The sequence below is a fragment of the Pseudophryne corroboree genome, unplaced genomic scaffold (genome assembly GCF_028390025.1).
Source record: "Pseudophryne corroboree isolate aPseCor3 unplaced genomic scaffold, aPseCor3.hap2 scaffold_497, whole genome shotgun sequence".
Lineage (NCBI taxonomy): Eukaryota > Metazoa > Chordata > Amphibia > Anura > Myobatrachidae > Pseudophryne > Pseudophryne corroboree.
In genome coordinates, this window is record NW_026970103.1 from 150,983 (window position 1) to 425,069 (window position 274,087).

General features: G+C 44.1%; 125 non-coding genes and 15 pseudogenes across 125 annotated transcripts; 58 read left to right on the plus strand and 82 right to left on the minus strand.

Annotated features, from left to right (window-relative positions):
• Positions 1–14,250: 14,250 nt before the first annotated feature.
• On the minus strand, positions 14,251–14,413 carry LOC135030257 (U1 spliceosomal RNA). The gene has a single exon (XR_010226294.1). It is a non-coding gene; the product is annotated as a U1 spliceosomal RNA (small nuclear RNA).
• Positions 14,414–14,565: 152 nt separating this feature from the next.
• Positions 14,566–14,729, minus strand: LOC135030202 (U1 spliceosomal RNA). Its single transcript, XR_010226249.1, has one exon. It is a non-coding gene; the product is annotated as a U1 spliceosomal RNA (small nuclear RNA).
• Positions 14,730–15,403: 674 nt separating this feature from the next.
• On the minus strand, positions 15,404–15,566 carry LOC135030245 (U1 spliceosomal RNA). The gene has a single exon (XR_010226290.1). It is a non-coding gene; the product is annotated as a U1 spliceosomal RNA (small nuclear RNA).
• Positions 15,567–15,718: 152 nt separating this feature from the next.
• LOC135030203 (U1 spliceosomal RNA) lies at positions 15,719–15,882 on the minus strand. Its single transcript, XR_010226250.1, has one exon. It is a non-coding gene; the product is annotated as a U1 spliceosomal RNA (small nuclear RNA).
• A 674-nt stretch (positions 15,883–16,556) lies between these two features.
• LOC135030258 (U1 spliceosomal RNA) lies at positions 16,557–16,719 on the minus strand. The gene has a single exon (XR_010226295.1). It is a non-coding gene; the product is annotated as a U1 spliceosomal RNA (small nuclear RNA).
• A 152-nt stretch (positions 16,720–16,871) lies between these two features.
• LOC135030204 (U1 spliceosomal RNA) lies at positions 16,872–17,035 on the minus strand. The gene has a single exon (XR_010226251.1). It is a non-coding gene; the product is annotated as a U1 spliceosomal RNA (small nuclear RNA).
• A 673-nt stretch (positions 17,036–17,708) lies between these two features.
• LOC135030231 (U1 spliceosomal RNA) lies at positions 17,709–17,871 on the minus strand. Its single transcript, XR_010226276.1, has one exon. It is a non-coding gene; the product is annotated as a U1 spliceosomal RNA (small nuclear RNA).
• Positions 17,872–18,023: 152 nt separating this feature from the next.
• Positions 18,024–18,187, minus strand: LOC135030182 (U1 spliceosomal RNA). The gene has a single exon (XR_010226230.1). It is a non-coding gene; the product is annotated as a U1 spliceosomal RNA (small nuclear RNA).
• A 674-nt stretch (positions 18,188–18,861) lies between these two features.
• Positions 18,862–19,024, minus strand: LOC135030234 (U1 spliceosomal RNA). The gene has a single exon (XR_010226279.1). It is a non-coding gene; the product is annotated as a U1 spliceosomal RNA (small nuclear RNA).
• A 152-nt stretch (positions 19,025–19,176) lies between these two features.
• Positions 19,177–19,341, minus strand: LOC135030240 (U1 spliceosomal RNA). Its single transcript, XR_010226285.1, has one exon. It is a non-coding gene; the product is annotated as a U1 spliceosomal RNA (small nuclear RNA).
• Positions 19,342–20,012: 671 nt separating this feature from the next.
• Positions 20,013–20,175, minus strand: LOC135030270 (U1 spliceosomal RNA). The gene has a single exon (XR_010226306.1). It is a non-coding gene; the product is annotated as a U1 spliceosomal RNA (small nuclear RNA).
• A 152-nt stretch (positions 20,176–20,327) lies between these two features.
• LOC135030175 (U1 spliceosomal RNA) lies at positions 20,328–20,491 on the minus strand. The gene has a single exon (XR_010226224.1). It is a non-coding gene; the product is annotated as a U1 spliceosomal RNA (small nuclear RNA).
• A 692-nt stretch (positions 20,492–21,183) lies between these two features.
• On the minus strand, positions 21,184–21,325 carry LOC135030248 (U1 spliceosomal RNA; annotated as a pseudogene).
• Positions 21,326–21,477: 152 nt separating this feature from the next.
• Positions 21,478–21,643, minus strand: LOC135030226 (U1 spliceosomal RNA). The gene has a single exon (XR_010226271.1). It is a non-coding gene; the product is annotated as a U1 spliceosomal RNA (small nuclear RNA).
• A 972-nt stretch (positions 21,644–22,615) lies between these two features.
• Positions 22,616–22,779, minus strand: LOC135030379 (U1 spliceosomal RNA). Its single transcript, XR_010226400.1, has one exon. It is a non-coding gene; the product is annotated as a U1 spliceosomal RNA (small nuclear RNA).
• Positions 22,780–23,453: 674 nt separating this feature from the next.
• On the minus strand, positions 23,454–23,616 carry LOC135030310 (U1 spliceosomal RNA). Its single transcript, XR_010226336.1, has one exon. It is a non-coding gene; the product is annotated as a U1 spliceosomal RNA (small nuclear RNA).
• Positions 23,617–23,768: 152 nt separating this feature from the next.
• Positions 23,769–23,932, minus strand: LOC135030399 (U1 spliceosomal RNA). The gene has a single exon (XR_010226418.1). It is a non-coding gene; the product is annotated as a U1 spliceosomal RNA (small nuclear RNA).
• A 692-nt stretch (positions 23,933–24,624) lies between these two features.
• Positions 24,625–24,766, minus strand: LOC135030223 (U1 spliceosomal RNA; annotated as a pseudogene).
• A 152-nt stretch (positions 24,767–24,918) lies between these two features.
• On the minus strand, positions 24,919–25,082 carry LOC135030239 (U1 spliceosomal RNA). The gene has a single exon (XR_010226284.1). It is a non-coding gene; the product is annotated as a U1 spliceosomal RNA (small nuclear RNA).
• Positions 25,083–33,648: 8,566 nt separating this feature from the next.
• On the minus strand, positions 33,649–33,811 carry LOC135030289 (U1 spliceosomal RNA). Its single transcript, XR_010226322.1, has one exon. It is a non-coding gene; the product is annotated as a U1 spliceosomal RNA (small nuclear RNA).
• A 152-nt stretch (positions 33,812–33,963) lies between these two features.
• Positions 33,964–34,127, minus strand: LOC135030375 (U1 spliceosomal RNA). The gene has a single exon (XR_010226396.1). It is a non-coding gene; the product is annotated as a U1 spliceosomal RNA (small nuclear RNA).
• Positions 34,128–34,798: 671 nt separating this feature from the next.
• LOC135030298 (U1 spliceosomal RNA) lies at positions 34,799–34,961 on the minus strand. Its single transcript, XR_010226328.1, has one exon. It is a non-coding gene; the product is annotated as a U1 spliceosomal RNA (small nuclear RNA).
• Positions 34,962–35,113: 152 nt separating this feature from the next.
• Positions 35,114–35,277, minus strand: LOC135030400 (U1 spliceosomal RNA). Its single transcript, XR_010226419.1, has one exon. It is a non-coding gene; the product is annotated as a U1 spliceosomal RNA (small nuclear RNA).
• A 671-nt stretch (positions 35,278–35,948) lies between these two features.
• Positions 35,949–36,111, minus strand: LOC135030300 (U1 spliceosomal RNA). The gene has a single exon (XR_010226329.1). It is a non-coding gene; the product is annotated as a U1 spliceosomal RNA (small nuclear RNA).
• Positions 36,112–36,255: 144 nt separating this feature from the next.
• LOC135030332 (U5 spliceosomal RNA) lies at positions 36,256–36,371 on the plus strand. Its single transcript, XR_010226354.1, has one exon. It is a non-coding gene; the product is annotated as a U5 spliceosomal RNA (small nuclear RNA).
• A 270-nt stretch (positions 36,372–36,641) lies between these two features.
• Positions 36,642–36,757, plus strand: LOC135030329 (U5 spliceosomal RNA). The gene has a single exon (XR_010226351.1). It is a non-coding gene; the product is annotated as a U5 spliceosomal RNA (small nuclear RNA).
• Positions 36,758–37,043: 286 nt separating this feature from the next.
• On the plus strand, positions 37,044–37,159 carry LOC135030334 (U5 spliceosomal RNA). Its single transcript, XR_010226356.1, has one exon. It is a non-coding gene; the product is annotated as a U5 spliceosomal RNA (small nuclear RNA).
• Positions 37,160–37,433: 274 nt separating this feature from the next.
• LOC135030342 (U5 spliceosomal RNA) lies at positions 37,434–37,549 on the plus strand. The gene has a single exon (XR_010226364.1). It is a non-coding gene; the product is annotated as a U5 spliceosomal RNA (small nuclear RNA).
• Positions 37,550–43,452: 5,903 nt separating this feature from the next.
• LOC135030198 (U1 spliceosomal RNA) lies at positions 43,453–43,615 on the minus strand. Its single transcript, XR_010226245.1, has one exon. It is a non-coding gene; the product is annotated as a U1 spliceosomal RNA (small nuclear RNA).
• Positions 43,616–44,291: 676 nt separating this feature from the next.
• Positions 44,292–44,433, minus strand: LOC135030273 (U1 spliceosomal RNA; annotated as a pseudogene).
• A 153-nt stretch (positions 44,434–44,586) lies between these two features.
• LOC135030168 (U1 spliceosomal RNA) lies at positions 44,587–44,750 on the minus strand. Its single transcript, XR_010226218.1, has one exon. It is a non-coding gene; the product is annotated as a U1 spliceosomal RNA (small nuclear RNA).
• A 674-nt stretch (positions 44,751–45,424) lies between these two features.
• On the minus strand, positions 45,425–45,587 carry LOC135030282 (U1 spliceosomal RNA). The gene has a single exon (XR_010226315.1). It is a non-coding gene; the product is annotated as a U1 spliceosomal RNA (small nuclear RNA).
• Positions 45,588–45,738: 151 nt separating this feature from the next.
• On the minus strand, positions 45,739–45,902 carry LOC135030171 (U1 spliceosomal RNA). Its single transcript, XR_010226221.1, has one exon. It is a non-coding gene; the product is annotated as a U1 spliceosomal RNA (small nuclear RNA).
• A 683-nt stretch (positions 45,903–46,585) lies between these two features.
• Positions 46,586–46,737, minus strand: LOC135030263 (U1 spliceosomal RNA; annotated as a pseudogene).
• A 152-nt stretch (positions 46,738–46,889) lies between these two features.
• Positions 46,890–47,052, minus strand: LOC135030319 (U1 spliceosomal RNA). Its single transcript, XR_010226344.1, has one exon. It is a non-coding gene; the product is annotated as a U1 spliceosomal RNA (small nuclear RNA).
• Positions 47,053–80,775: 33,723 nt separating this feature from the next.
• On the minus strand, positions 80,776–80,910 carry LOC135030307 (U1 spliceosomal RNA; annotated as a pseudogene).
• A 152-nt stretch (positions 80,911–81,062) lies between these two features.
• Positions 81,063–81,226, minus strand: LOC135030177 (U1 spliceosomal RNA). The gene has a single exon (XR_010226226.1). It is a non-coding gene; the product is annotated as a U1 spliceosomal RNA (small nuclear RNA).
• Positions 81,227–83,587: 2,361 nt separating this feature from the next.
• LOC135030324 (U1 spliceosomal RNA) lies at positions 83,588–83,743 on the plus strand. Its single transcript, XR_010226346.1, has one exon. It is a non-coding gene; the product is annotated as a U1 spliceosomal RNA (small nuclear RNA).
• Positions 83,744–84,417: 674 nt separating this feature from the next.
• Positions 84,418–84,581, plus strand: LOC135030247 (U1 spliceosomal RNA). Its single transcript, XR_010226292.1, has one exon. It is a non-coding gene; the product is annotated as a U1 spliceosomal RNA (small nuclear RNA).
• Positions 84,582–84,733: 152 nt separating this feature from the next.
• Positions 84,734–84,896, plus strand: LOC135030302 (U1 spliceosomal RNA). The gene has a single exon (XR_010226331.1). It is a non-coding gene; the product is annotated as a U1 spliceosomal RNA (small nuclear RNA).
• A 3,303-nt stretch (positions 84,897–88,199) lies between these two features.
• Positions 88,200–88,363, minus strand: LOC135030389 (U1 spliceosomal RNA). The gene has a single exon (XR_010226409.1). It is a non-coding gene; the product is annotated as a U1 spliceosomal RNA (small nuclear RNA).
• Positions 88,364–89,055: 692 nt separating this feature from the next.
• LOC135030290 (U1 spliceosomal RNA) lies at positions 89,056–89,197 on the minus strand (annotated as a pseudogene).
• Positions 89,198–89,349: 152 nt separating this feature from the next.
• LOC135030341 (U1 spliceosomal RNA) lies at positions 89,350–89,513 on the minus strand. The gene has a single exon (XR_010226363.1). It is a non-coding gene; the product is annotated as a U1 spliceosomal RNA (small nuclear RNA).
• Positions 89,514–90,205: 692 nt separating this feature from the next.
• LOC135030251 (U1 spliceosomal RNA) lies at positions 90,206–90,347 on the minus strand (annotated as a pseudogene).
• Positions 90,348–90,499: 152 nt separating this feature from the next.
• On the minus strand, positions 90,500–90,663 carry LOC135030370 (U1 spliceosomal RNA). Its single transcript, XR_010226391.1, has one exon. It is a non-coding gene; the product is annotated as a U1 spliceosomal RNA (small nuclear RNA).
• A 2,718-nt stretch (positions 90,664–93,381) lies between these two features.
• LOC135030187 (U1 spliceosomal RNA) lies at positions 93,382–93,545 on the plus strand. Its single transcript, XR_010226235.1, has one exon. It is a non-coding gene; the product is annotated as a U1 spliceosomal RNA (small nuclear RNA).
• Positions 93,546–93,697: 152 nt separating this feature from the next.
• Positions 93,698–93,860, plus strand: LOC135030293 (U1 spliceosomal RNA). The gene has a single exon (XR_010226323.1). It is a non-coding gene; the product is annotated as a U1 spliceosomal RNA (small nuclear RNA).
• A 9,744-nt stretch (positions 93,861–103,604) lies between these two features.
• Positions 103,605–103,768, minus strand: LOC135030164 (U1 spliceosomal RNA). Its single transcript, XR_010226214.1, has one exon. It is a non-coding gene; the product is annotated as a U1 spliceosomal RNA (small nuclear RNA).
• A 655-nt stretch (positions 103,769–104,423) lies between these two features.
• LOC135030232 (U1 spliceosomal RNA) lies at positions 104,424–104,586 on the minus strand. The gene has a single exon (XR_010226277.1). It is a non-coding gene; the product is annotated as a U1 spliceosomal RNA (small nuclear RNA).
• Positions 104,587–104,738: 152 nt separating this feature from the next.
• Positions 104,739–104,902, minus strand: LOC135030194 (U1 spliceosomal RNA). Its single transcript, XR_010226242.1, has one exon. It is a non-coding gene; the product is annotated as a U1 spliceosomal RNA (small nuclear RNA).
• A 673-nt stretch (positions 104,903–105,575) lies between these two features.
• On the minus strand, positions 105,576–105,738 carry LOC135030267 (U1 spliceosomal RNA). Its single transcript, XR_010226303.1, has one exon. It is a non-coding gene; the product is annotated as a U1 spliceosomal RNA (small nuclear RNA).
• A 152-nt stretch (positions 105,739–105,890) lies between these two features.
• Positions 105,891–106,054, minus strand: LOC135030185 (U1 spliceosomal RNA). The gene has a single exon (XR_010226233.1). It is a non-coding gene; the product is annotated as a U1 spliceosomal RNA (small nuclear RNA).
• Positions 106,055–112,833: 6,779 nt separating this feature from the next.
• TRNAN-AUU (transfer RNA asparagine (anticodon AUU)) lies at positions 112,834–112,907 on the plus strand. Its single transcript has one exon. It is a non-coding gene; the product is annotated as a tRNA-Asn (tRNA).
• Positions 112,908–114,288: 1,381 nt separating this feature from the next.
• Positions 114,289–114,452, plus strand: LOC135030186 (U1 spliceosomal RNA). Its single transcript, XR_010226234.1, has one exon. It is a non-coding gene; the product is annotated as a U1 spliceosomal RNA (small nuclear RNA).
• A 152-nt stretch (positions 114,453–114,604) lies between these two features.
• On the plus strand, positions 114,605–114,767 carry LOC135030268 (U1 spliceosomal RNA). The gene has a single exon (XR_010226304.1). It is a non-coding gene; the product is annotated as a U1 spliceosomal RNA (small nuclear RNA).
• A 674-nt stretch (positions 114,768–115,441) lies between these two features.
• LOC135030195 (U1 spliceosomal RNA) lies at positions 115,442–115,605 on the plus strand. Its single transcript, XR_010226243.1, has one exon. It is a non-coding gene; the product is annotated as a U1 spliceosomal RNA (small nuclear RNA).
• A 152-nt stretch (positions 115,606–115,757) lies between these two features.
• On the plus strand, positions 115,758–115,920 carry LOC135030233 (U1 spliceosomal RNA). Its single transcript, XR_010226278.1, has one exon. It is a non-coding gene; the product is annotated as a U1 spliceosomal RNA (small nuclear RNA).
• Positions 115,921–116,575: 655 nt separating this feature from the next.
• Positions 116,576–116,739, plus strand: LOC135030165 (U1 spliceosomal RNA). The gene has a single exon (XR_010226215.1). It is a non-coding gene; the product is annotated as a U1 spliceosomal RNA (small nuclear RNA).
• Positions 116,740–126,482: 9,743 nt separating this feature from the next.
• LOC135030277 (U1 spliceosomal RNA) lies at positions 126,483–126,645 on the minus strand. Its single transcript, XR_010226311.1, has one exon. It is a non-coding gene; the product is annotated as a U1 spliceosomal RNA (small nuclear RNA).
• A 152-nt stretch (positions 126,646–126,797) lies between these two features.
• LOC135030207 (U1 spliceosomal RNA) lies at positions 126,798–126,961 on the minus strand. Its single transcript, XR_010226254.1, has one exon. It is a non-coding gene; the product is annotated as a U1 spliceosomal RNA (small nuclear RNA).
• A 673-nt stretch (positions 126,962–127,634) lies between these two features.
• On the minus strand, positions 127,635–127,797 carry LOC135030237 (U1 spliceosomal RNA). Its single transcript, XR_010226282.1, has one exon. It is a non-coding gene; the product is annotated as a U1 spliceosomal RNA (small nuclear RNA).
• Positions 127,798–127,949: 152 nt separating this feature from the next.
• On the minus strand, positions 127,950–128,113 carry LOC135030169 (U1 spliceosomal RNA). The gene has a single exon (XR_010226219.1). It is a non-coding gene; the product is annotated as a U1 spliceosomal RNA (small nuclear RNA).
• A 593-nt stretch (positions 128,114–128,706) lies between these two features.
• Positions 128,707–128,834, minus strand: LOC135030320 (U1 spliceosomal RNA; annotated as a pseudogene).
• A 144-nt stretch (positions 128,835–128,978) lies between these two features.
• LOC135030350 (U5 spliceosomal RNA) lies at positions 128,979–129,094 on the plus strand. The gene has a single exon (XR_010226371.1). It is a non-coding gene; the product is annotated as a U5 spliceosomal RNA (small nuclear RNA).
• A 282-nt stretch (positions 129,095–129,376) lies between these two features.
• Positions 129,377–129,492, plus strand: LOC135030354 (U5 spliceosomal RNA). Its single transcript, XR_010226375.1, has one exon. It is a non-coding gene; the product is annotated as a U5 spliceosomal RNA (small nuclear RNA).
• A 286-nt stretch (positions 129,493–129,778) lies between these two features.
• LOC135030359 (U5 spliceosomal RNA) lies at positions 129,779–129,894 on the plus strand. The gene has a single exon (XR_010226380.1). It is a non-coding gene; the product is annotated as a U5 spliceosomal RNA (small nuclear RNA).
• An 8,815-nt stretch (positions 129,895–138,709) lies between these two features.
• On the plus strand, positions 138,710–138,873 carry LOC135030353 (U1 spliceosomal RNA). Its single transcript, XR_010226374.1, has one exon. It is a non-coding gene; the product is annotated as a U1 spliceosomal RNA (small nuclear RNA).
• A 152-nt stretch (positions 138,874–139,025) lies between these two features.
• LOC135030252 (U1 spliceosomal RNA) lies at positions 139,026–139,167 on the plus strand (annotated as a pseudogene).
• A 692-nt stretch (positions 139,168–139,859) lies between these two features.
• Positions 139,860–140,023, plus strand: LOC135030364 (U1 spliceosomal RNA). Its single transcript, XR_010226385.1, has one exon. It is a non-coding gene; the product is annotated as a U1 spliceosomal RNA (small nuclear RNA).
• A 152-nt stretch (positions 140,024–140,175) lies between these two features.
• On the plus strand, positions 140,176–140,317 carry LOC135030253 (U1 spliceosomal RNA; annotated as a pseudogene).
• A 692-nt stretch (positions 140,318–141,009) lies between these two features.
• On the plus strand, positions 141,010–141,173 carry LOC135030170 (U1 spliceosomal RNA). Its single transcript, XR_010226220.1, has one exon. It is a non-coding gene; the product is annotated as a U1 spliceosomal RNA (small nuclear RNA).
• Positions 141,174–141,325: 152 nt separating this feature from the next.
• Positions 141,326–141,467, plus strand: LOC135030254 (U1 spliceosomal RNA; annotated as a pseudogene).
• A 692-nt stretch (positions 141,468–142,159) lies between these two features.
• LOC135030250 (U1 spliceosomal RNA) lies at positions 142,160–142,323 on the plus strand. Its single transcript, XR_010226293.1, has one exon. It is a non-coding gene; the product is annotated as a U1 spliceosomal RNA (small nuclear RNA).
• A 4,845-nt stretch (positions 142,324–147,168) lies between these two features.
• Positions 147,169–147,331, minus strand: LOC135030262 (U1 spliceosomal RNA). Its single transcript, XR_010226299.1, has one exon. It is a non-coding gene; the product is annotated as a U1 spliceosomal RNA (small nuclear RNA).
• Positions 147,332–147,483: 152 nt separating this feature from the next.
• LOC135030221 (U1 spliceosomal RNA) lies at positions 147,484–147,647 on the minus strand. The gene has a single exon (XR_010226267.1). It is a non-coding gene; the product is annotated as a U1 spliceosomal RNA (small nuclear RNA).
• Positions 147,648–148,322: 675 nt separating this feature from the next.
• LOC135030327 (U1 spliceosomal RNA) lies at positions 148,323–148,478 on the minus strand. Its single transcript, XR_010226349.1, has one exon. It is a non-coding gene; the product is annotated as a U1 spliceosomal RNA (small nuclear RNA).
• Positions 148,479–150,839: 2,361 nt separating this feature from the next.
• LOC135030179 (U1 spliceosomal RNA) lies at positions 150,840–151,002 on the plus strand. The gene has a single exon (XR_010226228.1). It is a non-coding gene; the product is annotated as a U1 spliceosomal RNA (small nuclear RNA).
• Positions 151,003–151,154: 152 nt separating this feature from the next.
• Positions 151,155–151,300, plus strand: LOC135030275 (U1 spliceosomal RNA; annotated as a pseudogene).
• A 691-nt stretch (positions 151,301–151,991) lies between these two features.
• Positions 151,992–152,155, plus strand: LOC135030380 (U1 spliceosomal RNA). Its single transcript, XR_010226401.1, has one exon. It is a non-coding gene; the product is annotated as a U1 spliceosomal RNA (small nuclear RNA).
• Positions 152,156–152,307: 152 nt separating this feature from the next.
• Positions 152,308–152,470, plus strand: LOC135030269 (U1 spliceosomal RNA). Its single transcript, XR_010226305.1, has one exon. It is a non-coding gene; the product is annotated as a U1 spliceosomal RNA (small nuclear RNA).
• A 671-nt stretch (positions 152,471–153,141) lies between these two features.
• Positions 153,142–153,305, plus strand: LOC135030383 (U1 spliceosomal RNA). Its single transcript, XR_010226403.1, has one exon. It is a non-coding gene; the product is annotated as a U1 spliceosomal RNA (small nuclear RNA).
• Positions 153,306–160,006: 6,701 nt separating this feature from the next.
• Positions 160,007–160,122, minus strand: LOC135030331 (U5 spliceosomal RNA). The gene has a single exon (XR_010226353.1). It is a non-coding gene; the product is annotated as a U5 spliceosomal RNA (small nuclear RNA).
• Positions 160,123–160,408: 286 nt separating this feature from the next.
• On the minus strand, positions 160,409–160,525 carry LOC135030365 (U5 spliceosomal RNA). The gene has a single exon (XR_010226386.1). It is a non-coding gene; the product is annotated as a U5 spliceosomal RNA (small nuclear RNA).
• A 270-nt stretch (positions 160,526–160,795) lies between these two features.
• Positions 160,796–160,911, minus strand: LOC135030328 (U5 spliceosomal RNA). The gene has a single exon (XR_010226350.1). It is a non-coding gene; the product is annotated as a U5 spliceosomal RNA (small nuclear RNA).
• Positions 160,912–161,055: 144 nt separating this feature from the next.
• Positions 161,056–161,219, plus strand: LOC135030261 (U1 spliceosomal RNA). The gene has a single exon (XR_010226298.1). It is a non-coding gene; the product is annotated as a U1 spliceosomal RNA (small nuclear RNA).
• Positions 161,220–176,475: 15,256 nt separating this feature from the next.
• On the plus strand, positions 176,476–176,639 carry LOC135030228 (U1 spliceosomal RNA). Its single transcript, XR_010226273.1, has one exon. It is a non-coding gene; the product is annotated as a U1 spliceosomal RNA (small nuclear RNA).
• A 152-nt stretch (positions 176,640–176,791) lies between these two features.
• On the plus strand, positions 176,792–176,954 carry LOC135030271 (U1 spliceosomal RNA). Its single transcript, XR_010226307.1, has one exon. It is a non-coding gene; the product is annotated as a U1 spliceosomal RNA (small nuclear RNA).
• A 674-nt stretch (positions 176,955–177,628) lies between these two features.
• Positions 177,629–177,792, plus strand: LOC135030176 (U1 spliceosomal RNA). The gene has a single exon (XR_010226225.1). It is a non-coding gene; the product is annotated as a U1 spliceosomal RNA (small nuclear RNA).
• Positions 177,793–177,942: 150 nt separating this feature from the next.
• Positions 177,943–178,106, plus strand: LOC135030224 (U1 spliceosomal RNA). Its single transcript, XR_010226269.1, has one exon. It is a non-coding gene; the product is annotated as a U1 spliceosomal RNA (small nuclear RNA).
• Positions 178,107–189,094: 10,988 nt separating this feature from the next.
• Positions 189,095–189,258, plus strand: LOC135030272 (U1 spliceosomal RNA). The gene has a single exon (XR_010226308.1). It is a non-coding gene; the product is annotated as a U1 spliceosomal RNA (small nuclear RNA).
• A 152-nt stretch (positions 189,259–189,410) lies between these two features.
• Positions 189,411–189,573, plus strand: LOC135030241 (U1 spliceosomal RNA). Its single transcript, XR_010226286.1, has one exon. It is a non-coding gene; the product is annotated as a U1 spliceosomal RNA (small nuclear RNA).
• Positions 189,574–190,247: 674 nt separating this feature from the next.
• Positions 190,248–190,411, plus strand: LOC135030172 (U1 spliceosomal RNA). Its single transcript, XR_010226222.1, has one exon. It is a non-coding gene; the product is annotated as a U1 spliceosomal RNA (small nuclear RNA).
• Positions 190,412–190,562: 151 nt separating this feature from the next.
• On the plus strand, positions 190,563–190,726 carry LOC135030242 (U1 spliceosomal RNA). The gene has a single exon (XR_010226287.1). It is a non-coding gene; the product is annotated as a U1 spliceosomal RNA (small nuclear RNA).
• A 13,333-nt stretch (positions 190,727–204,059) lies between these two features.
• On the plus strand, positions 204,060–204,223 carry LOC135030387 (U1 spliceosomal RNA). The gene has a single exon (XR_010226407.1). It is a non-coding gene; the product is annotated as a U1 spliceosomal RNA (small nuclear RNA).
• A 152-nt stretch (positions 204,224–204,375) lies between these two features.
• On the plus strand, positions 204,376–204,538 carry LOC135030311 (U1 spliceosomal RNA). The gene has a single exon (XR_010226337.1). It is a non-coding gene; the product is annotated as a U1 spliceosomal RNA (small nuclear RNA).
• Positions 204,539–214,344: 9,806 nt separating this feature from the next.
• LOC135030173 (U1 spliceosomal RNA) lies at positions 214,345–214,508 on the plus strand. The gene has a single exon (XR_010226223.1). It is a non-coding gene; the product is annotated as a U1 spliceosomal RNA (small nuclear RNA).
• Positions 214,509–214,659: 151 nt separating this feature from the next.
• On the plus strand, positions 214,660–214,823 carry LOC135030222 (U1 spliceosomal RNA). Its single transcript, XR_010226268.1, has one exon. It is a non-coding gene; the product is annotated as a U1 spliceosomal RNA (small nuclear RNA).
• Positions 214,824–226,634: 11,811 nt separating this feature from the next.
• On the minus strand, positions 226,635–226,797 carry LOC135030305 (U1 spliceosomal RNA). The gene has a single exon (XR_010226334.1). It is a non-coding gene; the product is annotated as a U1 spliceosomal RNA (small nuclear RNA).
• Positions 226,798–226,949: 152 nt separating this feature from the next.
• LOC135030210 (U1 spliceosomal RNA) lies at positions 226,950–227,113 on the minus strand. The gene has a single exon (XR_010226257.1). It is a non-coding gene; the product is annotated as a U1 spliceosomal RNA (small nuclear RNA).
• Positions 227,114–227,787: 674 nt separating this feature from the next.
• On the minus strand, positions 227,788–227,950 carry LOC135030225 (U1 spliceosomal RNA). The gene has a single exon (XR_010226270.1). It is a non-coding gene; the product is annotated as a U1 spliceosomal RNA (small nuclear RNA).
• Positions 227,951–228,102: 152 nt separating this feature from the next.
• LOC135030189 (U1 spliceosomal RNA) lies at positions 228,103–228,266 on the minus strand. Its single transcript, XR_010226237.1, has one exon. It is a non-coding gene; the product is annotated as a U1 spliceosomal RNA (small nuclear RNA).
• Positions 228,267–229,238: 972 nt separating this feature from the next.
• On the minus strand, positions 229,239–229,402 carry LOC135030285 (U1 spliceosomal RNA). The gene has a single exon (XR_010226318.1). It is a non-coding gene; the product is annotated as a U1 spliceosomal RNA (small nuclear RNA).
• A 674-nt stretch (positions 229,403–230,076) lies between these two features.
• Positions 230,077–230,239, minus strand: LOC135030316 (U1 spliceosomal RNA). Its single transcript, XR_010226342.1, has one exon. It is a non-coding gene; the product is annotated as a U1 spliceosomal RNA (small nuclear RNA).
• A 152-nt stretch (positions 230,240–230,391) lies between these two features.
• On the minus strand, positions 230,392–230,555 carry LOC135030166 (U1 spliceosomal RNA). Its single transcript, XR_010226216.1, has one exon. It is a non-coding gene; the product is annotated as a U1 spliceosomal RNA (small nuclear RNA).
• A 671-nt stretch (positions 230,556–231,226) lies between these two features.
• Positions 231,227–231,389, minus strand: LOC135030218 (U1 spliceosomal RNA). The gene has a single exon (XR_010226264.1). It is a non-coding gene; the product is annotated as a U1 spliceosomal RNA (small nuclear RNA).
• A 152-nt stretch (positions 231,390–231,541) lies between these two features.
• On the minus strand, positions 231,542–231,705 carry LOC135030296 (U1 spliceosomal RNA). Its single transcript, XR_010226326.1, has one exon. It is a non-coding gene; the product is annotated as a U1 spliceosomal RNA (small nuclear RNA).
• Positions 231,706–232,379: 674 nt separating this feature from the next.
• LOC135030295 (U1 spliceosomal RNA) lies at positions 232,380–232,542 on the minus strand. The gene has a single exon (XR_010226325.1). It is a non-coding gene; the product is annotated as a U1 spliceosomal RNA (small nuclear RNA).
• Positions 232,543–232,694: 152 nt separating this feature from the next.
• On the minus strand, positions 232,695–232,858 carry LOC135030392 (U1 spliceosomal RNA). Its single transcript, XR_010226412.1, has one exon. It is a non-coding gene; the product is annotated as a U1 spliceosomal RNA (small nuclear RNA).
• A 144-nt stretch (positions 232,859–233,002) lies between these two features.
• Positions 233,003–233,118, plus strand: LOC135030343 (U5 spliceosomal RNA). The gene has a single exon (XR_010226365.1). It is a non-coding gene; the product is annotated as a U5 spliceosomal RNA (small nuclear RNA).
• A 270-nt stretch (positions 233,119–233,388) lies between these two features.
• LOC135030366 (U5 spliceosomal RNA) lies at positions 233,389–233,505 on the plus strand. The gene has a single exon (XR_010226387.1). It is a non-coding gene; the product is annotated as a U5 spliceosomal RNA (small nuclear RNA).
• A 286-nt stretch (positions 233,506–233,791) lies between these two features.
• Positions 233,792–233,904, plus strand: LOC135030363 (U5 spliceosomal RNA). Its single transcript, XR_010226384.1, has one exon. It is a non-coding gene; the product is annotated as a U5 spliceosomal RNA (small nuclear RNA).
• A 4,813-nt stretch (positions 233,905–238,717) lies between these two features.
• On the minus strand, positions 238,718–238,880 carry LOC135030377 (U1 spliceosomal RNA). Its single transcript, XR_010226398.1, has one exon. It is a non-coding gene; the product is annotated as a U1 spliceosomal RNA (small nuclear RNA).
• Positions 238,881–239,024: 144 nt separating this feature from the next.
• On the plus strand, positions 239,025–239,140 carry LOC135030351 (U5 spliceosomal RNA). The gene has a single exon (XR_010226372.1). It is a non-coding gene; the product is annotated as a U5 spliceosomal RNA (small nuclear RNA).
• Positions 239,141–239,410: 270 nt separating this feature from the next.
• Positions 239,411–239,526, plus strand: LOC135030357 (U5 spliceosomal RNA). Its single transcript, XR_010226378.1, has one exon. It is a non-coding gene; the product is annotated as a U5 spliceosomal RNA (small nuclear RNA).
• A 286-nt stretch (positions 239,527–239,812) lies between these two features.
• LOC135030335 (U5 spliceosomal RNA) lies at positions 239,813–239,928 on the plus strand. The gene has a single exon (XR_010226357.1). It is a non-coding gene; the product is annotated as a U5 spliceosomal RNA (small nuclear RNA).
• Positions 239,929–240,203: 275 nt separating this feature from the next.
• Positions 240,204–240,319, plus strand: LOC135030360 (U5 spliceosomal RNA). The gene has a single exon (XR_010226381.1). It is a non-coding gene; the product is annotated as a U5 spliceosomal RNA (small nuclear RNA).
• Positions 240,320–246,949: 6,630 nt separating this feature from the next.
• LOC135030279 (U1 spliceosomal RNA) lies at positions 246,950–247,113 on the minus strand. The gene has a single exon (XR_010226312.1). It is a non-coding gene; the product is annotated as a U1 spliceosomal RNA (small nuclear RNA).
• A 671-nt stretch (positions 247,114–247,784) lies between these two features.
• LOC135030314 (U1 spliceosomal RNA) lies at positions 247,785–247,947 on the minus strand. Its single transcript, XR_010226340.1, has one exon. It is a non-coding gene; the product is annotated as a U1 spliceosomal RNA (small nuclear RNA).
• A 152-nt stretch (positions 247,948–248,099) lies between these two features.
• Positions 248,100–248,263, minus strand: LOC135030200 (U1 spliceosomal RNA). The gene has a single exon (XR_010226247.1). It is a non-coding gene; the product is annotated as a U1 spliceosomal RNA (small nuclear RNA).
• A 668-nt stretch (positions 248,264–248,931) lies between these two features.
• LOC135030284 (U1 spliceosomal RNA) lies at positions 248,932–249,095 on the minus strand. The gene has a single exon (XR_010226317.1). It is a non-coding gene; the product is annotated as a U1 spliceosomal RNA (small nuclear RNA).
• Positions 249,096–249,247: 152 nt separating this feature from the next.
• Positions 249,248–249,411, minus strand: LOC135030385 (U1 spliceosomal RNA). The gene has a single exon (XR_010226405.1). It is a non-coding gene; the product is annotated as a U1 spliceosomal RNA (small nuclear RNA).
• Positions 249,412–251,771: 2,360 nt separating this feature from the next.
• Positions 251,772–251,927, plus strand: LOC135030325 (U1 spliceosomal RNA). The gene has a single exon (XR_010226347.1). It is a non-coding gene; the product is annotated as a U1 spliceosomal RNA (small nuclear RNA).
• A 674-nt stretch (positions 251,928–252,601) lies between these two features.
• Positions 252,602–252,765, plus strand: LOC135030215 (U1 spliceosomal RNA). Its single transcript, XR_010226261.1, has one exon. It is a non-coding gene; the product is annotated as a U1 spliceosomal RNA (small nuclear RNA).
• Positions 252,766–252,917: 152 nt separating this feature from the next.
• Positions 252,918–253,080, plus strand: LOC135030303 (U1 spliceosomal RNA). The gene has a single exon (XR_010226332.1). It is a non-coding gene; the product is annotated as a U1 spliceosomal RNA (small nuclear RNA).
• Positions 253,081–256,383: 3,303 nt separating this feature from the next.
• LOC135030197 (U1 spliceosomal RNA) lies at positions 256,384–256,547 on the minus strand. The gene has a single exon (XR_010226244.1). It is a non-coding gene; the product is annotated as a U1 spliceosomal RNA (small nuclear RNA).
• A 692-nt stretch (positions 256,548–257,239) lies between these two features.
• Positions 257,240–257,381, minus strand: LOC135030291 (U1 spliceosomal RNA; annotated as a pseudogene).
• A 152-nt stretch (positions 257,382–257,533) lies between these two features.
• On the minus strand, positions 257,534–257,697 carry LOC135030369 (U1 spliceosomal RNA). Its single transcript, XR_010226390.1, has one exon. It is a non-coding gene; the product is annotated as a U1 spliceosomal RNA (small nuclear RNA).
• Positions 257,698–258,389: 692 nt separating this feature from the next.
• LOC135030255 (U1 spliceosomal RNA) lies at positions 258,390–258,531 on the minus strand (annotated as a pseudogene).
• A 152-nt stretch (positions 258,532–258,683) lies between these two features.
• LOC135030372 (U1 spliceosomal RNA) lies at positions 258,684–258,847 on the minus strand. Its single transcript, XR_010226393.1, has one exon. It is a non-coding gene; the product is annotated as a U1 spliceosomal RNA (small nuclear RNA).
• Positions 258,848–265,589: 6,742 nt separating this feature from the next.
• On the minus strand, positions 265,590–265,705 carry LOC135030361 (U5 spliceosomal RNA). The gene has a single exon (XR_010226382.1). It is a non-coding gene; the product is annotated as a U5 spliceosomal RNA (small nuclear RNA).
• Positions 265,706–265,979: 274 nt separating this feature from the next.
• LOC135030348 (U5 spliceosomal RNA) lies at positions 265,980–266,095 on the minus strand. Its single transcript, XR_010226369.1, has one exon. It is a non-coding gene; the product is annotated as a U5 spliceosomal RNA (small nuclear RNA).
• Positions 266,096–266,370: 275 nt separating this feature from the next.
• LOC135030338 (U5 spliceosomal RNA) lies at positions 266,371–266,486 on the minus strand. Its single transcript, XR_010226360.1, has one exon. It is a non-coding gene; the product is annotated as a U5 spliceosomal RNA (small nuclear RNA).
• Positions 266,487–266,760: 274 nt separating this feature from the next.
• Positions 266,761–266,876, minus strand: LOC135030336 (U5 spliceosomal RNA). Its single transcript, XR_010226358.1, has one exon. It is a non-coding gene; the product is annotated as a U5 spliceosomal RNA (small nuclear RNA).
• A 264-nt stretch (positions 266,877–267,140) lies between these two features.
• LOC135030355 (U5 spliceosomal RNA) lies at positions 267,141–267,256 on the minus strand. The gene has a single exon (XR_010226376.1). It is a non-coding gene; the product is annotated as a U5 spliceosomal RNA (small nuclear RNA).
• A 270-nt stretch (positions 267,257–267,526) lies between these two features.
• Positions 267,527–267,642, minus strand: LOC135030346 (U5 spliceosomal RNA). Its single transcript, XR_010226367.1, has one exon. It is a non-coding gene; the product is annotated as a U5 spliceosomal RNA (small nuclear RNA).
• A 144-nt stretch (positions 267,643–267,786) lies between these two features.
• On the plus strand, positions 267,787–267,914 carry LOC135030321 (U1 spliceosomal RNA; annotated as a pseudogene).
• Positions 267,915–268,507: 593 nt separating this feature from the next.
• Positions 268,508–268,671, plus strand: LOC135030193 (U1 spliceosomal RNA). The gene has a single exon (XR_010226241.1). It is a non-coding gene; the product is annotated as a U1 spliceosomal RNA (small nuclear RNA).
• A 152-nt stretch (positions 268,672–268,823) lies between these two features.
• LOC135030243 (U1 spliceosomal RNA) lies at positions 268,824–268,986 on the plus strand. The gene has a single exon (XR_010226288.1). It is a non-coding gene; the product is annotated as a U1 spliceosomal RNA (small nuclear RNA).
• Positions 268,987–269,661: 675 nt separating this feature from the next.
• LOC135030214 (U1 spliceosomal RNA) lies at positions 269,662–269,825 on the plus strand. The gene has a single exon (XR_010226260.1). It is a non-coding gene; the product is annotated as a U1 spliceosomal RNA (small nuclear RNA).
• Positions 269,826–269,977: 152 nt separating this feature from the next.
• Positions 269,978–270,140, plus strand: LOC135030287 (U1 spliceosomal RNA). The gene has a single exon (XR_010226320.1). It is a non-coding gene; the product is annotated as a U1 spliceosomal RNA (small nuclear RNA).
• The last annotated feature ends 3,947 nt before the right edge of the window (positions 270,141–274,087 follow it).

Sequence of the window (274,087 nt, forward strand, 5' to 3'; positions counted from 1 at the left end):
TAGAAAGAAAATTTTAAAGCCTCCTGTTAGGCCATCATCTACACGACATAGCCCTGAATTTTCCAATGCGCAGCTCTTTGCAAAAGAGAGATATTGGCAAGGAAAAGCTGTCTTGTACCTTTGCATTTTTCTCCCAAACGAAGGACACTAGAAAGAAAATTTTAAAGCCTCCTGTTAGGCCATCATCTACACGACATAGCCCTGAATTTTCCAATGCGCAGCTCTTTGCAAAAGAGAGATATTGGCAAGTAAAAGCTGTCTTGTACCATTGCATTTTTCTCCCAAACGAAGGACACTAGAAAGAAAATTTTAAAGCCTCCTGTTAGGCCATCATCTACACGACATAGCCCTGAATTTTCCAATGCGCAGCTCTTTGCAAAAGAGAGATATTGGCAAGGAAAAGCTGTCTTGTACCTTTGCATTTTTCTCCCAAACGAAGGTCACTAGAAAGAAAATTTTAAAGCCTCCTGTTAGGCCATCATCTACACGACATAGCCCTGAATTTTCCAATGCGCAGCTCTTTGCAAAAGAGAAATATTGGCAAGGAAAAGCTGTCTTGTACCATTGCATTTTTCTCCCAAACGAAGGACACTAGAAAGAAAATTTTAAAGCCTCCTGTTAGGCCATCATCTACACGACATAGCCCTAAATTTTCCAATGCGCAGCTCTTTGCAAAAGAGAGATATTGGCAAGGAAAAGCTGTCCTGTACCTTTGCATTTTTCTCCCAAACGAAGGTCACTAGAAAGAAAATTTTAAAGCCTCCTGTTAGGCCATCATCTACACGACATAGCCCTGAATTTTCCAATGCGCAGCTCTTTGCAAAAGAGAGATATTGGCAAGGAAAAGCTGTCTTGTACCTTTGCATTTTTCTCCCAAACGAAGGACACTAGAAAGAAAATTTTAAAGCCTCCTGTTAGGCCATCATCTACACGACATAGCCCTGAATTTTCCAATGCGCAGCTCTTTGCAAAAGAGAGATATTGGCAAGGAAAAGCTGTCTTGTACCATTGCATTTTTCTCCCAAACGAAGGACACTAGAAAGAAAATTTTAAAGCCTCCTGTTAGGCCATCATCTACACGACATAGCCCTGAATTTTCCAATGCGCAGCTCTTTGCAAAAGAGAGATATTGGCAAGGAAAAGCTGTCTTGTACCTTTGCATTTTTCTCCCAAACGAAGGACACTAGAAAGAAAATTTTAAAGCCTCCTGTTAGGCCATCATCTACACGACATAGCCCTGAATTTTCCAATGCGCAGCTCTTTGCAAAAGAGAGATATTGGCAAGTAAAAGCTGTCTTGTACCATTGCATTTTTCTCCCAAACGAAGGACACTAGAAAGAAAATTTTAAAGCCTCCTGTTAGGCCATCATCTACACGACATAACCCTGAATTTTCCAATGCGCAGCTCTTTGCAAAAGAGAGATATTGGCAAGGAAAAGCTGTCTTGTACCATTGCATTTTTCTCCCAAACGAAGGACACTAGAAAGAAAATTTTAAAGCCTCCTGTTAGGCCATCATCTACACGACATAGCCCTGAATTTTCCAATGCGCAGCTCTTTGCAAAAGAGAGATATTGGCAAGGAAAAGCTGTCTTGTACCTTTGCATTTTTCTCCCAAACGAAGGACACTAGAAAGAAAATTTTAAAGCCTCCTGTTAGGCCATCATCTACACGACATAGCCCTGAATTTTCCAATGCGCAGCTCTTTGCAAAAGAGAGATATTGGCAAGTAAAAGCTGTCTTGTACCATTGCATTTTTCTCCCAAACGAAGGACACTAGAAAGAAAATTTTAAAGCCTCCTGTTAGGCCATCATCTACACGACATAGCCCTGAATTTTCCAATGCGCAGCTCTTTGCAAAAGAGAGATATTGGCAAGGAAAAGCTGTCTTGTACCTTTGCATTTTTCTCCCAAACGAAGGTCACTAGAAAGAAAATTTTAAAGCCTCCTGTTAGGCCATCATCTACACGACATAGCCCTGAATTTTCCAATGCGCAGCTCTTTGCAAAAGAGAAATATTGGCAAGGAAAAGCTGTCTTGTACCATTGCATTTTTCTCCCAAACGAAGGACACTAGAAAGAAAATTTTAAAGCCTCCTGTTAGGCCATCATCTACACGACATAGCCCTAAATTTTCCAATGCGCAGCTCTTTGCAAAAGAGAGATATTGGCAAGGAAAAGCTGTCCTGTACCTTTGCATTTTTCTCCCAAACGAAGGTCACTAGAAAGAAAATTTTAAAGCCTCCTGTTAGGCCATCATCTACACGACATAGCCCTGAATTTTCCAATGCGCAGCTCTTTGCAAAAGAGAGATATTGGCAAGGAAAAGCTGTCTTGTACCTTTGCATTTTTCTCCCAAACGAAGGACACTAGAAAGAAAATTTTAAAGCCTCCTGTTAGGCCATCATCTACACGACATAGCCCTGAATTTTCCAATGCGCAGCTCTTTGCAAAAGAGAGATATTGGCAAGGAAAAGCTGTCTTGTACCATTGCATTTTTCTCCCAAACGAAGGACACTAGAAAGAAAATTTTAAAGCCTCCTTTTAGGCCATCATCTACACGACATAGCCCTGAATTTTCCAATGCGCAGCTCTTTGCAAAAGAGAGATATTGGCAAGGAAAAGCTGTCTTGTACCATTGCATTTTTCTCCCAAACGAAGGACACTAGAAAGAAAATTTTAAAGCCTCCTGTTAGGCCATCATCTACACGACATAGCCCTGAATTTTCCAATGCGCAGCTCTTTGCAAAAGAGAGATATTGGCAAGGAAAAGCTGTCTTGTACCATTGCATTTTTCTCCCAAACGAAGGACACTAGAAAGAAAATTTTAAAGCCTCCTGTTAGGCCATCATCTACACGACATAGCCCTGAATTTTCCAATGCGCAGCTCTTTGCAAAAGAGAGATATTGGCAAGGAAAAGCTGTCTTGTACCTTTGCATTTTTCTCCCAAACGAAGGACACTAGAAAGAAAATTTTAAAGCCTACTGTTAGGCCATCATCTACACGACATAGCCCTGAATTTTCCAATGCGTAGCTCTTTGCAAAAGAGAGATATTGGCAAGGAAAAGCTGTCTTGTACCTTTGCATTTTTCTCCCAAACGAAGGACACTAGAAAGAAAATTTTAAAGCCTCCTGTTAGGCCATCATCTACACGACATAGCCCTGAATTTTCCAATGCGCAGCTCTTTGCAAAAGAGAGATATTGGCAAGGAAAAGCTGTCTTGTACCATTGCATTTTTCTCCCAAACGAAGGGCACTAGAAAGAAAATTTTAAAGCCTCCTGTTAGGCCATCATCTACACGACATAGCCCTGAATTTTCCAATGCGCAGCTCTTTGCAAAAGAGAGATATTGGCAAGGAAAAGCTGTCTTGTACCTTTGCATTTTTCTCCCAAACGAAGGTCACTAGAAAGAAAATTTTAAAGCCTCCTGTTAGGCCATCATCTACACGACATAGCCCTGAATTTTCCAATGCGCAGCTCTTTGCAAAAGAGAGATATTGGCAAGGAAAAGCTGTCTTGTACCTTTGCATTTTTCTCCCAAACGAAGGTCACTAGAAAGAAAATTTTAAAGCCTCCTGTTAGGCCATCATCTACACGACATAGCCCTGAATTTTCCAATGCGCAGCTCTTTGCAAAAGAGAGATATTGGCAAGGAAAAGCTGTCTTGTACCATTGCATTTTTCTCCCAAACGAAGGACACTAGAAAGAAAATTTTAAAGCCTCCTGTTAGGCCATCATCTACACGACATAGCCCTGAATTTTCCAATGCGCAGCTCTTTGCAAAAGAGAGATATTGGCAAGGAAAAGCTGTCTTGTACCTTTGCATTTTTCTCCCAAACGAAGGACACTAGAAAGAAAATTTTAAAGCCTCCTGTTAGGCCATCATCTACACGACATAGCCCTGAATTTTCCAATGCGCAGCTCTTTGCAAAAGAGAGATATTGGCAAGTAAAAGCTGTCTTGTACCATTGCATTTTTCTCCCAAACGAAGGACACTAGAAAGAAAATTTTAAAGCCTCCTGTTAGGCCATCATCTACACGACATAACCCTGAATTTTCCAATGCGCAGCTCTTTGCAAAAGAGAGATATTGGCAAGGAAAAGCTGTCTTGTTCCATTGCATTTTTCTCCCAAACGAAGGACACTAGAAAGAAAATTTTAAAGCCTCCTGTTAGGCCATCATCTACACGACATAGCCCTGAATTTTCCAATGCGCAGCTCTTTGCAAAAGAGAGATATTGGCAAGGAAAAGCTGTCTTGTACCTTTGCATTTTTCTACCAAACGAAGGTCACTAGATAGAAAATTTTAAAGCCTCCTGTTAGGCCATCATCTACACGACATAGCCCTGAATTTTCCAATGCGTAGCTCTTTGCAAAAGAGAGATATTGGAAAGGAAAAGCTGTCTTGTACCTTTGCATTTTTCTCCCAAACGAAGGACACTAGAAAGAAAATTTTAAAGCCTCCTGTTAGGCCATCTTCTACACGACATAGCCCTGAATTTTCCAATGCGCAGCTCTTTGCAAAAGAGAGATATTGGCAAGGAAAAGCTGTCTTGTACCATTGCATTTTTCTCCCAAACGAAGGGCACTAGAAAGAAAATTTTAAAGCCTCCTGTTAGGCCATCATCTACACGACATAGCCCTGAATTTTCCAATGCGCAGCTCTTTGCAAAAGAGAGATATTGGCAAGGAAAAGCTGTCTTGTACCTTTGCATTTTTCTCCCAAACGAAGGTCACTAGAAAGAAAATTTTAAAGCCTCCTGTTAGGCCATCATCTACACGACATAGCCCTGAATTTTCCAATGCGCAGCTCTTTGCAAAAGAGAGATATTGGCAAGGAAAAGCTGTCTTGTACCTTTGCATTTTTCTCCCAAACGAAGGTCACTAGAAAGAAAATTTTAAAGCCTCCTGTTAGGCCATCATCTACACGACATAGCCCTGAATTTTCCAATGCGCAGCTCTTTGCAAAAGAGAGATATTGGCAAGGAAAAGCTGTCTTGTACCATTGCATTTTTCTCCCAAACGAAGGACACTAGAAAGAAAATTTTAAAGCCTCCTGTTAGGCCATCATCTACACGACATAGCCCTGAATTTTCCAATGCGCAGCTCTTTGCAAAAGAGAGATATTGGCAAGGAAAAGCTGTCTTGTACCTTTGCATTTTTCTCCCAAACGAAGGACACTAGAAAGAAAATTTTAAAGCCTCCTGTTAGGCCATCATCTACACGACATAGCCCTGAATTTTCCAATGCGCAGCTCTTTGCAAAAGAGAGATATTGGCAAGGAAAAGCTGTCTTGTACCTTTGCATTTTTCTCCCAAACGAAGGTCACTAGAAAGAAAATTTTAAAGCCTCCTGTTAGGCCATCATCTACACGACATAGCCCTGAATTTTCCAATGCGCAGCTCTTTGCAAAAGAGAGATATTGGCAAGGAAAAGCTGTCTTGTACCATTGCATTTTTCTCCCAAACGAAGGACACTAGAAAGAACATTTTAAAGCCTCCTGTTAGGCCATCATCTACACGACATAGCCCTGAATTTTCCAATGCGCAGCTCTTTGCAAAAGAGAGATATTGGCAAGGAAAAGCTGTCTTGTACCTTTGCATTTTTCTCCCAAACGAAGGTCACTAGAAAGAAAATTTTAAAGCCTCCTGTTAGGCCATCATCTACACGACATAGCCCTGAATTTTCCAATGCGTAGCTCTTTGCAAAAGAGAGATATTGGCAAGGAAAAGCTGTCTTGTACCTTTGCATTTTTCTCCCAAACGAAGGACACTAGAAAGAAAATTTTAAAGCCTCCTGTTAGGCCATCATCTACACGACATAGCCCTGGATTTTCCAATGCGCAGCTCTTTGCAAAAGAGAGATATTGGCAAGGAAAAGCTGTCTTGTACCATTGCATTTTTCTCCCAAACGAAGGTCACTAGAAAGAAAATTTTAAAGCCTCCTGTTAGGCCATCATCTACACGACATAGCCCTGAATTTTCCAATGCGTAGCTCTTTGCAAAAGAGAGATATTGGCAAGGAAAAGCTGTCTTGTACCTTTGCATTTTTCTCCCAAATGAAGGACACTAGAAAGAAAATTTTAAAGCCTCCTGTTAGGCCATCATCTACACGACATAGCCCTGAATTTTCCAATGCGCAGCTCTTTGCAAAAGAGAGATATTGGCAAGGAAAAGCTGTCTTGTACCATTGCATTTTTCTCCCAAACGAAGGACACTAGAAAGAACATTTTAAAGCCTCCTGTTAGGCCATCATCTACACGACATAGCCCTAAATTTTCCAATGCGCAGCTCTTTGCAAAAGAGAGATATTGGCAAGGAAAAGCTGTCTTGTACCATTGCATTTTTCTCCCAAACGAAGGACACTAGAAAGAAAATTTTAAAGCCTCCTGTTAGGCCATCATCTACACGACATAGCCCTGAATTTTCCAATGCGCAGATCTTTGCAAAAGAGAGATATTGGCAAGGAAAAGCTGTCTTGTACCTTTGCATTTTTCTCCCAAACGAAGGACACTAGAAAGAAAATTTTAAAGCCTCCTGTTAGGCCATCATCTACACGACATAGCCCTGAATTTTCCAATGCGCAGCTCTTTGCAAAAGAGAGATATTGGCAAGGAAAAGCTGTCTTGTACCATTGCATTTTTCTCCCAAACGAAGGACACTAGAAAGAAAATTTTAAAGCCTCCTGTTAGGCCATCATCTACACGACATAGCCCTGAATTTTCCAATGCGCAGCTCTTTGCAAAAGAGAGATATTGGCAAGGAAAAGCTGTCTTGTACCATTGCATTTTTCTCCCAAACGAAGGGCACTAGAAAGAAAATTTTAAAGCCTCCTGTTAGGCCATCATCTACACGACATAGCCCTGAATTTTTTAATGCGCAGCTCTTTGCAAAAGAGAGATATTGGCAAGGAAAAGCTGTCTTGTACCTTTGCATTTTTCTCCCAAACGAAGGGCACTAGAAAGAAAATTTTAAAGCCTCCTGTTAGGCCATCATCTACACGACATAGCCCTGAATTTTCCAATGAGAAGCTCTTTGCAAAAGAGAGATATTGGCAAGGAAAAGCTGTCTTGTACCTTTGCATTTTTCTCCCAAACGAAGGACACTAGAAAGAAAATTTTAAAGCCTCCTGTTAGGCCATCATCTACACGACATAGCCCTGAATTTTCCAATGCGTAGCTCTTTGCAAAAGAGAGATATTGGCAAGGAAAAGCTGTCTTGTACCTTTGCATTTTTCTCCCAAACGAAGGACACTAGAAAGAAAATTTTAAAGCCTCCTGTTAGGCCATCATCTACACGACATAGCCCTGAATTTTCCAATGCGCAGCTCTTTGCAAAAGAGAGATATTGGCAAGGAAAAGCTGTCTTGTACCATTGCATTTTTCTCCCAAACGAAGGACACTAGAAAGAAAATTTTAAAGCCTCCTGTTAGGCCATCATCTACACGACATAGCCCTAAATTTTCCAATGCGCAGCTCTTTGCAAAAGAGAGATATTGGCAAGGAAAAGCTGTCTTGTACCATTGCATTTTTCTCCCAAACGAAGGACACTAGAAAGAACATTTTAAAGCCTCCTGTTAGGCCATCATCTACACGACATAGCCCTGAATTTTCCAATGCGCAGCTCTTTGCAAAAGAGAGATATTGGCAAGGAAAAGCTGTCTTGTACCTTTGCATTTTTCTCCCAAACGAAGGACACTAGAAAGAAAATTTTAAAGCCTCCTGTTAGGCCATCATCTACACGACATAGCCCTGAATTTTCCAATGCGCAGCTCTTTGCAAAAGAGAGATATTGGCAAGGAAAAGCTGTCTTGTACCATTGCATTTTTCTCCCAAACGAAGGGCACTAGAAAGAAAATTTTAAAGCCTCCTGTTAGGCCATCATCTACACGACATAGCCCTGAATTTTTTAATGCGCAGCTCTTTGCAAAAGAGAGATATTTGCAAGGAAAAGCTGTCTTGTACCTTTGCATTTTTCTCCCAAACGAAGGGCACTAGAAAGAAAATTTTAAAGCCTCCTGTTAGGCCATCATCTACACGACATAGCCCTGAATTTTCCAATGAGTAGCTCTTTGCAAAAGAGAGATATTGGCAAGGAAAAGCTGTCTTGTACCTTTGCATTTTTCTCCCAAACGAAGGACACTAGAAAGAAAATTTTAAAGCCTCCTGTTAGGCCATCATCTACACGACATAGCCCTGAATTTTCCAATGCGCAGCTCTTTGCAAAAGAGAGATATTGGCAAGGAAAAGCTGTCTTGTACCATTGCATTTTTCTCCCAAACGAAGGACACTAGAAAGAACATTTTAAAGCCTCCTGTTAGGCCATCATCTACACGACATAGCCCTGAATTTTCCAATGCGCAGCTCTTTGCAAAAGAGAGATATTGGCAAGGAAAAGCTGTCTTGTACCTTTGCATTTTTCTCCCAAACGAAGGTCACTAGAAAGAAAATTTTAAAGCCTCCTGTTAGGCCATCATCTACACGACATAGCCCTGAATTTTCCAATGCGTAGCTCTTTGCAAAAGAGAGATATTGGCAAGGAAAAGCTGTCTTGTACCTTTGCATTTTTCTCCCAAACGAAGGACACTAGAAAGAAAATTTTAAAGCCTCCTGTTAGGCCATCATCTACACGACATAGCCTGAATTTTCCAATGCGTAGCTCTTTGCAAAAGAGAGATATTGGCAAGGAAAAGCTGTCTTGTACCTTTGCATTTTTCTCCCAAACGAAGGACACTAGAAAGAAAATTTTAAAGCCTCCTTTTAGGCCATCATCTACACGACATAGCCCTGAATTTTCCAATGCGCAGCTCTTTGCAAAAGAGAGATATTGGCAAGGAAAAGCTGTCTTGTACCATTGCATTTTTCTCCCAAACGAAGGGCACTAGAAAGAAAATTTTAAAGCCTCCTGTTAGGCCATCATCTACACGACATAGCCCTGAATTTTCCAATGCGCAGCTCTTTGCAAAAGAGAGATATTGGCAAGGAAAAGCTGTCTTGTACCTTTGCATTTTTCTCCCAAACGAAGGTCACTAGAAAGAAAATTTTAAAGCCTCCTGTTAGGCCATCATCTACACGACATAGCCCTGAATTTTCCAATGCGCATCTCTTTGCAAAAGAGAGATATTGGCAAGGAAAAGCTGTCTTGTACCTTTGCATTTTTCTCCCAAACGAAGGTCACTAGAAAGAAAATTTTAAAGCCTCCTGTTAGGCCATCATCTACACGACATAGCCCTGAATTTTCCAATGCGCAGCTCTTTGCAAAAGAGAGATATTGGCAAGGAAAAGCTGTCTTGTACCTTTACATTTTTCTCCCAAACGAAGGTCACTAGAAAGAAAATTTTAAAGCCTCCTGTTAGGCCATCATCTACACGACATAGCCCTGAATTTTCCAATGCGTAGCTCTTTGCAAAAGAGAGATATTGGCAAGGAAAAGCTGTCTTGTACCTTTGCATTTTTCTCCCAAACGAAGGACACTAGAAAGAAAATTTTAAAGCCTCCTGTTAGGCCATCATCTACACGACATAGCCCTGAATTTTCCAATGCGCAGCTCTTTGCAAAAGAGAGATATTGGCAAGGAAAAGCTGTCTTGTACCATTGCATTTTTCTCCCAAACGAAGGGCACTAGAAAGAAAATTTTAAAGCCTCCTGTTAGGCCATCATCTACACGACATAGCCCTGAATTTTCCAATGCGCAGCTCTTTGCAAAAGAGAGATATTGGCAAGGAAAAGCTGTCTTGTACCATTGCATTTTTCTCCCAAACGAAGGTCACTAGAAAGAAAATTTTAAAGCCTCCTGTTAGGCCATCATCTACACGACATAGCCCTGAATTTTCCAATGCGTAGCTCTTTGCAAAAGAGAGATATTGGCAAGGAAAAGCTGTCTTGTACCTTTGCATTTTTCTCCCAAATGAAGGACACTAGAAAGAAAATTTTAAAGCCTCCTGTTAGGCCATCATCTACACGACATAGCCCTGAATTTTCCAATGCGCAGCTCTTTGCAAAAGAGAGATATTGGCAAGGAAAAGCTGTCTTGTACCATTGCATTTTTCTCCCAAACGAAGGACACTAGAAAGAACATTTTAAAGCCTCCTGTTAGGCCATCATCTACACGACATAGCCCTGAATTTTCCAATGCGCAGCTCTTTGCAAAAGAGAGATATTGGCAAGGAAAAGCTGTCTTGTACCATTGCATTTTTCTCCCAAACGAAGGACACTAGAAAGAACATTTTAAAGCCTCCTGTTAGGCCATCATCTACACGACATAGCCCTAAATTTTCCAATGCGCAGCTCTTTGCAAAAGAGAGATATTGGCAAGGAAAAGCTGTCTTGTACCATTGCATTTTTCTCCCAAACGAAGGACACTAGAAAGAACATTTTAAAGCCTCCTGTTAGGCCATCATCTACACGACATAGCCCTGAATTTTCCAATGCGCAGATCTTTGCAAAAGAGAGATATTGGCAAGGAAAAGCTGTCTTGTACCTTTGCATTTTTCTCCCAAACGAAGGACACTAGAAAGAACATTTTAAAGCCTCCTGTTAGGCCATCATCTACACGACATAGCCCTGAATTTTCCAATGCGCAGCTCTTTGCAAAAGAGAGATATTGGCAAGGAAAAGCTGTCTTGTACCATTGCATTTTTCTCCCAAACGAAGGACACTAGAAAGAACATTTTAAAGCCTCCTGTTAGGCCATCATCTACACGACATAGCCCTAAATTTTCCAATGCGCAGCTCTTTGCAAAAGAGAGATATTGGCAAGGAAAAGCTGTCTTGTACCATTGCATTTTTCTCCCAAACGAAGGACACTAGAAAGAACATTTTAAAGCCTCCTGTTAGGCCATCATCTACACGACATAGCCCTGAATTTTCCAATGCGCAGATCTTTGCAAAAGAGAGATATTGGCAAGGAAAAGCTGTCTTGTACCTTTGCATTTTTCTCCCAAACGAAGGACACTAGAAAGAAAATTTTAAAGCCTCCTGTTAGGCCATCATCTACACGACATAGCCCTGAATTTTCCAATGCGCAGCTCTTTGCAAAAGAGAGATATTGGCAAGGAAAAGCTGTCTTGTACCATTGCATTTTTCTCCCAAACGAAGGACACTAGAAAGAAAATTTTAAAGCCTCCTGTTAGGCCATCATCTACACGACATAGCCCTGAATTTTCCAATGCGCAGCTCTTTGCAAAAGAGAGATATTGGCAAGGAAAAGCTGTCTTGTACCATTGCATTTTTCTCCCAAACGAAGGGCACTAGAAAGAAAATTTTAAAGCCTCCTGTTAGGCCATCATCTACACGACATAGCCCTGAATTTTTTAATGCGCAGCTCTTTGCAAAAGAGAGATATTGGCAAGGAAAAGCTGTCTTGTACCTTTGCATTTTTCTCCCAAACGAAGGGCACTAGAAAGAAAATTTTAAAGCCTCCTGTTAGGCCATCATCTACACGACATAGCCCTGAATTTTCCAATGAGTAGCTCTTTGCAAAAGAGAGATATTGGCAAGGAAAAGCTGTCTTGTACCTTTGCATTTTTCTCCCAAACGAAGGACACTAGAAAGAAAATTTTAAAGCCTCCTGTTAGGCCATCATCTACACGACATAGCCCTGAATTTTCCAATGCGTAGCTCTTTGCAAAAGAGAGATATTGGCAAGGAAAAGCTGTCTTGTACCTTTGCATTTTTCTCCCAAACGAAGGACACTAGAAAGAAAATTTTAAAGCCTCCTGTTAGGCCATCATCTACACGACATAGCCCTGAATTTTCCAATGCGCAGCTCTTTGCAAAAGAGAGATATTGGCAAGGAAAAGCTGTCTTGTACCTTTGCATTTTTCTCCCAAACGAAGGACACTAGAAAGAAAATTTTAAAGCCTCCTGTTAGGCCATCATCTACACGACATAGCCCTAAATTTTCCAATGCGCAGCTCTTTGCAAAAGAGAGATATTGGCAAGGAAAAGCTGTCTTGTACCATTGCATTTTTCTCCCAAACGAAGGACACTAGAAAGAACATTTTAAAGCCTCCTGTTAGGCCATCATCTACACGACATAGCCCTGAATTTTCCAATGCGCAGCTCTTTGCAAAAGAGAGATATTGGCAAGGAAAAGCTGTCTTGTACCTTTGCATTTTTCTCCCAAACGAAGGACACTAGAAAGAAAATTTTAAAGCCTCCTGTTAGGCCATCATCTACACGACATAGCCCTGAATTTTCCAATGCGCAGCTCTTTGCAAAAGAGAGATATTGGCAAGGAAAAGCTGTCTTGTACCATTGCATTTTTCTCCCAAACGAAGGACACTAGAAAAATTTTTTTAAAGCCTCCTGTTAGGCCATCATCTACACGACATAGCCCTGAATTTTCCAATGCGCAGCTCTTTGCAAAAGAGAGATATTGGCAAGGAAAAGCTGTCTTGTACCATTGCATTTTTCTCCCAAACGAAGGGCACTAGAAAGAAAATTTTAAAGCCTCCTGTTAGGCCATCATCTACACGACATAGCCCTGAATTTTTTAATGCGCAGCTCTTTGCAAAAGAGAGATATTTGCAAGGAAAAGCTGTCTTGTACCTTTGCATTTTTCTCCCAAACGAAGGGCACTAGAAAGAAAATTTTAAAGCCTCCTGTTAGGCCATCATCTACACGACATAGCCCTGAATTTTCCAAAACTGGGATTGATATTTTTGCTCTTTTATTTTTACTTAAAGTACAATAACTTTTACCATTTTAATTTGTTTTAATAGTATATTGACAGTATTGTTTTCTTTCAAAAATCCAATTAATTTTCTTTACCCGATTATTAAAATGGTAATTGACAAAAGCAAACTACATTGTCACCAGAAGAGCAATACAAAATGTACAAGTGATATATTAAAATCATCTTTCCAGCTTGAATTTCAATGATGCATTGGGGCAACGATTTTGTGAGAAACATCTTCACCCTTAAATAAAGATTTTCTTAATTCCTTACCTGTGTGCTAATTAGATATCACCTTGTTTTCACATTAAACAGACTTCCACATGAGAAAGCAGCAAGGATGCAGTGGCGTTAATGTTTCCTGGTGTCAACCTGTATTATTTCAGTAGATATTGAAATGAGGATGCATCTTGCTGCCTTTCCAATGAAGCAAGTTTAATTTAGTAATAGGTGAAAAACCATCCCTACAAAGATGTTAATCAGATACTTGGCTTTGTGGACACTTTTCAGAGAACAAATTTGTTAGCATAAAAATAAAGCCAGAAAATGAAGAGCTGTTTAATCAGTCAATTGGATTTTTTTGCCAGCATATTTCTTTTTCTCTGCAACCCACTGCTAAATTGTGCTTCCTAGCTGTTTTTATAAAATCACTGAATCAAATCTAACTCTGATTACATCAGAGAAGGCCAGGTACCCTACACCATAACAGGGGTTTTCGAAATTTTGACTTGTCTACTTAAATATCACCAAAATCTGATCACAAGGTCAATTACGTCCCTGGGTGGGATTGAACCACCAACCTTTTGATTAATAGCTGAACACACTAACCGATTGCGCCACAGAGACACTTTGCAAAAAGTATATACTGACAAAGACTAATAAGCATTCATCTAGAACGTTTCCTAGAAAAACTTTAAAAAGTCAATAATCTGGAGAGTGTTTGTAAGATGTTTCTTCCAGCAACCAATGAAGAAACACATTGGTACTTTCGCATGATGAGTGAGTGCTTCAGGATCTCTTGCACTTACATGTGCAGCAGAGTACTGCAATGGAAGCATGCTGGGCCCATAACCCAGAGGTAGGCAGATTGAAACTATCCTTTGCTATATGCATTTTTTTTTGTTCATTAAAGTAATCCAAAACTGGGATTGATATTTTAGCTTTTATTTTTACTTAAAGTACAATAACTTTTACCATTTTAATTTGTTTTAATAGTATATTGACAGTATTGTTTTCTTTCAAAAATCCACGACATAGCCCTGAATTTTCCAATGCGCAGCTCTTTGCAAAAGAGAGATATTGGCAAGGAAAAGCTGTCTTGTACCTTTGCATTTTTCTCCCAAACGAAGGTCACTAGAAAGAAAATTTTAAAGCCTCCTGTTAGGCCATAATCTACACGACATAGCCCTGAATTTTCCAATGCGCAGCTCTTTGCAAAAGAGAGATATTGGCAAGGAAAAGCTGTCTTGTACCATTGCAAGGATAGTGCACAAGGGTATAGAAGGGAGCGGCTGAAGAAAAGAGAAGTGGAAACAGACAGCAAACTAGGCTGGAGAGAGACCTGAGACAGAGAGATCTGAATTATACGAGAGCCGACCAGGGGAAACACAAATTATGCAGTCAAGTTTCCCACATTTGGGGAAATCGCAGGAGCAGCACACCCAGAGTACAATGGGTGAGCCTTGCCCTGGGAGAAGCACCTTCATGATCATAGTATCTCACCTGGCAGGTAAGTAGGAGTTGGGCTAGAGCTGGGGAGGGTCGCTGCTCGGGTACCCCCCTGTAAAGTGAAGGAGATCCAACTGAGGCAGCACAAGGGAACTCTCGAAAGAAGAACAAGGCTAAAGGAAAATCTGAGACAAAGAAATCTGACTTTTACCAGAGCTGACCAGAGGAAAGCACAAACACAGTCTCCCACTACCACAAATAATGCAGTCAAGTTTCCCACATTTGGGGAAATCACAGGGGTCAGCATACCCAAAATGCAATGAATGAACCTCACCCTGGGAGAAAAATCTTCATGACCATGGTATCTCCTATGCAAAATAAGTATGATTTGGAATAGGGCTGGGGAGGGCCGCTGCTCATGCACATCTCTGTCAAGTAAAGGAGATTCAACTGAGGCAGCAAAAGGGAACTCTCATCTGGGGACAACAACTGCAGGGAGAACACATATTTTCAGATGAACATGGGAGGGCAGAAGGCTGCCTAATACTGAAGCACCCCCAAACAACAAACCAAATGCAACAACTAGTGCAAGCATTCCTGGGGGAAGGCCTGCCGCAGATGGATTTGCATATGGTGATGTCATCCAAGCAGTGGGTCAAAGTTGGCTTCAACCCTCGTCTGCATATGAAAACAGAAAAGGGGCGTGCAGGGCATGGTGGCCTTTTGCGGCGCTTGTCTGACCCCTAGTTTGCATTAAACACCTCCACCCTCCTTCGGTGTGGGGCTCATGTTGGCTATGCCCCAGCCCCTGAAGCATTCAAGCTGATTTCTTGCAGCAGCTGGGCACTGTAACAGCTCCAGAGCTGCTCTGTAAGGCAAGTAAAAGGGTGTGGGCCCTGCAGCACTACCTGTAGTTTGCATTGTGCATTGGAAGGCACAAAGTAAGCAGACGGGAGGAGAAGTCAGGATAGTGCGCAAGGGCATAGAAGGGAGCGGCTCAAGAAAAGAGAAGTTGAAACAGACAGCAAACTAGGCTGGAGAGAGACCTGAGACAAAGAGATCTGAATTATACGAGAGCCGACCAGGGGAAACACAAATTATGCAGTCAAGTTTCCCACATTTGGGGAAATTGCAGGAGCAGCACACCCAGAGTACAATGGGTGAGCCTTGCCCTGGGAGAAGCACCTTCATGATCATAGTATCTCACCTGGCAGGTAAGTAGGAGTTGGGCTAGAGCTGGGGAGGGTCGCTGCTCGGGTACCCCCCTGTAAAGTGAAGGAGATCCAACTGAGGCAGCACAAGGGAACTCTCGAAAGAAGAACAAGGCTAAAGGAAAATCTGAGACAAAGAAATCTGACTTTTACCAGAGCTGACCAGAGGAAAGCACAAACACAGTCTCCCACTACCACAAATAATGCAGTCAAGTTTCCCACATTTGGGGAAATCACAGGGGTCAGCATACCCAAAATGCAATGAATGAACCTCACCCTGGGAGAAAAATCTTCATGACCATGGTATCTCCTATGCAAAATAAGTATGATTTGGAATAGGGCTGGGGAGGGCCGCTGCTCATGCACATCTCTGTCAAGTAAAGGAGATTCAACTGAGGCAGCACAAGGGAACTCTCATCTTGGGACAACAACTGCAGGGAGAACACATATTTTCAGATGAACATGGGAGGGCAGAAGGCTGCCTAATACTGAAGCACCCCCAAACAACAAACCAAATGCAACAACTAGTGCAAGCATTCCTGGGGGAAGTTCTGCAGAAGACGGATTTGCATACGGTGATGTCATCCAAGTAGTGGGTCAAAGTTGGCTTCAACCCTCATCTGCATATGAAAAGAGAAAAGGGGCGTGCAGGGCATGGCGGCCTTTTGCGGTGCTTGGATGACCCCTAGTTCGCATTAAACACCTCCACCCTCCTTTGGTGTGGGGCTCATGTTGGCCATGCCCCATCCCCTGAAGCATTCAAGCTGATTTCTTGCAGCAGCTGGGCACTGTAACAGCTCCAGAGCTGCTCTGTAAGGCAAGTAAAAGGGTGTGGGCCCTGCAGCACTACCTGTAGTTTGCATTGTGCATTGGAAGGCACAAAGTAAGCAGACGGGAGGAGAAGTCAGGATAGTGCACAAGGGTATAGAAGGGAGCGGCTGAAGAAAAGAGAAGTGGAAACAGACAGCAAACTAGGCTGGAGAGAGACCTGTGACAAAGAGATCTGAATTATACGAGAGCCGACCAGGGGAAACACAAATTATGCAGTCAAGTTTCCCACATTTGGGGAAATCGCAGGAGCAGCACACCCAGAGTACAATGGGTGAGCCTTGCCCTGGGAGAAGCACCTTCATGATCATAGTATCTCACCTGGCAGGTAAGTAGGAGTTGGGCTAGAGCTGGGGAGGGTCGCTGCTCGGGTACCCCCCTGTAAAGTGAAGGAGATCCAACTGAGGCAGCACAAGGGAACTCTCGAAAGAAGAACAAGGCTAAAGGAAAATCTGAGACAAAGAAATCTGACTTTTACCAGAGCTGACCAGAGGAAAGCACAAACACAGTCTCCCACTACCACAAATAATGCAGTCAAGTTTCCCACATTTGGGGAAATCACAGGGGTCAGCATACCCAAAATGCAATGAATGAACCTCACCCTGGGAGAAAAATCTTCATGACCATGGTATCTCCTATGCAAAATAAGTATGATTTGGAATAGGGCTGGGGAGGGCCGCTGCTCATGCACATCTCTGTCAAGTAAAGGAGATTCAACTGAGGCAGCACAAGGGAACTTTCATCTGGGGACAACAACTGCAGGGAGAACACATATTTTCAGATGAACATGGGAGGGCAGAAGGCTGCCTAATACTGAAGCACCCCCAAACAACAAACCAAATGCAACAACTAGTCCAAGCATTCCTGGGGGAAGTTCTGCAGAAGACGGATTTGCATACGGTGATGTCATCCAAGCAGTGGGTCAAAGTTGGCTTCAACCCTCATCTGCATATGAAAAGAGAAAAGGGGCGTGCAGGGCATGGCGGCCTTTTGCGGTGCTTGGATGACCCCTAGTTCGCATTAAACACCTCCACCCTCCTTTGGTGTGGGGCTCATGTTGGCCATGCCCATCCCCTGAAGCATTCAAGCTGATTTCTTGCAGCAGCTGGGCACTGTAACAGCTCCAGAGCTGCTCTGTAAGGCAAGTAAAAGGGTGTGGGCCCTGCAGCACTACCTGTAGTTTGCATTGTGCATTGGAAGGCACAAAGTAAGCAGATGGGAGGAGAAGTCAGGATAGTGCACAAGGGTATAGAAGGGAGCGGCTGAAGAAAAGAGAAGTGGAAACAGACAGCAAACTAGGCTGGAGAGAGACCTGAGACAAAGAGATCTGAATTATACGAGAGCCGACCAGGGGAAACACAAATTATGCAGTCAAGTTTCCCACATTTGGGGAAATCGCAGGGGCAGCACACCCAGAGTGCAATGGGTGAGCCTTGCCCTGGGAGAAGCACCTTCATGATCATAGTATCTCACCTGGCAGGTAAGTAGGAGTTGGGCTAGAGCTGGGGAAAGTCGCTGTTCGGGCACCCCCCTGTCAAGTGAAAGAGATCCAACTGAGGCAGCACAAGGGAACTCTCGAAAGAAGAACAAGGCTAGAGGAAGATCTGAGACAAAGAAATCTGACTTTTTCCAGAGCTGACCAGAGGAAAGCACAAACACAGTCCCCCACTACCACAAATAATGCAGTCGAGTTTCCCACATTTGGGGAAATCACAGGGGTCAGCATACCCAAAATGCAATGAATGAACCTCACCCTGGGAGAACAATCTTCATGACCATGGTATCTCCTATGCAAAATAAGTATGATTTGGGATAGGGCTGGGGAGGGCCGCTGCTCATGCACATCTCTGTCAAGTAAAGGAGATTCAACTGAGGCAGCACAAGGAAACTCTCATCTGGGGACAACAACTGCAGGGAGAACACATATTTTCAGATGAACATGGGAGGGCAGAAGGCTGCCTAATACTGAAGCACCCCCAAACAACAAACCAAATGCAACAACTAGTACAAGCATTCCTGGGGGAAGTTCTGCAGAAGACGGAATTGCATACGGTGATGTCATCCAAGCAGTGGGCCAAAGTTGGCTGGAACCCTCATCTGCATATGAAAAGAGAAAAGGGGTATGCAGGGCATGGCGGCCTTTTGCGGCGCTTGGATGACCCTTAGTTCGCATTAAACACCCCCACCCTCCTTCGGTGTGGGGCTCATGTTGGCCATGCCCCATCCCCTGAAGCATTCAAGCTGATTTCTTGCAGCAGCTTGGCACTGTAACAGCTCCAGAGCTGTTCTGTTAGGCAAGTAAAAGGGTGTGGGCCCTGCAGCACTACCTGTAGTTTGCATTGCGCATTGGAAGGCACAAAGTAAGCAGACAGGAGGAGAAGTCAGGATAGTGCACAAGGGTATAAAAGGGAGCAGCTCAAGAAAAGAGAAGTTGAAAAAGACAGCAAACTAGGCTGGAGAGAGACCTGAGACAAAGAGATCTGAATTATACGAGACCTGACCAGGGGAAACACAAATTATGCAGTCAAGTTTCCCACATTTGGGGAAATCGCAGGGGCAGCACACCCAGAGTGCAATGGGTGAGCCTTGCCCTGGGAGAAGCACCTTCATGATCATAGTATCTCACCTGGCAGGTAAGTAGGAGTTGGGCTAGAGCTGGGGAGGGTCGCTGCTCGGGCACCCCCCTGTCAAGTGAAGGAGATCCAACTGAGGCAGCACAAGGAAACTCTCGAAAGAAGAACAAGGCTAGAGGAAGATCTGAGACAAAGAAATTTGACTTTTACCAGAGCTGACCAGAGGAAAACACAAACACAGTCCCCCACTACCAACAAATAAAGCAGTCGCGTTTCCCACATTTGGGGAAATCACAGGGGTCAGCATACCCAGAATGCAATGAATGAACCTCACCCTGGGAGAGTAATCTTCATGACCATGGTATCTCCTATGCAAAATAAGTATGATTTGGGATAGGGCTGGGGAGGGCCGCTGCTCATGCACATCTCTGTCAAGTAAAGGAGATTCAACTGAGGCAGCACAAGGGAACTCTCATCTGGGGACAACAACTGCAGGGAGAACACATATTTTCAGATGAACATGGGAGGGCAGAAGGCTGCCTAATACTGAAGCACCCCCAAACAACAAACCAAATGCAACAACTAGTGCAAGCATTCCTGGGGTAAGTTCTGCAGAAGACGGATTTGCATACGGTGATGTCATCCAAGCAGTGGGTCAAAGTTGGCTTCAACCCTCATCTGCATATGAAAAGAGAAAAGGGGCGTGCAGGGCATGGCGGCCTTTTGCGGTGCTTGGATGACCCCTAGTTCGCATTAAACACCCCCACCCTCCTTTGGTGTGGGGCTCATGTTGGCCATGCCCCATCCCCTGAAGCATTCAAGCTGATTTATTGCAGCAGCTGGGCACTGTAACAGCTCCAGAGCTGCTCTGAACGGCAAGTAAAAGGGTGTGGGCCCTGCAGCACTACCTGTAGTTTGCATTGTGCATTGGAAGGCACAAAGTAAGCAGACGGGAGAAGTCAGGATAGTGCGCAAGGGCATAGAAGGGAGCAGCTCAAGAAAAGAGAAGTTGAAACAGACAGCAAACTAGGCTGGAGAGAGACCTGAGACAAAGAGATCTGAATTATACGAGAGCCGACCAGGGGAAACACAAATTATGCAGTCAAGTTTCCCACATTTGGGGAAATCGCAGGAGCAGCACACCCAGAGTGCAATGGGTGAGCCTTGCCCTGGGAGAAGCACCTTCCTGATTATAGTATCTCACCTGGCAGGTAAGTAGGAGTTGGGCTAGAGCTTGGGAGGGTCGCTGCTCGGGCACCCCCCTGTCAAGTGAAGGAGATCCAACTGAGGCAGCACAAGGAAACTCTCGAAAGAAGAACAAGGCTAGAGGAAGATCTGAGACAAAGAAATCTGACTTTTACCAGAGCTGACCAGAGGAAAGCACAAACACAGTCCCCCACTACCACAAATAATGCAGTCGAGTTTCCCAAATTTGGGAAATTCACAGGGGTCAGCATACCCAGAATGCAATGAATGAACCTCACCCTGGGAGAACAATCTTCATGACCATGGTATCTCCTATGCAAAATAAGTATGATTTGGGATAGGGCTGGGGAGGGCCGCTGCTCAGGCACATCTCTGTCAAGTAAAGGAGATTCAACTGAGGCAGCACAAGGGAACTCTCATCTGGGGACAACAACTGCAGGGAGAACACATATTTTCAGATGAACATGGGAGGACAGAAGGCTGCCTAATACTGAAGCACCCCCAAACAACAAACCAAATGCAACAACTAGTAAAAGCATTCCTGGGTGAAGGTCTGCAGAAGACGGATTTGCATACGGTGATGTCATCCAAGCAGTGGGCCAAAGTTGGCTGGAACCCTCATCTGCATATGAAAAGAGAAAAGGGTTATGCAGGGCATGGCGGCCTTTTGCGGCGCTTGGATGACCCCTAGTTCGCATTAAACACCTCCACCCTCCTTCGGTGTGGGGCTCATGTTGGCTTTGCCCCAGCCCCTGAAGCATTCAAGCTAATTTCTTGCAGCAGCTGGGCACTGTAACAGCTCCAGAGCTGCTCTGTAAGGCAACTAAAAGGGTGTGGGCCCTGCAGCACTACCTGTAGTTCGCATTGTGCGTAGGAAGGCACAAAGTAAGCAGACGGGAGAAGTCAGGATAGTGCGCAAGGGCATAGAAGGGAGCGGCTCAAGAAAAGAGAAGTGGAAACAGACAGCAAACTAGGCTGGAGAGAGACCTGAGACAAAGAGATGTGAATTATACGAGAGCCGACCAGGGGAAACACAAATTATGCAGTCAAGTTTCCCACATTTGGGGAAATCGCAGGGGCAGCACACCCAGAGTGCAATGGGTGAGCCTTGCCCTGGGAGAAGCACCTTCATGATCATAGTATCTCACCTGGCAGGTAAGTAGGAGTTGGGCTAGAGCTGGGGAGGGTCGCTGCTCGGGCACCCCCCTGTTAAGTGAAGGAGATCCAACTGAGGCAGCACAAGGGAACTCTCGAAAGAAGAACAAGGCTAGAGGAAGATCTGAGACAAAGAAATCTGACTTTTACCAGAGCTGACCAGAAGAAAGCACAAACACAGTCCCCCCACTACCAACAAATAAAGCAGTCGCGTTTCCCACATTTGGGGAAATCACAGGGGTCAGCATACCCAGAATGCAATGAATGAACCTCACCCTGGGAGAGTAATCTTCATGACCATGGTATCTCCTATGCAAAATAAGTATGATTTGGGATAGGGCTGGGGAGGGCCGCTGCTCATGCACATCTCTGTCAAGTAAAGGAGATTCAACTGAGGCAGCACAAGGGAACTCTCATCTGGGGACAACAACTGCAGGGAGAACACATATTTTCAGATGAACATGGGAGGGCAGAAGGCTGCCTAATACTGAAGCACCCCCAAACAACAAACCAAATGCAACAACTAGTGCAAGCATTCCTGGGGGAAGGCCTGCAGCAGATGGATTTGCATACGGTGATGTCATCCAAGCAGTGGGTCAAAGTTGGCTTCAACCCTCGTCTGCATATGAAAAGAGAAAAGGGGCGTGCAGGGCATGGCGGCCTTTTGCGACGCTTGGATGACCCCTAGTTCGCATTAAACACCTCCACCCTCCTTCGGTGTGGGGCTCATGTTGGCTATGCCCCAGCCCCTGAAGCATTCAAGCTGATTTCTTGCAGCAGCTGGGCACTGTAACAGCTCCAGAGCTGCTCTGTAAGGCAAGTAAAAGGGTGTGGGCCCTGCAGCACTACCTGTAGTTTGCATTGTGCATTGGAAGGCACAAAGAAAGCAGACAGGAGGAGAAGTCAGGATATTGCACAAGGGTATAAAAGGGAGGGGCTCATGAAAAAAGAAGTGGAAACAGACAGCAAATTAGGCTGGAGAGAGACCTGAGACAAAGAGATCTGAATTATACGAGAGCCGACCAGGGGAAACACAAATTATGCAGTCAAGCTTCCCACATTTGGGGAAATCAGAGTGCAATGGGTGAGCCTTGCCCTGGGAGAAGCACCTTCATGATCATAGTATCTCACCTGGCAGGTAAGTAGGAGTTGGGCTAGAGCTGGGGAGGGTCGCTGCTCGGGCACCCCCCTGTCAAGTGAAAGAGATCCAACTGAGGCAGCACAAGGGAACTCTCGAAAGAAGAACAAGGCTAGAGGAAGATCTGAGACAAATAAATCTGACTTTTACCAGAGCTGACCAGAGGAAAGCACAAACACAGTCCCCCACTACCACAAATAATGCAGTCGAGTTTCCCACATTTGGGGAAATCACAGGGGTCAGCATACCCAGAATACAATGAATGAACCTCACCCTGGGAGAACAATCTTCATGACCATGGTATCTCCTATGCAAAATAAGTATGATTTGGGATAGGGCTGGGGAGGGCCGCTGCTCAGGCACATCTCTGTCAAGTAAAGGAGATTCAACTGAGGCAGCACAAGGGAACTCTCATCTGGGGACAACAACTGCAGGGAGAACACATATTTTCAGATGAACATGGGAGGGCAGAAGGCTGCTTAATACTGAAGCACCCCCAAACAACAAACCAAATGCAACAACTAGTGCAAGCATTCCTGGGGGAAGGCCTGCAGCAGATGGATTTGCATACGGTGATGTCATCCAAGCAGTGGGTCAAAGTTGGCTTCAACCCTCGTCTGCATATGAAAAGAGAAAAGGGGCGTGCAGGGCATGGCGGCCTTTTGCGGCGCTTGGATGACCCCTAGTTCACATTAAACACCTCCACCCTCCTTCGGTGTGGGGCTCATGTTGGCTATGCCCCAGCCCCTGAAGCATTCAAGCTGATTTCTTGCAGCAGCTGGGCACTGTAACAGCTCCAGAGCTGCTCTGTACGGCAAGTAAAAGGGTGTGGGCCCTGCAGCACTACCTGTAGTTTGCATTGTGCATTGGAAGGCACAAAGTAAGCAGACAGGAGGAGAAGTCAGGATAGTGCACAAGGGTATAAAAGGGAGGGGCTCATGAAAAAAGAAGTGGAAACAGACAGCAAACTAGGCTGGAGAGAGACCTGAGACAAAGAGATCTGAATTATACGAGAGCTGACCAGGGGAAACACAAATTATGCAGTCAAGCTTCCCACATTTGGGGAAATCGCAGGGGCACCACACCCAGAGTGCAATGGGTGAGCCTTGCCCTGGGAGAAGCACCTTCATGATCAAAGTATCTCACCTGGCAGGTAAGTAGGAGTTGGGCTAGAGCTGAGGAGGGTCGCTGCTCTGGCACCCCCCTGTCAAGTGAAAGAGATCCAACTGAGGCAGCACAAGGGAACTCTCGAAAGAAGAACAAGGCTAGAGGAAGATCTGAGACAAATAAATCTGACTTTTACCAGAGCTGTCCAGAGGAAAGCACAAACACAGTCCCCCACTACCACAAATAATGCAGTCGAGTTTCCCACATTTGGGGAAATCACAGGGGTCAGCATACCCAGAATGCAATGAATGAACCTCACCCTGGGAGAACAATCTTCATGACCATGGTATCGCCTATGCAAAATAAGTATGATTTTGGATAGGGCTGGGGAGGGCCGCTGCTCAGGCACATCTCTGTCAAGTAAAGGAGATTCAACTGAGGCAGCACAAGGGAACTCTCATCTGGGGACAACAACTGCAGGGAGAACACATATTTCCAGATAAACATGGGAGGGCAGAAGGCTGCCTAATACTGAAGCACCCCCAAACAACAAACCAAATGCAACAACTAGTACAAGCATTCCTGGGGGAAGGCCTGCAGCAGATGGATTTGCATACGGTGATGTCATCCAAGCAGTGGGTCAAAGTTAGCTTCAACCCTCGTCTGCATATGAAAAGAGAAAAGGGGCGTGCAGGGCATGGCGGCCTTTTGCGGCGCTTGGATGACCCCTAGTTCGCATTAAACACCTCCACCCTCCTTCGGTGTGGGGCTCATGTTGGCTATGCCCCAGCCCCTGAAGCATTCAAGCTGATTTCTTGCAGCAGCTGGGCACTGTAACAGCTCCAGAGCTGCTCTGAACGGCAAGTAAAAGGGTGTGGGCCCTGCAGCACTACCTGTAGTTTGCATTGTGCATTGGAAGGCACAAAGTAAGCAGACGGGAGAAGTCAGGATAGTGCGCAAGGGCATAGAAGGGAGCGGCTCAAGAAAAGAGAAGTTGAAACAGACAGCAAACTAGGCTGGAGAGAGACCTGAGACAAAGAGATCTGAATTATATGAGAGCCGACCAGGGGAAACACAAATTATGCAGTCAAGTTTCCCACATTTGGGGAAATCGCAGGAGCAGCACACCCAGAGTGCAATGGGTGAGCCTTGCCCTGGGAGAAGCACCTACATGATCATAGTATCTCACCTGCCAGGTAAGTAGAAGTTGGGCTAGAGCTGGGGAGGGTCGCTGCTCGGGTACCCCCCTGTCAAGTGAAGGAGATCCAACTGAGGCAGCACAAGGGAACTCTCGAAAGAAGAACAAGGCTAGAGGAAGATCTGAGACAAATAAATCTGACTTTTACCAGAGCTGACCAGAGGAAAGCACAAACACAGTCCCCCACTACCACAAATAATGCAGTCGAGTTTCCCACATTTGGGGAAATCACAGGGGTCAGCATACCCAGAATGCAATGAATGAACCTCACCCTGGGAGAACAATCTTCATGACCATGGTATCTCCTATGCAAAATAAGTATGATTTGGGATAGGGCTGGGGAGGGCCGCTGCTCAGGCACATCTCTGTCAAGTAAAGGAGATTCAACTGAGGCAGCACAAGGGAACTCTCATCTGGGGACAACAACTGCAGGGAGAACACAAATTTTCAGATGAACATGGGAGGGCAGAAGGCTGCCTAATAATGAAGCACCCCCAAACAACAAACCAAATGCAACAACTAGTGCAAGCATTCCTGGGGGAAGGCCTGCAGCAGATGGATTTGCATACGGTGATGTCATCCAAGCAGTGGGTCAAACAACAAACCAAATGCAACAACTAGTGCAAGCATTCCTGGGGGAAGGCCTGCAGCAGATGGATTTGCATACGGTGATGTCATCCAAGCAGTGGGTCAAAGTTGGCTTCAACCCTCGTCTGCATATGAAAAGAGAAAAGGGGCGTGCAGGGCATGGCGGCCTTTTGCGGCGCTTGGATGACCCCTAGTTCGCATTAAACACCTCCACCCTCCTTCGGTGTGGGGCTCATGTTGGCTATGCCCCAGCCCCTGAAGCATTCAAGCTGATTTCTTGCAGCAGCTGGGCACTGTAACAGCTCCAGAGCTACTCTGTACGGCAAGTAAAAGGGTGTGGGCCCTGCAGCACTACCTGTAGTTTGCATTGTGCATTGGAAGGCACAAAGTAAGCAGGCAAGGTCCAGAGAACAGTTAGAGGTCGGAGTAGCACTATCTCAAGTAGTACTACGACAGCACGGATGGATTCTAAATATTCCAAAATCGCAGCTGATTCCGACGACACGTCTGCTGTTCCTAGGGATGATTCTGGACACAGTACAGAAAAAGGTGTTTCTCCCGGAGGAGAAAGCCAAGGAGTTATCCGACATAGTCAGGAACCTCCTAAGACCAGGCCAAGTGTCAGTACAATGCACAATGGTCCTGGGAAAGATGGTGGCTTCTTACGAAGCGATTCCATTCGGCAGATTCCATGCAAGAACTTTTCAGTGGGATCTGCTGGACAAATGGTCCGGATCGCATCTTCAAATGCATCAGCGGATAACCCTGTCTCCAAGGACAAGGATGTCTCTCCTGTGGTGGTTACAGAGTGCTCATCTCCTAGAGGGCCGCAGATTCGGCATTCAGGATTGGGTCCTGGTGACCACGGATGCCAGCCTGAGAGGCTGGGGAGCAGTCACACAGGGAAGAAATTTCCTGGGCTTGTGGTCAAGCATGGAAACGTCACTTCACATAAATATCCTGGAACTAAGGGCCATTTACAATGCCCTAAGTCAGGCAAGACCTCTGCTTCAGGGTCAGCCGGTGTTGATCCAGTCGGACAACATCACGGCAGTCGCCCACGTAAACAGACAGGGCGGCACAAGAAGCAGGAGGGCAATGATGGAAGTGGCAAGGATTCTTCGCTGGGCGGAGAATCATGTGATAGCACTGTCAGCAGTGTTCATTCCGGGAGTGGACAACTGGGAAGCAGACTTCCTCAGCAGACACGATCTTCACCCGGGGGAGTGGGGACTTCACCCAGAAGTCTTCCACATGATTGTGAACCGTTGGGAAAAACCAAAGGGTGGACATGATGGCGTCCCGCCTCAACAAAAAGCTGGACAGATATTGCGCCAGGTCAAGGGACCCTCAGGCAATAGCTGTGGACTCTCTGGTAACACCGTGGGTGTACCAGTCAGTGTATGTGTTCCCTCCTCTTCCTCTCATACCAAAAGTACTGAGAATCATAAGAAGGAGAGGAGTAAAGACTATACTCGTGGCTCCGGATTGGCCAAGAAGGACTTGGTACCCGGAAATTCAAGAGATGCTCACGGAAGACCCGTGGCCTCTACCTCTAAGAAAGGACCTGCTCCAGCAGGGACCATGTCTGTTCCAAGACTTACCGCGGCTGCGTTTGACGGCATGGCGGTTGAACGCCGGATCCTGAAGGAAAAAGGCATTCCGGATGAAGTCATCCCTACCCTGATCAAAGCCAGGAAGGATGTAACCATACAACATTATCACCGTATTTGGCGTAAATATGTTGCGTGGTGCGAGGCCAGGAAGGCCCCTACAGAGGAATTTCAACTGGGTCGTTTCCTGCATTTCCTGCAAACAGGACTGTCTATGGGCCTCAAATTAGGGTCCATTAAGGTTCAAATTTCGGCCCTGTCAATATTCTTCCAAAAAGAACTGGCTTCTGTTCCTGAAGTTCAGACGTTTGTCAAGGGAGTACTGCATATACAGCCTCCTTTTGTGCCTCCAGTGGCACCTTGGGATCTCAATGTAGTTTTGGGATTCCTAAAATCACATTGGTTTGAACCACTCACCACTGTGGACTTAAAATATCTCACATGGAAAGTGGTAATGCTGTTAGCCCTGGCTTCAGCCAGGCGTGTCTCAGAATTGACCAAAACAAAAAACTGCAACAAACGAGCGCCTAATCATCAAAATAAAAAGTGAAAACCAATACGTGTTTCATAGAATTAAATAATCACAATTTTATGTTCCTGATAGTCTGCGCTTGCCGGAATACTATGTGTAGTATTGTGGTGATAGCATAGAAAAAGAACAAACGGCTGCGCTGAATATCAGGAACGAAACATGATGTACAGAGAGCCAACGTAAAAAATAACAATGTTTATTAATAAAACATATAAAAAGATTAATTGTCAAATAACCGGTGAAAAATATATACAAATATATATAAGAACAGTCACTAGACGTGAACTAGTGGTATATTGTAATGACTCAGCTTATTGGGGTGAAAAGTTCAGTGATTCACTTGTTAGATAGTTGATAAATACCAGGTGTGTTGGTAGGATCCTAATGAATAAAAAAGTCCCTCAGTTGAAATTGATATTCAATACCTTTCCAAAATGGGCTGGTAAGAGCCGAGCGTCCTCGGCTTCAATGTCCTGCAATGCCCATATACGCTGTGCAGCGGAAAGGAATGGACCGTCTCTCTCACAACCCGGTCGTGGCGGCGTGTGCGCTGAAGCCGCTGATGTCGGATGCTGTAGAAGGAGGGTGCAGCGGGGACCAAGGAACACCTGGAAGATTTCACCTGAGCTGAGTGTGGATAGGGGCGGGTCCTGACGCGTTTCGTCACGTTCACGTGACTTTCTCAAAGGTAGAATGTTCTTATATATATTTATATATATTTTTCACCGGTTATTTGACAATTAATCTTTTTATATGTTTTATTAATAAACATTGTTATTTTTTACGTTGGCTCTCTGTACATCGTGTCTCAGAATTGGCGGCTTTATCCTATAAAAGCCCTTACCTAATTTTTCATATGTGGTGCCTGCGGCTACTAGGGACTTGGAGGATTCCAAGTTGCTGGACGTAGTCAGGGCCCTGAAAATATATGTTTCCAGGACGGCTGGAGTCAGAAAATCTGATTCGCTGTTTATCCTGTATGCACCCAGCAAGCTGGGTGCTCCTGCTTCTAAGCAGACGATTGCTCGTTGGATTTGTAGTACAATTCAGCTTGCACATTCTGTGGCAGGCCTGCCACAGCCAAAATCTGTAAAAGCCCATTCCACACGGAAAGTGGGCTCATCTTGGGCGGCTGCCCGAGGGGTCTCGGCTTTACAACTTTGCCGAGCAGCTACTTGGTCAGGGGAAAACATGTTTGCTAAATTCTACAAATTTGATACCCTGGCTGAGGAGGACCTGGAGTTCTCTCATTCGGTGCTGCAGAGTCATCCGCACTCTCCCACCCGGTTGGGAGCTTTGGTATAATCCCCATGGTCCTTTCGGAGTCCCCAGCATCCACTAGGACGTTAGAGAAAATAAGAATTTACTTACCGATAATTCTATTTCTCATAGTCCATAGTGGATGCTGGGCGCCCATCCCAAGTGCGGATTGTCTGCATTACTTGTACATAGTTATTGTTACAAAAATCGGGTTATTGTTGTTGTGAGCCATCTTTTCAGAGGCTCCTTCTGTTATCATGCTGTTAACTGGGTTCAGATCACAAGTTGTACGGTGTGATTGGTGTGGCTGGTATGAGTCTTACCCGGGATTCAAAATCCTTCCTTATTGTGTACGCTCGTCCGGGCACAGTATCCTAACTGAGGCTTGGAGGAGGGTCATAGGGGGAGGAGCCAGTGCACACCAGCTAGTCCTAAAGCTTTTACTTTGTGCCCAGTCTCCTGCGGAGCCGCTATTCCCCATGGTCCTTTCGGAGTCCCCAGCATCCACTACGGACTATGAGAAATAGAATTATCGGTAAGTAAATTCTTATTTTCTGGACTGTGTCCAGGATCATCCTTAGGAATAGAAGACGTGTCGTCGGAATCAGCTGCGATTTTGGAATATTAAGAATCCAACCGTGCTGCCGCAACACTACTTGAGATAGTGCTACCCCGACTACCAACTGTTCCCTGGATCTTGCCCTTATCCGGAGATCGTCCAAGTAAGGGATAATTAAAACTCCCTTCCTTCGAAGGAGTATCATCATTTCGGCCATTACTTTGGTAAAGACCCGGGGTGCCGTGGACAAACCAAACGGCAGCGTCTGAAACTGATAGTGACAGTTCTGTACCACAAACCTGAGGTACCCTTGGTGAGAAGGGTAATTTGGGACATGGAGATAAGCATCCTTGATGTCCAGAGACACCATATAATCCCCTTCTTCCCGGTTTGCCATCACCGCTCTGAGTGACTCCATCTTGAATTTGAACCTTTGTATGTAAGTGTTCAAGGATTTCAGATTTAAATTAGGTCTCACCGAGCCGTCCGGCTTCGGTACCACAAACAGCGTGGAATAATACCCCTTTCCCTGTTGTAGGAGGGGTACCTTGATTATCACCTGCTGGGAATACAGCTTGTGAATGGCTTCCCATACCGCCTCCCTGTCGGAGGGAGACGTCGGTAAAGCAGACTTTAGGAAAACGGCGAAGGGGAGACGTCTCGAATTCCAATTTGTACCCCTGAGATACCACCTGAAGGATCCAGGGGTCCACCTGTGAGTGAGCCCACTGCACGCTGAAATTTATGAGACGGGCCCCCACCGTTTCTGTTCCTGGGAACTGGCTGTTTGCTGCAGCCTTTTTCCTCTCCCTCTGCCACGGGGCAGAAATGAGGAGCCTTTTGCCCGCTTGCCCTTATGGGGCCCAAAGGACTGCGCCTGATAATACGGCGTCTTCTTATGTTGAGAGGCTACCTGGGGTAAAAATGTGGATTTCCCAGCCGTTGCCGTGGCCACCAGGTCTGTTAGACCTACCCCAAATAACTCCTCCCTTTTATAAGGCGATACTTCCATATGCCTTTTGGAATCAGCATCACATGACCACTGTCTTGTCCATAACCCTCTTCTGGCAGAAATGGACAGCGCACTTACTCTTGATGCCAGTCGGCAAATATCCCTCTGTGCATCACGCATATATAGAAAGCATCTTTTAAATGCTCTATAGTCAGTAATATACTGTCCCTATCTAGGGTATCAATATTGTCAGTCAGGGAATCCGACCAAGCCACCCCAGCACTGCACATCCAGGCTGAGGCGATTGCTGGTCGCAGTATCACACCCGTGTGAGTGTATATACATTTTAGGATATTTTACTGCTTTCTGTCAGCAGGTTCCTTAAGGGCGGCCGTATCCGGGGACGGTAGTGCCACCTGTTTAGACAAGCGTGTGAGGGCTTTATTCACCCTAGGGGGTGTTTCCCAATGTGCCCTATCCTCTGGCGGGAAGGGGTATGATGCTAATAACTTTTTAGGAATTAACAGTTTTTATCGGGGGAAACCCACGCATCATCACACACTTCATTTAATTCCTCAGATGCAGGAAAAACTACAGGCAGTTTTTTCTCACCCAACATAATACCCTTTTTAGTGGTACTGGTATTATCAGAAATGTGTAAAAACATTTTCCATAGCCTCAATCATGTAACGTGTGGCCCTACTGGAAGTCACATTCGTCTCTTAATCGTCGACACTGGAATCAGTATCCGTGTCGGCGTCTGTATCTGCCATCTGCGGTAACGGGCGTTTTAGAGCCCCTGATGGCTTTTGAGACACCTGGACAGGCACAGGCTGAGTAGCCGGCTGTCTCATGTCATCAATCTTTTGTAAAGAGCTGACACTGTCACGTAATTCCTTCCATAAGCTCAGCCACTCAGGTGTCGACTCCCTAGGGGGTGACAACTCCATTACAGGCAATTGCTCCGCCTCCACACCATTTTCCTCCTCATACATGTCGACACAATCGTACCGACACACACACACACACAGGGAATGCTCTGATAGAGGACAGGACCCCACTAGCCCTTTGGGGAGACAGAGGGAGAGTATGCCAGCACACACCAGAGCGCTATATATATATATATATATACAGGGATAACCTTATATAAGTGTTTTTCCCCTTATAGCTGCTGTATTGTTATACTACACCTAATTAGTGCCCCCCTCTCTTTTTTAACCCCTTTCTGTAGTGTAGTAACTGCAGGGGAGAGCCAGGGAGTTTCCCTCCAACGGAGCTGTGAGAGAAAATGGCGCCAGTGTGCTGAGGAGATAGGCTCCGCCCCCTTCTCGGCGGCCTTTTCTCCCGTTTTTCTGTGGAATCTGCCAGGGGTTAAAATTCATCCATATAGCCCTGGGGGCTATATGTGATGTATTTTCGCCAGCCAAGGTGTTTCTATTGCAGGGCTATAACGTGTAGATGAAGCACTAACAGGAGGCTTTAAAATTTTCATTCTAGTGTCTTTCGTTTGGGAGAAAAATGCAAAGGTACAATACAGCATTTCCTTGCCGATATCTCTCTTTTGCAAAGAGATAGGCATTGGAAAATTCAGGGCTATTACGTGTAGATGAAGCACTAAAAGGAGGCTTTAAAATTTTCATTCTAGTGTCCTTCGTTTGGGAGAAAAATGCAAAAGTACAATGCAGCTTTTCCTTGCCGATATCTCTCTTTTGCAAAGAGATAGGCATTGGAAAATGCAGGGCTATAACGTGTAGATGAAGCACTAACAGGAGGCTTTAAAATTTTCATTCTAGTGTCTTTCGTTTGGGAGAAAAATGCAAAGGTACAATACAGCATTTCCTTGCCGATATCTCTCTTTTGCAAAGAGATAGGCATTGGAAAATTCAGGGCTATAACGTGTAGATGAAGCACTAACAGGAGGCTTTAAAATTTTCATTCTAGTGTCTTTCGTTTGGGAGAAAAATGCAAAGGTACAATACAGCTTTTCCTTGCCGATATCTCTCTTTTGCAAAGAGATAGGCATTGGAAAATTCAGGGCTATAACGTGTAGATGAAGCACTAACAGGAGGCTTTAAAATTTTCATTCTAGTGTCCTTCGTTTGGGAGAAAAATGCAAAGGTACAATACAGCTTTTCCTTGCCGATATCTCTCTTTTGCAAAGAGATAGGCATTGGAAAATTCAGGGCTATAACGTGTAGATGAAGCACTAAGAGGAGGCTTTACAATTTTCATTCTAGTGTCCTTCGTTTGGGAGAAAAAAGCAAAGGTACAATACAGCTTTTCCTTGCCAATATCTCTCTTTTGCAAAGAGCTAGGCATTGGAAAATTCAGGGCTATACCGTGTAGATGAAGCACTAACAGGAGGCTTTTAAATTTTCATTCTAGTGTCCTTCGTTTGGGAGAAAAATGCAAAGGTACAATACAGCTTTTCCATGCCGATATCTCTCTTTTGCAAAGAGATAGGCATTGGAAAATTCAGGGCTATAACGTGTAGATGAAGCACTAACAGGAGGCTTTAAAATTTTCATTCTAGTGTCTTTCGTTTGGGAGAAAAATGCAAAGGTACAATACAGCTTTTCCTTGCCGATATCTCTCTTTTGCAAAGAGATAGGCATTGGAAAATTCAGGGCTATAACGTGTAGATGAAGCACTAACAGGAGGCTTTAAAATTTTCATTCTAGTGTCCTTCGTTTGGGAGAAAACTGCAAAGGTACAATACAGCTTTTCCTTGCCGATATCTCTCTTTTGCAAAGAGATAGGCATTGGAAAATTAAGGGCTATAACGTGTAGATGAAGCACTAATAGGAGGCTTTAAAATTTTCATTCTAGTGTCCTTCGTTTGGGAGAAAAATGCAAAGGTACAATACAGCTTTTCCTTGCCGATATCTCTATTTTCAGATGAACATGGGAGGGCAGAAGGCTGCCTAATACTGAAGCACCCCCAAACAACAAACCAAATGCAACAACTAGTACAAGCATTCCTGGGGGAAGTTCTGCAGAAGACGGATTTGCATACGGTGATGTCATCCAAGCAGTGGGCCAAAGTTGGCTGGAACCCTCATCTGCATATGAAAAAAGAAAAGGGGTATGCAGGGCATGGCGGCCTTTTGCGGCGCTTGGATGACCCTTAGTTCGCATTAAACACCCCCACCCTCCTTCGGTGTGGGGCTCATGTTTGCTATGCCCCAGCCCCTGAAGCATTCAAGCTGATTTCTTGCAGCAGCTGGGCACTGTAACAGCTCCAGAGCTGCTCTGTACGGCAAGTAAAAGGGTGTGGGCCCTGCAGCACTACCTGTAGTTTGCATTGTGCATTGGAAGGCACTTAAGAAAAGAGAAGTGGAAACAGACAGCAAACTAGGCTGGAGAGAGACCTGAGACAAAGAGATCTGAATTATACGAGAGCCGACCAGGGGAAACACAAATTATGCAGTCAAGTTTCCCACATTTGGGGAAATCGCAGGGGCAGCACATCCAGAGTGCAATGGGTGAGCCTTGCCCTGGGAGAAGCACCTTCATGATTATAGTATCTCACCTGGCAGGTAAGTAGAAGTTGGGCTAGAGCTGGGGAGAGTCGCTGCACGGGCACCCCCCTGTCAAGTGAAGGAGATCCAACTGAGGCAGCACAAGGGAACTCTCGAAAGAAGAACAAGGCTAGAGGAAGATCTGAAACAAAGAAATCTGACTTTTACCAGAGCTGACCAGAGGAAAGCACAAACACAGTCCCCCACTACCACAAATAATGCAGTTGAGTTTCCCACATTTGGGGAAATCACAGGGGTCAGCATACCCAGAATGCAATGAATGAACCTCACCCTGGGAGAACAATCTTCAAGACCATGGTCTCTCCTATGCAAAATAAGTATGATTTGGGATAGGGCTGGGGAGGGCCGCTGCTCAGGCACATCTCTTTCAAGTAAAGGAGATTCAACTGAGGCAGCACAAGGGAACTCTCATCTGGGGACAACAACTGCAGGGAGAACACATATTTTCAGATGAACATGGGAGGGGAGAAGGCTGCCTAATACTGAAGCACCCCCAAACAACAAACCAAATGCAACAACTAGTGCAAGCATTCCTGGGGGAAGGCCTGCAGCAGATGGATTTGCATATGGTGATGCCATCCAAGCAGTGGGTCAAAGTTGGCTTCAACCCTCGTCTGCATATGAAAAGAGAAAAGGGGCGTGCAGGGCATGGCGCCCTATTGCGGCGCTTGGATGACCCCTAGTTCGCATTACACACCTCCACCCTCCTTCGGTGTGGGGCTCATGTTGGCTATGCCCCAGCCCCTGAAGCATTCAAGCTGATTTCTTGCAGCAGCTGGGCACTGTAACTGCTCCAGAGCTGCTCTGTAAGGCAAGTAAAAGGGTGTGGGCCCTGCAGCACTACCTGTAGTTTGCATTGTGCATTGGAAGGCACGAAGTAAGCAGACGGGAGAAGTCAGGATAGTGCGCAAGGGCATAGAAGGGAGCGGCTCAAGAAAAGAGAAGTGGAAACAGACAGCAAACTAGGCTGGAGAGAGACCTGAGACAAAGAGATCTGAATTATACGAGAGATGACCAAGGGAAACACAAATTATGCAGTCAAGTTTCCCACATTTGGGGAAATCGCAGGGGCAGCACAACCAGAATGCAATGGGTGAGCCTTGCCCTGGGAGAAGCACCTTCATGATCATAGTATCTCACCTGGCAGGTAAGTAGGAGTTGGGCTAGAGCTGGGGAGGGTCGCTGCTCGGGCACCCCCCTCTCAAGTGAAAGAGATCCAACTGAGGCAGCACAAGGGAACTCTCGAAAGAAGAACAAGGCTAGAGGAAGATCTGATATAAAGAAATCTGATTTTTACCAGAGCTGACCAGAGGAAAGCACAAACACAGTCCCCCACTACCACAAATAATGCAGTCGAGTTTCCCACATTTGGGGAAATCACAGGGGTCAGCATACCCAGAATGCAATGAATGAACCTCACCCTGGGAGAACAATCTTCATGACCATGGTATCGCCTATGCAAAATAAGTATGATTTGGGATAGGGCTGGGGAGGGCCGCTGCTCAGGCACATCTCTGTCAAGTAAAGGAGATTCAACTGAGGCAGCACAAGGGAACTCTCATCTGGGGACAACAACTGCAGGGAGAACACATATTTTCAGATGAACATGGGAGGGCAGAAGGCTGCCTAATACTGAAGCACCCCCAAACAACAAACCAAATGCAACAACTAGTGCAAGCATTCCTGGGGGAAGGCCTGCAGCAGATGGATTTGCATATGGTGATGTCATCCAAACAGTGGGTCAAAGTTGGCTTCAACCCTCGTCTGCATATGAAAAGAGACAAGGGGCGTGCAGGGCATGGCGGCCTTTTGCGGCGCTTGGATGACCCCTAGTTCGCATTACACACCTCCACCCTCCTTCGGTGTGGGGCTCATGTTGGCTATGCCCCAGCCCCTGAAGCATTCAAGCTGATTTCTTGCAGCAGCTGGGCACTGTAACTGCTCCAGAGACGCTCTGTAAGGCAAGTAAAAGGGTGTGGGCCCTGCAGCACTACCTGTAGTTTGCATTGTGCGTTGGAAGGCACGAAGTAAGCAGACGGGAGAAGTCAGGATAGTGCGCAAGGGCATAGAAGGGAGCGGCTCAAGAAAAGAGAAGTGGAAACAGACAGCAAACTAGGCTGGAGAGAGACCTGAGACAAAGAGATCTGAATTATACGAGAGCCGACCAGGGGAAACACAAATTATGCAGTCAAGTTTCCCACATTTGGGGAAAACGCAGAAGCAGCACACCCAGAGTGCAATGGGTGAGCCTTGCCCTGGGAGAAGCACCTTCATGATCATAGTATCTCACCTGGCAGGTAAGTAGGAGTTGGGCTAGAGCTGGGGAGGGTCGCTGCTCGAGCATCCCCCTGTCAAGTAAAGGAGATTCAACTGAGGCAGCACAAGGGAACTCTCATCTGGGGACAACAACTGCAGGGAGAACACATATTTTCAGATAAAAATCTTGGTCATGCTCTGGTTTCTCTTCAGAACGAACAAATCTTTCGCCTTTTACTAAAGATTTCCGTGGAGAGGAGCAAAACCGAGTTTTATCTCAATTTTTGCATGCCCCATCTTTTTGGGGTTTCTTTTATCGGTTTAAAGATAGAATGAGTGTGCTTTAATGTAAGCTCATTTGCATAGAAATGACAGTAAATGTTTGTTTCTTTTCAAACAGAACTTTCTTGACCATGCTACTTGCTTGAAAGATCTGGGAGCACATGGAATACAGTACAAACCATGCTTATAGCAAGGAGAAGACAGGTGAGAAATCTGCTTTCTTTCAAATTGGGCGCTCACTTTGATCTGAATGAGGACTGCTGGCACGGCACTCAGGCGACAGGTGGAATCTTGGTCATGCTCTGGTTTCTCTTCAGAACGAACAAATCTTTCGCCTTTTACTAAAGATTTCCGTGGAGAGGAGCAAAACTGAGTTTTATCTCAATTTTTGCATGCCCCATATTATTGGGGTTTCTTTTATCGGATTAAAGACAGAACGAGTGTGCTTTCTTGTTAGCTTTAATGTAAGTTTATTTGCATAACAATGACAATAAATGCCTGTTTCTTTTCAAGCAGAACTTTCTTGACCATACTAATTGCTTGAAAGATCTGGGAGCACATGGAAAAGAGTACAAACCATGCTTATAGCAAGGGGAAGCCTGGTGAGAAATCTGCTTTCTTTCTTTCAAATTGGGTGCTCACTTTGAGCTGAATGAGGACTGCTGGCATGGCACTCAGGCGACAGGTGGAATCTTGGTCATGCTCTGGTTTCTCTTCAGAACGAACAAATCTTTCGCCTTTTACTAAAGATTTCCGTGGAGAGGAGCAAAACTGAGTTTTATCTCAATTTTTGCATGCCCCGTCTTATTGGGGTTTCTTTTATCAGTTTAAAGATAGAACGAGTGTGCTTTAATGTAAGCTCATTTGCATAGAAATGACAGTAAATGTTTGTTTCTTTTCAAACAGAACTTTCTTGACTATACTAATTGCTTGAAAGATCTGGGAGCACATGGAAAAGAGTACAAACCATGTTTATAGCAAGGGGAAGCCTGGTGAGAAATCTGCTTTCTTTCTTTCAAAGTTGGTGCTCACTTTGAGCTGAATGAGGACTGCTGGCATGGCACTCAGGCGACAGGTAGAATCTTGGTCATGCTGTGGTTTCTCTTCAGAACGAACAAATCTTTCGCCTTTTACTAAAGATTTCCGTGGAGAGGAGCAAAACTGAGTTTTATCTCAATTTTTGCATGCCCCATCTTATTGGGGTTTTATTTTATCGGTTTAAAGATAGAACGAGTGTGCTTTAATGTAAGCTCATTTGCATAGAAATGACAGTAAATGTTTGTTTCTTTTCAAACAGAACTTTCTTGACCACACTAATTGTTTGAAAGATCTGGGAACACATGGAAAAGAGTACAAACCATGTTTATAGCAAGGGGAAGCTGTCACAACTGAGGGCCTGAGCTGACGGGAGGCAGCCTCAGTTGTAGGGGCTGAGATGTACCGGAACCTGGGAGGTTGTGTCAGACCCCTGGACATGTAAGTAACATAAATAATAAATGCCCGAAGGCGTGACCACGACAACTTGGATAAAAGTCAATGATGTTTATTATGACAACTCCGCAACACAGCAGCAGTAAAAGAAAACGTAAAAGTCAGCAAAGAATAAATACAGTTCCTGGGTACTACAGGATGGCAGGAGCCACAGGGCACTGGTAGTGTGAGATAGTTCTTATGATCTTCTAGATGGAAAGTCCTTACCAGGCCCGACTGTAGCAATGGAGATAACCCAGGATTGTGCCAGCTGGTGTTCCAGGAAAAGCTGGGTTGCTGAAGATAAAACAGCTGCTGTGGATACTGGCTGGAACCTGACTGTTGTTAGCACGTAGTGGATACTGGCTGGAACCAGTTAAATAATAAATGAACTTGGGAGCGATGAAATATGAACTGAAATGTAGAACTTGAGAGCGGAGAAATAATAATACCGGTGGAGAGTGGTAAAGTGTAGAAAGGACTAGAGATGAGCGGGTTCGGTTTCTCTGAATCCGAACCCGCACGAACTTCATGTTTTTTTCACGGGTCCGAGCAGACTCGGATCCTCCCGCCTTGCTCGGTTAACCCGAGCGCGCCCGAACGTCATCATGACGCTGTCGGATTCTCGCGAGACTCGGATTCTATATAAGGAGCCGCGCGTCGCCGCCATTTTCACACGTGCATTGAGATTGATAGGGAGAGGACGTGGCTGGCGTCCTCTCCATTTAGATTAGGGTTGAGAGAGAGAGAGATTGACCCGAGGCTGTGATACTGTAGAAGAGAGTGCAGAGTTTAGTGACTGACGACCACAGTGACCACCAGACAGTGCAGTTGTTTGTTTTATTTAATATATCCGTTCTCTGCCTGAAAAAAACGATACACACAGTGACTCAGTCACATACCATATCTGTGTGCACTGCTCAGCCCAGTGTGCTGCATCAATGTATATATATATATATCTGACTGTGCTCAGCTCACACAGCTTATAATTGTGGGGGAGACTGGGGAGCACTGCAGTGCCAGTTATAGGTTATAGCAGGAGCCAGGAGTACATAATATTATATTAAAATTAAACAGTGCACACTTTTGCTGCAGGAGTGCCACTGCCAGTGTGACTAGTGACCAGTGACCTGACCACCAGTATATATAATATTAGTAGTATACTATCTCTTTATCAACCAATCTATATTAGCAGCAGACACAGTACAGTGCGGTAGTTCACGGCTGTGGCTACCTCTGTGTCGGCACTCGGCAGCCCGTCCATAATTGTATATACCACCTAACCGTGGTTTTTTTTTCTTTCTTTATAGTCATACTAGTTACGAGTATACTATCTCTTTATCAACCAGTCTATATTAGCAGCAGACACAGTACAGTGCGGCAGTTCACGGCTGTGGCTACCTCTGTGTCGGCACTCGGCAGCCCGTCCATAATTGTATATACCACCTAACCGTGGTTTTTTTTTCTTTCTTTATAGTCATACTAGTTACGAGTATACTATCTCTTTATCAACCAGTCTATATTAGCAGCAGACACAGTACAGTGCGGCAGTTCACGGCTGTGGCTACCTCTGTGTCGGCACTCGGCAGCCCGTCCATAATTGTATATACCACCTAACCGTGGTTTTTTTTTCTTTCTTTATACATACATACTAGTTACGAGTATACTATCTCTTTATCAACCAGTCTATATTAGCAGCAGACACAGTACAGTGCGGTAGTTCACGGCTGTGGCTACCTCTGTGTCGGCACTCGGCAGCCCGTCCATAATTGTATATACCACCTAACCGTGGTTTTTTTTTCTTTCTTTATACATACATACTAGTTACAAGTATACTATATCTTTATCAACCAGTCTATATATTAGCAGCAGACACAGTACAGTGCGGTAGTTCACGGCTGTGGCTACCTCTGTGTCGGCACTCGGCAGCCCGTCCATAATTGTATATACCACCTAACCGTGGTTTTTTTTTCTTTCTTTATACATACATACTAGTTACGAGTATACTATCTCTTTATCAACCAGTCTATATTAGCAGCAGACACAGTACAGTGCGGTAGTTCACGGCTGTGGCTACCTCTGTGTCGGCACTCGGCAGCCCGTCCATAATTGTATATACCACCTAACCGTGGTTTTTTTTTCTTTCTTTATACATACATACTAGTTACGAGTATACTATCTCTTTATCAACCAGTCTATATATTAGCAGCAGACACAGTACAGTGCGGTAGTTCACGGCTGTGGCTACCTCTGTGTCGGCACTCGGCAGCCCGTCCATAATTGTATATACCACCTAACCGTGGTTTTTTTTTCTTTCTTTATACATACATACTAGTTACGAGTATACTATCTCTTTATCAACCAGTCTATATATTAGCAGCAGACACAGTACAGTGCGGTAGTTCACGGCTGTGGCTACCTCTGTGTCGGCACTCGGCAGCCCGTCCATAATTGTATACTAGTATCCAATCCATCCATCTCCATTGTTTACCTGAGGTGCCTTTTAGTTGTGCCTATTAAAATATGGAGAACAAAAATGTTGAGGTTCCAAAATTAGGGAAAGATCAAGATCCACTTGCCACACGTGAAGTCAGTTCAGACACTGCCAGCCTGAGTCAGGTCATTCCCGTCATCAGGCTTTTGCAGAAGAAGCTGGAGACATTGAAGGAGGAGCTAAGACAGAGCGATTCCGCTAGGCATGTGGGACTTGTGGATGGAGCCCTTCATTCGCTTAACCAGGATTCACGGGTGGTCAATCTGTTGAAATCAGAGCACTACATTTTGGCCACCGTGCTCGATCCTAGATTTAAAACCTACGTTGTATCTCTCTTTCCGGCAGACACACGTCTGCAGGGGTTCAAAGACCTGCTGGTGAGAAAATTATCAAGTCAAGTGGAACTTGATCGGTCAACAGCTCCTCCTTCACATTCTCCCGCAATTGGGGGTGCGAGGAAAAGGCTCAGAATTCCGAGCCCACCCGCTGGCGGTGATGCAGGGCAGTCTGGAGCGACTGCTGATGCTGACATCTGGTCCGGACTGAAGGACCTGCCAACGATTACGACATGACGTCTACTGTCACTGCATATGATTCTCTCACCATTGAAAGAATGGTGGAGGATTATATGAGTGACCGCATCCAAGTAGGCACGTCAGACAGTCCGTACGTATACTGGCAGGAAAAAGAGGCAATTTGGAGGCCCTTGCACAAACTGGCTTTATTCTACCTAAGTTGCCCTCCCACAAGTAGTACTCCGAAAGAGTGTTTAGTGCCGCCGCTCACCTTGTCAGCAATCGGCGTACGAGGTTACTTCCAGAAAATGTGGAGAAGATGATGTTCATTAAAATGAATTATAATCAATTGCTCCGTGGAGACAATGACCAGCAGCAATTGCCTCTACAAAGTACACAGGGAGCTGAGATGGTAGATTCCAGTGGGGACAAATTGATAATCTGTGAGGAGGGGGATGTACACGGTGATGAATCGGAGGATGATGATGAGGTGGACATCTTGCCTCTGTAGAGCCAGTTTGTGCAAGGAGAGATTAATTGCTTCTTTTTTGGTGGGGGTCCAAACCAACCCGTCATTTCAGTCACAGTTGTGTGGCAGACCCTGTCACTGAAATTATGGGTTGGTTAAAGTGTGCATGTCCTGTTTATACAACATAAGGGTGGGTGGGAGTGCCCAAGGACAATTCCATCTTGCACCTCTTTTTTCTTTCATTTTTCTTTGCGTCATGTGCTGTTTGGGGAGTGTTTTTTGGAAGGGCCATCCTGCGTGACACTGCAGTGCCACTCCTAGATGGGCCAGGTGTTTGTGTCGGCCACTTGGGTCGCTGAGCTTAGTCACACAGCTACCTAATTGCGCCTCTTTTTTTCTTTGCGTCATGTGCTGTTTGGGGAGTGTTTTTTGGAAGGGCCATCCTGCGTGACACTGCAGTGACACTCCTAGATGGGCCAGGTGTTTGTGTCGGCCACTTGGGTCGCTGAGCTTAGTCACACAGCTACCTCATTGCGCCTCTTTTTTTCTTTGCGTCATGTGCTGTTTGGGGAGTGTTTTTTGGAAGGGCCATCCTGCGTGACACTGCAGTGTCACTCCTAGATGGGCCAGGTGTTTGTGTCGGCCACTTGGGTCGCTGAGCTTAGTCACACAGCTACCTCATTGCGCCTCTTTTTTTCTTTGCGTCATGTGCTCTTTGGGGAGTGTTTTTGGAAGGGCCATCCTGCGTGACACTGCAGTGCCACTCCTAGATGGGCCAGGTGTTTGTGTCGGCCACTTGGGTCGCTGAGCTTAGTCACACAGCTACCTCATTGCGCCTCTTTTTTTCTTTGCGTCATGTGCTGTTTGGGGAGTGTTTTTTGGAAGGGCCATCCTGCGTGACACTGCAGTGCCACTCCTAGATGGGCCAGGTGTTTGTGTCGGCCACTTGGGTCGCTGAGCTTAGTCACACAGCTACCTCATTGCGCCTCTTTTTTTCTTTGCGTCATGTGCTGTTTGGGGAGTGTTTTTTGGAAGTGCTATCCTGCGTGACACTGCAGTGCCACTCCTAGATGGGCCAGGTGTTTGTGTCGGCCACTTGGGTCGCTGAGCTTAGTCATCCAGCGACCTCGGTGCAAATTTTAGGACTAAAAATAATATTGTGAGGTGTAAGGTGTTAAGAATAGACTGAAAATGAGTGGAAATTATGGTTATTGAGGTTAATAATACTTTGGGATCAAAATGACTCCCAAATTCTATGAACAAGGGAAAATGTCATCATCCCGCTGTCGGATTCTCGCGAGATTCGGATTCCATATAAAGAGCTGCGCGTTGCCGCCATTTTTACTCGTGCATTGAAGAGAGAGCGGAGAGGACGTGGCTATGTTCTCTCAGTGGAAATCTCAATATCAGTGCTCAGTATCAGTGGATACTTATTGCTGCTCAGTAATACTAGTAGTGTGTCTCTCCTGCTCAGTGTCAGTTCTCAGTAGTATCCTCATCAGTGCTCAGTATCACTGCTCATTGTCTTGTGCTGCATTGTTGTGCTCAGCATACTACAGTACATTACTAATAGTCCAGTGCTGCATCTTGCTGCTCAGTGTCAGTTCTAGTATCCTCATCAGTGCTCACTATCACTGCTCATTGCATTGTGGTGTTCTGTATACTACAGTAACATAGTAATATAGTAACATATAGTAACATAGTTTTTGAGGTTGAATAGAGGCAAATTGCCCATCGTGTTCAACCTGTTTTAAGTTGTGATGATTCTACATACTTGCTTAATAATGTATTATGACTAGTTAGCTACTACAACTCATGTTACCCCCGGATTAACCATGTTGATATTTTAAGTATTATAAACTTGGATAGCTTTTTCATTCAGAAATGTATCCATTCCTTTTTTAAATCCAATTACAGAGTCCGCCATTACCACCTTCCCTGGCAGGGAATTCCACATCCTGATTGCCCTAACAGTGAAGATCATAGTATCTAACCTGGCAGGTAAGTAGGAGTTGGGCCAGAGCTGTGGAGGATTGCTGCTCGGGCACCCCCTGTGAAGTGAAGGAGATCCAACTGAGGCAGCACAAGGGAACTCTCGAAAGAAGAACAAGGCTAGAGGAAGATCTGAGACAAAGAAATCTGACTTTTACCAGAGCTGACCAGAGGAAAGCACAAACACAGTCCCCCACTACCACAAATAATGCAGTCGAGTTTCCCACATTTTGGAAATCACAGGGGTCAGCATACCCAGAATGCAATGAATGAACCTCACCCTGGGAGAACAATCTTCATGACCATGGTATCGCCTATGCAAAATAAGTATGATTTGGGATAGGGCTGGGGAGGGCCGCTGCTCAAGCACATCTCTGTCAAGTATAGGAGATTCAACTGAGGCAGCACAAGGGAACTCTCATCTGGGGACAACAACTGCAGGGAGAACACATATTTTCAGATGAACATGGGAGGGCAGAAGGCTGCCTAATACTGAAGCACCCCCAAACAACAAACCAAATGCAACAACTAGTACAAGCATTCCTGGGGGAAGTTCTGCAGAAGACGGATTTGCATACGGTGATGTCATCCAAGCAGTGGGCCAAAGTTGGCTGGAACCCTCATCTGCATATGAAAAGAGAAAAGGGGCATGCAGGGCATGGCGGCCTTTTGCGGCGCTTGGATGACCCTTAGTTCGCATTAAACACCCCCACCCTCCTTCGGTGTGGGGCTCATGTTGACAATGCCCCAGCCCCTGAAGCATTCAAGCTGATTTCTTACAGCAGCTTGGCACTGTAACAGCTCCAGAGCTGCTCTGTAAGGCAAGTAAAAGGGTGTGTAGTTTGCATTGTGCATTGGAAGGCACAAAGTAAGCAGACAGGAGGAGAAGTCAGGATAGTGCACAAGGGTATAAAAGGGAGGGGCTCAAGAAAAAAGAAGTGGAAACAGACAGCAAACTAGGCTGGAGAGAGACCTGAGACAAAGAGATGTGAATTATATGAGAGCCGACCAGGGGAAACACAAATTATGCAGTCAAGTTTCCCACATTTGGGGAAATCGCAGGGGCAGCACACCCAGAGTGCAATGGGTGAGCCTTGCCCTGGAAGAAGCACCTTCATGATCATAGTATCTCACCTGGCAGGTAAGTAGGAGTTGGGCTTGAGCTGGGGAGGGTCGCTGCTCGGGCACCGCCCTGTCAACTGAAGGAGATCCAACTGAACAGCACAAGGGAACTCTCGAAAGAAGAACAAGGCTAGAGGAAGATCTGAAACAAAAAGAAATCTGACTTTTACCAGAGCTGACCAGAGGAAAACACAAACACAGTCCCCCACTACCACAAATAATGCAGTCGAGTTACCCACATTTGGGGAAATCACAGGGGTCAGCATACCCAAAATGCAATGAATGAACCTCACCCTGGGAGAACAATCTTCATGACCATGGTATCTCCTATGCAAAATAAGTATGATTTGGGATAGGGCTGGGGAGGGCCGCTGCTCAGGCACATCTCTGTCAAGTAAAGGAGATTCAACTGAGGCAGCACAAGGGAACTCTCATCTGGGGACAACAACTGCAGGGAGAACACATATTTTCAGATGAACATGGGAGGGCAGAAGGCTGCCTAATACTGAAGCACCCCCAAACAACAAACCAAATGCAACAACTAGTGCAAGCATTCCGGGGGGAAGGCCTGCAGCAGATGGATTTGCATATGGTGATGTCATCCAAGCAGTGGGTCAAAGTTGGCTTCAATCCTCATCTGCATATGAAAAGAGAAAAGGGGCGTGCAGGGCATGGCGGCCTTTTGCGGCGCTTGGATGACCCCTAGTTCGCATTAAACACCTCCACCCTCCTTTGGTGTGGGGCTCATGTTGACAATGCCCCAGCCTCTGAAGCATTCAAGCTTATTTCTTACAGCAGCTTGGCACTGAAACAGCTCCAGAGCTGCTCTGTAAGGCAAGTAAAAGGGTGTGGGCCCTGCAGCACTACCTGTAGTTTGCATTGTGCATTGGAAGGCACAAAGTAAGCAGACAGGAGGAGAAGTCAGGATAGTGCACAAGGGTATAAAAGGGAGGGGCTCAAGAAAAAAGAAGTGGAAACAGACAGCAAACTAGGCTGGAGAGAGACCTGAGACAAAGAGATCTGAATTATACGAGAGCTGACCAGGGGAAACACAAATTCTGCAGTCAAGTTTCCCACATTTGGGGAAATCGCAGGGGCAGCACACCCAGAGTACAATGGGTGAGCCTTGCCCTGGGAGAAGCACCTTCATGATCATAGTATCTCACCTGGCAGGTAAGTAGGAGTTGGGCTAGAGCTGGGGAGGGTCGCTGCTCGGGCACCCCCTGTCAAGTGAAGGAGATCCAACTGAGGCAGCACAAGGGAACTCTCGAAAGAAGAACAAGGCTAGAGGAAGATCTGAGACAAAGAAATCTGACTTTTACCAGAGCTGACCAGAGGAAAACACAAACACAGTCCCCCACTACAACAAATAATGCAGTCGAGTTTCCCACATTTGGGGAAATCACAGGGGTCAGCATACCCAGAATGCAATGAATGAACCTCACCCTGGGAGAACAATCTTCATGACCATGGTATCTCCTATGCAAAATAAGTATGATTTGGGATAGGGCTGGGGAGGGCCGCTGCTCAGGCACATCTCTGTCAAGTAAAGGAGATTCAACTGAGGCAGCACAAGGGAACTCTCATCTGGGGACAACAACTGCAGGGAGAACACATATTTTCAGATGAACATGGGAGGGCAGAAGGCTGCCTAATACTGAAGCACCCCCAAACAACAAACCAAATGCAACAACTAGTAAAAGCATTCCTGGGAGAAGGTCTGCAGAAGACGGATTTGCATACGGTGATGTCATCCAAGCAGCGGGCCAAAGTTGGCTGGAACCCTCATCTGCATATGAAAAGAGAAAAGGGTTATGCAGGGCATGGCGGCCTTTTGCGGTGCTTGGATGACCCCTAGTTCGCATTAAACACCTCCATTCTCCTTCGGTGTGGGGCTCATGTTGGCTATGCCCCAGCCCCTGAAGTATTCAAGCTGATTTCTTGCAGCAGCTGGGCACTGTAACAGCTCCAGAGCTGCTCTGTAAGGCAAGTAAAAGGGTGTGGGCCCTGCAGCACTACCTGTAGTTCGCATTGTGCGTTGGAAGGCACAAAGTAAGCAGACAGGAGAAGTCAGGAGAGTGCACAAGGGCATAGAAGGCAGGGGCTCAAGAAAAGAGAAGTGGAAACAGACAGCAAACTAGGCTGGAGAGAGACCTGAGACAAAGAGATCTGAATTATACGAGTAGCCAACTAGAGGAAACACAAATTATGCAGTCAAGTGTCCCACATTTGGGGAAATCGTAGGAGCAGCACACCCAGAGTGCAATGGGTGAGCCTTGCCCTGGGAGAAGCACCTTCCTGATCATAGTATCTCACCTGGCAGGTAAGTAGGAGTTGGGCTAGAGCTGGGGAGGGTCGCTGCTCGGGCACCCCCCTGTCAAGTGAAGGAGATCCAACAGAGGCAGCACAAGGAAACTCTCGAAAAAAGAACAAGGCTAGAGGAAGATCTGAGACAAAGAAATCTGTATTTTACCAGAGCTGACCAGAGGAAAGCACAAACACAGTCCCCCACTACCACAAATAATGCAGTCGAGTTTCCCAATTTGGGGAAATCACAGGGGTCAGCATACCCAGAATGCAATGAATGAACCTCACCCTGGGAGAACAATCTTCATGACCATGGTATCTCCTATGCAAAATAAGTATGATTTGGGATAGGGCTGGGGAGGGCCGCTGCTCAGGCACATCTCTGTCAAGTAAAGGAGATTCAACTGAGGTAGCACAAGGGAACTCTCATCTGGGGACAACAACTGCAGGGAGAACACATATTTTCAGATGAACATGGGAGGGCAGAAGGCTGCCTAATACTGAAGCACCCCCAAACAACAAACCAAATGTAACAACTAGTGCAAGCAACAAAATTTTAAAGCCTCCTGTTAGTGCTTCATCTACACGTTATAGCCCTGAATTTTCCAATGCCTATCTCTTTGCAAAAGAGAGATATCGGCAAGGAAAAACTGTATTGTACCTTTGCATTTTTCTCCCAAACAAAAGACACTAGAATGAAAATTTTAAAGCCTCCTGTTAGTGCTTCATCTACACGTTATAGCCCTGAATTTTCCAATGCCTATCTCTTTGCAAAAGAGAGATATCGGCAAGGAAAAGCTGTATTGTACCTTTGCATTTTTCTCCCAAACGAAGGACACTAGAATGAAAATTTAAAAGCCTCCTGTTTAGTGCTTCATCTACACGGTATAGCCCTGAATTTTCCAATGCCTAGCTCTTTGCAAAAGAGAGATATTGGCAAGGAAAAGCTGTATTGTACCTTTGCATTTTTCTCCCAAACGAAGGACACTAGAATGAAAATTTTAAAGCCTCCTGTTAGTGCTTCATCTACACGTTATAGCCCTGAATTTTCCAATGCCTATCTCTTTGCAAAAGAGAGATATCGGCAAGGAAAAACTGTATTGTACCTTTGCATTTTTCTCCCAAACGAAAGACACTAGAATGAAAATTTTAAAGCCTCCTGTTAGTGCTTCATCTACACGTTATAGCCCTGAATTTTCCAATGCCTAGCTCTTTGCAAAAGAGAGATATTGGCAAGGAAAAGCTGTATTGTACCTTTGCATTTTTCTCCCAAACTAAAGACACTAGAATGAAAATTTTAAAGCCTACTGTTAGTGCTTCATCTACACGTTATAGCCCTGAATTTTCCAATGCCTAGCTCTTTGCAAAAGAGAGATATCGGCAAGGAAAAGCTGTATTGTACCTTTGCATTTTTCTCCCAAACGAAAGACACTAGAATGAAAATTTTAAAGCCTCCTGTTAGTGCTTCATCTACACGTTATAGCCCTGAATTTTCCAATGCCTATTTCTTTGCAAAAGAGAGATATCGGCAAGGAAAAGCTTTATTGTACCTTTGCATTTTTCTCCCAAACGAAGGACACTAGAATGAAAATTTTAAAGCCTCCTATTAGTGCTTCATCTACACGTTATAGCCCTGAATTTTCCAATGCCTATTTCTTTGCAAAAGAGAGATATCGGCAAGGAAAAGCTGTATTGTACCTTTGCATTTTTCTCCCAAACGAAGGACACTAGAATGAAAATTTTAAAGCCTCCTGTTAGTGCTTCATCTACACGTTATAGCCCAGAATTTTCCAATGCCTATCTCTTTGCAAAAGAGAGATATCGGCAAGGAAAAGCTGTATTGTACCTTTGCATTTTTCTCCCAAACGAAAGACACTAGAATGAAAATTTTAAAGCCTCTTGTTAGTGCTTCATCTACACGTTATAGCCCTGAATTTTCCAATGCCTATCTCTTTGCAAAAGAGAGATATCGGCAAGGAAAAGCTGTATTGTACCTTTGCATTTTTCTACCAAACGAAGGACACTAGAATGAAAATTTAAAAGCCTCCTGTTAGTGCTTCATCTACACGGTATAGCCCTGAATTTTCCAATGCCTAGCTCTTTGCAAAAGAGAGATATTGGCAAGGAAAAGCTGTATTGTACCTTTGCATTTTTCTCCCAAACGAAGGACACTAGAATGAAAATTTTAAAGCCTCCTGTTAGTGCTTCATCTACACGTTATAGCCCTGCATTTCCCAATGCCTATCTCTTTGCAAAAGAGAGATATCGGCAAGGAAAAGCAGCATTGTACCTTTGCATTTTTCTCCCAAACGAAAGACACTAGAATGAAAATTGTAAAGCCTCCTGTTAGTGCTTCATCTACACGTTATAGCCCTGCATTTTCCAATGCCTAGCTCTTTGCAAAAGAGAGATATTGGCAAGGAAAAGCTGTATTGTACCTTTGCATTTTTCTCCCAAACGAAAGACACTAGAATGAAAATTTTAAAGCCTCCTGTTAGTGCTTCATCTACACGTTATAGCCCTGAATTTTCCAATGCTTATCTCTTTGCAAAAGAGAGATATCGGCAAGGAAAAGCAGCATTGTACTTTTGCATTTTTCTCCCAAACCAAAGACACTAGAATGAAAATTTTAAAGCCTCCTGTTAGTGCTTCATCTACACGTTATAGCCCTGAATTTTCCAATGCCTAGCTCTTTGCAAAAGAGAGATATTGGCAAGGAAAAGCTGTATTGTACCTTTGCATTTTTCTCCCAAACGAAGGACACTAGAATGAAAATTTTAAAGCCTCCTATTAGTGCTTCATCTACACGTTATAGCCCTGAATTTTCCAATGCCTATCTCTTTGCAAAAGAGAGATATCGGCAAGGAAAAGCTGTATTGTACCTTTGCAGTTTTCTCCCAAACGAAAGACACTAGAATGAAAATTTTAAAGCCTCCTGTTAGTGCTTCATCTACACGTTATAGCCCTGAATTTTCCAATGCCTATCTCTTTGCAAAAGAGAGATATCGGCAAGGAAAAACTGTATTGTACCTTTGCATTTTTCTCCCAAACGAAAGACACTAGAATGAAAATTTTAAAGCCTCCTGTTAGTGCTTCATCTACACGTTATAGCCCTGAATTTTCCAATGCTTATCTCTTTGCAAAAGAGAGATATCGGCAAGGAAAAGCAGCATTGTACTTTTGCATTTTTCTCCCAAACGAAAGACACTAGAATGAAAATTTTAAAGCCTCCTGTTAGTGCTTCATCTACACGTTATAGCCCTGAATTTTCCAATGCCTAGCTCTTTGCAAAAGAAAGATATTGGCAAGGAAAAGCTGTATTGTACCTTTGCATTTTTCTCCCAAACGAAGGACACTAGATTGAAAATTTTAAAGCCTCCTATTAGTGCTTCATCTACACGTTATAGCCCTGAATTTTCCAATGCCTAGCTCTTTGCAAAAGAGAGATATCGGCAAGGAAAAGCTGTATTGTACCTTTGCAGTTTTCTCCCAAACGAAAGACACTAGAATGAAAATTTTAAAGCCTCCTGTTAGTGCTTCATCTACACGTTATAGCCCTGAATTTTCCAATGCCTATCTCTTTGCAAAAGAGAGATATCGGCAAGGAAAAACTGTATTGTACCTTTGCATTTTTCTCCCAAACAAAAGACACTAGAATGAAAATTTTAAAGCCTCCTGTTAGTGCTTCATCTACACGTTATAGCCCTGAATTTTCCAATGCCTATCTCTTTGCATAAGAGAGATATCGGCAAGGAAAAGCTGTATTGTACCTTTGCATTTTTCTCCCAAACGAAGGACACTAGAATGAAAATTTAAAAGCCTCCTGTTTAGTGCTTCATCTACACGGTATAGCCCTGAATTTTCCAATGCCTAGCTCTTTGCAAAAGAGAGATATCGGCAAGGAAAAGCTGTATTGTACCTTTGCATTTTTCTCCCAAACGAAGGACACTAGAATGAAAATGTTAAAGCCTCCTGTTAGTGCTTCATCTACACGTTATAGCCCTGAATTTTCCAATGCCTATCTCTTTGCAAAAGAGAGATATCGGCAAGGAAAAACTGTATTGTACCTTTGCATTTTTCTCCCAAACGAAAGACACTAGAATGAAAATTTTAAAGCCTCCTGTTAGTGCTTCATCTACACGTTATAGCCCTGAATTTTCCAATGCCTAGCTCTTTGCAAAAGAGAGATATTGGCAAGGAAAAGCTGTATTGTACCTTTGCATTTTTCTCCCAAACTAAAGACACTAGAATGAAAATTTTAAAGCCTACTGTTAGTGCTTCATCTACACGTTATAGCCCTGAATTTTCCAATGCCTAGCTCTTTGCAAAAGAGAGATATCGGCAAGGAAAAGCTGTATTGTACCTTTGCATTTTTCTCCCAAACGAAAGACACTAGAATGAAAATTTTAAAGCCTCCTGTTAGTGCTTCATCTACACGTTATAGCCCTGAATTTTCCAATGCCTATTTCTTTGCAAAAGAGAGATATCGGCAAGGAAAAGCTTTATTGTACCTTTGCATTTTTCTCCCAAACGAAGGACACTAGAATGAAAATTTTAAAGCCTCCTATTAGTGCTTCATCTACACGTTATAGCCCTGAATTTTCCAATGCCTATTTCTTTGCAAAAGAGAGATATCGGCAAGGAAAAGCTGTATTGTACCTTTGCATTTTTCTCCCAAACGAAGGACACTAGAATGAAAATTTTAAAGCCTCCTGTTAGTGCTTCATCTACACGTTATAGCCCAGAATTTTCCAATGCCTATCTCTTTGCAAAAGAGAGATATCGGCAAGGAAAAGCTGTATTGTACCTTTGCATTTTTCTCCCAAACGAAAGACACTAGAATGAAAATTTTAAAGCCTCCTGTTAGTGCTTCATCTACACGTTATAGCCCTGAATTTTCCAATGCCTATCTCTTTGCAAAAGAGAGATATCGGCAAGGAAAAGCTGTATTGTACCTTTGCATTTTTCTACCAAACGAAGGACACTAGAATGAAAATTTAAAAGCCTCCTGTTAGTGCTTCATCTACACGGTATAGCCCTGAATTTTCCAATGCCTAGCTCTTTGCAAAAGAGAGATATTGGCAAGGAAAAGCTGTATTGTACTTTTGCATTTTTCTCCCAAACGAAGGACACTAGAATGAAAATTTTAAAGCCTCCTGTTAGTGCTTCATCTACACGTTATAGCCCTGCATTTTCCAATGCCTATCTCTTTGCAAAAGAGAGATATCGGCAAGGAAAAGCAGCATAGTACCTTTGCATTTTTCTCCCAAACGAAAGACACTAGAATGAAAATTGTAAGCCTCCTGTTAGTGCTTCATCTACACGTTATAGCCCTGCATTTTCCAATGCCTAGCTCTTTGCAAAAGAGAGATATTGGCAAGGAAAAGCTGTATTGTACCTTTGCATTTTTCTCCCAAACGAAAGACACTAGAATAAAAATTTTAAAGCCTCCTGTTAGTGCTTCATCTACACGTTATAGCCCTGAATTTTCCAATGCCTATCTCTTTGCATAAGAGAGATATCGGCAAGGAAAAGCTGTATTGTACCTTTGCATTTTTCTCCCAAACGAAGGACACTAGAATGAAAATTTAAAAGCCTCCTGTTTAGTGCTTCATCTACACGGTATAGCCCTGAATTTTCCAATGCCTAGCTCTTTGCAAAAGAGAGATATCGGCAAGGAAAAGCTGTATTGTACCTTTGCATTTTTCTCCCAAACGAAGGACACTAGAATGAAAATTTTAAAGCCTCCTGTTAGTGCTTCATCTACACGTTATAGCCCTGAATTTTCCAATGCCTATCTCTTTGCAAAAGAGAGATATCGGCAAGGAAAAACTGTATTGTACCTTTGCATTTTTCTCCCAAACGAAAGACACTAGAATGAAAATTTTAAAGCCTCCTGTTAGTGCTTCATCTACACGTTATAGCCCTGAATTTTCCAATGCCTAGCTCTTTGCAAAAGAGAGATATTGGCAAGGAAAAGCTGTATTGTACCTTTGCATTTTTCTCCCAAACTAAAGACACTAGAATGAAAATTTTAAAGCCTACTGTTAGTGCTTCATCTACACGTTATAGCCCTGAATTTTCCAATGCCTAGCTCTTTGCAAAAGAGAGATATCGGCAAGGAAAAGCTGTATTGTACCTTTGCATTTTTCTCCCAAACGAAAGACACTAGAATGAAAATTTTAAAGCCTCCTGTTAGTGCTTCATCTACACGTTATAGCCCTGAATTTTCCAATGCCTATTTCTTTGCAAAAGAGAGATATCGGCAAGGAAAAGCTTTATTGTACCTTTGCATTTTTCTCCCAAACGAAGGACACTAGAATGAAAATTTTAAAGCCTCCTATTAGTGCTTCATCTACACGTTATAGCCCTGAATTTTCCAATGCCTATTTCTTTGCAAAAGAGAGATATCGGCAAGGAAAAGCTGTATTGTACCTTTGCATTTTTCTCCCAAACGAAGGACACTAGAATGAAAATTTTAAAGCCTCCTGTTAGTGCTTCATCTACACGTTATAGCCCAGAATTTTCCAATGCCTATCTCTTTGCAAAAGAGAGATATCGGCAAGGAAAAGCTGTATTGTACCTTTGCATTTTTCTCCCAAACGAAAGACACTAGAATGAAAATTTTAAAGCCTCCTGTTAGTGCTTCATCTACACGTTATAGCCCTGAATTTTCCAATGCCTATCTCTTTGCAAAAGAGAGATATCGGCAAGGAAAAGCTGTATTGTACCTTTGCATTTTTCTACCAAACGAAGGACACTAGAATGAAAATTTAAAAGCCTCCTGTTAGTGCTTCATCTACACGGTATAGCCCTGAATTTTCCAATGCCTAGCTCTTTGCAAAAGAGAGATATTGGCAAGGAAAAGCTGTATTGTACTTTTGCATTTTTCTCCCAAACGAAGGACACTAGAATGAAAATTTTAAAGCCTCCTGTTAGTGCTTCATCTACACGTTATAGCCCTGCATTTTCCAATGCCTATCTCTTTGCAAAAGAGAGATATCGGCAAGGAAAAGCAGCATAGTACCTTTGCATTTTTCTCCCAAACGAAAGACACTAGAATGAAAATTGTAAGCCTCCTGTTAGTGCTTCATCTACACGTTATAGCCCTGCATTTTCCAATGCCTAGCTCTTTGCAAAAGAGAGATATTGGCAAGGAAAAGCTGTATTGTACCTTTGCATTTTTCTCCCAAACGAAAGACACTAGAATAAAAATTTTAAAGCCTCCTGTTAGTGCTTCATCTACACGTTATAGCCCTGAATTTTCCAATGCTTATCTCTTTGCAAAAGAGAGATATCGGCAAGGAAAAGCAGCATTGTACTTTTGCATTTTTTTCCCAAACGAAAGACACTAGAATGAAAATTTTAAAGCCTCCTGTTAGTGCTTCATCTACACGTTATAGCCCTGAATTTTCCAATGCCTATCTCTTTGCAAAAGAGAGATATTGGCAAGGAAAAGCTGTATTGTACCTTTGCATTTTTCTCCCAAACGAAGGACACTAGAATGAAAATTTTAAAGCCTCCTATTAGTGCTTCATCTACACGTTATAGCCCTGAATTTTCCAATGCCTATTTCTTTGCAAAAGAGAGATATCGGCAAGGAAAAGCTGTATTGTACCTTTGCATTTTTCTCCCAAACGAAGGACACTAGAATGAAAATTTTAAAGCCTCCTATTAGTGCTTCATCTACACGTTATAGCCCTGAATTTTCCAATGCCTATCTCTTTGCAAAAGAGAGATATCGGCAAGGAAAAGCTGTATTGTACCTTTGCAGTTTTCTCCCAAACGAAAGACACTAGAATGAAAATTTTAAAGCCTCCTGTTAGTGCTTCATCTACACGTTATAGCCCTGAATTTTCCAATGCCTATCTCTTTGCAAAAGAGAGATATCGGCAAGGAAAAACTGTATTGTACCTTTGCATTTTTCTCCCAAACGAAAGACACTAGAATGAAAATTTTAAAGCCTCCTATTAGTGCTTCATCTACACGTTATAGCCCTGAATTTTCCAATGCCTAGCTCTTTGCAAAAGAGAGATATCGGCAAGGAAAAGCTGTATTGTACCTTTGCAGTTTTCTCCCAAACGAAAGACACTAGAATGAAAATTTTAAAGCCTCCTGTTAGTGCTTCATCTACACGTTATAGCCCTGAATTTTCCAATGCTTATCTCTTTGCAAAAGAGAGATATCGGCAAGGAAAAGCAGCATTGTACTTTTGCATTTTTCTCCCAAACGAAAGACACTAGAATGAAAATTTTAAAGCCTCCTGTTAGTGCTTCATCTACACGTTATAGCCCTGAATTTTCCAATGCCTAGCTCTTTGCAAAAGAAAGATATTGGCAAGGAAAAGCTGTATTGTACCTTTGCATTTTTCTCCCAAACGAAGGACACTAGATTGAAAATTTTAAAGCCTCCTATTAGTGCTTCATCTACACGTTATAGCCCTGAATTTTCCAATGCCTAGCTCTTTGCAAAAGAGAGATATCGGCAAGGAAAAGCTGTATTGTACCTTTGCAGTTTTCTCCCAAACGAAAGACACTAGAATGAAAATTTTAAAGCCTCCTGTTAGTGCTTCATCTACACGTTATAGCCCTGAATTTTCCAATGCCTATCTCTTTGCAAAAGAGAGATATCGGCAAGGAAAAACTGTATTGTACCTTTGCATTTTTCTCCCAAACAAAAGACACTAGAATGAAAATTTTAAAGCCTCCTGTTAGTGCTTCATCTACACGTTATAGCCCTGAATTTTCCAATGCCTATCTCTTTGCAAAAGAGAGATATCGGCAAGGAAAAGCTGTATTGTACCTTTGCATTTTTCTCCCAAACGAAGGACACTAGAATGAAAATTTAAAAGCCTCCTGTTTAGTGCTTCATCTACACGGTATAGCCCTGAATTTTCCAATGCCTAGCTCTTTGCAAAAGAGAGATATTGGCAAGGAAAAGCTGTATTGTACCTTTGCATTTTTCTCCCAAACGAAGGACACTAGAATGAAAATTTTAAAGCCTCCTGTTAGTGCTTCATCTACACGTTATAGCCCTGAATTTTCCAATGCCTATCTCTTTGCAAAAGAGAGATATCGGCAAGGAAAAACTGTATTGTACCTTTGCATTTTTCTCCCAAACGAAAGACACTAGAATGAAAATTTTAAAGCCTCCTGTTAGTGCTTCATCTACACGTTATAGCCCTGAATTTTCCAATGCCTAGCTCTTTGCAAAAGAGAGATATTGGCAAGGAAAAGCTGTATTGTACCTTTGCATTTTTCTCCCAAACTAAAGACACTAGAATGAAAATTTTAAAGCCTACTGTTAGTGCTTCATCTACACGTTATAGCCCTGAATTTTCCAATGCCTAGCTCTTTGCAAAAGAGAGATATCGGCAAGGAAAAGCTGTATTGTACCTTTGCATTTTTCTCCCAAACGAAAGACACTAGAATGAAAATTTTAAAGCCTCCTGTTAGTGCTTCATCTACACGTTATAGCCCTGAATTTTCCAATGCCTATTTCTTTGCAAAAGAGAGATATCGGCAAGGAAAAGCTTTATTGTACCTTTGCATTTTTCTCCCAAACGAAGGACACTAGAATGAAAATTTTAAAGCCTCCTGTTAGTGCTTCATCTACACGTTATAGCCCTGAATTTTCCAATGCCTATCTCTTTGCAAAAGAGAGATATCGGCAAGGAAAAGCTGTATTGTACCTTTGCATTTTTCTACCAAACGAAGGACACTAGAATGAAAATTTAAAAGCCTCCTGTTAGTGCTTCATCTACACGGTATAGCCCTGAATTTTCCAATGCCTAGCTCTTTGCAAAAGAGAGATATTGGCAAGGAAAAGCTGTATTGTACTTTTGCATTTTTCTCCCAAACGAAGGACACTAGAATGAAAATTTTAAAGCCTCCTGTTAGTGCTTCATCTACGCGTTATAGCCCTGCATTTTCCAATGCCTATCTCTTTGCAAAAGAGAGATATCGGCAAGGAAAAGCAGCATTGTACCTTTGCATTTTTCTCCCAAACGAAAGACACTAGAATGAAAATTGTAAAGCCTCCTGTTAGTGCTTCATCTACACGTTATAGCCCTGCATTTTCCAATACCTAGCTCTTTGCAAAAGAGAGATATTGGCAAGGAAAAGCTGTATTGTACCTTTGCATTTTTCTCCCAAACGAAAGACACTAGAATGAAAATTTTAAAGCCTCCTGTTAGTGCTTCATCTACACGTTATAGCCCTGAATTTTCCAATGCTTATCTCTTTGCAAAAGAGAGATATCGGCAAGGAAAAGCAGCATTGTACTTTTGCATTTTTTTCCCAAACGAAAGACACTAGAATGAAAATTTTAAAGCCTCCTGTTAGTGCTTCATCTACACGTTATAGCCCTGAATTTTCCAATGCCTAGCTCTTTGCAAAAGAGAGATATTGGCAAGGAAAAGCTGTATTGTACCTTTGCATTTTTCTCCCAAACGAAGGACACTAGATTGAAAATTTTTAAGCCTCCTATTAGTGCTTCATCTACACGTTATAGCCCTGAATTTTCCAATGCCTAGCTCTTTGCAAAAGAGAGATATCGGCAAGGAAAAGCGGTATTGTACCTTTGCATTTTTCTCCCAAACGAAAGACACTAGAATGAAAATTTTAAAGCCTCCTGTTAGTGCTTCATCTACACGTTATAGCCCTGAATTTTCCAATGCTTATCTCTTTGCAAAAGAGAGATATCGGCAAGGAAAAGCAGCATTGTACTTTTGCATTTTTTTCCCAAACGAAAGACACTAGAATGAAAATTTTAAAGCCTCCTGTTAGTGCTTCATCTACACGTTATAGCCCTGAATTTTCCAATGCCTAGCTCTTTGCAAAAGAGAGATATTGGCAAGGAAAAGCTGTATTGTACCTTTGCATTTTTCTCCCAAACGAAGGACACTAGAATAAAAATGTTAAAGCCTCCTATTAGTGCTTCATCTACACGTTATAGCCCTGAATTTTCCAATGCCTAGCTCTTTGCAAAAGAGAGATATCGGCAAGGAAAAGCGGTATTGTACCTTTGCATTTTTCTCCCAAACGAAAGACACTAGAATGAAAATTTTAAAGCCTCCTGTTAGTGCTTCATCTACACGTTATAGCCCTGAATTTTCCAATGCTTATCTCTTTGCAAAAGAGAGATATCGGCAAGGAAAAGCAGCATTGTACTTTTGCATTTTTCTCCCAAACGAAAGACACTAGAATGAAAATTGTAAAGCCTCCTGTTAGTGCTTCATCTACACGTTATAGCCCTGCATTTTCCAATACCTAGCTCTTTGCAAAAGAGAGATATTGGCAAGGAAAAGCTGTATTGTACCTTTGCATTTTTCTCCCAAACGAAAGACACTAGAATGAAAATTTTAAAGCCTCCTGTTAGTGCTTCATCTACACGTTATAGCCCTGAATTTTCCAATGCTTATCTCTTTGCAAAAGAGAGATATCGGCAAGGAAAAGCAGCATTGTACTTTTGCATTTTTTTCCCAAACGAAAGACACTAGAATGAAAATTTTAAAGCCTCCTGTTAGTGCTTCATCTACACGTTATAGCCCTGAATTTTCCAATGCCTAGCTCTTTGCAAAAGAGAGATATTGGCAAGGAAAAGCTGTATTGTACCTTTGCATTTTTCTCCCAAACGAAGGACACTAGATTGAAAATTTTTAAGCCTCCTATTAGTGCTTCATCTACACGTTATAGCCCTGAATTTTCCAATGCCTAGCTCTTTGCAAAAGAGAGATATCGGCAAGGAAAAGCGGTATTGTACCTTTGCATTTTTCTCCCAAACGAAAGACACTAGAATGAAAATTTTAAAGCCTCCTGTTAGTGCTTCATCTACACGTTATAGCCCTGAATTTTCCAATACTTATCTCTTTGCAAAAGAGAGATATCGGCAAGGAAAAGCAGCATTGTACTTTTGCATTTTTTTCCCAAACGAAAGACACTAGAATGAAAATTTTAAAGCCTCCTGTTAGTGCTTCATCTACACGTTATAGCCCTGAATTTTCCAATGCCTAGCTCTTTGCAAAAGAGAGATATTGGCAAGGAAAAGCTGTATTGTACCTTTGCATTTTTCTCCCAAACGAAGGACACTAGAATAAAAATTTTAAAGCCTCCTATTAGTGCTTCATCTACACGTTATAGCCCTGAATTTTCCAATGCCTATTTCTTTGCAAAAGAGAGATATCGGCAAGGAAAAGCTGTATTGTACCTTTGCATTTTTCTCCCAAACGAAGGACACTAGAATGAAAATTTTAAAGCCTCCTATTAGTGCTTCATCTACACGTTATAGCCCTGAATTTTCCAATGCCTATCTCTTTGCAAAAGAGAGATATCGGCAAGGAAAAGCTGTATTGTACCTTTGCAGTTTTCTCCCAAACGAAAGACACTAGAATGAAAATTTTAAAGCCTCCTGTTAGTGCTTCATCTACACGTTATAGCCCTGAATTTTCCAATGCCTATCTCTTTGCAAAAGAGAGATATCGGCAAGGAAAAACTGTATTGTACCTTTGCATTTTTCTCCCAAACGAAAGACACTAGAATGAACATTTTAAAGCCTCCTGTTAGTGCTTCATCTACACGTTATAGCCCTGAATTTTCCAATGCTTATCTCTTTGCAAAAGAGAGATATCGGCAAGGAAAAGCAGCATTGTACTTTTGCATTTTTCTCCCAAACGAAAGACACTAGAATGAAAATTTTAAAGCCTCCTGTTAGTGCTTCATCTACACGTTATAGCCCTGAATTTTCCAATGCCTAGCTCTTTGCAAAAGAAAGATATTGGCAAGGAAAAGCTGTATTGTACCTTTGCATTTTTCTCCCAAACGAAGGACACTAGATTGAAAATTTTAAAGCCTCCTATTAGTGCTTCATCTACACGTTATAGCCCTGAATTTTCCAATGCCTAGCTCTTTGCAAAAGAGAGATATCGGCAAGGAAAAGCTGTATTGTACCTTTGCAGTTTTCTCCCAAACGAAAGACACTAGAATGAAAATTTTAAAGCCTCCTGTTAGTGCTTCATCTACACGTTATAGCCCTGAATTTTCCAATGCCTATCTCTTTGCAAAAGAGAGATATCGGCAAGGAAAAACTGTATTGTACCTTTGCATTTTTCTCCCAAACAAAAGACACTAGAATGAAAATTTTAAAGCCTCCTGTTAGTGCTTCATCTACACGTTATAGCCCTGAATTTTCCAATGCCTATCTCTTTGCAAAAGAGAGATATCGGCAAGGAAAAGCTGTATTGTACCTTTGCATTTTTCTCCCAAACGAAGGACACTAGAATGAAAATTTAAAAGCCTCCTGTTTAGTGCTTCATCTACACGGTATAGCCCTGAATTTTCCAATGCCTAGCTCTTTGCAAAAGAGAGATATTGGCAAGGAAAAGCTGTATTGTACCTTTGCATTTTTCTCCCAAACGAAGGACACTAGAATGAAAATTTTAAAGCCTCCTGTTAGTGCTTCATCTACACGTTATAGCCCTGAATTTTCCAATGCCTATCTCTTTGCAAAAGAGAGATATCGGCAAGGAAAAACTGTATTGTACCTTTGCATTTTTCTCCCAAACGAAAGACACTAGAATGAAAATTTTAAAGCCTCCTGTTAGTGCTTCATCTACACGTTATAGCCCTGAATTTTCCAATGCCTAGCTCTTTGCAAAAGAGAGATATTGGCAAGGAAAAGCTGTATTGTACCTTTGCATTTTTCTCCCAAACTAAAGACACTAGAATGAAAATTTTAAAGCCTACTGTTAGTGCTTCATCTACACGTTATAGCCCTGAATTTTCCAATGCCTAGCTCTTTGCAAAAGAGAGATATCGGCAAGGAAAAGCTGTATTGTACCTTTGCATTTTTCTCCCAAACGAAAGACACTAGAATGAAAATTTTAAAGCCTCCTGTTAGTGCTTCATCTACACGTTATAGCCCTGAATTTTCCAATGCCTATTTCTTTGCAAAAGAGAGATATCGGCAAGGAAAAGCTTTATTGTACCTTTGCATTTTTCTCCCAAACGAAGGACACTAGAATGAAAATTTTAAAGCCTCCTATTAGTGCTTCATCTACACGTTATAGCCCTGAATTTTCCAATGCCTATTTCTTTGCAAAAGAGAGATATCGGCAAGGAAAAGCTGTATTGTACCTTTGCATTTTTCTCCCAAACGAAGGACACTAGAATGAAAATTTTAAAGCCTCCTGTTAGTGCTTCATCTACACGTTATAGCCCAGAATTTTCCAATGCCTATCTCTTTGCAAAAGAGAGATATCGGCAAGGAAAAGCTGTATTGTACCTTTGCATTTTTCTCCCAAACGAAAGACACTAGAATGAAAATTTTAAAGCCTCCTGTTAGTGCTTCATCTACACGTTATAGCCCTGAATTTTCCAATGCCTATCTCTTTGCAAAAGAGAGATATCGGCAAGGAAAAGCTGTATTGTACCTTTGCATTTTTCTACCAAACGAAGGACACTAGAATGAAAATTTAAAAGCCTCCTGTTAGTGCTTCATCTACACGGTATAGCCCTGAATTTTCCAATGCCTAGCTCTTTGCAAAAGAGAGATATTGGCAAGGAAAAGCTGTATTGTACTTTTGCATTTTTCTCCCAAACGAAGGACACTAGAATGAAAATTTTAAAGCCTCCTGTTAGTGCTTCATCTACACGTTATAGCCCTGAATTTTCCAATGCCTAGCTCTTTGCAAAAGAGAGATATTGGCAAGGAAAAGCTGTATTGTACCTTTGCATTTTTCTCCCAAACGAAGGACACTAGATTGAAAATTTTTAAGCCTCCTATTAGTGCTTCATCTACACGTTATAGCCCTGAATTTTCCAATGCCTAGCTCTTTGCAAAAGAGAGATATCGGCAAGGAAAAGCGGTATTGTACCTTTGCATTTTTCTCCCAAACGAAATACAATAGAATGAAAATTTTAAAGCCTCCTGTTAGTGCTTCATCTACACGTTATAGCCCTGAATTTTCCAATGCCTATCTCTTTGCAAAAGAGAGATATCGGCAAGGAAAAGCTGTATTGTACCTTTGCATTTTTCTCCCAAACGAAGGACACTAGAATGAAAATTTTAAAGCCTCCTATTAGTGCTTCATCTACACGTTATAGCCCTGAATTTTCCAATGCCTATCTCTTTGCAAAAGAGAGCTATCGGCAAGGAAAAGCTGTATTGTACCTTTGCAGTTTTCTCCCAAACGAAGGACACTAGAATGAAAATTTTAAAGCCCCCTGTTAGTGCTTCATCTACACGTTATAGCCCTGAATTTTCCAATGCCTATCTCTTTGCAAAAGAGAGATATCGGCAAGGAAAAGATGTATTGTACCTTTGCATTTTTCTCCCAAACGAAAGACACTAGAATGAAAATTTTAAAGCCTCCTGTTAGTGCTTCATCTACACGTTATAGCCCTGAATTTTCCAATGCCTATCTCTTTGCAAAAGAGAGATATCGGCAAGGAAAAGCTGTATTGTACCTTTGCATTTTTCTCCCAAACGAAAGACACTAGAATGAAAATTTTAAAGCCTCCTATTAGTGCTTCATCTACACGTTATAGCCCTGCATTTTCCAATGCCTAGCTCTTTGCAAAAGAGAGATATTGGCAAGGAAAAGCTGTATTGTACCTTTGCATTTTTCTCCCAAACGAAAGACACTAGAATGAAAATTTTAAAGCCTCCTGTTAGTGCTTCATCTACACGTTATAGCCCTGAATTTTCCAATGCTTATCTCTTTGCAAAAGAGAGATATTGGCAAGGAAAAGCAGCATTGTACTTTTGCATTTTTCTCCCAAACGAAAGACACTAGAATGAAAATTTTAAAGCCTCCTGTTAGTGCTTCATCTACACGTTATAGCCCTGAATTTTCCAATGCCTAGCTCTTTGCAAAAGAGAGATATTGGCAAGGAAAAGCTGTATTGTACCTTTGCATTTTTCTCCCAAACGAAGGACACTAGATTGAACATTTTAAAGCCTCCTATTAGTGCTTCATCTACACGTTATAGCCCTGAATTTTCCAATGCCTAGCTCTTTGCAAAAGAGAGATATCGGCAAGGAAAAGCGGTATTGTACCTTTGCATTTTTCTCCCAAACGAAATACACTAGAATGAAAATTTTAAAGCCTCCTGTTAGTGCTTCATCTACACGTTATAGCCCTGAATTTTCCAATGCCTATCTCTTTGCAAAAGAGAGATATCGGCAAGGAAAAGCTGTATTGTACCTTTGCATTTTTCTCCCAAACGAAGGACACTAGAATGAAAATTTTAAAGCCTCCTATTAGTGCTTCATCTACACGTTATAGCCCTGAATTTACCAATGCCTATCTCTTTGCAAAAGAGAGATATCGGCAAGGAAAAGCTGTATTGTACCTTTGCAGTTTTCTCCCAAACGAAGGACACTAGAATGAAAATTTTAAAGCCTCCTGTTAGTGCTTCATCTACACGTTATAGCCCTGAATTTTCCAATGCCTATCTCTTTGCAAAAGAGAGATATCGGCAAGGAAAAGCTGTATTGTACCTTTGCATTTTTCTCCCAAACGAAGGACACTAGAATGAAAATTTTTAAGCCTCCTGTTAGTGCTTCATCTACACGTTATAGCCCTGAATTTTCCAATGCCTAGCTCTTTGCAAAAGAGAGATATTGGCAAGGAAAAGCTGTATTGTACCTTTGCATTTTTCTCCCAAACGAAGGACACTAGATTGAACATTTTAAAGCCTCCTATTAGTGCTTCATCTACACGTTATAGCCCTGAATTTTCCAATGCCTAGCTCTTTGCAAAAGAGAGATATCGGCAAGGAAAAGCGGTATTGTACCTTTGCATTTTTCTCCCAAACGAAATACACTAGAATGAAAATTTTAAAGCCTCCTGTTAGTGCTTCATCTACACGTTATAGCCCTGAATTTTCCAATGCCTATCTCTTTGCAAAAGAGAGATATCGGCAAGGAAAAGCTGTATTGTACCTTTGCATTTTTCTCCCAAACGAAGGACACTAGAATGAAAATTTTAAAGCCTCCTATTAGTGCTTCATCTACACGTTATAGCCCTGAATTTACCAATGCCTATCTCTTTGCAAAAGAGAGATATCGGCAAGGAAAAGCTGTATTGTACCTTTGCAGTTTTCTCCCAAACGAAGGACACTAGAATGAAAATTTTAAAGCCTCCTGTTAGTGCTTCATCTACACGTTATAGCCCTGAATTTTCCAATGCCTATCTCTTTGCAAAAGAGAGATATCGGCAAGGAAAAGCTGTATTGTACCTTTGCATTTTTCTCCCAAACGAAGGACACTAGAATGAAAATTTTAAAGCCTCCTATTAGTGCTTCATCTACACGTTATAGCCCTGAATTTACCAATGCCTATCTCTTTGCAAAAGAGAGATATCGGCAAGGAAAAGCTGTATTGTACCTTTGCAGTTTTCTCCCAAACGAAGGACACTAGAATGAAAATTTTAAAGCCTCCTGTTAGTGCTTCATCTACACGTTATAGCCCTGAATTTTCCAATGCCTATCTCTTTGCAAAAGAGAGATATCGGCAAGGAAAAGCTGTATTGTACCTTTGCATTTTTCTCCCAAACGAAGGACACTAGAATGAAAATTTTTAAGCCTCCTGTTAGTGCTTCATCTACACGTTATAGCCCTGAATTTTCCAATGCCTATCTCTTTGCAAAAGAGAGATATCGGCAAGGAAAAGCTGTATTGTACCTTTGCATTTTTCTCCCAAACGAAAGACACTAGAATGAAAATTTTAAAGCCTCCTGTTAGTGCTTCATCTACACGTTATAGCCCTGAATTTTCCAATGCCTATCTCTTTGCAAAAGAGAGATATTGGCAAGGAAAAGCTGTATTGTACCTTTGCATTTTTCTCCCAAACGAAGGACACTAGAATGAAAATTTTAAAGCCTCCTGTTAGTGCTTCATCTACACGTTATAGCCCTGAATTTTCCAATGCTTATCTCTTTGCAAAAGAGAGATATTGGCAAGGAAAAGCAGCATTGTACTTTTGCATTTTTCTCCCAAACGAAAGACACTAGAATGAAAATTTTAAAGCCTCCTGTTAGTGCTTCATCTACACGTTATAGCCCTGAATTTTCCAATGCCTAGCTCTTTGCAAAAGAGAGATATTGGCAAGGAAAAGCTGTATTGTACCTTTGCATTTTTCTCCCAAACGAAGGACACTAGATTGAACATTTTAAAGCCTCCTATTAGTGCTTCATCTACACGTTATAGCCCTGAATTTTCCAATGCCTAGCTCTTTGCAAAAGAGAGATATCGGCAAGGAAAAGCGGTATTGTACCTTTGCATTTTTCTCCCAAACGAAATACACTAGAATGAAAATTTTAAAGCCTCCTGTTAGTGCTTCATCTACACGTTATAGCCCTGAATTTTCCAATGCCTATCTCTTTGCAAAAGAGAGATATCGGCAAGGAAAAGCTGTATTGTACCTTTGCATTTTTCTCCCAAACGAAGGACACTAGAATGAAAATTTTAAAGCCTCCTATTAGTGCTTCATCTACACGTTATAGCCCTGAATTTACCAATGCCTATCTCTTTGCAAAAGAGAGATATCGGCAAGGAAAAGCTGTATTGTACCTTTGCAGTTTTCTCCCAAACGAAGGACACTAGAATGAAAATTTTAAAGCCTCCTGTTAGTGCTTCATCTACACGTTATAGCCCTGAATTTTCCAATGCCTATCTCTTTGCAAAAGAGAGATATCGGCAAGGAAAAGCTGTATTGTACCTTTGCATTTTTCTCCCAAACGAAGGACACTAGAATGAAATTTTTTAAGCCTCCTGTTAGTGCTTCATCTACACGTTATAGCCCTGAATTTTCCAATGCCTATCTCTTTGCAAAAGAGAGATATCGGCAAGGAAAAGCTGTATTGTACCTTTGCATTTTTCTCCCAAACGAAAGACACTAGAATGAAAATTTTAAAGCCTCCTGTTAGTGCTTCATCTACACGTTATAGCCCTGAATTTTCCAATGCCTATCTCTTTGCAAAAGAGAGATATTGGCAAGGAAAAGCTGTATTGTACCTTTGCATTTTTCTCCCAAACGAAGGACACTAGAATGAAAATTTTTAAGCCTCCTGTTAGTGCTTCATCTACACGTTATAGCCCTGAATTTTCCAATGCCTATCTCTTTGCAAAAGAGAGATATCGGCAAGGAAAAGCTGTATTGTACCTTTGCATTTTTCTCCCAAACGAAAGACACTAGAATGAAAATTTTAAAGCCTCCTGTTAGTGCTTCATCTACACGTTATAGCCCTGAATTTTCCAATGCCTATCTCTTTGCAAAAGAGAGATATCGGCAAGGAAAAGCTGTATTGTACCTTTGCATTTTTCTCCCAAACTAAAGACACTAGAATGAAAATTTTAAAGCCTACTGTTAGTGCTTCATCTACACGTTATAGCCCTGCATTTTCCAATGCCTATCTCTTTGCAAAAGAGAGATATCGGCAAGGAAAAGCTGCATTGTACTTTTGCATTTTTCTCCCAAACGAAAGACACTAGAATGAAAATTTTAAAGCCTCCTGTTAGTGCTTCATCTACACGTTATAGCCCTGAATTTTCCAATGCCTAGCTCTTTGCAAAAGAGAGATATTGGCAAGGAAAAGCTGTATTGTACCTTTGCATTTTTCTCCCAAACGAAAGACACTAGAATGAAAATTTTAAAGCCTCCTGTTAGTGCTTCATCTACACGTTATAGCCCTGAATTTTCCAATGCCTATCTCTTTGCAAAAGAGAGATATCGGCAAGGAAAAGCTGTATTGTACCTTTGCATTTTTCTCCCAAACTAAAGACACTAGAATGAAAATTTTAAAGCCTACTGTTAGTGCTTCATCTACACGTTATAGCCCTGAATTTTCCAATGCCTAGCTCTTTGCAAAAGAGAGATATTGGCAAGGAAAAGCTGTCTTGTACCTTTGCATTTTTCTCCCAAACGAAGGACACTAGAAAGAAAATTTGAAAGCCTCCTGTTAGGCCATCATCTACACGACATAGCCCTGAATTTTCAAATGCGCAGCACTTTGCAAAAGAGAGATATTGGTAAGGAAAAGCTGTCTTGTACCATTGCATTTTTCTCCCAAACGAAAGACACTAGAATGAAAATGTTAAATCCTGCTGTTAGTGCTTCATCTACACGTTATAGCCCTGCATTTTCCAATGCCTATCTCTTTGCAAAAGAGAGATATCGGCAAGGAAAAGCTGCATTGTACTTTTGCATTTTTCTCCCAAATGAAAGACACTAGAATGAAAATTTTAAAGCCTCCTTTTAGTGCTTCATCTACACGTAATAGCCCTGAATTTTCCTATGCCTATCTCTTTGCAAAAGAGAGATATCGGCAAGGAAATGCTGTATTGTACCTTTGCATTTTTCTCCCAAACGAAAGACACTAGAATGAAAATTTTAAAGCCTACTGTTAGTGCTTCATCTACACGTTATAGCCCTGCATTTTTCAATGCCTATCTCTTTGCAAAAGAGAGATATCGGCAAGGAAAAGCTTCATTGTACTTTTGCATTTTTCTCCCAAACGAAAGACATTAGAATGAAAATTTTAAAGCCTCCTGTTAGTGCTTCATCTACACGTTATAGCCCTGAATTTTCCAATGCCTAGCTCTTTGCAAAAGAGAGATATTGGCAAGGAAAAGCTGTATTGTACCTTTGCATTTTTCTCCCAAACGAAAGACACTAGAATGAAAATTTTAAAGCCTCCTGTTAGTGCTTCATCTACACGTTATAGCCCTGAATTTTCCAATGCCTATCTCTTTGCAAAAGAGAGATATCGGCAAGGAAAAACTGTATTGTACCTTTGCATTTTTCTCCCAAACGAAAGACACTAGAATGAAAATGTTAAAGCCTCCTGTTAGTGCTTCAACTACACGTTATAGCCCTGAATTTTCCAATGCCTATCTCTTTGCAAAAGAGAGATATCGGCAAGGAAAAGCTGCATTGTACTTTTGCATTTTTCTCCCAAACGAAAGACACTAGAATGAAAATTTTAAAGCCTCCTTTTAGTGCTTCATCTACACGTAATAGACCTGAATTTTCCAATGCCTATCTCTTTGCAAAAGAGAGATATCGGCAAGGAAAAGCTGTATTGTACCTTTGCATTTTTCTCCCAAACGAAGGACACTAGATTGAACATTTTAAAGCCTCCTATTAGTGCTTCATCTACACGTTATAGCCCTGAATTTTCCAATGCCTAGCTCTTTGCAAAAGAGAGATATCGGCAAGGAAAAGCTGTATTGTACCTTTGCATTTTTCTCCCAAACGAAAGACACTAGAATGAAAATTTTAAAGCCTCCTGTTAGTGCTTCATCTACACGTTATAGCCCAGAATTTTCCAATGCCTATCTCTTTGCAAAAGATAGATATCGGCAAGGAAAAGCTGTATTGTACCTTTGCATTTTTCTCCCAAACGAAGGACACTAGAATGAAAATTTTAAAGCCTCCTATTAGTGCTTCATCTACACGTTATAGCCCTGAATTTACCAATGCCTATCTCTTTGCAAAAGAGAGATATCGGCAAGGAAAAGCTGTATTGTACCTTTGCAGTTTTCTCCCAAACGAAGGACACTAGAATGAAAATTTTAAAGCCTCCTGTTAGTGCTTCATCTACACGTTATAGCCCTGAATTTTCCAATGCCTATCTCTTTGCAAAAGAGAGATATCGGCAAGGAAAAGCTGTATTGTACCTTTGCATTTTTCTCCCAAACGAAGGACACTAGAATGAAAATTTTTAAGCCTCCTGTTAGTGCTTCATCTACACGTTATAGCCCTGAATTTTCCAATGCCTATCTCTTTGCAAAAGAGAGATATCGGCAAGGAAAAGCTGTATTGTACCTTTGCATTTTTCTCCCAAACGAAAGACACTAGAATGAAAATTTTAAAGCCTCCTGTTAGTGCTTCATCTACACGTTATAGCCCTGAATTTTCCAATGCCTATCTCTTTGCAAAAGAGAGATATTGGCAAGGAAAAGCTGTATTGTACCTTTGCATTTTTCTCCCAAACGAAGGACACTAGAATGAAAATTTTAAAGCCTCCTGTTAGTGCTTCATCTACACGTTATAGCCCTGAATTTTCCAATGCTTATCTCTTTGCAAAAGAGAGATATTGGCAAGGAAAAGCAGCATTGTACTTTTGCATTTTTCTCCCAAACGAAAGACACTAGAATGAAAATTTTAAAGCCTCCTGTTAGTGCTTCATCTACACGTTATAGCCCTGAATTTTCCAATGCCTATCTCTTTGCAAAAGAGAGATATCGGCAAGGAAAAGCTGTATTGTACCTTTGCATTTTTCTCCCAAACGAAAGACACTAGAATGAAAATTTTAAAGCCTCCTGTTAGTGCTTCATCTACACGTTATAGCCCTGCATTTTCCAATGCCTATCTCTTTGCAAAAGAGAGATATCGGCAAGGAAAAGCTGTATTGTACCTTTGCATTTTTCTCCCAAACGAAAGACACTAGAATGAAAATTTTAAAGCCTCCTATTAGTGCTTCATCTACACGTTATAGCCCTGCATTTTCCAATGCCTATCTCTTTGCAAAAGAGAGATATCGGCAAGGAAAAGCAGCATTGTACCTTTGCATTTTTCTCCCAAACGAAAGACACTAGAATGAAAATTGTAAAGCCTCCTGTTAGTGCTTCATCTACACGTTATAGCCCTGCATTTTCCAATGCCTAGCTCTTTGCAAAAGAGAGATATTGGCAAGGAAAAGCTGTATTGTACCTTTGCATTTTTCTCCCAAACGAAAGACACTAGAATGAAAATTTTAAAGCCTCCTGTTAGTGCTTCATCTACACGTTATAGCCCTGAATTTTCCAATGCTTATCTCTTTGCAAAAGAGAGATATTGGCAAGGAAAAGCAGCATTGTACTTTTGCATTTTTCTCCCAAACGAAAGACACTAGAATGAAAATTTTAAAGCCTCCTGTTAGTGCTTCATCTACACGTTATAGCCCTGAATTTTCCAATGCCTAGCTCTTTGCAAAAGAGAGATATTGGCAAGGAAAAGCTGTATTGTACCTTTGCATTTTTCTCCCAAACTAAGGACACTAGATTGAACATTTTAAAGCCTCCTATTAGTGCTTCATCTACACGTTATAGCCCTGAATTTTCCAATGCCTAGCTCTTTGCAAAAGAGAGATATCGGCAAGGAAAAGCGGTATTGTACCTTTGCATTTTTCTCCCAAACGAAATACACTAGAATGAAAATTTTAAAGCCTCCTGTTAGTGCTTCATCTACACGTTATAGCCCTGAATTTTCCAATGCCTATCTCTTTGCAAAAGAGAGATATCGGCAAGGAAAAGCTGTATTGTACCTTTGCATTTTTCTCCCAAACGAAGGACACTAGAATGAAAATTTTAAAGCCTCCTATTAGTGCTTCATCTACACGTTATAGCCCTGAATTTACCAATGCCTATCTCTTTGCAAAAGAGAGATATCGGCAAGGAAAAGCTGTATTGTACCTTTGCAGTTTTCTCCCAAACGAAGGACACTAGAATGAAAATTTTAAAGCCTCCTGTTAGTGCTTCATCTACACGTTATAGCCCTGAATTTTCCAATGCCTATCTCTTTGCAAAAGAGAGATATCGGCAAGGAAAAGCTGTATTGTACCTTTGCATTTTTCTCCCAAACGAAGGACACTAGAATGAAAATTTTTAAGCCTCCTGTTAGTGCTTCATCTACACGTTATAGCCCTGAATTTTCCAATGCCTAGCTCTTTGCAAAAGAGAGATATTGGCAAGGAAAAGCTGTATTGTACCTTTGCATTTTTCTCCCAAACGAAGGACACTAGATTGAACATTTTAAAGCCTCCTATTAGTGCTTCATCTACACGTTATAGCCCTGAATTTTCCAATGCCTAGCTCTTTGCAAAAGAGAGATATCGGCAAGGAAAAGCGGTATTGTACCTTTGCATTTTTCTCCCAAACGAAATACACTAGAATGAAAATTTTAAAGCCTCCTGTTAGTGCTTCATCTACACGTTATAGCCCTGAATTTTCCAATGCCTATCTCTTTGCAAAAGAGAGATATCGGCAAGGAAAAGCTGTATTGTACCTTTGCATTTTTCTCCCAAACGAAGGACACTAGAATGAAAATTTTAAAGCCTCCTATTAGTGCTTCATCTACACGTTATAGCCCTGAATTTACCAATGCCTATCTCTTTGCAAAAGAGAGATATCGGCAAGGAAAAGCTGTATTGTACCTTTGCAGTTTTCTCCCAAACGAAGGACACTAGAATGAAAATTTTAAAGCCTCCTGTTAGTGCTTCATCTACACGTTATAGCCCTGAATTTTCCAATGCCTATCTCTTTGCAAAAGAGAGATATCGGCAAGGAAAAGCTGTATTGTACCTTTGCATTTTTCTCCCAAACGAAGGACACTAGAATGAAAATTTTAAAGCCTCCTATTAGTGCTTCATCTACACGTTATAGCCCTGAATTTACCAATGCCTATCTCTTTGCAAAAGAGAGATATCGGCAAGGAAAAGCTGTATTGTACCTTTGCAGTTTTCTCCCAAACGAAGGACACTAGAATGAAAATTTTAAAGCCTCCTGTTAGTGCTTCATCTACACGTTATAGCCCTGAATTTTCCAATGCCTATCTCTTTGCAAAAGAGAGATATCGGCAAGGAAAAGCTGTATTGTACCTTTGCATTTTTCTCCCAAACGAAGGACACTAGAATGAAAATTTTTAAGCCTCCTGTTAGTGCTTCATCTACACGTTATAGCCCTGAATTTTCCAATGCCTATCTCTTTGCAAAAGAGAGATATCGGCAAGGAAAAGCTGTATTGTACCTTTGCATTTTTCTCCCAAACGAAAGACACTAGAATGAAAATTTTAAAGCCTCCTGTTAGTGCTTCATCTACACGTTATAGCCCTGAATTTTCCAATGCCTATCTCTTTGCAAAAGAGAAATATTGGCAAGGAAAAGCTGTATTGTACCTTTGCATTTTTCTCCCAAACGAAGGACACTAGAATGAAAATTTTAAAGCCTCCTGTTAGTGCTTCATCTACACGTTATAGCCCTGAATTTTCCAATGCTTATCTCTTTGCAAAAGAGAGATATTGGCAAGGAAAAGCAGCATTGTACTTTTGCATTTTTCTCCCAAACGAAAGACACTAGAATGAAAATTTTAAAGCCTCCTGTTAGTGCTTCATCTACACGTTATAGCCCTGAATTTTCCAATGCCTAGCTCTTTGCAAAAGAGAGATATTGGCAAGGAAAAGCTGTATTGTACCTTTGCATTTTTCTCCCAAACGAAGGACACTAGATTGAACATTTTAAAGCCTCCTATTAGTGCTTCATCTACACGTTATAGCCCTGAATTTTCCAATGCCTAGCTCTTTGCAAAAGAGAGATATCGGCAAGGAAAAGCGGTATTGTACCTTTGCATTTTTCTCCCAAACGAAATACACTAGAATGAAAATTTTAAAGCCTCCTGTTAGTGCTTCATCTACACGTTATAGCCCTGAATTTTCCAATGCCTATCTCTTTGCAAAAGAGAGATATCGGCAAGGAAAAGCTGTATTGTACCTTTGCATTTTTCTCCCAAACGAAGGACACTAGAATGAAAATTTTAAAGCCTCCTATTAGTGCTTCATCTACACGTTATAGCCCTGAATTTACCAATGCCTATCTCTTTGCAAAAGAGAGATATCGGCAAGGAAAAGCTGTATTGTACCTTTGCAGTTTTCTCCCAAACGAAGGACACTAGAATGAAAATTTTAAAGCCTCCTGTTAGTGCTTCATCTACACGTTATAGCCCTGAATTTTCCAATGCCTATCTCTTTGCAAAAGAGAGATATCGGCAAGGAAAAGCTGTATTGTACCTTTGCATTTTTCTCCCAAACGAAGGACACTAGAATGAAAATTTTTAAGCCTCCTGTTAGTGCTTCATCTACACGTTATAGCCCTGAATTTTCCAATGCCTATCTCTTTGCAAAAGAGAGATATCGGCAAGGAAAAGCTGTATTGTACCTTTGCATTTTTCTCCCAAACGAAAGACACTAGAATGAAAATATTAAAGCCTCCTGTTAGTGCTTCATCTACACGTTATAGCCCTGAATTTTCCAATGCCTATCTCTTTGCAAAAGAGAGATATTGGCAAGGAAAAGCTGTATTGTACCTTTGCATTTTTCTCCCAAACGAAGGACACTAGAATGAAAATTTTAAAGCCTCCTGTTAGTGCTTCATCTACACGTTATAGCCCTGAATTTTCCAATGCTTATCTCTTTGCAAAAGAGAGATATTGGCAAGGAAAAGCAGCATTGTACTTTTGCATTTTTCTCCCAAACGAAAGACACTAGAATGAAAATTTTAAAGCCTCCTGTTAGTGCTTCATCTACACGTTATAGCCCTGAATTTTCCAATGCCTAGCTCTTTGCAAAAGAGAGATATTGGCAAGGAAAAGCTGTATTGTACCTTTGCATTTTTCTCCCAAACGAAGGACACTAGATTGAACATTTTAAAGCCTCCTATTAGTGCTTCATCTACACGTTATAGCCCTGAATTTTCCAATGCCTAGCTCTTTGCAAAAGAGAGACATCGGCAAGGAAAAGCGGTATTGTACCTTTGCATTTTTCTCCCAAACGAAATACACTAGAATGAAAATTTTAAAGCCTCCTGTTAGTGCTTCATCTACACGTTATAGCCCTGAATTTTCCAATGCCTATCTCTTTGCAAAAGAGAGATATCGGCAAGGAAAAGCTGTATTGTACCTTTGCATTTTTCTCCCAAACGAAGGACACTAGAATGAAAATTTTAAAGCCTCCTATTAGTGCTTCATCTACACGTTATAGCCCTGAATTTACCAATGCCTATCTCTTTGCAAAAGAGAGATATCGGCAAGGAAAAGCTGTATTGTACCTTTGCAGTTTTCTCCCAAACGAAGGACACTAGAATGAAAATTTTAAAGCCTCCTGTTAGTGCTTCATCTACACGTTATAGCCCTGAATTTTCCAATGCCTATCTCTTTGCAAAAGAGAGATATCGGCAAGGAAAAGCTGTATTGTACCTTTGCATTTTTCTCCCAAACGAAGGACACTAGAATGAAAATTTTTAAGCCTCCTGTTAGTGCTTCATCTACACGTTATAGCCCTGAATTTTCCAATGCCTATCTCTTTGCAAAAGAGAGATATCGGCAAGGAAAAGCTGTATTGTACCTTTGCATTTTTCTCCCAAACGAAAGACACTAGAATGAAAATTTTAAAGCCTCCTGTTAGTGCTTCATCTACACGTTATAGCCCTGAATTTTCCAATGCCTATCTCTTTGCAAAAGAGAGATATTGGCAAGGAAAAGCTGTATTGTACCTTTGCATTTTTCTCCCAAACGAAGGACACTAGAATGAAAATTTTTAAGCCTCCTGTTAGTGCTTCATCTACACGTTATAGCCCTGAATTTTCCAATGCCTATCTCTTTGCAAAAGAGAGATATCGGCAAGGAAAAGCTGTATTGTACCTTTGCATTTTTCTCCCAAACGAAAGACACTAGAATGAAAATTTTAAAGCCTCCTGTTAGTGCTTCATCTACACGTTATAGCCCTGAATTTTCCAATGCCTATCTCTTTGCAAAAGAGAGATATCGGCAAGGAAAAGCTGTATTGTACCTTTGCATTTTTCTCCCAAACTAAAGACACTAGAATGAAAATTTTAAAGCCTACTGTTAGTGCTTCATCTACACGTTATAGCCCTTCATTTTCCAATGCCTATCTCTTTGCAAAAGAGAGATATCGGCAAGGAAAAGCTGCATTGTACTTTTGCATTTTTCTCCCAAACGAAAGACACTAGAATGAAAATTTTAAAGCCTCCTGTTAGTGCTTCATCTACACGTTATAGCCCTGAATTTTCCAATGCCTAGCTCTTTGCAAAAGAGAGATATTGGCAAGGAAAAGCTGTATTGTACCTTTGCATTTTTCTCCCAAACGAAAGACACTAGAATGAAAATTTTAAAGCCTCCTGTTAGTGCTTCATCTACACGTTATAGCCCTGAATTTTCCAATGCCTATCTCTTTGCAAAAGAGAGATATCGGCAAGGAAAAGCTGTATTGTACCTTTGCATTTTTCTCCCAAACTAAAGACACTAGAATGAAAATTTTAAAGCCTACTGTTAGTGCTTCATCTACACGTTATAGCCCTGAATTTTCCAATGCCTAGCTCTTTGCAAAAGAGAGATATTGGCAAGGAAAAGCTGTCTTGTACCTTTGCATTTTTCTCCCAAACGAAGGACACTAGAAAGAAAATTTGAAAGCCTCCTGTTAGGCCATCATCTACACGACATAGCCCTGAATTTTCAAATGCGCAGCACTTTGCAAAAGAGAGATATTGGTAAGGAAAAGCTGTCTTGTACCATTGCATTTTTCTCCCAAACGAAGGACACTAGAATGAAAATTTTAAAGCCTCCTGTTAGTGCTTCATCTACACGTTATAGCCCTGAATTTTCCAATGCCTATCTCTTTGCAAAAGAGAGATATCGGCAAGGAAATGCTGTATTGTACCTTTGCATTTTTCTCCCAAACGAAAGACACTAGAATGAAAATGTTAAATCCTCCTGTTAGTGTTTCATCTACACGTTATAGCCCTGCATTTTCCAATGCCTATCTCTTTGCAAAAGAGAGATATCGGCAAGGAAAAGCTGCATTGTACTTTTGCATTTTTCTCCCAAATGAAAGACACTAGAATGAAAATTTTAAAGCCTCCTTTTAGTGCTTCATCTACACGTAATAGCCCTGAATTTTCCTATGCCTATCTCTTTGCAAAAGAGAGATATCGGCAAGGAAATGCTGTATTGTACCTTTGCATTTTTCTCCCAAACGAAAGACACTAGAATGAAAATTTTAAAGCCTACTGTTAGTGCTTCATCTACACGTTATAGCCCTGCATTTTTCAATGCCTATCTCTTTGCAAAAGAGAGATATCGGCAAGGAAAAGCTTCATTGTACTTTTGCATTTTTCTCCCAAACGAAAGACATTAGAATGAAAATTTTAAAGCCTCCTGTTAGTGCTTCATCTACACGTTATAGCCCTGAATTTTCCAATGCCTAGCTCTTTGCAAAAGAGAGATATTGGCAAGGAAAAGCTGTATTGTACCTTTGCATTTTTCTCCCAAACGAAAGACACTAGAATGAAAATTTTAAAGCCTCCTGTTAGTGCTTCATCTACACGTTATAGCCCTGAATTTTCCAATGCCTATCTCTTTGCAAAAGAGAGATATCGGCAAGGAAAAACTGTATTGTACCTTTGCATTTTTCTCCCAAACGAAAGACACTAGAATGAAAATTTTAAAGCCTCCTGTTAGTGCTTCAACTACACGTTATAGCCCTGAATTTTCCAATGCCTATCTCTTTGCAAAAGAGAGATATCGGCAAGGAAAAGCTGCATTGTACTTTTGCATTTTTCTCCCAAACGAAAGACACTAGAATGAAAATTTTAAAGCCTCCTTTTAGTGCTTCATCTACACGTAATAGACCTGAATTTTCCAATGCCTATCTCTTTGCTAAAGAGAGATATCGGCAAGGAAAAGCTGTATTGTACCTTTGCATTTTTCTCCCAAACGAAGGACACTAGATTGAACATTTTAAAGCCTCCTATTAGTGCTTCATCTACACGTTATAGCCCTGAATTTTCCAATGCCTAGCTCTTTGCAAAAGAGAGATATCGGCAAGGAAAAGCTGTATTGTACCTTTGCATTTTTCTCCCAAACGAAAGACACTAGAATGAAAATTTTAAAGCCTCCTGTTAGTGCTTCATCTACACGTTATAGCCCAGAATTTTCCAATGCCTATCTCTTTGCAAAAGAGAGATATCGGCAAGGAAAAGCTGTATTGTACCTTTGCATTTTTCTCCCAAACGAAGGACACTAGAATGAAAATTTTAAAGCCTCCTATTAGTGCTTCATCTACACGTTATAGCCCTGAATTTACCAATGCCTATCTCTTTGCAAAAGAGAGATATCGGCAAGGAAAAGCTGTATTGTACCTTTGCAGTTTTCTCCCAAACGAAGGACACTAGAATGAAAATTTTAAAGCCTCCTGTTAGTGCTTCATCTACACGTTATAGCCCTGAATTTTCCAATGCCTATCTCTTTGCAAAAGAGAGATATCGGCAAGGAAAAGCTGTATTGTACCTTTGCATTTTTCTCCCAAACGAAGGACACTAGAATGAAAATTTTTAAGCCTCCTGTTAGTGCTTCATCTACACGTTATAGCCCTGAATTTTCCAATGCCTATCTCTTTGCAAAAGAGAGATATCGGCAAGGAAAAGCTGTATTGTACCTTTGCATTTTTCTCCCAAACGAAAGACACTAGAATGAAAATTTTAAAGCCTCCTATTAGTGCTTCATCTACACGTTATAGCCCTGAATTTTCCAATGCCTATCTCTTTGCAAAAGAGAGATATTGGCAAGGAAAAGCTGTATTGTACCTTTGCATTTTTCTCCCAAACGAAGGACACTAGAATGAAAATTTTAAAGCCTCCTGTTAGTGCTTCATCTACACGTTATAGCCCTGAATTTTCCAATGCTTATCTCTTTGCAAAAGAGAGATATTGGCAAGGAAAAGCAGCATTGTACTTTTGCATTTTTCTCCCAAACGAAAGACACTAGAATGAAAATTTTAAAGCCTCCTGTTAGTGCTTCATCTACACGTTATAGCCCTGAATTTTCCAATGCCTAGCTCTTTGCAAAAGAGAGATATTGGCAAGGAAAAGCTGTATTGTACCTTTGCATTTTTCTCCCAAACGAAGGACACTAGATTGAACATTTTAAAGCCTCCTATTAGTGCTTCATCTACACGTTATAGCCCTGAATTTTCCAATGCCTAGCTCTTTGCAAAAGAGAGATATCGGCAAGGAAAAGCGGTATTGTACCTTTGCATTTTTCTCCCAAACGAAATACACTAGAATGAAAATTTTAAAGCCTCCTGTTAGTGCTTCATCTACACGTTATAGCCCTGAATTTTCCAATGCCTATCTCTTTGCAAAAGAGAGATATCGGCAAGGAAAAGCTGTATTGTACCTTTGCATTTTTCTCCCAAACGAAGGACACTAGAATGAAAATTTTAAAGCCTCCTATTAGTGCTTCATCTACACGTTATAGCCCTGAATTTACCAATGCCTATCTCTTTGCAAAAGAGAGATATCGGCAAGGAAAAGCTGTATTGTACCTTTGCAGTTTTCTCCCAAACGAAGGACACTAGAATGAAAATTTTAAAGCCTCCTGTTAGTGCTTCATCTACACGTTATAGCCCTGAATTTTCCAATGCCTATCTCTTTGCAAAAGAGAGATATCGGCAAGGAAAAGCTGTATTGTACCTTTGCATTTTTCTCCCAAACGAAGGACACTAGAATGAAAATTTTTAAGCCTCCTGTTAGTGCTTCATCTACACGTTATAGCCCTGAATTTTCCAATGCCTATCTCTTTGCAAAAGAGAGATATCGGCAAGGAAAAGCTGTATTGTACCTTTGCATTTTTCTCCCAAACGAAAGACACTAGAATGAAAATTTTAAAGCCTCCTGTTAGTGCTTCATCTACACGTTATAGCCCTGAATTTTCCAATGCCTATCTCTTTGCAAAAGAGAGATATTGGCAAGGAAAAGCTGTATTGTACCTTTGCATTTTTCTCCCAAACGAAGGACACTAGAATGAAAATTTTTAAGCCTCCTGTTAGTGCTTCATCTACACGTTATAGCCCTGAATTTTCCAATGCCTATCTCTTTGCAAAAGAGAGATATCGGCAAGGAAAAGCTGTATTGTACCTTTGCATTTTTCTCCCAAACGAAAGACACTAGAATGAAAATTTTAAAGCCTCCTGTTAGTGCTTCATCTACACGTTATAGCCCTGAATTTTCCAATGCCTATCTCTTTGCAAAAGAGAGATATCGGCAAGGAAAAGCTGTATTGTACCTTTGCATTTTTCTCCCAAACTAAAGACACTAGAATGAAAATTTTAAAGCCTACTGTTAGTGCTTCATCTACACGTTATAGCCCTGCATTTTCCAATGCCTATCTCTTTGCAAAAGAGAGATATCGGCAAGGAAAAGCTGCATTGTACTTTTGCATTTTTCTCCCAAACGAAGGACACTAGAATGAAAATTTTAAAGCCTCCTGTTAGTGCTTCATCTACACGTTATAGCCCTGAATTTTCCAATGCCTAGCTCTTTGCAAAAGAGAGATATTGGCAAGGAAAAGCTGTATTGTACCTTTGCATTTTTCTCCCAAACGAAAGACACTAGAATGAAAATTTTAAAGCCTCCTGTTAGTGCTTCATCTACACGTTATAGCCCTGAATTTTCCAATGCCTATCTCTTTGCAAAAGAGAGATATCGGCAAGGAAAAGCTGTATTGTACCTTTGCATTTTTCTCCCAAACTAAAGACACTAGAATGAAAATTTTAAAGCCTACTGTTAGTGCTTCATCTACACGTTATAGCCCTGAATTTTCCAATGCCTAGCTCTTTGCAAAAGAGAGATATCGGCAAGGAAAAGCTGTATTGTTTTTGCAGTTGGATCGCTTATTGTGATTGCATTCCAACCTGAATCAGGCCCTATTACCTATCACAATGCGCTGCGGGCAGTACAAAATTGGGTTAATATAGGAGTAAAACTCCCAGACCTGTGCTCCTTAACTGTACCTGGTGGCTAGTGGAGCGGCTGCCCAGTAATCAGTGTCCACGCCAGTGCGCACACGGTCCACCCCCTACGGCCACGCTCCCCTTCATCAGCGGCCTCGTGATCCGGAAGGGCGGTGTGTGTGTGACTGACCTTAGGAAGAAACTGGAGCCTCCGCTGCAGTGACCCAGCAACCAGGGCACGGGAGTATACAGCGCCGCTGGGAGTGATGAAGCTGCAGTAAAGATGTCTATTAGACCTAGCCTGCTGCAGCCCTTGTAGATTCTCATAAAACAAGTTCTTCTTTTCTTGTCAAAATTAATAGCTAAGAATAGGCTGCCTGAGGCAGGCCCCTGTTAAGTGGCCTGCTACTGAAGGCACCAACTACAAACTGAGCTCCCTGTTCATGGAAGCGGGGTTATAGAGGAGGATGCGCTGAGCATCTTGGGAACAGTCAAAAGCTTTGAGCCGGTTGGTGCCTCAGATCAAGATCCTACTCTACACCCCAATGTGAATCCTTGTGGAGTCCAGTGTACCCCACAGAAGAAATTAATGTGTCACACCCATTGGCAGCAACCTTAGAATAGCTGCTGACGGGCACAATTGAGAAAGGAAGGGGGGGGGGGGGACATTTGAATCCAGCACATAGATGCAATTCAAACATGTAATTTGTACCTTCCTATTTTAAAATATAATGGATGAACCTCACCCTGTGAGAACAATCTTCATGATCAAGAGATCTCATATGCAAAATAAGTATGAGTTGGGATAGGGCTGGGGAGGGTGGCTGCTCGGGCAGCCCCTCCCCCGTCAAGTTAAGGAGATTCAACTGAGGACGCACAAGGGAACTCTCGTCTGGGGACAACAACTGCAGGGAGACCACATCTGTTCAGATGAACATGGGAGGGTGGAAGGCTGCCTAATACTGAAGCACCCCCAAACAACAAACCAAATGCAACAACTAGTACAAGCATTCCTGGGGGAAGGTCTGCAGAAGACGGATTTGCATACAGTGATGTCATCCAAGCAGTGGGCCAAAGTTGGCTGGAACCCTCATCTGCATATGAAAAGAGAAAAGGGGTATGCAGGGCATGGCGGCCTTTTGCGGCGCTTGGATGACCCTTAGTTCGCATTAAACACCTCCACCCTCCGTCGGTGTGGGGCTCATGTTGGCTATGCCCCAGCCCCTGAAGCATTCAAGCTGATTTCTTGCAGCAGCTGGGCACTGTAACAGCTCCAGAGCTGCTCTGTAAGGCAAGTAAAAGGGTGTGGGCCCTGCAGCACTACCTGTAGTTTGCATTGTGCATCGGAAGGCACAAAGTAAGCAGACAGGAGGAGAAGTCAGGATAGTGCACAAGGGTATAGAAGGGAGGGGCTCAAGAAAAAAGAAGTGGAAACAGACAGCAAACTAGGCTGGAGAGAGACCTGAGACAAAGAGATCTGAATTATATGAGAGCCGACTAGGGGAAACACAAATTATGCAATCAAGTTTCCCATATTTGGGGAAATCGCAGGGGCAGCACACCCAGAGTGCAATGGGTGAGCCTTGCCCTGGGAGAAGCAACTTCATGATCATAGTATCTCACCTGGCAGGTAAGTAGGAGTTGGGCTAGAGCTGGGGAGGGTCGCTGCTCGGGCACCCCCCTGTCAAGTGAAGGAGATCCAACTGAGGCAGCACAAGGGAACTCTTGAAAGAAGAACAAGGCTAGAGGAAGATCTGAGACAAAGAAATCTGACTTTTACCAGAGCTGACCAGAGGAAAGCACAAACACAGTCCCCCACTACCACAAATAATGCAGTTGAGTTTCCCACATTTGGGGAAATCACAGAGGTCAGCATACCCAGAACGCAATGAATGAACCTAACCCTGGGAGAACAATCTTCATGACCATGGTATCTCCTATGCAAAATAAGTATGATTTGGGATAGGGCTGGGGAGGGCCGCTGCTCAGGCACATCTCTGTCAAGTAAAGGAGATTCAACTGAGGCAGCACAAGGGAACTCTCATCTGGGGACAACAACTGCAGGGAGAACACATATTTTCAGATGAACATGGGAGGGCAGAAGGCTGCCTAATACTGAAGCACCCCCAAACAACAAACCAAATGCAACAACTAGTGCAAGCATTCCTGGGGGAAGGCCTGCCGCAGATGGATTTGCATATGGTGATGTCATCCAAGCAGTGGGTCAAAGTTGGCTTCAACCCTCGTCTGCATATGAAAAGAGAAAAGGGGCATGCAGGGCATGGCGGCCTTTTGCGGCGCTTGGCTGACCCCTAGTTTGCATTAAACACCTCCACCCTCCGTCGGTGTGGGGCTCATGTTGGCTATGCCCCAGCCCCTGAAGCATTCAAGCTGATTTCTTGCTGCAGCTGGGCACTGTAACAGCTCCAGAGCTGCTCTGTAAGGCAAGTAAAAGGGTGTGGGCCCTGCAGCACTACCTGTAGTTTGCATTGTGCGTTGGAAGGCACAAAGTAAGCAGACAGGAGAAGTCTGGAGAGTGCACAAGGGCATAGAAGGCAGCGGCTCAAGAAAAGAGAAGTGGAAACAGACAGCAAACTAGGCTGGAGAGAGACCTGAGACAAAGAGATCTGAATTATACGAGAGCCGACCAGGGGAAACACAAATTATGCAGTCAAGTTTCCCACAGGAGTATATAGGATACGACCCAGTGGTACCTGACGACATAGATACTAACAGCTATTTAATAACATTACGCTAGAAAGTGATTATTAGCAACATATATATCTATATAAACAACCCCGCCAGGGTTGTGCCTTCAAAAATAATCACACACGGACACGCTTTTTAAACCTTTTTTTCACATCTCTTTATTCTTCTTATGCACATGTATGTTAGTTCTGTGATTTTAACCTTTATGTTTCACTGCAGTTTGGGATAATAATATTAATATTTATCCAATTTTAATACATACTTAATAAAGGTTATATTTTATGATTCATTCATTCTGTCCAGTGCGTCAACAGTGCAGATTTCTTCTTGTTTTTTCTCCCAAATTCTATAACAATGACAGTAAATGTTGTTTCTTTTCAAACAGAACTTTCTTGACCATGCTTCTTGCTTGAAAGATCTGGGAGCACATGGAAAACAGTACAAACCATGCAGTATCACAAGAGCCTTTATTTGATATTTCATGAAGATAGAGCAGAATTGAGGACACGTCAACTATTTCTGCCGAAGGTGGTTCATCTTTCCACATGGTGCCTTTGGCCACTGACACCTTCGTTGAGTCAAAGTCTCTGGCTGTGGTCAGAACTTTGAAAATTTATGTCACCAGAACGGTTCAGATTAGGAAAACAGAGGCTCTGTTTGTCCTGTATGCTCCCAACAGGATTGGGTGTCCTGCTTCCATGTAGACAATTATGCGCTGGATCTGTGGTAAGATTCAGCATGCTCATTCCACGGCAGGATTGCCGTTACTGAATTAGGTGAAGACCCATTCTACTAGAAAGGTGGGTTCATCCTGGGCAGCTGGTCGGGGAGTCTCGGCATTGCAACTTTGCCGAGCAGCTATTTAGTAAACACTTTTGCTAAGTTTTACAAGTTTTAGAGTAAAGGAGATTCAACTGAGGCAGCACAAGGGAACTCTCATCTGGGGACAACAACTGCAGTGAGAACACATATTTTCAGATGAACATGGGAGGGCAGAAGGCTGCCTAATACTGAAGCACCCCCAAACAACAAACCAAATGCAACAACTAGTACAAGCATTCCTGGGGGAAGGTCTGCAGAAGACGGATATGCATATAGTGATGTCATCCAAGCAGTGGGCCAAAGTTGGCTGGAACCCTCATCTGCATATGAAAAGAGAAAAGGGGTATGCAGGGCATGGCGGCCTTTTGCGGCGCTTGGATGACCCTTAGTTCGCATTAAACACCCCCACCCTCCTTCGGTGTGGGGCTCATGTTGGCCATGCCCCAGCCCCTGAAGCATTCAAGCTGATTTCTTGCAGCAGCTTGGCACTGTAACAGCTCCAGAGCTGCTCTGTAAGGCAAGTAAAAGGGTGTGGGCCCTGCAGCACTACCTGTAGTTTGCATTGTGCATTGGAAGGCACAAAGTAAGCAGACAGGAGGAGAAGTCAGGATAGTCCACAAGGGTATAGAAGGGAGGGGCTCAAGAAAAAAGAAGTGGAAACAGACAGCAAACTAGGCTGGAGAGAGACCTGAGACAAAGAGATCTGAATTATATGAGAGCCGACCAGGGGAAACATAAATTATGCAGTCAAGTTTCCCACATTTGGGGAAATCGCAGGGGCAGCACACCCAGGTGAGATACTATAATCAGGAAGGTGCTTCTCCCAGGGCAAGGCTCACCCATTGCACACTGGGTGTGCTGCTCCTACGATTTCCCCAAATGTGGGACACTTGACTGCATAATTTGTGTTTCCTCTGGTCGGCTCTCGTATAATTCAGATCTCTTTGTCTCAGGTCTCTCTCCAGCCTAGTTTGCTCTCTGTTTCCACTTCTTTTTTCTTGAGCCCCTCCCTTCTATACCCTTGTGCACTATCCTGACTTCTCCTCCCGTCTGCTTACTTTGTGCCTTCCAATGCACAATGCAAACTACAGGTAGTGCTGCAGGGCCCACACCCTTTTACTTGCCTTACAGAGCAGCTCTGGAGCTGTTACAGTGCCCAGCTGCTGCAAGAAATCAGCTTGAATGCTTCATGGGATGGGGCATGGCCAACATGAGCCCCACACCAAAGGAGGGTGGGGGTGTTTAATGCGATCTAGGGGTCATCCAAGCACCGCAAAAGGCCGCCATGCCCTGCACGCCCCTTTTCTCTTTTCATATGCAGATGAGGGTTGAAGCCAACTTTGACCCACTGCTTGGATAACATCACCATATGCAAATCCATCTGCTGCAGGCCTTCCCCCAGGAATGCTTGCACTAGTTGTTGCATTTGGTTTGTTGTTTGGGGGTGCTTCAGTATTAGGCAGCCTTCTGCCCTCCCATGTTCATCTGAAAATATGTGTTCTCCCTGCAGTTGTTGTCCCCATATGAGAGTTCCCTTGTGCTGCCTCAGTTGAATCTCCTTTACTTGACAGAGATGTGCCTGAGCAGCGGCCCTCCCCAGCCCTATCCCAAATCATACTTATTTTGCATAGGAGACACCATGGTCATGAAAATTGTTCACCCAGGGTGAGGTTCATTCATTGCATTCTGGGTATGCTGACCCCTGTGATTTACCCAAATGTGCGAAACTCGCCTGCATTATTTGTGGTAGTTGGGGACTGTGTTTGTGTTTTCCGCTGGTCAGCTCTGGTAAAAGTCAGATTTCTTTGTCTCAGATCTTCCTCTAGCCTTGTTCTTCTTTCGAGAGTTCCATTGTGCTGCCTCAGTTGGATCTCCTTCACTTGACAGGGGGGTGCCCGAGCAGCGACCCTCCCCAGCTCTAGCCCAACTCCTACTTACCTGCCAGGTGAGATACTATGATCTTGAAGGTGCTTCTCCCAGGGCAAGGCTCAACCATTGCACTCTGGGTGTGCTGCCCCTGCGATTTCCCCAAATATGGGAAACTTGACTGCATAATTTGTGTTTCCCCTGGTCGGCTCTCGTATAATTCAGATCTCTTTGTCTCAGGTCTCTCTCCAGCCTAGTTTGCTGTCTGTTTCCACTTCTCTTTTCTTGAGCCGCTCCCTTCTATGCCCTTGCGCACTATCCTGACTTCTCCCGTCTGCTTACTTTGTGCCTTCCAACGCACAATGCGAACTACAGGTAGTGCTGCAGGGCCCACACCCTTTTATTTGCCTTACAGAGCAGCTCTGGAGCTGTTACAGTGCCCAGCTGCTGCAAGAAATCAGCTTGAATGCTTCAGGGGCTGGGGCATAGCCAACATGAGCCCCACACCGAAGGAGGGTGGAGGTGTTTAATGCGAACTAGGGGTCATCCAAGCGCCGCAAAAGGCTGCCATGCCCTGCATAACCCTTTTCTCTTTTCATATGCAGATGAGGGTTCCAGCCAACTTTGGCCCACTGCTTGGATGACATCACCGTATGCAAATTCGTCTCCTGCAGACCTTCCCCCAGGAATGCTTGTACTAGTTATTGCATATGGTTTGATATTTGATGGTGCTTCAGTATTAGGCAGCCTTCCGCCCTCCCATGTTCATCTGAAAAAATGTGGTCTCCCTGCAGTTGTTGTCCCCAGACGAGAGTTCCCTTGTGCTTCCTCAGTTGAATCTCCTTAACTTGACGGGGGAGGGGCTTGCCCGAGCAGCCACCCTCCCCAGCCCTATCCCAACTCATACTTATTTTGCATATGAGATCTCTATATCATGAAGATTGTTATCACAGGGTGAAGTTCATCCATTATATTTTAAAATAGGAAGGTTCAAATTACATATTTGAATTGCATCTATGTGCTGGATTCAAATGCCCCCCCCCCTTCCTTTCTCAATTGTGCCCGTCAGCAGCTATTCTAAGGTTGCTGCCAATGGGTGTGACACATTAATTTCTTCTGTGGGGTACACTGGACTCCACAAGGATTCACATTGGGGTGTAGAGTAGGATCTTGATCTGAGGCACCAACCGGCTCAAAGCTTTTGACTGTTCCCAAGATGCTCAGCGCATTCTCCTCTATAACCCCGCTTCCATGAACAGGGAGCTCAGTTTGTAGTTGGTGCCTTCAGTAGCAGGCCACTTAACAGGGGCCTGCCTCAGGCAGCCTATTCTTAGCTATTAATTTTGACAAGAAAATAAGAACTTTTTTTATGAGAATCTACAAGGGCTGCAGCAGGCTAGGTCTAATAGACATCTTTACTGCAGCTTCATCACTCCCAGCGGCGCTGTATACTCCCGTGCCCTGGTTGCTGGGTCACTGCAGCGGAGGCTCCGGTTTCTTCCTAAGGTCAGTCACACACGCACCGCCCTTCCGGATCACGAGGCCGCTGATGAAGGGGAGCGTGGCCGTAGGGGGTGGACCGTGTGCGCACTGGCGTGGACACTGATTACTGGGCAGCCGCTCCACGAGCCACCAGGTACAGTTAAGGAGCACAGGTCTGGGGTTTTTTCTCCCATATTAAACCAATTTTGTACTGCCCGCAGCGCATTGTGATAGGTAATAGGGCCTGATTCAGGTTGGATTGCAATCACAGTAAGCGATCCAACTGCAAAAATTGCTAAGAGCATACGCATGTGCCTGCATTTTCTGCGGCACCCCGCAGAGAATGCGATCGCCTCTGCCTGTCAATCGGGGCAGGGGGGGAGAGGGGGGTCAGCAACACTCCATTTCCAAGTCAGGGATGGAGCGGTGCGGGGGCAAGGCTTCAAAATGGGGTCTGCAACGGAGTAGACACAGGGGGCGTGGTCACAGCGGCTGTATGACATCACATTCAGCCGCTGTGATCACAAAAATGGTGGCGGCTTCCTGCGCGCACATACAGTCTGCACCAGCAGGAGGCTACACCATTTTTTATGATCACGCTGAACTGCAGTGCGACTGCAATTACAGATTGGTCAAGAAGGGAGGCGTCATGCTGGGTGGCCATGTCCTGTCACTGTGCAGGAGCCAGCACCGCTCACACACTAGTCCCCGGGTGCAGCCCCCAACCCCCGGGACACCCGGAGCAACAAAATGTAGATTCAGGCCACCAGGCCACGCCCCTACCTATGAAACCATGCCTCCTTTTTACCATTGCGCTGCTTATCTGCGCGCACTGCATTACAATCTCCTTCGCCACCTCTCTGGGTGTCACCAGTGATAGTGACACCTCTGCCATGCTTGTAGCAGCTGGTCCTAAGATCTACGCCTCAAGCCCTGAGTGTTTGCCCTTGTGACTTGTTGATCATCATAGCGAAGCAGATGCTTACAGAAAACTGCAGGGGCTTAGATTGAAAATAAAAAAATATATGGGTATAAGGTAGAGAGGAGCGGGTTCGGTTCTCCGAGAACCGAATTCCCCACGAACTCCACGTGGTTTACACTGGTCCGAGGCAGGCTCGGTTGTTCCCGCCTGACTCGGAAAACCTGAACAAGGGAAAATGTCATCATCCCGCTGTCGGATTCTCGCGAGATTCGGATTTCATATAAAGAGCTGCGCGTTGCCGCCATTTTTACTCGTGCATTGAAGAGGGAGCGGAGAGGACGTGGCTATGTTCTCTCAGTGGAAATCTCAATATCAGTGCTCAGTATCAGTGGTTACTTATTGCTGCTCAGTAATACTAGTAGTGTGTCTCTCCTGCTCAGTGTCAGTTCTCAGTAGTATCCTCATCAGTGCTCAGTATCACTGCTCATTGTCTTGTGCTGCATTGTGGTGCTCAGCATACTACAGTACATTACTAATAGTCCAGTGCTGCATCTTGCTGCTCAGTGTCAGTTCTAGTATCCTCATCAGTGCTCACTATCACTGCTCATTACATTGTGGTGTTCTGTATACTACAGTAACATAGTAATATAGTAACATATAGTAATATAGTTTTTGAGGTTGAAAAGAGGCAAATTGCCCATCGTGTTCAACCTGTTTTAAGTTGTGATGATTCTACATACTTGCTGAATAATGTTTTATGACTAGTTAACTACTACAACTCATGTTACCCCCGGATTAACCATGTTGATATTTTAAGTATTATAACCTTGGATAGCTTTTTCATTCAGAAATGTATCCATTCCTTTTTTAAATCCAATTACAGAGTCCGCCATTACCACCTTCCCTGGCAGGGAATTCCACATCCTGATTGCCCTAACAGTGAAGATCATAGTATCTCACCTGGCAGGTAAGTAGGAGTTGGGCTAGAGCTGTGGAGGATTGCTGCTTGGGCACCCCCTGTCAAGTGAAGGAGATCCAACTGAGGCAGCACAAGGGAACTCTCGAAAGAAGAACAAGGCTAGAGGAAGATCTGAGACAAAGAAATCTGACTTTTACCAGAGCTGACCAGAGGAAAGCACAAACACAGTCCCCCACTACCACAAATAATGCAGTCGAGTTTCCCACATTTGGGGAAATCACAGGGGTCAGCATACCCAGAATGCAATGAATGAACCTCACCCTGGGAGAACAATCTTCATGACCAAGGTATCTCCTATGCAAAATAAGTATGATTTGGGATAGGGCTGGGGAGGGCCGCTGCTCAGGCACATCTCTGTCAAGTAAAGGAGATTCAACTGAGGCAGCACAAGGGAACTCTCATCTGGGGACAACAACTGCAGGGAGAACACATATTTTCAGATGAACATGGGAGGGCAGAAGGCTGCCTAAAACTGAAGCACCCCCAAACAACGAACCAAATGCAACTACTAGTGCAAGCATTCCTGGGGGAAGGCCTGCAGCAGATGGATTTGCATATGGTGATGTCATCCAAGCAGTGGGTCAAAGTTGGCTTCAACCCTCGTCTGCATATGAAAAGAAAAAAGGGGTGTGCAGGGCATGGCGGCCTTTTGCGGCGCTTGGATGACCCCTAGTTCGCATTAAACACCTCCACCCTCCTTCGGTGTGGGGCTCATGTTGGCTATGCCCCAGCCCCTGAAGCATTCAAGCTGATTTCTTGCAGCAGCTGGGCACTGTAACAGCTCCAGAGCTGCTCTGTAAAGCAAGTAAAAGGGTGTGGGCCCTGCAGCACTACCTGTAGTTTGCATTGTGCGTTGGAAGGCACAAAGTAAGCAGATGGGAGAAGTCAGGATAGTGCACAAGGGTATAGAAGGGAGGGGCTCAAGAAAAAAGAAGTGGAAACAGACAGCAAACTAGGCTGGAGAGAGACCTGAGACAAAGAGATCTGAATTATATGAGAGCCGACCAGGGGAAACACAAATTATGCAGTCAAGTTTCCCACATTTGGGGAAATCGCAGGGGCAGCACAGCCAGAGTGCAATGGGTGAGCCTTGCCCTGGGAGAAGCATCTTCATGATCATAGTATCTCACCTGGCAGGTAAGTAGGAGTTGGGCTAGAGCTGGCGAGGGTCGCTGCTCGGGCACCCCCCTGTCAAGTGAAGGAGATCCAACTGAGGCAGCAAAAGGGAACTCTCGAAAGAAGAACAAGGCTAGAGGAAGATCTGAGACAAAGAAATCTGACTTTTACCAGAGCTGACCAGAGGAAAGCACAAACACAGTCCCCCACTACCACAAATAATGCAGTTGAGTTTCCCACATTTGGGGAAATCACAGGGGTCAGCATACCCAGAATGCAATGAATGAACCTAACCCTGGGAGAACAATCTTCATGACCATGGTATCTCCTATGCAAAATAAGTATGATTTGGGATAGGGCTGGGGAGGGCCGCTGCTCAGGCACATCTCTGTCAAGTAAAGGAGATTCAACTGAGGCAGCACAAGGGAACTCTCATCTGGGGACAACAACTGCAGGGAGAACACATATTTTCAGATGAACATGGGAGGGCAGAAGGCTGCCTAATACTGAAGCACCCCCAAACAACAAACCAAATGCAACAACTAGTGCAAGCATTCCTGGGGGAAGGCCTGCAGCAGATGGATTTGAATATGGTGATGTCATCCAAGCAGTGGGTCAAAGTTGGCTTCAACCCTCGTCTGCATATGAAAAGAATAAAGGGGTGTGCAGGGCATGGCGGCCTTTTGCGGCGCTTGGATGACCCCTAGTTCGCATTAAACACCTCCACCCTCCTTCGGTGTGGGGCTCATGTTGGCTATGCCCCAGCCCCTGAAGCATTCAAGCTGATTTCTTGCAGCAGCTGGGCACTGTAACAGCTCCAGAGCTGCTCTGTAAAGCAAGTAAAAGGGTGTGGGCCCTGCAGCACTACCTGTAGTTTGTATTGTGCGTTGGAAGGCACAAAGTAAGCAGACGGGAGAAGTCAGGATAGTGCACAAGGGTATAGAAGGGAGGGGCTCAAGAAAAAAGAAGTGGAAACAGACAGCAAACTAGGCTGGAGAGAGACCTGAGACAAAGAGATCTGAATTATATGAGAGCCGACCAGGGGAAACACAAATTATGCAGTCAAGTTTCCCACATTTGGGGAAATCGCAGGGGCAGCACACCCAGAGTGCAATGGGTGAGCCTTGCCCTGGGAGAAGCATCTTCATGATCATAGTATCTCACCTGGCAGGTAAGTAGGAGTTGGGCTAGAGCTGGGGAGGGTCGCTGCTCGGGCACCCCCCTGTCAAGTGAAGGAGATCCAACTGAGGCAGCACAAGGGAACTCTCGAAAGAAGAACAAGGCTAGAGGAAGATCTGAGACAAAGAAATCTGACTTTTACCAGAGCTGACCAGAGGAAAGCACAAACACAGTCCCCCACTACCACAAATAATGCAGTTGAGTTTCCCACATTTGGGGAAATCACAGGGGTCAGCATACCCAGAATGCAATGAATTAACCTAACCCTGGGAGAACAATCTTCATGACCATGGTATCTCCTATGCAAAATAAGTATGATTTGGGATAGGGCTGGGGAGGGCCGCTGCTCAGGCACATCTCTGTCAAGTAAAGGAGATTCAACTGAGGCAGCACAAGGGAACTCTCATCTGGGGACAACAACTGCAGGGAGAACACATATTTTCAGATGAACATGGGAGGGCAGAAGGCTGCCTAATACTGAAGCACCCCCAAACAACAAACCAAATGCAACAACTAGTGCAAGCATTCCTGGGGGAAGGCCTGCCGCAGATGGATTTGCATATGGTGATGTCATCCAAGCAGTGGGTCAAAATTGGTTCAAACACCTTTGCAAAGTTCTATAAGTTTGATACCCTGGCTGAGGAGGACCTCCTGTTTGCTCAATCGGTGCTGCAAAGTCATCCGCACTCTCCTGCCCGTTTGGGAGCTTTGGTATAATCCCCATGGTCCTTACGGAGTCCCCAGCATCCTCTAGGACGTAAGAGAAAATAAGATTTTAAACCTACCGGTAAATCTTTTTCTCGTAGTCCGTAGAGGATGCTGGGTGCCCGTCCCAAGTGCGGTCTACTTCTGCAAGACTTGTATATAGTTATTGCTTACATAAGGGTTATATGTTAGTTTTCATCGGTCTTGGACTGATGCTATGTTGTTTTCATACTGTTAACTGGGTAGTATATCACAAGTTATACGGTGTGATTGGTGTGGCTGGTATGAATCTTGACCTTGGATTAACAAAAATCCTTTCCTCGTACTGTCCGTCTCCTCTGGGCACAGTTTCTCTAACTGAGGTATGGAGGAGGGGCATAGAGGGAGGAGCCAGTGCACACCCAGATCTAAAGTCTTTCTTAAAGTGCCCATGTCTGCTGCGGAGCCCGTCTATCCCCCATGGTCCTTACGGAGTCCCCATCATCCTCTACGGACTACGAGAAAAAAAAATTACCGGTAGGTTTAAAATGTTATTTTTTTCTCTGCAACCCACTGCTAAATTGTGCTTCCTAGCTGTTTTTTATAAAATCACTTAATTAAATCTAACTCTGATTACGTCAGAGAAGGCCAGGTACCCTACACCATAAGAGGGGGTTTGAAATTTTGACTTGTCTACTTAAAGATCACCAAAATCTGATGACAAGGTCAATTACATCCCTGGGTGGGATTGAACCACCAACCTTTTGGTTAATAGCCCATGTAAGTGCAAGAAATCCTGAAGCACTCACTCATCATGGGAAAGTACCAATGTGTTTCTTACAAAAATTCTCCAGATTATTGACTTTTTAAAGTTTTTCTAGGAAACGTTCTAGATGAATGCTTATTAGCCTTTGTCAGTATTGACTTTCGCAAGGTGTCTCTGTGGCGCAATCGGTTAGCATGTTTGGCTATTAACCAAAAGGTTGGTGGTTCAATCCCACCCAGGGATGTAATTGAACTTGTAATCAGATTTTGGTGATCTTTAAGTAGACAAGTCAAAATTTCAAAAACCCCCCTTATGGTGTAGGGTACCTGGCCTTCTCTGATGTAATCAGAGTTAGATTTGATTAAGTGATTTTATAAAAAAACAGCTAGGAAGCACAATTTAGCAGTGAGTTGCAGAGAAAAAAAATTATGCTGGCAGAAAAGTCCAATTGAGTGATTAAACAGCTCTTCATTTTCTGATTTTATGTTTATGCTAACAAATTTGCTCTCTGAAAAGTGTCCACAAAGCCAAGTCTCTGATTAACACCTTTGTAGGAATGGTTTTTCACCTATTACTGAATTAAACTTGCTTCATTGGAAAGGCATCAAAGATGCATCCTCATTTCAATGTCTACTGAAATAATACAGGTTGACACCAGGAAACGTCACTGCATCCTTGCTGCTTCCTCATGGGGAAGTCTGTTTAATGTGAAAACAAGGTGATATCTAATCAGCACACAGGTAAGGAATTAAGAAAATCTTTCTTTATGGGTGAAGATGTTTCTCACAAATTGTTGTCCCAATGCATCATTGAAATTCAAGATGGAAGATGATTTTCATATATCACTTGTACATTTTGCATTGCTCTTCTGGTGACAATGTAGTTTGTTTTTGTCAATTACCATTTCAGTAATAGGGTAAAGAAAATTAAGTGGATTTTTTAAAGAAAACAATGCTGTCAATATACTATTAAAACAAATTAAAATGATAAAAGTTATTGTACTTTAAGTAAAAATAAAAGTGCCAAAATATCAATCCCAGTTTTTGATTACTTTAATTATAAAAAAAAAAATGCACATAGCAGAGGATAGTTTCGATCAATCGACCTCTGGGTTATGGGCCCAGCATGCTTCCATTGCACTACTCTGCTGCTCATGGAAGTGTCAGAGATCCTGAAGACTAAATTGATTAAAGGCCTTAAAGTACTGGACTATAAGGAAAGACTTACTAGGCTGAATATTTATACACTAGAAAAGAGGTGCCTAAGAGGAGATATTATTAATATCTTCAAATATGTAAAGATACATAACAAAGAGTTATCAGAGGAATTATTTATTAAAAGAACACGTGGTCACTCGCTGCGACTGGAGGAAAGTTCAGAACGCAATGGAGGAAAGGTTTCTTCACTGTTAGGGCAATCAGGATGTGGAATTCCCTTCTTCCCTCCCATGTTCATCTGAAAATATGTGTTCTCCCTGCAGTTGTTGTCCCCAGATGAGAGTTCCCTTGTGCTGCCTCAGTTGAATCTCCTTTACTTGACAGAGATGTGCCTGAGCAGCGGCCCTCCCCAGCCCTATCCCAAATCATACTTATTTTGCATAGGAGATACCATGGTCATGAAGATTGTTCTCCCAGGGTGAGGTTCATTCATTGCATTCTGGGTATGCTGACCCCTGTGATTTCCCCAAATGTGGGAAACTCGCCTGCATTTTTTGTGGTAGTGGGGGACTGTGTTTGTGTTTTCCTCTGGTCAGCTCTGGTAAAAGTCAGATTTCTTTGTCTCATATATTCCTCTAGCCTTGTTCTTCTTTCGAGAGTACCCTTGTGCTGCCTCAGTTGGATCTCCTTCACTTGACAGGGGGGTGCCCGAGCAGTGACCCTCCCCAGCTCTAGCCCAACTCCTACTTACCTGCCAGGTGAGATACTATGATCATGAAGGTGCTTCTCCAAGGGCAAGGCTCACCCATTGCACTCTGGGTGTGCTGCTCCTGCGATTTCCCCAAATGTGGGAAACTTGATTGCATAATTTGTGTTTCCCCTGGTCGGCTCTCGTATAATTCAGATCTCTTTGTCTCAGGTCTCTCTCCAGCCTAGTTTGCTGTCTGTTTCCACTTCTCTTTTCTGGAGCCACTGCCTTCTATGCCCTTGCGCACTATCCTGACTTCTCCCGTCTGCTTACTTTGTGCCTTCCAACACACAATGCGAACTACAGGTAGTGCTGCAGGGCCCACACCCTTTTAGTTGCCTTACAGAGCAGCTCTGGAGCTGTTACAGTGCCCAGCTGCTGCAAGAAATCAGCTTGAATGCTTCAGGGGCTGGGGCATAGCCAACATGAGCCCCACACCAAAGGAGGGTGGGGGTGTTTAATGCGAACTAGGGGTCATCCAAGCACCGCAAAAGGCCGCCATGCCCTGCATGCCCCTTTTCTATTTCCATATGCAAATGAGGGTTCCAGCCAACTTTGGCCCACTGCTTGGATGACATCACCGTATGCAAATCCGTCTGCTGCAGACCTTCCCCCAGGAATGCTTGTACTAGTTGTTGCATATGGTTTGATATTTGATGGTGCTTCAGTATTAGGCAGCCTTCCGCCCTCCCATGTTCATCTGAAAAGATGTGGTCTCCCTGCAGTTGTTGTCCCCAGACGAGAGTTCCCTTGTGCTTCCTCAGTTGAATCTCCTTAACTTGACGGGGGAGGGGCCGAGCAGCCACCCTCCCCAGCCCTATCCCAACTCATACTTATTTTGCATATGAGATCTCTTGATCATGAAGATTGTTCTCACAGGGTGAAGTTCATCCATTATATTTTAAAATAGGAAGGTACAAATTACATATTTGAATTGCATCTATGTGCTGGATTCAAATGTCCCCCCCCCCCCTTCCTTTCTCAATTGTGCCCATCAGCAGCTATTCTAAGGTTGCTGCCAATGGGTGTGACACATTAATTTCTTCTGTGGGGTACACAGGACTCCACAAGGATTCACATTGGGGTGTAGAGTAGGATCTTGATCTGAGGCACCAACCGGCTCAAAGCTTTTGACTGTTCCCAAGATGCTCAGTGCATCCTCCTCTATAACCCCGCTTCCATGAACAGGGAGCTCAGTTTGTAGTTGGTGCCTTCAGTAGCAGGCCACTTAACAGGGGCCTGCCTCAGGCAGCCTATTCTTAGCTATTCATTTTGACAAGAAAAGAAGAACTTGTTTTATGAGAATCTACAAGGGCTGCAGCAGGCTAGGTCTAATAGACATCTTTACTGCAGCTTCATCACTCCCAGCGGCGCTGTATACTCCCGTGCCCTGGTTGCTGGGTCACTGCAGCGGAGGCTCCGGTTTCTTCCTAAGGTCAGTCACACACACACCGCCCTTCCGGATCACGAGGCCGCTGATGAAGGGGAGCGTGGCCGTAGGGGGTGGACCGTGTGCGCACTGGCGTGGACACTGATTACTGGGCAGCCGCTCCACTAGCCACCAGGTACAGTTAAGGAGCACAGGTCTGGGGGTTTTTCTCCTATATTAAACCAATTTTGTACTGCCCGCAGCGCATTGTGATAGGTAATAGGGCCTGATTCAGGTTGGATTGCAATCACAATAAGTGATCCAACTGCAAAAATTGCTAAGAGCATACGCATGTGCCTGCATTTTCTGCGGCACCCCGCAGAGAATGCGATCGCCTCTGCCTGTCAATCGGGGCAGGGGGGGAGAGGGGGGTCAGCAACACTCCATTTCCAAGTCAGGGATGGAGCGGTGCGGGGGCAAGGCTTCAAAATGGGGTCTGCAATGGAGGAGACACAGGGGGCGTGGTCACAGCGGCTGTATGACATCACATTCAGCCGCTGTGATCACAAAAATGGTGGCGGCTTCCTGCGCGCACATACAGTCTGCACCAGCAGGAGGCTACACCATTTTTTATGATCACGCTGAACTGCAGTGCGACTGCAATTACAGCATGGTCAAGAAGGGAGGCGTCATGCTGGGTGGCCATAAGAGATGAGCGGGTTCGGTTCCTCGGAATCCGAACCCGCCCGAACTTCACCCTTTTTTGCACGGGTCCGAGCAGACTCGGATCCTCCCGCCTTGCTCGGTTAACCCGAGCGCGCCCGAACGTCATCATCCCGCTGTCGGATTCTCACGAGACTTGGATTCTATATAAGGAGCCGCGCGTCGCCGCCATTTTCACACATGCATTGAGATTGATAGGGAGAGGACGTGGCTGGCGTCCTCTCCGTTTAGATTAGAAGATAGAGACGAGTGACATTTGATTTACTACTAATTTGGGGAGCAGTTGAACTTGTCAGGAGTACTCAGTAGTGTAGAGTTTTGCTGATAGTGACCACCAGTTTTATTATTTATAATCCGTTCTCTGCCTGAAAAAAAACGATACACATACCATATCTGTGCTCAGCCTCAGTGTGCTGCATGATATATCATCTATGTATATCTGACTGTGCTGAGTGCTCACTGCTCACACAGCTTAATTGTGGGGGAGACTGGGGAGCAGTTATAGCAGGAGTACAGTGAACACTTTTGCTGCCAGTGTGACCACCAGTATATTGTCTGCCTGAAAAAGTTAAACACTCCTGTGGTGTTTTTTTTTTATTCTATAAACGCATTCTGCTGACAGTGTCCAGCAGGTCCGTCATACATATATTATATAAATATTTATCTGCAGTAGTGTTATATTTTTTTTTTCATCTTTATCATCTCTATATTAGCAGACGCAGTACGGTAGTCCACGGCTGTGGCTATCTCTGTGTCGTCAGTGCTCGTCCATAATTGTATACCTACCTACCTGTGGTGGGTTTTTTTTTTCTATCTTCTTCATACTAGTAGTTTAGGAGTCTACTGACAGTGTCCACCAGGTCCATCATTATATTATATACCTACAGTAGTAATATATTTATTATATTATCTATACTAGCAGACGCAGTACGGTAGTCCACGGCTGTGGCTATCTCTGTGTCGTCAGTGCTCGTCCATAATTGTATACCTACCTACCTGTGGTGGGTTTTTTTTTTATCTTCTTCATACTAGTAGTTTAGCAGTCTGCTGACAGTGTCCACCAGGTCCGTCATTATATTATATACCTACAGTAGTAATATATTTATTATATTATCTATACTAGCAGACGCAGTACGGTAGTCCACGGCTGTACCTACCTCTGTGTCGTCAGTGCTCGTCCATAATTGTATACCTACCTGTGGTGGGTTTTTTTTTTCTATCTTCTTCATACTAGTAGTTTAGGAGTCTGCTGACAGTGTCCACCAGGTCCGTCATTATATTATATACCTACAGTAGTAATATATTTAGTATATTATCTATACTAGCAGACGCAGTACGGTAGTTCACGGCTGTACCTACCTCTGTGTCGTCACTCGTCCATAATTGTATACCTAACTGTGGTGGGTTTTTTTTTCTATCTTCTTCATACTAGTAGTTTAGCAGTCTGCTGACAGTGTCCACCAGGTCCGTCATTATATTATATATACCTACAGTAGTTATATATATTTTTTTTTATATCATTAATTATCATCTCTATACTAGCAGACGCAGTACGGTAGTCCACGGCTGTGGCTATCTCTGTGTCGTCAGTGCTCGTCCATAATTGTATACCTACCTACCTGTGGTGGAAGTTTTTTTCTATCTTCTTCATACTAGTAGTTTAGCAGTCTGCTGACAGTGTCCACCAGGTCCGTCATTATATTATATATACCTACAGTAGTTATATATATATTTTTTTTATATCATTAATTATCATCTCTATACTAGCAGACGCAGTACGGTAGTCCACGGCTGTAGCTACCTCTGTGTCGTCAGTCACTCGTCATCCATAAGTATACTAGTATCCATCCATCTCCATTGTTTACCTGAGGTGCCTTTTAGTTGTGCCTATTAAAATATGGAGAACAAAAATGTTGAGGTTCCAAAAATAGGGAAAGATCAAGATCCACTTCCACCTCATGCTGAAGCTGCTGCCACTAGTCATGGCCGAGACGATGAAATTCCATCAACGTCGTCTGCCAAGGCCGATGCCCAATGTCATAGTACAGAGCATGTAAAATCCAAAACACAAAAGATCAGTAAAAAAAGGACTCAAAAATCTAAATAAAAATCGTCGGAGGAGAAGCGTAAACTTGCCAATATGCCATTTACCACACGGAGTGGCAAGGAACGGCTGAGGCCCTGGCCTATGTTCATGGCTAGTGGTTCAGCTTCACATGAGGATGGAAGCACTCAGCCTCTCGCTAGAAAAATGAAAAGACTTAAGCTGGCAAAAGCACAGCAAAGAACTGTGCGTTCTTCAAAATCACAAATCCACAAGGAGAGTCCAATTGTGTCGGTTGCGATGCCTGACCTTCCCAACACTGGACGTGAAGAGCATGCACCTTCCACCATTTGCATGCCCCCTGCAAGTGCTGGAAGGAGCACCCGCAGTCCAGTTCCTGATAGTCAGATTGAAGATGTCAGTGTTGAAGTACACCAGGATGAGGAGGATATGGGTGTTGCTGGCGCTGGGGAGGAAATTGACAAGGAGGATTCTGATGGTGAGGTGGTTTGTTTAAGTCAGGCACCCGGCGAGACACCTGTTGTCCGTGGGAGGAATATGGCCATTGACATGCCTGGTGAAAATACCAAAAAAATCAGCTCTTCGGTGTGGAAGTATTTCAACAGAAATGCGGACAACAGGTGTCAAGCCGTGTGTTGCCTTTGTCAAGCTGTAATAAGTAGGGGTAAGGACGTTAACCACCTCGGAACATCCTCCCTTATACGTCACCTGCAGCGCATTCATCATAAGTCAGTGACAAGTTCAAAAACTTTGGGCGACAGCGGAAGCAGTCCACTGACCAGTAAATCCCTTCCTCTTGTAACCAAGCTCACGCAAACCACCCCACCAACTCCCTCAGTGTCAATTTCCTCCTTCCCCAGGAATGCCAATAGTCCTGCAGGCCATGTCACTGGCAATTCTGACGAGTTCTCTCCTGCCTGGGATTCCTCCGATGCATCCTTGAGTGTAACGCCTACTGCTGCTGGCGCTGCTGTTGTTGCTGCTGGGAGTCGATGGTCATCCCAGAGGGGAAGTCGTAAGACCACTTTTACTACTTCCACCAAGCAATTGACTGTCCAACAGTCCTTTGCAAGGAAGATGAAATATCACAGCAGTCATCCTGCTGCAAAGCGGATAACTGAGGCCTTGGCTTCCTGGGCAGTGAGAAACGTGGTTCCGGTATCCATCATTACTTCAGAGCCAACTATAGACTTGATTGAGGTACTGTGTCCCCGGTACCAAATACCATCTAGGTTCCATTTCTCTAGGCAGGCGATACCGAAAATGTACACAGACCTCAGAAAAAGACTCACCAGTGTCCTAAAAAATGCAGTTGTACCCAATGTCCACTTAACCACGGACATGTGGACAAGTGGAGCAGGGCAGACTCAGGACTATATGACTGTGACAGCCCACTGGGTAGATGTATTGACTCCCGCCGCAAGAACAACAGCGGCGGCACCAGTAGCAGCATCTCGCAAACGCCAACTCTTTCCTAGGCAGGCTACGCTTTGTATCACCGCTTTCCAGAATACGCACACAGCTGAAAACCTCTTACGGCAACTGAGGAAGATCATCACAGAATGGCTTACCCCAATTGGACTCTCCTGTGGATTTGTGGCATCGGACAACGCCAGCAATATTGTGCGTGCATTATATCTGGGCAAATTCCAGCACGTCCCATGTTTTGCACATACCTTGAATTTGGTGGTGCAGAATTATTTAAAAAACGACAGGGGCGTGCAAGAGATGCTGTCGGTGGCCACAAGAATTGCGGGACACTTTCGGCGTACAGGCACCACGTACAGAAGACTGGAGCAACACCAAAAACGCCTGAACCTGCCCTGCCATCATCTGAAGCAAGAAGTGGTAACGAGGTGGAATTCAACCCTCTATATGCTTCAGAGGATGGAGGAGCAGCAAAAGGCCATTCAAGCCTATACATCTGACCACGATATAGGAGGTGGAATGCACCTGTCTCAAGCGCAGTGGAGAATGATTTCAACGTTGTGCAAGGTTCTGCAACCTTTTGAACTTGCCACACGTGAAGTCAGTTCAGACACTGCCAGCCTGAGTCAGGTCATTCCCGTCATCAGGCTTTTGCAGAAGAAGCTGGAGACATTGAAGGAGGAGCTAAGACAGAGCGATTCCGCTAGGCATGTGGGACTTGTGGATGGAGCCCTTCATTCGCTTAACCAGGATTCACGGGTGGTCAATCTGTTGAAATCAGAGCACTACATTTTGGCCACCGTGCTCGATCCTAGATTTAAAACCTACGTTGTATCTCTCTTTCCGGCAGACACAAGTCTGCAGGGGTTCAAAGACCTGCTGGTGAGAAAATTATCAAGTCAAGCGGAACTTGATCGGTCAACAGCTCCTCCTTCACATTCTCCCGCAATTGGGGGTGCGAGGAAAAGGCTCAGAATTCCGAGCCCACCCGCTGGCGGTGATGCAGGGCAGTCTGGAGCGACTGCTGATGCTGACATCTGGTCCGGACTGAAGGACCTGCCAACGATTACGGACATGTCGTCTACTGTCACTGCATATGATTCTCTCACCATTGAAAGAATGGTGGAGGATTATATGAGTGACCGCATCCAATTAGGCACGTCAGACAGTCCGTACGTATACTGGCAGGAAAAAGAGGCAATTTGGAGGCCCTTGCACAAACTGGCTTTATTCTACCTAAGTTGCCCTCCCACAAGTGTGTACTCCGAAAGAGTGTTTAGTGCCGCCGCTCACCTTGTCAGCAATCGGCGTACGAGGTTACTTCCAGAAAATGTGGAGAAGATGAGTTTCATTAAAATGAATTATAATCAATTTCTCCATGGAGACATTGACCAGCAGCAATTGCCTCCACAAAGTACACAGGGAGCTGAGATGGTGGATTCCAGTGGGGACGAATTGATAATCTGTGAGGAGGGGGATGTACACGGTGATGAATCGAAGGATGATGATGAGGTGGACATCTTGCCTCTATAGAGCCAGTTTGTGCAAGGAGAGATTAATTGCTTCTTTTTTGGTGGGGGTCCAAACCAACCCGTCATTTCAGTCACAGTCGTGTGGCAGACCCTGTCACTGAAATGATGGGTTGGTTAAAGTGTGCATGTCCTGTTTATACAACATAAGGGTGGGTGGGAGGGCCCAAGGCAATTCCACCTTGCACCTCTTTTTTCTTTTATTTTTCTTTGCATCATGTGCTGTTTGGGGAGTGTTTTTTGGAAGGGCCATCCTGCGTGACACTGCAGTGCCACTCCTAGATGGGCCAGGTGTGTGTGTCGGCCACTTGGGTCGCTGAGCTTAGTCACACAGCTACCTCATTGCGCCTCTTTTTTTCTTTGCGTCATGTGCTGTTTGGGGAGTGTTTTTTGGAAGGGCAATCCTGCGTGACACTGCAGTGACACTCCTAGATGGGCCAGGTGTTTGTGTCGTCCACTTGGGTCGCTGAGCTTAGTCACACAGCTACCTCATTGCGCCTCTTTTTTTCTTTGCGTCATGTGCTGTTTGGGGAGTGTTTTTTGGAAGGGCCATCCTGCGTGACACTGCAGTGCCACTCCTAGATGGGCCAGGTGTTTGTGTCGGCCACTTGGGTCGCTGAGCTTAGTCACACAGCTACCTCATTGCGCCTCTTTTTTTCTTTGCGTCATGTGCTGTTTGGGGAGTGTTTTTGGAAGGGCCATCCTGCGTGACACTGCAGTGCCACTCCTAGATGGGCCAGGTGTTTGTGTCGGCCACTTGGGTCGCTGAGCTTAGTCACACAGCTACCTCATTGCGCCTCTTTTTTTCTTTGCGTCATGTGCTGTTTGGGGAGTGTTTTTTGGAAGGGCCATCCTGCGTGACACTGCAGTGCCACTCCTAGATGGGCCAGGTGTTTGTGTCGGCCACTTGGGTCGCTGAGCTTAGTCACACAGCTACCTCATTGCGCCTCTTTTTTTCTTTGCGTCATGTGCTGTTTGGGGAGTGTTTTTTGGAAGGGCCATCATGCGTGACACTGCAGTGCCACTCCTAGATGGGCCAGGTGTTTGTGTCGGCCACTTGGGTCACTGAGCTTAGTCATCCAGCGACCTCGGTGCAAATTTTAGGACTAAAAATAATATTGTGAGGTGTGAGGTGTTAAGAATAGACTGAAAATGAGTGGAAATTATGGTTATTGAGGTTAATAATACTTTGGGATCAAAATGACTCCCAAATTCTATGATTTAAGCTGTTTTTTAGGGTTTTTTGAAAAAAACACCCGAATCCAAAACACACCCGAATCCGACAAAAAAAATTCGGTGAGGTTTAGCCAAAACGCGTTCGAACCCAAAACACGGCCGCGGAACCGAACCCAAAACCAAAACACAAAACCCGAAAAATTTCCGGTGCACATCTCTAGTGGCCATGCCATGTCACTGTGCAGGAGCCAGCACCGCTCACACACTAGTCCCCGGTGCAGCCCCCAACCCCCGGGACACCCGGAGCAACAAAATGTAGATTCAGGCCACCAGGCAACGCCCCTACCTATGAAACCATGCCTCCTTTTTACCATTGCGCTGCTTATCTGCGCGCACTGCATTACAATCTCCCTCGCCACCTCTCTGGGTGTCACCAGTGATAGTGACACCTCTGCCATGCTTGTAGCAGCTGGTCCTAAGATCTACGCCTCAAGCCCTGAGTGTTTGCCCTTGTGACTTGTTGATCATCATAGCAAAGCAGATGCTTACAGAAAACTGCAGGGGCTTAGATTGAAAATAAAAAAATTTGATGGGTATAAGGTAGAGAGGAGCGGGTTCGGTTCTCCGAGAACCGAATTCCCCACGAACTCCACGTGGTTTACACTGGTACGAGGCAGGCTCGGTTGTTCCCGCCTGACTCGGAAAACCTGAACAAGGGAAAATGTCATCATCCCGCTGTCGGATTCTCGCGAGATTCGGATTCCATATAAAGAGCTGCGCGTTGCCGCCATTTTTACTCGTGCATTGAAGAGAGAGCGGAGAGGACGTGGCTATGTTCTCTCAGTGGAAATCTCAATATCAGTGCTCAGTATCAGTGGATACTTATTGCTGCTCAGTAATACTAGTAGTGTGTCTCTCCTGCTCAGTGTCAGTTCTCAGTAGTATCCTCATCAGTGCTCAGTATCACTGCTCATTGTCTTGTGCTGCATTGTTGTGCTCAGCATACTACAGTACATTACTAATAGTCCAGTGCTGCATCTTGCTGCTCAGTGTCAGTTCTAGTATCCTCATCAGTGCTCACTATCCCTGCTCATTGCATTGTGGTGTTCTGTATACTACAGTAACATAGTAATATAGTAACATATAGTAACAAAGTTTTTGAGGTTGAATAGAGGCAAATTGCCCATCGTGTTCAACCTGTTTTAAGTTGTGATGATTCTACATACTTGCTGAATAATGTTTTATGACTAGTTAGCTACTACAACTCATGTTACCCCCGGATTAACCATGTTGATATTTTAAGTATTATAACCTTGGATAGCTTTTTCATTCAGAAATGTATCCATTCCTTTTTTAAATCCAATTACAGAGTCCGCCATTACCACCTTCCCTGGCAGGGAATTCCACATCCTGATTGCCCTAACAGTGAAGATCATAGTATCTCACCTGGCAGGTAAGTAGGAGTTGGGCCAGAGCTGTGGAGGATTGCTGCTCGGGCACCCCCTGTCAAGTGAAGGAGATCCAACTGAGGCAGCACAAGGGAACTCTCGAAAGAAGAACAAGGCTAGAGGAAGATCTGAGACAAAGAAATCTGACTTTTACCAGAGCTGACCAGAGGAAAGCACAAACACAGTCCCCCACTACCACAAATAATGCAGTCGAGTTTCCCACATTTGGGGAAATCACAGGGGTCAGCATACCCAGAATGCAATGAATGAACCTCACCCTGGGAGAACAATCTTCATGACCATGGTATCGCCTATGCAAAATAAGTATGATTTGGGATAGGGCTGGGGAGGGCCGCTGCTCAGGCACATCTCTGTCAAGTAAAGGAGATTCAACTGAGGCAGCACAAGGGAAATCTCATCTGGGGACAACAACTGCAGGGAGAACACATATTTTCAGATGAACATGGGAGGGCAGAAGGCTGCCTAATACTGAAGCACCCCCAAACAACAAACCAAATGCAACAACTAGTACAAGCATTCCTGGGGGAAGTTCTGCAGAAGACGGATTTGCATACGGTGATGTCATCCAAGCAGTGGGCCAAAGTTGGCTGGAACCCTCATCTGCATATGAAAAGAGAAAAGGGGTATGCAGGGCATGGCGGCCTTTTGCGGCGCTTGGATGACCCTTAGTTCGCATTAAACACCCCCACCCTCCTTCGGTGTGGGGCTCATGTTGCCAATGCCCCAGCCCCTGAAGCATTCAAGCTGATTTCTTACAGCAGCTTGGCACTGTAACAGCTCCAGAGCTGCTCTGTAAGGCAAGTAAAAGGGTGTGTAGTTTGCATTGTGCATTGGAAGGCACAAAGTAAGCAGACAGGAGGAGAAGTCAGGATAGTGCACAAGGGTATAAAAGGGAGGGGCTCAAGAAAAAAGAAGTGGAAACAGACAGCAAACTAGGCTGGAGAGAGACCTGAGACAAAGAGATCTGAATTATACGAGAGCCGACCAGGGGAAACACAAATTATGCAGTCAAGTTTCCCACATTTGGGGAAATCGCAGGGGCAGCACACCCAGAGTGCAATGGGTGAGCCTTGCCCTGGGAGAAGCACCTTCATGATCATAGTATCTCACCTGGCAGGTAAGTAGGAGTTGGGCTTGAGCTGGGGAGGGTCGCTGCTCGGGCACCCCCCTGTCAAGTGAAGGAGATCCAACTGAGGCAGCACAAGGGAACTCTCGAAAGAAGAACAAGGCTAGAGGAAGATCTGAAACAAAGAAATCTGACTTTTACCAGAGCTGACCAGAGGAAAACACAAACACAGTCCCCCACTACCACAAATAATGCAGTCGAGTTACCCACATTTGGGGAAATCACAGGGGTCAGCATACCCAGAATGCAATGAATGAACCTCACCCTGGGAGAATAATCTTCATGACCATGGTATCTCCTATGCAAAATAAGTATGATTTGGGATAGGGCTGGGGAGTGCCGCTGCTCAGGCACATCTCTGTCAAGTAAAGGAGATTCAACTGAGGCAGCACAAGGGAACTCTCATCTGGGACAACAACTGCAGGGAGAACACATATTTTCAGATGAACATGGGAGGGCAGAAGGCTGCCTAATACTGAAGCACCCCCAAACAACAAACCAAATGCAACAACTAGTGCAAGCATTCCTGGGGGAAGGCCTGCCGCAGATTGATTTGCATATGGTGATGTCATCCAAGCAGTGGGTCAAAGTTGGCTTCAACCTTCGTCTGCATATGAAAAGAGAAAAGGGGCGTGCAGGGCATGGCGGCCTTTTGCGGTGCTTGGATGACCCTTAGTTTGCATTAAACACCCCCACCCTCCTTCGGTGTGGGTCTCATGTTGGCCATGCCCCAGCCCCTGAAGCATTCAAGCTGATTTCTTGCAGCAGCTTGGCACTGTAACAGCTCCAGAGCTGCTCTGTAATGCAAGTAAAAGGGTGTGGGCCCTGCAGCACTACCTGTAGTTTGCATTGTGCATTGGAAGGCACAAAGTAAGCAGACAGGAGGAGAAGTCAGGATAGTGCACAAGGGTATAAAAGGGAGGGGCTCAAGAAAAAAGAAGTGGAAACAGACAGCAAACTAGGCTGTAGAGAGACCTGAGACAAAGAGATCTGAATTATACGAGAGCCGACCAGGGGAAACACAAATTCTGCAGTCAAGTTTCCCACATTTGGGGAAATCGCAGGGGCAGCACACCCAGAGTGCAATGGGTGAGCCTTGCCCTGGGAGAAGCACCTTCATGATCATAGTATCTCACCTGGCAGGTAAGTAGGAGTTGGGCTAGAGCTGGGGAGGGTCGCTGCTCGGGCACCCCCCTGTCAAGTGAAGGAGATCCAACTGAGGCAGCACAAGGGAACTCTCGAAAGAAGAACAAGGCTAGAGGAAGATCTGAGACAAAGAAATCTGACTTTTACCAGAGCTGACCAGAGGAAAACACAAACACAGTCCCCCACTACAACAAATAATGCAGTCGAGTTACCCACATTTGGGGAAATCACAGGGGTCAGCATACCCAGAATGCAATGAATGAACCTCACCCTGGGAGAACAATCTTCATGACCATGGTATCTCCTATGCAAAATAAGTATGATTTGGGATAGGGCTGGGGAGGGCCGCTGCTCAGGCACATCTCTGTCAAGTAAAGGAGATTCAACTGAGGCAGCACAAGGGAACTCTCATCTGGGGACAACAACTGCAGGGAGAACACATATTTTCAGATGAACATGGGAGGGAAGAAGGCTGCCTAATACTGAAGCACCCCCAAACAACAAACCAAATGCAACAACTAGTGCAAGCATTCCTGGGGGAAGGCCTGCAGCAGATGGATTTGCATATGGTGATGTCATCCAAGCAGTGGGTCAAAGTTGGCTTCAACCCTCGTCTGCATGTGAAAAGAGAAAAGGGGCGTGCAGGGCATGGCGGCCTTTTGCGGCGCTTGGATGACCCCTAGTCCGCATTAAACACCTCCACCCTCCTTCGGTGTGGGGCTCATGTTGGCTATGCCTCAGCCCCTGAAGCATTCAAGCTGATTTCTTGCAGTAGCTGGGCTCTGTAACAGCTCCAGAGCTGCTCTGTACGGCAAGTAAAAGGGTGTGGGCCCTGCAGCACTACCTGTAGTTTGCATTGTGCATTGGAAGGCACAAAGTAAGCAGACGGGAGAAGTCAGGATAGTGCGCAAGGGCATAGAAGGGAGCAGCTCAAGAAAAGAGAAGTGGAAACAGACAGCAAACTAGGCTGGAGAGAGACCTGAGACAAAGAGATCTGAATTATACGAGAGCCGACCAGGGGAAACACAAATTATGCAGTCAAGTTTCCCACATTTGGGGAAATCGCAGGAGCAGCACACCCAGAGTGCAATGGGTGAGCCTTGCTGTCACGTTTGAATAGAGAAAGGAGGATCACAAATTATATGTGATCTAAGGTGTGGTGATTACCTGCAGGAATAATCACCAATAATGTTTTCAAGTGACTGTATATATATAATTTTGTATTCTTTCAGCCGAGATGTGACAACATGGCTGACATGCAATGTCCTGCATTTGACCCCCATAGGTCCAGGCCAAGAGAGATCTGCAGTCCATTTAAAGTAATCCAAAACTGGGATTGATATTTTAGCTTTTATTTTTACTTAAAGTACAATAACTTTTACCATTTTAATTTGTTTTAATAGTATATTGACAGTATTGTTTTCTTTCAAAAATCCACTTAATTTTCTTTACCCTATTATTAAAATGGTAATTGACAAAAACAAACTACATTGTCACCAGAAGAGCAATACAAAATGTACAAGTGATATATTAAAATCATCTTTCCAGCTTGAATTTCAATGATGCATTGGGGCAACAATTTTGTGAGAAACATCTTCACCCTTAAATAAAGATTTTCTTAATTCCTTACCTGTGTGCTAATTAGATATCACCTTGTTTTCACATTAAACAGACTTCCACATGAGAAAGCAGCATGAGAATGCTTATTAGCCTTTGTCAGTAAGTACTTTTGCAAAGTGTCGCTGTGGCGCAATCAGTTAGTGTGTACGGCTATTAACCAAAAGGTTTGTGGTTCAATCCCACCCAGGGATGTAATTGACCTTGTTATCAGATTTTGGTGATCTTTAAGTAGACAAGTCAAAATTTCGAAAACCCCTGTTATGGTGTAGGGTACCTGGCCTTCTTGCTGCAATTGTTCATGCCGTTGGCTTGTGTTCTGTTGAATGCCACGTTCTGCCACGTTCTGCGGCATGCTTAAGGTGTGAGCTGGTAAGATGCTCACCTTAGTTTAACAATAAATCCTTTCCTCGAAATGTCCGTCTCCCTGGGCACAGTTCCTATAACTGGAGTCTGGAGGAGGGGCATAGAGGGAGGAGCCAGTTCACACCCTTTGAAAGTCTTAAAGTGCCCATGTCTCTTGCGGATCCCGTCTATACCCCATGGTTCTTAATGTGACCCCAGCATCCTTTACGGACTAAGAGAAAAGGATGCCCTTGTGTACTATCCTGACTTCTCCTCCCGTCTGCCTACTTTGTGCCTTCCAACGCACAATGCGAACTACAGGTGGTGCTGCAGGGCCCACACCCTTTTACTTGCCTTACAGAGCAGCTCTGGAGCTGTTACAGTGCCCAGCTGCTGCAAGAAATCAGCATGAATGCTTCAGGGGATGGGGCATGGCCAACATGAGCCCCACACCAAAGGAGGGTGGGGGTGTTTAATGCGAACTAGGGGTCATCCAAGCACTGCAAAAGGCCGCCATGCCCTGCATGCCCCTTTTCTCTTTTTATATGCAGATGAGGGTTCCAGCCAACTTTGGCCCACTGCTTGGATGACATCACCGTATGCAAATCCGTCTGCTGCAGACCTTCCCCCAGGAATGCTTGTACTAGTTGTTGGATATGGTTTGATATTTGATGGTGCTTCAGTATTAGGCAGCCTTCCGCCCTCCCATGTTCATCTGAAAAGATGTGGTCTCCCTGCAGTTGTTGTCCCCAAACGAGAGTTCCCTTGTGCTTCCTCAGTTGAATCTCCTTAACTTGACGGGGGAGGGGCTGCCCGAGCTGCCACCCTCCCCAGCCCTATCCCAACTCATACTTATTTTACATATTAGATCTCTTGATCATGAAGATTGTTCTCACAGGGTGAGGTTCATCCATTATATTTTAAAATAGGAAGGTACAAATTACATATTTGAATTGCATCTATGTGCTGGATTCAAATGCCCCCCCCCTTCCTTTCTCAATTGTGCCCGTCAGCAGCTATTCTAAGGTTGCTGCCAATGGGTGTGACACATTAATTTCTTCTGTGGGGTACACTGGACTCCACAAGGATTCACATTGGGGTGTAGAGTAGGATCTTGATCTGAGGCACCAACCGGCTCAAAGCTTTTGACTGTTCCCAAGATGCTCAGCGCATCCTCCTCTATAACCCCGCTTCCATGAACAGGGAGCTCAGTTTGTAGTTGGTGCCTTCAGTAGCAGGCCACTTAACAGGGGCCTGCCTCAGGCAGCCTATTCTTAGCTATTAATTTTGACAAGAAAAGAAGAACTTGTTTTATGAGAATCTACAAGGGCTGCAGCAGGCTAGGTCTAATAGACATCTTTACTGCAGCTTCATCACTCCCAGCGGCGCTGTATACTCCCGTGCCCTGGTTGCTGGGTCACTGCAGCGGAGGCTCCGGTTTCTTCCTAAGGTCAGTCACACACACACCGCCCTTCCGGATCACGAGGCCGCTGATTAAGGGGAGCGTGGCCGTAGGGGGTGGGCCGTGTGCGCACTGGGGTGGACACTGATTACTGGGCAGCCGCTCCACTAGCCACCAGGTACAGTTAAGGAGCACAGGTCTGGGGGTTTTTCTCCTATATTAACCCAATTTTGTACTGCCCGCAGCGCTATGTGATAGGTAATAGGGCCTGATTCAGGTTGGATTGCAATCACAATAAGCAATCCAACTGCAAAAATTGCTAAGAGCATACGCATGTGCCTGCATGCGATCGCCTCTGCCTGTCAATCGGGGCAGGGGGGGAGAGTGGGGTCAGCAACACTCCATTTCCAAGTCAGGGATGGAGCAGTGCGGGGGCAAGGCTTCAAAATGGGGTCTGCAATGGAGGAGACACAGGGGGCGTGGTCACAGCGGCTGTATGACATCACATTCAGCCGCTGTGATCACAAAAATGGTGGCGGCTTCCTGCGCGCACATACAGTCTGCACCAGCAGGAGGCTACACCATTGTTTATGATCACGCTGAACTGCAGTGCGACTGCAATTACAGCATGGTCAAGAAGGGAGGTGTCATACTGGGTGGCCATGCCCTGTCACTGTGCAGGAGCCAGCACCGCTTACACACTAGTCCCCGGGTGCAGCCCCCAACCCCCGGGACACCCGGAGCAACAAAATGTAGATTCAGGCCACCAGGCCACGCCCCTACCTATGAAATCATGCCTCCTTTTTACCATTGCGCTGCTTATTTGCACGCACTGCATTACAATCTCCCTCGTTACCTCTCTGGGTGTCACCAGTGATAGTGACACCTCTGCCATGCTTGTAGCAGCTAGTCCAAAGATCTATGCCTCAAGCCCTGAGTGTTTGCCCTTGTGACTTGTTGATCATCATAGCGAAGCAGATGCTTACAGAAAACTGCAGGGGCTTAGATTGAAAATAAAAAAAATTGATGGGTATAAGGTAGAGAGGAGCGGGTTCGGTTCTCCGAGAACCGAATTCCCCACGAACTCCACGTGGTTTACACTGGTCTGAGGCAGGCTCGGTTGTTCCCGCCTGACTCGGAAAACCTGAACAAGGGAAAATGTCATCATCCCGCTGTCGGATTCTCGCGAGATTCGGATATTATATATAGAGCTGCGCGTTGCCGCCATTTTTACTCGTGCATTGAAGAGAGAGCGGAGAGGACGTGGCTATGTTCTCTCAGTGGAAATCTCAATATCAGTGCTCAGTATCAGTGGTTACTTATTGCTGCTCAGTAATACTAGTAGTGTGTCTCTCCTGCTCAGTGTCAGTTCTCAGTAGTATCCTCATCAGTGCTCAGTATCACTGCTCATTGTCTTGTGCTGCATTGTGGTGCTCAGCATACTACAGTACATTACTAATAGTCCAGTGCTGCATCGTGCTGCTCAGTGTCAGTTCTAGTATCCTCATCAGTGCTCACTATCACTGCTCATTGCATTGTGGTGTTCTGTATACTACAGTAATATAGTAACATATAGTAACATAGTTTTTGAGGTTGAATAGAGGCAAATTGCCCATCGTGTTCAACCTGTTTTAAGTTGTGATGATTCTACATACTTGCTGAATAATGTTTTATGACTAGTTAACTACTATAACTCATGTTACCCCCGGATTAACCATGTTGATATTTTAAGTATTATAACCTTGGATAGCTTTTTCATTCAGAAATGTATCCATTCCTTTTTTAAATCCAATTACAGAGTCCGCCATTACCACCTTCCCTGGCAGGGAATTCCACATCCTGATTGCCCTAACAGTGAAGAACCCTTTCCTCCATTGCATTCTGAATTTCCTCCAGTCGCAGCGAGTGACCACGTGTTCTTTTATTAAATAATTCCTCTGATAACTCTTTGTTATGTATCTTTACATATTTGAAGATATTAATAATATCTCCTCTTAGGCACCTCTTTTCTAGTGTATACATATTCAGCCTAGTAAGTCTTGGGTATGGGTGAAGATGTTTCTCACAAAATTGTTGCACCAAAGCATCATTGAAATTCAAGCTGGAAAGATGATTTTAATATATCACTTGTACATTTTGTACTGCTCTTCTGGTGACAATGTAGTTTGTTTTTGTCAATTACCATTTTAATAATAGGGTAAAGAAAATTAAGTGGATTTTTGAAAGAAAACAATACTGTCAATATACTATTAAAACAAATTAAAATGGTAAAAGTTATTGTACTTTAAGTAAAAATAAAAGAGCCAAAATATCAATCCCAGTTTTGGATTACTTTAATTAACAAAAAACAATGCATATAGCAGAGGATAGTTTCAATCTGCCTACCTCTGGGTTATGGGCCCAGCATGCTTCCGTTGCAGTACTCTGCTGCTCATGTAAGTGCAAGAGATCCTGAAGCACTCACTCATCATGGGAAAGTACCAATGTGTTTCTTACAAAAACTCTCCAGATTATTGACTTTTTAAAGTTTTTCTAGGAAACGTTCTAGATGAATGCTTATTAGCCTTTGTCAGTATATACTTTTACGAGGTGTCTCTGTGGTGCAATCGGTTAGCATGTTTGGCTATTAACCAAAAGGTTGGTGGTTCAATCCCACCCATGGATGTAATTGACCTTGTGATTAGATTTTGGTAATCTTTAAGTAGACAAGTCAAAATGTCAAACTCCCTTTTATGGTGTAGGGTACCTGGCCTTCTCTGATGTAATCAGAGTTAGATTTGATTAAGTGATTTTATAAAAAACAGCTAGGAAGCACAATTTAGCAGTGGGTTGCAGAGAAAAAAAACTATGCTGGCAGAAAAGTCCAATTGAGTGATTAAACAGCTCTTCATTTTCTGATTTTATGTTTATGCTAACAAATTTGCTCTCTGAAAAGTGTCCACAAAGTAAAGTCTCTGATTAACACCTTTGTAGGAATGGTTTTTCACCTATTACTGAATTAAACTTGCTTCATTGGAAAGGCAGCAAGATGCATCCTCATTTCAATGTCTACTGAAATAATACAGGTTGACACCAGGAAACATAAACGTCACTGCATCCTTGCTGCTTCCTCATGGGGAAGTCTGTTTAATGTGAAAACAAGGTGATATCTAATCAGCACACAGGTAAGGAATTAAGAAAATCTTTCTTTATGGGTGAAGATGTTTCTCACAAAATTGTTGCACCAAAGCATCATTGAAATTCAAGCTGGAATGATGATTTTAATATATCACTTGTACATTTTGTACTGCTCTTCTGGTGACAATGTAGTTTGTTTTTGTCAATTACCATTTTAATAATAGGGTAAAGAAAATTAAGTGGATTTTTGAAAGAAAACAATACTGTCAATATACTATTAAAACAAATTAAAATGGTAAAAGTTATTGTACTTTAAGTAAAAATAAAAGAGCCAAAATATCAATCCCAGTTTTGGATTACTTTAATTAACAAAAAACAATGCATATAGCAGAAGATAGTTTCAATCTGCCCACCTCTGGGTTATGGGCCCAGCATGCTTCCGTTGCAGTACTCTGCTGCTCATGTAAGTGCAAGAGATCCTGAAGCACTCACTCATCATGGGAAAGTAGCAATGTGTTTCTTACAAAAACTCTCCAGATTATTGACTTTTTAAAGTTTTTCTAGGAAACGTTCTAGATGAATGCTTATTAGCCTTTGTCAGAATGGACTTTTACGAGGTGTCTCTGTGGTGCAATCGGTTAGCATGTTTGGCTATTAACCAAAAGGTTGGTGGTTCAATCCCACCCAGGGATGTAATTGACCTTGTGATCAGATTTTGGTGATCTTTAAGTAGACAAGTCAAAATTTCAAACCCCCTCTTATGGTGTAGGGTACCTGGCCTTCTCTGATGTAATCAGAGTTAGATTTGATTAAGTGATTTTATAAAAAACAGCTAGGAAGCACAATTTAGCAGTGGGTTGCAGAGAAAAAAAAATTATGCTGGCAGAAAAGTCAAATTGAGTGATTAAACAGCTCTTCATTTTCTGACTTTATTTTTATGCTAACAAATTTGCTCTCTGAAAAGTGTCCACAAAGCCAAGTCTCTGATTAACACCTTTGTAGGAATGTTTTTTCACCTATTACTGAATTAAACTTGCTACATTGGAAAGGCAGCAAGATGCATCCTCATTTCAATGTCTACTGAAATAATACAGGTTGACACCAGGAAACATAAACGTTACTGCATCCTTGCTGCTTTCTCATGTGGAAGTCTGTTTAATGTGAAAACAAGGTAATATCTAATCAGCACACAGATAAGGAATTAAGAAAATCTTTCTTTATGGGTGAAGATGTTTCTCACAAAATTGTTGTCCCAATGCATCATTGAAATTCAAGATGGAAGATGATTTTAATATATCACTTGTACATTTTGCATTGCTCTTCTGGTGACAGATTTCCCCAAATGTGGGAAACTTGACTGCATAATTTGTGTTTCCCCTGGTCGGCTCTCGTATAATTCAGATCTCTTTGTCTCAGGTCTCTCTCCAGCCTAGTTTGCTGTCTGTTTCCACTTCTCTTTTCTTGAGCTGCTCCCTTCTATGCCCTTGCGCACTATCCTGACTTCTCCCGTCTGCTTACTTTGTGCCTTCCAATGCACAATGCAAACTACAGGTAGTGCTGCAGGGCCCACACCCTTTTACTTGCCGTACAGAGCAGCTCTAGAGCTGTTACAGTGCCCAGCTGCTGCAAGAAATCAGCTTGTATGCTTCAGGGGCTGGGGCATAGCCAACATGAGCCCCACACCGAAGGAGGGTGGAGGTGTTTAATGCGAACTAGGGGTCATCCAAGCGCCGCAAAAGGCCGCCATGCCCTGCACGCTCCTTTTCTCTTTTCATATGCAGACGAGGGTTGAAGCCAACTTTGACCCACTGCTTGGATGACATCACCATATGCAAATCCATCTGCTGCAGGCCTTCCCCCAGGAATGCTTGCACTAGTTGTTGCATTTGGTTTGTTGTTTGGGGGTGCTTCAGTATTAGGCAGCCTTCTTCCCTCCCATGTTCATCTGAAAATATGTGTTCTCCCTGCAGTTGTTGTCCCCAGATGAGAGTTCCCTTGTGCTGCCTCAGTTGAATCTCCTTTACTTGACAGAGATGTGCCTGAGCAGCGGCCCTCCCCAGCCCTATCCCAAATCATACTTATTTTGCATAGGAGATACCATGGTCATGAAGATTGTTCTCCCAGGGTGAGGTTCATTCATTGCATTCTGGGTATGCTGACCCCTGTGATTTCCCCAAATGTGGGTAACTCGACTGCATTATTTGTTGTAGTGGGGGACTGTGTTTGTGTTTTCCTCTGGTCAGCTCTGGTAAAAGTCAGATTTCTTTGTCTCAGATCTTCCTCTAGCCTTGTTCTTCTTTCGAGAGTTCCCTTGTGCTGCCTCAGTTGGATCTCCTTCACTTGACAGGGGGGTGCCCGAGCAGCGACCCTCCACAGCTCTAGCCCAACTCCTACTTACCTGCCAGGTGAGATACTATGATCATGAAGGTGCTTCTCCCAGGGCAAGGCTCACCCATTGCACTCTGGGTGTGCTGCCCCTGCGATTTCCCCAAATGTGGGAAACTTGACTGCAGAATTTGTGTTTCCCCTGGTCGGCTCTCGTATAATTCAGATCTCTTTGTCTCAGGTCTCTCTACAGCCTAGTTTGCTGTCTGTTTCCACTTCTTTTTTCTTGAGCCCCTCCCTTTTATACCCTTGTGCACTATCCTGACTTCTCCTCCTGTCTGCTTACTTTGTGCCTTCCAATGCACAATGCAAACTACAGGTAGTGCTGCAGGGCCCACACCCTTTTACTTGCCTTACAGAGCAGCTCTGGAGCTGTTACAGTGCCATGCTGCTGCAAGAAATCAGCTTGAATGCTTCAGGGGCTGGGGCATGGCCAACATGAGACCCACACCGAAGGAGGGTGGGGGTGTTTAATGCAAACTAAGGGTCATCCAAGCACCGCAAAAGGCCGCCATGCCCTGCACGCCCCTTTTCTCTTTTCATATGCAGACGAAGGTTGTAGCCAACTTTGACCCACTGCTTGGATGACATCACCATATGCAAATCCATCTGCGGCAGGCCTTCCCCCAAGAATGCTTGCACTAGTTGTTGCATTTGGTTTGTTGTTTGGGGGTGCTTCAGTATTAGGCAGCCTTCTGCCCTCCCATGTTCATCTGAAAATATGTGTTCTCCCTGCAGTTGTTGTCCCCAGATGAGAGTTCCCTTGTGCTGCCTCAGTTGAATCTCCTTTACTTGACAGAGATGTGCCTGAGCAGCGGCCCTCCCCAGCCCTATCCCAAATCATACTTATTTTGCATAGGAGATACCATGGTCATGAAGATTATTCTCCCAGGGTGAGGTTCATTCATTGCATTCTGGGTATGCTGACCCCTGTGATTTCCCCAAATGTGGGTAACTCGACTGCATTATTTGTGGTAGTGGGGGACTGTGTTTGTGTTTTCCTCTGGTCAGCTCTGGTAAAAGTCAGATTTCTTTGTTTCAGATCTTCCTCTAGCCTTGTTCTTCTTTCGAGAGTTCCCTTGTGCTGCCTCAGTTGGATCTCCTTCACTTGACAGGGGGGTGCCCGAGCAGCGACCCTCCCCAGCTCAAGCCCAACTCCTACTTACCTGCCAGGTGAGATACTATGATCATGAAGGTGCTTCTCCCAGGGCAAGGCTCACCCATTGCACTCTGGGTGTGCTGCCCCTGCGATTTCCCCAAATGTGGGAAACTTGACTGCATAATTTGTGTTTCCCCTGGTCGGCTCTCGTATAATTCAGATCTCTTTGTCTCAGGTCTCTCTCCAGCCTAGTTTGCTGTCTGTTTCCACTTCTTTTTTCTTGAGCCCCTCCCTTTTATACCCTTGTGCACTATCCTGACTTCTCCTCCTGTCTGCTTACTTTGTGCCTTCCAATGCACAATGCAAACTACACACCCTTTTACTTGCCTTACAGAGCAGCTCTGGAGCTGTTACAGTGCCAAGCTGCTGTAAGAAATCAGCTTGAATGCTTCAGGGGCTGGGGCATTGTCAACATGAGCCCCACACCGAAGGAGGGTGGGGGTGTTTAATGCGAACTAAGGGTCATCCAAGCGCCGCAAAAGGCCGCCATGCCCTGCATACCCCTTTTCTCTTTTCATATGCAGATGAGGGTTCCAGACAACTTTGGCCCACTGCTTGGATGACATCACCGTATGCAAATCCGTCTTCTGCAGAACTTCCCCCAGGAATGCTTGTACTAGTTGTTGCATTTGGTTTGTTGTTTGGGGGTGCTTCAGTATTAGGCAGCCTTCTGCCCTCCCATGTTCATCTGAAAATATGTGTTCTCCCTGCAGTTGTTGTCCCCAGATGAGAGTTCCCTTGTGCTGCCTCAGTTGAATCTCCTTTACTTGACAGAGATGTGCCTGAGCAGCGGCCCTCCCCAGCCCTATCCCAAATCATACTTATTTTGCATAGGCGATACCATGGTCATGAAGATTGTTCTCCCAGGGTGAGGTTCATTCATTGCATTCTGGGTATGCTGACCCCTGTGATTTCCCCAAATGTGGGAAACTCGACTGCATTATTTGTGGTAGTGGGGGACTGTGTTTGTGCTTTCCTCTGGTCAGCTCTGGTAAAAGTCAGATTTCTTTGTCTCAGATCTTCCTCTAGCCTTGTTCTTCTTTCGAGAGTTCCCTTGTGCTGCCTCAGTTGGATCTCCTTCACTTGACAGGGGGTGCCCGAGCAGCAATCCTCCACAGCTCTGGCCCAACTCCTACTTACCTGCCAGGTGAGATACTATGATCTTCACTGTTAGGGCAATCAGGATGTGGAATTCCCTGCCAGGGAAGGTGGTAATGGCGGACTCTGTAATTGGATTTAAAAAAGGAATGGATACATTTCTGAATGAAAAAGCTATCCAAGGTTATAATACTTAAAATATCAACATGGTTAATCCGGGGGTAACATGAGTTGTAGTAGCTAACTAGTCATAAAACATTATTCAGCAAGTATGTAGAATCATCACAACTTAAAACAGGTTGAACACGATGGGCAATTTGCCTCTATTCAACCTCAAAAACTATGTTACTATATGTTACTATATTACTATGTTACTGTAGTATACAGAACACCACAATGCAATGAGCAGTGATAGTGAGCACTGATGAGGATACTAGAACTGACACTGAGCAGCAAGATGCAGCACTGGACTATTAGTAATGTACTGTAGTATGCTGAGCACAACAATGCAGCACAAGACAATGAGCAGTGATACTGAGCACTGATGAGGATACTACTGAGAACTGACACTGAGCAGGAGAGACACACTACTAGTATTACTGAGCAGCAATAAGTATCCACTGATACTGAGCACTGATATTGAGATTTCCACTGAGAGAACATAGCCACGTCCTCTCCGCTCTCTCTTCAATGCACGAGTAAAAATGGCGGCAACGCGCAGCTCTTTATATGGAATCCGAATCTCGCGAGAATCCGACAGCGGGATGATGACATTTTCCCTTGTTCAGGTTTTCCGAGTCAGGCGGGAACAACCGAGCCTACCTCGTACCAGTGTAAACCACGTGGAGTTCGTGGGGAATTCGGTTCTCGGAGAACCGAACCCGCTCCTCTCTACCTTATACCCATCAATTTTTTTTATTTTCAATCTAAGCCCCTGCAGTTTTCTGTAAGCATCTGCTTTGCTATGATGATCAACAAGTCACAAGGGCAAACACTCAGGGCTTGAGGCGTAGATCTTAGGACCAGCTGCTACAAGCATGGCAGAGGTGTCACTATCACTGGTGACACCCAGAGAGGTGGCGAGGGAGATTGTAATGCAGTGCGCGCAGATAAGCAGCGCAATGGTAAAAAGGAGGCATGGTTTCATAGGTAGGGGCGTGGCCTGGTGGCCTGAATCTACATTTTGTTTGCTCCGGGTGTCCCGGGGGTTGGGGGCTGCACCGGAGACTAGTGTGTGAGCGGTGCTGGCTCCTGCACAGTGACATGGCATGGCCACTAGAGATGTGCACCGGAAATTTTTCGGGTTTTGTGTTTTGGTTTTGGGTTCGGTTCCGCGGCCGTGTTTTGGGTTCGAACGCGTTTTGGCTAAACCTCACCGAATTTTTTTTGTCGGATTCGGGTGTGTTTTGGATTCGGGTGTTTTTTTCAAAAAACCCTAAAAAACAGCTTAAATCATAGAATTTGGGAGTCATTTTGATCCCAAAGTATTATTAACCTCAATAACCATAATTTCCACTCATTTTCAGTCTATTCTTAACACCTCACACCTCACAATATTATTTTTAGTCCTAAAATTTGCACCGAGGTCGCTGGATGACTAAGCTCAGTGACCCAAGTGGCCGACACAAACACCTGGCCCATCTAGGAGTGGCACTGCAGTGTCACGCATGATGGCCCTTCCAAAAAACACTCCACAAACAGCACATGACGCAAAGAAAAAAAGAGGCGCAATGAGGTAGCTGTGTGACTAAGCTCAGCGACCCAAGTGGCCGACACAAACACCTGGCCCATCTAGGAGTGGCACTGCAGTGTCACGCAGGATGGCCCTTCCAAAAAACACTCCCCAAACAGCACATGACGCAAAGAAAAAAAGAGGTGCAATGAGGTAGCTGTGTGACTAAGCTCAGCGACCCAAGTGGCCGACACAAACACCTGGCCCATCTAGGAGTGGCACTGCAGTGTCACGCAGGATGGCCCTTCCAAAAACACTCCCCAAACAGCACATGACGCAAAGAAAAAAAGAGGCGCAATGAGGTAGCTGTGTGACTAAGCTCAGCGACCCAAGTGGCCGACACAAACACCTGGCCCATCTAGGAGTGGCACTGCAGTGTCACGCAGGATGGCCCTTCCAAAAAACACTCCCCAAACAGCACATGACGCAAAGAAAAAAAGAGGCGCAATGAGGTAGCTGTGTGACTAAGCTCAGCGACCCAAGTGGACGACACAAACACCTGGCCCATCTAGGAGTGTCACTGCAGTGTCACGCAGGATGGCCCTTCCAAAAAACACTCCCCAAACAGCACATGACGCAAAGAAAAAAAGAGGCGCAATGAGGTAGCTGTGTGACTAAGCTCAGCGACCCAAGTGGCCGACACAAACACCTGGCCCATCTAGGAGTGGCACTGCAGTGTCACGCAGGATGGCCCTTCCAAAAAACACTCCCCAAACAGCACAGGACGCAAAGAAAAATAAAAGAAAAAAGAGGTGCAAGGTGGAATTGCCTTGGGCCCTCCCACCCACCCTTATGTTGTATAAACAGGACATGCACACTTTAACCAACCCATCATTTCAGTGACAGGGTCTGCCACACGACTGTGACTGAAATGACGGGTTGGTTTGGACCCCCACCAAAAAAGAAGCAATTAATCTCTCCTTGCACAAACTGGCTCTATAGAGGCAAGATGTCCACCTCATCATCATCCTCCGATTCATCACCGTGTACATTCCCCTCCTCACAGATTATCAATTCGTCCCCACTGGAATCCACCATCTCAGCTTCCTGTGTACTTTGTGGAGGCAATTGCTGCTGGTCAATGTCTCCACGGAGAAATTGATTATAATTCATTTTAATGAACATCATCTTCTCCACATTTTCTGGAAGTAACCTCGTACGCCGATTGCTGACAAGGTGAGCGGCGGCACTAAACACTCTTTCGGAGTACACACTTGTGGGAGGGCAACTTAGGTAGAATAAAGCCAGTTTGTGCAAGGGCCTCCAAATTGCCTCTTTTTCCTGCCAGTATACGTACGGACTGTCTGACATGCCTACTTGGATGCGGTCACTCATATAATCCTCCACCATTCTTTCAATGGTGAGAGAATCATATGCAGTGACAGTAGACGACATGTCCGTAATCGTTGGCAGGTCCTTCAGTCCGGACCAGATGTCAGCATCAGCAGTCGCTCCAGACTGCCCTGCATCACCGCCAGCGGGTGGGCTCGGAATTCTGAGCCTTTTCCTCGCACCCCCAATTGCGGGAGAATGTGAAGGAGGAGCTGTTGACCGATCAAGTTCCGCTTGACTTGATAATTTTCTCACCAGCAGGTCTTTGAACCCCTGCAGACTTGTGTCTGCCGGAAAGAGAGATACAACGTAGGTTTTAAATCTAGGATCGAGCACGGTGGCCAAAATGTAGTGCTCTGATTTCAACAGATTGACCACCCGTGAATCCTGGTTAAGCGAATGAAGGGCTCCATCCACAAGTCCCACATGCCTAGCGGAATCGCTCTGTCTTAGCTCCTCCTTCAATGTCTCCAGCTTCTTCTGCAAAAGCCTGATGACGGGAATGACCTGACTCAGGCTGGCAGTGTCTGAACTGACTTCACGTGTGGCAAGTTCAAAAGGTTGCAGAACCTTGCACAACGTTGAAATCATTCTCCACTGCGCTTGAGACAGGTGCATTCCACCTCCTATATCGTGGTCAGATGTATAGGCTTGAATGGCCTTTTGCTGCTCCTCCATCCTCTGAAGCATATAGAGGGTTGAATTCCACCTCGTTACCACTTCTTGCTTCAGATGATGGCAGGGCAGGTTCAGGCGTTTTTGGTGTTGCTCCAGTCTTCTGTACGTGGTGCCTGTACGCCGAAAGTGTCCCGCAATTCTTGTGGCCACCGACAGCATCTCTTGCACGCCCCTGTCATTTTTTAAATAATTCTGCACCACCAAATTCAAGGTATGTGCAAAACATGGGACGTGCTGGAATTTGCCCAGATATAATGCACGCACAATATTGCTGGCGTTGTCCGATGCCACAAATCCACAGGAGAGTCCAATTGGGGTAAGCCATTCTGTGATGATCTTCCTTAGTTGCCGTAAGAGGTTTTCAGCTGTGTGCGTATTCTGGAAAGCGGTGATACAAAGCGTAGCCTGCCTAGGAAAGAGTTGGCGTTTGCGAGATGCTGCTACTGGTGCCGCCGCTGCTGTTCTTGCGGCGGGAGTCAATACATCTACCCAGTGGGCTGTCACAGTCATATAGTCCTGAGTCTGCCCTGCTCCACTTGTCCACATGTCCGTGGTTAAGTGGACATTGGGTACAACTGCATTTTTTAGGACACTGGTGAGTCTTTTTCTGAGGTCTGTGTACATTTTCGGTATCGCCTGCCTAGAGAAATGGAACCTAGATGGTATTTGGTACCGGGGACACAGTACCTCAATCAAGTCTATAGTTGGCTCTGAAGTAATGATGGATACCGGAACCACGTTTCTCACTGCCCAGGATGCCAAGGCCTCAGTTATCCGCTTTGCAGCAGGATGACTGCTGTGATATTTCATCTTCCTTGCAAAGGACTGTTGGACAGTCAATTGCTTGGTGGAAGTAGTAAAAGTGGTCTTACGACTTCCCCTCTGGGATGACCATCGACTCCCAGCAGCAACAACAGCAGCGCCAGCAGCAGTAGGCGTTACACTCAAGGATGCATCGGAGGAATCCCAGGCAGGAGAGAACTCGTCAGAATTGCCAGTGACATGGCCTGCAGGACTATTGGCATTCCTGGGGAAGGAGGAAATTGACACTGAGGGAGTTGGTGGGGTGGTTTGCGTGAGCTTGGTTACAAGAGGAAGGGATTTACTGGTCAGTGGACTGCTTCCGCTGTCGCCCAAAGTTTTTGAACTTGTCACTGACTTATGATGAATGCGCTGCAGGTGACGTATAAGGGAGGATGTTCCGAGGTGGTTAACGTCCTTACCCCTACTTATTACAGCTTGACAAAGGCAACACACGGCTTGACACCTGTTGTCCGCATTTCTGTTGAAATACTTCCACACCGAAGAGCTGATTTTTTTGGTATTTTCACCAGGCATGTCAATGGCCATATTCCTCCCACGGACAACAGGTGTCTCGCCGGGTGCCTGACTTAAACAAACCACCTCACCATCAGAATCCTCCTTGTCAATTTCCTCCCCAGCGCCAGCAACACCCATATCCTCCTCATCCTGGTGTACTTCAACACTGACATCTTCAATCTGACTATCAGGAACTGGACTGCGGGTGCTCCTTCCAGCACTTGCAGGGGGCGTGCAAATGGTGGAAGGTGCATGCTCTTCACGTCCAGTGTTGGGAAGGTCAGGCATCGCAACCGACACAATTGGACTCTCCTTGTGGATTTGTGATTTTGAAGAACGCACAGTTCTTTGCTGTGCTTTTGCCAGCTTAAGTCTTTTCATTTTTCTAGCGAGAGGCTGAGTGCTTCCATCCTCATGTGAAGCTGAACCACTAGCCATGAACATAGGCCAGGGCCTCAGCCGTTCCTTGCCACTCCGTGTGGTAAATGGCATATTGGCAAGTTTACGCTTCTCCTCCGACGATTTTTATTTAGATTTTTGAGTCCTTTTTTTACTGATCTTTTGTGTTTTGGATTTTACATGCTCTGTACTATGACATTGGGCATCGGCCTTGGCAGACGACGTTGATGGAATTTCATCGTCTCGGCCATGACTAGTGGCAGCAGCTTCAGCACGAGGTGGAAGTGGATCTTGATCTTTCCCTATTTTTGGAACCTCAACATTTTTGTTCTCCATATTTTAATAGGCACAACTAAAAGGCACCTCAGGTAAACAATGGAGATGGATGGATACTAGTATACTTATGGATGACGAGTGACTGACGACACAGAGGTAGCTACAGCCGTGGACTACCGTACTGCGTCTGCTAGTATAGAGATGATAATTAATGATATAAAAAAATATATATATAACTACTGTAGGTATATATAATATAATGACGGACCTGGTGGACACTGTCAGCAGACTGCTAAACTACTAGTATGAAGAAGATAGAAAAAAACTTGCACCACAGGTAGGTAGGTATACAATTATGGACGAGCACTGACGACACAGAGATAGCCACAGCCGTGGCCTACCGTACTGCGTCTGCTAGTATAGAGATGATAATTAATGATATAAAAAAAAATATATATAACTACTGTAGGTATATATAATATAATGATGGACCTGGTGGACACTGTCAGCAGACTGCTAAACTACTAGTATGAAGAAGATAGAAAAAAAAACCCACCACAGTTAGGTATACAATTATGGACGAGTGACGACACAGAGGTAGGTACAGCCGTGCACTACCGTACTGCGTCTGCTAGTATAGATAATATACTAAATATATTACTACTGTAGGTATATAATATAATGACGGACCTGGTGGACACTGTCAGCAGACTCCTAAACTACTAGTATGAAGAAGATAGAAAAAAAAACCCCACCACAGGTAGGTATACAATTATGGACGAGCACTGACGACACAGAGGTAGGTACAGCCGTGGACTACCGTACTGCGTCTGCTAGTATAGATAATATAATAAATATATTACTACTGTAGGTATATAATATAATGACGGACCTGGTGGACACTGTCAGCAGACTGCTAAACTACTAGTATGAAGAAGATAAAAAAAAAACCCCACCACAGGTAGGTAGGTATACAATTATGGACGAGCACTGACGACACAGAGATAGCCACAGCCGTGGACTACCGTACTGCGTCTGCTAGTATAGATAATATAATAAATATATTACTACTGTAGGTATATAATATAATGATGGACCTGGTGGACACTGTCAGTAGACTCCTAAACTACTAGTATGAAGAAGATAGAAAAAAAAAAACCACCACAGGTAGGTAGGTATACAATTATGGACGAGCACTGACGACACAGAGATAGCCACAGCCGTGGACTACCGTACTGCGTCTGCTAATATAGAGATGATAAAGATGAAAAAAAAAATATAACACTACTGCAGATAAATATTTATATAATATATGTATGACGGACCTGCTGGACACTGTCAGCAGAATGCGTTTATAGAATAAAAAAAAAACACCACAGGAGTGTTTAACTTTTTCAGGCAGACAATATACTGGTGGTCACACTGGCAGCAAAAGTGTGCACTGTACTCCTGCTATAACTGCTCCCCAGTCTCCCCCACAATTAAGCTGTGTGAGCAGTGAGCACTCAGCACAGTCAGATATACATAGATGATATATCATGCAGCACACTGAGGCTGAGCACAGATATGGTATGTGTATCGTTTTTTTTCAGGCAGAGAACGGATTATAAATAATAAAACTGGTGGTCACTATCAGCAAAACTCTGCACTACTGAGTACTCCTGACAAGTTCAACTGCTCCCCAAATTAGTAGTAAATCAAATGTCACTCGTCTCTATCTTCTAATCTAAACGGAGAGGACGCCAGCCACGTCCTCTCCCTATCAATCTCAATGCACGTGTGAAAATGGCGGCGACGCGCGGCTCCTTATATAGAATCCAAGTCTCGTGAGAATCCGACAGCGGGATGATGACGTTCGGGCGCGCTCGGGTTAACCGAGCAAGGCGGGAGGATCCGAGTCTGCTCGGACCCGTGCAAAAAAGGGTGAAGTTCGGGCGGGTTCGGATTCCGAGGAACCGAACCCGCTCATCTCTTATGGCCACCCAGCATGACGCCTCCCTTCTTGACCATGCTGTAATTGCAGTCGCACTGCAGTTCAGCGTGATCATAAAAAATGGTGTAGCCTCCTGCTGGTGCAGACTGTATGTGCGCGCAGGAAGCCGCCACCATTTTTGTGATCACAGCGGCTGAATGTGATGTCATACAGCCGCTGTGACCACGCCCCCTGTGTCTCCTCCATTGCAGACCCCATTTTGAAGCCTTGCCCCCGCACCGCTCCATCCCTGACTTGGAAATGGAGTGTTGCTGACCCCCCTCTCCCCCCCTGCCCCGATTGACAGGCAGAGGCGATCGCATTCTCTGCGGGGTGCCGCAGAAAATGCAGGCACATGCGTATGCTCTTAGCAATTTTTGCAGTTGGATCACTTATTGTGATTGCAATCCAACCTGAATCAGGCCCTATTACCTATCACAATGCGCTGCGGGCAGTACAAAATTGGTTTAATATAGGAGAAAAACCCCCAGACCTGTGCTCCTTAACTGTACCTGGTGGCTAGTGGAGCGGCTGCCCAGTAATCAGTGTCCACGCCAGTGCGCACACGGTCCACCCCCTACGGCCACGCTCCCCTTCATCAGCGGCCTCGTGATCCGGAAGGGCGGTGTGTGTGTGACTGACCTTAGGAAGAAACCGGAGCCTCCGCTGCAGTGACCCAGCAACCAGGGCACGGGAGTATACAGCGCCGCTGGGAGTGATGAAGCTGCAGTAAAGATGTCTATTAGACCTAGCCTGCTGCAGCCCTTGTAGATTCTCATAAAACAAGTTCTTCTTTTCTTGTCAAAATGAATAGCTAAGAATAGGCTGCCTGAGGCAGGCCCCTGTTAAGTGGCCTGCTACTGAAGGCACCAACTACAAACTGAGCTCCCTGTTCATGGAAGCGGAGTTATAGAGGAGGATGCACTGAGCATCTTGGGAACAGTCAAAAGCTTTGAGCCGGTTGGTGCCTCAGATCAAGATCCTACTCTACACCCCAATGTGAATCCTTGTGGAGTCCTGTGTACCCCACAGAAGAAATTAATGTGTCACACCCATTGGCAGCAACCTTAGAATAGCTGCTGATGGGCACAATTGAGAAAGGAAGGGGGGGGGGACATTTGAATCCAGCACATAGATGCAATTCAAATATGTAATTTGTACCTTCCTATTTTAAAATATAATGGATGAACTTCACCCTGTGAGAACAATCTTCATGATCAAGAGATCTCATATGCAAAATAAGTATGAGTTGGGATAGGGCTGGGGAGGGTGGCTGCTCGGCCCCTCCCCCGTCAAGTTAAGGAGATTCAACTGAGGAAGCACAAGGGAACTCTCGTCTGGGGACAACAACTGCAGGGAGACCACATCTTTTCAGATGAACATGGGAGGGCAGAAGGCTGCCTAATACTGAAGCACCATCAAATATCAAACCATATGCAACAACTAGTACAAGCATTCCTGGGGGAAGGTCTGCAGCAGACGGATTTGCATACGGTGATGTCATCCAAGCAGTGGGCCAAAGTTGGCTGGAACCCTCATTTGCATATGAAAAGAGAAAAGGGGCATGCAGGGCATGGCGGCCTTTTGCGGTGCTTGGATGACCCCTAGTTCGCATTAAACACCCCCACCCTCCTTTGGTGTTGGGCTCATGTTGGCTATGCCCCAGCCCCTGAAGCATTCAAGCTGATTTCTTGCAGCAGCTGGGCACTGTAACAGCTCCAGAGCTGCTCTGTAAGGCAACTAAAAGGGTGTGGGCCCTGCAGCACTACCTGTAGTTCGCATTGTGTGTTGGAAGGCACAAAGTAAGCAGACGGGAGAAGTCAGGATAGTGCGCAAGGGCATAGAAGGCAGTGGCTCCAGAAAAGAGAAGTGGAAACAGACAGCAAACTAGGCTGGAGAGAGACCTGAGACAAAGAGATCTGAATTATACGAGAGCCGACCAGGGGAAACACAAATTATGCAATCAAGTTTCCCACATTTGGGGAAATCGCAGGAGCAGCACACCCAGAGTGCAATGGGTGAGCCTAGCCCTGGGAGAAGCACCTTCATGATCATAGTATCTCACCTGGCAGGTAAGTAGGAGTTGGGCTAGAGCTGGGGAGGGTCACTGCTCGGGCACCCCCCTGTCAAGTGAAGGAGATCCAACTGAGGCAGCACAAGGGAACTCTCGAAAGAAGAACAAGGCTAGAGGAATATATGAGACAAAGAAATCTGACTTTTACCAGAGCTGACCAGAGGAAAACACAAACACAGTCCCCCACTACCACAAAAAATGCAGGCGAGTTTCCCACATTTGGGGAAATCACAGGGGTCAGCATACCCAGAATGCAATGAATGAACCTCACCCTGGGTGAACAATCTTCATGACCATGGTGTCTCCTATGCAAAATAAGTATGATTTGGGATAGGGCTGGGAGGGCCGCTGCTCAGGCACATCTCTGTCAAGTAAAGGAGATTCAACTGAGGCAGCACAAGGGAACTCTCATCTGGGGACAACAACTGCAGGGAGAACACATATTTTCAGATGAACATGGGAGGGCAGAAGGCTGCCTAAAACTGAAGCACCCCCAAACAACAAACCAAATGCAACAACTAGTGCAAGCATTCCTGGGGGAAGGCCTGCCGCAGATGGATTTGCATATGGTGATGTCATCCAAGCAGTGGGTCAAAGTTGGCTTCAACCCTCATCTGCATATGAAAAGAGAAAAGGGGCGTGCAGGGCATGGCGGCCTTTTGCGGTGCTTGGATGACCCCTAGTTCGCATTAAACACCCCCACCCACCTTTGGTGTGGGGCTCATGTTGGCCATGCCCCAGCCCCTGAAGCATTCAAGCTGATTTCTTGCAGCAGCTGGGCACTGTAACAGCTCCAGAGCTGCTCTGTAAGGCAAGTAAAAGGGTGTGGGCCCTGCAGCACTACCTATAGTTCGCATTGTGCGTTGGAAGGCACAAAGTAAGCAGAAAGGAGGAGAAGTCAGGATAGTGCGCAAGGGCATAGAAGGGAGCGGCTCAAGAAAAGAGAAGTGGAAACAGACAGCAAACTAGGCTGGAGAGAGACCTGAGACAAAGAGATCTGAATTATACGAGAGCCGACCAGGGGAAACACAAATTATGCAGTCAAGTTTCCCACATTTGGGGAAATCGCAGGAGCAGCACACCCAGAGTGCAATGGGTGAGCCTTGCCCTGGGAGAAGCACCTTCATGATCATAGTATCTCACCTGGCAGGTAAGTAGGAGTTGGGCGAGAGCTGGGGAGGGTCGCTGCTCGGGTACTTCCCTGTAAAGTGAAGGAGATCCAACTGAGGCAGCACAAGGGAACTCTCGAAAGAAGAACAAGGCTAGAGGAAAATCTGAGACAAAGAAATCTGAGTTTTACCAGAGCTGACCAGAGGAAAGCACAAACACAGTCCCCCACTACCACAAATAATGCAGTTGAGTTTCCCACATTTGGGTAAATCACAGGGGTCAGCATACCCAAAATGCAATGAATGAACCTCACCCTGGGAGAACAATCTTCATGACCATGGTATCTCCTATGCAAAATAAGTATGATTTGGGATAGGGCTGGGGAGGGCCGCTGCTCATGCACATCTCTGTCAAGTAAAGGAGATTCAACTGAGGCAGCACAAGGGAACTCTCATCTGGGGACAACAACTGCAGGGAGAACACATTTTTTCAGATGAACATGGGAGGGCAGAAGGCTGCCTAATACTGAAGCACCCCCAAACAACAAACCAAATGCAACAACTAGTACAAGCATTCCTGGGGGAAGTTCTGCAGAAGACGGATTTGCATACGGTGATGTCATCCAAGCAGTGGGCCAAAGTTGGCTGGAACCCTCATCTGCATATGAAAAGAGAAAAGGGGTGTGCAGGGCATGGCGGCCTTTTGCGGCGCTTGGATGACCCTTAGTTCGCATTAAACACCCCCACCCTCCTTCGGTGTGGGGCTCATGTTGGCCATGCCCCATCCCCTGAAGCATTCAAGCTGATTTCTTGCAGCAGCTTGGCACTGTAACAGCTCCAGAGCTGCTCTGTAAGGCAAGTAAAAGGGTGTGGGCCCTGCAGCACTACCTGTAGTTTGCATTGTGCATTGGAAGGCACAAAGTAAGCAGACAGGAGGAGAAGTCAGGATAGTGCACAAGGGTATAAAAGCGAGTTTCCCACATTTGGGAAAATCACAGGGGTCAGCATACCCAGAATGCAATGAATGAACCTCACCCTGGGAGAACAATCTTCATGACCATGGTATCTCCTATGCAAAATAAGTATGATTTGGGATAGGGCTGGGGAGGGCCGCTGCTCAGGCACATCTCTGTCAAGTAAAGGAGATTCAACTGAGGCAGCACAAGGGAACTCTCATCTGGGGACAACAACTGCAGGGAGAACACATATTTTCAGATGAAAATCTTGGTCATGCTCTGGTTTCTCTTCAGAACGAACAAATCTTTCGCCTTTTACTAAAGATTTCTGTGGAGAGGAGCAAAACCGAGTTTTATCTCAATCTTTGCATGCCCCATATTATTGGGGTTTCTTTTATCAGTTTAAAGACAGAACGAGTGTGCTTTCTTGTTAGCTTTAATGTAAGCTCATTTGCATAGAAATGACAGTAAATGTTTGTTTCTTTTCAAACAGAACTTTCTTGACCATGCTACTTGCTTGAAAGATCTGGGAGCACATGGAATACAGTACAAACCATGCTTATAGCAAGGAGAAGCCAGGTGAGAAATCTGCTTTCTTTCAAGTTGGGCGCTCACTTTGATCTGAATGAGGACTGCTGGCACAGCATTTAGGCGACAGGTGGAATCTTGGTCATGCTCTGGTTTCTCTTCAGAACGAACAAATCTTTCGCCTTTTATTAAAGATTTCTGTGGAGAGGAGCAAAACTGAGTTTTATCTCAATTTTTGCATGCCCCATATTATTGGGGTTTCTTTTATCAGTTTAAAGACAGAACGAGTGTGCTTTCTTGTTAGCTTTAATGTAAGTTTATTTGCATAACAATGACTATAAATGTCTGTTTCTTTTCAAGCAGAACTTTCTTGACCATACTAATTGCTTGAAAGATCTGGGAGCACATGGAAAAGAGTACAAACCATGTTTATAGCAAGGGGAAGCCTGGTGAGAAATCTGCTTTCTTTCATTCAAATTGGGTGCTCACTTTGATCTGAATGAGAACTGCTGGCATGGCACTCAGGCGACAGGTGGAATCTTGGTCATGCTCTGGTTTCTCTTCAGAACTAACAAATATTTCGCCTTTTATTAAAGATTTCCGTGGAGAGGAGCAAAACTGAGTTTTATCTCAATTTTTGCATGCCCCATATTATTGGGGTTTCTTTTATCAGTTTAAAGACAGAACGAGTGTGCTTTCTTGTTAGCTTTAATGTAAGTTTATTTGCATAACAATGACAGTAAATGTTTGTTTCTTTTCAAACAGAACTTTCTTGACCATGCTACTTGCTTGAAAGATCTGGGAGCACATGGAAAACAGTACAAACCATGCAGTATCACAAGAGCCTTTATTTGATCTTTCATGAAGATAGAGCAGAATTGAGGACACGTCAACAATTTCTGCCGAAGGTGGTTCATCTTTCCACATGGTGCCTTTGGCCACTGACACCTTCGTTGAGTCAAAGTCTCTGGCTGTGGTCAGAACTTTGAAAATTTATGTCACCAGAACGGTTCAGATTAGGAAAACAGAGGCTCTGTTTGTCCTGTATGCTCCCATCAGGATTGGGTGTCCTGCTTCCATGTAGACCATTATGCGCTGGATCTGTGGTAAGATTCAGCATGCTCGTTCCACGGCAGGATTGCCGTTACTGAAGTAGGTGAAGACCCATTCTACTAGAAAGGTGGGTTCATCCTTGGCAGCTGGTCGGGGAATCTCGGCATTGCAACTTTGCCGAGCAGCTATTTAGTAAACACTTTTGCTAAGTTTTACAAGTTTGATACCTTGGCTGATGATAACCTTAAGTTGGGTCATTCGGTGCTGCAGAGTCGTACGCACTCTCCCACCCGTTCAAGAGCTTTGGTATAACCCCATGGTTCTTAATGTGACCCCAGCATCCTCTAGGTCGTATGAGAAAATAGGATTTTAATACCTACCGGTAAATCCTTTTCTCTTAGTCTGTAGAGGATGCTGGGCACCCGTCCCAGTCCATACTGTGTCTGCAGTTATTACTTGTGGTTATACACATGTTGTGTTATGGTTCTGGTCAGCTTTTTGCTGCAATTGTTCATGCCGTTGGCTTGTGTTCTGTTGAATGCCACTTTCTGCGGCATGCTTAAGGTGTGAGCTGGTAAGATGCTCACCTTAGTTTAACAATAAATCCTTTCCTCGAAATGTCCGTCTCCCTGGGCACAGTTCCTATAACTGGAGTCTGGAGGAGGGGCATAGAGGGAGGAGCCAGTTCACACCCTTTGAAAGTCTTAAAGTGCCCATGTCTCTTGCGGATCCCGTCTATACCCCATGGTTCTTAATGTGACCCCAGCATCCTCTACGGACTAAGAGAAAAGAATGCCCTTGCGCACTATCCTGACTTCTCCTCCCGTCTGCTTACTTTGTGCCTTCCAACGCACAATGCGAACTACAGGTGGTGCTGCAGGGCCCACACCCTTTTACTTGCCTTACAGAACAGCTCTGGAGCTGTTACAGTGCCCAGCTGCTGCAAGAAATCAGCTTGAATGCTTCAGGGGATGGGGCATGGCCAACATGAGCCCCACACCAAAGGAGGGTGGGGGTGTTTAATGTGAACTAGGGGTCATCCAAGCACTGCAAAAGGCCGCCATGCCCTGCATGCCCTTTTTCTCTTTTCATATGCAGATGAGGGTTCCAGTCAACTTTGGCCCACTGCTTGGATAACATCACCGTATGCAAATCCGTCTGCTGCAGACCTTCCCCCAGGAATGCTTGTACTAGTTGTTGCATATGGTGCTTCAGTATTAGGCAGCCTTCCGCCCTCCCATGTTCATCTGAAAAGATGTGGTCTCCCTGCAGTTGTTGTCCCCAGACGAGAGTTCCCTTGTGCTTCCTCAGTTGAATCTCCTTAACTTGACGGGGGAGGGGCTGCCCGAGCAGCCACCCTCCCCAGCCCTATCCCAACTCATCCTTATTTTGCATATGAGATCTCTTGATCATGAAGATTGTTCTCACAGGGTGAGGTTCATCCATTATATTTTAAAATAGGAAGGTACAAATTACATATTTGAATTGCATCTATGTGCTGGATTCAAATGTCCCCCCCCCCCTTCCTTTCTCAATTGTGCCCGTCAGCAGCTATTCTAAGGTTGCTGCCAATGGGTGTGACATATTAATTTCTTCTGTGGGGTACACTGGACTCCACAAGGATTCACATTGGGGTGTAGAGTAGGATCTTGATCTGAGGCACCAACCGGCTCAAAGCTTTTGACTGTTCCCAAGAAGCTCAGTGCATTCTCCTCTATAACCCCGCTTCCATGAACAGGGAGCTCAGTTTGTAGTTGGTGCCTTCAGTAGCAGGCCGCTTAACAGGGGCCTGCCTCAGGCAGCCTATTCTTAGCTATTAATTTTGACAAGAAAAGAAGAACTTGTTTTATGAGAATCTACAAGGGCTGCAGCAGGCTAGGTCTAATAGACATCTTTACTGCAGCTTCATCACTCCCAGCGGCGCTGTATACTCCCGTGCCCTGGTTGCTGGGTCACTGCAGCGGAGGCTCCGGTTTCATCCTAAGGTCAGTCACACACACACCACCCTTCCGGATCACGAGGCCGCTGATGAAGGGGAGCGAGGCCGTAGGGGGTGGGCCGTGTGCGCACTGCGGTGGATACTGATTACTGGGCAGCCGCTCCACTAGCCACCAGGTACAGTTAAGGAGCACAGGTCTGGGGGTTTTTCTCCTATATTAACCCAATTTTGTACTGCCCGCAGCGCATTGTGATAGGTAATAGGGCCTGATTCAGGTTGGATTGCAATCACAATAAGCGATCCAACTGCAAAAATTGCTAAGAGCATACGCATGTGCCTGCATTTTCTGCGGCACCCCGCAGAGAATGTGATCGCCTCTGCCTGTCAATCGGGGCGGGGAAGGGGGGGAGAGGTGGGTCAGCAACACTCCATTTCCAAGTCAGAGATGGAGCGGTGCGGGGGCAAGGCTTCAAAATGGGGTCTGCAACAGAGGAGACACAGGAGGCATGGTCACAGCGGCTGTATGACATCACATTCAGCCGCTGTGATCACAAAAATGGTGGCGGCTTCCTGCGCGCACATACAGTCTGCCCCAGCAGGAGCCTACACCATTTTTTATGATCACGCTGAACTGCAGTGCGACTGCAATTACAGCATGGTCAAGAAGGGAGGCGTCATGCTGGGTGGCCATGCCCTGTCACTGTGCAGGAGCCAGCACCGCTCACACACTAGTCCCCGGGTGCAGCCCCCAACCCCCGGGACACCCGGAGCAACAAAATGTAGATTCAGGCCACCAGGCCACGCCCCTACCTATGAAACCATGCCTCCTTTTTACCATTGCGCTGCTTATCTGCGCGCACTGCATTACAATCTCCCTCGCCACCTCTCTGGGTGTCACCAGTGATAGTGACACCTCTGCCATGCTTGTAGCAGCTGGTCCTAAGATCTACGCCTCAAACCCTGAGTGTTTGCCCTTGTGACTTGTTGATCATCATAGCGAAGCAGATGCTTACAGAAAACTGCAGGGGCTTAGATTGAAAATAAAAAAATTGATGGGTATAAGGTAGAGAGGAGCAGGTTCGGTTCTCCGAGAACCGAATTCCCCACAAACTCCACGTGGTTTACACTGGTCCAAGGCAGGCTCGGTTGTTCCCGCCTGACTCGGAAAACCTGAACAAGGGAAAATGTCATCATCCCGCTGTCGGATTCTCGCGAGATTCGGATTCCATATAAAGAGCTGCGCGTTGCTGCCATTTTTACTCGTGCATTGAAGAGAGAGCGGAGAGGACGTGGCTATGTTCTCTCAGTGGAAATCTCAATATCAGTGCTCAGTATCAGTGGTTACTTATTGCTGCTCAGTAATACTAGTAGTGTGTCTCTCCTGCTCAGTGTCAGTTCTCAGTAGTATCCTCATCAGTGCTCAGTATCACTGCTCATTGTCTTGTGCTGCATTGTGGTGCTCAGCATACTACAGTACATTACTAATAGTCCAGTGCTGCATCTTGCTGCTCAGTGTCAGTTCTAGTATCCTCATCAGTGCTCACTATCACTGCTCATTGCATTGTGGCAGGGGTGGATTGGGATTGAAAACCAGCCAGGGAAATTTATGGAAGCAGCCCTCATAAAGGGAGGGGGGGCTGTTGAGGGGGTGGAGTCTGTCGAGTGGGAGGGATTACTGCTCAGAAAGCATGACTATAGAAAGCACGGAGAGTGCGCGCCGCAGGAGCGTTGCAAAATTTTAGGGGTGTGGCTTCGTGGGGGAAGGGGCATGGCCACATAATACCGACAATTCACATTACACCACACAGTAGTGCCGCTTATACACATTGCACCAGATAGAACCTCCTATACACACTGCGCCAGGTAGAGCAAGTTATACATATTCCGCCAGATAGAGCACGTCTACACTTTGTGCCAGGTAGAGAATGGTATACACTTTACCCCAGGCAGAGCACATTATACGCATTGCCCCAGGCAAAGCACATTATTTTCGGCCTTGAAACGTTGATAATAAAATATATATAGTATATATATAGTATGTGACAGACAGCGACACTCCACACCGCAATAATGAACACCACACAGGAGGTATGTTTCAACGTTTCAATGCCTTAACATAATATATGGCATTTTCATCAGGACATCATATATGTTTAGCCAATGAAACGTTGAAACTTACCTCCTGTGCGGTGTTCATTATTGCGGCGTGGAGTGTCGCTGTCTGTCGCATACTGTATATCCTTCTACTGCGGGAAACCAGCTAAGTAATGGTGATATATGGAATGCCGGGCTTCTGGATTTGTTTATATATATGCACATGCGCAGCAGCTCAGCTGGCGGCCATCTCTCAGTTAGCTTCAGGTTAACGCTGCCGCGATCGGAGCTAAACACCACTCACGGCAGCCGGCCAGCATGAGTGATAACGGCGGTCACTGAGGGGACATCCGGACCAGTCAAACGGCATCTGGTCCGGCATCCCGGCATGCCAATCTGCCTATACCCCTTTTCTTTACTCCGTACGCTCTTTGAAGCCTCACCTTTCTCTTTAGTCTGTATTCTCATTTACTCTCCCTTTCTTTTCTAGATCATCTCTCACTCACTTTTCTTCCTTTCTCATCTGTCACATAACATACTGACCTTGACTCTTTTCTAACCTCTTACACAGAGCATCTCACTATACACAGAGCATCTCACTACACACAGAGCATATCACTACACAGAGCATCTCACTACACACAGAGCATATCACTACACACAGAGCATCTCACTATACACAGAGCATCTCACTACACACAGAGCATATCACTACACACAGAGCATCTCACTATACACAGAGCATCTCACTTTACACAGAGCATATCACTACACACAGAGCATCTCACTACACACAGAGCATCTCACTACACACAGAGCATATCACTACACACAGAGCATCTCACTACACACAGAGCATATCACTACACACAGAGCATCTCACTATACACAGAGCATCTCACTTTACACAGAGCATATCACTGCACACAGAGCATCTCACTACAAACAGAGCATCTCACTACACACAGAGCATCACACAGAGCATCTCACTATACACAGAGCATCTCACTAGCTTTCTTTTCTCTATCACCTACTTTTCTTTGCTGCCTCAGGCTAGTCTTTTCTTTCCCTCCACTGTCATTCCTAAGTCACATTCCTCTCTTCACTCTCACTTATCCTTATACCTTTCTGCACTGCAGCTTACTGTACTGAGTACAGTGTACTCACTGCTAGTTTCTTCTTCTGCCTCACATCTTCCTATAGTTCTCAAATAAGTCTCTGTGGTGTGTAGTTAAATGGAAGCAGACATTGCTGTGCAGAGTGCTGATCCCGCCCCGCCCGACGTCATGAAGAGGGCGGGGCTTACAGTGAGGAAGTGCTGCACACTGACAGCCCACCGAGTACGAGCAGCTCTACACAGCCTGCAGCTAAACAGACTGTGAAAGGGGACTGTTTCTCAGCGCTACCCGATCGGAGCTAAGCTCCGATCGCGGTAGCCGGCCTGGTGGAGGAGAAAGTCAGCCCTCTGAGGGGACAAAGGGGCCAGCCTACCAGGAACTGGCATGGTGTCCCGGCGTCCCAATCCGCCCCTGCATTGTGGTGTTCTGTATACTACAATAACATAGTAATATAGTAACATAGTTTTTGAGGTTGAATAGAGGCAAATTGCCCATCGTGTTCAACCTGTTTTAAGTTGTGATGATTCTACATACTTGCTGAATAATGTTTTATGACTAGTTAGCTACTATAACTCATGTTACCCCCGGATTAACCATGTTGATATTTTAAGTATTATAACCTTGGATAGCTTTTTCATTCAGAAATGTATCCATTCCTTTTTTAAATCCAATTACAGAGTCCGCCATTACCACCTTCCCTGGCAGGGAATTCCACATCCTGATTGCCCTAACAGTGAAGAATCCTTTCCTCCATTGCGTTCTGAACTTTCCTCCAGTCGCAGCGAGTGACCACGTGTTCTTTTAATAAATAATTCCTCTGATAACTCTTTGTTATGTATCTTTACATATTTGAAGATATTAATAATATCTCCTCTTAGGCACCTCTTTTCTAGTGTATAAATATTCAGCCTAGTAAGTCTTTCCTTATAGTCAAGTACTTTTAGGCCTTTAATCAATTTAGTCTTCAGGATCTCTTACACTTCCATGAGCAGCAGAGTAGTGCAATGGAAGCATGCTGGGCCCATACCCCAGAGGTCGATTGATCGAAACTATCCTCTGCTATGTGCATTTTTTTTTTTATAATTAAAGTAATCAAAAACTGGGATTGATATTTTGGCTCTTTTATTTTTACTTAAAGTACAATAACTTTTATCATTTTAATTTGTTTTAATAGTATATTGACAGCATTGTTTTCTTTAAAAAATCCACTTAATTTTCTTTACCCTATTACTGAAATGGTAATTGACAAAAACAAACTACATTGTCACCAGAAGAGCAATGCAAAATGTACAAGTGATATATGAAAATCATCTTCCATCTTGAATTTCAATGATGCATTGGGACAACAATTTGTGAGAAACATCTTCACCCATAAAGAAAGATTTTCTTAATTCCTTACCTGTGTGCTGATTAGATATCACCTTGTTTTCACATTAAACAGACTTCCCCATGAGGAAGCAGCAATGATGCAGTGACGTTTCCTGGTGTCAACCTGTATTATTTCAGTAGACATTGAAATGAGGATGCATCTTTGATGCCTTTCCAATGAAGCAAGTTTAATTCAGTAATAGGTGAAAAACCATTCCTACAAAGGTGTTAATCAGAGACTTGGCTTTGTGGACACTTTTCAGAGAGCAAATTTGTTAGCATAAACATAAAATCAGAAAATGAAGAGCTGTTTAATCACTCAATTGTACTTTTCTGCCAGCATAATTTTTTTTCTCTGCAACCCACTGCTAAATTGTGCTTCCTAGCTGTTTTTTTATAAAATCACTTAATCAAATCTAACTCTGATTACATCAGAGAAGGCCAGGTACCCTACACCATAAGGGGGGTTTTTGAAATTTTGACTTGTCTACTTAAAGATCACCAAAATCTGATTACAAGGTCAATTACATCCCTGGGTGGGATTGAACCACCAACCTTTTGGTTAATAGCCAAACATGCTAACCGATTGCGCCACAGAGACACCTTGCAAAAGTCAATACTGACAAAGGCTAATAAGCATTCATCTAGAACGTTTCCTAGAAAAACTTTAAAAAGTCAATAATCTGGAGAATTTTTGTAAGAAACACATTGGTACTTTCCCATGATGAGTGAGTGCTTCAGGATTTCTTGCACTTACATGGGCTATTAACCAAAAGGTTGGTGGTTCAATCCCACCCAGGGATGTAATTGACCTTGTCAACAGATTTTGGTGATCTTTAAGAAGACAAGTCAAAATTTCATACCCCCTCTTATGGTGTAGGGTACCTGGCCTTCTCTGACGTAATCAGAGTTAGATTTAATTAAGTGATTTTATAAAAAACAGCTAGGAAGCACAATTTAGCAGTGGGTTGCAGAGAAAAAAATAACATTTTAAACCTACCGGTAATTTTTTTTTCTCGTAGTCCGTAGAGGATGATGGGGACTCCGTAAGGACCATGGGGGATAGACGGGCTCCGCAGCAGACATGGGCACTTTAAGAAAGACTTTTGATCTGGGTGTGCACTGGCTCCTCCCTCTATGCCCCTCCTCCATACCTCAGTTAGAGAAACTGTGCCCAGAGGAGACGGACAGTACGAGGAAAGGATTTTTGTTAATCCAAGGTCAAGATTCATACCAGCCACACCAATCACACCGTATAACTTGTGATATACTACCCAGTTAACAGTATGAAAACAACATAGCATCAGTCCAAGACCGATGAAAACTAACATATAACCCTTATGTAAGCAATAACTATATACAAGTCTTGCAGAAGTAGACCGCACTTGGGACGGGCACCCAGCATCCTCTACGGACTACGAGAAAAAGATTTACCGGTAGGTTTAAAATCTTATTTTCTCTTACGTCCTAGAGGATGCTGGGGACTCCGTAAGGACCATGGGGATTATACCAAAGCTCCCAAACGGGCAGGAGAGTGCGGATGACTCTGCAGCACTGATTGAGCAAACAGGAGGTCCTCCTCAGCCAGGGTATCAAACTTATAGAACTTTGCAAAGGTGTTTGAACCAACTTTGACCCACTGCATGGATGACATCACCATATGCAAATCCATCTGCGGCAGGCCTTCCCCCAGGAATGCTTGAACTAGTTGTTGCATTTGGTTTGTTGTTTGGGGGTGCTTCAGTATTAGGCAGCCTTCTGCCCTCCCATGTTCATCTGAAAATATGTGTTCTCTCTGCAGTTGTTGTCCCCAGATGAGAGTTCCCTTGTGCTGCCTCAGTTGAATCTCCTTTACTTGACAGAGATGCGCCTGAGCAGCGGCCCTCCCCAGCCCTATCCCAAATCATACTTATTTTGCATAGGAGATACCATGGTCATGAAGATTGTTCTCCCAGGGTTAGGTTCATTCATTGCATTCTGGGTATGCTGACCCCTGTGATTTCCCCAAATGTGGGAAACTCAACTGCATTATTTGTGGTAGTGGGGGACTGTGTTTGTGCTTTCCTCTGGTCAGCTCTGGTAAAAGTCAGATTTCTTTGTCTCAGATCTTCCTCTAGCCTTGTTCTTCTTTCGAGAGTTCCCTTGTGCTGCCTCAGTTGGATCTCCTTCACTTGACAGGGGGGTGCCCGAGCAGCGACCCTCCCCAGCTCTAGCCCAACTCCTACTTACCTGCCAGGTGAGATACTATGATCATGAAGATGCTTCTCCCAGGGCAAGGCTCACCCATTGCACTCTGGGTGTGCTGCCCCTGCGATTTCCCCAAATGTGGGAAACTTGACTGCATAATTTGTGTTTCCCCTGGTCGGCTCTCATATAATTCAGATCTCTTTGTCTCAGGTCTCTCTCCAGCCTAGTTTGCTGTCTGTTTCCACTTCTTTTTTCTTGAGCCCCTCCCTTCTATACCCTTGTGCACTATCCTGACTTCTCCCGTCTCCTTACTTTGTGCCTTCCAACGCACAATGCAAACTACAGGTAGTGCTGCAGGGCCCACACCCTTTTACTTGCTTTACAGAGCAGCTCTGGAGCTGTTACAGTGCCCAGCTGCTGCAAGAAATCAGCTTGAATGCTTCAGGGGCTGGGGCATAGCCAACATGAGCCCCACACCGAAGGAGGGTGGAGGTGTTTAATGCGAACTAGGGGTCATCCAAGCGCCGCAAAAGGCCGCCATGCCCTGCACACCCCTTTATTCTTTTCATAAGCAGACGAGGGTTGAAGCCAACTTTGACCCACTGCTTGGATGACATCACCATATTCAAATCCATCTGCTGCAGGCCTTCCCCCAGGAATGCTTGCACTAGTTGTTGCATTTGGTTTGTTATTTGGGGGTGCTTCAGTATTAGGCAGCCTTCTGCCCTCCCATGTTCATCTGAAAATATGTGTTCTCCCTGCAGTTGTTGTCCCCAGATGAGAGTTCCCTTGTGCTGCCTCAGTTGAATCTCCTTTACTTGACAGAGATGTGCCTGAGCAGCGGCCCTCCCCAGCCCTATCCCAAATCATACTTATTTTGCATAGGAGATACCATGGTCATGAAGATTGTTCTCCCAGGGTTAGGTTCATTCATTGCATTCTGGGTATGCTGACCCCTGTGATTTCCCCAAATGTGGGAAACTCAACTGCATTATTTGTGGTAGTGGGGGACTGTGTTTGTGCTTTCCTCTGGTCAGCTCTGGTAAAAGTCAGATTTCTTTGTCTCAGATCTTCCTCTAGCCTTGTTCTTCTTTCGAGAGTTCCCTTGTGCTGCCTCAGTTGGATCTCCTTCACTTGACAGGGGGGTGCCCGAGCAGCGACCCTCCCCAGCTCTAGCCCAACTCCTACTTACCTGCCAGGTGAGATACTATGATCATGAAGATGCTTCTCCCAGGGCAAGGCTCACCCATTGCACTCTGGGTGTGCTGCCCCTGCGATTTCCCCAAATGTGGGAAACTTGACTGCATAATTTGTGTTTCCCCTGGTCGGCTCTCATATAATTCAGATCTCTTTGTCTCAGGTCTCTCTCCAGCCTAGTTTGCTGTCTGTTTCCACTTCTTTTTTCTTGAGCCCCTCCCTTCTATACCCTTGTGCACTATCCTGACTTCTCCCGTCTGCTTACTTTGTGCCTTCCAACGCACAATGCAAACTACAGGTAGTGCTGCAGGGCCCACACCCTTTTACTTGCTTTACAGAGCAGCTCTGGAGCTGTTACAGTGCCCAGCTGCTGCAAGAAATCAGCTTAAATGCTTCAGGGGCTGGGGCATAGCCAACATGAGCCCCACACCGAAGGAGGGTAGAGGTGTTTAATGCGAACTAGGGGTCATCCAAGCGCCGCAAAAGGGCGCCATGCCCTGCACACCCCTTTTTTCTTTTCATATGCAGACGAGGGTTGAAGCCAACTTTGACCCACTGCTTGGATGACATCACCATATGCAAATCCATCTGCTGCAGGCCTTCCCCCAGGAATGCTTGCACTAGTAGTTGCATTTGGTTTGTTGTTTGGGGGTGCTTCAGTTTTAGGCAGCCTTCTGCCCTCCCATGTTCATCTGAAAATATGTGTTCTCCCTGCAGTTGTTGTCCCCAGATGAGAGTTCCCTTGTGCTGCCTCAGTTGAATCTCCTTTACTTGACAGAGATGTGCCTGAGCAGCGGCCCTCCCCAGCCCTATCCCAAATCATACTTATTTTGCATAGGATATACCATGGTCATGAAGATTGTTCTCCCAGGGTTAGGTTCATTCATTGCATTCTGGGTATGCTGACCCCTGTGATTTCCCCAAATGTGGGAAACTCAACTGCATTATTTGTGGTAGTGGGGGACTGTGTTTGTGCTTTCCTCTGGTCAGCTCTGGTAAAAGTCAGATTTCTTTGTCTCAGATCTTCCTCTAGCCTTGTTCTTCTTTCGAGAGTTCCCTTGTGCTGCCTCAGTTGGATCTCCTTCACTTGACAGGGGGGTGCCCGAGCAGCGACCCTCCCCAGCTCTAGCCCAACTCCTACTTACCTGCCAGGTGAGATACTATGATCATGAAGATGCTTCTCCCAGGGCAAGGCTCACCCATTGCACTCTGGGTGTGCTGCCCCTGCGATTTCCCCAAATGTGGGAAACTTGACTGCATAATTTGTGTTTCCCCTGGTCGGCTCTCATATAATTCAGATCTCTTTGTCTCAGGTCTCTCTCCAGCCTAGTTTGCTGTCTGTTTCCACTTCTTTTTTCTTGAGCCCCTCCCTTCTATACCCTAGTGCACTATCCTGACTTCTCCCGTCTGCTTACTTTGTGCCTTCCAACGCACAATGCAAACTACAGGTAGTGCTGCAGGGCCCACACCCTTTTACTTGCTTTACAGAGCAGCTCTGGAGCTGTTACAGTGCCCAGCTGCTGCAAGAAATCAGCTTGAATGCTTCAGGGGCTGGGGCATAGCCAACATGAGCCCCACACCGAAGGAGGGTGGAGGTGTTTAATGCGAACTAGGGGTCATCCAAGCGCTGCAAAAGGCCGCCATGCCCTGCACACCCCTTTATTCTTTTCATATGCAGACGAGGGTTGAAGCCAACTTTGACCCACTGCTTGGATGACATCACCATATTCAAATCCATCTGCTGCAGGCCTTCCCCCAGGAATGCTTGCACTAGTTGTTGCATTTGGTTTGTTGTTTGGGGGTGCTTCAGTATTAGGCAGCCTTCTGCCCTCCCATGTTCATCTGAAAATATGTGTTCTCCCTGCAGTTGTTGTCCCCAGATGAGAGTTCCCTTGTGCTGCCTCAGTTGAATCTCCTTTACTTGACAGAGATGTGCCTGAGCAGCGGCCCTCCCCAGCCCTATCCCAAATCATACTTATTTTGCATAGGAGATACCATGGTCATGAAGATTGTTCTCCCAGGGTGAGGTTCATTCATTGCATTCTGGGTATGCTGACCCCTGTGATTTCCCCAAATGTGGGAAACTCGACTGCATTATTTGTGGTAGTGGGGGACTGTGTTTGTGCTTTCCTCTGGTCAGCTCTGGTAAAAGTCAGATTTCTTTGTCTCAGATCTTCCTCTAGCCTTGTTCTTCTTTCAAGAGTTCCCTTGTGCTGCCTCAGTTGGATCTCCTTCACTTGACAGGGGGTGCCCAAGCAGCAATCCTCCACAGCTCTAGCCCAACTCCTACTTACCTGCCAGGTGAGATACTATGATCTTCACTGTTAGGGCAATCAGGATGTGGAATTCCCTGCCAGGGAAGGTGGTAATGGTGGACTCTGTAATTGGATTTAAAAAAGGAATGGATACATTTCTGAATGAAAAAGCTATCCAAGGTTATAATACTTAAAATATCAACATGGTTAATCCAGGGGGAACATGAGTTGTAGTAGTTAACTAGTCATAAAACATTGTGAAGGCAGGGGAGAAGAACAAGCGCCATATGGTGTAGTATTTTGAATAAATTGGAGTGATAGATAGGTATATACGAAGTAAGTACCGGATAGATTCTTGAGATTAGGCCTGTCTGTCTCACTAAATTCTTTGTGGCTGTTCCCCACCTAGGAGACAAAAGATCATCGCCATATGGTGTAGTAACCTCAGATATATCTTGGGGTACCCTCCCCTCTATTTCATGCGTACCAAAAGGAAAATTCAATATAGCATATAGGATATATTTATATCCAGGTAGATCAAGTCGGTCCAATATGATGTAATGGCTGAATCAGTCGACTGTTGCTGCCTTATATAGTATTATCAATAAAAAAATTTAATCCACAAAATAATAATACAAATTCAGATAAAAAATAAATAAAACAAATCAGAAAATCTTAGCTGATTGGTGTAGGCAGTAGTTAGGTCAGTCTCAACGCGTTTCGCCTCCAGGGCTTCCTCAGGAGAATACATCATATCAAAAGATACACATATTTATAGTGCTTTCAGTTTCATTTTGGCCAGCACTTCCGGTTCGCGTCATTTCCGGAACCGGAAGTGCTCGGTCCGACTTACATACTAAATGCATATGTGGCTTGATATTTAACATTAGATTGCATTGGTGGTGCAGTGTTAATATAAATTTTAGATCAGTCTGTATAAGTAGCGCAAGACGGACATAGAGTCCGTTTGCTCCGTGAAACCGGAAGTGACGCGGCTCGTCCCGGCCACTGCCGCGTCACTTCCGGTTTAGGTTAGAACCGGAAGTGCTGGCCAAAACGAAACTGAAAGCACTATAAATATGTGTATCTTTTGATATGATGTATTCTCCTGAGGAAGCCCTGGAGGCGAAACGCGTTGAGACTGACCTAACTACTGCCTACACCAATCAGCTAAGATTTTCTGATTTGTTTTATTTATTTTTTATCTGAATTTGTATTATTATTTTGTGGATTAAATTTTTTTATTGATAATACTATATAAGGCAGCAACAGTCGACTGATTCAGCCATTACATCATATTGGACCGACTTGATCTACCTGGATATAAATATATCCTATATGCTATATTGAATTTTCCTTTTGGTACGCATGAAATAGAGGGGAGGGTACCCCAAGATATATCTGAGGTTACTACACCATATGGCGATGATCTTTTGTCTCCTAGGTGGGGAACAGCCACAAAGAATTTAGTGAGACAGACAGGCCTAATCTCAAGAATCTATCCGGTACTTACTTCGTATATACCTATCTATCACTCCAATTTATTCAAAATACTACACCATATGGCGCTTGTTCTTCTCCCCTGCCTTCACAGAATTTCATGACTGAACATACCCAAGTCATATTCTGAAGAACTGAGCAGCCACCAAAGAAGTTTGGAGAGGTGTTTTCTGACGGAGCATCCACAACTGACTGAATCCAAACAGTAGAACCTGTTTGACGACCCTTTGCTTTAAAGGAATATTTGGACGCGAGACTAAGCGCACTGACCTTAAAAAAACTCCCAGTCATAAAACATTATTCAGCAAGTATGTAGAATCATCACAACTTAAAACAGGTTGAACACGATGGGCAATTTGCCTCTTTTCAACCTCAAAAACTATATTACTATATGTTACTATATTACTATGTTACTGTAGTATACAGAACACCACAATGTAATGAGCAGTGATAGTGAGCACTGATGAGGATACTAGAACTGACACTGAGCAGCAAGATGCAGCACTGGACTATTAGTAATGTACTGTAGTATGCTGAGCACCACAATGCAGCACAAGACAATGAGCAGTGATACTGAGCACTGATGAGGATACTACTGAGAACTGACACTGAGCAGGAGAGACACACTACTAGTATTACTGAGCAGCAATAAGTAACCACTGATAATGAGCACTGATATTGAGATTTCCACTGAGAGAACATAGCCACGTCCTCTCCGCTCTCTCTTCAATGCACGAGTAAAAATGGCGGCAACGCGCAGCTCTTTATATGAAATCCGAATCTCGCGAGAATCCGACAGCGGGATGATGACATTTTCCCTTGTTCAGGTTTTCCGAGTCAGGCGGGAACAACCGAGCCTGCCTCGGACCAGTGTAAACCACGTGGAGTTCGTGGGGAATTCGGTTCTCGGAGAACCGAACCCGCTCCTCTCTACCTTATACCCATAATTTTTTTTATTTTCAATCTAAGCCCCTGCAGTTTTCTGTAAGCATCTGCTTCGCTATGATGATCAACAAGTCACAAGGGCAAACACTCAGGGCTTGAGGCGTAGATCTTAGGACCAGCTGCTACAAGTATGGCAGAGGTGTCACTATCACTGGTGACACCCAGAGAGGTGGCGAAGGAGATTGTAATGCAGTGCGCGCAGATAAGCAGCGCAATGGTAAAAAGGAGGCATGGTTTCATAGGTAGGGGCGTGGCCTGGTGGCCTGAATCTACATTTTGTTGCTCCGGGTGTCCCGGGGGTTGGGGGCTGCACCCGGGGACTAGTGTGTGAGCGGTGCTGGCTCCTGCACAGTGACAGGACATGGCCACCCAGCATGACGCCTCCCTTCTTGACCATGCTGTAATTGCAGTCGCACTGCAGTTCAGCGTGATCATAAAAAATGGTGTAGCCTTCTGCTGGTGCAGACTGTATGTGCGCGCAGGAAGCCGCCACCATTTTTGTGATCACAGCGGCTGAATGTGATGTCATACAGCCGCTGTGACCACGCCCCCTGTGTCTCCTCCGTTGCAGACCCCATTTTGAAGCCTTGCCCCCGCACCGCTCCATCCCTGACTTGGAAATGGAGTTTTGCTGACCCCCCTCTCCCCCCCTGCCCCGATTGACAGGCAGAGGCGATCGCATTCTCTGCGGGGTGCCGCAGAAAATGCAGGCACTTGCGTATGCTCTTAGCAATTTTTGCAGTTGGATCGCTTATTGTGATTGCAATCCAACCTGAATCAGGCCCTATTACCTATCGCAATGCGCTGCGGGCAGTACAAAATTGGTTTAATATGGGAGAAAAACCCCCAGACCTGTGCTCCTTAACTGTACCTGGTGGCTTGTGGAGCGGCTGCCCAGTAATCAGTGTCCACGCCAGTGCGCACACGGTCCACCCCCTACGGCCACGCTCCCCTTCATCAGCGGCCTCGTGATCCGGAAGGGCGGTGTGTGTGTGACTGACCTTAGGAAGAAACCGGAGCCTCCGCTGCAGTGACCCAGCAACCAGGGCACGGGAGTATACAGCGCCGCTGGGAGTGATGAAGCTGCAGTAAAGATGTCTATTAGACCTAGCCTGCTGCAGCCCTTGTAGATTCTCATAAAAAAAGTTCTTATTTTCTTGTCAAAATTAATAGCTAAGAATAGGCTGCCTGAGGCAGGCCCCTGTTAAGTGGCCTGCTACTGAAGGCACCAACTACAAACTGAGCTCCCTGTTCATGGAAGCGGGGTTATAGAGGAGAATGCGCTGAGCATCTTGGGAACAGTCAAAAGCTTTGAGCCGGTTGGTGCCTCAGATCAAGATCCTACTCTACACCCCAATGTGAATCCTTGTGGAGTCCAGTGTACCCCACAGAAGAAATTAATGTGTCACACCCATTGGCAGCAACCTTAGAATAGCTGCTGACGGGCACAATTGAGAAAGGAAGGGGGAGGAACATTTGAATCCAGCACATAGATGCAATTCAAATATGTAATTTGAACCTTCCTATTTTAAAATATAATGGATGAACCTCACCCTGTGAGAACAATCTTCATGATATAGAGATCTCATATGCAAAATAAGCATGAGTTGGGATAGGGCTGGGGAGGGTGGCTGCTCGGGCAAGCCCCTCCCCCGTCAAGTTAAGGAGATTCAACTGAGGAAGCACAAGGGAACTCTCGTCTGGGGACAACAACTGCAGGGAGACCACATCTTTTCAGATGAACATGGGAGGGCGGAAGGCTGCCTAATACTGAAGCACCATCAAATATCAAACCATATGCAATAACTAGTACAAGCATTCCTGGGGGAAGGTCTGCAGGAGACGAATTTGCATACGGTGATGTCATCCAAGCAGTGGGCCAAAGTTGGCTGGTACCCTCATCTGCATATGAAAAGAGAAAAGGGTTATGCAGGGCATGGCGGCCTTTTGCGGCGCTTGGATGACCCCTAGTTCGCATTAAACACCTCCACCCTCCTTCGGTGTGGGGCTCATGTTGGCTATGCCCCAGCCCCTGAAGCATTCAAGCTGATTTCTTGCAGCAGCTGGGCACTGTAACAGCTCCAGAGCTGCTCTGTAAGGCAAATAAAAGGGTGTGGGCCCTGCAGCACTACCTGTAGTTCGCATTGTGCGTTGGAAGGCACAAAGTAAGCAGACGGGAGAAGTCAGGATAGTGCGCAAGGGCATAGAAGGGAGCGGCTCAAGAAAAGAGAAGTGGAAACAGACAGCAAACTAGGCTGGAGAGAGACCTGAGACAAAGAGATCTGAATTATACGAGAGCCGACCAGGGGAAACACAAATTATGCAGTCAAGTTTCCCACATTTGGGGAAATCGCAGGGGCAGCACACCCAGAGTGCAATGGGTGAGCCTTGCCCTGGGAGAAGCACCTTCAAGATCATAGTATCTCACCTGGCAGGTAAGTAGGAGTTGGGCTAGAGCTGGGGAGGGTCGCTGCTCGGGCACCCCCCTGTCAAGTGAAGGAGATCCAACTGAGGCAGCACAATGGAACTCTCGAAAGAAGAACAAGGCTAGAGGAAGATCTGAGACAAAGAAATCTGACTTTTACCAGAGCTGACCAGCGGAAAACACAAACACAGTCCCCCACTACCACAAATAATGCAGGCGAGTTTCCCACATTTGGGGAAATCACAGGGGTCAGCATACCCAGAATGCAATGAATGAAACTCACCCTGGGTGAACAATTTTCATGACCATGGTGTCTCCTATGCAAAATAAGTATGATTTGGGATAGGGCTGGGGAGGGCCGCTGCTCAGGCACATCTCTGTCAAGTAAAGGAGATTCAACTGAGGCAGCACAAGGGAACTCTCATCTGGGGACAACAACTGCAGGGAGAACACATATTTTCAGATGAACATGGGAGGGCAGAAGGCTGCCTAATACTGAAGCACCCCCAAACAACAAACCAAATGCAACAACTAGTGCAAGCATTCCTGGGGGAAGGCCTGCAGCAGATGGATTTGCATATGGTGATGTTATCCAAGCAGTGGGTCAAAGTTGGCTTCAACCCTCATCTGCATATGAAAAGAGAAAAGGGGCGTGCAGGGCATGGCAGCCTTTTGCGGTGCTTGGATGACCCCTAGATCGCATTAAACACCCCCACCCTCCTTTGGTGTGGGGCTCATGTTGGCCATGCCCCATCCCATGAAGCATTCAAGCTGATTTCTTGCAGCAGCTGGGCATTGTAACAGCTCCAGAGCTGCTCTGTAAGGCAAGTAAAAGGGTGTGGGCCCTGCAGCACTACCTGTAGTTTGCATTGTGCATTGGAAGGCACAAAGTAAGCAGACGGGAGGAGAAGTCAGGATAGTGCACAAGGGTATAGAAGGGAGGGGCTCAAGAAAAAAAGAAGTGGAAACAGACAGCAAACTAGGCTGGAGAGAGACCTGAGACAAAGAGATCTGAATTATACGAGAGCCGACCAGAGGAAACACAAATTATGCAGTCAAGTGTCCCACATTTGGGGAAATCGTAGGAGCAGCACACCCAGAGTGCAATGGGTGAGCCTTGCCCTGGGAGAAGCACCGTCCTGATTATAGTATCTCACCTGGGTGTGCTGCCCCTGCGATTTCCCCAAATGTGGGAAACTTGACTGCATAATTTGTGTTTCCCCTGGTCGGCTCTCATATAATTCAGATCTCTTTGTCTCAGGTCTCTCTCCAGCCTAGTTTGCTGTCTGTTTCCACTTCTTTTTTCTTGAGCCCCTCCCTTCTATACCCTTGTGGACTATCCTGACTTCTCCTCCTGTCTGCTTACTTTGTGCCTTCCAATGCACAATGCAAACTACAGGTAGTGCTGCAGGGCCCACACCCTTTTAGTTGCCTTACAGAGCAGCTCTGGAGCTGTTACAGTGCCAAGCTGCTGCAAGAAATCAGCTTGAATGCTTCAGGGGCTGGGGCATGGCCAACATGAGCCCCACACCAAAGGAGGGTGGGGGTGTTTAATGCGAACTAAGGGTCATCCAAGCGCCGCAAAAGGCCGCCATGCCCTGCATACCCCTTTTCTCTTTTCATATGCAGATGAGGGTTCCAGCCAACTTTGGCCCACTGCTTGGATGACATCACTGTATGCAAATCCGTCTTCTGCAGACCTTCCCCCAGGAATGCTTGTACTAGTTGTTGCATTTGGTTTGTTGTTTGGGGGTGCTTCAGTATTAGGCAGCCTTCTGCCCTCCCATGTTCATCTGAAAATATGTGTTCTCACTGCAGTTGTTGTCCCCAGATGGGAGTTCCCTTGTGCTGCCTCAGTTGAATCTCCTTTACTCTAAAACTTTTAAAACTTAGCAAAAGTGTTTACTAAATAGCTGCTCGGCAAAGTTGCAATGCCGAGACTCCCCGACCAGCTGCCCAGGATGAACCCACCTTTCTAGTAGAATGGGTCTTCACCTAATTCAGTAACGGCAATCCTGCCGTGGAATGAGCATGCTGAATCTTACCACAGATCCAGCGCATAATGGTCTACATGGACGCAGGACACCCAATCCTGTTGGGAGCATACAGGACAAACAGAGCCTCTGTTTTCCTAATCTGAACCGTTCTGGTGACATAAATTTTCAAAGTTCTGACCACAGCCAGAGACTTTGACTCAACGAAGGTGTCAGTGGCCCAAGGCACCATGTGGAAAGATGAACCACCTTCGGCAGAAATTGTTGACGTGTCCTCAATTCTGCTCTATCTTCATGAAAGATCAAATAAAGGCTCTTGTGATACTGCATGGTTTGTACTGTTTTCCATGTGCTCCCAGATCTTTCAAAAAAGAAGCATGGTCAAGAAAGTTCTGTTTGAAAAGAAACAACATTTACTGTCATTGTTATAGAATTTGGGAGAAAAAACAAGAAGAAATCTGCACTGTTGACGCACTGGACAGAATGAATGAATCATAAAATATAACCTTTATTAAGTATGTATTAAAATTGGATAAATATTAATATTATTATCCCAAACTGCAGTGAAACATAAAGGTTAAAATCACAGAACTAACATACATGTGCATAAGAAGAATAAAGAGATGTGAAAAAAAGGTTTAAAAAGCGTGTCCGTGTGTGATTATTTTTGAAGGCACAACCCTGGCGGGGTTGTTTATATAGATATATATGTTGCTAATAATCACTTTCTAGCGTAATGTTATTAAATAGCTGTTAGTATCTATGTCGTCAGGTACCACTGGGTCGTATCCTATATACTCCTGTGGGAAACTTGACTGCATAATTTGTGTTTCCCCTGGTCGGCTCTCGTATAATTCAGATCTCTTTGTCTCAGGTCTCTCTCCAGCCTAGTTTGCTGTCTGTTTCCACTTCTCTTTTCTTGAGCCGCTGCCTTCTATACCCTTGTGCACTCTCCTGACTTCTCCTGTCTGCTTACTTTGTGCCGTCCAACGCACAATGCAAACTACAGGTAGTGCTGCAGGGCCCACACCCTTTTACTTGCCTTACAGAGCAGCTCTGGAGCTGTTACAGTGCCCAGCTGCAGCAAGAAATCAGCTTGAATGCTTCAGGTGCTGGGGCATAGCCAACAAGAGCCCCACACCGACGGAGGGTGGAGGTGTTTAATGCAAACTAGGGGTCAGCCAAGCGCCGCAAAAGGCCGCCATGCCCTGCATGCCCCTTTTCTCTTTTCATATGCAGACGAGGGTTGAAGCCAACTTTGACCCACTGCTTGGATGACATCACCATATGCAAATCCATCTGCGGCAGGCCTTCCCCCAGGAATGCTTGCACTAGTTGTTGCATTTGGTTTGTTGTTTGGGGGTGCTTCAGTATTAGGCAGCCTTCTGCCCTCCCATGTTCATCTGAAAATATGTGTTCTCCCTGCAGTTGTTGTCCCCAGATGAGAGTTCCCTTGTGCTGCCTCAGTTGAATCTCCTTTACTTGACAGAGATGTGCCTGAGCAGCGGCCCTCCCCAGCCCTATCCCAAATCATACTTATTTTGCATAGGAGATACCATGGTCATGAAGATTGTTCTCCCAGGGTTAGGTTCATTCATTGCATTCTGGGTAGCTTACCTCTGTGATTTCCCCAAATGTGGGAAACTCAACTGCATTATTTGTGGTAGTGGGGGACTGTGTTTGTGCTTTCCTCTGGTCAGCTCTGGTAAAAGTCAGATTTCTTTGTCTCAGATCTTCCTCTAGCCTTGTTCTTCTTTCAAGAGTTCCCTTGTGCTGCCTCAGTTGGATCTCCTTCACTTGACAGGGGGGTGCCCGAGCAGCGACCCTCCCCAGCTCTAGCCCAACTCCTACTTACCTGCCAGGTGAGATACTATGATCATGAAGTTGCTTCTCCCAGGGCAAGGCTCACCCATTGCACTCTGGGTGTGCTGCCCCTGCGATTTCCCCAAATGTGGGAAACTTGACTGCATAATTTGTGTTTTCCCTAGTCGGCTCTCATATAATTCAGATCTCTTTGTCTCAGGTTTCTCTCCAGCCTAGTTTGCTGTCTGTTTCCACTTCTTTTTTCTTGAGCCCCTCCCTTCTACACCCTTGTGCACTATCCTGACTTCTCCTCCTGTCTGCTTACTTTGTGCCTTCCAATGCACAATGCAAACTACAGGTAGTGCTGCAGGGCCCACACCCTTTTACTTGCCTTACAGAGCAGCTCTGGAGCTGTTACAGTGCCAAGCTGCTGAAAGAAATCAGCTTGAATGCTTCAGGGGCTGGGGCATGGCCAACATGAGCCCCACACCGAAGGAGGGTGGGGGTGTTTAATGCGAACTAAGGGTCATCCAAGCGCCGCAAAAGGCCGCCATGCCCTGCATACCCCTTTTCTCTTTTCATATGCAGATGAGGGTTCCAGCCAACTTTGGCCCACTGCTTGGATGACATCACTGTATGCAAATCCGTCTTCTGCAGACCTTCCCCCAGGAATGCTTGTACTAGTTGTTGCATTTGGTTTGTTGTTTGGGGGTGCTTCAGTATTAGGCAGCCTTCTGCCCTCCCATGTTCATCTGAAAATATGTGTTCTCCCGGCAGTTGTTGTCCCCAGATGAGAGTTCCTTTGTGCTGCCTCAGTTGAATCTCCTTTACTTGACAGAGATGTGCCTGAGCAGCGGCCCTCCCCAGCCAATTCCCAAATCATACTTATTTTGCATAGGAGATACCATGGTCATAAAGATTGTTCTCCCAGGGTGAGGTTCATTCATTGCATTCTGGGTATGCTGACCCCTGTGATTTCCCCAAATGTGGGAAACTCAACTGCATTATTTGTGGTAGTGGGGGACTGTGTTTGTGTTTTCCTCTGGTCAGCTCTGGTAAAAGTCAGATTTCTTTGTCTCAGATCTTCCTCTAGCCTTGTTCTTCTTTCGAGAGTTCCATTGTGCTGCCTCAGTTTGATCTCCTTCACTTGACAGGGGGGTACCCAAGCAGCGACCCTCCCCAGCTCTAGCCCAACTCCTACATACCTGCCAGGTGAGATACTATGATCATGAAGGTGCTTCTCCCAGGGCAAGGCTCACCCATTGCACTCTGGGTGTGCTGCTCCTGCGATTTCCCCAAATGTGGGAAACTTGACTGCATAATTTGTGTTTCCCCTGGTCGGCTCTCGTATAATTCAGATCTCTTTGTCTCAGGTCTCTCTCCAGCCTAGTTTGCTGTCTGTTTCCACTTCTCTTTTCTTGAGCCGCTGCCTTCTATGCCCTTGTGCACTCTCCTGACTTCTCCTGTCTGCTTACTTTGTGCCTTCCAACGCACAATGCAAACTACAGGTAGTGCTGCAGGGCCCACACCCTTTTACTTGCCTTTCAGAGCAGCTCTGGAGCTGTTACAGTGCCCAGCTGCTGCAAGAAATCAGCTTGAATGCTTCAGGGGCTGGGGCATAGCCAACATGAGCCCCACACCGACGGAGGGTGGAGGTGTTTAATGCGAACTAGGGGTCATCCAAGCGCCGCAAAAGGCAGCCATGCCCTGCACACCCCATTTTTATTTTCATATGCAGACGAGGGTTGAAGCAAACTTTGACCCACTGCTTGGATGACATCACCATATGCAAATCCATCTGCTGCAGGCCTACTACCAGGAATGTTTGCACTAGTAGTTGCATTTGGTTTGTTGTTTGGGGGTGCTTCAGTATTAGGCAGCCTTCTGCCCTCCCATGTTCATCTGAAAATATGTGTTCTCCCTGCAGTTGTTGTCCCCAGATGAGAGTTCCCTTGTGTTGCCTCAGTTGAATCTCCTTTACTTGACAGAGATGTGCCTGAGCAGCGGCCCTCCCCAGCCCTATCCCAAATCATACTTATTTTGCATAGGAGATACCATGGTCATGAAGATTGTTCTCCCAGGGTGAGGTTCATTCATTGCACTCTGGGTATGCTGACCCCTGTGATTTCCCCAAATGTGGGAAACTCGACTGCATTATTTGTGGTAGTGGGGGACTGTGTTTGTGCTTTCCTCTGGTCAGCTCTGGTAAAAGTCAGATTTCTTTGTCTCAGATCTTCCTCTAGCCTTGTTCTTCTTTCGAGAGTTCCCTTGTGCTGCCTCAGTTGGATCTCCTTCACTTGACAGGGGGTGCCCGAGCAGCAATCCTCCACAGCTCTAGCCCAACTCCTACTTACCTGCCAGGTGAACTATGATCTTCACTGTTAGGGCAATCAGGATGTGGAATTCCCTGCCAGGGAAGGTGGTAATGGCGGACTCTGTAATTGGATTTAAAAAAGGAATGGATACATTTCTGAATGAAAAAGCTATCCAAGGTTATAATACTTAAAATATCAACATGGTTAATCCGGGGGTAACATGAGTTATAGTAGCTAACTAGTCATAAAACATTATTCAGCAAGTATGTAGAATCATCACAACTTAAAACAGGTTGAACACGATGGGCAATTTGCCTCTATTCAACCTCAAAAACTATGTTACTATATGTTACTATATTACTATGTTACTGTAGTATACAGAACACCACAATATAATGAGCAGTGATAGTGAGCACTGATGAGGATACTAGAACTGACACTGAGCAGCAAGATGCAGCACTGGACTATTAGTAATGTACTGTAGTATGCTGAGCACCACAATGCAGCACAAGACAATGAGCAGTGATACTGAGCACTGATGAGGATACTACTGAGAACTGACACTGAGCAGGAGAGACACACTACTAGTATTACAGAGCAGCAATAAGTAACCACTGATACTGAGCACTGATATTGAGATTTCCACTGAGAGAACATAGCCACGTCCTCTCCGCTCTCTCTTCAATGCACGAGTAAAAATGGCGGCAACGCGCAGCTCTTTATATGGAATCCGAATCTCGCGAGAATCCGACAGCGGGATGATGACATTTTCCCTTGTTCAGGTTTTCCGAGTCAGGCGGGAACAACCGAGCCTGCCTCGGACCAGTGTAAACCACGTGGAGTTCGTCGGGAATTCGGTTCTCGGAGAACCGAACCCGCTCCTCTCTACCTTATACCCATCAATTTTTTTATTTTCAATCTAAGCCCCTGCAGTTTTCTGTAAGCATCTGCTTCGCTATGATGATCAACAAGTCACAAGGGCAAACACTCAGGGCTTGAGGCGTAGATCTTAGGACCAGCTGCTACAAGCATGGCAGAGGTGTCACTATCACTGGTGACACCCAGAGAGGTGGCGAGGGAGATTGTAATGCAGTGCGCGCAGATAAGCAGTGCAATGGTAAAAAGGAGGCATGGTTTCATAGGTAGGGGCGTGGCCTGGTGGCCTGAATCTACATTTGGTTGCTCCGGGTGTCCCGGGGGTTGGGGGCTGCACCCGGGGACTAGTGTGTGTGCGGTGCTGGCTCCTGCACAGTGACAGGGCATGGCCACCGAGCATGACGCCTCCATTCTTGACCATGCTGTAATTGCAGTCGCACTGCAGTTCAGCGTGATCATATAAAATGGTGTAGCCTCCTGCTGGTGCAGACTGTATGTGCGCGCAGGAAGCCGCCACCATTTTTGTGATCACAGCGGCTGAATGTGATGTCATACAGCCGCTGTGACCACGCCCCCTGTGTCTCCTCCGTTGCAGACCCCATTTTGAAGCCTTGCCCCCGCACCGCTCCATCCCTGACTTGGAAATGGAGTGTTGCTGACCCCCCTCTCCCCCCCCCCCCGCCCCGATTGACAGGCAGAGGCGATCGCATTCTCTGCGGGGTGCCGCAGAAAATGCAGGCACATGCGTATGCTCTTAGCAATTTTTGCAGTTGGATCGCTTATTGTGATTGCAATCCAACCTGAATCAGGCCCTATTACCTATCACAATGCGCTGCGGGCAGTACAAAATTGGGTTAATATAGGAGTAAAACTCCCAGACCTGTGCTCCTTAACTGTACCTGGTGGCTAGTGGAGCGGCTGCCCAGTAATCAGTGTCCACGCCAGTGCGCACACGGTCCACCCCCTACGGCCACGCTCCCCTTCATCAGCGGCCTCGTGATCCGGAAGGGCGGTGTGTGTGTGACTGACCTTAGGAAGAAACTGGAGCCTCCGCTGCAGTGACCCAGCAACCAGGGCACGGGAGTATACAGCGCCGCTGGGAGTGATGAAGCTGCAGTAAAGATGTCTATTAGACCTAGCCTGCTGCAGCCCTTGTAGATTCTCATAAAACAAGTTCTTCTTTTCTTGTCAAAATTAATAGCTAAGAATAGGCTGCCTGAGGCAGGCCCCTGTTAAGAGGCCTGCTACTGAAGGCACCAACTACAAACTGAGCTCCCTGTTCATGGAAGCGGGGTTATAGAGGAGAATGCACTGAGCATCTTGGGAACAGTCAAAAGCTTTGAGCCGGTTGGTGCCTCAGATCAAGATCCTACTCTACACCCCAATGTGAATCCTTGTGGAGTCCAGTGTACCCCACAGAAGAAATTAATGTGTCACACCCATTGGCAGCAACCTTAGAATAGCTGCTGACGGGCACAATTGAGAAAGGAAGGGGGGGGGGGACATTTGAATCCAGCACATAGATGCAATTCAAATATGTAATTTGTACCTTCCTATTTTAAAATATAATGGATGAACCTCACCCTGTGAGAACAATCTTCATGATCAAGAGATCTCATATGCAAAATAAGTATGAGTTGGGATAGGGCTGGGGAGGGTGGCTGCTCGGGCAGCCCCTCCCCCGTCAAGTTAAGGAGATTCAACTGAGGACGCACAAGGGAACTCTCGTCTGGGGACAACAACTGCAGGGAGACCACATCTGTTCAGATGAACATGGGAGGGTGGAAGGCTGCCTAATATTGAAGCACCATCAAATATCAAACCATATGCAACAACTAGTACAAGCATTCCAGGGGGAAGGTCTGCAGAAGACGGATTTGCATACGGTGATGTCATCCTAGCAGTGGACCAAAGTTGGCTGGAACTCTCATCTGCATATGAAAAGAGAAAAGGGGCATGCAGGGCATGGCGGCCTTTTGCGGTGCTTGGATGACCCCTAGTTCGCATTAAACACCCCCACCCTCCTTTGGTGTGGGGCTCATGTTGGCCATGCCCCATCCCCTGAAGCATTCAAGCTGATTTCTTGCAGCAGCTGGGCACTGTAACAGCTCCAGAGCTGTTCTGTAAGGCAAGTAAAAGGGTGTGGGCCCTGCAGCACCACCTGTAGTTCGCATTGTGCGTTGGAAGGCACAAAGTAAGCAGACGGGAGGAGAAGTCAGGATAGTGCGCAAGGGCATCCTTTTCTCTTAGTCCGTAGAGGATGCTGGGGTCACATTAAGAACCATGGGGTATAGACGGGATCCGCAAGAGACATGGGCACTTTAAGACTTTCAAAGGGTGTGAACTGGCTCCTCCCTCTATGCCCCTCCTCCAGACTCCAGTTATAGGAACTGTGCCCAGGGAGACGGACATTTCGAGGAAAGGATTTATTGTTAAACTAAGGTGAGCATCTTACCAGCTCACACCTTAAGCATGCCGCAGAACGTGGCATTCAACAGAACACAAGCCAACGGCATGAACAATTGCAGCAAAAAGCTGACCAGAACCATAACACAACATGTGTATAACCACAAGTAATAACTGCAGACACAGTATGGACTGGGACGGGTGCCCAGCATCCTCTACGGACTAAGAGAAAAGGATTTACCGGTAGGTATTAAAATCCTATTTTCTCATACGACCTAGAGGATGCTGGGGTCACATTAAGAACCATGGGGTTATACCAAAGCTCTTGAACGGGTGGGAGAGTGCGTACGACTCTGCAGCACCGAATGACCCAACTTGAGGTTATCATCAGCCAAGGTATCAAACTTGTAAAACTTAGCAAAAGTGTTTACTAAATAGCTGCTCGGCAAAGTTGCAATGCCGAGACTCCCCGACCAGCTGCCCAGGATGAACCCACCTTTCTAGTAGAATGGGTCTTCACCTAATTCAGTAACGGCAATCCTGCCGTGGAATGAGCATGCTGAATCTTACCACAGATCCAGCGCATAATGGTCTACATGGAAGCAGGACACCCAATCCTGTTGGGAGCATACAGGACAAACAGAGCCTCTGTTTTCCTAATCTGAACCGTTCTGGTGACATAAATTTTCAAAGTTCTGACCACAGCCAGAGACTTTGACTCAACGAAGGTGTCAGTGGCCAAAGGCACCATGTGGAAAGATGAACCACCTTCGGCAGAAATTGTTGACGTGTCCTCAATTCTGCTCTATCTTCATGAAAGATCAAATAAAGGCTCTTGTGATACTGCATGGTTTGTACTGTTTTCCATGTGCTCCCAGATCTTTCAAGCAAGTAGCATGGTCAAGAAAGTTCTGTTTGAAAAGTAACAACATTTACTGTCATTGTTATAGAATTTGGGAGAAAAAACAAGAAGAAATCTGCACTGTTGACGCACTGGACAGAATGAATGAATCATAAAATATAACCTTTATTAAGTATGTATTAAAATTGGATAAATATTAATATTATTATCCCAAACTGCAGTGAAACATAAAGGTTAAAATCACAGAACTAACATACATGTGCATAAGAAGAATAAAGAGATGTGAAAAAAAGGTTTAAAAAGCGTGTCCGTGTGTGATTATTTTTGAAGGCACAACCCTGGCGGGGTTGTTTATATAGATATATATGTTGCTAATAATCACTTTCTAGCGTAATGTTATTAAATAGCTGTTAGTATCTATGTCGTCAGGTACCACTGGGTCGTATCCTATATACTCCCTTCACTCAATAGGGGTTACCTCCCGGGAAGCCATCCCCATTGGCGAATTTGTGGGGGTGATTGAGTATAACCGGTAAGCTAACCTCCAATTTGTGGGGTGCTTAGGTAGATGGGGATCACTTATTTCTCTGTGTCCCCTAAGACTATATTCCTAAATTCAATACCATAGCTTTCTATATCGGATAAGGAATCACTTGATAGGGAAATCTCTATGCATCATGGAAAGATCATATTTATTAATATCCAAACTAAAAAAATGATGAATAGCTTTAATTTAGCTGTTTAGATATAGTTAATTGGCGAGATATACCAACAGGTGCGGTTGCCTTAAGGAATATGGCAATTCTAATATAAATAGCAGCCCTCCTTCATATAATCAGCCAGATCTTATTAAATCTGGTCCAGATATAGCCGTTCAGATATACTTAATTGACAACATATATCAATCGGTGGGGTTGCCTTAAGGAATATAGCAATTCCAATTCTCATATAAATAGCAACCTTCCTTCATATATTCAGCCAGATCTTATTTAATCTGATCTAGGCGTAGGCAATAATGCTTTCCTTAGAGGTATAGCCACCTCAATTCTTATTAGGAAGCAAAGTGTCTGTCATAATGGTTTATCCAATTCATCTAAGAAATAATATATTCCATGTGTCAGAGATTCATTACTCTCTATTTACACTGTTAAAGAGTTAATTCTTATTATGTTACAGTGTAATGAAATTATCATATAGGGAGATGTGGCAATTCCATGTGCTATATATATAATAACCCTTAGTGGTCCAGATTCCACAATGAGGAATTTTCTTATAAACCGCTGAAACACACAGCTATTTGACTGACTTCCAAATATATCTATCTCACTTTGTAACAGTCTTATGATAGAGAAACCGTTACATATTCGGTCACTTAGTTATCTAAAGGTAAACAGACTCAGTGTGAGGGTAATATAATATATCAAATGCGCTGTCAATAATCGTGGTAACTGGTGTAATAATGTGGTATATTGAGTATGCTAGTAAGGCATATAACTGCTCTCCAGCCTTTAAGTGTTACCAATCAATTTGTTACACTGTAAAGGATTTATGGTGTCCTGTTAGGACATGCAGCTGCTAGGCTGACTCAAAGATTTATCCATTTGTAACAATTATGTAACAGTTATATACATGTTACTGGTATTACATATAAATAGTATGACACAGGCCAGCAGTCCCATGTGTCTAGATTCCACAATAGGAGATTTTCTTTGTCTTATAAACTGCTGGAACACACAGCTGCTAGACTGACTTCAAATATATATACCGGTATTACTTTGTAACAGTCTTATAGTAAAGAGACTGTTACACACTGTCATTTAGTTATCTCAAGGTTAGCAGATTCTGTATTACTTTGTAACAGTCTTATAGTAAAGAGACTGTTACACACTGTCATTTAGTTATCTCAAGGTTAGCAGATTCTGTGTGAGGATAGTGTTCTGTTAGAACATGCAGCTGCTAGGCTGACTCATAGAAAATGTATCCATTTGTAACAAATGACACATACAGCATTAAATTAATATCTATAGCAGCCCATGTGACATCTCTACTCTTATCATAATTGTCTGGTTATTGCCAATCTGGACAGCAGGAGTGATATATATTCACTAGTCCCAATATCCCATCATATAAATATACCCACACTGATATACATTCTTATCAAGAGTTATTAGTAGCTATCTGTATGCACTTTAGACATTGTAATTGCTAAGTGACATCATATCTAGTGTATTCCTTTCTTATAGCTCAGCTTCTATTCCCTATTAGTGGAGACTAACAGCTAACATCATAATCATATATTTTTGTTTTATAACATTTCACATGAGTCAAATACACGCGGACACGCCGTGCCCTACACGCGTGTTTCACTGCATCTATGGCAACTTACATTAAAGCTAACAAGAAAGCACACTCGTTCTGTCTTTAAACTGATAAAAGAAACCCCAATAATATGGGGCATGCAAAAATTTAGATAAAACTCAGTTTTGCTCCTCTCCACGGAAATCTTTAGTAAAAGGCGAAAGATTTGTTCGTTCTGAAGAGAAACCAGAGCATGACCAAGATTCCACCTGTCGCCTGAGTGCCATGCCAGCAGTCCTCATTCAGCTCAAAGTGAGCACCCAATATGAAAGAAAGAAAGCAGATTTCTCACCAGGCTTCCCCTTGCTATAAGCATGGTTTGTACTCTTTTCCATGTGCTCCCAGATCTTTCAAGCAATTAGTATGGTCAAGAAAGTTCTGCTTGAAAAGAAACAGACATTTACTGTCATTGTTATACAAATAAACTTACATTAAAGCCAACAAGAAAGCTCACTCGTTCTGTCTTTAAACTGATAAAAGAAACCCCAATAATATGGGGCATGCAAAAATTGAGATAAAACTCAGTTTTGCTCCTCTCCACGGATAATCTTTAATAAAAGGCGAAAGATTTGTTCATTCTGAAGAGAAACCAGAGCATGACCAAGATTCCACCTGTCGCCTGAGTGCCATGCCAGCAGTCCTCATTCAGATCAAAGTGAGCGCCCAATTTGAAAGAAAGCAGATTTCTCACCTGGCTTCTCCTTGCTATAAGCATGGTTTGTACTGTATTCCATGTGCTCCCAGATCTTTCAAGCAAGTAGCATGGTCAAGAAAGTTCTGTTTGAAAAGAAACAAACATTTACTGTAATTTCTATGCAAATGAGCTTTCATTAAAGCACACTCATTCTATCTTTAAACCGATAAAAGAAACCCCAAAAAGATGGGGCATGCAAAAATTGAGGTAAAACTCAGTTTTGCTCCTCTCCACGGAAATCTTTAGTAAAAGGCGAAAGATTTGTTCGTTCTGAAGAGAAACCAGAGCATGACCAAGATTTTCATCTGAAAATATGTGTTCTCCCTGCAGTTGTTGTCCCCAGATGAGAGTTCCCTTGTGCTGCCTCAGTTGAATCTCCTTTACTTGACAGAGATGTGCCTGAGCAGCGGCCCTCCCCAGCCCTATCCCAAATCATACTTATTTTGCATAGGAGATACCATGGTCATGAAGATTGTTCTCCCAGGGTGAGGTTCATTCATTGCATTCTGGGTATGCTGACCCCTGTGATTTCCCCAAATGTGGGAAACTCGACTGCATTATTTGTGGTAGTGGGGGACTGTGTTTGTGCTTTCCTCTGGTCAGCTCTGGTAAAAGTCAGATTTCTTTGTCTCAGATCTTCCTCTAGCCTTGTTCTTCTTTCGAGAGTTCCCTTGTGCTGCCTCAGTTGGATCTCCTTCACTTGAGAGGGGGTGCCCGAGCAGCAATCCTCCACAGCTCTAGCCCAACTCCTACTTACCTGCCAGGTGAGATACTATGATCTTCACTGTTAGGGCAATCAGGATGTGGAATTCCCTGCCAGGGAAGGTGGTAATGGCGGACTCTGTAATTGGATTTAAAAAAGGAATGGATACATTTCTGAATGAAAAAGCTATCCAAGGTTATAATACTTAAAATATCAACATGGTTAATCCGGGGGTAACATGAGTTATAGTAGCTAACTAGTCATAAAACATTATTCAGCAAGTATGTAGAATCATCACAACTTAAAACAGGTTGAACACGATGGGCAATTTGCCTCTATTCAACCTCAAAAACTATGTTACTATATGTTACTATATTACTATGTTACTGTAGTATACAGAAAACCAAAATGCAATGAACAGTGATAGTGAGCACTGATGAGGATACTAGAACTGACACTGAGCAGCAAGATGCAGCACTGGACTATTAGTAATGTACTGTAGTATGCTGAGCACCACAATGCAGCACAAGACAATGAGCAGTGATACTGAGCACTGATGAGGATACTACTGAGAACTGACACTGAGCAGGAGAGACACACTACTAGTATTACTGAGCAGCAATAAGTAACCACTGATACTGAGCACTGCTATTGAGATTTCCACTGAGAGAACATAGCCACGTCCATTCCGCTCTCTCTTCAATGCACGAGTAAAAATGGCGGCAACGCGCAGCTCTTTATATGGAATCCGAATCTCGCGAGAATCCGACAGCGGGATGATGACATTTTCCCTTGTTCAGGTTTTCCGAGTCAGGCGGGAACAACCGAGCCTGCCTCGGACCAGTGTAAACCACGTGGAGTTCGTGGGGAATTCGGTTCTCGGAGAACCGAACCCGCTCCTCTCTACCTTATACCCATCAATTTTTTTATTTTCAATCTAAGCCCCTGCAGTTTTCTGTAAGCATCTGCTTCGCTATGATGATCAACAAGTCACAAGGGCAAACACTCAGGGCTTGAGGCGTAGATCTTAGGACCAGCTGCTACAAGCATGGCAGAGGTGTCACTATTACTGGTGACACCCAGAGAGGTGGCGAGGGAGATTGTAATGCAGTACGCGCAGATAAGCAGCGCAATGGTAAAAAGGAGGCATGGTTTCATAGGTAGGGACGTGGCCTGGTGGCCTGAATCTACATTTTGTTGCTCCGGGTGTCCCGGGGGTTGGGGGCTGCACCCGGGGACTAGTGTGTGAGCGGTGCTGGCTCCTGCACAGTGAAAAGGCATGGCCACCCAGCATGACGCCTCCCTTCTTGACCATGCTGTAATTGCAGTCGCACTGCAGTTCAGCGTGATCATAAAAAATGGTGTAGCCTCCTGCTGGTGCAGACTGTATGTGCGCGCAGGAAGCCGCCACCATTTTTGTGATCACAGCGGCTGAATGTGATGTCATACAGCCGCTGTGACCACGCCCCCTGTGTCTCCTCCGTTGCAGACCCCATTTTGAAGCATTGCCCCTGCACCGCTCCATCCCTGACTTGGAAATGGAGTGTTGCTGACCCACCTATCCCCCCCCCCCCCGCCCCGATTGACAGGCAGAGGCGATCGCATTCTCTGCAGGGTGCCGCAGAAAATGCAGGCACATGCGTATGCTCTTAGCAATTTTTGCAGTTGGATCGCTTATTGTGATTGCAATCCAACCTGAATCAGGCCCTATTACCTATCACAATGCGCTGCGGGCAGTACAAAATTGGGTTAATATAGGAGAAAAACCCCCAGACCTGTGCTCCTTAACTGTACCTGGTGACTAGTGGAGCGGCTGCCCAGTAATCAGTGTCCACGCCAGTGCGCACATGGTCCACCCCCTACGGCCACGCTCCCCTTCAACAGCGGCCTCGTGATCCGGAAGGGTGGTGTGTGTGTGACTGACCTTAGGATGAAACCGGAGCCTCCGCTGCAGTGACCCAGCAACCAGGGCACGGGAGTATACAGCGCCGCTGGGAGTGATGAAGCTGCAGTAAAGATGTCTATTAGACCTAGCCTGCTGCAGCCCTTGTAGATTCTCATAAAACAAGTTCTTCTTTTCTTGTCAAAATTTATAGCTAAGAATAGGCTGCCTGAGGCAGGCCCCTGTTAAGTGGCCTGCTACTGAAGGCACCAACTACACACTGAGCTCCCTGTTCATGGAAGCGGGGTTATAGAGGAGAATGCACTGAGCATCTTGGGAACAGTCAAAAGCTTTGAGCCGGTTGGTGCCTCAGATCAAGATCCTACTCTACACCCCAATGTGAATCCTTGTGGAGTCCAGTGTACCCCACAGAAGAAATTAATGTGTCACACCCATTGGCAGCAACCTTAGAATAGCTGCTGACGGGCACAATTGAGAATGGAAGGGGGGGGGGGGGGACATTTGAATCCAGCACATAAATGCAATTCAAATATGTAATTTGTACCTTCCTATTTTAAAATATAATGGATGAACCTCACCCTGTGAGAACAATCTTCATGATCAAGAAATCTCATATGCAAAATAAGTATGAGTTGGGATAGGGCTGGGGAGGGTGTCTGCTCTGGCAGCCCCTCCCCCGTCAAGTTAAGGAGATTCAACTGAGGAAGCACAAGGGAACTCTCGTCTGGGGACAACAACTGCAGGGAGACCACATCTTTTCAGATGAACATGGGAGGGCGGAAGGCTGCCTAATACTGAAGCACCATCAAATATCAAACCATATGCAACATCTAGTACAAGCATTCCTGGGGGAAGGTCTGCAGCAGACGGATTTGCATACAGTGATGTTATCCAAGCAGTGGGCCAAAGTTGGCTGGAACCCTCATCTGCATATGAAAAGAGAAAAGGGGCGTGCAGGGCATGGCGGCCTTTTGCAGTGCTTGGATGACCCCTAGTTCTCATTAAACACCCCCACCCTCCTTTGGTGTGGGGCTCATGTTGGCCATGCCCCATCCCCTGAAGCATTCAAGCTGATTTCTTGCAGCAGCTGGGCACTGTAACAGCTCCAGAGCTGTTCTGTAAGGCAAGTAAAAGGGTGTGGGCCCTGCAGCACCACCTGTAGTTCGCATTGTGTGTTGGAAGGCACAAAGTAAGCAGACGGGAGGAGAAGTCAGGATAGTGCGCAAGGGCATCCTTTTCTCTTAGTCCGTAGAGGATGCTGGGGTCACATTAAGAACCATGGGGTATAGACGGGATCCGCAAGAGACATGGGCACTTTAAGACTATCAAAGGGTGTGAACTGGCTCCTCCCTCTATGCCCCTCCTCCAGACTCCAGTTATAGGAACTGTGCCCAGGGAGACGGACATTTCGAGGAAAGGATTTATTGTTAAACTAAGGTGAGCATCTTACCAGCTCACACCTTAAGCATGCCGCAGAACGTGGCATTCAACAGAACACAAGCCAACGGCATGAACAATTGCAGCAAAAAGCTGACCAGAACCATAACACAACATGTGTATAACCACAAGTAATAACTGCAGACACAGTATGGACTGGGACGGGTGCCCAGCATCCTCTACAGACTAAGAGAAAAGGATTTACCGGTAGGTATTAAAATCCTATTTTCTCATACGACCTAGAGGATGCTGGGGTCACATTAAGAACCATGGGGTTATACCAAAGCTCTTGAACGGGTGGAAGAGTGCGTACGACTCTGCAGCACCGAATGACCCAACTTGAGGTTATCATCGGCAGGGATGCAGTGGCGTTAATGTTTCCTGGTGTCAACCTGTATTATTTCAGTAGATATTGAAATGAGGATGCATCTTGCTGCCTTTCCAATGAAGCAAGTTTAATTTAGTAATAGGTGAAAAACCATCCCTACAAAGATGTTAATCAGATACTTGGCTTTGTGGACACTTTTCAGAGAACAAATTTGTTAGCATAAAAATAAAGCCAGAAAATGAAGAGCTGTTTAATCACTCAATTGGATTTTTTTGCCAGCATATTTCTTTTTCTCTGCAAACCACTGCTAAATTGTGCTTCCTAGCTGTTTTTATAAAATCACTGAATCAAATCTAACTCTGATTACATCAGAGAAGGCCAGGTACCCTACACCATAACAGGGGTTTTTGAAATTTTGACTTGTCTACTTAAAGATCACCAAAATCTGATAACAAGGTCAATTACATCCCTGGGTGGGATTGAACCACCAACCCTTTGGTTAATAACCAATCACACTAACCGATTGCACCACAGAGACACTTTGCAAAAGTCCATACTGACAAAGGCTAATAAGCATTCATCTAGAACGTTTCCTAGAAAAACTTTAAAAAGTCAATAATCTGGAGAGTTTTTGTAAGATGTTTCTTCCATCAACCAACGAAGAAACACATTGGTACTTTCCCATGATGAGTGAGTGCTTCAGGATCTCTTGCACTTACATGTGCAGCAGAGTACTGTAATGAAAGCATGCTGGGTTCATAACCCAGAGGTAGGCAGATTGAAACTATCCTCTGCTATATGCATTTTTTTTTGTTAATTAAAGTAATCCAAAACTGGGATTGATATTTTTTCTCTTTTATTTTTACTTAAAGTACAATAACTTTTACCATTTTAATATGTTTTAATAGTATATTGACAGTATTGTTTTCTTTCAAAAATCCACTTAATTTTCTTTACCCTATTATTAAAATGGTAATTGACAAAAACAAACTACATTGTCACCAGAAGAGCAATACAAAATGTACAAGTGATATATTAAAATCATCTTTCCAGCTTGAATTTCAATGATGCATTGGGGCAACGATTTTGTGAGAAACATCTTCACCCTTAAATAAAGATTTTCTTAATTCCTTACCTGTGTGCTAATTAGATATCACCTTGTTTTCACATTAAACAGACTTCCACATGAGAAAGCAGCAAGGATGCAGTAGCGTTAATGTTTCCTGGTGTCAACCTGTATTATTTCAGTAGATATTGAAATGAGGATGCATCTTGCTGCCTTTCCAATGAAGCAAGTTTAATTTAGTAATAGGTGAAAAACCATCCCTACAAATATGTTAATCAGATACTTGGCTTTGTGGACTCTTTTCAGAGAACAAATTAGTTAGCATAAAAATAAAGCCAGAAAATGAAGAGCTGTTTAATCACTCAATTGGATTTTTCTGCCAGCATATTTCTTTTTCTCTGCAACCCACTGCTAAATTGTGCTTCCTAGCTGTTTTTATAAAATCACTGAATCAAATCTAACTCTGATTACATCAGAGAAGGCCAGGTACCCTACACCATAACAGGGGGTTTGAAATTTTGACTTGTCTACTTAAAGATCACCAAAATCTGATAACAAGGTCAATTAAGTCCCTGGGTGGGATTGAACCACCAACCTTTTGGTTAATAGCCTTACACACTAACTGATTGCGCCACAGCGACACTTTGCAAAAGTATATACTGACAAAGGCTAATAAGCATTCATCTAGAACGATTCCTAGAAACATTTTAAAAAGTCAATAATGTGGAGAGTTTTTGTAAGATGTTTCTTCCATCAACCAATGAAGAAACACATTGGTACTTTCCCATGATGAGTGAGTGCTTCAGGATCTCTTGCACTTACATGTGCAGCAGAGTACTGTAATGGAAGCATGCTGGGTCCATAACCCAGAGGTAGGCAGATTGAAACTATCCTCTGCTATATGCATTTTTTTTGTTAATTAAAGTAATCCAAAACTGGGATTGATATTTTTGCTCTTTTATTTTTACTTAAAGTACAATAACTTTTACCATTTTAATTTGTTTTAATAGTATATTGACAGTATTGTTTTCTTTCAAAAATCCAATTAATTTTCTTTACCCGATTATTAAAATGGTAATTGACAAAAACAAACTACATTGTCACCAGAAGAGCAATACAAAATGTACAAGTGATATATTAAAATCATCTTTCCAGCTTGAATTTCAATGATGCATTGGGGCAACGATTTTGTGAGAAACATCTTCACCCTTAAATAAAGATTTTCTTAATTCCTTACCTGTGTGCTAATTAGATATCACCTTGTTTTCACATTAAACAGACTTCCACATGAGAAAGCAGCAAGGATGCAGTAGCGTTAATGTTTCCTGGTGTCAACCTGTATTATTTCAGTAGATATTGAAATGAGGATGCATCTTGCTGCCTTTCCAATGAAGCAAGTTTAATTTAGTAATAGGTGAAAAACCATCCCTACAAATATGTTAATCAGATACTTGGCTTTGTGGACTCTTTTCAGAGAACAAATTAGTTAGCATAAAAATAAAGCCAGAAAATGAAGAGCTGTTTAATCACTCAATTGGATTTTTCTGCCAGCATATTTCTTTTTCTCTGCAACCCACTGCTAAATTGTGCTTCCTAGCTGTTTTTATAAAATCACTGAATCAAATCTAACTCTGATTACATCAGAGAAGGCCAGGTACCCTACACCATAACAGGGGGTTTGAAATTTTGACTTGTCTACTTAAAGATCACCAAAATCTGATAACAAGGTCAATTAAGTCCCTGGGTGGGATTGAACCACCAACCTTTTGGTTAATAGCCTTACACACTAACTGATTGCGCCACAGCGACACTTTGCAAAAGTATATACTGACAAAGGCTAATAAGCATTCATCTAGAACGATTCCTAGAAACATTTTAAAAAGTCAATAATGTGGAGAGTTTTTGTAAGATGTTTCTTCCATCAACCAATGAAGAAACACATTGGTACTTTCCCATGATGAGTGAGTGCTTCAGGATCTCTTGCACTTACATGTGCAGCAGAGTACTGTAATGGAAGCATGCTGGGTCCATAACCCAGAGGTAGGCAGATTGAAACTATCCTCTGCTATATGCATTTTTTTTGTTAATTAAAGTAATCCAAAACTGGGATTGATATTTTTGCTCTTTTATTTTTACTTAAAGTACAATAACTTTTACCATTTTAATTTGTTTTAATAGTATATTGACAGTATTGTTTTCTTTCAAAAATCCAATTAATTTTCTTTACCCGATTATTAAAATGGTAATTGACAAAAACAAACTACATTGTCACCAGAAGAGCAATACAAAATGTACAAGTGATATATTAAAATCATCTTTCCAGCTTGAATTTCAATGATGCATTGGGGCAACGATTTTGTGAGAAACATCTTCACCCTTAAATAAAGATTTTCTTAATTCCTTACCTGTGTGCTAATTAGATATCACCTTGTTTTCACATTAAACAGACTTCCACATGAGAAAACAGCAAAGATGCAGTGGCGTTAATGTTTCCTGGTGTCAACCTGTATTATTTCCGTAGATATTGAAATGAGGATGCATCGTGCTGCCTTTCCAATGAAGCAAGTTTAATTTAGTAATAGGTGAAAAACCATCCCTACAAAGATGTTAATCAGATACTTGGCTTTGTGGACACTTTTCAGAGTACAAATTTGTTATCATAAAAATAAAGCCAGAAAATGAAGAGCTGTTTAATCACTCAATTGGATTTTTCTGCCAGCATTTTTCTTTTTCTCTGCAACCCACTGCTAAATTGTGCTTCCTAGCTGATTTTTTATAAAATCACTTAATCAAATCTAACTCTGATTACATCAGAGAAGGCCAGGTACCCTAGACCATAAGAGGGGGTTTGCAATTTTGACTTGTCTACTTAAATATCACCAAAATCTGATCACAAGGTCAATTACGTCCCTGGGTGGGATTGAACCACCAACGTTTTGATTAATAGCTGAACACACTAACCGATTGCGCCACAGAGACACTTTGCAAAAAGTCCATACTGACAAAGACTAATAAGCATTCATTAGAACGTTTCCTAGAAAAACTTTAAAAAGTCAATAATCTGGAGAGTTTTTGTAAGATGTTTCTTCCAGCAACCAATGAAGAAACACATTGGTACTTTTGCATGATGAGTGAGTGCTTCAGGATCTCTTGCACTTACATGTGCAGCAGAGTACTGCAATGGAAGCATGCTGGGCCCATAACCCAGAGGTAGGCAGATTGAAACTATCCTTTGCTATATGCATTTTTTTTTTGTTCATTAAAGTAATCCAAAACTGGGATTGATATTTTAGCTTTTATTTTTACTTAAAGTACAATAACTTTTACCATTTTAATTTGTTTTAATAGTATATTGACAGTATTGTTTTCTTTCAAAAATCCACTTAATTTTCTTTACCCTATTATTAAAATGGTAATTGACAAAAACAAACTACATTGTCACCAGAAGAGCAATACAAAATGTACAAGTGATATATTAAAATCATCTTTCCAGCTTGAATTTCAATGATGCATTGGGGCAACGATTTTGTGAGAAACATCTTCACCCTTAAATAAAGATTTTCTTAATTCCTTACCTGTGTGCTAATTAGATATCACCTTGTTTTCACATTAAACAGACTTCCACATGAGAAAACAGCAAAGATGCAGTGGCGTTAATGTTTCCTGGTGTCAACCTGTATTATTTCCGTAGATATTGAAATGAGGATGCATCTTGCTGCCTTTCCAATGAAGCAAGTTTAATTTAGTAATAGGTGAAAAAACATCCCTACAAAGATGTTAATCAGATACTTGGCTTTGTGGACACTTTTCAGAGAACAAATTTGTTATCATAAAAATAAAGCCAGAAAATGAAGAGCTGTTTAATCACTCAATTGGATTTTTCTGCCAGCATTTTTCTTTTTCTCTGCAACCCACTGCTAAATTGTGCTTCCTAGCTGTTTTTTTATAAAATCACTTAATCAAATCTGATTACATCAGAGAAGGCCAGGTACCCTACACCATAAGAGGGGGTTTGCAATTTTGACTTGTCTACTTAAATATCACCAAAATCTGATTACAAGGTCAATTACGTCCCTGGGTGGGATTGAACCACCAACCTTTTGATTAATAGCTGAACACACTAACCGATTGCGCCACAGAGACACTTTGCAAAAAGTACATACTGACAAAGATTAATAAGCATTCATCTAGAACGTTTCCTAGAAAAACTTTAAAAAGTCAATAATCTGGAGAGTTTTTGTAAGATGTTTCTTCCAGCAACCAATGAAGAAACACATTGGTACTTTCGCATGATGAGTGAGTGCTTCAGGATCTCTTGCACTTACATGTGCAGCAGAGTACTGCAATGGAAGCATGCTGGGCCCATAACCCAGAGGTAGGCAGATTGAAACTATCCTTTGCTATATGCATTTTTTTTTTGTTCATTAAAGTAATCCAAAACTGGGGTTGATATTTTAGCTTTTATTTTTACTTAAAGTACAATAACTTTTACCATTTTAATTTGTTTTAGTCCAAATGGCATATCAGCAGTCAGCACTAACTGGTGACATGCCATTTGTACAAGTAAGCCATGTGTGACTAATATATAAACATACTTTATTAAATAACACCTCAAACTATCATACCCAGGATTCAAACCTATAACCTGTTGAATTCTAATCAAACACCCTACCCATGGAGCTACTTGATCCTGCATCTTTTCTAACCTCCAAAAACAGATTCAGTTGCATTTTCCAGCGTGTTTTGTTTGCGCCTTTGCAAATGTCTTACATCGACAAACTTATTTAGTACTATTTTGCAAATAGGGTTACATTGTCGCAACATTGTGTTCCCTAATTGCTTGATTTTTTAAATGCAACAATGCAGACACCTGATAATTGCTCTGTGGAGTCTTATTTTGTGTTTTGTGTTTAGTCTTTAGATCTGAATTTGAATGTACTAGTGAACTAACTTAATTTCCTACTTCTAAATTCATTCCTAAATTCACTACTTACATGAATCCTGTAGTTGGGCATTTTGGGACTTCGATTGTGGGCATTGTTTTGTGTCCAGACCAGCAGCAGGTGGTGTGCATTTGCTGGAAAGGCATCGAAGACCTCCGATATGCTGCATCTCCTGATGTGTGTCTCCCTCAAGTGGCTGTCAGCAAATGCCTGCTAGACACCCCATTCCAAGCTGATTGTGACATCATGGAACATGCATCATAGAACAGGCATGCTAAAACATGGGTCTTCAACCTGCGACCCTCCAGCTGCTGTGGAACTACACATCCCAGCATGCCCTGCCTCAGTTTTAGCATACCTTAATAGCAAAACTGTGGCAGGGCATGCTGGGATGTGTAGTTTCACAGCAGCTGGAGGGCCACAGGATGAAGACCCATGTGCTAGAGCCGTTGAAAAACGGATAGTGTTCCCAAGCCTTCCATCCTGGAATATCTTTGGTCTTTCGCCAATGAAGAAAGCAATCCCTCCCTCCAGCAGACCCTTCAACCACAATACAAGATCACAGCCAAAAGGCCGAGAAGCAACTACACTTGAGCTTAACAAAAATGGCTAAAACTTAGTGGAGGAAAGTGCAGTGCACCAAAACATAAGCTGACACAATCATGGAGAATGCGCCAGCATATATGCTCTTCTATCTATATTTTGCAAACATGCTCTTGTCCCCTCCAGCTGCTCTATGTAGATTTAACGTCTGGCAAGGTGCATAACCCACTGACAAGCAGGCACACTCCTGCATGAGTTTTCACTCTCACTAGCTGGATGATACACAATCATTTGCATGTGCTCCACCTCCGACACACCACCCACCCAACCACCCAGTCACCAGAGCCACCCACAAACCAACTGGCTCCGTGATTTAATTTGCACAGTGTAGTCATCCAGGCAGCATGTCCTTCTCAATGGAAGGATCTCTGGTTCCATGGAATCTTCCGCATTGGAATGCTGCGGCATTCAATGTACCTGCGGCTTGGCTCTAGCACATGGGTCTTCATCCTGTGGCCCTCCAGCTGCTGTGAAACTACACATCCCAGCATGCCCTGCCACAGTTTTGCTATAAGGTATGCTAAAACTGAGGCAGGGCATGCTGGGATGTGTAGTTCCACAGCAGCTGGAGGGTCGCAGGTTGAAGACCCATGTTTTAGCATGCCTGTTCTATGATGCATGTTCCGTGATGTCACAATCAGCTTGGAATGGGGTGTCTAGCAGGCATTTGCTGACAGCCACTTGAGGGAGACACACATCAGGAGATGCAGCATATCGGAGGTCTTCGATGCCTTTCCAGCAAATGCACACCACCTGCTGCTGGTCTGGACACAAAACAATGCCCACAATCGAAGTCCCAAAATGCCCAACTACAGGATTCATGTAAGTAGTGAATTTAGGAATGAATTTAGAAGTAGGAAATTAAGTTAGTTCACAAGTACATTCAAATTCAGATCTAAAGTCTAGGTAGGCCTCACGTCCTGGCAGCCGCCAGCATTTAAAAATGCCTTGATTAGAGGTACGGAATTAAATGTAGATAAGAAGTAGACACAAAATAAGACTCCGCAGAGCAGTTATCAGGTGTTTTTATCAATTGTTGCATTTAAAAAATCAAGCAATTAGGGAACACAATGTTGCAACAATGTAACCCTATTTGCAAAATAGTACTAAATAAGTTTGTCGATGTAAGACATTTGCAAAGGCGCATCCAAAACACGCTGGAAAATGCTACTGAATCTGTTTTTGGAGGCTAGAATAGGAAATGTGCATCGGTCCTACAAGTACTGAAAGCTCTTCTCCCATCTCCCTTTTCTGAAAAGCCATTTAATATATGGTTCCCAGATAGGGGACATATCAGATATTGCCTTTCAAAAGCAGCAAATATCATACCACTTCTATTGCCATCAAAGATAAACATTGATTGTTTTCAGATATTGGATTGAAAAAGCAGTCTTTATTGACATAAAGAAGCAAAAAAACATACATAAACATTACACACATAAGTACTGTGTTGCAGCACAGCCAAAACACAATACAAATGCTGTCGGTATAGTACAGTTCAAGAACTACAGCACAGGTCAGCCTACACTATAAATCATGAACTGCACTATACATTTAAACAATACGATAGTTAATAAGGCTATGGGTGTGGAGTGTAAGAGGGTGACGGAATCACAAGCCCAAAGCTTTATTGAAAGACAGACACATATAAAGGGAGGATTAATAAATACAAAGATACCCTTTACTATAGAATGTAGTCCAATCCGGTCTTTCAACTCTTCCACAACTGAAAAACGGATAGTGTTCCCAAGCCTTCCATCCTGGAATATCTTCAGTCTCTCGCCAATGAAGAAAACAATCCCTCCAGCAGACTCTTCAACCACAATACAATATCACAGCCAAAAGAGCGAGAAGCAACTACACTTGCGTTTAAACAAAATGGCTAAAACTTAGTGAAAGTGCAGTGCACCAAAACATAAGCTGACACAATCATGGAGAATGCGCCAGCATATATGCTCTTCTGTCTATATTTTCCAAACCTGCTCTTGTCCCCTCCAGTTGCTCCATGTAGATTTGACGTCTGGCAAGGTGCATAACTCACTGACAAGCAGGCACACTCCTGCATGAGTTTTCTCTCTCACTAGCTGGATGATACACATTCATTTGCATGTGCTCCACCTCCGACACACCGCCCACCCAACCACCCAGTCACCAGAGCCACCCACAAGCCAACTGGCTCCGTGATTTAATTTGCACAGTGCAGTCATCCAGGCAGCATGTCCTTCTCAATGGAATAATCTCTGGTTCCATGGAATCTTCCGCATTGGAATGCTGCGGAACAAAAAGGATTTAAATATTCAGCTTGCTAGCATTCAATGTACCTGCGGTTTGGTTCTAGCACATGGGTCTTCATCCTGTTGCCCTCCAGCTGCTGTGAAACTACACATCCCAGCATGCCCTGCTACAGTTTTGCTTTTAAGGTATGCTAAAACTGAGGCAGGGCATGCTGGGATATGTAGTTCCACAGCAGCTGGAGGGTCGCAGGTTGAAGACCCATGTTCTAGCATGCCTGTTCTATGATGCATGTTCCGTGATGTCACAATCAGCTTGGAATGGGGTGTCTAGCATGCATTTGCTGACAGCCACTTGAGGCAGACACACATCAGGAGATGCAGCATATCGGAGGTCTTCGATGCCTTTCCAGCAAATGCACACCACCAGCTGCTGGTCTGGACACAAAACAATGCCCACAATTGAAGGCTCAAAATGCCCAACTACAGGATTAATGTAAGTAGTGAATTTAGGAATGAATTTAGAAGTAGGAAATTAAGTTAGTTCACAAGTACATTCAAATTCAGATCTAAAGACTAGGTAGGCCTCACGTCCTGGCAGCACCCAGCATTTAAAAATGCCTTGATTATAGGTAGGGAATTAAATGTAGATAAGAAGTAGACACAAAAGAAGACTCCACAGAGCAATTATCAGGTGTCTTTATCAATTTTTGCATTTAAAAAATCAAGCAATTAGGGAACACAATGTTGCGACAATGTAACCCTATTTGCAAAATAGTACTAAATAAGTTTGTCGATGTAAGACATTTGCAAAGGCGCAAACAAAACACGCTGGAAAATGCAACTGAATCTGTTTTTGGAGGTTAGAATAGATGCAGGATCAAGTAGCTCAATGGGTAGGGTGTTTGATTAGAATTTAACAGGTTATAGGTTTGAATCCTGGGTATGATAGTTTGAGGTGTTATTTAATAAAGTATGTTTATATATTAGTCACACATGGCTTACTTGTACAAATGGCATGTCACCAGTTAGTGCTGACTGCTGATATGCCATTTACACAAACATGCCATGTGTGACTGTATATGCATTTAAGGAGGGCACCCCTGCAAAACCACAAACCATTGAGTGTCAAGTATACTAGATATATCTTCATATCTCATGTGCTTTCTCTGAGACCAATCTTGTTATGCCCCTTCCCCACAAGGCATGCGCCTTTTGTCCATATTGCAAAAATGGGGGGGAGGGCATATAATTCTCTGTCACAGGGCACCAAAAAGTCTAGTTATGGCTCTGGTATGCATTATGTAATCTGGCAGACCATCTCTCCAACACTGGCTGGTTGGAATAGAAATCCGGTTATCTATGTGAGCAAATGACCATCAACGATTTACTCTCAAACACTAAAAAATGGACAAAAATGGTCCCCTAAACAAATTGGTTAAATTTTGGGTTTAACCAATTTGTGTAATGACCATTTTTGACCACTTTTCTAGTGTTTGGGAGCAAATGGTTAATTGACATTTGCTCCTATACATTACCAGATTTTCATTCCATCCATCCAGACTGGATAGATAGCCTGACAGATAATTGTGTAGTGTACGCCCAGGATAACTGTTAGTCATGCTTTATTTTATGGCGGCACATAAATGGGTGGACAGATCCAGGGCAAGCACTGCCCACTCATGCATAGTTGTCAACTGATGTGAAGTTCCAGGGGGCAATCTCAGTTATAAAGAGAAGTATCTGGAAATTGTCCCTAGTTAAAAAAAAAAAATTTGATCAACTCCATTTATTTAGTATGATATCCCAGGTGATAGGATGCCGGCAGTCAGAACAACATACTTTATTAAATAACACATCTCAAACTACCATACCCAGGATTCAAACCTATAACCTGTTGAATTCTAATCAAACACCCTACCTATTGAGCTATTTGATCCTGCATAAAAATTGTGAACATTATATGAAGCTATTGGTACTTTGCAAAAAAAAAGAATCAGCATTACAACGCAGCAGATCCATGCAGTTTGCAGCCACACACTACATGTATCTGCTCAGCCACAATGCTGATTATTTCTTCACAAAGTACAAGGTGAGCTCCAAACAGAATTCTCTAGCTTAGAATTATACCTTTCTTTGCCAAACCTAGAAGTCGGGCCCCCCACCCTGGGATCCCCCAGAGGGAGGCCTGCACCGTCATGCGGCAGGCTTGTCCGTTTTGGAAGCAGGCTGATGGGCAGCCCAGGATTGCTTCAGTCTGGGCTTGGCAGGTCTGGAAACATGAGCTTGCTTTGGGTATGCCTGACCTTGGGTACGCTTTACCTGGAGGATGAAAGGGCCAAGAAAAGTACTTTTAGCCTTCTGCGTGGTAGGAGTCATACTAGGTAGGCAAGCTGTTTTAGCAGTAGCCAGATCAGCTACAATCTTATTGAGGTCTTCTCCAAAAGGAGATTCAACTGAGGCAGCACAAGGGAACTCTCATCTGGGGACAACAACTGCAGGGAGAACACATATTTTCAGATGAACATGGTAGGGCAGAAGGCTGCCTAATACTGAAGCACCCCCAAACAACAAATCAAATGCAACTTACTTGACAGAGATGTGCCTGAGCAACGGCCCTCCCCAGCCCTATCCCAAATCATACTTATTTTGCATAGGAGATACCATGGTCATGAAGATTGTTCTCCCAGGGTTAGGTTCATTCATTGCATTCTGGGTATGCTGACCCCTGTGATTTCCCCAAATGTGGGAAACTCGACTGCATAATTTGTGGTAGTGGGGGACTGTGTTTGTGCTTTCCTCTGGTCAGCTCTGGTAAAATTCAGATTTCTTTGTCTCAGATCTTCCTCTAGCCTTGTTCTTCTTTCGAGAGTTCCCTTGTGCTGCCTCAGTTGGATCTCCTTCACTTGACAGGGGGGTGCCCGAGCAGCGACCCTCCCCAGCTCTAGCCCAACTCCTACTTACCTGCCAGGTGAGATACTATGATCATGAAGTTGCTTCTCCCAGGGCAAGGCTCACCCATTGCACTCTGGGTGTGCTGCCCCTGCGATTTCCCCAAATGTGGGAAACTTGACTGCATAATTTGAGTTTTCCCTGGTCGGCTCTCATGTAATTCAGATCTCTTTGTCTCAGGTCTCTCTCCAGCCTAGTTTGCTGTCTGGTTCCACTTCTTTTTTCTTGAGCCCCTCCCTTCTATACCCTTGTGCACTATCCTGACTTCTCCTCCCGTCTGCTTACTTTGTGCCTCCCAATGCACAATGCAAACTACGGGTAGTGCTGCAGGGCCCACACCCTTTTACTTGCTTTACAGAGCAGCTCTGGAGCTGTTACAGTGCCCAGCTGCTGCAAGAAATCAGCTTGAATACTTCAGGGGCTGGGGAATGGCCAACATGAGCCCCACACTGAAGGAGGGTGGGGGTGCTTAATGCGAACTAGGGGTCATCCAAGCACCACAAAAGGCCTCCATGCCCTGCACGCTCCTTTTCTCTTTTCATATGCAGACGAGGGTTGAAGCCAACTTTGACCCACTGCTTGGATGACATCACCATATTCAAATCCATCTGCTGCAGGCCATCCCCCAGGAATGCTTGCACTAGTTGTTGCATTTGGTTTGTTGTTTGGGGGTGCTTCAGTATTAGGCAGCCTTCTGCCACCCCATGTTCATCTGAAAATATGTGTTCTCCCTGCAGTTGTTGTCCCCAGATGAGAGTTCCCTTGTGCTGCCTCAGTTGAATCTCCTTTACTTGACAGAGATGTGCCTGAGCAGCGGCCCTCCCCAGCCCTATCCCAAATCATACTTATTTTGCATAGGAGATACTATTGTCATGAAGATTGTTTTCCCAGGGTGAGGTTCATTCATTGCATTCTGGGTATGCTGACCCCTGTGATTTCCCCAAATGTGGGAAACTCGACTGCATTATTTGTGGTAGTGGTGGACTGTGTTTGTGCTTTCCTCTGGTCAGCTCTGGTAAAGTCAGATTTCTTTGTCTCAGATCTTCCTCTAGCCTTGTTCTTCTTTTGAGAGTTCCCTTGTGCTGCCTCAGTTGGATCTCCTTCACTTGAAAGGTAGTGCCCGAGCAGCGACCCTCCCCAGCTCTAGCCCAACTCCTACTAACCTGCCAGGTGAGATACTATGATCATGAAGGTGCTTCTCCCAGGGCAAGGCTCACCCATTGCACTCTGGGTGTGCTGCCCCTTGCGATTTCCCCAAATGTGGGAAACTTGACTGCATAATTTGTGTTTCCCCTGGACGGCTCTCGTATAATTCAGATCTCTTTGTCTCAGGTCTCTCTCCAGCCTAGTATGCTGTCTGTTTCCACTTCTCTTTTCTTGAGCCCCTCCCTTCTATAACCTTGTGCACTATCCTGACTTCTCCTCCCGTCTGCTTACTTTGTGCCTTCCAATGCACAATGCAAACTACAGGTAGTGCTGCAGGGCCCACACCCTTTTACTTGCCTTACAGAGCAGCTCTGGAGCTGTTACAGTACCTAGCTGCTGCAAGAAATCAGCTTGAATGCTTCAGGGGCTGGGGCATGGCCAACATGAGCCCCACACCGAAGGAGGGTGGGGGTGTTTAATGCGAACTAGGGGTCATCCAAGCGTCGCAAAAGGCCGCCATGCCCTGCATATCCCTTTTCTCTTTTCATAAGCAGACGAGGGTTGAAGCCAACTTTGACCCACTGCTTGGATGACATCACTTGCTGCCTTTCCAATGAAGCAAGTTTAATTTAGTAATAGGTGAAAAACCATCCCTACAAAGGTGTTAATCAGATACTTGGCTTTGTGGACACTTTTCAGAGAACAAATTAGTTAGCATAAAAATAAAGCCAGAAAATGAAGAGCTGTTTAGTCACTCAATTGGATTTTTCTGCAAGCGTATTTCTTTTTCTCTGCAACCCACTGCTAAGTTGTGCTTCCTAGCTGTTCTTTTATAAAATCACTTAATCAAATCTAACTCTGATTACATCAGAGTAGGCCAGGTACCCTACACCATAAGAGGGGGTTTGAAATTTTGACTTGTCTACTTAAAGATCACCAAAATCTGATGACATGGTCAATAACATCACTGGGTGGGATTGAACCACCAACCCTTTGGTTAATAACCAAACACACTAACCGATTGCACCACCGAGACACTTTGCAAAAGTCCATACTGACAAAGGCTAATAAGCATTCATCTAGAACGTTTCCTAGAAAACTTTAAAAAGTCAATAATCTGGAGAGTTTTTGTAAGATGTTTCTTCCATCAACCAATGAAGAAACGCATTGGTACTTTCCCATGATGAGTGAGTGCTTCAGGATCTCTTGCACTTACATGTGCAGCAGAGTACTGCAATGGAAGCATGCTGGGCCCCTTAACCCAGAGGTAGGCAGATTGAAACTATCCTCTGCTATATGCATTTTTTTTTGTTAATTAAAGTAATCCAAAACTGGGATTGATATTTTTGCTCTTTTATTTTTACTTAAAGTACAATAGCTTTTACCATTTTAATTTGTTTTAATAGTATATTGACAGTATTGTTTTCTTTCAAAAATCCACTTAATTTTCTTTACCCTATTATTAAAATGGTAATTGACAAAAACAAACTACATTGTCACCAGAAGAGCAATACAAAATGTACAAGTGATATATTAAAATCATCTTTCCAGCTTGAATTTCAATGATGCATTGGGGCAACGATTTTGTGAGAAACATCTTCACCCTTAAATAAAGATTTTCTTAATTCCTTACCTGTGTGCTAATTAGATATCACCTTGTTTTCACATTAAACAGACTTCCACATGAGAAAGCAGCAAGGATGCAGTGGCGTTAATGTTTCCTGGTGTCAACCTGTATTATTTCAGGAGATATTGAAATGAGGATGCATCTTGCTGCCTTTCCAATGAAGCAAGTTTAATTTAGTAATAGGTGAAAAACCATCCCTACAAAGATGTTAATCAGATACTTGGCTTTGTGGACACTTTTCAGAGAACAAATTTGTTAGCATAAAAATAAAGCCAGAAAATGAAGAGCTGTTTAATCACTCAATTGGATTTTTTTGCCAGCATATTTCTTTTTCTCTGCAAACCACTGCTAAATTGTGCTTCCTAGCTGTTTTTATAAAATCACTGAATCAAATCTAACTCTGATTACATCAGAGAAGGCCAGGTACCCTACACCATAACAGGGGTTTTTGAAATTTTGACTTGTCTACTTAAAGATCACCAAAATCTGATAACAAGGTCAATTACATCCCTGGGTGGGATTGAACCACCAACCTTTTGGTTAATAGCCGTACACACTAACTGATTGCGCCACAGCGACACTTTGCAAAAGTATATACTGACAAAGGCTAATAAGCATTCATCTAGAACGTTTCCTTGAAAAACTTTAAATAGTCAATAATCTGGAGAGTTTTTGTAAGATGTTTCTTCCATCAACCAATGAAGAAACACATTGGTACTTTCCCATGATGAGTGAGTGCTTCAGGATCTCTTGCAATTACATGTGCAGCAGAGTACTGTAATGGAAGCATGCTGGGTCCATAGCACAGAGGTAGGCAGATTGAAACTATCCTCTGCTATATGCGTTTTTTTTTTGTTAATTAAAGTAATCCAAAACTGGGATTGATATTTTTGCTCTTTTATTTTTACTTAAAGTACAATAACTTTTACCATTTTCATTTGTTTTAATAGTATATTGACAGTATTGTTTTCTTTCAAAAATCCACTTAATTTTCTTTACCCGATTATTAAAATGGTAATTGACAAAAACAAACTACATTGTCACCAGAAGAGCAATACAAAATGTACAAGTGATATATTAAAATCATCTTTCCAGCTTGAATTTCAATGATGCATTGGGGCAACGATTTTGTGAGAAACATCTTCACCCTTAAATAAAGATTTTCTTAATTCCTTACCTGTGTGCTAATTAGATATCACCTTGTTTTCACATTAAACAGACTTCCACATGAGAAAGCACAAAGGATGCAGTGGCGTTAATGTTTCCTGGTGTCAACCTGTATTATTTCAGTAGATATTGAAATGAGGATGCATCTTGCTGCCTTTCCAATGAAGCAAGTTTAATTTAGTAATAGGTTAAAAACCATCCCTACAAAGGTGTTAATCAGAAACTTGGCTTTGTGGACACTTTTCAGAGAACAAATTTGTTAGCATAAAAATAAAGCCAGAAAATGAAGAGCTGTTTAATCACTCAATTGGATTTTTTTGCCAGCATATTTCTTTTTCTCTGCAACCCACTGCTAAATTGTGCTTCCTAGCTGTTTTTATAAAATCACTGAATCAAATCTAACTCTGATTACATCAGAGAAGGCCAGGTACCCTACACCATAAGAGGGGGTTTGAAATTTTGACTTGTCTACATAAAGATCACCAAATCTGATAACAAGGTCAATTACGTCCCTGGGTGGGATTGAACCACCAACCTTTTGGTTAATAGCCTTACACAGTAACTGATTGCGCCACAGCAACACTTTGTAAAAGTCCATACTGACAAAGGCTAATAAGCATTCATCTAGAACGATTCCTAGAAACATTTTAAAAAGTCAATAATGTGGAGAGTTTTTGTAAGATGTTTCTTCCATCAACCAATGAAGAAACACATTGGTACTTTCCCATGATGAGTGAGTGCTTCAGGATCTCTTGCACTTACATGTGCAGCAGAGTACTGTAATGGAAGCATGCTGGGTCCATAACCCAGAGGTAGGCAGATTGAAACTATCCTTTGCTATATGCATTTTTTTTTTGTTCATTAAAGTAATCCAAAACTGGGATTGATATTTTAGCTTTTATTTTTACTTAAAGTACAATAACTTTTACCATTTTAATTTGTTTTAGTGCAAATGGCATATCAGCAGTCAGCACTAACTGGTGACATGCCATTTGTACAAGTAAGCAATGTGTGACTAATATATAAACATGCTTTATTAAATAACATCTCAAACTATCATACCCAGGATTCAAACCTATAACCTGTTGAATTCTAATCAAACACCCTACCCATGGAGCTACTTGATCCTGCATCTTTTCTAACCTCCAAAAACAGATTCAGTTGCATTTTCCAGCGTGTTTTGTTTGCGCCTTTGCAAATGTCTTACATCGACAAACTTATTTAGTACTATTTTGCAAATAGGGTTACATTGTCGCAACATTGTGTTCCCTAATTGCTTGATTTTTTAAATGCAACAATTGATAAAGACACCTGATAATTGCTCTGTGGAGTCTTATTTTGTGTTTTGTGTTTAGTCTTTAGATCTGAATTTGAATGTACTTGTGAACTAACTTAATTTCCTACTTCTAAATTCATTCCTAAATTCACTACTTACATGAATCCTGTAGTTGGGCATTTTGGGACTTCGATTGTGGGCATTGTTTTGTGTCCAGACCAGCAGCAGGTGGTGTGCATTTGCTGGAAAGGCATCGAAGACCTCCGATATGCTGCATCTCCTGATGTGTGTCTCCCTCAAGTGGCTGTCAGCAAATGCCTGCTAGACACCCCATTCCAAGCTGATTGTGACATCATGGAACATGCATCATAGAACAGGCATGCTAAAACATTGGTCTTCAACCTGCGACCCTCCAGCTGCTGTGGAACTACACATCCCAGCATGCCCTGCCTCAGTTTTAGCATACCTTAATAGCAAAACTGTGGCAGGGCATGCTGGGATGTGTAGTTTCACAGCAGCTGGAGGGCCACAGGATGAAGACCCATGTGCTAGAGCCAAGCCGCAGGTACATTGAATGCTAGCAAGCTGAATATTTAAATCCTTTTTGTTCCGCAGCATTCCAATGCGGAAGATTCCATGGAACCAGAGATCCTTCCATTGAGAAGGACATGCTGCCTGGATGACTACACTGTGCAAATTAAATCACGGAGCCAGTTGGCTTGTGGGTGGCTCTGGTGACTGGGTGGTTGGGTGGGTGGTGTGTCGGAAGTGGAGCGCATGCAAATGATTGTGTATCATCCAGCTAGTGAGAGAGAAAACTCATGCAGGAGTGTGCCTGCTTGTCAGTGGGTTATGCACCTTGCCAGACGTTAAATCTACATAGAGCAGCTGGAGGGGACAAGAGCAGGTTTGCAAAATATAGATAGAAGAGCATATATGCTGGCGCATTCTCCATGATTGTGTCAGCTTATGTTTTGGTGCACTGCACTTTCCTCCACTAAGTTTTAGCCATTTTTGTTAAGCTCAAGTGTAGTTGCTTCTCGGCCTTTTGGCTGTGATCTTGTATCGTGGTTGAAGGGTCTGCTGGAGGGAGGGATTGTTTTCTTCATTGGCGAAAAACCAAAGATATTCCAGGATGGAAGGCTTGGGAACACTATCTGTTTTTCAGTTGTGGAAGAGCACAGAGGTCGGATTGGACTACATTCTATAGTAAAGGATATCTTTCTATTTATTGACCCTCCCCTTATATGTGTCTGTGTTACAATAAAGCTTCGGTTTTGTGAATCCCTCACCCTCTTACACTCCACACCCATAGCCTTATTAACTGTTGTATTATTGTATAGTTTAAATGTATAGTGCAGTTCATGATTTATAGTGTAGACTGGCCTGTGCTGTAGTTCTTGAACTGTACTATACCGTCAGCATTTGTATTGTGTTTTGGCTGTGCTGCAACACTGTATTTATGTGTGCAATGTTTATGTATGTTTTTTTTTATGTCAATAAAGACTGCTTTTTCAAGCCAATATCTGAAAACAATCTATGTTTATCTTTGATGGCAATAAAAGTGGTATGATATTTGATGCTTTTGAAATCCAATATCTGATATGTCCCCTATCTGGGAACCATATATTAAATGGCTTTTCAGAAAAGGGAGATGGGAGAAGAGCTTTCAGTACTTGTAGGACCGATGCACATAAAGAAGCAAAAAAACATACATAAACATTACACACATAAGTACCGCGTTGCGGCACAGCCAAAACACAATAGAAATGCTGATGGTATAGTACAGTTCAAGAACTACAGCACAGGCCAGCCTACACTATAAATCATGAACTGCACTATACATTTAAACTGTACAATAATACAACAGTTAATAAGGCTATGGGTGTGGAGTGTAAGAGGGTGAGGGAATCACAAGCCCGAAGCTTTATTGAAAGACTGACACATATAAAGGGAGGATTAATAAATAGAAAGACATCCTTTACTATAGAATGTAGTCCAATCCGGTCTTTCAACTCTTCCACAATTGAAAAACGGATAGTGTTCCCAAGCCTTCCATCCTGGAATATCTTTGGTCTTTCGCCAATGAAGAAAGCAATCCCTCCCTCCAGCAGACCCTTCAACCACAATACAAGATCACAGCCAAAAGGCCGAGAAGCAACTACACTTGAGCTTAACAAAAATGGCTAAAACTTAGTGGAGGAAAGTGCAGTGCACCAAAACATAAGCTGACACAATCATGGAGAATGCGCCAGCATATATGCTCTTCTATCTATATTTTGCAAACATGCTCTTGTCCCCTCCAGCTGCTCTATGTAGATTTAACGTCTGGCAAGGTGCATAACCCACTGACAAGCAGGCACACTCCTGCATGAGTTTTCACTCTCACTAGCTGGATGATACACAATCATTTGCATGTGCTCCACCTCCGACACACCACCCACCCAACCACCCAGTCACCAGAGCCACCCACAAACCAACTGGCTCCGTGATTTAATTTGCACAGTGTAGTCATCCAGGCAGCATGTCCTTCTCAATGGAAGGATCTCTGGTTCCATGGAATCTTCCGCATTGGAATGCTGCGGAACAAAAAGGATTTAAATATTCAGCTTGCTAGCATTCAATGTACCTGCGGCTTGGCTCTAGCACATGGGTCTTCATCCTGTGGCCCTCCAGCTGCTGTGAAACTACACATCCCAGCACGCCCTGCCACAGTTTTGCTATAAGGTATGCTAAAACTGAGGCAGGGCATGCTGGGATGTGTAATTCTACAGCAGCTGGAGGGTCGCAGGTTGAAGACCCATGTTTTAGCATGCCTGTTCTATGATGCATGTTCCGTGATGTCACAATCAGCTTGGAATGGGGTGTCTAGCTGGCATTTGCTGACAGCCACTTGAGGGAGACACACATCAGGAGATGCAGCATATCGGAGGTCTTCGATGCCTTTCCAGCAAATGCACACCACCTGCTGCTGGTCTGGACACAAAACAATGCCCACAATCGAAGTCCCAAAATGCCCAACTACAGGATTCATGTAAGTAGTGAATTTAGGAATGAATTTAGAAGTAGGAAATTAAGTTAGTTCACAAGTACATTCAAATTCAGATCTAAAGTCTAGGTAGGCCTCACGTCCTGGCAGCCGCCAGCATTTAAAAATGCCTTGATTAGAGGTACGGAATTAAATGTAGATAAGAAGTAGACACAAAATAAGACTCCGCAGAGCAGTTATCAGGTGTTTTTATCAATTGTTGCATTTAAAAAATCAAGCAATTAGGGAACACAATGTTGCAACAATGTAACCCTATTTGCAAAATAGTACTAAATAAGTTTGTCGATGTAAGACATTTGCAAAGGCGCATCCAAAACACGCTGGAAAATGCAACTGAATCTGTTTTTGGAGGCTAGAATAGGAAATGTGCATCGGTCCTACAAGTACTGAAAGCTCTTCTCCCATCTCCCTTTTCTGAAAAGCCATTTAATATATGGTTCCCAGATAGGGGACATATCAGATATTGCCTTTCAAAAGCAGCAAATATCATACCACTTCTATTGCCATCAAAGATAAACATTGATTGTTTTCAGATATTGGATTGAAAAAGCAGTCTTTATTGACATAAAGAAGCAAAAAAACATATATAAACATTACACACATAAGTACTGTGTTGCAGCACAGCCAAATCACAATACAAATGCTGTCGGTATAGTACAGTTCAAGAACTACAGTACAGGTCAGCCTACACTATAAATCATGAACTGCACTATACATTTAAACAATACAATAGTTAATAAGGCTATGGGTGTGGAGTGTAAGAGGGTGACGGAATCACAAGCCCAAAGCTTTATTGAAAGACAGACACATATAAAGGGAGGATTAATAAATACAAAGATACCCTTTACTATAGAATGTAGTCCAATCCGGTCTTTCAACTTTTCCACAACTGAAAAACGGATAGTGTTCCCAAGCCTTCCATCCTGGAATATCTTCAGTCTCTCGCCAATGAAGAAAACAATCCCTCCAGCAGACTCTTCAACCACAATACAATATCACAGCCAAAAGAGCGAGAAGCAACTACACTTGCGTTTAAACAAAATGGCTAAAACTTAGTGGAGGAAAGTGCAGTGCACCAAAACATAAGCTGACACAATCATGGAGAATGCGCCAGCATATATGCTCTTCTGTCTATATTTTCCAAACCTGCTCTTGTCCCCTCCAGTTGCTCCATGTAGATTTGACGTCTGGCAAGGTGCATAACTCACTGACAAACAGGCACACTCCTGCATGAGTTTTCTCTCTCACTAGCTGGATGATACACATTCATTTGCATGTGCTCCACCTCCGACACACCGCCCACCCAACCACCCAGTCACCAGAGCCACCCACAAGCCAACTGGCTCCGTGATTTAATTTGCACAGTGCAGTCATCCAGGCAGCATGTCCTTCTCAATGGAATAATCTCTGGTTCCATGGAATCTTCCGCATTGGAATGCTGCGGAACAAAAAGGATTTAAACATTCAGCTTGCTAGCATTCAATGTACCTGCGGTTTGGTTCTAGCACATGGGTCTTCATCCTGTGGCCCTCCAGCTGCTGTGAAACTACACATCCCAGCATGCCCTGCCACAGTTTTGCTATTAAGGTATGCTAAAACTGAGGCAGGGCATGCTGGGATATGTAGTTCCACAGCAGCTGGAGGGTCGCAGGTTGAAGACCCATGTTCTAGCATGCCTGTTCTATGATGCATGTTCCGTGATGTCACAATCAGCTTGGAATGGGGTGTCTAGCATGCATATGCTGACAGCCACTTGAGGCAGACACACATCAGGAGATGCAGCATATCGGAGGTCTTCGATGCCTTTCCAGCAAATGCACACCACCAGCTGCTGGTCTGGACACAAAACAATGCCCACAATTGAAGGCTCAAAATGCCCAACTACAGGATTAATGTAAGTAGTGAATTTAGGAATGAATTTAGAAGTAGGAAATTAAGTTAGTTCACAAGTACATTCAAATTCAGATCTAAAGACTAGGTAGGCCTCACGTCCTGGCAGCACCCAGCATTTAAAAATGCCTTGATTATAGGTAGGGAATTAAATGTAGATAAGAAGTAGACACAAAAGAAAACTCCACAGAGCAATTATCAGGTGTCTTTATCAATTGTTGCATTTAAAAAATCAAGCAATTAGGGAACACAATGTTGCGACAATGTAACCCTATTTGCAAAATAGTACTAAATAAGTTTGTCGATGTAAGACATTTGCAAAGGCGCAAACAAAACACGCTGGAAAATGCAACTGAATCTGTTATTGGAGGTTAGAATAGATGCAGGATCAAGTAGCTCAATGGGTAGGGTGTTTGATTAGAATTTAACAGGTTATAGGTTTGAATCCTGGGTATGATAGTTTGAGGTGTTATTTAATAAAGTATGTTTATATATTAGTCACACATGGCTTACTTGTACAAATGGCATGTCACCAGTTAGTGCTGACTGCTGATATGCCATTTACACAAACATGCCATGTGTGACTGTATATGCATTTAAGGAGGGCACCCCTGCAATACCACAAACCATTGAGTGTCAAGTATACTAGATATATCTTCATATCTCATGTGCTTTCTCTGAGACCAATCTTGTTATGCCCCTTCCCCACAAGGCATGCGCCTTTTGTCCATATTGCAAAAATGGGGGGGAGGGCATATAATTCTCTGTCACAGGGCACCAAAAAGTCTAGTTATGGCTCTGGTATGCATTATGTAATCTGGCAGACCATCTCTCCAACACTGGCTGGTTGGAATAGAAATCCGGTTATCTATGTGAGCAAATGACCATCAACGATTTACTCTCAAACACTAAAAAATGGACAAAAATGGTCCCCTAAACAAATTGGTTAAATTTTGGGTTTAACCAATTTGTGTAATGACCATTTTTGACCACTTTTCTAGTGTTTGGGAGCAAATGGTTAATTGACATTTGCTCCTATACATTACCAGATTTTCATTCCATCCATCCAGACTGGATAGATAGCCTGACAGATAATTGTGTAGTGTACGCCCAGGATAACTGTTAGTCATGCTTTATTTTATGGCGGCACATAAATGGGTGGACAGATCCAGGGCAAGCACTGCCCACTCATGCATAGTTGTCAACTGATGTGAAGTTCCAGGGGGCAATCTCAGTTATAAAGAGAAGTATCTGGAAATTGTCCCTAGTTAAAAAAAAAAAAATTTTTTTATCAACTCCATTTATTTAGTATGATATCCCAGGTAATAGGATGCCGGCAGTCAGAACAACATACTTTATTAAATAACACATCTCAAACTACCATACCCAGGATTCAAACCTATAACCTGTTGAATTCTAATCAAACACCCTACCTATTGAGCTATTTGATCCTGCATAAAAATTGTGAACATTATATGAAGCTATTGGTACTTTGCAAAAAAAAAGAATCAGCATTACAACGCAGCAGATCCATGCAGTTTGCAGCCACACACTACATGTATCTGCTCAGCCACAATGCTGATTATTTCTTCACAAAGTACAAGGTGAGCTCCAAACAGAATTCTCTAGCTTAGAATTATACCTTTCTTTGCCAAACCTAGAAGTCGGGCCCCCCACCCTGGGATCCCCCAGAGGGAGGCCTGCACCGTCATGCGGCAGGCTTGTCCGTTTTGGAAGCAGGCTGATGGGCAGCCCAGGATTGCTTCAGTCTGGGCTTGGCAGGTCTGGAAACATGAGCTTGCTTTGGGTATGCCTGACCTTGGGTACGCTTTACCTGGAGGATGAAAGGGCCAAGAAAAGTACTTTTAGCCTTCTGCGTGGTAGGAGTCATACTAGGTAGGCAAGCTGTTTTAGCAGTAGCCAGATCAGCTACAATCTTATTGAGGTCTTCTCCAAAAGGAGATTCAACTGAGGCAGCACAAGGGAACTCTCATCTGGGGACAACAACTGCAGGGAGAACACATATTTTCAGATGAACATGGTAGGGCAGAAGGCTGCCTAATACTGAAGCACCCCCAAACAACAAATCAAATGCAACTTACTTGACAGAGATGTGCCTGAGCAACGGCCCTCCCCAGCCCTATCCCAAATCATACTTATTTTGCATAGGAGATACCATGGTCATGAAGATTGTTCTCCCAGGGTGAGGTTCATTCATTGCATTCTGGGTATGCTGACCCCTGTGATTTCCCCAAATGTGGGAAACTCGACTGCATTATTTGTGGTAGTGGGGGACTGTGTTTGTGCTTTCCTCTGGTCAGCTCTGGTAAAAGTCAGATTTCTTTGTCTCAGATCTTCCTCTAGCCTTGTTCTTCTTTCGAGAGTTCCCTTGTGCTGCCTCAGTTGGATCTCCTTCACTTGACAGGGGGGTGCCCGAGCAGCGACCCTCCCCAGCTCTAGCCCAACTCCTACTTACCTGCCAGGTGAGATACTATGATCATGAAGGTGCTTCTCCCAGGGCAAGGCTCACCCATTGCACTCTGGGTGTGCTGCCCCTGCGATTTCCCCAAATGTGGGAAACTTGACTGCATAATTTGAGTTTTCCCTGGTCGGCTCTCATGTAATTCAGATCTCTTTGTCTCAGGTCTCTCTCCAGCCTAGTTTGCTGTCTGGTTCCACTTCTTTTTTCTTGAGCCCCTCCTTTCTATACCCTTGTGCACTATCCTGACTTCTCCTCCCATCTGCTTACTTTGTGCCTCCCAATGCACAATGCAAACTACGGGTAGTGCTGCAGGGCCCACACCCTTTTACTTGCTTTACAGAGCAGCTCTGGAGCTGTTACAGTGCCCAGCTGCAGCAAGAAATCAGCTTGAATGCTTCAGGGGCTGGGGAATGGCCAACATGAGCCCCACACCGAAGGAGGGTGGGGGTGCTTAATGCGAACTAGGGGTCATCCAAGCACCACAAAAGGCCTCCATGCCCTGCACGCTCCTTTTCTCTTTTCATATGCAGACGAGGGTTGAAGCCAACTTTGACCCACTGCTTGGATGACATCACCATATTCAAATCCATCTGCTGCAGGCCATCCCCCAGGAATGCTTGCACTAGTTGTTGCATTTGGTTTGTTGTTTGGGGGTGCTTCAGTATTAGGCAGCCTTCTGCCACCCCATGTTCATCTGAAAATATGTGTTCTCCCTGCAGTTGTTGTCCCCAGATGAGAGTTCCCTTGTGCTGCCTCAGTTGAATCTCCTTTACTTGACAGAGATGTGCCTGAGCAGCGGCCCTCCCCAGCCCTATCCCAAATCATACTTATTTTGCATAGGAGATACTATTGTCATGAAGATTGTTCTCCCAGGGTGAGGTTCATTCATTGCATTCTGGGTATGCTGACCCCTGTGATTTCCCCAAATGTGGGAAACTCGACTGCATTATTTGTGGTAGTGGTGGACTGTGTTTGTGCTTTCCTCTGGTCAGCTCTGGTAAAAGTCAGATTTCTTTGTCTCAGATCTTCCTCTAGCCTTGTTCTTCTTTTGAGAGTTCCCTTGTGCTGCCTCAGTTGGATCTCCTTCACTTGAAAGGTAGTGCCCGAGCAGCGACCCTCCCCAGCTCTAGCCCAACTCCTACTAACCTGCCAGGTGAGATACTATGATCATGAAGGTGCTTCTCCCAGGGCAAGGCTCACCCATTGCACTCTGGGAGTGCTGTCCCTTGCGATTTCCCCAAATGTGGGAAACTTGACTGCATAATTTGTGTTTCCCCTGGACGGCTCTCGTATAATTCAGATCTCTTTGTCTCAGGTCTCTCTACAGCCTAGTATGCTGTCTGTTTCCACTTCTCTTTTCTTGAGCCCCTCCCTTCTATAACCTTGTGAACTATCCTGACTTCTCCTCCCGTCTGCTTACTTTGTGCCTTCCAATGCACAATGCAAACTACAGGTAGTGCTGCAGGGCCCACACCCTTTTACTTGCCTTACAGAGCAGCTCTGGAGCTGTTACAGTACCCAGCTGCTGCAAGAAATCAGCTTGAATGCTTCAGGGGCTGGGGCATGGCCAACATCAGCCCCACACCGAAGGAGGGTGGGGGTGTTTAATGCGAACTAGGGGTCATCCAAGCGTCGCAAAAGGCCGACATGCCCTGCATATCCCTTTTCTCTTTTCATAAGCAGACGAGGGTTGAAGCCAACTTTGACCCACTGCTTGGATGACATCACTTGCTGCCTTTCCAATGAAGCAAGTTTAATTTAGTAATAGGTGAAAAACCATCCCTACAAAGGTGTTAATCAGATACTTGGCTTTGTGGACACTTTTCAGAGAACAAATTTGTTAGCATAAAAATAAAGCCAGAAAATGAAGAGCTGTTTAATCACTCAATTGGATTTTTCTGCAAGCGTATTTCTTTTTCTCTGCAACCCACTGCTAAGTTGTGCTTCCTAGCTGTTCTTTTATAAAATCACTTAATCAAATCTAACTCTGATTACATCAGAGAAGGCCAGGTACCCTACACCATAAGAGGGGGTTTGAAATTTTGACTTGTCTACTTAAAGATCACCAAAATCTGATAACAAGGTAAATTACGTCCCTGGGTAGGATTGAACCACCAACCTTTTGGTTAATAACCGAACACGCTAACTGATTGCGCCACAGAGACACATTGCGAAAGTATATACTGACAAAGGCTAATAAGCATTCATCTAGAACGTTTCCTAGAAAAACTTTAAAAAGTCAATAATCTGGAGAGTTTTTGTAAGATGTTTCTTCCATCAACCAATGAAGAAACACATTGGTACTTTCCCATGATGAGTGAGTGCTTCAGGATCTCTTGCACTTACATGTGCAGCAGAGTACTGCAATGGAAGCATGCTGGGCCCATAACCCAGAGGTAGGCAGATTGAAACTATCCTCTGCTATATGCATTTTTTTTTGTTAATTAAAGTAATCCAAAACTGGGATTGATATTTTTGCTCTTTTATTTTTACTTAAAGTACAATAACTTTTATTATTTTAATTTGTTTTAATAGTATATTGACAGTATTGTTTTCTTTCAAAAATCCACTTAATTTTCTTTACCCTATTATTCAAATGGTAATTGACAAAAACAAACTACATTGTCACCAGAAGAGCAATACAAAATGTACAAGTGATATATTAAAATCATCTTTCCAGCTTGAATTTCAATGATGCATTGGGGCAACGATTTTGTGAGAAACCTCTTCACCCTTAAATAAAGATTTTCTTAATTCCTTACCTGTGTGCTAATTAGATATCACCTTGTTTTCACATTAAACAGACTTCCACATGAGAAAGCAGCAAGGATGCAGTGGCGTTAATGTTTCCTGGTGTCAACCTGTATTATTTCAGTAGATATTGAAATGAGGATGCATCTTGCTGCCTTTCCAATGAAGCATGTTTAATTTAGTAATAGGTGAAAAACCATCCCTACAAAGGTGTTAATCAGATACTTGGCTTTGTGGACTCTTTTCAGAGAACAAATTTGTTAGCATAAAAATAAAGCCAGAAAATGAAGAGCTGTTTAATCACTCAATTGGATTTTTCTGCCAGCATATTTCTTTTTCTCTGCAACCCACTGCTAAATTGTGCTTCCTAGCTGTTTTTTTTTATAAAATCACTTAATCAAATCTAACTCTGATTACATCAGAGTAGGCCAGGTACCATACACCATAAGAGAGGGTTTGAAATTTTGACTTGTCTACTTAAATATCACCAAAATCTGATCACAAGGTCAATTACGTCCCTGGGTGGGATTGAACCACCAACTTTTTGGTTAATAGCCGTACACACTAACTGATTGCGCTACAGCGACACTTTGCAAAAGTACATACTGACAAAGGCTAATAAGCATTCATCTAGAACGTTTCCTAGAAAAACTTTAAATAGTCAATAATCTGGAGAGTTTTTGTAAGATGTTTCTTCCATCAACCAATGAAGAAACACATTGGTACTTTCCCATGATGAGTGAGTGCTTCAGGATCTCTTGCACTTACATGTGCAGCAGAGTACTGTAATGGAAGCATGCTGGGTCCATAACCCAGAGGTAGGCAGATTGAAATTATCCTCTGCTATATGCATTTTTTTTTGTTAATTAAAGTAATCCAAAACTGGAATTGATATTTTTGCTCTTTTTATTTTACTTAAAGTACAATAACTTTTACCTTTTTAATTTGTTTTAATAGTATATAGACAGTATTGTTTTCTTTCAAAAATCCACTTAATTTTCTTTACCCGATTATTAAAATGGTAATTGACAAAAACAAACTACATTGTCACCAGAAGAGCAATACAAAATGTACAAGTGATATATTAAAATCATCTTTCCAGCTTGAATTTCAATGATGCATTGGGGCAACGATTTTGTGAGAAACATCTTACCATTAAATAAAGAATTTCTTAATTCCTTACCTGTGTGCTAATTAGATATCACCTTGTTTTCACATTAAACAGACTTCCACATGAGAAAGCAGCAAGGATGCAGTGGCGTTAATGTTTCCTGGTGTCAACCTGTATTATTTCAGTAGATCTTGAAATGAGGATGCATCTTGCTGCCTTTCCAATGAAGCATTTTTAATTTAGTAATAGGTGAAAAACCATCCCTACAAAGGTGTTAATCAGATACTTGTCTTTGTGGACTCTTTTCAGAGAACAAATTTGTTAGCATAAAAATAAAGTCAGAAAATGAAGAGCTGTTTAATCACTCAATTGGATTTTTCTGCCAGCATATTTCTTTTTATCTGCAACCCACTGCTAAATTGTGCTTCCTAGCTGTTTTTTTTATAAAATCACTTAATCAAATCTAACTCTGATTACATCAGAGTAGGCCAGGTACCCTACACCATAAGAGAGGGTTTGAAATTTTGACTTGTCTACTTAAATATCACCAAAATCTGATCACAAGGTCAATTACGTCCCTGGGTGGGATTGAACCACCAACTTTTTGGTTAATAGCCGTACACACTAACTGATTGCGCTACAGCGACACTTTGCAAAAGTACATACTGACAAAGGCTAATAAGCATTCATCTAGAACGTTTCCTAGAAAAACTTTAAATAGTCAATAATCTGGAGAGTTTTTGTAAGATGTTTCTTCCATCAACCAATGAAGAAACACATTGGTACTTTCCCATGATGAGTGAGTGCTTCAGGATCTCTTGCACTTACATGTGCAGCAGAGTACTGTAATGGAAGCATGCTGGGTCCATAACCCAGAGGTAGGCAGATTGAAATTATCCTCTGCTATATGCATTTTTTTTTGTTAATTAAAGTAATCCAAAACTGGGATTGATATTTTTGCTCTTTTTATTTTACTTAAAGTACAATAACTTTTACCTTTTTAATTTGTTTTAATAGTATATAGACAGTATTGTTTTCTTTCAAAAATCCACTTAATTTTCTTTACCCGATTATTAAAATGGTAATTGACAAAAACAAACTACATTGTCACCAGAAGAGCAATACAAAATGTACAAGTGATATATTAAAATCATCTTTCCAGCTTGAATTTCAATGATGCATTGGGGCAACGATTTTGTGAGAAACATCTTACCCTTAAATAAAGATTTTCTTAATTCCTTACCTGTGTGCTAATTAGATATCACCTTGTTTTCACATTAAACAGACTTCCACATGAGAAAGCAGCAAGGATGCAGTGGCGTTAATGTTTCCTGGTGTCAACCTGTATTATTTCAGTAGATATTGAAATGAGGATGCATCTTGCTGCCTTTCCAATGAAGCAAGTTTAATTTAGTAATAGGTGAAAAACCATCCCTACAAAGATGTTAATCCGATACTTGGCTTTGTGGACACTTTTCAGAGAACAAATTAGTTAGCATAAAAATAAAGCCAGAAAATGAAGAGCTGTTTAATCACTCAATTGGATTTTTCTGCCAGCATATTTCATTTTCTCTGCAACCCACTGCTAAATTGTGCTTCCTAGCTGTTTTTTGATAAAATCACTTAATCAAATCTAACTCTGATTACATCAGAGTAGGCCAGGTACCCTACACCATAAGAGGGGGTTTGAAATTTTGACTTGTCTACTTAAAGATCACCAAAATCTGATGACAAGGTCAATAACATCCCTGGGTGGGATTGAACCACCAACCCTTTGGTTAATAACCAAACACACTAACCGATTGCACCACAGAGACACTTTGCAAAAGTACATACTGACAAAGGCTAATAAGCATTCATCTAGAACGTTTCCTAGAAAACTTTAAAAAGTCAATAATCTGGAGAGTTTTTGTAAGATGTTTCTTCCATCAACCAATGAAGAAACGCATTGGTACTTTCCCATGATGAGTGAGTGCTTCAGGATCTCTTGCACTTACATGTGCAGCAGAGTACTGCAATTGAAGCATGCTGGGCCCCTTAACCCAGAGGTAGGCAGATTGAAACTATCCTCTGCTATATGCATTTTTTTTTTGTTAATTAAAGTAATCCAAAACTGGGATTGATATTTTTGCTCTTTTATTTTTACTTAAAGTACAATAACTTTTACCATTTTAATTTGTTTTAATAGTATATTGACAGTATTGTTTTCTTTCAAAAATCCACTTAATTTTCTTTACCCTATTATTAAAATGGTAATTGACAAAAACAAACTACATTGTCACCAGAAGAGCAATACAAAATGTACAAGTGATATATTAAAATCATCTTTCCAGCTTGAATTTCAATGATGCATTGGGGCAACGATTTTGTGAGAAACATCTTCACCCTTAAATAAAGATTTTCTTAATTCCTTACCTGTGTGCTAATTAGATATCACCTTGTTTTCACATTAAACAGACTTCCACATGAGAAAGCAGCAAGGATGCAGTGGCGTTAATGTTTCCTGGTGTCAACCTGTATTATTTCAGTAGATATTGAAATGAGGATGCATCTTGCTGCCTTTCCAATGAAGCAAGTTTAATTTAGTAATAGGTGAAAAACCATCCCTACAAAGATGTTAATCAGATACTTGGCTTTGTGGACACTTTTCAGAGAACAAATTTGTTAGCATAAAAATAAAGCCAGAAAATGAAGAGCTGTTTAATCACTCAATTGGATTTTTTTGCCAGCATATTTCTTTTTCTCTGCAAACCACTGCTAAATTGTGCTTCCTAGCTGTTTTTATAAAATCACTGAATCAAATCTAACTCTGATTACATCAGAGAAGGCCAGGTACCCTACACCATAACAGGGGTTTTTGAAATTTTGACTTGTCTACTTAAAGATCACCAAAATCTGATAACAAGGTCAATTACATCCCTGGGTGGGATTGAACCACCAACCTTTTGGTTAATAGCCGTACACACTAACTGATTGCGCCAAAGCGACACTTTGCAAAAGTACATACTGACAAAGGCTAATAAGCATTCATCTAGAACGTTTCCTAGAAAAACTTTAAATAGTCAATAATCTGGAGAGTTTTTGTAAAATGTTTCTTCCATCAACCAATGAAGAAACACATTGGTACTTTCCCATGATGAGTGAGTGCTTCAGGATCTCTTGCAATTACAAGTGCAGCAGAGTACTGTAATGGAAGCATGCTGGGTCCATAGCCCAGAGGTAAGCAGATTGAAACTATCCTCTGCTATATGCGTTTTTTTTTGTTAATTCAAGTAATCCAAAACTGGGATTGATATTTTTGCTCTTTTATTTTTACTTAAAGTACAATAACTTTTACCATTTTCATTTGTTTTAGTGCAAATGGCATATCAGCAGTCAGCACTAACTGGTGACATGCCATTTGTACAAGTAAGCCATGTGTGACTAATATATAAACATGCTTTATTAAATAACACCTCAAACTATCATACCCAGGATTCAAACCTATAACCTGTTGAATTTTAATCAAACACCCTACCCATGGAGCTACTTGATCCTACATCTTTTCTAACCTCCAAAAACAGATTCAGTTGCATTTTCCAGCGTGTTTTGTTTGCGCCTTTGCAAATGTCTTACATCGACCAACTTATTTAGTACTATTTTGCAAATAGGGTTACATTGTCGCAACATTGTGTTCCCTAATTGCTTGATTTTTTAAATGCAACAATTGATAAAGACACCTGATAATTGCTCTGTGGAGTCTTATTTTGTGTTTTGTGTTTAGTCTTTAGATCTGAATTTGAATGTACTTGTGAACTAACTTAATTTCCTACTTCTAAATTCATTCCTAAATTCACTACTTACATGAATCCTGTAGTTGGGCATTTTGGGACTTCGATTGTGGGCATTGTTTTGTGTCCAGACCAGCAGCAGGTGGTGTGCATTTGCTGGAAAGGCATCGAAGACCTCCGATATGCTGCATCTCCTGATGTGTGTCTCCCTCAAGTGGCTGTCAGCAAATGCCTGCTAGACACCCCATTCCAAGCTGATTGTGACATCATGGAACATGCATCATAGAACAGGCATGCTAAAACATGGGTCTTCAACCTGCGACCCTCCAGCTGCTGTGGAACTATACATCCCAGCATGCCCTGCCTCAGTTTTAGCATACCTTAATAGCAAAACTGTGGCAGGGCATGCTGGGATGTGTAGTTTCACAGCAGCTGGAGGGCCACAGGATGAAGACCCATGTGCTAGAGCCAAGCCGCAGGTACATTGAATGCTAGCAAGCTGAATATTTAAATCCTTTTTGTTCCGCAGCATTCCAATGCGGAAGATTCCATGGAACCAGAGATCCTTCCATTGAGAAGGACATGCTGCCTGGATGACTACACTGTGCAAATTAAATCACGGAGCCAGTTGGCTTGTGGGTGGCTCTGGTGACTGGGTGGTTGGGTGGGTGGTGTGTCGGAAGTGGAGCGCATGCAAATGATTGTGTATCATCCAGCTAGTGAGAGAGAAAACTCATGCAGGAGTGTGCCTGCTTGTCAGTGGGTTATGCACCTTGCCAGACGTTAAATCTACATAGAGCAGCTGGAGGGGACAAGAGCAGGTTTGCAAAATATAGATAGAAGAGCATATATGCTGGCGCATTCTCCATGATTGTGTCAGCTTATGTTTTGGTGCACTGCACTTTCCTCCACTAAGTTTTAGCCATTTTTGTTAAGCTCAAGTGTAGTTGCTTCTCGGCCTTTTGGCTGTGATCTTGTATCGTGGTTGAAGGGTCTGCTGGAGGGAGGGATTGTTTTCTTCATTGGCGAAAGACCAAAGATATTCCAGGATGGAAGGCTTGGGAACACTATCTGTTTTTCAGTTGTGGAAGAGCACAGAGGTCGGATTGGACTACATTCTATAGTAAAGGATATCTTTCTATTTATTGACCCTCCCCTTATATGTGTCTGTGTTACAATAAAGCTTCGGTTTTGTGAATCCCTCACCCTCTTACACTCCACACCCATAGCCTTATTAACTGTTGTATTATTGTATAGTTTAAATGTATAGTGCAGTTCATGATTTATAGTGTAGACTGGCCTGTGCTGTAGTTCTTGAACTGTACTATACCGTCAGCATTTGTATTGTGTTTTGGCTGTGCTGCAACACTGTATTTATGTGTGCAATGTTTATGTATGTTTTTTTTTATGTCAATAAAGACTGCTTTTTCAAGCCAATATCTGAAAACAATCAATGTTTATCTTTGATGGCAATAAAAGTGGTATGATATTTGATGCTTTTGAAATCCAATATCTGATATGTCCCCTATCTGGGAACCATATATTAAATGGCTTTTCAGAAAAGGGAGATGGGAGAAGAGCTTTCAGTACTTGTAGGACCGATGCACATAAAGAAGCAAAAAAACATACATAAACATTACACACATAAGTACCGCGTTGCGGCACAGCCAAAACACAATAGAAATGCTGATGGTATAGTACAGTTCAAGAACTACAGCACAGGCCAGCCTACACTATAAATCATGAACTGCACTATACATTTAAACTGTACAATAATACAACAGTTAATAAGGCTATGGGTGTGGAGTGTAAGAGGGTGAGGGAATCACAAGCCCGAAGCTTTATTGAAAGACTGACACATATAAGGGGAGGATTAATACATAGAAAGACATCCTTTACTATAGAATGTAGTTCAATCCGGTCTTTCAACTCTTCCACAATTGAAAAACGGATAGTGTTCCCAAGCCTTCCATCCTGGAATATCTTTGGTCTTTCGCCAATGAAGAAAGCAATCCCTCCCTCCAGCAGACCCTTCAACCACAATACAAGATCACAGCCAAAAGGCCGAGAAGCAACTACACTTGAGCTTAACAAAAATGGCTAAAACTTAGTGGAGGAAAGTGCAGTGCACCAAAACATAAGCTGACACAATCATGGAGAATGCGCCAGCATATATGCTCTTCTATCTATATTTTGCAAACCTGCTCTTGTCCCCTCCAGCTGCTCTATGTAGATTTAACGTCTGGCAAGGTGCATAACCCACTGACAAGCAGGCACACTCCTGCATGAGTTTTCACTCTCACTAGCTGGATGATACACAATCATTTGCATGTGCTCCACCTCCGACACACCACCCACCCAACCACCCAGTCACCAGAGCCACCCACAAACCAACTGGCTCCGTGATTTAATTTGCACAGTGTAGTCATCCAGGCAGCATGTCCTTCTCAATGGAAGGATCTCTGGTTCCATGGAATCTTCCGCATTGGAATGCTGCGGAACAAAAAGGATTTAAATATTCAGCTTGCTAGCATTCAATGTACCTGCGGCTTGGCTCTAGCACATGGGTCTTCATCCTGTGGCCCTCCAGCTGCTGTGAAACTACACATCCCAGCATGCCCTGCCACAGTTTTGCTATAAGGTATGCTAAAACTAAGGCAGGGCATGCTGGGATGTGTAGTTCCACAGCAGTTGGAGGGTCGCAGGTTGAAGACCCATGTTTTAGCATGCCTGTTCTATGATGCATGTTCCGTGATGTCACAATCAGCTTGGAATGGGGTGTCTAGCAGGCATTTGCTGACAGCCACTTGAGGGAGACACACATCAGGAGATGCAGCATATCGGAGGTCTTCGATGCCTTTCCAGCAAATGCACACCACCTGCTGCTGGTCTGGACACAAAACAATGCCCACAATCGAAGTCCCAAAATGCCCAACTACAGGATTCATGTAAGTAGTGAATTTAGGAATGAATTTAGAAGTAGGAAATTAAGTTAGTTCACAAGTACATTCAAATTCAGATCTAAAGTCTAGGTAGGCCTCACGTCCTGGCAGCCGCCAGCATTTAAAAATGCCTTGATTAGAGGTACGGAATTAAATGTAGATAAGAAGAAGACACAAAATAAGACTCCGCAGAGCAGTTATCAGGTGTTTTTATCAATTGTTGCATTTAAAAAATCAAGCAATTAGGGAACACAATGTTGCAACAATGTAACCCTATTTGCAAAATAGTACTAAATAAGTTTGTCGATGTAAGACATTTGCAAAGGCGCATCCAAAACACGCTGGAAAATGCAACTGAATCTGTGTTTGGAGGCTAGAATAGGAAATGTGCATCGGTCCTACAAGTACTGAAAGCTCTTCTCCCATCTCCCTTTTCTGAAAAGCCATTTAATATATGGTTCCCAGATAGGGGACATATCAGATATTGCCTTTCAAAAGCAGCAAATATCATACCACTTCTATTGCCATCAAAGATAAACATTGATTGTTTTCAGATATTGGATTGAAAAAGCAGTCTTTATTGACATAAAGAAGCCATAAAACATACATAAACATTACACACATAAGTACTGTGTTGCAGCACAGCCAAAACACAATACAAATGCTGTCGGTATAGTACAGTTCAAGAACTACAGCACAGGTCAGCCTACACTATAAATCATGAACTGCACTATACATTTAAACAATACAATAGTTAATAAGGCTATGGGTGTGGAGTGTAAGAGGGTGACGGAATCACAAGCCCAAAGCTTTATTGAAAGACAGACACATATAAAGGGAGGATTAATAAATACAAAGATACCCTTTACTATAGAATGTAGTCCAATCCGGTCTTTCAACTCTTCCACAACTGAAAAACGGATAGTGTTCCCAAGCCTTCCATCCTGGAATATCTTCAGTCTCTCGCCAATGAAGAAAACAATCCCTCCAGCAGACTCTTCAACCACAATACAATATCACAGCCAAAAGAGCGAGAAGCAACTACACTTGCGTTTAAACAAAATGGCTAAAACTTAGTGGAGGAAAGTGCAGTGCACCAAAACATAAGCTGACACAATCATGGAGAATGCGCCAGCATATATGCTCTTCTGTCTATATTTTCCAAACCTGCTCTTGTCCCCTCCAGTTGCTCCATGTAGATTTGACGTCTGGCAAGGTGCATAACTCACTGACAAGCAGGCACACTCCTGCATGAGTTTTCTCTCTCTCTAGCTGGATGATACACATTCATTTGCATGTGCTCCACCTCCGACACACCGCCCACCTAACCACCCAGTAACCAGAGCCACCCACAAGCCAACTGGCTCCGTGATTTAATTTGCACAGTGCAGTCATCCAGGCAGCATGTCCTTCTCAATGGAATAATCTCTGGTTCCATGGAATCTTCCACATTGGAATGCTGCGGAACAAAAAGGATTTAAACGTTCAGCTTGCTAGCATTCAATGTACCTGCGGTTTGGTTCTAGCACATGGGTCTTCATCCTGTGGCCCTCCAGCTGCTGTGAAACTACACATCCCAGCATGCCCTGCCACAGTTTTGCTATTAAGGTATGCTAAAACTGAGGCAGGGCATGCTGGGATATGTAGTTCCACAGCAGCTGGAGGGTCGCAGGTTGAAGACCCATGTTCTAGCATGCCTGTTCTATGATGCATGTTCCGTGATGTCACAATCAGCTTGGAATGGGGTGTCTAGCATGCATTTGCTGACTGCCACTTGAGGCAGACACACATCAGGAGATGCAGCATATCGGAGGTCTTCGATGCCTTTCCAGCAAATGCACACCACCAGCTGCTGGTCTGGACACAAAACAATGCCCACAATTGAAGGCTCAAAATGCCCAACTACAGGATTAATGTAAGTAGTGAATTTAGGAATGAGTTTAGAAGTAGGAAATTAAGTTAGTTCACAAGTACATTCAAATTCAGATCTAAAGACTAGGTAGGCCTCACGTCCTGGCAGCACCCAGCATTTAAAAATGCCTTGATTATAGGTAGGGAATTAAATGTAGATAAGAAGTAGACACAAAAGAAGACTCCACAGAGCAATTATCAGGTGTCTTTATCAATTTTTGCATTTAAAAAATCAAGCAATTAGGGAACACAATGTTGCGACAATGTAACCCTATTTGCAAAATAGTACTAAATAAGTTTGTCGATGTAAGACATTTGCAAAGGCGCAAACAAAACACGCTGGAAAATGCAACTGAATCTGTTTTTGGAGGTTAGAATAGATGCAGGATCAAGTAGCTCAATGGGTAGGGTGTTTGATTAGAATTTAACAGGTTATAGGTTTGAATCCTGGGTATGATAGTTTGAGGTGTTATTTAATAAAGTATGTTTATATATTAGTCACACATGGCTTACTTGTACAAATGGCATGTCACCAGTTAGTGCTGACTGCTGATATGCCATTTACACAAACATGCCATGTGTGACTGTATATGCATTTAAGGAGGGCACCCCTGCAATACCACAAACCATTGAGTGTCAAGTATACTAGATATATCTTCATATCTCATGTGCTTTCTCTGAGATCAATCTTGTTATGCCCCTTCCCCACAAGGCATGCGCCTTTTGTCCATATTGCAAAAATGGGGGGGAGGGCATATAATTCTCTGTCACAGGGCACCAAAAAGTCTAGTTATGGCTCTGGTATGCATTATGTAATCTGGCAGACCATCTCTCCAACACTGGCTGGTTGGAATAGAAATCCGGTTATCTATGTGAGCAAATGACCATCAACGATTTACTCTCAAACACTAAAAAATGGACAAAAATGGTCCCCTAAACAAATTGGTTAAATTTTGGGTTTAACCAATTTGTGTAATGACCATTTTTGACCACTTTTCTAGTGTTTGGGAGCAAATGGTTAATTGACATTTGCTCCTATACATTACCAGATTTTCATTCCATCCATCCAGACTGGATAGATAGCCTGACAGATAATTGTGTAGTGTACGCCCAGGATAACTGTTAGTCATGCTTTATTTTATGGCGGCACATAAATGGGTGGACAGATCCAGGGCAAGCACTGCCCACTCATGCATAGTTGTCAACTGATGTGAAGTTCCAGGGGGCAATCTCAGTTATAAAGAGAAGTATCTGGAAATTGTCCCTAGTTAAAAAAAAAAAAAATTTGATCAACTCCATTTATTTAGTATGATATCCCAGGTGATAGGATGCCGGCAGTCAGAACAACATACTTTATTAAATAACACATCTCAAACTACCATACCCAGGATTCAAACCTATAACCTGTTGAATTCTAATCAAACACCCTACCTATTGAGCTATTTGATCCTGCATAAAAATTGTGAACATTATATGAAGCTATTGGTACTTTGCAAAAAAAAAGAATCAGCATTACAACGCAGCAGATCCATGCAGTTTGCAGCCACACACTACATGTATCTGCTCAGCCACAATGCTGATTATTTCTTCACAAAGTACAAGGTGAGCTCCAAACAGAATTCTCTAGCTTAGAATTATACCTTTCTTTGCCAAACCTAGAAGTCGGGCCCCCCACCCTGGGATCCCCCAGAGGGAGGCCTGCACCGTCATGCGGCAGGCTTGTCCGTTTTGGAAGCAGGCTGATGGGCAGCCCAGGATTGCTTCAGTCTGGGCTTGGCAGGTCTGGAAACATGAGCTTGCTTTGGGTATGCCTGACCTTGGGTACGCTTTACCTGGAGGATGAAAGGGCCAAGAAAAGTACTTTTAGCCTTCTGCGTGGTAGGAGTCATACTAGGTAGGCAAGCTGTTTTAGCAGTAGCCAGATCAGCTACAATCTTATTGAGGTCTTCTCCAAAAGGAGATTCAACTGAGGCAGCACAAGGGAACTCTCATCTGGGGACAACAACTGCAGGGAGAACACATATTTTCAGATGAACATGGTAGGGCAGAAGGCTGCCTAATACTGAAGCACCCCCAAACAACAAATCAAATGCAACTTACTTGACAGAGATGTGCCTGAGCAACGGCCCTCCCCAGCCCTATCCCAAATCATACTTATTTTGCATAGGAGATACCATGGTCATGAAGATTGTTCTCCCAGGGTTAGGTTCATTCATTGCATTCTGGGTATGCTGACCCCTGTGATTTCCCCAAATGTGGGAAACTCGACTGCATTATTTGTGGTAGTGGGGGACTGTGTTTGTGCTTTCCTCTGGTCAGCTCTGGTAAAAGTCAGATTTCTTTGTCTCAGATCTTCCTCTAGCCTTGTTCTTCTTTCGAGAGTTCCCTTGTGCTGCCTCAGTTGGATCTCCTTCACTTGACAGGGGGGTGCCCGAACAGCGACCCTCCCCAGCTCTAGCCCAACTCCTACTTAGTTGCCAGGTGAGATACTATGATCATGAAGTTGCTTCTCCCAGGGCAAGGCTCACCCATTGCACTCTGGGTGTGCTGCCCCTGCGATTTCCCCAAATGTGGGAAACTTGACTGCATAATTTGAGTTTTCCCTGGTCGGCTCTCATGTAATTCAGATCTCTTTGTCTCAGGTCTCTCTCCAGCCTAGTTTGCTGTCTGGTTCTACTTCTTTTTTCTTGAGCCCCTCCCTTCTATACCCTTGTGCACTATCCTGACTTCTCCTCCCGTCTGCTTACTTTATGCCTCCCAATGCACAATGCAAACTACGGGTAGTGCTGCAGGGCCCACACCCTTTTACTTGCTTTACAGAGCAGCTCTGGAGCTGTTACAGTGCCCAGCTGCTGCAAGAAATCAGCTTGAATGCTTCAGGGGCTGGGGAATGGCCAACATGAGCCCCACACCGAAGGAGGGTGGGGGTGCTTAATGCGAACTAGGGGTCATCCAAGCACCACAAAAGGCCTCCATGCCCTGCACGCTCCTTTTCTCTTTTCATATGCAGACGAGGGTTGAAGCCAACTTTGACCCACTGCTTGGATGACATCACCATATTCAAATCCATCTGCTGCAGGCCATCCCCCAGGAATGCTTGCACTAGTTGTTGCATTTGGTTTGTTGTTTGGGGGTGCTTCAGTATTAGGCAGCCTTCTGCCACCCCATGTTCATCTGAAAATATGTGTTCTCCCTGCAGTTGTTGTCCCCAGATGAGAGTTCCCTTGTGCTGCCTCAGTTGAATCTCCTTTACTTGACAGAGATGTGCCTGAGCAGCGGCCCTCCCCAGCCCTATCCCAAATCAAAAAAACACAAAAACTACCCACACAGGTGTGACCCTCTGTAGGAAATCAGTAGCGCTGTCCCCACCATTTATCGGAGATAATCAATAAATAATTAAAAAATGGCTAATTACTATTAAATTTTAAAACATATAAATCATATTTTATTAACATATATTGCTGCAGCAAAATTGACATACATAAAAATGCATATTGTGTATAGTGGATGCCTTTAATGTAAATGCTCCACATACACAAATGTATATACTTAATTACGTTTATTCTCTGAGGCTTGGATTTTAATAAGCTGACTTCAAAATGTCCACATAGATTAATGATAGACCAATGAGCTCGGCATTTACGGACACTGCTTGCATGAGTATGTCCTTAATTAATTAATGTCCCGAAAAAGATGTGTGCACACATATATCACTTTGAATGGATAGTTACCATGGGCGATAAGTTTTTCATTCACCTCTTTAGAACAGTCTGTTTAGGACCGTCCCAATTGGAAAGACTCCCTCTGCTGGTGCTTGTCCATTTACTGCAGAATATCTGGAGACAATATCCACGGGAATCCGTCCACAGTGCTCCGGCTCCCTCTGCTGGTGGCTAACCGCAATTGCAGGTGGACTGGCTGTTTTGTCGTAGCCAGAAGCCGGTGATCGTGTAAAACAAGCAGGAGGTGATAGTCACTGCCAGTAGGTCCTTCGAAAACGCGTTTCTCCGCCTTCCCAGTGCGTTCAGCGGCTTCCTCAGTTCGAATGACCATCATCCCAATGAACACTTTATATAGCCCCACTTATTTGAAATTCCCGCGGCCATTCGCGCATGCGCACTCAAACGTGCGTTCCAAGCCTCAGTCTCATTACAAACTTTAAATAGACTCCAGCGGCCATTTTAGCTGGTTAAAACACACGATCCAAGCCTCATTATCACACCCGGAAGTTGCATCCATCGTTCTTATTAACAATATCAGAATCAAGCCTCGTTTTAAAACATAATTATCTACAACTTCATATTCAATTATACTGAACTCTAATGCAATTTGCTCAACAAGATTACGTCACTTAGTTTAATCATAATTAATTTATCATGATTACAAGTAATCCATGTCTTATTTGACAACATCAGTACAAATATGACCGTATTTAAGAACAATATTAATACTAGTCAACACATCCTATTTTATTAGCACAGGTGATAAATATATTAAATATACTGCTCAACAGTATCATTACTCGGAAATAAAAGGGGACTAATTTTGATTATAATTTGTACTTTATAATTTATAATTTAGATCCCCACACGCCATCTTGTGGTTCAAATACATAATTACATTAAGATCGAAAATGACATCATTATAACAAATACTTTTGTTAAGGAGGTAGATCAAAACCGATATTTACATTACAAAAGTAGTCATTTACAACGATGGAAGGATAATATACTGAAGGGCCAGTTCCTTCGGATAAAAAGGAATTGTTCCACCAAAGAAGGAGCAAGAGAACAAATGGAATCTCTCTATGGGGCGTTTCTTACGCAGGGGTATCCAATATCTGTTCTTGACCAGGCTTGGAAGGAGGTGGAAAATATGGAAAGAGACCATTTATTGGATACCACCAGCAAAAATACTAGAAAGAAAAATAACAAAATGACGGATAGGACAACAATGTTTGTAACTAAGTATAATACTAGTGCATACAAGATCAAGAGGATAATTAAGAAGAACTTTTCTATTCTCAAGTTGGATGAGATGTTGAACTCCAATGTAGTCCTTAGTGAACAGGTAATATTTCGGAAGTCAGATAGTCTGAAGTCCGCACTAGCTCCAAGTTTTTTTAGGAGACCTGGGGAAAAATCCATGGCTCCAGATGCCCAAGGGGGACAAATAGATACATGGATACCCAAACCGCCATTAGGGTTCCATAAGTGTGGTAGACTAAACTGTACAACATGCAAACACACAAAAAAGAAAACCACACAATTTGTCTCATATGTATCGGGAGAGAAATTCAATATAAAAAGTTTTCTGAATTGTAGATCCATGTATGTTATCTACGTCTTACAGTGTGGTTGTGGAGCACAGTACGTGGGGCGCACCACTCGGGCACTTCACGTTAGGTTCATGGAGCATAAAAGACAGATAGATAAAAAAGTAGGAAACACCTACCTATACCGCCATATTTTGGAATGCAATGGAGGGAAAAGTGATAATCTACAAATCATGGCAATTGAACAAGTGGCGGTAACCAGTAGAGGAGGTGATAGGTATAAAAGGTTATGTAAGAAAGAGGCTTTCTGGATCTTTAGCCTAAAAACCTTGATCCCGCAGGGTCTGAATGATACGGTTGAGTTAAATAAAATCTAAGTTCAAATGTTTAATATTTATAATATAAATATTTGATTTTTATAAATATCATTCTTGACATATAATATATGGGGGGGTGGGATAGGATATGGTTCCTTATGATGCTGGATTAAGGAGATGGAGATAACAGGATTATGTATAACAATACGAAGGGGTGTAATTATGTATTTGAACCACAAGATGGCGTGTGGGGATCTAAATTATAAATTATAAAGTACAAATTATAATCAAAATTAGTCCCCTTTTATTTCCGAGTAATGATACTGTTGAGCAGTATATTTAATATATTTATCACCTGTGCTAATAAAATAGGATGTGTTGACTAGTATTAATATTGTTCTTAAATACGGTCATATTTGTACTGATGTTGTCAAATAAGACATGGATTACTTGTAATCATGATAAATTAATTATGATTAAACTAAGTGACGTAATCTTGTTGAGCAAATTGCATTAGAGTTCAGTATAATTGAATATGAAGTTGTAGATAATTATGTTTTAAAACGAGGCTTGATTCTGATATTGTTAATAAGAACGATGGATGCAACTTCCGGGTGTGATAATGAGGCTTGGATCGTGTGTTTTAACCAGCTAAAATGGCCGCTGGAGTCTATTTAAAGTTTGTAATGAGACTGAGGCTTGGAACGCACGTTTGAGTGCGCATGCGCGAATGGCCGCGGGAATTTCAAATAAGTGGGGCTATATAAAGTGTTCATTGGGATGATGGTCATTCGAACTGAGGAAGCCGCTGAACGCACTGGGAAGGCGGAGAAACGCGTTTTCGAAGGACCTACTGGCAGTGACTATCACCTCCTGCTTGTTTTACACGATCACCGGCTTCTGGCTACGACAAAACAGCCAGTCCACCTGCAATTGCGGTTAGCCACCAGCAGAGGGAGCCGGAGCACTGTGGACGGATTCCCGTGGATATTGTCTCCAGATATTCTGCAGTAAATGGACAAGCACCAGCAGAGGGAGTCTTTCCAATTGGGACGGTCCTAAACAGACTGTTCTAAAGAGGTGAATGAAAAACTTATCGCCCATGGTAACTATCCATTCAAAGTGATATATGTGTGCACACATCTTTTTCGGGACATTAATTAATTAAGGACATACTCATGCAAGCAGTGTCCGTAAATGCCGAGCTCATTGGTCTATCATTAATCTATGTGGACATTTTGAAGTCAGCTTATTAAAATCCAAGCCTCAGAGAATAAACGTAATTAAGTATATACATTTGTGTATGTGGAGCATTTACATTAAAGGCATCCACTATACACAATATGCATTTTTATGTATGTCAATTTTGCTGCAGCAATATATGTTAATAAAATATGATTTATATGTTTTAAAATTTAATAGTAATTAGCCATTTTTTAATTATTTATTGATTATCTCCGATAAATGGTGGGGACAGCGCTACTGATTTCCTACAGAGGGTCACACCTGTGTGGGTAGTTTTTGTGTTTTTTTGTTCAATATAGGGATTGCAATTATCCCTGTATCAGGAGCAGCAGTCTCCGCCATTGTCTAAAATCTCCTTGATCCAGCGGGTACTGGCGCCGGAGAGTGTATACTTCTGTCCACACAAGGTTGGTGTGTGGGCGGTTGTGTACACATCCAGTATCATTTATTCTTTGATTTGATTGTCTTAGGTAATTGCATCTCGGGCAGCAGGTAACTTGGGGAACCATTGATATGGCAGCGCTTAAGTGCATAGCTGAACGATTGGAAAGACGCAATGTGTATTTAAGAGGGGGGGAAGATATACAAATTATGGAGAGGGATGAGAATTTGGAGGATATGCATGGTTTATTCAATAGACTAGAAAATCTATGTATAGAGGAAACAAGGCACTGGTGGGACCAGGTGTCCTTACAGAAATATTTAGATCAAGGTTTGATACCCAGGGGATTGAGGATTTTAAAGACCTCTACGTTTAAAGAGGACAAGCAGTTTTCAGAGGAATGGAATAAATTACTAGATAATTGTTCCATAAACCTTATGAAATTGCTTGTCAGATTTAGGGAAGACAAAGTTAGTGTGATACAGAAGGAAATTGAAAAGACCCAGGATTTGTTGAAATCTTTTTCTGAAGACAAAGGATTCAATGAAAGAGATCTGAGAGTAAATCGTAAGGTGGAGGATTTTGAAAAAACCTTAGTCTTCAGAAAAAACAACAAACTAAATCGGGATAAATTAGACTATCAAAAGGGAGAGGTTCACACTTACAATAGAAGGAGGGACAACATCTATGACCAAAAACCCTCTAAAAGGGAATTAGGACCCAGACAAAATCTTGAACATAGATTAGGTCATTACAGGGGACCAAGAACCCCAATTGATCGGAGAGATTCCAGGAGTTTTAGGAATCAGGATGAGGGGAATTGGGAACCAAATACCTATAGGAATAGGCATGATAATTTATTCCAACAAAATAGTGTCAAATCCCCAGCCCCATATTCCAAGTGGAGTAGAAGAGACTCTGGAAGGGATGATTGGGTAGATATGGGAGGGAAGAATAGGCAACAGTCGAACACCCATGGTGGCACAAATAATTTTTTGGAGGACAGCCACAGATTCCAAAACCGTCCACAAAGAAAGTACGAAGGAACAGGGTGGTCCGGAAAAAGGCAAAGAGAACAAGAGCCAGAGGAAAGAGAGGAAGAAAGAGTAGGTCAAGTAAAAAACATGAAATTAAAGTGAAGGGAAAAGGGGTTTTTAATTTGTCCTCAAAAAAGTTGGGTCCAGATCAACTGAGATTGCTTGAAAAGGGCTTAAACTTTGCTCCCGCCCAAAAACCCAACTTATTCGATCTATTCGTTGATCTTAATAGATATATCAGAACGCTAAGTAGAAAGCGATATTTCGCGATGAAAAATATGAAGAAAAAAGGTATTGAAGGTAATCCCATTATATTGGATCAGGATGACCAATTAATGGTTGATATATTAGAATCCTTGGTAGATGAATCAACGAATGAGTCGAATAAGGAGGACTATACTAAAATATTTGATGGTAATGGGACAAACAGATTTAAAAATAAGTCTGAGTTTTACCCGCTGACTTATAGAGGGCCCTATATTGAGAGCTTCTATAAGTCAACATTAGAACAATTTAGGGAGATGTGCCAAAAATCAGAGAAACAATCGTTAAAGGATAATTTGAGTACTAAGGAACGATCAGCACTAAAAATCTTGAGGGGGGATCCCTCCTTGACTATTAAACAAGCTGATAAAGGCGGTGGGATTGTGGTAATGGATACAGTGATGTACTTGGCGGAGGCCAATAGACAATTAAACAACGTCCACCTGTATTCAAGACTGACCCACAATCCCACCGCACAGTTTCAAAAGGAATTAAAAATCTTGCTAAATAGGGCAGTGGATTTAGGTGCTATATCCAGAGAAACTCAATGTTTTTTGTTTTCTGATAATCCGGTAATTCCCACGTATTATTGTCTTCCAAAAGTACATAAAACTTTAATTAACCCCCCGGGAAGACCCATTATTGCGGGGGTAGATTCATTGACCAGCAATTTATCTTTTTTTATAGACAGTTTTTTACAGGGTTATGTTGTCAAATTAAAATCACACATTAAGGACACTACACATTTTTTAAATTTAATTAAAAATATTAAATGGCAGTCAACTTATTGTTTTATCACATGTGATGTAGAATCATTATATTCTAACATTGAGCACCAGTTGGGGATTGAGGCAGTGGCATTTTATCTGTTAAGAGACCCTAATATAGGGGAAGAATTGCGGTGGTTGATTTTGGAGAGTATTAGATTTATACTCGAACATAATTATTTTATTTTTGATAAACGATATTATTTACAGACTAGGGGGACGGCCATGGGAACCAGGTTCGCTCCGAGTTTCGCCAACCTGTTTATGGGGCGGTTCGAGGAACAACATGTGTGGACCAGTGATCTCGGGGCGAGCCTGGTTCTTTATGGCCGTTTCATTGATGATTTATTTTTCATTTGGGAGGGGAGCACTGAATCAGCAGAAGAATTTGTTGCCAGTTTGAATTGCAATAATTATGGTTTGAAGTTTACGGGGTACTGCCACCCCACACAGGTCACTTTTTTGGATATAGCACTTAAGATCGAAAATGACATCATTATAACAAATACTTTTGTTAAGGAGGTAGATCAAAACCGATATTTACATTACAAAAGTAGTCATTTACAACGATGGAAGGATAATATACCGAAGGGCCAGTTCCTTCGGATAAAAAGGAATTGTTCCACCAAAGAAGGAGCAAGAGAACAAATGGAATCTCTCTATGGGGCGTTTCTTACGCAGGGGTATCCAATATCTGTTCTTGACCAGGCTTGGAAGGAGGTGGAAAATATGGAAAGAGACCATTTATTGGATACCACCAGCAAAAATACTAGAAAGAAAAATAACAAAATGACGGATAGGACAACAATGTTTGTAACTAAGTATAATACTAGTGCATACAAGATCAAGAGGATAATTAAGAAGAACTTTTCTATTCTCAAGTTGGATGAGATGTTGAACTCCAATGTAGTCCTTAGTGAACAGGTAATATTTCGGAAGTCAGATAGTCTGAAGTCCGCACTAGCTCCAAGTTTTTTTAGGAGACCTGGGGAAAAATCCATGGCTCCAGATGCCCAAGGGGGACAAATAGATACATGGATACCCAAACCGCCATTAGGGTTCCATAAGTGTGGTAGACTAAACTGTACAACATGCAAACACACAAAAAAGAAAACCACACAATTTGTCTCATCTGTATCGGGAGAGAAATTCAATATAAAAAGTTTTCTGAATTGTAGATCCATGTATGTTATCTACGTCTTACAGTGTGGTTGTGGAGCACAGTACGTGGGGCGCACCACTCGGGCACTTCACGTTAGGTTCATGGAGCATAAAAGACAGATAGATAAAAAAGTAGGAAACACCTACCTATACCGCCATATTTTGGAATGCAATGGAGGGAAAAGTGATAATCTACAAATCATGGCAATTGAACAAGTGGCGGTAACCAGTAGAGGAGGTGATAGGTATAAAAGGTTATGTAAGAAAGAGGCTTTCTGGATCTTTAGCCTAAAAACCTTGATCCCGCAGGGTCTGAATGATACGGTTGAGTTAAATAAAATCTAAGTTCAAATGTTTAATATTTATAATATAAATATTTGATTTTTATAAATATCATTCTTGACATATAATATATGGGGGGGTGGGATAGGATATGGTTCCTTATGATGCTGGATTAAGGAGATGGAGATAACAGGATTATGTATAACAATACGAAGGGGTGTAATTATGTATTTGAACCACAAGATGGCGTGTGGGGATCTAAATTATAAATTATAAAGTACAAATTATAATCAAAATTAGTCCCCTTTTATTTCCGAGTAATGATACTGTTGAGCAGTATATTTAATATATTTATCACCTGTGCTAATAAAATAGGATGTGTTGACTAGTATTAATATTGTTCTTAAATACGGTCATATTTGTACTGATGTTGTCAAATAAGACATGGATTACTTGTAATCATGATAAATTAATTATGATTAAACTAAGTGACGTAATCTTGTTGAGCAAATTGCATTAGAGTTCAGTATAATTGAATATGAAGTTGTAGATAATTATGTTTTAAAACGAGGCTTGATTCTGATATTGTTAATAAGAACGATGGATGCAACTTCCGGGTGTGATAATGAGGCTTGGATCGTGTGTTTTAACCAGCTAAAATGGCCGCTGGAGTCTATTTAAAGTTTGTAATGAGACTGAGGCTTGGAACGCACGTTTGAGTGCGCATGCGCGAATGGCCGCGGGAATTTCAAATAAGTGGGGCTATATAAAGTGTTCATTGGGATGATGGTCATTCGAACTGAGGAAGCCGCTGAACGCACTGGGAAGGCGGAGAAACGCATTTTCGAAGGACCTACTGGCAGTGACTATCACCTCCTGCTTGTTTTACACGATCACCGGCTTCTGGCTACGACAAAACAGCCAGTCCACCTGCAATTGCGGTTAGCCACCAGCAGAGGGAGCCGGAGCACTGTGGACGGATTCCCGTGGATATTGTCTCCAGATATTCTGCAGTAAATGGACAAGCACCAGCAGAGGGAGTCTTTCCAATTGGGACGGTCCTAAACAGACTGTTCTAAAGAGGTGAATGAAAAACTTATCGCCCATGGTAACTATCCATTCAAAGTGATATATGTGTGCACACATCTTTTTCGGGACATTAATTAATTAAGGACATACTCATGCAAGCAGTGTCCGTAAATGCCGAGCTCATTGGTCTATCATTAATCTATGTGGACATTTTGAAGTCAGCTTATTAAAATCCAAGCCTCAGAGAATAAACGTAATTAAGTATATACATTTGTGTATGTGGAGCATTTACATTAAAGGCATCCACTATACACAATATGCATTTTTATGTATGTCAATTTTGCTGCAGCAATATATGTTAATAAAATATGATTTATATGTTTTAAAATTTAATAGTAATTAGCCATTTTTTAATTATTTATTGATTATCTCCGATAAATGGTGGGGACAGCGCTACTGATTTCCTACAGAGGGTCACACCTGTGTGGGTAGTTTTTGTGTTTTTTTGTTCAATATAGGGATTGCAATTATCCCTGTATCAGGAGCAGCAGTCTCCGCCATTGTCTAAAATCTCCTTGATCCAGCGGGTACTGGCGCCGGAGAGTGTATACTTCTGTCCACACAAGGTTGGTGTGTGGGCGGTTGTGTACACATCCAGTATCATCTATCCCAAATCATACTTATTTTGCATAGGAGATACTATTGTCATGAAGATTGTTCTCCCAGGGTGAGGTTCATTCATTGCATTCTGGGTATGCTGACCCCTGTGATTTCCCCAAATGTGGGAAACTCGACTGCATTATTTGTGGTAGTGGTGGACTGTGTTTGTGCTTTCCTCTGGTCAGCTCTGGTAAAAGTCAGATTTCTTTGTCTCAGATCTTCCTCTAGCCTTGTTCTTCTTTTGAGAGTTCCCTTGTGCTGCCTCAGTTGGATCTCCTTCACTTGAAAGGTAGTGCCCGAGCAGCGACCCTCCCCAGCTCTAGCCCAACTCCTACTAACCTGCCAGGTGAGATACTATGATCATGAAGGTGCTTCTCCCAGGGCAAGGCTCACCCATTGCACTCTGGGTGTGCTGCCCCTTGCGATTTCCCCAAATGTGGGAAACTTGACTGCATAATTTGTGTTTTCCCTGGACGGCTCTCGTATAATTCAGATCTCTTTGTCTCAGGTCTCTCTCCAGCCTAGTATGCTGTCTGTTTCCACTTCTCTTTTCTTGAGCCCATCCCTTCTATAACCTTGTGCACTATCCTGACTTCTCCTCCCGTCTGCTTACTTTGTGCCTTCCAATGCACAATGCAAACTACAGGTAGTGCTGCAGGGCCCACACCCTTTTACTTGCCTTACAGAGCAGCTCTGGAGCTGTTACAGTACCCAGCTGCTGCAAGAAATCAGCTTGAATGCTGGGGCATTGGCCAACATGAGCCCCACACCGAAGGAGGGTGGGGGTGTTTATTGCGAACTAGGGGTCATCCAAGCGTCGCAAAAGGCCGCCATGCCCTGCATATCCCTTTTCTCTTTTCATAAGCAGACGAGGGATGAAGCCAACTTTGACCCACTGCTTGGATGACATCACTTGCTGCCTTTCCAATGAAGCAAGTTTAATTTAGTAATAGGTGAAAAACCATCCCTACAAAGGTGTTAATCAGATACTTGGCTTTGTGGACACTTTTCAGAGAACAAATTTGTTAGCATAAAAATAAAGCCAGAAAATGAAGAGCTGTTTAATCACTCAATTGGATTTTTCTGCAAGCGTATTTCTTTTTCTCTGCAACCCACTGCTAAGTTGTGCTTCCTAGCTGTTCTTTTATAAAATCACTTAATCAAATCTAACTCTGATTACATCAGAGAAGGCCAGGTACCCTACACCATAAGAGGGGGTTTGAAATTTTGACTTGTCTACTTAAAGATCACCAAAATCTGATAACAAGGTAAATTACGTCCCTGGGTAGGATTGAACCACCAACCTTTTGGTTAATAACCGAACACGCTAACTGATTGCGCCACAGAGACACATTGCAAAAGCATATACTGACAAAGGCTAATAAGCATTCATCTAGAACGTTTCCTAGAAAAACTTTAAAAAGTCAATAATCTGGAGAGTTTTTGTAAGATGTTTCTTCCATCAACCAATGAAGAAACACATTGGTACTTTCCCATGATGAGTGAGTGCTTCAGGATCTCTTGCACTTACATGTGCAGCAGAGTACTGCAATGGAAGCATGCTGGGCCCATAACCCAGAGGTAGGCAGATTGAAACTATCCTCTGCTATATGCATTTTTTTTTTGTTAATTAAAGTAATCCAAAACTGGGATTGATATTTTTGCTCTTTTATTTTTACTTAAAGTACAATAACTTTTATTATTTTAATTTGTTTTAATAGTATATTGACAGTATTGTTTTCTTTCAAAAATCCACTTAATTTTCTTTACCCTATTATTCAAATGGTAATTGACAAAAACAAACTACATTGTCACCAGAAGAGCAATACAAAATGTACAAGTGATATATTAAAATCATCTTTCCAGCTTGAATTTCAATGATGCATTGGGGCAACGATTTTGTGAGAAACCTCTTCACCCTTAAATAAAGATTTTCTTAATTCCTTACCTGTGTGCTAATTAGATATCACCTTGTTTTCACATTAAACAGACTTCCACATGAGAAAGCAGCAAGGATGCAGTGGCGTTAATGTTTCCTGGTGTCAACCTGTATTATTTCAGTAGATATTGAAATGAGGATGCATCTTGCTGCCTTTCCAATGAAGCATGTTTAATTTAGTAATAGGTGAAAAACCATCCCTACAAAGGTGTTAATCAGATACTTGGCTTTGTGGACTCTTTTCAGAGAACAAATTTGTTAGCATAAAAATAAAGCCAGAAAATGAAGAGCTGTTTAATCACTCAATTGGATTTTTCTGCCCTTTTTCTCTGCAACCCACTGCTAAATTGTGCTTCCTAGCTGTTTTTTTTATAAAATCACTTAATCAAATCTAACTGATTACATCAGAGTAGGCCAGGTACCCTACACCATAAGAGAGGGTTTGAAATTTTGACTTGTCTACTTAAATATCACCAAAATCTGATCACAAGGTCAATTACGTCCCTGGGTGGGATTGAACCACCAACTTTTTGGTTAATAGCCGTACACACTAACTGATTGCGCTACAGCGACACTTTGTGAAAGTACATACTGACAAAGGCTAATAAGCATTCATCTAGAACGTTTCCTAGAAAAACTTTAAATAGTCAATAATCTGGAGAGTTTTTGTAAGATGTTTCTTCCATCAACCAATGAAGAAACACATTGGTACTTTCCCATGATGAGTGAGTGCTTCAGGATCTCTTGCACTTACATGTGCAGCAGAGTACTGTAATGGAAGCATGCTGGGTCCATAACCCAGAGGTAGGCAGATTGAAATTATCCTCTGCTATATGCATTTTTTTTTTGTTAATTAAAGTAATCCAAAACTGGGATTGATATTTTTGCTCTTTTTATTTTACTTAAAGTACAATAACTTTTACCTTTTTAATTTGTTTTAATAGTATATAGACAGTATTGTTTTCTTTCAAAAATCCACTTAATTTTCTTTACCCGATTATTAAAATGGTAATTGACAAAAACAAACTACATTGTCACCAGAAGAGCAATACAAAATGTACAAGTGATATATTAAAATCATCTTTCCAGCTTGAATTTCAATGATGCATTGGGGCAACGATTTTGTGAGAAACATCTTACCCTTAAATAAAGATTTTCTTAATTCCTTACCTGTGTGCTAATTAGATATCACCTTGTTTTCACATTAAACAGACTTCCACATGAGAAAGCAGCAAGGATGCAGTGGCGTTAATGTTTCCTGGTGTCAACCTGTATTATTTCAGTAGATATTGAAATGAGGATGCATCTTGCTGCCTTTCCAATGAAGCAAGTTTAATTTAGTAATAGGTGAAAAACCATCCCTACAAAGATGTTAATCCGATACTTGGCTTTGTGGACACTTTTCAGAGAATAAATTAGTTAGCATAAAAATAAAGCCAGAAAATGAAGAGCTGTTTAATCACTCAATTGGATTTTTCTGCCAGCATATTTCATTTTCTCTGCAAACCACTGCTAAATTGTGCTTCCTAGCTGTTTTTTGATAAAATCACTTAATCAAATCTAACTCTGATTACATCAGAGTAGGCCAGGTACCCTACACCATAAGAGGGGGTTTGAAATTTTGACTTGTCTACTTAAAGATCACCAAAATCTGATGACAAGGTCAATAACATCCCTGGGTGGGATTGAACCACCAACCCTTTGGTTAATAACCAAACACACTAACCGATTGCACCACAGAGACACTTTGCAAAAGTACATACTGACAAAGGCTAATAAGCATTCATCTAGAACGTTTCCTAGAAAACTTTAAAAAGTCAATAATCTGGAGAGTTTTTGTAAGATGTTTCTTCCATCAACCAATGAAGAAACACATTGGTACTTTCCCATGATGAGTGAGTGCTTCAGAATCTCTTGCACTTACATGTGCAGCAGAGTACTGCAATGGAAGCATGCTGGGCCCCTTAACCCAGAGGTAGGCAGATTGAAACTATCCTCTGCTATATGCATTTTTTTTTTGTTAATTAAAGTAATCCAAAACTGGGATTGATATTTTTGCTCTTTTATTTTTACTTAAAGTACAATAACTTTTACCATTTTAATTTGTTTTAATAGTATATTGACAGTATTGTTTTCTTTCAAAAATCCACTTAATTTTCTTTACCCTATTATTAAAATGGTAATTGACAAAAACAAACTACATTGTCACCAGAAGAGCAATACAAAATGTACAAGTGATATATTAAAAACATCTTTCCAGCTTGAATTTCAATGATGCATTGGGGCAACGATTTTGTGAGAAACATCTTCACCCTTAAATAAAGATTTTCTTAATTCCTTACCTGTGTGCTAATTAGATATCACCTTGTTTTCACATTAAACAGACTTCCACATGAGAAAGCAGCAAGGATGCAGTGGCGTTAATGTTTCCTGGTGTCAACCTGTATTATTTCCGTAGATATTGAAATGAGGATGCATCTTGCTGCCTTTCCAATAAAGCAAGTTTAATTTAGCAATAGGTGAAAAACCATCCCTACAAAGATGTTAATCAGATACTTGGCTTTGTGGACACTTTTCAGAGAACAAATTTGTTAGCATAAAAATAAAGCCAGAAAATGAAGAGCTGTTTAATCACTCAATTGGATTTTTTTGCCAGCATATTTCTTTTTCTCTGCAAACCGCTGCTAAATTGTGCTTCCTAGCTGTTTTTATAAAATCACTGAATCAAATCTAACTCTGATTACATCAGAGAAGGCCAGGTACCCTACACCATAACAGGGGTTTTTGAAATTTTGACTTGTCTACTTAAAGATCACCAAAATCTGATAACAAGGTCAATTACATCCCTGGGTGGGATTGAACCACCAACCTTTTGGTTAATAGCCGTACACACTAACTGATTGCGCCACAGCGACACTTTGCAAAAGTACATACTGACAAAGGCTAATAAGCATTCATCTAGAACGTTTCCTAGAAAAACTTTAAATAGTCAATAATCTGGAGAGTTTTTGTAAGATGTTTCTTCCATCAACCAATGAAGAAACACATTGGTACTTTCCCATGATGAGTGAGTACTTCAGGATCTCTTGCAATTACATGTGCAGCAGAGTACTGTAATGGAAGCATGCTGGGTCCATAGCCCAGAGGTAGGCAGATTGAAACTATCCTCTGCTATATGCGTTTTTTTTTGTTAATTAAAGTAATCCAAAACTGGGATTGATATTTTTGCTCTTTTATTTTTACTTAAAGTACAATAACTTTTACCATTTTCATTTGTTTTAATAGTATATTGACAGTATTGTTTTCTTTCAAAAATCCACTTAATTTTCTTTACCCGATTATTAAAATGGTAATTGACAAAAACAAACTACATTGTCACCAGAAGAGCAATACAAAATGTACAAGTGATATATTAAAATCATCTTTCCAGCTTGAATTTCAATGATGCATTGGGGCAACGATTTTGTGAGTAACATCTTCACCCTTAAATAAAGATTTTCTTAATTCCTTACCTGTGTGCTAATTAGATATCACCTTGTTTTCACATTAAACAGACTTCCACATGAGAAAGCAGCAAGGATGCAGTGGCGTTAATGTTTCCTGGTGTCAACCTGTATTATTTCAGTAGATATTCAAATGAGGATGCATCTTGCTGCCTTTCCAATGAAGCAAGTTTAATTTAGTAATAGGTGAAATACCATCCCTACAAAGGTGTTAATCAGAAACTTGGCTTTGTGGACACTTTTCAGAGAACAAATTTGTTAGCATAAAAATAAAGCCAGAAAATGAAGAGCTGTTTAATCACTCAATTGGATTTTTTTGCCAGCATATTTCTTTTTCTCAGCAACCCACTGCTAAATTGTGCTTCCTAGCTGTTTTTATAAATTCACTGAATCAAATCTAACTCTGATTACATCAGAGAAGGCCAGGTACCCTACACCATAAGAGGGGGTTTGCAATTTTGACTTGTCTACTTAAATATCACCAAAATCTGATCACAAGGTCAATCACGTCCCTGGGTGGGATTGAACCACCAACCTTTTGATTAATAGCTGAACACACTAACCGATTGCGCCACAGAGACACTTTGCAAAAAGTAAATACTGACAAAGACTAATAAGCATTCATCTAGAACGTTTCCTAGAAAAACTTTAAAAAGTCAATAATCTGGAGAGTTTTTGTAAGATGTTTCTTCCAGCAACCAATGAAGAAACACATTGGTACTTTCCCATGATGAGTGAGTGCTTCAGGATCTCTTGCACTTACATGTGCAGCAGAGTACTGTAATGGAAGCATGCTGGGTCCATAACCCAGAGGTAGGCAGATTGAAACTATCCTTTGCTATATGCATTTTTTTTTGTTCATTAAAGTAATCCAAAACTGGGATTGATATTTTAGCTTTTATTTTTACTTAAAGTACAATAACTTTTACCATTTTAATTTGTTTTAATAGTATATTGACAGTATTGTTTTCTTTCAAAAATCCACTTAATTTTCTTTACCCTATTATTAAAATGGTAATTGACAAAAACAAACTACATTGTCACCAGAAGAGCAATACAAAATGTACAAGTGATATATTAAAATCATCTTTCCAGCTTGAATTTCAATGATGCATTGGGGCAACGATTTTGTGAGAAACATCTTCACCCTTAAATAAAGATTTTCTTAATTCCTTACCTGTGTGCTAATTAGATATCACCTTGTTTTCACATTAAACAGACTTCCACATGAGAAAGCAGCAAGGATGCAGTGGCGTTAATGTTTCCTGGTGTCAACCTGTATTATTTCAGTAGATATTGAAATGAGGATGCATCTTGCTGCCTTTCCAATGAAGCAAGTTTAATTTAGTAATAGGTGAAAAACCATCCCTACAAAGATGTTAATCAGATATTTGGCTTTGTGGACACTTTTCAGAGAACAAATTTGTTAGCATAAAAGTAAAGCCAGAAAATGAAGAGCTGTTTAATCACTCAATTGGATTTTTTTGCCAGCATATTTCTTTTTCTCTGCAAACCACTGCTAAATTGTGCTTCCTAGCTGTTTTTATAAAATCACTGAATCAAATCTAACTCTGATTACATCAGAGAAGGCCAGGTACCCTACACCATAAGAGGGGTTTTTGAAATTTTGACTTGTCTACTTAAAGATCACCAAAATCTGATAACAAGGTCAATTACGTCCCTGGGTGGGATTGAACCACCAACCTTTTGGTTAATAGCCTTACACACTAACTGATTGCGCCACAGCGACACTTTGCAAAAGTACATACTGACAAAGGCTGATAAGCATTCATCTAGAACGTTTCCAAGAAAAACTTTAAATAGTCAATAATCTGGAGAGTTTTTGTAAGATGTTTCTTCCATCAACCAATGAAGAAACACATTGGTACTTTCCCATGATGAGTGAGTGCTTCAGGATCTCTTGCAATTACATGTGCAGCAGAGTACTGTAATGGAAGCATGCTGGGTCCATAGCCCAGAGGTAGGCAGATTGAAACTATCCTCTGCTATATGCATTTTTTTTTGTTAATTAAAGTAATCCAAAACTGGGATTGATATTTTTGCTCTTTTATTTTTACTTAAAGTACAATAACTTTTACCATTTTAATTTGTTTTAATAGTATATTGACAGTATTGTTTTCTTTCAAAAATCCACTTAATTTTCTTTACCCGATTATTAAAATGGTAATTGACAAAAATAAACTGATGAGGATACTACTGCAGTCTTTGTTTCGTCTGTACCCGCTGAAAGAGCAGCAAAAGGTGGAGATCTTGATGGTACAGTTGAAAGGGCTTGCACTTAGAGAGGTTACTTCCTGGCCTACTGAAGAGAAGAAGACTGTGGACCAGATCCTCAACAGGCTTGCTACCACATTTGACACAAGGACAGTGTCAGAACTTAAAATGCACTTCTTTGCTCGAAAGCAACAACCAGGAGAGTCACTACGGGGCTATGCCCTCAGCTTGCAGGAAGCACTCAGAGATGTTCAGCAAGCAGACCCTGAGCAAGTGCATGACAAAGAGAAAATGTTATTGGACCAGTTCACTGAAGGTGCAAGGGGCGAATTTGTAAAACTCAGCTGCGACTATTGAGATTGCAGAAGCCTGGAAGCACATTCCTGGATTTTAAAGAGGCTGCGATTAAAGTTCTAGGCTCCAGTCTTACTTCAGGGGCTGTTCCACAAGAGTCTATTCCAGAGATGCCACGGTATCAAGAGAATTCTGATGCCCAGGAGTCAAGTTTTAAAGGAGCTACTTACCCACCTACAGTAAAAGGAGTGACAGTGCCATGTTCAAAGACATGCATATTTGACTCTTCTAGTGAGTTACGAAGTCTGCTGGCTGAACTGACACGTGGTGTGACAGAGATGCGCAGAGACCTGCAGATTCTGAAGAGACAGCAGGCACTGCTCCATGAAGAAATGGAATGGTGCCAGGAGAGGAGACCACTGAACAGTTCCCAATGGGACCTACATAGAAGCAGGGAGACACTTTTTTCCAGCCACTTTGCCTCCCAAAGGCGACCCATTTTTCAAAGCTGTGAAGGAAGCGGACAAATTAAGAGAGAATTTGAGCAGCCAGATCATTTAAACTCCAAATTCATGTGGTTAACCCGTTATGTTAGCCAATGCCCGGTGGTTCAAGTTTGCATCAATGGAGTCTCAATGCCCGCTCTCTTAGACACTGGATCACAAGTGACCACAATACAAGCAACACAGTTTGAGCAGCATTGGACTGAGGAACAGATGTTTCCGTCAACTTCCACATTGATAAACCCGATTGCAAGCAATGGGCACTGCATCCCTTGCAAAGGATACTGGGAAGCTGAAATTCAAATCGGACGAACAGTGCTACCACAGCAAGGCTTCATCATCACCACTGCCCAAGATGATGGATTGCCTCCAGTGATAGTGGGCATGAATGTGTTGCGGAACTGCTGTGAGGAGCTCGTAGCAGCACTCCAAGGAGAGTTTCAAACTGACAAGCTCCAGGAGAAACAAGGCCTTCAACCTGGGATAGCCAAACAAAAGGGAAGAATGATAACAGAATTATCTGTAAGAGAGGAACATGAAAAAAATAAGGCTAGCCAAATAATGATAGAAATGCCCATCTCCAGTGTCCAGATTATCCGAAAGAATGCTTCAATGTTAGGCATGAATAATATAGCATCCAGTTCTAGAAACTGTGAGCAACCTATTCAAGGAACCAGTTTTGACCACCTGCAAGATAAAAGTCAGATGATAAGACACCTCAAAGCCTTACTGAAGATTGGGAAATACCTGACCAAGCGACAAAGGCAAGAATCCTCGCCAGAACTCCTGAAGTTGTTGAGACAGCGAGAAAGGCTGTTTGAAGAGAAAGGACAGTTGGTTCGATGTAGTGTGGATCCTAATACTCATTATAGGATCAGTCAACTTGTAATTCCAAGACAAAGTGCTTGTTATGTGCTTGAAGAATATCACGACAAGTCAGGTCACCCTGGGTGCAAAAGGATGGAAACAAGCATCTGGAAAAAGTTCTTTTGGGTTGAAATGAGGGAAGACATCAAGAGATGGTGCCGAAACTGTCCAACCTGTTCTGTAAGAAGAACCTTGCTGCCTCTTTCTCTCCAGAATCCATTGTCCCAAACCAGCTGTGATACTGAATCCCAAGATGGAATGGAAGAGGCTCATAAAATGTATTTACAGCAGACTAAGGTGGTTTGTCACCGACAAGGAGGCAAGAAGACTAGGGCTTGCAAAACAGAAAACCACCATAGTCAGCTGCAGTTTTGTACAGCATGTCCCAAAGACAGTTTAGAAAGAGTTCAATACTCATCCATGGCAGGGGGGTTGAGGTTTCCTAGACAAACTTTTCAAGACCATATACTGTCCAGATTTCAACCGATTGCTCCAGGAGCATGTGTTAATGTACTATAGCACAAAAGGAATTATACCTATCAGATACTGATGTTAAAAATGTTGATAAATGTTAATGTTTCAGACATAATCTGTGTTCACTAATGAATGTGACTGGATATAGTGAGAAGTTTATATAGGGATAAAACCAAAATGCGTGAGGACACGCATGTTTTGGGGGGGGCACGTGTGATATCCCATAACAACAAGGACATTTTTGACAACAGTGTAGTTGCCTGTGCCATTTTAAATAAAGTTTATTTAAAAGAAAATTGAACAGCAGTTTGAGAAGTCAGTTGGAGCCATGGTGAGGAAAGAGCTGGCGACGCCATTACGCAGAGATGAGCAGCTGAGAGAGGGGAGACAAATAAGCTGAAAATTGCATGAGAGAGTAAGCAGTAGTGCAAAATACAGCAGTGGAAGTGCAGCAATTAACAAGTAAGAACGCCATGACACTCTCAGCCAAGAGAGTGCACAGCAAGTGTCAGAGACAGGAGAGTATAAAGCCTTTATACCAATGCTGACTGGCCTACATCTGAGGGGAAACTGCCTCAGAAACATCTATTGACTGGGTGAGATAAATCCATATTTATACTGAAACCTACTCCACTGCAAAGGACATTATCCTATATTTACTATACCTATGCAGCGATTTACATGGGAAGCAGCTCCAGTTTGTTTTAAACAATCATCTTTACTACACAGAGCTACAATATTTTGTTCACAGCTAAAGGAGACAATAGCTGCATATAACTATGTAACAACATAACCGGGCCCCAACGTGCACATAGAGACTCCCTGCAGTGACACCAATGTTATCTGGGACTTAAATATTGTCTGCATAAGTTGATTTCTATTACTAAGCAACATAGTATTAATCTCAGATTTAGTTATATTACCATTTGTGTAATGACTTAAAGTGTATATGGTGTCTGTGTTTAAGTTGCTTGAATCAAATCTTTCCCTTCCCTACTGTAATCAGTTCCTTTTCTGAGTTATGTGGTAAACCATTTATTCTTTCATACAAAGCCCTGCCTGCCTTTCTTTGTGTCTGGGGAAACCTTGCCTCTCTGCCAGGAATAGAGAAGAGCTGCTGCTGAAGGAGGAATAGTCCATCAAGGTATCCCTGACCTGTTCCACATAGTTTACACACTTGTTATACCGGGGTGTTACATTGTGTGTGACTGACCTTAGGAAGAAACCGGAGCCTCCGCTGCAGTGACCCAGCAACCAGGGCACGGGAGTATACAGTGCCGCTGGGAGTGATGAAGCTGCAGTAAAGATGTCTATTAGACCTAGCCTGCTGCAGCCCTTGTAGATTCTCATAAAAAAAGTTCTTCTTTTCTTGTCAAAATTAATAGCTAAGAATAGGCTGCTTGAGGCAGGCCCCTGTTAAGTGGCCTGCTACTGAAGGCAACAACTACAAACTGAGCTCCCTGTTCATGGAAGCGGGGTTATAGAGGAGAATGCGCTGAGCATCTTGGGAACAGTCAAAAGCTTTGAGCCGGTTGGTGCCTCAGATCAAGATCCTACTCTACACCCCAATGTGAATCCTTGTGGAGTCCAGTGTACCCCACAGAAGAAATTAATGTGTCACACCCATTGGCAGCAACCTTAGAATAGCTGCTGATGGGCACAATTGAGAAAGGAAGGGGGGGGGACATTTGAATCCAGCACATAGATGCAATTCAAATATGTAATTTGAACCTTCCTATTTTAAAATATAATGGATGAACCTCACCCTGTGAGAACAATCTTCATGATATAGAGATCTCATATGCAAAATAAGTATGAGTTGGGATAGGGCTGGGGAGGGTGGCTGCTCGGGCAGCCCCTCCCCCGTCAAGTTAAGGAGATTCAACTGAGGAAGCACAAGGGAACTCTCGTCTGGGGACAACAACTGCAGGGAGACCACATCTTTTCAGATGAACATGGGAGGGCGGAAGGCTGCCTAATACTGAAGCACCATCAAATATCAAACCATATGCAATAACTAGTACAAGCATTCCTGGGGGAAGGTCTGCAGGAGACGAATTTGCATACGGTGATGTCATCCAAGCAGTGGGCCAAAGTTGGCTGGAACCCTCATCTGCATATGAAAAGAGAAAAGGGTTATGCAGGGCATGGCGGCATTTTGCGGCGCTTGGATGACCCCTAGTTCGCATTAAACACCTCCACCCTCCTTCGGTGTGGGGCTCATGTTGACTATGCCCCAGCCCCTGAAGCATTCAAGCTGATTTCTTGCAGCAGCTGGGCACTGTAACAGCTCCAGAGCTGCTCTGTAAGGCAAATAAAAGGGTGTGGGCCCTGCAGCACTACCTGTAGTTCGCATTGTGCGTTGGAAGGCACAAAGTAAGCAGACGGGAGAAGTCAGGATAGTGCGCAAGGGCATAGAAGGGAGCGGCTCAAGAATAGAGAAGTGGAAACAGACAGCAAACTAGGCTGGAGAGAGACCTGAGACAAATAGATCTGAATTATACGAGAGCCGACCAGGGGAAACACAAATTATGCAGTCAAGTTTCCCACATTTGGGGAAATCGCAGGGGCAGCACAGCCAGAGTGCAATGGGTGAGCCTTGCCCTGGGAGAAGCACCTTCAAGATCATAGTATCTCACCTGGCAGGTAAATAGGAGTTGGGCTAGAGCTGGGGAGGGTCGCTGCTCGGGCACCCCCCTGTCAAGTGAAGGAGATCCAACTGAGGCAGCACAATGGAACTCTCGAAAGAAGAACAAGGCTAGAGGAAGATCTGAGACAAAGAAATCTGACTTTTACCAGAGCTGACCAGCGGAAAACACAAACACAGTCCCCCACTACCACAAATAATGCAGGCGAGTTTCCCACATTTGGGGAAATCACAGGGGTCAGCATACCCAGAATGCAATGAATGAACCTCACCCTGGGTGAACAATCTTCATGACCATGGTGTCTCCTATGCAAAATAAGTATGATTTGGGATAGGGCTGGGGAGGGCCGCTGCTCAGGCACATCTCTGTCAAGTAAAGGAAATTCAACTGAGGCAGCACAAGGGAACTCTCATCTGGGGACAACAACTGCAGGGAGAACACATATTTTCAGATGAACATGGGAGGGCAGAAGGCTGCCTAATACTGAAGCACCCCCAAACAACAAACCAAATGCAACAACTAGTGCAAGCATTCCTGGGGGAAGGCCTGCAGCAGATGGATTTGCATATGGTGATGTTATCCAAGCAGTGGGTCAAAGTTGGCTTCAACCCTCATCTGCATATGAAAAGAGAAAAGGGGCGTGCAGGGCATGGCGGCCTTTTGCGCTGCTTGGATGACCCCTAGATCGCATTAAACACCCCCACCCTCCTTTGGTGTGGGGCTCATGTTGGCCATGCCCCATCCCATGAAGCATTCAAGCTGATTTCTTGCAGCAGCTGGGCACTGTAACAGCTCCAGAGCTGCTCTGTAAGGCAAGTAAAAGGGTGTGGGCCCTGCAGCACTACCTGTAGTTTGCATTGTGCATTGGAAGGCACAAAGTAAGCAGACGGGAGGAGAAGTCAGGATAGTGCACAAGGGTATAGAAGGGAGGGGCTCAAGAAAAGAGAAGTGGAAACAGACAGCAAACTAGGCTGGAGAGAGACCTGAGACAAAGAGATCTGAATTATACGAGAGCCGACCAGGGGAAACACAAATTATGCAGTCAAGTTTCCCACATTTGGGGAAATTGCAGGGGCAGCACACCCAGAGTGCAATGGGTGAGCCTTGCCCTGGGAGAAGCACCTTCATGATCATAGTATCTCACCTGGCAGGTAAGTAGGAGTTGGGCTAGAGCTGGGGAGGGTCGCTGCTCGGGCACCCCCCTGTCAAGTGAAGGAGATCCAACTGAGGCAGCACAAAGGAACTCTCGAAAGAAGAACAAGGCTAGAGGAAGATCTGAGACAAAGAAATCTGACTTTTACCAGAGCTGACCAGAGGAAAGCACAAACACAGTCCACCACTACCACAAATAATGCAGTCGAGTTTCCCACATTTGGGGAAATCACAGGGGTCAGCATACCCAGAGTGCAATGAATGAACCGCACCCTGGGAGAACAATCTTCATAACAATGGTATCTCCTATGCAAAATAAGTATGATTTGGGATATGGCTGGGGAGGGCCGCTGCTCAGGCACATCTCTGTCAAGTAAAGGAGATTCAATTGAGGCAGCACAAGGGAACTCTCATCTGGGGACAACAACTGCAGGGAGAACACATATTTTCAGATGAACATGGGAGGGCAGAAGGCTGCCTAATACTGAAGCACCCCCAAACAACAAACCAAATGCAACAACTAGTGCAAGCATTCCTGGGGGAAGGCCTGCAGCAGATAGATTTGCATATGGTGATGTCATCCAAGCAGTGGGTCAAAGTTGGCTTCAACCCTCGTCTGCATATGAAAAGAGAAAAGGGGCGTGCAGGGCATGGTGGCCTTTTGCGGCACTTGGCTGACCCCTAGTTTGCATTAAACACCTCCACCCTCCTTCGGTGTGGGGCTCATGTTGGCTATGCCCCAGCCCCTGAAGCATTCAAGCTGATTTCTTGCAGCAGCTGGGCACTGTAACAGCTCCAGAGCTGCTCTGTAAGGCAAGTAAAAGGGTGTGGGCCCTGCAGCACTACCTGTAGTTCGCATTGTGCGTTGGAAGGCACAAAGTAAGCAGAAAGGAGGAGAAGTCAGGATAGTGCGCAAGGGCATAGAAGGGAGCGGCTCAAGAAAAGAGAAGTGGAAACAGACAGCAAACTAGGCTGGAGAGAGACCTGAGACAAAGAGATCTGAATTATACGAGAGCCGACCAGGGGAAACACAAATTATGCAGTCAAGCTTCCCACATTTGGGGAAATCAGAGTGCAATGGGTGAGCCTTGCCCTGGGAGAAGCACCTTCATGATCATAGTATCTCACCTGGCAGGTAAGTAGGAGTTGGGCTAGAGCTGGGGAGGGTCGCTGCTCGGGCACCCCCCTGTCAAGTGAAAGAGATCCAACTGAGGCAGCACAAGGAAACTCTCGAAAGAAGAACAAGGCTAGAGGAAGATCTGAGACAAATAAATCTGACTTTTACCAGAGCTGACCAGAGGAAAGCACAAACACAGTCCCCCACTACCACAAATAATGCAGTCGAGTTTCCCACATTTGGGGAAATCACAGGGGTCAGCATACCCAGAATGCAATGAATGAACCTCACCCTGGGAGAACAATCTTCATGACCATGGTATCTCCTATGCAAAATAAGTATGATTTGGGATAGGGCTGGGGAGGGCCGCTGCTCAGGCACATCTCTGTCAAGTAAAGGAGATTCAACTGAGGCAGCACAAGGGAACTCTCATCTGGGGACAACAACTGCAGGGAGAACACATATTTTCAGATGAACATGGGAGGGCAGAAGGCTGCCTAATACTGAAGCACCCCCAAACAACAAACCAAATGCAACAACTAGTGCAAGCATTCCTGGGGGAAGGCCTGCAGCAGATGGATTTGCATACGGTGATGTCATCCAAGCAGTGGGTCAAAGTTGGCTTCAACCCTCGTCTGCATATGAAAAGAGAAAAGGGGCGTGCAGGGCATGGCGGCCTTTTGCGGTGCTTGGATGACCCCTAGTTCACATTAAACACCTCCACCCTCCTTCGGTGTGGGGCTCATGTTGGCTGTGCCCCAGCCCCTGAAGCATTCAAGCTGATTTCTTGCAGTAGCTGGGCACTGTAACAGCTCCAGAGCTGCTCTGTACGGCAAGTAAAAGGGTGTGGGCCCTACAGCACTACCTGTAGTTTGCATTGTGCATTGGAAGGCACAAAGTAAGCAGACAGGAGGAGAAGTCAGGATAGTGCACAAGGGTATAAAAGGGAGGGGCTCATGAAAAAAGAAGTGGAAACAGACAGCAAACTAGGCTGGAGAGAGACCTGAGACAAAGAGATCTGAATTATACGAGAGCCGACCAGGGGAAACACAAATTATGCAGTCAAGCTTCCCACATTTGGGGAAATCGCAGGGGCACCACACCCAGAGTGCAATGGGTGAGCCTTGCCCTGGGAGAAGATCCTTCATGATCATAGTATCTCACCTGGCAAGTAAGTAGGAGTTGGGCTAGAGCTGGGGAGGGTCGCTGCTCGGGCACCCCCCTGTCAAGTTAAAGAGATCCAACTGAGGCAGCACAAGGGAACTCTCGAAAGAAGAACAAGGCTAGAGGAAGATCTGAGACAAAGAAATCTGACTTTTACCAGAGCTGTCCAGAGGAAAGCACAAACACAGTCCCCCACTACCACAAATAATGCAGTCGAGTTTCCCACATTTGGGGAAATCACAGGGGTCAGCATACCCAGAATGCAATGAATGAACCTCACCCTGGGAGAACAATCTTCATGACCATGGTATCGCCTATGCAAAATAAGTATGATTTGGGATAGGGTTGGGGAGGGCCGCTGCTCAGGCACATCTCTGTCAAGTAAAGGAGATTCAACTGAGGCAGCACAAGGGAACTCTCATCTGGGGACAACAACTGCAGGGAGAACACATATTTTCAGATAAACATGGGAGGGCAGAAGGCTGCCTAATACTGAAGCACCCCCAAACAACAAACCAAATGCAACAACTAGTACAAGCATTCCTGGGGGAAGGCCTGCAGCAGATGGATTTGCATATAGTGATGTCATCCAAGCAGTGGGTCAAAGTTGGCTTCAACCCTCGTCTGCATATGAAAAGAGAAAAGGGGCGTGCAGGGCATGGCGGCCTTTTGCGGCGCTTGGATGACCCCTAGTTCGCATTAAACACCTCCACCCTCCTTCGGTGTGGGGCTCATGTTGGCTATGCCCCAGCCCCTGAAGCATTCAAGCTGATTTCTTGCAGCAGCTGGGCACTGTAACAGCTCCAGAGCTGCTCTGAACGGCAAGTAAAAGGGTGTGGGCCCTGCAGCACTACCTGTAGTTTGCATTGTGCATTGGAAGGCACAAAGTAAGCAGACGGGAGAAGTCAGGATAGTGCGCAAGGGCATAGAAGGGAGCGGCTCAAGAAAAGAGAAGTTGAAACAGACAGCAAACTAGGCTGGAGAGAGACCTGAGACAAAGAGATCTGAATTATACGAGAGCCGACCAGGGGAAACACAAATTATGCAGTCAAGTTTCCCACATTTGGGGAAATCGCAGGAGCAGCACACCCAGAGTGCAATGGGTGAGCCTTGCCCTGGGAGAAGCACCTACATGATCATAGTATCTCACCTGCCAGGTAAGTAGAAGTTGGGCTAGAGCTGGGGAGGGTCGCTGCTCGGGTACCCCCCTGTCAAGTGAAGGAGATTCAACTGAGGCAGCACAAGGGAACTCTCGAAAGAAGAACAAGGCTAGAGGAAGATCTGAGACAAATAAATCTGACTTTTACCAGAGCTGACCAGAGGAAAGCACAAACACAGTCCCCCACTACCACAAATAATGCAGTCGAGTTTCCCACATTTGGGGAAATCACAGGGGTCAGCATACCCAGAATGCAATGAATGAACCTCACCCTGGGAGAACAATCTTCATGACCATGGTATCTCCTATGCAAAATAAGTATGATTTGGGATAGGGCTGGGGAGGGCCGCTGCTCAGGCACATCTCTGTCAAGTAAAGGAGATTCAATTGAGGCAGCACAAGGGAACTCTCATCTGGGGACAACAACTGCAGGGAGAACACATATTTTCAGATGAACATGGGAGGGCAGAAGGCTGCCTAATAATGAAGCACCCCCAAACAACAAACCAAATGCAACAACTAGTGCAAGCATTCCTGGGGGAAGGCCTGCAGCAGATGGATTTGCATACGGTGATGTCATCCAAGCAGTGGGTCAAAGTTGGCTTCAACCCTCGTCTGCATATGAAAAGAGAAAAGGGGCGTGCAGGGCATAGCGGCCTTTTGCGGCGCTTGGATGACCCCTAGTTCGCATTAAACACCTCCACCCTCCTTCGGTGTGGGGCTCATGTTGGCTATGCCCCAGCCCCTGAAGCATTCAAGCTGATTTCTTGCAGCAGCTGGGCACTGTAACAGCTCCAGAGCTGCTCTGTACGGCAAGTAAAAGGGTGTGGGCCCTGCAGCACTACCTGTAGTTTGCATTGTGCATTGGAAGGCACAAAATAAGCAGACAAGAGGAGAAGTCAGGATAGTGCACAAGGGTATAAAAGGGAGGGGCTCATGAAAAAAGAAGTGGAAACAGACAGCAAACTAGGCTGGAGAGAGACCTGAGACAAAGAGATCTGAATTATACGAGAGCCGACCAGGGGAAACACAAATTATGCAGTCAAGCTTCCCACATTTGGGGAAATCGCAGGGGCACCACACCCAGAGTGCAATGGGTGAGCCTTGCCCTGGGAGAAGCACCTTCATGATCATAGTATCTCACCTGGCAGGTAAGTAGGAGTTAGGCTAGAGCTGGGGAGGGTCGCTACTCGGGCACCCCCCTGTCAAGTGAAAGAGATCCAACTGAGGCAGCACAAGGGAACTCTCGAAAGAAGAACAAGGCTAGAGGAAGATCTGAGACAAATAAATCTGACTTTTACCAGAGCTGACTAGAGGAAAGCACAAACACAGTCCCCCACTACCACAAATAATGCAGTCGAGTTTCCCACATTTGGGGAAATCACAGGGGTCAGCATACCCAGAATGCAATGAATGAACCTCACCCTGGGAGAACAATCTTCATGACCATGGTATCGCCTATGCAAAATAAGTATGATTTGGGATAGGGCTGGGGAGGGCCGCTGCTCAGGCACATCTCTGTCAAGTAAAGGAGATTCAGCTGAGGCAGCACAAGGGAACTCTCATCTGCGGACAACAACTGCAGGGAGAACACATATTTTCAGATAAAAATCTTGGTCATGCTCTGGTTTCTCTTCAGAACGAACAAATCTTTCGCCTCTTACTAAAGATTTCCGTGGAGAGGAGCAAAACCGAGTTTTATCTCAATTTTTGCATGCCCCATCTTTTTGGGGTTTCTTTTACCGGTTTAAAGATAGAATGAGTGTGCTTTAATGTAAGCTCATTTGCATAGAAATGACAGTAAATGTTTATTTATGTTCAAACAGAACTTTCTTGACCATGCTACTTGCTTTAAAGATCTGGGAGCACATGGAATACAGTACAAACCATGCTTATAGCAAGGAGAAGCCAGGTGAGAAATCTGCTTTCTTTCAAATTGGGCGCTCACTTTGATCTGAATGAGGACTGCTGGCACAGCACTCAGGCGACAGGTGGAATCTTGGTCATGCTCTGGTTTCTCTTCAGAATGAACAAATCTTTCGCCTTTTATTAAAGATTATCCGTGGAGAGGAGCAAAACTGAGTTTTATCTCAATTTTTGCATGCCCCATATTATTGGGGTTTCTTTTATCAGTTTAAAGACAGAACAAGTGTGCTTTCTTGTTAGCTTTAATGTAAGTTTATTTGCATAACAATGACAATAAATGTCTGTTTCTTTTCAAGCAGAACTTTCTTGACCATACTAATTGCTTGAAAGATCTGGGAGCACATGGAAAAGAGTACAAACCATGTTTATAGCAAGGGGAAGCCTGGTGAGAAATCTGCTTTCTTTCTTTCAAATTGGGTGCTCACTTTGAGCTGAATGAGGACTGCTGGCATGGCACTCAGGCGACAGGTGGAATCTTGGTCATGCTCTGGTTTCTCTTCAGAACGAACAAATCTTTCGCCTTTTACTAAAGATTTCCGTGGAGAGGAGCAAAACTGAGTTTTATCTCAATTTTTGCATGCCCCATATCATACCTCCCAACTGTCCCGATTTTCGCGGGACAGTCCCGTTTTTTGGGGACTGTCCCGCTGTCCCACCTGCGGGCCGCAGTGTCCCGCGGTGGGTAGGACAGTTGGGAGGCTCTGTCTGTCGCTGCCCTGCTTAGCAGAGCAGAGGTGAATAGTCGCTGTGCGCACAGCGTCTATTCACTGAAGTCAGAGGGAGAGGTGGCATGCCAGCGGCTCACAGAGCGCTGGGCATGCCCCCTCAGTGCCGAAAACGGGGGCGTGACTCGCGATCGCGGGTCCTCCCGCGAAGCCATGCCCCTTTTTACTTAGGCCACGCCCTTTTTGGGAGCGCGTGCGACTTCGCCGCGCGTGTGTCCCTCTTTGCGAGCCGACAAAGTTGGGAGGTATGCCCATATTATTGGGGTTTCTTTTATCAGTTTAAAGACAGAACGAGTGTGCTTTCTGGTTAGCTTTAATGTAAGTTTATTTGCATAACAATGACAGTAAATGTTTGTTTCTTTTCAAACAGAACTTTCTTGACCATGCTACTTGCTTGAAAGATCTGGGAGCACATGGAAAACAGTACAAACCATGCAGTATCACAAGAGCCTTTATTTGATCTTTCATGAAGATAGAGCAGAATTGAGGACACGTCAACAATTTCTGCCGAAGGTGGTTCATCTTTCCACATGGTGCCTTTGGCCACTGACACCTTCGTTGAGTCAAAGTCTCTGGCTGTGGTCAGAACTTTGAAAATTTATGTCACCAGAACGGTTCAGATTAGGAAAACAGAGGCTCTGTTTGTCCTGTATGCTCCCAACAGGATTGGGTGTCCTGCTTCCATGTAGACCATTATGCGCTGGATCTGTGGTAAGATTCAGCATGCTCATTCCATGGCAGGATTGCCGTTACTGAATTAGGTGAAGACCCATTCTACTAGAAAGGTGGGTTCATCCTGGGCAGCTGGTCGGGGAATCTCGGCATTGCAACTTTGCCGAGCAGCTATTTAGTAAACACTTTTGCTAAGTTTTACAAGTTTGATACCTTGGCCGATGATAACTTCAAGTTGGGTAATTCGGTGCTGCAGAGTCGTACGCACTCTTCCACCCGTTCAAGAGCTTTGGTATAACCCCATGGTTCTTAATGTGACCCCAGCATCCTCTAGGTCGTATGAGAAAATAGGATTTTAATACCTACCGGTAAATCCTTTTCTCTTAGTCTGTAGAGGATGCTGGGCACCCGTCCCAGTCCATACTGTGTCTGCAGTTATTACTTGTGGTTATACACATGTTGTGTTATGGTTCTGGTCAGCTTTTTGCTGCAATTATTCATGCCGTTGGCTTGTGTTCTGTTGAATGCCACGTTCTGCGGCATGCTTAAGGTGTGAGCTGGTAAGATGCTCACCTTAGTTTAACAATAAATCCTTTCCTCGAAATGTCCGTCTCCATGGGCACAGTTCCTATAACTGGAGTCTGGAGGAGGGGCATAGAGGGAGGAGCCAGTTCACACCCTTTGATAGTCTTAAAGTGCCCATGTCTCTTGCGGATCCCGTCTATACCCCATGGTTCTTAATGTGACCCCAGCATCCTCTACGGACTAAGAGAAAAGGATGCCCTTGCGCACTATCCTGACTTCTCCTCCCGTCTGCTTACTTTGTGCCTTCCAACGCACAATGCAAACTACAGGTGGTGCTGCAGGGCCCACACCCTTTTACTTGCCTTACAGAACAGCTCTGGAGCTGTTACAGTGCCCAGCTGCTGCAAGAAATCAGCTTGAATGCTTCAGGGGATGGGGCATGGCCAACATGAGCCCCACACCAAAGGAGGGTGGGGGTGTTTAATGAGAACTAGGGGTCATCCAAGCACTGCAAAAGGCCGCCATGCCCTGCACGCCCCTTTTCTCTTTTAATGGCAGATGAGGGTTCCAGCCAACTTTGGCCCACTGCTTGAATAACATCACTGTATGCAAATCCGTCTGCTGCAGACCTTCCCCCAGGAAGGCTTGTACTAGATGTTGCATATGGTTTGATATTTGATGGTGCTTCAGTATTAGGCAGCCTTCCGCCCTCCCATGTTCATCTGAAAAGATGTGGTCTCCCTGCAGTTGTTGTCCCCAGACGAGAGTTCCCTTGTGCTTCCTCAGTTGAATCTCCTTAACTTGACGGGGGAGGGGCTGCCCGAGCAGCCACCCTCCCCAGCCCTATCCCAACTCATACTTATTTTGCATATGTGATCTCTTGATCATGAAGATTGTTCTCACAGGGTGAGGTTCATCCATTATATTTTAAAATAGGAAGGTACAAATTACATATTTGAATTGCATTTATGTGCTGGATTCAAATGTCCCCCCCCCCCCCTTCCTTTCTCAATTGTGCCCGTCAGCAGCTATTCTAAGGTTGCTGCCAATGGGTGTGACACATTAATTTCTTCTGTGGGGTACACTGGACTCCACAAGGATTCACATTGGGGTGTAGAGTAGGATCTTGATCTGAGGCACCAACCGGCTCAAAGCTTTTGACTGTTCCCAAGATGCTCAGTGCATTCTCCTCTATAACCCCGCTTCCATGAACAGGGAGCTCAGTTTGTAGTTGGTGCCTTCAGTAGCAGGCCACTTAACAGGGGCCTGCCTCAGGCAGCCTATTCTTAGCTATAAATTTTGACAAGAAAAGAAGAACTTGTTTTATGAGAATCTACAAGGGCTGCAGCAGGCTAGGTCTAATAGACATCTTTACTGCAGCTTCATCACTCCCAGCGGCGCTGTATACTCCCGTGCCCTGGTTGCTGGGTCACTGCAGCGGAGGGTCCGGTTTCATCCTAAGGTCAGTCACACACACACCACCCTTCCGGATCACGAGGCCGCTGATGAAGGGGAGCGTGGCCGTAGGGGGTGGACCGTGTGCGCACTGGCGTGGACACTGATTACTGGGCAGCCGCTCCACTAGCCACCAGGTACAGTTAAGGAGCACAGGTCTGGGGGTTTTTCTCCTATATTAACCCAATTTTGTACTGCCCGCAGCGCATTGTGATAGGTAATAGGGCCTGATTCAGGTTGGATTGCAATCACAATAAGCGATCCAACTGCAAAAATTGCTAAGAGCATACGCATGTGCCTGCATTTTCTGCGGCACCCCGCAGAGAATGCGATCGCCTCTGCCTGTCAATCGGGGCGGGGGGGGATAGGTGGGTCAGCAACACTCCATTTCCAAGTCAGGGATGGAGCGGTGCGGGGGCAAGGCTTCAAAATGGGGTCTGCAATGGAGTAGACACAGGGGGCGTGGTCACAGCGGCTGTATGACATCACATTCAGCCGCTGTGATCACAAAAATGGTGGCGGCTTCCTGCGCGCACATACAGTCTGCACCAGCAGGAGGCTACACCATTTTTTATGATCACGCTGAACTGCAGTGCGACTGCAATTACAGCATGGTCAAGAAGGGAGGCGTCATGCTGGGTGGCCATGCCCTTTCACTGTGCAGGAGCCAGCACCGCTCACACACTAGTCCCCGGGTGCAGCCCCCAACCCCCGGGACACCCGGAGCAACAAAATGTAGATTCAGGCCACCAGGCCACGCCCCTACCTATGAAACCATGCCTCCTTTTTACCATTGCGCTGCTTATCTGCGCGTACTGCATTACAATCTCCCTCGCCACCTCTCTGGGTGTCACCAGTGATAGTGACACCTCTGCCATGCTTGTAGCAGCTGGTCCTAAGATCTACGCCTCAAGCCCTGAGTGTTTGCCCTTGTGACTTGTTGATCATCATAGCGAAGCAGATGCTTACAGAAAACTGCAGGGGCTTAGATTGAAAATAAAAAAATTGATTGGTATAAGGTAGAGAGGAGCGGGTTCGGTTCTCCGAGAACCGAATTCCCCACGAACTCCACGTTGTTTACACTGGTCCGAGGCAGGCTCGGTTGTTCCCGCCTGACTCGCAAAACCTGAACAAGGGAAAATGTCATCATCCCGCTGTCGGATTCTCGCGAGATTCGGATTCCATATAAAGAGCTGCGCGTTGCCGCCATTTTTACTCGTGCATTGAAGAGAGAGCGGAATGGACGTGGCTATGTTCTCTCAGTGGAAATCTCAATATCAGTGCTCAGTATCAGTGGTTACTTATTGCTGCTCAGTAATACTAGTAGTGTGTCTCTCCTGCTCAGTGTCAGTTCTCAGTAGTATCCTCATCAGTGCTCAGTATCACTGCTCATTGTCTTGTGCTGCATTGTGGTGCTCAGCATACTACAGTACATTACTAATAGTCCAGTGCTGCATCTTGCTGCTCAGTGTCAGTTCTAGTATCCTCATCAGTGCTCACTATCACTGTTCATTGCATTTTGGTTTTCTGTATACTACAGTAACATAGTAATATAGTAACATATAGTAACATAGTTTTTGAGGTTGAATAGAGGCAAATTGCCCATCGTGTTCAACCTGTTTTAAGTTGTGATGATTCTACATACTTGCTGAATAATGTTTTATGACTAGTTAGCTACTATAACTCATGTTACCCCCGGATTAACCATGTTGATATTTTAAGTATTATAACCTTAGATAGCTTTTTCATTCAGAAATGTATCCATTCCTTTTTTAAATCCAATTACAGAGTCCGCCATTACCACCTTCCCTGGCAGGGAATTCCACATCCTGATTGCCCTAACAGTGAAGATCATAGTATCTCACCTGGCAGGTAAGTAGGAGTTGGGCTAGAGCTGTGGAGGATTGCTGCTCGGGCACCCCCTGTCAAGTGAAGGAGATCCAACTGAGGCAGCACAAGGGAACTCTCGAAAGAAGAACAAGGCTAGAGGAAGATCTGAGACAAAGAAATCTGACTTTTACCAGAGCTGACCAGAGGAAAGCACAAACACAGTCCCCCACTACCACAAATAATGCAGTCGAGTTTCCCACATTGGGGAAATCACAGGGGTCAGCATACCCAGAATGCAATGAATGAACCTCACCCTGGGAGAACAATCTTCATGACCATGGTATCTCCTGTGCAAAATAAGTATGATTTGGGATAGGGCTGGGGAGGGCCGCTGCTCAGGCACATCTCTGTCAAGTAAAGGAGATTCAACTGAGGCAGCACAAGGGAACTCTCATCTGGGGACAACAACTGCAGGGAGAACACATATTTTCAGATGAAAATCTTGGTCATGCTCTGGTTTCTCTTCAGAACGAACAAATCTTTCGCCTTTTACTAAAGATTTCCGTGGAGAGGAGCAAAACTGAGTTTTACCTCAATTTTTGCATGCCCCATCTTTTTGGATTTTCTTTTATCGGTTTAAAGATAGAATGAGTGTGCTTTAATGAAAGCTCATTTGCATAGAAATTACAGTAAATGTTTGTTTCTTTTCAAACAGAACTTTCTTGACCATGCTACTTGCTTGAAAGATCTGGGAGCACATGGAATACAGTACAAACCATGCTTATAGCAAGGAGAAGCCAGGTGAGAAATCTGCTTTCTTTCAAATTGGGCGCTCACTTTGATCTGAATGAGGACTGCTGGCATGGCACTCAGGCGACAGGTGGAATCTTGGTCATGCTCTGGTTTCTCTTCAGAATGAACAAATCTTTCGCCATTTATTAAAGATTTCCGTGGAGAGGAGCAAAACTGAGTTTTATCTCAATTTTTGCATGCCCCATATTATTGGGGTTTCTTTTATCAGTTTAAGGACAGAATGAGTGTGCTTTCTTGTTGGCTTTAATGTAAGTTTATTTGTATAACAATGACAGTAAATGTCTGTTTCTTTTCAAACAGAACTTTCTTGACCATGCTACTTGCTTGAAAGATCTGGGAGCACATGGAAAAGAGTACAAACCATGCTTATAGCAAGGGGAAGCCTGGTGAGAAATCTGCTTTCTTTCTTTCAAATTGGGTGCTCACTTTGAGCTGAATGAGGACTGCTGGCATGGCACTCAGGCGACAGGTGGAATCTTGGTCATGCTCTGGTTTCTCTTCAGAACGAACAAATCTTTCGCCTTTTACTAAAGATTTCCGTGGAGAGGAGCAAAACTGAGTTTTATCTCAAATTTTGCATTCCCCATCTTATTGGGGTTTTATTTTATCTGTTTAAAGATAGAACGAGTGTGCTTTAATGTAAGCTCATTTGCATAGAAATGACAGTAAATGTTTGTTTCTTTTCAAACAGAACTTTCTTGACTATACTAATTGCTTGAAAGATCTGGGAACACATGGAAAAGAGTACAAACCATGTTTATAGCTAGGGGAAGCCTGGTGAGAAATCTGCTATCTTTCTTTCAAATTGGGTGCTCACTTTGAGCTCAATGAGAACTGCTGGCATGGCACTCAGGCGACAGGTGGAATCTTGGTCATGCTCTGGTTTCTCTTCAGAACTAACAAATATTTCGCCTTTTATTAAAGATTTCCGTGGAGAGGAGCAAAACTGAGTTTTATCTCAATTTTTGCATGCCCCATATTATTGGGGTTTCTTTTATCAGTTTAAAGACAGAACGAGTGTGCTTTCTTGTTAGCTTTAATGTAAGTTGCCATAGATGCAGTGAAACACACGTGTAGGGCACGGCGTGTCCGCGTGTATTTGACTCATGTGAAATGTTATAAAACAAAAATATATGATTATGATGTTAGCTGTTAGTCTCCACTAATAGGGAATAGAAGCTGAGCTATAAGAAAGGAATACACTAGATATGATGTCACTTAGCAGATACAATGTCTAAAGTGCATACAGATAGCTACTAATAACTCTTGATAAGAAAGTATATCAGTGTGGGTATATTTATATGATGGGATATTGGGACTAGTGAATATATATCACTCCTGCTGTCCAGATTGGCAATAACCAGACAATTATGATAAGAGTAGAGATGTCACATGGGCTGCTATAGATATTAATTTAATGCTGTATGTGTCATTTGTTACAAATGGATACATTTTCTATGAGTCAGCCTAGCAGCTGCATGTTCTAACAGAACACTATCCTCACACAGAATCTGCTAACCTTGAGATAACTAAATGACAGTGTGTAACAGTCTCTTTACTATAAGACTGTTACAAAGTAATATATATATTTGAAGTCAGTCTAGCAGCTGTGTGTTCCAGCAGTTTATAAGACAAAGAAAATCTCCTATTGTGGAATCTAGACACATGGGACTGCTGGCCTGTGTCATACTATTTCTATGTAATACCAGTAACATGTATATAACTGTTACATAATTGTTACAAATGGATAAATCTTTGAGTCAGCCTAGCAGCTGCATGTCCTAACAGGACACCATAAATCCTTTACAGTGTAACAAATTGATTGGTAACACTTAAAGGCTGGAGAGCAGTTATATGCCTTACTAGCATACTCAATATACCACATTATTACACCAGTTACCACGATTATTGACAGCGCATTTGATATATTATATTACCCTCACACTGAGTCTGTTTACCTTTAGATAACTAAGTGACCGAATATGTAACAGTTTCTCTATCATAAGACTGTTACAAAGTGAGATAGATATATTTGGAAGTCAGTCAAACAGCTGTGTGTTTCAGCGGTTTATAAGAAAATTCCTCATTGTGGAATCTGGACCACTAAGGGTTATTATATATATAGCACATGGAATTGCCACATCTCCCTATATGATAATTTCATTACACTGTAACATAATAAGAATTAACTCTTTAACAGTGTAAATAGAGAGTAATGAATCTCTGACACATGGAATATATTATTTCTTAGATGAATTGGATAAACCATTATGACAGACACTTTGCTTCCTAATAAGAATTGAGGTGGCTATACCTCTAAGGAAAGCATTATTGCCTACGCCTAGATCAGATTAAATAAGATCTGGCTGAATATATGAAGGAAGGTTGCTATTTATATGAGAATTGGAATTGCTATATTCCTTAAGGCAACCCCACCGATTGATATATGTTGTCAATTAAGTATATCTGAACGGCTATATCTGGACCAGATTTAATAAGATCTGGCTGATTATATGAAGGAGGGCTGCTATTTATATTGGAATTGCCATATTCCTTAAGGCAACCGCACCTGTTGGTATATCTCGCCAATTAACTATATCTAAACAGCTAAATTAAAGCTATTCATCATTTTTTTAGTTTGGATATTAATAAATATGATCTTTCCATGATGCATAGAGATTTCCCTATCAAGTGATTCCTTATCCGATATAGAAAGCTATCCCCCTGTGGTATTGAATTTAGGAATATAGTCTTAGGGGACACAGAGAAATAAGTGATCCCCATCTACCTAAGCACCCCACAAATTGGAGGTTAGCTTACCGGTTATACTCAATCACCCCCACAAATTCGCCAATGGGGATGGCTTCCCGGGAGGTAACCCCTATTGAGTGAAGGGAGTATATAGGATACGACCCAGTGGTACCTGACGACATAGATACTAACAGCTATTTAATAACATTACGCTAGAAAGTGATTATTAGCAACATATATATCTATATAAACAACCCCGCCAGGGTTGTGCCTTCAAAAATAATCACACACGGACACGCTTTTTAAACCTTTTTTTCACATCTCTTTATTCTTCTTATGCACATGTATGTTAGTTCTGTGATTTTAACCTTTATGTTTCACTGCAGTTTGGGATAATAATATTAATATTTATCCAATTTTAATACATACTTAATAAAGGTTATATTTTATGATTCATTCATTCTGTCCAGTGCGTCAACAGTGCAGATTTCTTCTTGTTTTTTCTCCCAAATTCTATAACAATGACAGTAAATGTTGTTTCTTTTCAAACAGAACTTTCTTGACCATGCTACTTGCTTGAAAGATCTGGGAGCACATGGAAAACAGTACAAACCATGCAGTATCACAAGAGCCTTTATTTGATCTTTCATGAAGATAGAGCAGAATTGAGGACACGTCAACAATTTCTGCCGAAGGTGGTTCATCTTTCCACATGGTGCCTTTGGCCACTGACACCTTCGTTGAGTCAAAGTCTCTGGCTGTGGTCAGAACTTTGAAAATTTATGTCACCAGAACGGTTCAGATTAGGAAAACAGAGGCTCTGTTTGTCCTGTATGCTCCCAACAGGATTGGGTGTCCTGCTTCCATGTAGACCATTATGCGCTGGATCTGTGGTAAGATTCAGCATGCTCATTCCATGGCAGGATTGCCGTTACTGAATTAGGTGAAGACCCATTCTACTAGAAAGGTGGGTTCATCCTGGGCAGCTGGTCGGGAAGTCTCGGCATTGCAACTTTGCCGAGCAGCTATTTAGTAAACACTTTTGCTAAGTTTTACAAGTTTGATACCTTGGCTGATGATAACCTCAAGTTGGGTCATTCGGTGCTGCAGAGTCGTACGCACTCTCCCACCCGTTCAAGAGCTTTGGTATAACCCCATGGTTCTTAATGTGACCCCAGCATCCTCTAGGTCGTATGAGAAAATAGGATTTTAATACCTACCGGTAAATCCTTTTCTCTTAGTCCGTAGAGGATGCTGGGCACCCGTCCCAGTCCATACTGTGTCTGCAGTTATTACTTGTGGTTATACACATGTTATGTTATGGTTCTGGTCAGCTTTTTGCTGCAATTGTTCATGCCGTTGGCTTGTGTTCTGTTGAATGCCACGTTCTGCGGCATGCTTAAGGTGTGAGCTGGTAAGATGCTCACCTTAGTTTAACAATAAATCCTTTCCTCGAAATGTCCGTCTCCCTGGGCACAGTTCCTATAACTGGAGTCTGGAGGAGGGGCATAGAGGGAGGAGCCAGTTCACACCCTTTGAAAGTCTTAAAGTGCCCATGTCTCTTGCGGATCCCGTCTATACCCCATGGTTCTTAATGTGACCCCAGCATCCTCTACGGACTAAGAGAAAAGGATGCCCTTGCGCACTATCCTGACTTCTCCTCCCGTCTGCTTACTTTGTGCCTTCCAACGCACAATGCGAACTACAGGTGGTGCTGCAGGGCCCACACCCTTTTACTTGCCTTACAGAACAGCTCTGGAGCTGTTACAGTGCCCAGCTGCTGCAAGAAATCAGCTTGAATGCTTCAGGGGATGGGGCATGGCCAACATGAGCCCCACACCAAAGGAGGGTGGGGGTGTTTAATGCGAACTAGGGGTCATCCAAGCACCGCAAAAGGCCGCCATGCCCTGCATGCCCCTTTTCTCTTTTCATATGCAGATGAGGGTTCCAGCCAACTTTGGCCCACATCTTGGATGACATCACCGTATGCAAATCCGTCTTCTGCAGACCTTCCCCCAGGAATGCTTGTACTAGTTGTTGCATATGGTTTGATATTTGATGGTGCTTCAATATTAGGCAGCCTTCCACCCTCCCATGTTCATCTGAACAGATGTGGTCTCCCTGCAGTTGTTGTCCCCAGACGAGAGTTCCCTTGTGCGTCCTCAGTTGAATCTCCTTAACTTGACGGGGGAGGGGCTGCCCGAGCAGCCACCCTCCCCAGCCCTATCCCAACTCATACTTATTTTGCATATGAGATCTCTTGATCATGAAGATTGTTCTCACAGGGTGAGGTTCATCCATTATATTTTAAAATAGGAAGGTACAAATTACATATTTGAATTGCATCTATGTGCTGGATTCAAATGTCCCCCCCCCCCCCCCTTCCTTTCTCAATTGTGCCCGTCAGCAGCTATTCTAAGGTTGCTGCCAATGGGTGTGACACATTAATTTCTTCTGTGGGGTACACTGGACTCCACAAGGATTCACATTGGGGTGTAGAGTAGGATCTTGATCTGAGGCACCAACCGGCTCAAAGCTTTTGACTGTTCCCAAGATGCTCAGCGCATCCTCCTCTATAACCCCGCTTCCATGAACAGGGAGCTCAGTTTGTAGTTGGTGCCTTCAGTAGCAGGCCACTTAACAGGGGCCTGCCTCAGGCAGCCTATTCTTAGCTATAAATTTTGACAAGAAAAGAAGAACTTGTTTTATGAGAATCTACAAGGGCTGCAGCAGGCTAGGTCTAATAGACATCTTTACTGCAGCTTCATCACTCCCAGCGGCGCTGTATACTCCCGTGCCCTGGTTGCTGGGTCACTGCAGCGGAGGCTCCAGTTTCTTCCTAAGGTCAGTCACACACACACCGCCCTTCCGGATCATGAGGCCGCTGATGAAGGGGAGCGTGGCCGTAGGGGGTGGACCGTGTGCGCACTGGCGTGGACACTGATTACTGGGCAGCCGCTCCACTAGCCACCAGGTACAGTTAAGGAGCACAGGTCTGGGAGTTTTACTCCTATATTAACCCAATTTTGTACTGCCCGCAGCGCATTGTGATAGGTAATAGGGCCTGATTCAGGTTGGAAGGCAATCACAATAAGCGATCCAACTGCAAAAATTGCTAACAGCATACGCATGTGCCTGCATTTTCTGCGGCACCCCGCAGAGAATGCGATCGCCTCTGCCTGTCAATCGGGGCGGGGGGGGGAGAGGGGGGTCAGCAACACTCCATTTCCAAGTCAGGGATGGAGCGGTGCGGGGGCAAGGCTTCAAAATGGGGTCTGCAACGGAGGAGACACAGGGGGCGTGGTCACAGCGGCTGTATGACATCACATTCAGCCGCTGTGATCACAAAAATGGTGGCGGCTTCCTGCGCGCACATACAGTTTGCACCAGCAGGAGGCTACACCATTTTTTATGATCACGCTGAACTGCAGTGCGACTGCAATTACAGCATGGTCAAGAATGGAGGCGTCATGCTGGGTGGCCATGCCCTGTCACTGTGCAGGAGCCAGCACCGCACACACACTAGTCCCCGGGTGCAGCCCCCAACCCCCGGGACACCCGGAGCAACAAAATGTAGATTCAGGCCACCAGGCCACGCCCCTACCTATGAAACCATGCCTCCTTTTTACCATTGCGCTGCTTATCTGCGCGCACTGCATTACAATCTCCTTCGCCACCTCTCTGGGTGTCACCAGTGATAGTGACACCTCTGCCATGCTTGTAGCAGCTGGTCCTAAGATCTACGCCTCAAGCCCTGAGTGTTTGCCCTTGTGACTTGTTGATCATCATAGCGAAGCAGATGCTTACAGAAAACTGCAGGGGCTTAGATTGAAAATAAAAAAATTGATGGGTATAAGGTAGAGAGGAGCGGGTTCGGTTCTCCGAGAACCGAATTCCCGACGAACTCCATGTGGTTTACACTGGTCCGAGGCAGGCTCGGTTGTTCCCGCCTGACTCGGAAAACCTGAACAAGGGAAAATGTCATCATCCCGCTGTCGGATTCTCTCGAGATTCGGATTCCATATAAAGAGCTGCGCGTTGCCGCCATTTTTACTCGTGCATTGAAGAGAGAGCGGAGAGGACGTGGCTATGTTCTCTCAGTGGAAATCTCAATATCAGTGCTCAGTATCAGTGGTTACTTATTGCTGCTCAGTAATACTAGTAGTGTGTCTCTCCTGCTCAGTGTCAGTTCTCAGTAGTATCCTCATCAGTGCTCAGTATCACTGCTCATTGTCTTGTGCTGCATTGTGGTGCTCAGCATACTACAGTACATTACTAATAGTCCAGTGCTGCATCTTGCTGCTCAGTGTCAGTTCTAGTATCCTCATCAGTGCTCACTATCACTGCTCATTACATTGTGGTGTTCTGTATACTACAGTAACATAGTAATATAGTAACATATAGTAACATAGTTTTTGAGGTTGAATAGAGGCAAATTGCCCATCGTGTTCAACCTGTTTTAAGTTGTGATGATTCTACATACTTGCTGAATAATGTTTTATGACTAGTTAGCTACTATAACTCATGTTACCCCCGGATTAACCATGTTGATATTTTAAGTATTATAACCTTGGATAGCTTTTTCATTCAGAAATGTATCCATTCCTTTTTTAAATCCAATTACAGAGTCCGCCATTACCACCTTCCCTGGCAGGGAATTCCACATCCTGATTGCCCTAACAGTGAACATCATAGTATCTCACCTGGCAGGTAAGTAGGAGTTGGGCTAGAGCTGTGGAGGATTGCTGCTCGGGCACCCCCTGTCAAGTGAAGGAGATCCAACTGAGGCAGCACAAGGGAACTCTCGAAAGAAGAACAAGGCTAGAGGAAGATCTGAGACAAAGAAATCTGACTTTTACCAGAGCTGACCAGAGGAAAGCACAAACGCAGTCCCCCACTACCACAAATAATGCAGTCGAGTTTCCCACATTTGGGGAAATCACAGGGGTCAGCATACCCAGAGTGCAATGAATGAACCTCACCCTGGGAGAACAATCTTCATGACCATGGTATCTCCTATGCAAAATAAGTATGATTTGGGATAGGGCTGGGGAGGGCCGCTGCTCAGGCACATCTCTGTCAAGTAAAGGAGATTCAACTGAGGCAACACAAGGGAACTCTCATCTGGGGACAACAACTGCAGGGAGAACACATATTTTCAGATGAACATGGGAGGGCAGAAGGCTGCCTAACACTGAAGCACCCCCAAACAACAAACCAAATGCAACTACTAGTGCAAGCATTCCTTGGGGAAGGCCTGCAGCAGATGGATTTGCATATGGTGATGTCATCCAAGCAGTGGGTCAAAGTTGGCTTCAACCCTCGTCTGCATATGAAAATAAAAAAGGGGTGTGCAGGGCATGGCGGCCTTTTGCGGCGCTTGGATGACCCCTAGTTTGCATTAAACACCTCCACCTTCCTTCGGTGTGGGGCTCATGTTGGCTATGCCCCAGCCCCTGAAGCATTCAAGCTGATTTCTTGCTGCAGCTGGGCACTGTAACAGCTCCAGAGCTGCTCTGTAAAGCAAGTAAAAGGGTGTGGGCCCTGCAGCACTACCTGTAGTTTGCATTGTGCGTTGGAAGGCACAAAGTAAGCAGACGGGAGAAGTCAGGATAGTGCACAAGGGCATAGAAGGGAGCGGCTCAAGAAAAGAGAAGTGGAAACAGACAGCAAACTAGGCTGGAGAGAGACCTGAGACAAAGAGATCTGAATTATACGAGAGCCGACCAGAGGAAACACAAATTATGTAATCAAGTGTCCCACATTTGGGGAAATCGTAGGAGCAGCACACCCAGAGTGCATTGGGTGAGCCTTGCCCTGGGAGAAGCACCTTCCTGATCATAGTATCTCACCTGGCAGGTAAGTAGGAGTTGGGCTAGAGCTGGGGAGGGTCGCTGTTCGGGCACCCCCCTGTCAAGTGAAGGAGATCCAACTGAGGCAGCACAAGGAAACTCTCGAAAAAAGAACAAGGCTAGAGGAAGATCTGAGACAAAGAAATCTGACTTTTACCAGAGCTGACCAGAGGAAAGCACAAACACAGTCCCCCACTACCACAAATAATGCAGTCGAGTTTCCCACATTTGGGGAAATGACAGGGGTCAGCATACCCAGAATGCAATGAATGAACCTCACCCTGGGAGAACAATCTTCATGACAATGGTATCTCCTATGCAAAATAAGTATGATTTGGGATAGGGCTGGGGAGGGCCGCTGCTCAGGCACATCCCTGTCAAGTAAAGGAGATTCAACTGAGGCAGCACAAGGGAACTCTCATCTGGGGACAACAACTGCAGGGAGAACACATATTTTCAGATGAACATGGGAGAGCAGAAGGCTGCCTAATACTGAAGCACCCCCAAACAACAAACCAAATGCAACAACTAGTACAAGCATTCCTGGGAAAAGGTCTGCAGAAGACGGATTTGCATACGGTGATGTCATCCAAGCAGTGGGCCAAAGTTGGCTGGAACCCTCATCTGCATATGAAAAGAGAAAAGGGGTATGCAGGGCATGGCGGCCTTTTGCGGCGCTTGGATGACCCTTAGTTCGCATTAAACACCTCCACCCTCCGTCGGTGTGGGGCTCATGTTGGCTATGCCCCAGCCCCTGAAGCATTCAAGCTGATTTCTTGCAGCAGCTGGGCACTGTAACAGCTCCAGAGCTGCTCTGTAAGGCAAGTAAAAGGGTGTTGGCCCTGCAGCACTACCTGTAGTTTGCATTGTGCGTTGGAAGGCACAAAGTAAGCAGACAGGAGAAGTCAGGAGAGTGCACAAGGGCAAGGGCAGGGGCTCAAGAAAAGAGAAGTGGAAACAGACAGCAAACTAGGCTGGAGAGAGACCTGAGACAAAGAGATCTGAATTATACGAGTAGCCGACCAGAGGAAACACAAATTATGTAGTCAAGTGTCCCACATTTGGGGAAATCGTAGGAGCAGCACACCCAGAGTGCAATGGGTGAGCCTTGCCCTGGGAGAAGCACCTTCCTGATCATAGTATCTCACCTGGCAGGTAAGTAGGAGTTGGGCTAGAGCTGGGGAGGGTCGCTGCTCGGGCACCCCCCTGTCAAGTGAAGGAAATCCAACTGAGGCAGCACAAGGAAACTCTCAAAAAAAGAACAAGGCTAGAGGAAGATCTGAGACAAAGAAATCTGACTTTTACCAGAGCTGACCAGAGGAAAGCACAAACACAGTCCCCCACTACCACAAATAATGCAGTCGAGTTTCCCACATTTGGGGAAATCACAGGGGTCAGCATACCCAGAATGCAATGAATGAACCTCACCCTGGAAGAACAATCTTCATGACCATGGTATCTCCTATGCAAAATAAGTATGATTTGGGATAGGGCTGGGGAGGGCCGCTGCTCAGGCACATCTCTGTCAAGTAAAGGAGATTCAACTGAGGCAGCACAAGAGAACTCTCATCTGGGGACAACAACTGCAGGGAGAACACATATTTTCAGATGAACATGGGAGAGCAGAAGGCTGCCTAATACTGAAGCACCCCAAACAACAAACCAAATGCAACAACTAGTACAAGCATTCCTGGGGGAAGGTCTGCAGAAGACGTATTTGCATACGGTGATGTCATCCAAGCAGTGGGCCAAAGTTGGCTTCAACCCTCGTCTGCATATGAAAAGAGAAAAGGGGCATGCAGGGCATGGCGGCCTTTTGCGGCGCTTGGCTGACCCCTAGTTTGCATTAAACACCTCCACCCTCCGTCGGTGTGGGGCTCATGTTGGCTATGCCCCAGCCCCTGAAGCATTCAAGCTGATTTCTTGCTGCAGCTGGGCACTGTAACAGCTCCAGAGCTGCTCTGTAAGGCAAGTAAAAGGGTGTGGGCCCTGCAGCACTACCTGTAGTTTGCATTGTGCGTTGGAAGGCACAAAGTAAGCAGACAGGAGAAGTCTGGAGAGTGCACAAGGGCATAGAAGGCAGCGGCTCAAGAAAAGAGAAGTGGAAACAGACAGCAAACTAGGCTGGAGAGAGACCTGAGACAAAGAGATCTGAATTATACGAGAGCCGACCAGGGGAAACACAAATTATGCAGTCAAGTTTCCCACAGGAGTATATAGGATACGACCCAGTGGTACCTGACGACATAGATACTAACAGCTATTTAATAACATTACGCTAGAAAGTGATTATTAGCAACATATATATCTATATAAACAACCCCGCCAGGGTTGTGCCTTCAAAAATAATCACACACGGACACGCTTTTTAAACCTTTTTTTCACATCTCTTTATTCTTCTTATGCACATGTATGTTAGTTCTGTGATTTTAACCTTTATGTTTCACTGCAGTTTGGGATAATAATATTAATATTTATCCAATTTTAATACATACTTAATAAAGGTTATATTTTATGATTCATTCATTCTGTCCAGTGCGTCAACAGTGCAGATTTCTTCTTGTTTTTTCTCCCAAATTCTATAACAATGACAGTAAATGTTGTTTCTTTTCAAACAGAACTTTCTTGACCATGCTTCTTGCTTGAAAGATCTGGGAGCACATGGAAAACAGTACAAACCATGCAGTATCACAAGAGCCTTTATTTGATATTTCATGAAGATAGAGCAGAATTGAGGACACGTCAACTATTTCTGCCGAAGGTGGTTCATCTTTCCACATGGTGCCTTTGGCCACTGACACCTTCGTTGAGTCAAAGTCTCTGGCTGTGGTCAGAACTTTGAAAATTTATGTCACCAGAACGGTTCAGATTAGGAAAACAGAGGCTCTGTTTGTCCTGTATGCTCCCAACAGGATTGGGTGTCCTGCTTCCATGTAGACAATTATGCGCTGGATCTGTGGTAAGATTCAGCATGCTCATTCCACGGCAGGATTGCCGTTACTGAATTAGGTGAAGACCCATTCTACTAGAAAGGTGGGTTCATCCTGGGCAGCTGGTCGGGGAGTCTCGGCATTGCAACTTTGCCGAGCAGCTATTTAGTAAACACTTTTGCTAAGTTTTACAAGTTTTAGAGTAAAGGAGATTCAACTGAGGCAGCACAAGGGAACTCTCATCTGGGGACAACAACTGCAGTGAGAACACATATTTTCAGATGAACATGGGAGGGCAGAAGGCTGCCTAATACTGAAGCACCCCCAAACAACAAACCAAATGCAACAACTAGTACAAGCATTCCTGGGGGAAGGTCTGCAGAAGACGGATATGCATATAGTGATGTCATCCAAGCAGTGGGCCAAAGTTGGCTGGAACCCTCATCTGCATATGAAAAGAGAAAAGGGGTATGCAGGGCATGGCGGCCTTTTGCGGCGCTTGGATGACCCTTAGTTCGCATTAAACACCCCCACCCTCCTTCGGTGTGGGGCTCATGTTGGCCATGCCCCAGCCCCTGAAGCATTCAAGCTGATTTCTTGCAGCAGCTTGGCACTGTAACAGCTCCAGAGCTGCTCTGTAAGGCAAGTAAAAGGGTGTGGGCCCTGCAGCACTACCTGTAGTTTGCATTGTGCATTGGAAGGCACAAAGTAAGCAGACAGGAGGAGAAGTCAGGATAGTCCACAAGGGTATAGAAGGGAGGGGCTCAAGAAAAAAGAAGTGGAAACAGACAGCAAACTAGGCTGGAGAGAGACCTGAGACAAAGAGATCTGAATTATATGAGAGCCGACCAGGGGAAACACAAATTATGCAGTCAAGTTTCCCACATTTGGGGAAATCGCAGGGGCAGCACACCCAGGTGAGATACTATAATCAGGAAGGTGCTTCTCCCAGGGCAAGGCTCACCCATTGCACACTGGGTGTGCTGCTCCTACGATTTCCCCAAATGTGGGACACTTGACTGCATAATTTGTGTTTCCTCTGGTCGGCTCTCGTATAATTCAGATCTCTTTGTCTCAGGTCTCTCTCCAGCCTAGTTTGCTCTCTGTTTCCACTTCTTTTTTCTTGAGCCCCTCCCTTCTATACCCTTGTGCACTATCCTGACTTCTCCTCCCGTCTGCTTACTTTGTGCCTTCCAATGCACAATGCAAACTACAGGTAGTGCTGCAGGGCCCACACCCTTTTACTTGCCTTACAGAGCAGGTCTGGAGCTGTTACAGTGCCCAGCTGCTGCAAGAAATCAGCTTGAATGCTTCATGGGATGGGGCATGGCCAACATGAGCCCCACACCAAAGGAGGGTGGGGGTGTTTAATGCGATCTAGGGGTCATCCAAGCACCGCAAAAGGCCGCCATGCCCTGCACGCCCCTTTTCTCTTTTCATATGCAGATGAGGGTTGAAGCCAACTTTGACCCACTGCTTGGATAACATCACCATATGCAAATCCATCTGCTGCAGGCCTTCCCCCAGGAATGCTTGCACTAGTTGTTGCATTTGGTTTGTTGTTTGGGGGTGCTTCAGTATTAGGCAGCCTTCTGCCCTCCCATGTTCATCTGAAAATATGTGTTCTCCCTGCAGTTGTTGTCCCCATATGAGAGTTCCCTTGTGCTGCCTCAGTTGAATCTCCTTTACTTGACAGAGATGTGCCTGAGCAGCGGCCCTCCCCAGCCCTATCCCAAATCATACTTATTTTGCATAGGAGACACCATGGTCATGAAAATTGTTCACCCAGGGTGAGGTTCATTCATTGCATTCTGGGTATGCTGACCCCTGTGATTTACCCAAATGTGGGAAACTCGCCTGCATTATTTGTGGTAGTTGGGGACTGTGTTTGTGTTTTCCGCTGGTCAGCTCTGGTAAAAGTCAGATTTCTTTGTCTCAGATCTTCCTCTAGCCTTGTTCTTCTTTCGAGAGTTCCATTGTGCTGCCTCAGTTGGATCTCCTTCACTTGACAGGGGGGTGCCCGAGCAGCGACCCTCCCCAGCTCTAGCCCAACTCCTACTTACCTGCCAGGTGAGATACTATGATCTTGAAGGTGCTTCTCCCAGGGCAAGGCTCAACCATTGCACTCTGGGTGTGCTGCCCCTGCGATTTCCCCAAATATGGGAAACTTGACTGCATAATTTGTGTTTCCCCTGGTCGGCTCTCGTATAATTCAGATCTCTTTGTCTCAGGTCTCTCTCCAGCCTAGTTTGCTGTCTGTTTCCACTTCTCTTTTCTTGAGCCGCTCCCTTCTATGCCCTTGCGCACTATCCTGACTTCTCCCGTCTGCTTACTTTGTGCCTTCCAACGCACAATGCGAACTACAGGTAGTGCTGCAGGGCCCACACCCTTTTATTTGCCTTACAGAGCAGCTCTGGAGCTGTTACAGTGCCCAGCTGCTGCAAGAAATCAGCTTGAATGCTTCAGGGGCTGGGGCATAGCCAACATGAGCCCCACACCGAAGGAGGGTGGAGGTGTTTAATGCGAACTAGGGGTCATCCAAGCGCCGCAAAAGGCCGCCATGCCCTGCATAACCCTTTTCTCTTTTCATATGCAGATGAGGGTTCCAGCCAACTTTGGCCCACTGCTTGGATGACATCACCGTATGCAAATTCGTCTCCTGCAGACCTTCCCCCAGGAATGCTTGTACTAGTTATTGCATATGGTTTGATATTTGATGGTGCTTCAGTATTAGGCAGCCTTCCGCCCTCCCATGTTCATCTGAAAAAATGTGGTCTCCCTGCAGTTGTTGTCCCCAGACGAGAGTTCCCTTGTGCTTCCTCAGTTGAATCTCCTTAACTTGACGGGGGAGGGGCTTGCCCGAGCAGCCACCCTCCCCAGCCCTATCCCAACTCATACTTATTTTGCATATGAGATCTCTATATCATGAAGATTGTTATCACAGGGTGAAGTTCATCCATTATATTTTAAAATAGGAAGGTTCAAATTACATATTTGAATTGCATCTATGTGCTGGATTCAAATGTCCCCCCCCCTTCCTTTCTCAATTGTGCCCGTCAGCAGCTATTCTAAGGTTGCTGCCAATGGGTGTGACACATTAATTTCTTCTGTGGGGTACACTGGACTCCACAAGGATTCACATTGGGGTGTAGAGTAGGATCTTGATCTGAGGCACCAACCGGCTCAAAGCTTTTGACTGTTCCCAAGATGCTCAGCGCATTCTCCTCTATAACCCCGCTTCCATGAACAGGGAGCTCAGTTTGTAGTTGGTGCCTTCAGTAGCAGGCCACTTAACAGGGGCCTGCCTCAGGCAGCCTATTCTTAGCTATTAATTTTGACAAGAAAATAAGAACTTTTTTTATGAGAATCTACAAGGGCTGCAGCAGGCTAGGTCTAATAGACATCTTTACTGCAGCTTCATCACTCCCAGCGGCGCTGTATACTCCCGTGCCCTGGTTGCTGGGTCACTGCAGCGGAGGCTCCGGTTTCTTCCTAAGGTCAGTCACACACGCACCGCCCTTCCGGATCACGAGGCCGCTGATGAAGGGGAGCGTGGCCGTAGGGGGTGGACCGTGTGCGCACTGGCGTGGACACTGATTACTGGGCAGCCGCTCCACGAGCCACCAGGTACAGTTAAGGAGCACAGGTCTGGGGTTTTTTCTCCCATATTAAACCAATTTTGTACTGCCCGCAGCGCATTGTGATAGGTAATAGGGCCTGATTCAGGTTGGATTGCAATCACAGTAAGCGATCCAACTGCAAAAATTGCTAAGAGCATACGCATGTGCCTGCATTTTCTGCGGCACCCCGCAGAGAATGCGATCGCCTCTGCCTGTCAATCGGGGCAGGGGGGGAGAGGGGGGTCAGCAACACTCCATTTCCAAGTCAGGGATGGAGCGGTGCGGGGGCAAGGCTTCAAAATGGGGTCTGCAACGGAGGAGACACAGGGGGCGTGGTCACAGCGGCTGTATGACATCACATTCAGCCGCTGTGATCACAAAAATGGTGGCGGCTTCCTGCGCGCACATACAGTCTGCACCAGCAGGAGGCTACACCATTTTTTATGATCACGCTGAACTGCAGTGCAACTGCAATTACAGATTGGTCAAGAAGGGAGGCGTCATGCTGGGTGGCCATGTCCTGTCACTGTGCAGGAGCCAGCACCGCTCACACACTAGTCCCCGGGTGCAGCCCCCAACCCCCGGGACACCCGGAGCAACAAAATGTAGATTCAGGCCACCAGGCCACGCCCCTACCTATGAAACCATGCCTCCTTTTTACCATTGCGCTGCTTATCTGCGCGCACTGCATTACAATCTCCTTCGCCACCTCTCTGGGTGTCACCAGTGATAGTGACACCTCTGCCATGCTTGTAGCAGCTGGTCCTAAGATCTACGCCTCAAGCCCTGAGTGTTTGCCCTTGTGACTTGTTGATCATCATAGCGAAGCAGATGCTTACAGAAAACTGCAGGGGCTTAGATTGAAAATAAAAAAATATATGGGTATAAGGTAGAGAGGAGCGGGTTCGGTTCTCCGAGAACCGAATTCCCCACGAACTCCACGTGGTTTACACTGGTCCGAGGCAGGCTCAGTTGTTCCCGCCTGACTCGGAAAACCTGAACAAGGGAAAATGTCATCATCCCGCTGTCGGATTCTCGCGAGATTCGGATTTCATATAAAGAGCTGCGCGTTGCCGCCATTTTTACTCGTGCATTGAAGAGGGAGCGGAGAGGACGTGGCTATGTTCTCTCAGTGGAAATCTCAATATCAGTGCTCAGTATCAGTGGTTACTTATTGCTGCTCAGTAATACTAGTAGTGTGTCTCTCCTGCTCAGTGTCAGTTCTCAGTAGTATCCTCATCAGTGCTCAGTATCACTGCTCATTGTCTTGTGCTGCATTGTGGTGCTCAGCATACTACAGTACATTACTAATAGTCCAGTGCTGCATCTTGCTGCTCAGTGTCAGTTCTAGTATCCTCATCAGTGCTCACTATCACTGCTCATTACATTGTGGTGTTCTGTATACTACAGTAACATAGTAATATAGTAACATATAGTAATATAGTTTTTGAGGTTGAAAAGAGGCAAATTGCCCATCGTGTTCAACCTGTTTTAAGTTGTGATGATTCTACATACTTGCTGAATAATGTTTTATGACTAGTTAACTACTACAACTCATGTTACCCCCGGATTAACCATGTTGATATTTTAAGTATTATAACCTTGGATAGCTTTTTCATTCAGAAATGTATCCATTCCTTTTTTAAATCCAATTACAGAGTCCGCCATTACCACCTTCCCTGGCAGGGAATTCCACATCCTGATTGCCCTAACAGTGAAGATCATAGTATCTCACCTGGCAGGTAAGTAGGAGTTGGGCTAGAGCTGTGGAGGATTGCTGCTTGGGCACCCCCTGTCAAGTGAAGGAGATCCAACTGAGGCAGCACAAGGGAACTCTCGAAAGAAGAACAAGGCTAGAGGAAGATCTGAGACAAAGAAATCTGACTTTTACCAGAGCTGACCAGAGGAAAGCACAAACACAGTCCCCCACTACCACAAATAATGCAGTCGAGTTTCCCACATTTGGGGAAATCACAGGGGTCAGCATACCCAGAATGCAATGAATGAACCTCACCCTGGGAGAAAAATCCTCATGACCAAGGTATCTCCTATGCAAAATAAGTATGATTTGGGATAGGGCTGGGGAGGGCCGCTGCTCAGGCACATCTCTGTCAAGTAAAGGAGATTCAACTGAGGCAGCACAAGGGAACTCTCATCTGGGGACAACAACTGCAGGGAGAACACATATTTTCAGATGAACATGGGAGGGCAGAAGGCTGCCTAAAACTGAAGCACCCCCAAACAACGAACCAAATGCAACTACTAGTGCAAGCATTCCTGTGGGAAGGCCTGCAGCAGATGGATTTGCATATGGTGATGTCATCCAAGCAGTGGGTCAAAGTTGGCTTCAACCCTCGTCTGCATATGAAAAGAAAAAAGGGGTGTGCAGGGCATGGCGGCCTTTTGCGGCGCTTGGATGACCCCTAGTTCACATTAAACACCTCCACCCTCCTTCGGTGTGGGGCTCATGTTGGCTATGCCCCAGCCCCTGAAGCATTCAAGCTGATTTCTTGCAGCAGCTGGGCACTGTAACAGCTCCAGAGCTGCTCTGTAAAGCAAGTAAAAGGGTGTGGGCCCTGCAGCACTACCTGTAGTTTGCATTGTGCGTTGGAAGGCACAAAGTAAGCAGATGGGAGAAGTCAGGATAGTGCACAAGGGTATAGAAGGGAGGGGCTCAAGAAAAAAGAAGTGGAAACAGACAGCAAACTAGGCTGGAGAGAGACCTGAGACAAAGAGATCTGAATTATATGAGAGCCGACCAGGGGAAACACAAATTATGCAGTCAAGTTTCCCACATTTGGGGAAATCGCAGGGGCAGCACAGCCAGAGTGCAATGGGTGAGCCTTGCCCTGGGAGAAGCATCTTCATGATCATAGTATCTCACCTGGCAGGTAAGTAGGAGTTGGGCTAGAGCTGGGGAGGGTCGCTGCTCGGGCACCCCCCTGTCAAGTGAAGGAGATCCAACTGAGGCAGCACAAGGGAACTCTCGAAAGAAGAACAAGGCTAGAGGAAGATCTGAGACAAAGAAATCTGACTTTTACCAGAGCTGACCAGAGGAAAGCACAAACACAGTCCCCCACTACCACAAATAATGCAGTTGAGTTTCCCACATTTGGGGAAATCACAGGGGTCAGCATACCCAGAATGCAATGAATGAACCTAACCCTGGGAGAACAATCTTCATGACCATGGTATCTCCTATGCAAAATAAGTATGATTTGGGATAGGGCTGGGGAGGGCCGCTGCTCAGGCACATCTCTGTCAAGTAAAGGAGATTCAACTGAGGCAGCACAAGGGAACTCTCATCTGGGGACAACAACTGCAGGGAGAACACATATTTTCAGATGAACATGGGAGGGCAGAAGGCTGCCTAATACTGAAGCACCCCCAAACAACAAACCAAATGCAACAACTAGTGCAAGCATTCCTGGGGGAAGGCCTGCAGCAGATGGATTTGAATATGGTGATGTCATCCAAGCAGTGGGTCAAAGTTGGCTTCAACCCTCGTCTGCATATGAAAAGAATAAAGGGGTGTGCAGGGCATGGCGGCCTTTTGCGGCGCTTGGATGACCCCTAGTTCGCATTAAACACCTCCACCCTCCTTCGGTGTGGGGCTCATGTTGGCTATGCCCCAGCCCCTGAAGCATTCAAGCTGATTTCTTGCAGCAGCTGGGCACTGTAACAGCTCCAGAGCTGCTCTATAAAGCAAGTAAAAGGGTGTGGGCCCTGCAGCACTACCTGTAGTTTGTATTGTGCGTTGGAAGGCACAAAGTAAGCAGACGGGAGAAGTCAGGATAGTGCACAAGGGTATAGAAGGGAGGGGCTCAAGAAAAAAGAAGTGGAAACAGACAGCAAACTAGGCTGGAGAGAGACCTGAGACAAAGAGATCTGAATTATATGAGAGCCGACCAGGGGAAACACAAATTATGCAGTCAAGTTTCCCACATTTGGGGAAATCGCAGGGGCAGCACACCCAGAGTGCAATGGGTGAGCCTTGCCCTGGGAGAAGCATCTTCATGATCATAGTATCTCACCTGGCAGGTAAGTAGGAGTTGGGCTAGAGCTGGGGAGGGTCGCTGCTCGGGCACCCCCCTGTCAAGTGAAGGAGATCCAACTGAGGCAGCACAAGGGAACTCTCGAAAGAAGAACAAGGCTAGAGGAAGATCTGAGACAAAGAAATCTGACTTTTACCAGAGCTGACCAGAGGAAAGCACAAACACAGTCCCCCACTACCACAAATAATGCAGTTGAGTTTCCCACATTTGGGGAAATCACAGGGGTCAGCATACCCAGAATGCAATGAATTAACCTAACCCTGGGAGAACAATCTTCATGACCATGGTATCTCCTATGCAAAATAAGTATGATTTGGGATAGGGCTGGGGAGGGCCGCTGCTCAGGCACATCTCTGTCAAGTAAAGGAGATTCAACTGAGGCAGCACAAGGGAACTCTCATCTGGGGACAACAACTGCAGGGAGAACACATATTTTCAGATGAACATGGGAGGGCAGAAGGCTGCCTAATACTGAAGCACCCCCAAACAACAAACCAAATGCAACAACTAGTGCAAGCATTCCTGGGGGAAGGCCTGCCGCAGATGGATTTGCATATGGTGATGTCATCCAAGCAGTGGGTCAAAGTTGGTTCAAACACCTTTGCAAAGTTCTATAAGTTTGATACCCTGGCTGAGGAGGACCTCCTGTTTGCTCAATCGGTGCTGCAAAGTCATCCGCACTCTCCTGCCCGTTTGGGAGCTTTGGTATAATCCCCATGGTCCTTACGGAGTCCCCAGCATCCTCTAGGACGTAAGAGAAAATAAGATTTTAAACCTACCGGTAAATCTTTTTCTCGTAGTCCGTAGAGGATGCTGGGTGCCCGTCCCAAGTGCGGTCTACTTCTGCAAGACTTGTATATAGTTATTGCTTACATAAGGGTTATATGTTAGTTTTCATCGGTCTTGGACTGATGCTATGTTGTTTTCATACTGTTAACTGGGTAGTATATCACAAGTTATACGGTGTGATTGGTGTGGCTGGTATGAATCTTGACCTTGGATTAACAAAAATCCTTTCCTTGTACTGTCCGTCTCCTCTGGGCACAGTTTCTCTAACTGAGGTATGGAGGAGGGGCATAGAGGGAGGAGCCAGTGCACACCCAGATCTAAAGTCTTTCTTAAAGTGCCCATGTCTGCTGCGGAGCCCGTCTATCCCCCATGGTCCTTACGGAGTCCCCATCATCCTCTACGGACTACGAGAAAAAAAAATTACCGGTAGGTTTAAAATGTTATTTTTTTCTCTGCAACCCACTGCTAAATTGTGCTTCCTAGCTGTTTTTTATAAAATCACTTAATTAAATCTAACTCTGATTACGTCAGAGAAGGCCAGGTACCCTACACCATAAGAGGGGGTTTGAAATTTTGACTTGTCTACTTAAAGATCACCAAAATCTGATGACAAGGTCAATTACATCCCTGGGTGGGATTGAACCACCAACCTTTTGGTTAATAGCCCATGTAAGTGCAAGAAATCCTGAAGCACTCACTCATCATGGGAAAGTACCAATGTGTTTCTTACAAAAATTCTCCAGATTATTGACTTTTTAAAGTTTTTCTAGGAAACGTTCTAGATGAATGCTTATTAGCCTTTGTCAGTATTGACTTTCGCAAGGTGTCTCTGTGGCGCAATCGGTTAGCATGTTTGGCTATTAACCAAAAGGTTGGTGGTTCAATCCCACCCAGGGATGTAATTGACCTTGTAATCAGATTTTGGTGATCTTTAAGTAGACAAGTCAAAATTTCAAAAACCCCCCTTATGGTGTAGGGTACCTGGCCTTCTCTGATGTAATCAGAGTTAGATTTGATTAAGTGATTTTATAAAAAAACAGCTAGGAAGCACAATTTAGCAGTGAGTTGCAGAGAAAAAAAATTATGCTGGCAGAAAAGTCCAATTGAGTGATTAAACAGCTCTTCATTTTCTGATTTTATGTTTATGCTAACAAATTTGCTCTCTGAAAAGTGTCCACAAAGCCAAGTCTCTGATTAACACCTTTGTAGGAATGGTTTTTCACCTATTACTGAATTAAACTTGCTTCATTGGAAAGGCATCAAAGATGCATCCTCATTTCAATGTCTACTGAAATAATACAGGTTGACACCAGGAAACGTCACTGCATCCTTGCTGCTTCCTCATGGGGAAGTCTGTTTAATGTGAAAACAAGGTGATATCTAATCAGCACACAGGTAAGGAATTAAGAAAATCTTTCTTTATGGGTGAAGATGTTTCTCACAAATTGTTGTCCCAATGCATCATTGAAATTCAAGATGGAAGATGATTTTCATATATCACTTGTACATTTTGCATTGCTCTTCTGGTGACAATGTAGTTTGTTTTTGTCAATTACCATTTCAGTAATAGGGTAAAGAAAATTAAGTGGATTTTTTAAAGAAAACAATGCTGTCAATATACTATTAAAACAAATTAAAATGATAAAAGTTATTGTACTTTAAGTAAAAATAAAAGTGCCAAAATATCAATCCCAGTTTTTGATTACTTTAATTATAAAAAAAAAAATGCACATAGCAGAGGATAGTTTCGATCAATCGACCTCTGGGTTATGGGCCCAGCATGCTTCCATTGCACTACTCTGCTGCTCATGGAAGTGTCAGAGATCCTGAAGACTAAATTGATTAAAGGCCTTAAAGTACTGGACTATAAGGAAAGACTTACTAGGCTGAATATTTATACACTAGAAAAGAGGTGCCTAAGAGGAGATATTATTAATATCTTCAAATATGTAAAGATACATAACAAAGAGTTATCAGAGGAATTATTTATTAAAAGAACACGTGGTCACTCGCTGCGACTGGAGGAAAGTTCAGAACGCAATGGAGGAAAGGTTTCTTCACTGTTAGGGCAATCAGGATGTGGAATTCCCTGCCAGGGAAGGTGGTAATGGCGGACTCTGTAATTGGATTTAAAAAAGGAATGGATACATTTCTGAATGAAAAAGCTATCCAAGGTTATAATACTTAAAATATCAACATGGTTAATCCGGGGGTAACATGAGTTATAGTAGCTAACTAGTCATAAAACATTATTCAGCAAGTATGTAGAATCATCACAACTTAAAACAGGTTGAACACGATGGGCAATTTGCCTCTATTCAACCTCAAAAACTATGTTACTATATTACTATGTTATTGTAGTATACAGAACACCACAATGCAATGAGCAGTGATAGTGAGCACTGATGAGGATACTAGAACTGACACTGAGCAGCAAGATGCAGCACTGGACTATTAGTAATGTACTGTATTATGCTGAGCAACACAATGCAGCACAAGACAATGAACAGTGATACTGAGCACTGATGAGGATACTACTGAGAACTGACACTGAGCAGGAGAGACACACTACTAGTATTACTGAGCAGCAATAAGTAACCACTGATACTGAGCACTGATATTGAGATTTCCACTGAGAGAACATAGCCACGTCCTCTCCGCTCTCTCTTCAATGCACGAGTAAAAATGGCAGCAACGCGCAGCTCTTTATATGGAATCCGAATCTCGCGAGAATCCGACAGCGGGATGATGACATTTTCCCTTGTTCAGGTTTTCCGAGTCAGGCGGGAACAACCGAGCCTGCCTCGGACCAGTGTAAACCACGTGGAGTTCGTGGGGAATTCGGTTCTCGGAGAACCGAACCCGCTCCTCTCTACCTTATACCCTATCAATTTTTTTATTTTCAATCTAAGCCCCTGCAGTTTTCTGTAAGCATCTGCTTCGCTATGATGATCAACAAGTCACAAGGGCAAACACTCAGGGTTTGAGGCGTAGATCTTAGGACCAGCTGCTACAAGCATGGCAGAGGTGTCACTATCACTGGTGACACCCAGAGAGGTGGCGAGGGAGATTGTAATGCAGTGCGCGCAGATAAGCAGTGCAATGGTAAAAAGGAGGCATGGTTTCATAGGTAGGGGCGTGGCCTGGTGGCCTGAATCTACATTTTGTTGCTCCGGGTGTCCCGGGGGTTGGGGGCTGCACCCGGGGACTAGTGTGTGAGCGGTGCTGGCTCCTGCAAAGTGACAGGGCATGGCCACCCAGCATGACGCCTCCCTTCTTGACCATGCTGTAATTGCAGTCGCACTGCAGTTCAGCGTGATCATAAAAAATGGTGTAGGCTCCTGCTGGTGCAGACTGTATGTGCGCGCAGGAAGCCGCCACCATTTTTGTGATCACAGCGGCTGAATGTGATGTCATACAGTCGCTGTGACCACGCCCCCTGTGTCTCCTCCGTTGCAGACCCCATTTTGAAGCCTTGCCCCCGCACCGCTCCATCCCTGACTTGGAAATGGAGTGTTGCTGACCCACCTCTCCCCCCCTTCCCCGCCCCGATTGACAGGCAGAGGCGATCACATTCTCTGCGGGGTGCCGCAGAAAATGCAGGCACATGCGTATGCTCTTAGCAATTTTTGCAGTTGGATCGCTTATTGTGATTGCAATCCAACCTGAATCAGGCCCTATTACCTATCACAATGCGCTGCGGGCAGTACAAAATTGGGTTAATATAGGAGAAAAACCCCCAGACCTGTGCTCCTTAACTGTACCTGGTGGCTAGTGGAGCGGCTGCCCAGTAATCAGTGTCCACCGCAGTGCGCACACGGCCCACCCCCTACGGCCTCGCTCCCCTTCAGCAGCGGCCTCGTGATCCGGAAGGGTGGTGTGTGTGTGACTGACCTTAGGATGAAACCGGAGCCTCCGCTGCAGTGACCCAGCAACCAGGGCATGGGAGTATACAGCGCCGCTGGGAGTGATGAAGCTGCAGTAAAGATGTCTATTAGACCTAGCCTGCTGCAGCCCTTGTAGATTCTCATAAAACAAGTTCTTCTTTTCTTGTCAAAATTAATAGCTAAGAATAGGCTGCCTGAGGCAGGCCCCTGTTAATTGGCCTGCTACTGAAGGCACCAACTACAAACTGAGCTCCCTGTTCATGGAAGCGGGGTTATAGAGGAGAATGCACTGAGCTTCTTGGGAACAGTCAAAAGCTTTGAGCCGGTTGGTGCCTCAGATCAAGATCCTACTCTACACCCCAATGTGAATCCTTGTGGAGTCCAGTGTACCCCACAGAAGAAATTAATGTGTCACACCCATTGGCAGCAACCTTAGAATAGCTGCTGACGGGCACAATTGAGAAAGGAAGGGGGGGGGACATTTGAATCCAGCACATAGATGCAATTCAAATATGTAATTCGTACCTTCCTATTTTAAAATATAATGGATGAACCTCACCCTGTGAGAACAATCTTCATGATCAAGAGATCTCATATGCAAAATAAATATGAGTTGGGATAGGGCTGGGGAGGGCTGCTCGGGCAGCACCTCCCCCGTCAAGTTAAGGAGATTCAACTGAGGAAGCACAAGGGAACTCTCGTCTGGGGACAACAACTGCAGGGAGACCACATCTTTTCAGATGAACATGGGAGGGCGGAAGGCTGCCTAATACTGAAGCACCATATGCAACAACTAGTACAAGCATTCCTGGGGGAAGGTCTGCAGCAGACGGATTTGCATACGGTGATGTTATCCAAGCAGTGGGCCAAAGTTGACTGGAACCCTCATCTGCATATGAAAAGAGAAAAGGGGCATGCAGGGCATGGCGGCCTTTTGCAGTGCTTGGATGACCCCTAGTTCACATTAAACACCCCCACCCTCCTTTGGTGTGGGGCTCATGTTGGCCATGCCCCATCCCCTGAAGCATTCAAGCTGATTTCTTGCAGCAGCTGGGCACTGTAACAGCTCCAGAGCTGTTCTGTAAGGCAAGTAAAAGGGTGTGGGCCCTGCAGCACCACCTGTAGTTCGCATTGTGCGTTGGAAGGCACAAAGTAAGCAGACGGGAGGAGAAGTCAGGATAGTGCGCAAGGGCATTATTTTCTCTTAGTCCGTAGAGGATGCTGGGGTCACATTAAGAACCATGGGGTATAGACGGGATCCGCAAGAGACATGGGCACTTTAAGACTTTCAAAGGGTGTGAACTGGCTCCTCCCTCTATGCCCCTCCTCCAGACTCCAGTTATAGGAACTGTGCCCAGGGAGACGGACATTTCGAGGAAAGGATTTATTGTTAAACTAAGGTGAGCATCTTACCAGCTCACACCTTAAACATGCCGCAGAACGTGGCATTCAACAGAACACAAGCCAACGGCATGAACAATTGCAGCAAAAAGCTGACCAGAACCATAACACAACATGTGTATAACCACAAGTAATAACTGCAGACACAGTATGGACTGGGACGGGTGCCCAGCATCCTCTACAGACTAAGAGAAAAGGATTTACCGGTAGGTATTAAAATCCTATTTTCTCATACGACCTAGAGGATGCTGGGGTCACATTAAGAACCATGGGGTTATACCAAAGCTCTTGAACGGGTGGGAGAGTGCGTACGACTCTGCAGCACCGAATGACCCAACTTAAGGTTATCATCAGCCAAGGTATCAAACTTGTAAAACTTAGCAAAAGTGTTTACTAAATAGCTGCTCGGCAAAGTTGCAATGCCGAGACTCCCCGACCAGCTGCCAAGGATGAACCCACCTTTCTAGTAGAATGGGTCTTCACCTACTTCAGTAACGGCAATCCTGCCGTGGAACGAGCATGCTGAATCTTACCACAGATCCAGCGCATAATGGTCTGCATGGAAGCAGGACACCAAATCCTGTTGGGAGCATACAGGACAAACAGAGCCTCTGTTTTCCTAATCTGAACCGTTCTGGTGACATACATTTTCAAAGTTCTGACCACAGCCAGAGACTTTGACTCAACGAAGGTGTCAGTGGCCAAAGGCACCATGTGGAAAGATGAACCACCTTCGGCAGAAATTGTTGACGTGTCCTCAATTCTGCTCTATCTTCATGAAAGATCAAATAAAGGCTCTTGTGATACTGCATGGTTTGTACTGTTTTCCATGTGCTCCCAGACCTTTAAGCAAGTAGCATGGTCAAGAAAGTTCTGTTTGAAAAGAAACAACATTTACTGTCATTGTTATGCAAATAAACTTACATTAAAGCTAACAAGAAAGCACACTCGTTCTGTCTTTAAACTGATAAAAGAAACCCCAATAATATGGGGCATGCAAAAATTGAGATAAAACTCAGTTTTGCTCCTCTCCACGGAAATCTTTAATAAAAGGCGAAATATTTGTTAGTTCTGAAGAGAAACCAGAGCATGACCAAGATGCCACCTGTCGCCTGAGTGCCATGCCAGCAGTTCTCATTCAGCTGAAAGTGAGCACCCAATTTGAATGAAAGAAAGCAGATTTCTCACCAGGCTTCCCCTTGCTATAAACATGGTTTGTACTCTTTTCTATGTGCTCCCAGATCTTTCAAGCAATTAGTATAGTCAAGAAAGTTCTGTTTGAAAAGAAACAAACATTTACTGTCATTTCTATGCAAATGAGCTTACATTAAAGCACACTCGTTCTATCTTTAAACCGATAAAAGAAACCCCAATAAGACGGAGCATGCAAAAATTGAGATAAAACTCAGTTTTGCTCCTCTCCACGGAAATCTTTAGTAAAAGGCGAAAGATCTGTTCGTTTTGAAGAGAAACCAGAGCATGACCAAGATTCCACCTGTCGCCTGAGTGCCATGCCAGCAATCCTCATTCAGCTCAAAGTGAGCACCCAATTTGAAAGAAAGAAAGCAGATTTCTCACCAGGCTTCCCCTTGCTATAAACATGGTTTGTACTCTTTTCCATGTGCTCCCAGATCTTTCAAGCAATTAGTGTGGTCAAGAAAGTTCTGTTTGAAAAGAAACAAACATTTACTGTCATTTCTATGCAAATGAGCTTACATTAAAGCACACTCGTTCTATCTTTAAACCGATAAAATAAAATCCCAATAAGATGGGGCATGCAAAAATTGAGATAAAACTCAGTTTTGCTCCTCTCCACGGAAATCTTTAGTAAAAGGCGAAAGATTTGTTCGTTCTGAAGAGAAACCAGAACATGACCAAGATTCCACCTGTCGCCTGAGTGCCATGCCAGCAGTCCTCATTCAGCTCAAAGTGAGCACCCAATTTGAAAGAAAGAAAGCAGATTTCTCACCAGGCTTCCCCTTGCTATAAACATGGTTTGTACTCTTTTCCATGTGCTCCCAGATCTTTCAAGCATTTAGTATAGTCAAGAAAGTTCTGTTTGAAAAGAAACAAACATTTACTGTCATTTCTATGCAAATGAGCTTACATTAAAGCACACTCGTTCTATCTTTAAACCGATAAAAGAAACCCCAATAAGACGGAGCATGCAAAAATTGAGATAAAACTCAGTTTTGCTCCTCTCCACGGAAATCTTTAGTAAAAGGCGAAAGATCTGTTCGTTTTGAAGAGAAACCAGAGTATGACTAAGATTCCACCTGTCGCCTGAGTGCCATGCCAGCAGTCCTCATTCAGCGCAAAGTGAGCACCCAATTTGAAAGAAAGAAAGCAGATTTCTCACCAGGCTTCCCCTTGCTATAAGCATGGTTTGTACTCTTTTCCATGTGCTCCCAGATCTTTCAAGCAATTAGAATGGTCAAGAAAGTTCTGCTTGAAAAGAAACAGACATTTATAGTCATTGTTATGCAAATAAACTTACATTAAAGCTAACAAGAAACTGATAAAAGAAACCCCAATAATATGGGGCATGCAAAAATTGAGATAAAACTCAGTTTTGCTCCTCTCCACAGAAATCTTTAATAAAAGGCGAAAGATTTGTTCGTTCTGAAGAGAAACCAGAGCATGACCAAGATTCCACCTGTCGCCTAAATGCTGTGCCAGCAGTCCTCATTCAGATCAAAGTGAGCGCCCAACTTGAAAGTAAGCAGATTTCTCACCTGGCTTCTCCTTGCTATAAGCATGGTTTGTACTGTATTCCATGTGCTCCCAGATCTTTCAAGCAAGTAGCATGGTCAAGAAAGTTCTGTTTGAAAAGAAACAAACATTTACTGTCATTTCTATGCAAATGAGCTTACATTAAAGCACACTCATTCTATCTTTTAACCGATAAAAGAAACCCCAAAAAGATGGGGCATGCAAAAATTGAGATAAAACTCGGTTTTGCTCCTCTCCACGGAAATCTTTAATAAAAGGCGAAAGATTTGTTCGTTCTGAAGAGAAACCAGAGCATGACCAAGATTTTTATCTGAAAATATGTGTTCTCCCTGCAGTTGTTGTCCCCAGATGAGAGTTCCCTTGTGCTGCCTCAGTTGAATCTCCTTTACTTGACAGAGATGTGCCTGAGCAGCGGCCCTCCCCAGCCCTATCCCAAATCATACTTATTTTGCATAGGAGATACCATGGTCATGAAGATTGTTCTCCCAGGGTGAGGTTCATTCATTGCATTCTGGGTATGCTGACCCCTGTGATTTTCCCAAATGTGGGAAACTCGCTTTTATACCCTTGTGCACTATCCTGACTTCTCCTCCTGTCTGCTTACTTTGTGCCTTCCAATGCACAATGCAAACTACAGGTAGTGCTGCAGGGCCCACACCCTTTTACTTGCCTTACAGAGCAGCTCTGGAGCTGATACAGTGCCAAGCTGCTGCAAGAAATCAGCTTGAATGCTTCAGGGGATGGGGCATGGCCAACATGAGCCCCACACCGAAGGAGGGTGGGGGTGTTTAATGCGAACTAAGGGTCATCCAAGCGCCGCAAAAGGCCGCCATGCCCTGCATACCCCTTTTCTCTTTTCATATGCAGATGAGGGTTCCAGCCAACTTTGGCCCACTGCTTGGATGACATCACCGTATGCAAATCCGTCTTCTGCAGAACTTCCCCCAGGAATGCTTGCACTAGTTGTTGCATTTGGTTTGTTGTTTGGGGGTGCTTCAGTATTAGGCAGCCTTCTGCCCTCCCATGTTCATCTGAAAATATGTGTTCTCCCTGCAGTTGTTGTCCCCAGATGAGAGTTCCCTTGTGCTGCCTCAGTTGAATCTCCTTTACTTGACAGAGATGTGCATGAGCAGCGGCCCTCCCCAGCCCTATCCCAAATCATACTTATTTTGCATAGGAGATACCATGGTCATGAAGATTGTTCTCCCAGGGTGAGGTTCATTCATTGCATTTTGGGTATGCTGACCCCTGTGATTTACCCAAATGTGGGAAACTCGACTGCATTATTTGTGGTAGTGGGGGACTGTGTTTGTGCTTTCCTCTGGTCAGCTCTGTTAAAACTCAGATTTCTTTGTCTCAGATTTTCCTCTAGCCTTGTTCTTCTTTCGAGAGTTCCCTTGTGCTGCCTCAGGTGGATCTCCTTCACTTGACAGGGGGGTGCCCGAGCAGCGACCCTCCCCAGCTCTAGCCCAACTCCTACTTACCTGCCAGGTGAGATACTATGATCAGGAAGGTGCTTCTCCCAGGGCAAGGCTCACCCATTGCACTCTGGGTGTGCTGCTCCTACGATTTCCCCAAATGTGGGACACTTGACTGCATAATTTGTGTTTCCTCTGGTCGGCTCTCGTATAATTCAGATCTCTTTGTCTCAGGTCTTTCTCCAGCCTAGTTTGCTGTCTGTTTCCACTTCTTTTATCTTGAGCCCCTCCCTTCTATACCCTTGTGCACTATCCTGACTTCTCCTCCCGTCTGCTTACTTTGTGCCTTCCAATGCACAATGCAAACTACAGGTAGTGCTGCAGGGCCCACACAATCTTTTACTTGCCTTAAAGAGCAGCTCTGGAGCTGTTACAGTGCCCAGCTGCTGCAAGAAATCAGCTTGAATGCTTCAGGGGATGGGGCATGGCCAACATGAGCCCCACACCAAAGGTGGGTGGGGGTGTTTAATGCGAACTAGGGGTAATCCAAGCACCGCAAAAGGCCGCCATGCCCTGCACGCCCCTTTTCTCTTTTCATATGCAGATGAGGGTTGAAGCCAACTTTGACCCACTGCTTGGATGACATCACCATATGCAAATCCATCTGCTGCAGGCCTTGCCCCAGGAATGCTTGCACTAGTTGTTGCATTTGGTTTGTTGTTTGGGGGTGCTTCAGTATTAGGCAGCCTTCTGCCCTCCCATGTTCATCTGAAAATATGTGTTCTCCCTGCAGTTGTTGTCCCCAGATGAGAGTTCCCTTGTGCTGCCTCAGTTGAATCTCCTTTACTTGACAGAGATGTGCCTGAGCAGCGGCCCTCCCAGCCCTATCCCAAATCATACTTATTTTGCATAGGAGACACCATGGTCATGAAGATTGTTCACCCAGGGTGAGGTTCATTCATTACATTCTGGGTATGCTGACCCCTGTGATTTCCCCAAATGTGGGAAACTCGCCTGCATTTTTTGTGGTAGTGGGGGACTGTGTTTGTGTTTTCCTCTGGTCAGCTCTGGTAAAAGTCAGATTTCTTTGTCTCATATATTCCTCTAGCCTTGTTCTTCTTTCGAGAGTTCCCTTGTGCTGCCTCAGTTGGATCTCCTTCACTTGACAGGGGGGTGCCCGAGCAGTGACCCTCCCCAGCTCTAGCCCAACTCCTACTTACCTGCCAGGTGAGATACTATGATCATGAAGGTGCTTCTCCCAGGGCAAGGCTCACCCATTGCACTCTGGGTGTGCTGCTCCTGTGATTTCCCCAAATGTGGGAAACTTGATTGCATAATTTGTGTTTCCCCTGGTCGGCTCTCGTATAATTCAGATCTCTTTGTCTCAGGTCTCTCTCCAGCCTAGTTTGCTGTCTGTTTCCACTTCTCTTTTCTGGAGCCACTCCCTTCTATGCCCTTGCGCACTATCCTGACTTCTCCCGTCTGCTTACTTTGTGCCTTCCAACGCACAATGCGAACTACAGGTAGTGCTGCAGGGCCCACACCCTTTTAGTTGCCTTACAGAGCAGCTCTGGAGCTGTTACAGTGCCCAGCTGCTGCAAGAAATCAGCTTGAATGCTTCAGGGGCTGGGGCATAGCCAACATGAGCCCCACACCAAAGGAGGGTGGGGGTGTTTAATGCGAACTAGGGGTCATCCAAGCACCGCAAAAGGCCGCCATGCCCTGCATGCCCCTTTTCTCTTTTCATATGCAGATGAGGGTTCCAGCCAACTTTGGCCCACTGCTTGGATGACATCACCGTATGCAAATCCGTCTGCTGCAGACCTTCCCCCAGGAATGCTTGTACTAGTTGTTGCATATGGTTTGATATTTGATGGTGCTTCAGTATTAGGCAGCCTTCCGCCCTCCCATGTTCATCTGAAAAGATGTGGTCTCCCTGCAGTTGTTGTCCCCAGACGAGAGTTCCCTTGTGCTTCCTCAGTTGAATCTCCTTAACTTGATGGGGGAGGGGCTGCCCGAGCAGCCACCCTCCCCAGCCCTATCCCAACTCATACTTATTTTGCATATGAGATCTCTTGATCATGAAGATTGTTCTCACAGGGTGAAGTTCATCCATTATATTTTAAAATAGGAAGGTACAAATTACATATTTGAATTGCATCTATGTGCTGGATTCAAATGTCCCCCCCCCCTTCCTTTCTCAATTGTGCCCATCAGCAGCTATTCTAAGGTTGATGCCAATGGGTGTGACACATTAATTTCTTCTGTGGGGTACACAGGACTCCACAAGGATTCACATTGGGGTGTAGAGTAGGATCTTGATCTGAGGCACCAACCGACTCAAAGCTTTTGACTGTTCCCAAGATGCTCAGCGCATCCTCCTCTATAACCCCGCTTCCATGAACAGGGAGCTCAGTTTGTAGTTGGTGCCTTCAGTAGCAGGCCACTTAACAGGGGCCTGCCTCAGGAAGCCAATTCTTAGCTATTCATTTTGACAAGAAAAGAAGAACTTGTTTTATGAGAATCTACAAGGGCTGCAGCAGGCTAGGTCTAATAGACATCTTTACTGCAGCTTCATCACTCCCAGCGGCACTGTATACTCCCGTGCCCTGGTTGCTGGGTCACTGCAGCGGAGGCTCCGGATTCTTCCTAAGGTCAGTCACACACACACCGCCCTTCCGGATCACGAGGCCGCTGATGAAGGGGAGCGTGGCCGTAGGGGGTGGACCGTGTGCGCACTGGCGTGGACACTGATTACTGGGCAGCCGCTCCACTAGCCACCAGGTACAGTTAAGGAGCACAGGTCTGGGGGGTTTTCTCCTATATTAAACCAATTTTGTACTGCCCGCAGCGCATTGTGATAGGTAATAGGGCCTGATTCAGGTTGGATTGCAATCACAATAAGTGATCCAACTGCAAAAATTGCTAAGAGCATACGCATGTGCCTGCATTTTCTGCAGCACCCCACAGAGAATGCGATCGCCTCTGCCTGTCAATCGGGGCAGGGGGGGAGAGGGGGGTCAGCAACACTCCATTTCCAAGTCAGGGATGGAGCGGTGCGGGGGCAAGGCTTCAAAATGGGGTCTGCAATGGAGGAGACACAGGGGGCGTGGTCACAGCAGCTGTATGACATCACATTCAGCCGCTGTGATCACAAAAATGGTGGCGGCTTCCTGCGCGCACATACAGTCTGCACCAGCAGGAGGCTACACCATTTTTTATGATCACGCTGAACTGCAGTGCGACTGCAATTACAGCATGGTCAAGAAGGGAGGCGTCATGCTGGGTGGCCATAAGAGATGAGCGGGTTCGGTTCCTCGGAATCCGAACCCGCCCGAGCTTCACCCTTTTTTGCTCGGGTCCGAGCAGACTCGGATCCTCTCGCCTTGCTCGGTTAACCCGAGCGCGCCCGAACGTCATCATCCCGCTGTCGGATTCTCACGAGACTTGGATTCTATATAAGGAGCCGCGCGTCGCCGCCATTTTCACACGTGCATTGAGATTGATAGGGAGAGGACGTGGCTGGCGTCCTCTCCGTTTAGATTAGAAGATAGAGACGAGTGACATTTGATTTACTACTAATTTGGGGAGCAGTTGAACTTGTCAGGAGTACTCAGTAGTGCAGAGTTTTGCTGATAGTGACCACCAGTTTTATTATTTATAATCCGTTCTCTGCCTGAAAAAAAACGATACACATACCATATCTGTGCTCAGCCTCAGTGTGCTGCATGATATATCATCTATGTATATCTGACTGTGCTGAGTGCTCACTGCTCACACAGCTTAATTGTGGGGGAGACTGGGGAGCAGTTATAGCAGGAGTACAGTGCACACTTTTGCTGCCAGTGTGACCACCAGTATATTGTCTGCCTGAAAAAGTTAAACACTCCTGTGGTGTTTTTTTTTTATTCTATAAATGCATTCTGCTGACAGTGTCCAGCAGGTCCGTCATACATATATTATATAAATATTTACCTGCAGTAGTGTTATATATTTTTTTTCATCTTTATCATCTCTATATTAGCAGACGCAGTACGGTAGTCCACGGCTGTGGCTATCTCTGTGTCGTCAGTGCTCGTCCATAATTGTATACCTACCTACCTGTGGTGGTTTTTTTTTTTCTATCTTCTTCATACTAGTAGTTTAGGAGTCTACTGACAGTGTCCACCAGGTCCATCATTATATTATATACCTACAGTAGTAATATATTTATTATATTATCTATACTAGCAGACGCAGTACGGTAGTCCACGGCTGTGGCTATCTCTGTGTCGTCAGTGCTCGTCCATAATTGTATACCTACCTACCTGTGGTGGGGTTTTTTTTTATCTTCTTCATACTAGCAGTTTAGCAGTCTGCTGACAGTGTCCACCAGGTCCGTCATTATATTATATACCTACAGTAGTAATATATTTATTATATTATCTATACTAGCAGATGCAGTACGGTAGTCCACGGCTGTACCTACCTCTGTGTCGTCAGTGCTCGTCCATAATTGTATACCTACCTGTGGTGGGGTTTTTTTTTCTATCTTCTTCATACTAGTAGTTTAGGAGTCTGCTGACAGTGTCCACCAGGTCCGTCATTATATTATATACCTACAGTAGTAATATATTTAGTATATTATCTATACTAGCAGACGCAGTACGGTAGTCCACGGCTGTACCTACCTCTGTGTCGTCACTCGTCCATAATTGTATACCTAACTGTGGTGGTTTTTTTTTTCTATCTTCTTCATACTAGTAGTTTAGCAGTCTGCTGACAGTGTCCACCAGGTCCGTCATTATATTATATATACCTACAGTAGTTATATATATTTTTTTTTATATCATTAATTATCATCTCTATACTAGCAGACGCAGTACGGTAGGCCACGGCTGTGGCTATCTCTGTGTCGTCAGTGCTCGTCCATAATTGTATACCTACCTACCTGTGGTGGAAGTTTTTTTCTATCTTCTTCATACTAGTAGTTTAGCAGTCTGCTGACAGTGTCCACCAGGTCCGTCATTATATTATATATACCTACAGTAGTTATATATATATTTTTTTTTATATCATTAATTATCATCTCTATACTAGCAGACGCAGTACGGTAGTCCACGGCTGTAGCTACCTCTGTGTCGTCAGTCACTCGTCATCCATAAGTATACTAGTATCCATCCATCTCCATTGTTTACCTGAGGTGCCTTTTAGTTGTGCCTATTAAAATATGGAGAACAAAAATGTTGAGGTTCCAAAAATAGGGAAAGATCAAGATCCACTTCCACCTCGTGCTGAAGCTGCTGCCACTAGTCATGGCCGAGACGATGAAATTCCATCAAC